Here is a 288,358-nt window from a genome sequence, read left to right as displayed (position 1 = left end):
ACAGGACAGTTCGTCGGATATTGCACAAGGATCTAACATTTCATCCCTACAAGATTCAAGTTGCTCAGCAGTTGAAACCACAAGATCGGGCCTCTCGACTTCATTTTGCAATGGAATTTGGTGCCATTCTTCAAGAAAATAATGATGTCTTGAATAATTTATGCTTCTGGGGAAACGTCACAGAACTGATATTTCCACACTCAGAGTTGCTACTCAGGCATAATATGGTATAATTACACTTACAATTGTCAAATAATAATAATTAAATTACAGCATGGTGGTTGTCATTGTTTTAGTAGGTAAAATTCTATAATTTCCAGTCAGTTGCACAATAAATTTCAAGAACATGTTTTGGCAAATTTCGTGATTTCTAGCCTTGTACTTATTGCCTGATTGGGTTTCTTAATGTCTAACAGAACTGTAAAAAGCGTGCCAGGTAATCACATGGCTAATCCTTTGTCTCAGCCCGCCATATACCAATTTCGCTATCATCAACTCCATAGACCAGGCCTGCAGAACTCGTAAGTAGGGGAAATATGATGTCAGCCTCATTCCACTTCTATTGGAGATGATCGATTTCTGCGTGGAGTTATTTACATTCCTTGCGTGTAGAATGTCCATCAGTGACGGCACTGTACGTTAAAAAAAAATTGTAATAAAGTCATTGTATTTATAACGTGTTATTTCGTTTCAAAGTCACCAATTATGCTAGATTTTCTATAGTTTATTTCAGATTTCTTTGCACCTAGCCTGCTTCAGATTTTCCAAAACTTTCCTCCTATCATCACCTACGGAAACATAAATTTGTAGCATTTAAGTAAAGAACCTTGAAAGTTAATATAAATATCACTATTCATTTCAAGAGAAAATGAACACAACGAGTAATGTCCTTAATTTAACAGTATATAAAATAAATAATTCAATATACAGTTCGTAATAATGAACTTACCCGAAAGTTCGACTATTCCATAATTCTTAAGATGGGCTTGGTTGAAATTTGGTTTAATATTGAAATGACGAGTAGAAATAAATTGGATGAGACACAGTAAACAAGCAATTCTTTTGTCTTCTTCAGCAACAAAATAATCATACTATTCTCATTTCCTTTGGAAGTAGTATTTCTTCACCGGTTTAGATTTTGACATGTTCTAGTTCTCTTCAAACTGCAGTACGCGTATTGTGTATTTATATTATATTTATTTATTTACTTATTTATTTCGTTATTTATGTATTTATTTAATTAATTTATTTATGTATTTAATTTATATATTAATTTAATTAATTAAATTTATTTATTATATAATTAATTTGTTTATTTATTTGGCTGCAGTGCGTTACAATGTTGAATGACAGCATTCACCCCCAGTTATACAGCTACCACTCGCTTATCAACATAAAATTTATATACATAAGTAGACCTTCTTACATTATATGCACACATAGGCCTATATTTTAAAACTTATTTTACATGTCTTTTAACATTTATTTTCCTCATTCATTTTTCTCTTACTTTTGAAAAGTATATTCCTAAGGATTTTATTATCTGTTCATTTGTAATTCTTGATAGCGTATTGTGTACCTGCCGCCGCGAGAATGAATGTTGATATAGCTTAGCGCAACTATCAAAAACGCTACGACCACACTGGTAGAAAAGTTGGGTGGGGTAGAAGGGATACGAAGGCAGTCGCTCTGAGGAGTTACAGTTCTGCAGGTCTGCCATAGACGCTACGTATCTAGTAGTGGATACAGCGTCGCTAAATAATCGACTTTAATCACTCGTCTGTTGTCTTCTCACCTGTATAGAATCGGCATTGCTAGGTCACCGCATTGCATTCTGTGTTCGTCAGGAGACGAAATGGACTTTGGGCATCTTCTGCAGTGTGAAAACGACAATTTTAAGCCAATTATATGAAGGAAAAGTAGTAGGAAACAAGAATTTCACAAAAATAGCAGACATGTACTGGACTGCAGTGAGGGCAATGGATATGTTCGATGCTGATAGCAGTGGCATAACTTACACCCCCTCAGATCCCGCGTTGCTGGGAGGCCCCGATGCCAGGGAGGCCTGAAAATGTTCAGTGGTTACTGACGCATATTTGGAAATGAGTTCGAATTACAGTTCAAGGCCCACATTATGTATTTTTCGTAACGCATAGCCATTCTTTTTTACTCTCTGGCATATGGAAATCTGTGGTAATGACCGCCATCACTGGACCCGAGGATGCTCATACGATGATCCAACAATCAGTATTTCGCATCATATACCCCCGTCGATGCATCAGTAGACTCGACCACAACTACAGTATACTGCAGTGGACGCCAGCATTGGAAATGTGACAGAGTGATTTTTATGGAAGGAGATATTGTTTCTCGTGTATTTTCATGTCATCAGGTTGCCAGCCGTAGTTACAGCATATAAACAACAAGTCTGCTTGTTACTAGATTTAAATCATCATTTTTATCGTGTTTTGTGACAATGAAACCTTTTAAACGTAAATAGCCTATGAACATTTAAGTGGTGCAGAAAAAATTCAAAAGGAAAAACTTGAAAAATATGTTTCTAAATTGACTAAAATAGACTCAGTATTTCGACCAAACAGTCAAACACAAACCACCTGTGGTGGAACGAATCCCAGTGTTCCAAGAAAAACTTAGTGCTCTCAGTGTATTAAATATTGAATGTGAAAAGGCCCAAAGACTTGATCTACGTAATTTGATTGAGTCATTTGCTTCTCGAAAGACCAGAAGAGAAAAGCGCTTCACATTAAATTTATTTTAGATAGGCCTATTATTGTGTAATTATAGCCTTAGTAAAATAGTAGCCTAGTTATATCATTTAAATTTTTTCAGTCCTGTTCACTTATTTTTGTTTAAAAATGGAGTATTTTGCTATGCCAATTTGTTTTATTCAAATTAGGTGTGACTGCCTCCGTGGTCTGTTGGTTAGAATGCTGGCTTGCAGATCCGGAGGTCCCGGGCTCGGCTCTCGGTGAATTTTTCTTGAAGAAGAAGAATTACCTGGGTGTCTAGAGTCTGGACATTTGTTTGAATGTGAGTGTGATTATGAGTGTGCCGGGTTAATATTAATTAACCAATTTTCAAAGTATAAAATACATCAAGACTGTCGCTGGGCAGTAACCTGAACACACGTTTCAGCGTCACTTTGTTGACAAGTAACTCAATCTCTTAGCACAACCATAAAGCATCTAATAGATGCTATAGAGTTACCAACATCGAAAAACAATTAGGTGTAAAGAATACAATTATGAAAATATAAAAAAAATGGCAGTAAGGAAAGGGGCCCAAATTATCATTTTTACTGGAGGGGGCCCAGCTATAAAATGTTCCGCCACTGGCTGATAGCATAGGATGAAAGAAATTTCTGTTGTGACAACATGTGAGGAATGACGACAATATTTCCACTATATTTAAAAGGATTTTCGTTGTCTCCTTTTACTTTGTAAAAATAGGAATTACTAGTACTAAAATTCTACTTATACAAATTGCTTTTATTTTGATGAGGATGCATTTGTATGACGCATTTTAAAATTATAAATGTATTAAAATTACAGTGTTACAAAGCTAAATATAAAACTAAATCTTTTTCCAGTTAAGAGAAAGTTACATCTCCATACTTAATACTCGCACTTAAAATAGTTCATAATATACTAATACAACTTATCTAGGAACTTACATCGAACACATTTGCAATAGTCTAGTATACTTTATTTTATTTTATTCAATCTAATACAAATTCAAGTAGCGAACTAATTTTTAAACAAAAATTAGAGGCATTTACACTATTATGATAATTCGTATATTATTTTATTAACCAATTGCACGTTACATTGCTAACAGTTGTGGATAAAATTGGTACACAAAATGTTAGCAGTTTTATACGAACTAGAAATTGTGCATTTTTTTAAATGCTTTGATGTATAGCAGACAGTGGATTTTGGGTCCCATTACTGAACGTGACGTAGGTCACTGAACTCATTGCTACGCTCCCTCCGTTATGTCAAAGGACGTGATGTCTTGCTGTTTTGTTGGGACCGAAAATTCACTCTCTGGTTATTAGCATAATTTTAACCATGAACATTTAATTGTAAAATAGGTTAAGTTTTAAAATAGCTCACATTGATCAACAATGAGATAATGATGTAGGCTGTAGTAATGGTTCCAAAAAATTAAAATATAGTGTAACATTTTAACAAATGATTGGATTATATATCCTGACGTAGAACCCGGGTTTTAAGATGCCAATCAGAAATATTACATTATACTTGTGTGACACTGTAAATTTAAAGTGTTAGGTAAAGCTCACAGCAGTAAAATTTTAGAAATATTGAAAATTCCCCCCCCCCCTTACTGTATCTTGTACAATAATGAAAATTAATATGTGTAAAACACTGTCCTTCTGCTATATGAAAAAAAAATATATTTTTACGATTTAAAAAAAATTATTTACATTTTTGTTTTCAAAATTCAGTTTATTGTGGAGTGATGAAGCTTTTCCCACTAACTCAAAAAGTAGCCAACAATCTGTGATGAAATATTTTGTGTGTATTTATGCATGTCATTCTACAATGTAATGCAAAATCACTTCTCTACCTTTGATAGATAGTCTGATAAAAAATAAATCCATTTAAAAATGGTCAAATATCAGTACTTTTTTAGAACATAAAATAAAAAAATTTATTTATTGAGGAATGTAGGCCTAGTTGAAAGAGCATGATATTGTAAACACGAGTTTCAGAAATAAAATAAAAGAGAGATAACATGACAAAATTAACAGATTTATGAGTTAGGAGGGAAACGCTTCTTCACTGCACAGTAAACTGCCACCATTATGGATTCTGAAAAATAAAAAATATATATATAATTTTTTTTAAATCGTAAAAACATTTTTTAATATAGCAGAAGGATAGTGTTTTACACATATCAATTTTCATTATTGTACAAAATACAGTAATGGAGGAAAAAAATGTTGAATATTTCCCAAAATTTTACTGCTGTAAGCTGTACCTAATCCCTTAATATGCACGCAGATTTAGATATCGTTGAGAAGGCTGTTCAGTAATCTTATATGAAAAAACTTGTTAAAGTCAGGATAGGAGAAAAAATGTCAGAAGAAAGTGAAATAGGGAGAGGAGTTCGACAAGAATGTCCTTTTTCGCCTGTCCTGTTCAACATCTACTTGGAGGATTTGGTGAAGAACTATTTTCAGAACTTGGCAGCGGTGATAGTACGAAGAAGAAGAAGAAGAAGAAGAAGAAGAAGAATAGGGCCTATATGCATAACATTTGCTGACGATATGGCGTTGTTAGTAGAAGAGAAGACGATACTAAGGAATATGCTACTGAAAATAAATGACAGCTGTGAGCAGTATGGGATGAATATAAATCCAAACAGACGAAGACCATGTTTGTAGGAAAAAAATACAAACGATAAACCAAATGAGGCAGTAGAGCAAGCGAACAGCTTCAGATACTTGGGGTGTACTATAAGCAGTAAATGAACTGCTGCCTGGAAGTCAAAAGGAAAATATCAATGTGAAAGGAAGCTTCTAATAGAAAAAGCGCCATCTTATGCGGATCTCTGGAAAAATAACCAAGGAAGAGATTAGTGTGGAGTGTGGCATGGTATGGGGCAGAAACATGGACATTACGACGAAGTGAAGAGAAGCGATTAGAAGCATTTCAAATGTGGATATGGAGAAGAATGGAGTGTGTGAAATGAACAAACACAATTAATAAATGTAGCTGTGTTGAAAAGTGGGTGAAGAAAGAATGATGCTGAAATTGATCAGGAAGAGGAAAATGAATTGGTTGAGTCACTAGCTGAGAAGAAACTGCGTACTGAAAGATGCACTGAAAGAAATGGTGAACGGGAGAAGAGTTCGGGGCAGAAGAAGATATCAGATGATAGACGACATTAAGATATATGAATCATATGCGGAGATTAAGAGGAAGACAGAAAATAGTAATAGGAAAGATTGGAGAATGCTGGGTTTGCAGTTAAAGACCTACACTTGGGCAGAACACTTATGTATGTATGTATGTATGTATGTATGTATGTATGTATGTATGTATGTATGTATGTATGTATGTATGTATGTATGTATGTATGTATCCCGTATCCTTTTTGTAGTCTGAAGATGCCGAACTGGCGAAAACGTAACTAGTAATAATTAATGTAAATAGGATGATGAAAAATGTTGATTACAATATAATATGATAAGTTATATTGACTGTATTATTAATAAATAAGAATATTGAAACGTGTATATAAAATTTAAAAATATCATTATCTAGTAACTTTAACCATATAATTGAAATTCTGACTGATATTTACATCTATTATCAGGCACTACATCTCACTTGACGATATGTGTCGGAGAAAGAACAATTATTGTTTGTAGGCTATGCATCTGAAGTCTGACTAGTGTAATATGTAGCTAGTCAGCGATGCCTACAATGGAGGGGGAAGGAACTGGTCACTCTACCTCATTATCTCTTGTCTTAATTTCCTCATGAGTGACGCCTTATTGGTGTTACGTATCAGGTTACAACCAGTCTTTGGACTAATGAGCAGGCTTCGAGACTTCGGACCCGATAGAGCTGTTCAGTGGGAAATCCACATAACGGCGTCCTGAGTATAGTGGTAAAGCGTACAGTGGGTGTGGGTACTGCAGAATGAATGCCAACAAATACGCAAAGGAAAACGCTCTGGATTTGAAGGCTCTGACGAATAATTTGGTTTTCATACAAATATATTTTCAAACTGTGTCTGAAACTATTACACGGTTAGAAAAGTCAGAGCAAGAGATGCCGGAAGCCCTCAAATTAATTGAGGAAATGACACAGAGAATTAATGAGATACCAAGTACACCGGTTACTGAACGTGTAAAATAGAAATGGAAATCAATTTTATGTAAAAATAACGGATATGGATCATTGTGTAATATAAACAGAAAATTAGTGGACATAGAGTCACCCGAGAATAAAGGACTATCTCTTAGAGATTGCAATGATGTTAGGTTTTTTCGTCATGCGACGTAGAGCGCAGCTTTTCACAGTACAAACTGTGTTTGGCAGATAACCGGAAAAAATTTACGTTTGAGACGCTGAAAATGTATCTTGTAGTGCATTACAATTCGGTACTGTAACTGCACTTCCTAAAGACGACCAATAGGATAAATGAAGAAATTAAAATTGCTACATGCTTATTTCCACCATTAACACTGTGTATAATTAAAGACAAATACTTATAAAAGACAGGAGAATAAATGCTTTCCACATTCTTTTGACATTGTCACTGTGTAATATATATTTATTTTCAGAATGTCCATATGTATGTGTTTCCCCATACTACCGTACTCTACTATAAATAACAACGTTCTTACCTCAACACATCTCTACCTTTCACTACCTGCAGCGAGGCAACAACCTATAGTACATGCACAGTAAATTTATTGTATCGGGTCCCAAGTCTCGAAGCCTGCTAATGACTAAGCATACACATACTCATTGTCTAGTAGTATACTGGGAAAAAGAGAGAAACAAAATAATTTTAACCTATTTTACAATACTATGTTTAAACAATATGAAAAAGTTGTGGCTCTACTTTAAAGTAACTTAAGTTAATTATGTCAGTGTAAGTTCATAATTGCTTTTAAATAATTTAACTAACTTATGTTGCAAGATAATAAAGTAAATTATGTGTTTGTAGCTAATATATATATATATATATATATATATATATATATATATGAATCTTTATGAAGACCTGGGTAGCGAGAAGCAGAGAGAAGAGAAAAGGAAGGGGGAGAAACAAAACGAAATGCGTAAGAATAATAAGGAAATGGAAAACTTAGGATGAATATAGACTCAGTAATGTCATGTTAGCAGAAATGAAAGACTACTTATTTAGCAAATTACATACTGAATTTAATAGAGTAACTAAAAGTTTAAACCCTTAAATTATATTTTGACATTATTGTGTACAGTATTTCTTAATGTGGAAGGTTAATTTTTATGTACATATAAACCTATACATATCATCGTATATTATATAAAGAAAAGTTTACGTTTTCTTGAACTTCATTGTTTGTTTCAAACCACAAGAACGAATCTAATAAAAGGAGTATATATTAATTCGTAACTTCACTTATACTGATAGACATGTTAATAGTGTCATAAATCGATGTGAAACTTCGTACGAAACCGGTGTCAAGTGCCATACATCTACTTTCTCTAAAAGCTTGTCGCAGAATTTCGTTTCTCTTTAATACTTTGAATTTTGCAGGCGTATATGGAATTTTATATACTGGATGTGTTACTGTGACTGTGTATTCATACATCTTGTCTGAATTAAATAATTGTTTTACTACTACGAAACACACACTCTTTCTGAAACATTTAAAGTATAGAAAAATTTCTCCGTCAAAAATAATTATCAATGCATTGTCTTTGGTGGAAAGACAATCAAAATCGGGACCTTCACGTATCATCTCACTGTGTTCCGATCTTACATGACTTTCCAACAATGCTTCTATATTAAACCAGTAGCAAAAGTAGGCTGAGAGATGATACAGCGGACATCTGACACGGCCATTCACTTCCGTGTCTGGATGTTCTTCATAGTGGAAGTCAATTATCTCATGACTTCGTTGGTTACTTCCCACCGCTTCTTCCATCTCCCAGTATTGCACTTCCTGTTACAATAAATTTGTTGTATTAGAAACAGGAACGCTATGGCTATGCAAAGGTAAATGGAATTCTATTCGGAAAAAATGTCTCTCTCATTTCTGTAATACACTTATTTCTTAGCGGGAGCGCGCAGATGCAACCTGCAATATATAATTCCTCCTTAGCGGCAGCGGTCGATGCAACCCCCGGCATTTCATTATGGGAAAATAAATGAAGTTTGAATATCATCGTATTATGTATTACATTCAAGATATTACAATAATTGGACTGAGCAGCGAAGGCTGCATTTATTTGCCTGCACTGAGTGCAATATTAATCAAAAGTTCTTTGTTTTATGATTGTTGTAAGATTATTTAGGCCTATATCAAGCTTCCGCTAAGAAGTAAGTGTATTACAGAAATGAGAGAGACATTTTTCCCGAATATATTTCCATTTAAACGTCCCAAGTTAAAAATAAGTGAAAAGTTAGGACTGAATATTTCTGTTGCAGACATGAAGAATACAAATAAAACTTTATTGAAAAAAAAAATATATATATATAGATAGAGTGACTCCCAAAAGGGTTCATGAGTGTTGTTTTTTGAAGGAAGAAATATGAAGAAAGTAAAGAAGCGTTGTCAGACCAGATCTGGGCCTCGAAACGGTTCATGGAAGCCTAAATCTTCATCGGCAGAGAACTTTATGGAACATTTTTTCTAATGCAGCGCATATTTGCAAGACATGTATGCCATTTACGCCTTTGTCTACGTTTTGGCGATTATGATGAATGTCGTTCTAATATTGGGCACCCATTAGGTCAGATTCTGTTCGCCCCATATGATAGGATCACATGAGTATGGAAATAGGCTGGATGGATATGATGATGTTAAAAAGTCTGACTCTCCCAATAATAAATTATTTTTTTCTTAAGGGAAGGTTGAAGACTGAAACGACGAAAAATGACATTATTCATTTTAATTCAATTAAATTTATCCTTTAAATTTAAAGTTATCGTAACGCCCTTTAAATGGCACATTTTGAAGCATATTATACTACGTAGCACCAATAATAAAGTTTATCTTTATCGCTATTTTTCTCAGTCTTCAATGTTCAATTTCTCAAAAACTGCAATCTCAATTTGATTAAAATTTTGCACAGATACTTCTTATACTATATTACACTAAGTAACGAGCAATCATATTAATACGTCTTAAGACTCGTTCATATAGCATGTTAAATATTCTAAAATTTTTTTTTCGAGTGGAAATGTTGAACATTCCAAATAATTTTTTTTATATTATGATAATAATGGAGATACGAGATTCTCTGCTTCCCAGATTGTAACATACTGTATGGGTAATATGTGTAAAAAATTATTCACTCTTTTGTCTATGATAAATTAAAAAAAAATATTACAAACCAGTACTGTATTCTGGGTTACCGAAAAAAAAAACGTAACTTAATTTCAAAGAACTCATTAACAGGGCTAATAATTGTATGCCGTTATATTGCGCTTCATGCGCCTCTGACTTTAGGTACCGGAACGTAATTGAGTTGGGGTGGCGGATTTCAGTGTGTTTCGTTCAGCAGTGAACTTTAGTTGATCGGTTACATTACGACCGAATACTGCTATACGTATCAGGCAACATTCAACGTCTTGTAAGGAAGAATAATAGCAAGATGTCGAAGACGAAATTTATGACAATTTCAAATGAGGAAATTTGTAATAATGATACAGATTTTGAAATAAATATTGCTTATATAAAATATTTTAAATATACCCTAATTGTTTCTGCAGAAGTGGAATGAAGTTTCTCTAGATACAAGGCTGTGTTTTTTAGCAACAGGCAATCATTCTCCTTTGAAAATTTGAAAATGTGGTTTGTTATTCACTGCAACAATATATGAAATGAAAAAAATATGTAAAACAAAAACGTAATACACTATCATATTAACATAGTGAAATAATAAGGCTGATATTTGTCAATGTTATATTAGGTGTATTTTTTATAGATAGAAAATATGTAGCCAGTGATATCGTGACGAAACTGAATAGTTGGAACACGAAACAGGAAAAAAATGTAGCAAAGAAGATGAAAAAATACTTGATAAACATTATGGATATTTAGCTATAAGTAAAATTTGTGACAATTTCAAACGAAGTAATTTATTAATAATGATGCAGATTTTGCGATAGATAATGCTTGCGTAAAATATTTCAAATATGTCAATTTTTCTGCATAAGTGGAACGAACTTTTTCTAGATATAGGACTGTGTTTTCTAGCAACAGGCGATCATTCTCCTTTGAAAATTTGAAAATGTGATTTGTTATTGACAATACATGAAATGAAAAATTATGTAGAACAAAAACGTAATCATATTAACACAGTGAAATAAAAAGACTAATACTTGTCAATGTTATATTAGGTGTATTTTCTACAGACAAAGTAAAAGTCTTTAAAATAGTGCAATTTTTCTTTAACAAAAAAAAAAAAAAAAAATAACGTCTTTAAATTTTTTTAGCAGAGAGTTGTGTTTCGAAGTCAAAGGAGTGGCTTTCAACCTCCCAAATGCTGAGGACTAACTTACCGTGATGATAAGCATGAGTTCAAACGAACGAAAGACACTGCGTTAACTCACCCCAACTCTGAGACGTACTCAAAGTCAGAGGCGCACGAAGCGCACTGGTAGTACAGGGACATCATTTTATTTTTACTAACATTTTAAATATTAACTTGCCTATACTTCTGGATCAACGCCGTTTGCTACCCCCTTCCACGACTGGAGTTCGATGATATATACCAACAAATCACTTTACTAGGTATAGGAGGGAAGAAAAGTAGATCAACCATTTACGTAAACTAGGAAATATTGCTTTTGAGTTTGATCATTTGCATTAGGTTTTTGTTTAATCAAAATACAGTACAGTATTAACAATAAGTGTTTTTACTCACGAACTGAGCTGTCCATTCGGACGTATTCATTATGCAATGTATATTATACTGTCTACAGTACATTAGCGTACAATATAGAGACTGAAGTTAAATTGAAAAATAATCATAATATGGATATTTAAACACATTTTTGAAAATGGTGGCCGTTCATTTCGATACAGGCCTCAGTTCTAATGTGCATATTATCGCACTATAGACTATTGTACCTAATCCCAATTACCAGTTTCGTTCTTCGTACCAGTAACTCAGGTTGAAATAATTCTGTACCTACTCTATAAAAGAGTACCTTACGTACTGTAAATTCAATCTTCACTTCTGCCCGATCCGAAAAGATGAAATGACTCAGAAATGCTATCTACTGTCCGTCCAAGTGATTATGTCGTAGGGTCGTAGAAAGGGAGGAAATCACGTGACAGTTAATTACTTAACGAGGCCCTTTTATTTAAGTTATTTTAAACAGTTGTATAATATTACGTAGACGTCCAATTTCTAACAGAAATTAATGTTCTCAGAAAAGAGCTAAGACAGCCCAGCCACTAGCTGGCGAATTAAAGCTGGTGGGGGAAACCGGGATACGACGTAGGCAAATGGATGACAGTACCTGTGCGAAAATGATGCAATATTGAAAGCTCTTTCGTCACTAGAAAACGCGAACATATTTTTGGAACGTACTGTTTACTATGACCGTAAGGCTACTATGACTGTATATGCGGCCTTGGTTCCGTGTGGAGGACGGTTGAACTTCATTAGAAGAAGGGGTGGCAGTGAAGTACATTCAAAAACTCAGATACAATAAAAATTGAAATAAAAATAAAATGATGTCCCTGTATAACAGCATATATTTCTCAGGCCTAGTCATTAATATAGATAAACAATTCATCCAAACAGAATGAAATTGATGTGACATATTCAAGACACACACATACAGATTTTCGGAAAATTTGAACATTATTCGTTGAGAGATTTCCAAGATAAAAAATGTAAATGGTAACTTGTCAGTTCTGGTTACGTCAGTCTTTAACGTTCCCTTACAGACTGGCTGCTGAAATCGAATATTTTTCGCCATCAATAACAATCGAGGATTTCGTTCTGACAGCCACTCATCATCTCCAATTTCAGAAACTTCCAGAGTTGTAATACGTACTTTCAGTATCCAGTCTAATGTAATGAAAAATACGGCAACGAAATAAAGAAGAGAAGGCAACCTCGCTTCCTGGGAATTCAAATGAGTCTACTATTGCTTTTGTTAGCATTTTTCTTTGTTATATCAGTGGTTAAGAAGAAAACGCGGCAGTAATATTTAAGTGGACGTAGAATGGATTCATCTAGTTTCCTAACAATTACGAAGTGCTTCCAAAATGCTGTATTTTTATCTATTGGTAAATATTTGAGATGAAGTTGTGACAACTAGTGACCATCCAACTGTAAATAAACTCTTGCAATCTGCTGGAATGTCCAAAGTTGAAATAGGTCATTATGTTGATATTGATTCAGTTCTGATAACCGAGGGTGAGGACACTGATGCTAAGTTAATAATGACGAATCTTAAAGAAGATTAATTTCATGATGAAATGGAGAAAACTGGAAGAAGAGGGAAAAGACTTAAGCGAATTTATACAGTAGCAATGAATAAATATCAGGACATTATAACAATTTTATTTTTGTCTAGGAGAGATTCTGTAGGATACAATTTTATAATTAAAACAGTACCTACACAGAAAGTTGCTTATGTATGATAAGTATGAATGTGGACTTGCACCGCACTCGTATTGTACAGTAGTGGCAAAAAAAAAAACCGGACCGACCCTTGTAGCTGATTTCAGAGCCTTGTTCACTCCAGAGCACGATAGACTGGTAACTAAGACTTTCTTGGTTCGAATCCTGCCTGGGAAGGAAACTTTTTTTTGTTCCTTATTCAAATTTATTCCTAATACTTTTCGATTGCAGCGATATTTTACTACTTAATTAACTTATTATTCCCAGAACATGAATTTTACCATCAATCTAAAAGTATTGGGAATAAATCTGAATAAGGAACAAAAAAAAAGTTCCTTCCCAGGCAGGATGCGAACCACGAAAGTCTTAGTTACCAGTCTATCGTGCTCTGGAGTGAACAATGCTCTGAAATCAGCTACAAGGGTCGGTCCGTTTTTTTGCCGCTACTGTACACAAATACTGTACTGTAACACAATATATTTTTAGTTAATACTGTAATATGTGTAAGATTACAAAATATGTTTGTGCGAGATCGTGCGTATTTGCTTGTTTTCCGCACAGAACCAATACGCGGTAAGTGTGAAATACCACATTCAGTATTCCCAACGTAACACACATAACAATTTCCCTCTTCTTACCGCTTAAGCGCGACATTCATTTTACTGCTTTAGGCTTTTAACATATTAGGCCTATTTTTAGAGACGTTTAACATAGTAATAATTATAAATTGGAAACTTACCACTGCAATTTCACCTAAATTGCAATGTTAATTATTGTTTTTAAATATTTGCAAAAATTAAGTAAAGTCTACTACTCCACGAAACTTATTGCATTCCTGATACAAGTAACATTAAGGAAGCCGTGAAAAAATCAACAAGATTCCAGATACCGATGTTATTACTGCAATATGTTATATAAATAATATTGTTAAAATATTAAAATGAAAAATAAATCATCACATAACCTTACCGTTTGTTTTAAGTTCGCATTTATAGACTGGGGGGGAAAAAAAGACAGACGTATATCACGGCCTGCTGGAGTATAGTAAACACAGAAAACATTTTATAGCAACAATGTTGAAGAAAGATATTTTGGTTTTCCGAAGTTGCCGTCATTAAACAGAAACCAACATGGAGATTTCATTGCAACTAATTAGAAATTCGTCTTTCAGGTATGTAATAAACGATCTCCGCACAAAATAATGTACGATGCACGAGCGGTATGTTTGTTTTCATGTTCTCGGAAATTAAAAAAGCTCAACTACGTTTCGCTTTTTCAATCTTTTCCTCGACCATGAAAACGTCAACATACCGCTCTTGTAACGTATATTACTATTATGTATAGTAATTTAAAAGTTTACATTCCATAAACATTGCCCTCTACAGTACGGAAACCTCCCCATTACGGACAAAAATAATTTCCCCTCGAGTGTGCAGTAAGAGAGAGTCTACTATATTTAATAATAATAATAATAATAATAATAATAATAATAATAATAATAATAATAATAATAATAATAATAATATATAATTACTAGTGGCTTGTGCAGCAATTGCTGCAAACTAAGTCCATAAAAGTTCAAATAAAAATTGTTCAGATTTATTTTCAATGAAGAATACCAGATATTTTGATAGTTATTTGCTTCCATAATAGTGAAACATACTCCCACTGAATGTTTTTTTTTTTTTTTTTTTTTGCCAAATACTTTTCCTTAAATCTATCCGTCTTCAGTTCTTGAGTTTCAAAGCGAAATCGCTAGTAACAATGTCAGGATGATCAGTGGGTTTTTCATGTGGGAGTAATGCAGTAGCTTTTCGGGTCATTGAGGATTGTATGTGAAAGTTAAGAAAATGTAAGGTTTGTCATGCTTTGAACAAAAGACTTAGCATCTTAGTATAGCTGCTGCATGTTTCGTGAACTACCCTGAAATGTAGAGGGCAGAATCACTTTTTCCCACTAAGAGATCTTGCTGAGGTGATCAAGAGACTACAAAATCTTGTAGACCTCTTATTTTATCAATAAGTAATACCTTTTGGTCTTTTCTTATGAATTGTAATTTTTTGCGCTTCTTCCAGACAATACTGATCTATCAAATACTGCTGGATTAATTTGTTTAACAATGAATGTTATTTGGTATATTTTCTGTAATATAGGCTGTTGTGAGGAATTTATTGCTGAGATGTGGAAAATGAGGCGAAAGATATGTCAGAGTTATAGAATCTTATATGCGCCCTAAATAAAATTGTCCATCGTAAATAGCAGTTTCAGTGTTTAATTTGTTGCTGGTTGCGGGAAATAAACTTACTCATCACGGTAGCAAGAAGTGAAATGGTATGCTATTTTCCCTACAACGAAATATAACTTGGCTGAGATCACAAATCTAATTAATTAAACCAAAGAAATATGAAATTAATTTTGATGTAGTTTAAACACGCAGCTAAAATAGGAAGCATGACTCAATTACTACCAAGGAAAGTTTAGAGAATCAGATATATAAATATCTATATCACACTGCCATTACATAATATATGAAAAGGACCCACACCACTTGATTAATAATTGTAAAAGTATTTCATTTTTAATAACAATATTGTTACTTTACGTAAGTTTTATAGTTTTCAGTAACATAAGTTTATATAGGCCTATAGCCGTTACTCAGTAAATTATAGAAATTAAGATCTAGTATAAAATATTCTTTCTCTGCGTCTACTTACATAAAGCCCCAAAAGGTTTCACTTTCATATATTAGTATAGCATTATATGTTGCATTAACTATAATAATATTTCATTTTTAATGGTAATAATGTTATCAAACATTCTTAAGTTTTCTAGTTATTAATATCCAATACACAGCTGTACTCGGAAAACTACAGACCAGAGAATAAGACCTGTAAATTATTTTTTATACGTTATCAAAAAATTGCACAAATGAAGATCGACATATTGGCATTATGATGAGAAAGAATTTGAACTCTATGTCAGCAATCCTGTAGGTCATGGCCTTCGTGTAATAGCCTATTGTTTATTGTAGTGTCCTTTGTTTTATTCTGAAATGCAACACGGCCGACTTGATGCTCGCTTCGCTTAAGGAAGCGTACATCAAGTCGGCCGTGAATGCAATTAATTAGTTCTCAAAACTGACGAAAGATAGATTTTGGAAAAAAGGAAAATGATGTAGGAAAATTGACATTTCACTGAAAACTACTATTTTTCCGAAAACATTGGGTTCCAAGCTTCAAAATGAGGGGTCATTTCTTAAAATCCGTTTAGCCGTTTTCCCGTAATTTCCATTACCAGTTCAAATTATATATATATATATATATATTTAATTTTTTTTATTACTATTTGCTTCACTTTTGTAGCCACAAACTACCACCGCCGAGCATCTAATACAGAACTGTACACGATTTGTACTCAGAGCAGACTCGCGACTCGCGAGCGGAACAAATTGTTGAGAACTCTCGCCCGCTGTACGGAAAAGGAGTGAGAGGAGATAAGAGGTAAAAGAGGGGTTGGGAGTTTACAGGCGACTGAAAATGTATACACATACACGGAAGGAAAAGCTTTTACATATGGAGTTAGAATTATTTCATTTTCTTTGTATTTATTTTGAGAGCATATTGGTCAGAGTCCTATATATTGAAAGAAATTAAAAGAAATAAAGTTTTCTGCCTATGCAATTTTGAAGTTAAGTTCATTAACTCTATTATCACTCCAGATAGAAAAATATTTTTTCGCAATGTATTTTGGGTTTAATACTGTTATCCTGTTCCATCATTCTCATTATCAGTAGCAGTAGCAATAGCAGCAGTATTGTTTAGTGTTGTCTGCTTCTAAACTATTTATTTTCTGATTTAAATAAGTTTTATGAATTGTAGAAACATATTGCACAGAAATTAATAAATATCACAATATTTTAAAATTGTAAAATAGAAATACTAAATAAAATGAATTGTGTGCTTTTAATTTGGCAGAATTTTATAAATAAAACTGAAATATATATTTTAAATGCTTAAAATCACTCAACAGATGACAATACATTTATAACCTACCTCAGGGTAAAGAAATAGTTTTTTTTTTAACTCGTCAGCTTTTCTCTTGCGATCTTCGCCAACAAAATCATCTTACACAGCTTTATGTACGGTGTCGTAGTGGCGCATTATATTATGTTTTCGTCTCCTATGATAATTTTCTGACATGGTACTGAGAATCTTCTCAAGCTGCTTAAAAAACAGCTTTCCCATAACATATGAAAAGAACATGCTTGATCACGCTCTTTCGTTTCCTTACGTTCGTTATGCACTACAGCAGTGATGTCAACGAGAGCGCAAACGTGCTCATAGCTCGTATGCGCTGATCAGAGCACGTAAGGTGCGCAGGTACAAGTCACTGGTGAACACAAGGGTTGTACATTACACATTGATGAAGAAGTCGTTCTGTAAATTTCAGGCTGACTAGACTCTTGACTTCTTATATAAGTGAAAGATGAGGTGATGCTCTTTGTTGGTTTATGGAAATTATTTAGTTACAAAGACAAGCAGTGTCAAACGTCTGAAATTATTAGTTCATCTACAGAATGATATAATATTCAAATTAGTTTGTTTTTAATGACATTAAATAGTAGTAAATGTATGTGAAGATGTATTGTAGAGCTTCTTCCTCATAGCATTGTATTTATGTTTACAGAATAAATACAAACAAAAGTGTGTGCTGCTAATGGCGTAGACTCGTTATATGTCAGTTACGAGTTGTGTCTATAAATTGTCCAGATTTTCTTACATAAATTCTCAGTTTGACGATGTTTCTTACCATTGCGATATTGTTCTGTCCAGATATTTTGAATTGCGTGAATATTTATCAGAATTCATAATAGAAAAATAGAGACAGTCCAGAACTAGTTGACTCTACGTGGATCGAGGAACGTAACTTTCTCAAGGATTATTAGAGAATCTGAACGTTTTAAATTTGAGATGGCAAGGAAAGAATCAATTAATTTGTGTCGAAAGATATTGTTAAAAGATTTCAGATAAAAATTTCATTGTGGATGTCACAGATCTCACAGCACAATTTTTGTAATTTCAACGTCTTCAGTCACTGAACTTCTGCTCAACAGTATAAAATACTGCAATGTTTTAAAAAATCTCTGGAAGGAGTTCCATAGGCGATTAAATATATTGACCTACTCCAGCCCAAGTTGGATTTGTTTTGTGATCCTTACTCATCAAACCCAGGAAATATACCAACACAGTTACAATTGAATACCTGAATTGATAAACATCCCAAGTCCAACATTTACCGAATTCGACTTTTTACCTAACAAGCTGTGTTTTACATAGGCAATCACTCTGTAAAAAAGAATATCCCAAGTCCGACAACAACCCTGTGTTTTTAGATCATACAAATATTTATTTCAATACTCATAATGCAAGCCTATATAGTTTCTTTGCGGTCCTGAAAAATTTACTTCAATGGACTTGGAATGTTAGCCAATTCAGGCTTCCATTAGAAATTATTTTGCTGCAGGGAACAACATTTCACCGGGCATAAGAAGGCTGGTGTCGGCAAAAATCAGAAAAAGCACTTCTGAATTACGCGAGAAGTCGGGAATTTAAATTTTTTCTAGAAGTGTGATGATACTCATATAAGTAGTACGTGATTATATAACAGTTAATAACAATAATTAGGCTAATTATAAGCCTCATTATGTAAAACTGCTTAAGTTAAAGAGAAGCTATGTTTATTATTTGTTATATTCTACTATTTTATAATTAATTGTGTTTATTAGAGAGGTGCATGCTGCAAAACATGCTTTTAGTTCTTGTTTTCTTGAATGAGCGTAACATATTATCTATTACTGAAGACCAGTTTAATTCATCTTGCAGTGGTAGGCCAATAGAGTTCATTTTGCTCACCCCTTCTTTTTCACTGCTACTGCCTACAGAATAGATTCGTTGGAACCCGTGAGCGCTAGGGAGCACGTAGAGTCTTTCACGTGCTCTGACCTTGACATCCCTGCACTACAGATTAACACGAAAGAAGAGAATATTGAAGAATTCTGAACAGTTAACTAGAGAACCTCACTCCTCCTCAACCCCAACGATACCACCCCTACTTTGCGGTCGCGAGTTATTTCTTCGGCTCTCCTCGCTCTCCTCCTTCAGCAGAGTGCTCGCCTTCAATGAGCACCGTTTGGACAGGGTTGATCTAATATTCTAACACAACATTCTCTACTTTGTGATATGGACTGAACTACAACGTGATTCATCCAGTCTATATCTTACAGTGTGACTAGTATCAAGCATTGATTTAAACATGATGTATGAATAATTCTTTCCGTCCTTGTAGGACATCCAGATATTTTATTGCAGACTTTAGGACCACTTTTGTGTTATTATTACAGTAAACTTGCTATTATTTGATTTAATGGTGGGAAGGTGTTACACGAACTCGAACGAATAATCCAATATAATTTCGTTGAATCTTTTCCCCTCCAGTAAAATCTATTCTTTCGGCACAAATTACACAAGTGACGATAAATAACTCTTACTTTAGGAGGGATACACCTGTGGAATTGGAATTGAAATGGAATTTACGAGAGGACTGCACTATGGCCTGCACTGCGACCTGTTATGATCTATTGCGCTAAGCCTCAAGCCACACCGGCTGACTACACTAAGGTTCACTTCGTACCCAGGTTTTGAGCAGGCAACCCCCTCTCGTCTCTTGGCCTGCGTGACAGGCTGTAGGTCTGACCATCAGCTAGGGACACACCTAACTATTAACAGATACACTTTTCTTAATTATTTACATTTTCAACGGTTGTCACTTTTACAGTTCAATACAAATTTCCACAGCTTTGTATTTTTTTTTTTTTTGATACTGTGGACAGTTTCATGATTCATGATCTAAAACCAGTTTAGAAAAACGGATTTTGCCTTCTCGAATTTCTCTATCACTTTTTTAATTTTTATCTTATTGTTCGACCTATAGCTTTTTCAGTTTTCAAGTCATGAAGCAAATTACGTAAAACCAGATATAAATAATTATTCGTAGAGACTAAAAGAAACCAAGTAAATATATAAACCTACATTCTTCATATGAGCAACTATCCGCCATTTTTCATATTTCTGAACGACAGATAACGATGGGTAAGATTGTTGGATTCATGTTGGATTAAGTTACAAGAAATCGTAATAGAAACTTCTAAAAACTTTTATGTTTAGGTAATCGTGTTTCTGATAGAAATTGTAATATCTTATGAAGGCTTGAAAATGTATAATATGGAATACCAAAAAAAAAAAAAGTCAAATAAAGAATTATGTGAAACTAGTTCTGGTGATTTAGGAAATAAAAATCCGTCATTACACTACCTTATTAGCTACGGACCAATACTAACATCACGAAACAAAAATCATCAGTCTTTGCACAGCACTTGAAAAAATATGGTTTATTTAACGACGCTCGCAACTGCGGAGGTTATATCAGCGTCGCCTGTGCGCCAGAATTTTGTCCCGCAGGAGTTTTTTTTACATACTAGTAAAATCTACTGACATGAGCCTGTCGCATTTAAACACACTTAAATGCCGTCGACCTGGATCGGGATCGATCCCGCAACCTCGAGTATAGAAGGCTAGCGCTATACCAACTATGCTACCGAGGCCGACAGCACTTGAAAATCCTGCACAGATTCGTATATGCAAGGCATAACAAAAGCCTAAACTATCATAACCTATCACAGATTCATACGCAAGACATAACAGAAGATAAACTAACCTAACCTGTTTCAAATTCGTAAATGCAGGGCATAGTGTACACTAGCGTGCAACTTTCGTAATATCACCAAAATTATGTTGGTATGACTGAGGAAAGAGCTCTAAAGGCTTTAACGTGCATAAGCGGAGTATGAGGAACTAACTACGTCAGTTTAGCCTAATTACATACTATAAAAACCTTATCCTCGATTACGATTATTATTATTATTATTATTATTATTATTATTATTATTATTATTATTATAGTTTATTAAAATCAGATTCAAATATATTTTTTAAAGTTAGGTGCTCCACATCGAAATAAAATAGGCACATATAAATCAATTTTATTGTATTTACTTTTAAAAATTGTTCAGTGGTTTTATAGTATCACTTTTCAATAAGAAAAAGGGGAAACTTTTAGAAGAATGCAAGTCCGTTCTGCAGACAGAAACAGAACGCTACGCAAATATTATTGTTGTTTAGTCACTGTCCGAAGACAAACGATTATTATTATTATTATTATTATTATTATTATTATTATATTTATTATTATTATTATATTTATTATTATTATTATTATTATTATTATCATCATCATCATATTACATCTTCCTTGTATTGGTTTCCCAGATTCGTGTACTGCACCATATTGAATTAAATGAAAGCTTTATCCTACATAGACACATTAACATTTTTCTCGAAAATATAATAAGCTGCCATTAATATTTTGTCCACAATGTTTAGTAGGCCCTATTACTTTCTGATTACATAAAATTATTGATCAGAATTTGGAATTTGTCTTTCGATAGTGTACTGCAAGACCAGTGTGTCTTAAAAATACTTTCCTTGCTGTGCTTGCTCATTACCTGGTAAACACGTACTCGTTCTTCGCCTTGTAGACCTCGGAAGGAACTGAGCTAGGGAATCTGTTGTTACTTGACGTTCTTTGTTCATAAAGTCACATGATCATCAGAGATTATCAGTAAGTCCAATGTATGATTTGTAAAGTAGCATCACCCCATGTTTGAATTCTGTCGTTATTAGCAAAGTGAATCAATGTTATGAAAATGACACATGCACTCTAATTATCGATATATATTTGGTAAAATATCAGTTCATCATAGTGCTACCAATGGCAACCCATTGTGTTTACTTTTTTGAATTTCCATTTCCATGACACGCATCAATAGAATTATCTAGTGTTTACTTACTTACTGGAGACCCTGGCTGCACCAATTATCTACGGCAACGAATAGGAATAGCCATCCAACGTGAAAACGCAGCCAGCATTTTGGGAACCTTTCTAGACTCCAATTCTCTGGATGAAATTTTCTTTATTTGGATATCTGATGGGCCTTTATTTTTGTTATTACTATTATTTTTATCCAGTATTAAGTCTTACTTACTTATTGCTTTTAAGGAACCCGGAGATTCATTTCCGCTCTCACATAAGCCCGCCATCGGTCCCTATCCTGAGCAAGATTAATCCAGTCTCTACCATCATATCCCACTTCACTCAAATCCATTTTAATATTATTCTCCCATCTACGTCTCGGCCTCCCAAAAGTTTTATTCCCTTCGGCCTCCCAACTGACACTCTACATGCTTTTCTGGATTCGCCCATACGTGCTACATGCCCCGTCCATCTCAAACGTCTGGATTTAATGTTCCTAATTATGTCAGGTGAAGAATAAAATGCATGAGCTCTGTGTTATGTAACTTTCTCCATTCTCCTGTAACTTCATCCTTCTTACAAGCAAACATTCTGATGGGAGTAGATAAAAAAGTTAAATCTTTTTCTTCCATCATGTTAATAATGTCAAAAGAAGTGCTTATACAAATTTTAACCACTCGACAGCAATTACGAGGCCGTCCAGAAAGTGATTTTCTCTGGGACGGGTTACATAAAAAACACAATCGCACGGAAAGATTTATTGAAACAGATACAGTAATAATTGTTGTGGTATTTGTTAACTTATCCCCCACTGGAATTGAGACATTTATCATACCATGGAACCAATTTTTGTATCCTCGTAACTTAGAAGTCAGCCGCTTGGGATCGAAACCAGCGTTTGACAGCCATCTGCACCTCTCTGTCGATCCCATGATATGACAAATGTCTCAATTCCAATGGAGATGTTGAAAATAGCTCAACAATTGCTGTGTCTGTTGCAATAAATTTTTCCAATGAAATTGTGTTTTTTTTCTGTTAACGGCCTCTGGTGAACTTATTTTTTTACGGCCCTCGTAATTACGGTCGAGTGGCCAACATTTGTATAAGCACTTCTTTTGACATTATTAACATGGTGATAGAAAAAAAACTTTTTTATCTACTCCCGTCAGAATGTTTGCTTGTTAGCTTTATCCTACATAGACACATTAACATTTTTCTTGAAAATATGAGCTCCCATTAATATTTTGTCCACAATGTTACACTATTACTTTCTGATTAGTGATTATCAGACAGTGTATGCGGGATGACTTAAGGAAAAGTGAAGTTGTTTCGTATCGGAGTATATGGCACGTGCCGCGTCGTCCGTCTTTTGTGTGCCTGGTGAGTACAGCAGCGTACATAACGAAGGAACTCCGGTCCACATTGCAACGCAATGTGTGCAGTTGTGTTATCCTGCTCAAGTATTTAGTACGAGTTGAATAGTGTAGTGCTGATCCATTCATAATGTCGAAGTCAAAACGTTAAATTCGCTTAGAGATATGAAATGCAATTAAGAAGTATGAGAGTGACATTTTATGTCAGAACACACACACTCTTTGACTCTACATTATACCACACGAACACACCCTCACAGGAAACAAAACAAGAGGCGCCAAGACCAACAACGACCAGTTCTGGGGATGACCCATAAATAGGTCGAAACATGTAAACAAGGTACGTTAGAATTTAACACAAGAAAGTCTTACTTACTTACTGGCTTTTAAGGAACCCGTAGGTTCATTGCCGCCCTCACATAAGCCCGCCATTGGTCCCTGTCCTGAGCAAGATTAATCCAATCTCTACCATCATATCCTACCTCCCTCAAATCCATTTCAATAGTCTTATCATACATATTCCGGAAAGATTTTATGTATTAACGAAGACAATATCGTGTGTAATGTATGTAAAATTGAAATAAAAACCAGAACAACTCAGGCTATAGAGAAACATGGTAACAGTACATCGCACAGGAAATGCGTTGAAATGAAATCTGATGAACCATCATCATCATCATCATCATCATCACTTAGTTGTGCGGGTATAACGACACGTGCAACATGATGCTCAGTGCAAATATTCCTCTAAAGAAATTGAGTGATCCCCAGTTTAGAGTTTTTCTTCAGAAATTCTCTCGATACAAAAACTGTTTAAGCGAAGGCGAAGATGATTCAGTTTCGACAACTTACGAGAATATATCGTCGTTTACTGCAACGCTGGTAATTGCATCAATGATGACGAGGACTGAACTTGCAAGTTATGTACGTACTACAGTACGTTATTTTTCTTTTCTTTCTAACTGTACGGAGATACAGTAGTATGTTGACGTCGTCTGTTTACATTTAAAACCTGTTCAGCCAATGGTCTGAATGAAAAAAAAAATGTAACATACAGTATATGTGCACCTACATTCAACGATAAGTCATCCCGCATCCACTGTCTAGTGATTATAGGCCTATAGAATTATTGATCAGAATTTGGAATTTGTCTTTCAAAGTCTACTTCAAAACCAGTGTATTCTTCCCGTATCTAGTGTTTAGCAAAATAAAATAATCTTTCGTTCAGTGCATTCACATAATAGTCATGTATTTATGATAAATGTTTGTAATGATTTTTGGCATGAGTGTCAATTTTTTTAACGACACGTAGTCGAGTTTCACAAATTACATGACTGCATGGATGGGCAACTCGTGCTCCCAAAGTGCTGAAAAACCTTGAAAGAGAGAAAGACAGACGGAGGCAGCCGCAGCAGTTACAAGTTGTTTGTAGTTTCGCTGCAAAAGCCACGGTGAGCTCTGGCGGCTCATGCAGGTGATCGTGATATCTATTCCATGATTTGAATTTCAGAATGGCGCATGGTACAATAATTATAGTAATTTTAGACAGAATGTACCTAAACACGTAACAAAATTATATTATTTTCTAGCTTTGTAAATTAATTTAGTACTGGAAACACAAACTAAATACAACCTTTTCAAGATACAACAAATATAGCTGCAACACTTCCATCTATTCCATTCCATTCCATGATTTGAATTTCAGAATGACGCATGGTACAATAATTATAATAATTTTAGAAGAATGTACCTAAACACGTAACAAAATTATATTATTTTCTAGCTTTGTAAATTGGTTTAGTACTGGAAACACAAACTAAATACAACCTTTTCAAGATACAACAAATATAGCTGCAACACTTCCATCTATTCCATTCCATGATTTGAATTTCAGAATGACGCATGGTACAATAATTATAGTAATTTTAGAAGAATGTATCTAAACACGTAACAAAATTATATTATTTTATAGCTTTGTAAATTAGTTTAGTACTGGAAACACAAACTGAATACAACCTTTTCAAGATACAACAAATATAGCTGCAACACTTATTTATTATTACAATATTTGTTACTGTTTCTTATTATATGTATTATTTGAAAGGTGGAACGATAGAATTTACAAGTCTCTATTCATTAAAGATTATTCCTCTGTTCTCAGAAAGGTAATAGTCTGTATTCGCAAACAACAACATATTCAAGGAAGTATTTTTTACATGTCACGGCAGATGAAATAAGCTTACTTCTGAGCTCTTTCTGTATTTTGAGAGCTTTTACCTTTTTTCTTGTACTAAACAGTATTGGAAGCAAAGAGTATATTTTGAAATTCTGACTTAGGCAACATTACGAACAGTTCGATTCCTGATTTCGCTGGAATCTGAGTGGCGTATTGTTCTGTAGATTTATCAATTCAAGCTATACATTTTCAGGATTTTCTATCGGCTGTAAGCCAAAAGGATTTCAGAAACATCTCGATTCCTTGTCAATTGTCACTGTTTCTCCAAACTTAATAGTGAATTCTGCTGTAGGTCTTGAAGTAGGGTCTTATATTTGACAAGAATATTTTCTTATCACTCTTCAAGATAGTTCATATTCAAAGAAAGTGAAATTGTCTATGTTTTACATGATACTGCCACATTTCAAATTTATACATAAATGTTCTTAGCTAGTCGATTATATGTCGTGCAATTCTATAACTCCCACGCACAACGTGCTAATGATATTTGATATCAGTCTCACCTTGCTGATATCTCATTTTTACCTTTAGCTGTTTTAAAGCAGATGCAGACAGTATTTCTTTACTAAAACCTTAACTGTTTATTTGTAACATAAAATGTCATGCGTAAGAAAGTGTAATAGAATACAAGCTTCACCTCTCTTCTTAATAAAAAATTCTCTTTAGACTCATAACTAAAGGGAAATGATCTGGGAATTATAATGTTTTTCACTTAAAACGAGCCGCCACTTACTGCAGACGCGTTCGAACTTGTGTCTTGAAAGAACCGCACACAGACAGTATAGCTAGTACAGAGTCCGTTCTACCTGCACTGAGATTGTGTTGACACTTTGAGAGCACGAGTTGCCCACTCATGGGAAAGGACATGGCCGGTGGTTTCTGAGTTCCATTTTACTTTGCCGTTGTGCCCAGAGCAGGTTTATAACTTTCTTTAGGTTTTGTTAGCAAAATAGTTTAATTAGGCTTATATTGTCTTAAATTTAGTTTGTTATAATAGTATTATATTAATATGTGTATGTAGGCCTACCGGTAAGTATAGTCTTATTAGGCCTACATTGCATGTTTCAACGTTTTAATTGGGAAATAGGCCTACGACTCGTAATTTTATAGGATATTGTATTTACAGCAAAAGGCATTTCTCTCTTTACGTGTAGGCATTTCTCTCTTTACGTGTACCGGTAATTATTCTTCGATGTTTTCGTAATATTGTAGGTCTACTTCATATTTGACCTTTTTATGCAGTAGACTGATGTCACTTGCAAATTCCATTTTACTTCCGAGATTTGTTGTGGATTTTCATAATATTAATTATTCATATTCAATGCCAGTTAATTGACTTTTCTATAAATACGATTCTTATCTCTGCTTTGGACAATATCGATTATTTAGCGGTGTCACGAAATCAGCACTGCAACTTATGATTTTGAATGTACTCGTTCGCCGCGTGCTCCTCTGTAAAATACAACATACAGGGTCATTCACGCGGATTTACAGTCACTTACGGAGCTTATTTCCGACGACATTCTGAGCAAAAAATCTCATATAAACATGTGTCCTAATCTCAATATTTTCAGAGTTACACTAATTTGAAGTTTTTAGTAAAATATCTTTTCTCCTTAGTTTCAAGGGTAAAAGAATATTAAAAATAGATAATGAACAATTCAAAAGTATAATTTCTTTAACTGGATAGTGTTCTGAAGCAAAAAATGTGTTGTTAATTTCTTTGTACAGATTTTGTTTTTCAATTTTTAATTAAAATTACATTAATCTTACGCAGTTATCACAACATGACGTCACACTGTATGATTCCACCAGTCGTCGATACGCATGTTTGCTGTGTCAACCAGTAATTCATATTTACTAAAATGAACAATAGTTTCTAAGCAAACAATGACTTAACGAGACGCTGATGAATGTAGAATCTTCTCTTCGTCCTGATCTTTATTTTGTTAACACATATCCACGAGTGTTAATAATTTGAAGATAATCGATATTAATTAACTTCAATATTCCTGCAAAATTACAATTTCTTAATAAATAATTATTGTTGAAAGCAGGGTGCGAATTAAGATTTCTAATGAGGTGGGGATAGAATCCTGGATAGAGAATACCACACATGAAATTATTATTATCCTCATTCGATACGGCCCAACACTTGGTCGCATTGAGTTGCTTGTCTTGCATCTTGATCATAATAATAATAATTATATCCATGAACAGGCTTAAGATAAGATGTGTAATTCCTAAGTTATTGATTGTTGTCAGCTTACCGGTGATGATACATCGATAGACTACTATTTTCTTTGCTTACTTCATACTTTATGAAGTATACTGAACTCGTATTAAAAAAATAAAATTATATTTTGTGAGAGGGGATAGAAGTTATCCCTGGCAGGGATGTTAATATGAATTTATGAGAGGGGGATAAGTTTCCAACGGGGGGGGGATCTCCCCCATCGCCCCCCGTTAATTCGCACCCTGGTTGAAAGATAAATTAATATATTAATTTCCCTTCATTAGCTACAGTATCGAACCATCTGTAGGATAAGTGCTATATTGTTTTTTTCTGAACTGAAGGGAAAAGTCCCCTTTCTTCTCATTCAGTCTCGTGAATAGATATTTGAATAAAGTTAGATGGAAATCTCCATGCAATAGTATTTAATATTATTTAAAATGAATTCCTTAATACTGCTTGTTAAAAATACTTTTAATTTCATTGTCATTGTTTAAAATAAAAATCGCCTCATTTACAATAGCACTGTAAAGATCTAAATTATAATTATTTTGTGTTCACAAAATTTTTAAAATAAAGCTATAAATTGAAATTTTCTTCATTTCATTTATGGTTGAAGGGAATAAAATAAAAGCGAAACAAATCACCTCTGCTCAGTTAATTTTCTTTGTTATAAACAAGTTAAAATTATGGAGCTTCTTACATTTACAGACTTACTTCTTTGCTACCTGCATTGTTTTCAAAATCTAAAAATAAAATTACACACTTATGTGTAATAAGAATAAACTTCTATAGCAGACCTATTGTTTTTTTTACAACAAATCAACACTTTTTTCTTGCTGTGTCCAAGTGAGTTTCGGAAAGAGTTCCAGCTACAAACCAAATAGAGTGGCATTAAATAACTCAATTACACGTTGTGTATTAAGCTGTACTCTTGATTATTCGATTATGCGTAGTGTAATATCTGGGACTTCTAGTATTCCAATAGCCTGCCATTCTTTGGCTAACTGTACAAGAATGAAATACATTAAACTTTATTTAGAAGAATTCGCTTAAAATATTGTAAACATTAATTTTATTATATATAACATACAAAAAAGCACTTCTTTCCTGTTAATCCAGAAGTTCGATAGCACGTCGGTTATATTCCCTCTTGTGTCGATTAACTGATGAGACTTTTTCATGTTTCACAGAACTGTAAGGGGAATGTCAGATAATCACATGAACAATCCTCGGCATCTCGCCAAATACCAATTCCGCTATCAACAACTCCATAGCCGCTAACGTAATAATTGATACAGCGTCGCTAAATAACAGACTGCTAAAACCACTCTTTTGTAGTCTTCTCACCGTATAAAACCCCCATCGCTATGCCAACACATTACATTTTATGTTCGTCTGGAGAAAAATTGGAATTTGAACATCTCTGCAGTGTGAAAACAATCGTAAGACAATAATTAGCCTATTATACAGTATGTATAAAGAGAAAGTTACTAGGAAACAATAATTAATAGAGGAGAAAAATTCACTCCGGCGCCGGGGATCGAACCCGCATCCTTGGTTCTACGTACCAAATGCTCTCACCACTGAGCTACGCCGAAATTCAATCCACAGCACCGGATTGAAACCCTCTCCTGTAGTGTGTCAACTGTCATACAAGGAGCGCAGTCAATTGAGTGACTTAGTGGCCGAGATTCCACAGTAATATGCACTGTTGGACGAATAATCAACGTAAAGATTAATTTTTGGCCCCACAGAATATATCTGTTATGGTAAAAATTATTTTATTAGAGGAGAAAAATTCGCTCCGACGCCGGGGATCGAACCCGGGTAGAATCAAGGACCTGGGTTCGATCCCCGGCGCCAGAGCGAATTTTTCTCCTCTAATAATCATTGTTTTCATAACAAATATATTCTGTGGGACCAAAAATTATTCTTTACGTACTGAGGAAAACTAGCCAACTTTTACTGGACTGCAATAATGCCAATAGAAACATGTTCGACGCTGATGAGTAATGACAAGATAAAGCAGAACTTTTCTGTTGGGAGGAAAAAAACACAATTACGAGTAGTATTATATTTAAGGAACTTTGTCTCATACGTTGTAAAATGAGAAATTATTGACATTTATTTGCACAAATTGTTTTTATTTTCACAGGAATACATTTAAATGATAATTATATTTACATACAATATTTTTAAACTAAGCACACGTTAAAATTAGTGTTACAATGCTGAATATGAAACTGAATCCTTTTTCGACAGACATAACCAGCGCAGTTCAGAAAAAGCTTCGTCCTCAGACTTAACTCGCTCGTCTTGTTAATGAATTTACATTGAATAATCATATAGAGTTGTAATAGCAAAGTATAAAATTTTTATTTATTCAATCTATAACAAATTCAGGTAGCAATATAATTTATAGACAAAAATTGAACACAATTGTACTACTACAATAATTGAGTTATTTATTTTAATAATCAAATGCAGATCACACTGCTAGAGTTGATAAATATTTATATCTCTATGTCCGTGGATAAAATAGTTACACACAAAAAGTTAATTTATACGGCCTGTAAATTCCGCATTTATGTAATATATTGGTATAAAGAATTTATCATCTTAGAATGATAATACAAAATTAGAATTTCAGTGAATTTCACACTCTAAACATCTTATTAGTAATGTATAACAAACAACTGTTTTAATACATGTACGTTTTGTAATGATAGCTTCGGATCTTAGAGAAAATTTCTGCCGGTTTATAATAATCTCGCCAGTTTTTCATATACTTCCATAATATGATATGCTTCAATGTAGAACATTCAAGATCTTATAATGAAACCAAATGTACATACTATAACAACAAACATGCCGATTCGTAGCGACTTAATTGGTAATACGTGTTACCTTTCAGTGAACCAGGAAATTTATAACGCATATATCGAGTTTTGTGACTAATGGAGACATTTACACACTTTCTGAATGTACTGTACGTGTTTGATGTGATTTACGTTCATCGCAATAAATTTATACTTCAAAATACGGCCATATATTTTTCGCTTATCGATTTTTTCATAATAAAGCAGTTAAAACTGTTGTTTTATAGGAATGTATGGCCTTAAAGTGTAAGATACGTGCTGTACAATTAGCTTTATATTTCATACACATCTTCTAAGTAATAAAACCACCTTCCGTTAAAAATATAATTAGAGTAAATATCTGTAAGAAATTATACTGTCACTCTCTATTTGCATAAAATTTCGAATAATTAAATTCCTGAATGGAATTGCACTACATATACAATTTGACTTCGAATTTCGTATATAATAAGACCTGATGTATTTATATCTATAAATGAGCTTCAACTGTTTGGATAAGATTAAGCTAAATTTCAGTCAATTTTACAACTAAAAAATTAGGCAGTCTCAATAGTAGATGCCGAATGTCAGATATAGTGTAAGCCTTGACGTATTAAACGTTGTAGTCATTACTATCGTACACGCATTTTTTTTTGTAAGTATTAATTAGTCAAAGTATGAAATAATTTTAAAATGCCTGCTACGAGCTTTGTCGCATTTCTCTCATCACTAACGAAAAGCTGAGTACTAATGCAATGTCAAGAGATAAGAATTTTATAAAAACGTTTGTTAAGTCCAACATTTATTAATCGCGTAAATCTGTGTTCTGTGTTGCCCAATTATAACAGATTTATTATTTAAAGTGATCGCAAGCAAAATATATTACAGTGTTTTACGGACTTGATTTATCTTTGGTCACATGATAATGATTTGTTTTAGTATCAAAGTAAATACGTAAAATGGATGTAAATTCGTCAAGGGAATAGATAGGGTAAATCCTATTGAATTTATAGTCGATGTATTTCTCATTTACTAAAAGATACAAATAGTAAATTCGTACGAGTATATAAATGATGGAATTAAATAAAATTCCGATATATTATGTAGTGCAAATAGAAGAGCAACAGAATAATTTTAAAACATTTTACAACTACGTCCAAACAATTTTAAAAACTTTACAATATTTTGAAGTAACTCAATTATGTTAATGCGATTTTTTTCTAGAATTATTCTTTATATAATTTAACTAATTTAAAAACAAATGTTACAAGATGTTAAAGTAAACAAAATATTTTAAGCTTAAACAAGTCTTGAAAAACCTTAATCTCGATGAGACAAAGAGAAAGCAGGTAACAAAGAGGGGAACGAAGCAAGAAATAGTAACAGAATAAAGTGAGAAAGTATAATAGGAAAAGAGTACGAATGTAGACTACAGTACGTCATGTCAACAGAAATGTCAGAAATTACAGGTTGAATTTCTTATAGAGTAATTAAAAGATTAGACCTCTTAAATTATGTTTTAACAATTATTGTTCATATTATTTTAATGTGTAATGTTAATTTTATATGTATATGTAAACCGGTACATATCTTAATTATAAAAATAAATAGCTTTTTCTTAACTTAGTTGTTACTTCTAGGCCACCAGTTCGAATGTAATAAAATGAGTATAATATTAATTTGAAGCTTCACTTATACTGATAGACATATTAATAGTACCATAAATCGTTCTGCAACTTTCTATGAAAGTGGAGTCGAGTGCTAAACATCTACCTTGTCTAAAAACTTGCGCTAGAATTTCGTTTCTTTTTAATACATTGAAAGTTACCGGTATATATGGGATGTTATTCACTGGATTTGATATTGTAACTGTATACTTATATAATTTGTCTGAACTGAAAATTTGTTTTATTGATACGTAACACATCGTCCCTCTAAAACATTTGTAGTATAGAAAAATTTCTCCGTTAAAAATAATTATCAATGCATTTTCTTTGATACAAAGACAATGAAAATCGGGACCTTCACGTACCATCTCACTATGATCCGCTCTTACATGACTTTCTAGTAATTCTGCTTCCTTATACCAGTAGCAAAAGTAGGTTGAGAGATGATACAGTGGACATCTAACACGGCCATTCGTATCCGTGCCTGAATGCTCTTTATAGTGGAAGTCAATTATCTGATGACTTTGTTGCGTACTTCCCGCCGCTTCTTCTGTTTCCGAATATTGCACTTCCTGTTAAAATAAATATGCTATATTAGAAACACGAAAACATGGCGATTCAAATGAATAAACAACTGAGAATCAGGTTACCATAGTCTAGTATTATACAGTCACGAAGCCTGAGTTGTTGAGGGTACTAGGAACAATAGACTGTGCCGGTACTATTTCGCATTGTTTGTTATGGAACGATAATAGCGATCCTAGGGGTTAGCAACTATCTATGGATGCATATTCCCTAAGTATTGACCTTCGTGACTGTATATACTATACTGTGATACTACACAATAAAAACTGCAAACACGTGTTGGAAATTTGAATACTGTCTGAGAGGACACACGACAGCAACAGAGAGGCGGATCAATAAAATAACACTACACCATGAAAGTCTGCATAACCATTCAGATGCTTCTGCCACCGGAAAGGGAAACTTAAAAATCTCAAAAAAAAAAAAAAAAATATATATATATATATATATGTGTGTGTGTGTGTGTATGTATGCATGCATGCACAGTGTTCTGCCCAAGAGCAGATCTTTAACTGCAAACTCAGCATTTCCCATTCTTCCCAATTTCTTGCTTTTCTCTTAATCTCCCCATATAATACCTTAACGTTGTCCTATCAGCTGATATCTTTTACCCCGAACTCTTCTCCTGTTCACCTTAAATATAGCAATTAACAAATTAGGCCTCCACCAAAATAAAAGAAATCAGTCACTGCACTCACACACCTACTGGCACTTATGCCAGAAATACTGTCATATATGTAAATATACTTCTATTATTATTATTATTATTATTATTATTATTATTATTATTATTATTACTTATGTAGAATGGCTGGAGAGGGCGTCCTGCGCGTATGAGACCCTAAAACGGCTTCTGGCTCAAAGCCAGAAATGCCAGTAAACAACAACACAAAACAGGTTACAGCTTTCAATTATCTTGGAACTGTAAGTAGCTTATATTAAATCTGGTAAAGAATATTTGGATAATTTGTTTCTTTATCCTTGTTTAACTCCCTTTCTGGGTCTTACAAGCGACTGCCCATTGAATTGAATTTAAATTAAGAGGTCTATGGTAGCCCTAGCACAATGACCTGAAAGATATATTGCGCTTCCCCGTCATAATATCCTAGTGTTTTCCAAAGATGAGAGCTCTATGATGGGAGATTGCATTGCAGTCGCACAATAGATGAGATACAGACTCATCTCTCTGAACAACGAGCACGGGCTGGGTTGTTGATATGTCCCATTCTGTGCAGGTTCTTCTTGAGGGCACAGTGTCCTCTGAGGAATCCGACTGCCCAGCGGAGCTGTTTCTTGCTCAATTTTAACAAGTCACTTGACCTGCTTTTATCAAAATCTCTTATGAGGGCCTTAGAGCTGTGTTCCGCAACCCTTTTCTACTCACGGCACACCTTTGACGGGCCTCGACTCAACTCGGCACATCAAACTGTTAATCCCCTCAGAAACAAATGATGTGTCTCTCTTAATATAATTACATAATGTAATCAAATGTATTATTATTATTATTATTATTATTATTATTATTATTATTATTATTATTATTATTATTATTATTATTATTATGCAGTTGGGAATATCTCAACGACCCATTTTCAATAATCTGTATCCACAAATTCAGTTTATTCACAAATCCTTGAATCTTATCCATACTAGTCAGAATATTTTCATTCATACCTAGAAAAGCACAAGGTAGGAACGAAAATATTCTGACTAGTATGGATAAGATTCAAGGATTTGAGAATAAACTGAATTTTTGGATACAGATTATTGAAAATGGGTCGTTTGAGATGTTTCCAACTGCAGGACTCCTTCTGACGGTAATAAAGTGTTGATGGACTTAATTAAAGAACATATTTTAGTAATCTTGCAGCAGAGGTTCAAGGATTATTTTTGAGAGTGTGTTCCAGAGTTCGACTGGATTTGTAATCCATTCACTGTGGATTCAAAACATCTTCCGAGCAATGTATTCGTACAAGAGGAACTGGCAGATTTAAAAGCAGATAAAACATTGAAATTAAAACTTCTCGAAGTGCCTTTGGAAATATTTTGGTTGTCAATAAGGAGTGAATATCAGGTCATCTCCAAAATGGCATTTAATATGTTATTGCCGGTCAGCGCGTCTGGCCGCGAAACCAGGTGGCCCGGGTTCGAATCCCGGTCGGGGCAAGTTACCTGGTTGAGGTTTTTTCCGGGGTTTTCCCTCAACCCAATACGAGCAAATGCTAGGTAACTTTCGGTGCTGGACCCCGGACTTATTTCACCGGCATTATCACCTTCATTTCATTCAGACGCTAAATAACCTAGTTGTTGATAAAGCGTCGTAAAATAACCCAATAAAAAATATGTTATTGCCATTTTCAACTACATACTTGTGACCTGGGCTTCTCGACGTTAACTGAAATTAAAACATCAAAGCGGGAGAGACTCAGATCCATCGATGAAGAAATTAGGCTTGCACTGTTTACGATTCTGCTACGGATCAGCCACCTGTGTACAGCTAAGCAGGCCCAAGTGTCACATTGAAGGTATGAGTAGAGATATTTACTTTAATATTAGTAATAGAATCGTGTATTTTGTATAGTGAATTAAAGTTCATAAATTGTTAATAAATGCAAGAGTCGATTTCTGTTTTATAATAATGATAATGGCAATAATAATAGTAATATAATAAATTTGATTGCATTACGCAACTATATTAAAAGATTTGCATCATATGTTTTTGAGGGGATTAACATTTTGGTGTGCCGTGTTGAGTCTAGGCCCGTCTAGGGTGTGCCGTGAGTAGAAAAAGGTTGAGGAACACTACTACATACAGTGCTGGAATTAAAATGTACTGTACTGTGGTTGTATTTTTTTGTTTTAACTGTATTTTAATCAGTTTATTTTATTGCACAGATAATTATTTACTATATGCCTATTCAACTTAACAAGCAAATCAATTAAATTCGACTTTTGAATCTGAAAAAGTCCTAAAGAATAAAACATCTACAAATGGTTTTTGTGTCCGGACTTTGTCCTGCTTTTTGAACTAGTTTGTCCTGCTTTTCACTAACGAGTATCTGGTAACCCTACACCAACTCCTTTAATATGCATTTATATGAACTATAAAACTTCCCCCATTGATTCCCCATAGTATGAAACACATTATTTATCTCATACATGCTTATCTTTAACCTTCAAGGAATAAAACATGCTAATAGCCTATACAAAAATCCGCCCTCTAGTGATAATATAATAAAAGAAATTGAATTATTGGACGGAATTGTGGTAAAATATACTGTATCATGATCTATTCAACTTGTATCCTCGTGAAATCGTATCGAAACTGATGCCTAAGTTCGATTCTGAAATCTGAATTTTGAGATTTTGAAAGGCTAGAGGCACAACAGAATGAGATTCTTCATCCCGTTAATATCACAAGAAGATACCAAATTCCAATATATATATATATATATATATATATATATATATATATATATATATATATATGGCAAGGAATAATTGAGTGGAACGTTTAAATGCCTGATGGTTGTGTGATTTCAAATAATCGCAGGTCACAGCTTGATGGGAATAATCTTACAATTATCTATCATAAAGCAAAGAATTTTAATTTCTAATGAATATTGTAACCCCAGTGCAAGAATCGCTCTCCTGCTAGAGAGTAAGATGCGCGTGGACTGTATGCCATAGAGCAGCGGTCATAAGCTCAGTGCAGCCTCGGGCTAGCGTCCCTTACCCGCAGATAAGAGACTGCACTATGGTGCATCCGTGCCTGCTGGCGGATATGCTCTCCCCCTCTTCCTGTTGCACTACGGAACATATTACGATGCGCTGCTTACCAGTTACCCATTTCAGCGAGTGCTGACGACCACTGCTATAGAGTATTACAGAAATGGTAAAGACTTTTTCCGAATAGGTGCCTACTTAAACGTTCCATGTTAAAACTAAATGAAAATATAGAAGTAATATGGTCGCAAAAATAAAGAATAGAAATTAAATTTTATTGGACAAGTGATAGACAAAATGGATAACAAGGCTCCCTAAAAGAGTAACTCGAAATGTGGTCCGCAGACGCCTGGGATCCGAGAGCTAATAGGGATCTACCAGTGAGTTTTCAAACTAAAATATTATTTATTTCACTATGAAAAATATAATAAAATACCATGCAATCCCAATAACAAATACATCCTGATTTTCATAAAAGTGTTTTAATTATAGACATAGTTAATTTTAGCGAAGTTTCTAAACTAAACTTGAGTTTGGAATAATCCGTATGAATGAAAATAAATAGCTTACCGATATAATATGAAAAGATTTTATTACTTTGTACTCCCAAGTGAAAGTATGAAGTAGATGTGTTACGGGGTTCGGAAAAATGCACATCACAAGAAAGAGGTCCTTGAACTCAAAGTTTAAGGATCGCTGCCCTATAAAGGATTTGTCAACAATGTTCCAAGAGGAAGGTAGTGTGAAAAGAGCAGAGACTAACATTAATTGGTCAAACAAGATCTAAGCCTCGAAAATTTATAACGCCTCGCATATTGACATATATTTCATTCTCGCAGCTGTCTACATTTTTTTTGGGGGGGGGGGAGGGTTATGTTTAAGGATCCTACTCTCACTTTGGAACACTCTTTATATCTAATTCTGTTCGCCCCGCATGATAGGTTAATTTGAGTATGGAAGTACGCAGGACGAAGAGAGGCGATAATGACTGCAAAATGAGTCCAGAATTCGGCGCCGAAAGTTACCCAGCACTTTGACCTTGATGGATTGAGGGGAAACCCCCGGATCGAACCACATTCAGACATTGGGAAACAGAGGATTAATTTCACAAAAATAATAGTTTTATTACCAGAAAAGGGTTCTGTTTAGCAGAGCAATTAAAATCGCATCGTATAAACTGTGGCCAAGTAACTGATTATAATTTAAATAAAGTAACACTTCTCTTATTCCTATTTCTGTAACTTATTTTCGACCTTTCCTCAAATTTCAATTGCACAGGGTGTTAAAAAAGTATCCAATATTTTAGGAGGTGCTAGTATGCATCAAATCAAGAAAAGAATGTATAATAAAAATGGTTCCTACAAGAATACTTTCTGAGATCTGAACACTTGTTCATAGCAGGTGCTCAGTGTGACGTCCATTCATGGCAATGCATTCCTCTGCCCCTCAGCGTAAGGAATCACGCACTCTTTGAAATGTGCTTTAATACGTTAATAAGAAAGTCCTGATAACGATCCCCAGTTAATCTCTGTGGTAGCACATATGGTCCTATTAATCTATCACCAAGAACGCCTGCCCATAAGTTGATCGAGAATCGGTGCTGATGCCTTGTTTCTTCAACCTACACATGCTGATTACGAAAATTCACAACACCATCTCTGTTGAACCCCGCTCATATCCGCAACCAGACTTTTGTTTTCAGTATTCGTTGCGTCGTATCATTATTTTATGCCAGGGGTGTCAACTACGGTATGATAATCTGGTAGTCTGCTGTATTGTAGGGCAGAGAAATGAATTGCCATGAATGGACGTCACATTGAGCACCTCCTATGAACGAGTGTTCAGATCTCAGAAAGTATGAGTCGTAGGATCCATGTTTATTAGACATTATTTTCTTGTTTTGATGCATACTATCACCTCCTAAAATATTGGATACTTTTTAAACACTCTGTATATTTAGGGATATGCCACTTCGAAATCTCAATAATCGGTAAAATTTAGTTTTTGTAAAGTGTATTACATTACCCCTCCTACGGCTCCCTCTTCCTCCCGAGGCTCAGTTGATTTCGTCTGGAATATTTCCATTAGAAGTTCTTCGAATAATGTCGACTGGTCTCGAGTTTGTGATTCTGGTTGCGGTAAGTTATCCTGAGCTTCTTGAGGCACATTTTTCTCTTCGTACTCTTTTCTCTTGTGCTCTTTTTCTCCCTCGTCCTTTTCTTGAGGCACATGTTCCCCTAACTGCTGTTCTTCTCCATCTTGGGGCATATGTCCCGTTTCCTGCTCCTCTTCCTCCTCCTCCCCTTCACCTTGAGGCACATGTTCCCCTTCCTGCTCCTCTTCTCCCCCGTCCGTTTCTTGAGGCACATGTTCCCCTTCCTGCTGTTCTTCTCCATCTTGGGGCATATGTCCCGTTTCCTGCTCCTCCTCCTCCTCCTCCTCCCCTTCACCTTGAGGCACATGTTCCCCTTCCTGCTCCTCTTCTCCCTCGCCTTGTTCAAAGTAAATTTTCAGAATCGGAAGATCCGTCAGTCCGAATAGATTAATGAAGATTCTTTCAAAAATTCTTCTTACAGACATCTTCAGATTATACTATGAATGATTTATGCTGCAAAAAATAAAATTAATGATTTTGTAATTTTAATTTTTTACATTCACTTCATTTAAAACAACACTAACCAATAGCAAATATTTATATCTCTCTACTGAAACTCACTAGATGGGATATAAAATCTTTTCCAAACACGTAGACATCTCTAGAATCCGTATAACATCTTCAACCGTAATTGTGTTAATGCGACAATGTAAATTTACTGAGTTTACAAAATATTAAAAGCTTGGTTAATAGGTGGCTATGTGAACCAAACTTCCCTCATACCCTACACATTTGCTCATTCACTTCTGTCCTCCTCTCCCTTCACCAACCTGTTCTCCTTTTCTGTCTTTTCCTTGAATTGTGATATTTCATATTAAGCTATTATTATTAAGCCTTTATTGTAAACGTACGTGCCACTAGAGCCGGTAGGATTTAAACTACCGACACTGTCGATACTTCGAAATAAGAGTGCAATGCCTATACCAAAAAAAAAAAAAGTTCAAGGAAGGATAGCAAATTCCCCAATAAGCTATTCGTACTTCATATTGTGTCACTACCGACTAGGTAATTAAAACAGGTCAAGTTATGATTCGTTAAAAATACTGTAATGGAGTGAAATATCAGACACAAACAAGACATCTAGAGTCGAATGTATGCCACTCAGCTACTGTCCGTCCGAGTGGTTATGTCGTAGGATCATCGAAACAAGGAAAATCACTTGACATATACTTAACGGGACACTTTCCTTTACGTTATTTTAAACAGTTGTATAATATTACATGTAATTCCAAGAACGAACAGCAAATATTGATGTGAATCCTACGCCAACAGGTGGGCTATCCTTCCTTGACCCTGCAGGTATGGTTCCATCATCTATTGAGGAGCCCTAATAGAACTTGGAGCCTCAAACCCTTAGAACCTAAATTAAAGCCTTTGTTTTTCTGAACCGACGCATGCGAGTTGCGAGGTGCGAGGCCCGCCTCGCACAAATTCGGACTACACGAGAGATAGTGAGTGGTTTCTGTAACTGCGAGGTGCGAAGTCTGCGTAGAAAGCACTCATTCGCATGCGTCTCTTCATAAAAACCAAGGCTTAACATCGGAAACCCGTACTTGCCACAAGTATAGTGGTTGAATCATTTTGAAACGAAACATATTTGCGTACATATTGAGAGTTACAAGGTTTTATAGGTTAGACGAGGGAATAGCTAAGCGACAAAAGGCCGAGGAATGCAACAAGTTTGGAGTGGGTTAGATAAGGGGATGAATAATGTGAGATTAGCCTACTAAGTACGAACTATAACCTCGCTCGCATTTTCTTTTATTTCAATATGGCCGAATGTGCTTTTCGCTTCGCTAGAGTTTTTTTTTTTGTAGTGGGTTATTTTACGACGTTTTATCAACATCTATGGTTACCTAGTGTCTGAATGATCTGAAGGTGATAATGCCAGCGAAATGAGTCCAGGGTCCAGTGCCGAAAGTTACCAAGCAATTGCTCTTAATGGGTTGACGTAAACCTCAACCAGGTAACTTGTCCCAAACCCCAACCAGGATTTGAATCCGTGCCCGCTCGTTGCACGGTCAGGCAAGATAACCGTTACTTCACAGCGGTGGACGCTAGTGATGTTTCTAGTCGCCCATGGCTCTGATAATTTTTTCGTAAAATTGATAAGTAATGTTATCAAAGCAATAATTAAATTATGGCAGATGCATGCTAGATGGCAGTAGTGAGTTATGATTACTAGCAATGCTTTTTCGTCGAGAAGTTCTCGATCTATATCACGATGGCAGTGTTACTAGTCAAGAAGACTTTGTTGATTCAGTTTCATTTTTTATTATTGCATTCCACTTCAATTATCCGAATCCCAGTAATCAACGTCATTTGACAGATGATTTTCAATAAATCTTAATATTAAACAATCTCTGATACGTGACTATCCATAATATCATATAGCAGAAGCTACCGTATAACATAACCTAAATAATATACACAAGTGTTAGAAAAGTTTTAATTAACGACGATGACGTAGAAAATAAACATGAATAATTTTAAAAGGAATAATTATTGCATGTACAATTTTCAAATTTGAATGTGGTTGGTGGTTCAATTGATGTTATATTGGACGTGTGCGTAATAGAAGTGGAACTCGTTGATGTAGGCCTACATGGTGTATTCAACTTATTCAGGATTTCCGAATGGTGCTCTTCATTTATTTGTAAATAGGGTTTCATAAGATGCATAGGTATGATCAGTGATTTTTATTAATTCTTGTTCTTGAATGCCAATGCGAGTCATATTTGAAACTGCTGTGCATCGACTGGAGTGGTTTGTAATTTTCTATTTTTTTTTTTACGTCCAGACCAGCGCAGTTTCAAATGTTGGCAAATAAAGAAACAAATGCTAGGGACGCGATAAAATTAAACAAATGTTAGGGACGCGATAAAATTGTGCGATAAGCAGCCATGATTGGTTGAAATACGTCCTTTCGTACCGTTTTATTGGTCAAAAGTAGTATGACGTAGTAAAAGTGTAATAGAAAAAAATATTTCTTTTCTCATTTTATTCGCGTTATACTGCTTATATCGTTAGAAAAATTACGAAAACAATTACATCAGTAGATATATCTAGCAAAGAGTTAATATTAGTTTAAATACATGTTTGTGTGTTCTATTAGTTTTTCGTGAAATTAAATAAAATTGCATGCTTAAATTTGTTAATATTCTGGCATGATAGACGTGGCAACGTGTTCAGCAGGCAGTACTCTGCACAGACGTACGTACATGTCAGCCGAGTTCAAGCTTCTTGTCCATAGCTCTACTGCCGAGAGGATAGCAGTTCACTACAGGGTATTCGATAAACAAGTTACAATGTCATTCACAGTTTAGAAGTATCATATGTTATTAATTTATGGAGAAAGTAGTCATAATTAAAGTGAGGCAAGAAGTACCGTCAATGTTTTCTGCAATGAAGGTTACCTAATCGCTGAACTTTTGTAGCGGTTTGTCAAAGATTATTAGAAACTAGGAGTCTCTTACCTCGTTTCAAAAATCACACAAACAGAAGATTCTTTAAAAATGGTACTATTTTATGGAAGCGGGAGAGATTAAAATGTTGCATTTCAAAAAAATTCGTGTGATTTTGTGCAGTAAACCATTATTTTTTTTTAGACGTACAATAAAAATGGACCAATATTCCCAATATTGTTAAATAAAACGGAAATTTACCATAAAGTTCAATTAATAAGATTGAAAGTTTGTATTTGCTGTTCGTTTTATGTAAACAACGGTCCGCCCCTGCATTAGAACAGAGCATCTGTTTTGTACCGGTATGTCTATACCCGCTTGAGCTATACCGTGTTCTTGTAAACTCCCTGCTCCCCATCCAGCAACGTTTCCAAACGCCTAATATTGTAAACTTTAACAATTAGTTAAATATTGCAATTAGAAAGAAATTGTGAGGACATTTTTTCTTCCTTATGATTTGAACAATCATGAGTTAAAATAATGGCACTTATACCCCTTACACCTTATATAGTGCACATACTGGAAAGTGATTAAATAATATTGTTGACGATATACTGCAAATGTAATTGAGAGTTCTGGTTACTATTCATGGGGACAATACATTAAAAACACATCCAAATTGATTTTCAACAATGCATTCTTGTTTATACAAGCAGTTAAATTTAAGCAGTTTCATAGTATAATAACGTGATACCGGCATTACAATATAACTATGCAGCTGCACACTTTTGTTTTACTCTCGCCACGATTACGACAATGCGATAACAAAACAATATCAGATTTTCACAAGGTGTTCAAGAATGAACTTAAGCAAAGATTTACAAACAAGTGTTTTAAAAACAAATTTCACTGTAAAATGAAAATGAAAAAAAAAAAAGAGAACGAGAGAGAGAGAGAGAATGCCGCCCTACGCAACTGCCTAGGTTGCCTAGGCCTAAATCCGGCACTGAGTAAAGTGAACAGTTAATTTCAGTTAGACTTATTATGCATGTTACACCAGTTACCGTACCGGTTCCTTAATTTCATCACGTAAGCTGTATAAAATTTAATTCGTGTTTGTAATTCCTTTCCATGTATATTCAACAGTTATTTTCAATAACATCAAGTGTTAAAATAGTACACATAAGTACGAAATAATCTCACATAACAAAAAAATTTTGATTTTTCTTAGTATAGTACGACATTTTATTGGTGGGGTCAAAAATGACCCCACGCCACCTCTAATGTAAGTCTTATAAGCTTAAATTTGTAATAGAAATTCTAAATTTGTAATAAAGATACTAAAATAATCAAATTGTGTCCATAATAATAAGTCTTAATGTTATAATAAACATACTTTCACAGGAAATCAATTTCTTACACGTAAAATTCTTAATACCAATATAAAAAAATTAATTAATACATGTATAAAACGTCCTGTTCTTACCTCACACACTGTATAAAGTTTCAGGCAACACTGAAATGAAATCTGAGTTAAGAGAGTTGTAGGGGTTTAAAAGTCACAGGAAGTGACGTAGTGAGTGCTTTCAAATAAGATTCCAACATGAAATCTGTGATATTATTTCCGTATTTAATCGTAAATCATAAACATTTTAACTTCATAATCGAAGATATCTGAGAATATTTGGATAATATGTTTGAGTACTCAACAAACCACACACATTTGAAAAAGAAATAAAATATAAAATTTTACTTCTTAGTCTTCTACACACAAAACTATGTGTGATTATTACTTAATTTACCACGCTAATTAATAAGATTACAGTAAACCCGCTTAACACGTGATGTTTTCGTGTGAGAGAGATGGGATAGTTTTAATTTATTAGTTAACCTTTTATATTTATTCAGCGTATGTAATTAAAATAAATTTATTGAATATTTCGACTTGTGAATTTTGAAAAGCTATACTGTTACTATTACTATTATTGTTATTATTATTATTATTATTATTATTATTATTATTATTATTGTTATTGTACCTTCTTCATCCTTCTTTCTTCGTCATGCTTATCACCTTCACCTTTCGTGCCGACTTACTCCAATACGGCGTAAAGAAGAATATACAGGGTGATTTAGCAGGAATAGTAAATATTTAGGGAGGTGAGGGTGGTAGTATAGATTATACTGAGTAAATACTCGTAAGTTCATATGAGTATAAACGTGAATCCAATTTTCAATGGGTGTGAACGTTACGCATAACAAACCATATAAGTGGTATGAAAGAACGACAAATGACTATGTATACTGACGTTCAAAGATATCTCATTTTCGATTTTATGATCGTGTAAGCGAATTTTTCAACCACAGGATAGGTCAGAACGAAAGACATAAAAAATTAACAAACTTTGAAAGAGTTCCGCTAGTTCTCAATAGGTGGCACCATTATTGGGGCCGTTAAAAATTGTCAGGGAAAATGATAATATAGATTTAGCATAAATTATTCTCATACTTGTCAATATCAGCAGTTTCTAGCTTAAACCCAGTGTTGTTTACAATCAGTAGAGTGGGGTGAAAAATTATTGAATTCTATAATGCGTGTATATTTATCCACGATTGGCAACAGTGACTGTTATCTTCGCCATCTATTCATAGAAATTACTAAAGAATCCACACTTACACCAACAAATTATCGATCAATATCGATTAGTAGGGTCAGATATCTTTGCTCATCAATGTACACTGGCGTTCAAAGATATCCGACCTACGATTTTCTGATTATGTAAACGAACTTAATAACCACATATCCCGTCACTAAGGGGTACGTACACGTTGGAGCGACGATAAACGATAAAGGAAGCAGCGATGCTATATCAGAGAGAATTGAAGCATGCATTGTCATTGAGGTGTGTATATTGGAGTAACGATAAAAGCGAAGATACACGATGAAAGCGACGAAAAAGAAAAGTACCATTTTCTTCGCTCTTGTCGTTCAAATGATCTCTGATTAAGATAATAGTAATCTGTATAATTAGCGGTGGTTGTCAATATATCCGAATATTAATCGATTTATTATTATTTCGGCATATTAAATTAATTATTGTGGATATTGGTAAATTGATCAGTTGTGTATTTATTGGTCATATGTTATGTGATCACAAGAACCAATCATAACACAACGAATTTATACTATCTTTGGGATGAGAAACTGGTTTAATTTTGTACGTATTTAACTTATATTAACCTTGAACTTAGCAGCTGATATTTCCTATATATATTCTTCCATTAAGTGAATGCATATAATATCTTCTACTGATAAATCAAAATGTTCGCTTCCCGCGTCCTCGTTGCTCCGATATGAACACTTGATTCTTTGATAATACCAAAGCGTCGCTAGATCGTTTCTTCTATCGTTTATCGTTGCTCCAACGTGTACGTACCCTAACAAAGATATAAATAATTGACAAACTTTGAAATAGTTCAAGTTCTCAACACAATAGGTGGCACCATTATTGGGATGGTTAAAAAGGTGTAGGGGAAAATGATATCGGAGATTAAGGATAAATTTTATTTTTGTAATTGTGGGGTCAGAAGCAAAAGGCTATAAGTGCACTTAAGTTATTTATGAGAAAATATGGTTGAAAGTAGCCTACTTAAGATTTCGTAAATTCAGTGAAATTTTTTATTTCAATTTTAGTGTGTGGTATAGTTAAAATATGTATCCCTTTTCCACTAAAATTTTAAGTGTTTTAGCTTGCCTTGGATGCACTTAATTCATATTATTAAAAATGTCACTTCTACCCCTTTGCTTCTGACCCCCTCAATTGAAAACATCAGCGGTTTGCAGCTAAACCCAGTGTTTCACAATCAGCCAGGGAGAATGAACTATTGAATTCTATACTGTGGGTATATTTTTATGTGCGATTCCCAATGCTGACTATTATCTTCGCCATCTATTCATAAAAGTAATAACTAAAGAAGCCACACTTACACCAACAAATTATCGATCACTATCGATTAGTAGGGGCAGATATCTTTGAACGTCAGTGTACAAGGATCATGTTACATATTGGGGAAGAGTATATACCAAAGAGTGTGTTGAGACCATGAAGGGAAAAGTAAGTGCTTCAAGACACCCTATTTCCTCAACTAAACAGGATGAATTGTGGAATGTATTTGGCGAAACCAATGCGAAGCTTCCGAAGAAACAAAAGATTAAAAAAAACATTGCGCCTCACAAGGAAAGAAAACATGAAAAGCTTCCAGGACATTGCGAGACTTTTATTGTATATTCGATTTTCTCCAGGAACTATTGAAGAGTTACAAAGCGTGAGTTGACGTTAACGTCATGTGATATAAACATATTTAATACATAGGCCTACCACAAATCCTCACTAGAAGTATTCATTTCCTTCTTTTTCATCACTATGATCTTCAGAAGCATCGACAGCTTATTTCAGATGCCTATGGTCTTGCATCCTGTTGCTTATTTTTTTAAATTATTTTTAGTGGGTTATTTTACGACGCTGTATCAACATCTCAGGTTATTTAGCGTCTGAATGAAGTGAAGGTGATAATGCCGGTGAAATGAGTCCGGGATCCAGCACCGATAGTTACCCAGCATTTGCACATATTGGGTTGAGGGAAAACCCCGGAAAAAATCCTCAACCAGGTAACTTGCCCCGACCGAGATTCGAACCCTGGTTTTGTGGCCAGACGCGCTAGCCGTTACTCCACAGGTGTGGACTTCATCCTGTTGCACTCACATAGTTTGTTCAAAGTAAAATTAAGGCATAATATGAAAGTAAACTTGCGTTTATTAACAAGTGAGCAAAAATATAATTATGGTTGGGTGCTGGCTACGAACTGGAAGATCCGGGGTTCGATCCCAGGTGGTGACAGGATTTTTTCTCGTTGCCAAACTTTCAGAACGGCCCCGAGGTTCACTCAGCCTCCTATAAAATTGAGTACCGGGTCCTTCCCGGGGGTAAAAGGCGGTCAGAGCGTGGTGCCGACCACACCACCTCATTCTAGTGCCGAGGTCATGGAAAGCATGGGGCTCTACCTCCATGCCCCCCAAGTGCCTTCATGGCATGTTACGGGGATACCTTTACCTTTTATTTTTTTTTTACAATAATGTACTTTCTAATTGTTAAACACACATATAATTAGTTATTAATTTAATAGCCTCAATAGCTGTGATAGCCTATTCTTAAGATCGTAAGCACTAGTGCGCTTCAATATTCCACATATTAATACCATTAAATCTAGCTTGTTTAATTGTTTTATTCACGACTGGTATAAAAACACTGGTCTTTATCTCACCATCCTTATCAACAATGACTTTATTCACAGCAGTGTATTAAAATTTTTCAGTTCACTTGTGAATTCAATTTATTAAATCAATCTCCATGACAACACACTTCTGATTGAGGTTCTGGCTGATATACAACTATTATCACCCCCAGTACATCTCACTTGACGATATGGGTCAGAGGAAGAACAATTGTTCGTATACATCTGAAGTAGAGTTTAAGCCACAGTCGCATTTTTCGCATTTTGTCACTCGACTTCTAAAAGTGCAACAAACTTTCAATGTAAATGTGCAAAAATGCGACAACCACATTGGACTTCAGAAACGAAGTGGTAATGGAGAACATGAAATCTGAGATGTGTTTGAACCAGCTAATTAATTCTAGAAAATCTGAATTGAAATGAAATGCTAGTGGGATGGGCAATGTTCGAAAAGGTATTAAACACTAGATGTTCAGAAATGGATTTCAAAGAATTGGTGCATTCATGTACCCTTAAGTTAACTGAACAATTTCTTCTAATTGATTTATATAATTCCATTGCATACTGTAAACCGTGAGCGAGGATTTAGTTGCATGAATCTTGTAAAAACTGGAATTAGAAACCGCCTTTCAGTAAAAAGAGTCAACACTCTGCTAACAATAAATCTTGAAGGACCTAGTCGTAAAAAATTTCAATGTTTAGAGTGCCCTTAAAATAACGTATTTTAATTTCATGTAAATTGAGCAGTAATTAATTCTAAACATACCTACGTCTAATGATTTATTCACATAAGTATATCTGGAGTGGATAAGATGGATTGAAAGTAATAAAACTCCAAGAAACAATAGCTATCCAAGAAACAAATTACAAAACTTTTTGTTTCTGCATACTTTATTAATTTTATCTTTCTGTAGAATTATTTAGCTTATAATATTGCACGAGATTTTCTAAATTTGCACAAATATAATTTTTCATTTGTGTATTTTTGCGACAATTATTTATTTTCCAGCTTAAACCCTGATCTGAAGTCTGATTAATTTAACATGTAGCTAATCGGCGATATATGCAATGGAGGGGGAAAAACTGACCACCCTACCCAATTGTCTCCTGGCCTAGTTGTCTCATAACTGGTGCCTTATTGGTATCACTTGTGAGGTTCAGACCTCTCGTCGAACAGTTGAATAAACAACAAAAAACATGACAACCAAGACATTAGCAACAACAAAGTCCATATATTCATTCATTTATACCTTCTTTACAAACAATACATTACAAAGAAAAGGCAATACAATTTTAAGTTAAATCTAGATACCAGTAATGGATAAAATATTGTACAGTACACGAGACTAAACATATTTTATGCGCTCTTGGAAATTACCATCTTCGGCTTCACCTCGGGCGTCAAACTTTTCATTTGCGGATAGAATCTAATTTTACTCTCTTATACATACTATAAGTTACTATTGCAATATTGCTCATAAAAGATCAGCAGTGTATCGTCAGTTTCATTATAAGTCTAATCTTAAATTTTGAATTATTTGCAATACATATTCAACAATTCTCTTTTCGCCAGCAAAATAAACGTTAATGACACTATATGATATACCGATACATCTCAACGAAAAACCTTCTTCTAAATAAAATACAATTTCTATGTAAAATACACAATTTTAGACAGATTATTAATTTCTTTAAATATTGTTTTCAGTTTACTTTAATGATTTAGCGTCAACCATAAATAACTTATTCTAGGTAATCTTATTTGCAGATACACTCTTATCTCACGTAACCAACATAATCACTTTATTAACAATCTTAATACAATATTAGGGTTAATAAATGATTGGTTAATAAGTGGTTCGGCAGAGAAACTAGCGATTTTAAAGTACTCGCTACAGAAATTTTGTAGGAGATAGAAGGTGCTGTTATCTGTTATATGTGTCCGGAAAACAAATTGAGAGGTTCTTTACAATAGAAATCAAATAACAATTAGCAATCAACTGTAAACAAATCAGAATATATTTTAAAGAACGTTATTGCATGCAGAAGGTCATCAATAACGTCTCTTAGTACAAATATACGCGTACATATAATAAGAGGTTATGAAACTGAATTTAATTAATTACTTTAATTACATTAGAGTCATAGTAAGATAAATTAAAAAATAACAAAGTTGCATAATTCCCATAATAATCTTGATTATGAAACATTTCGACGGGCAATTTGTTCTCCTATAACCAATAAAAATTGACGTGAAAATTTCTCGCCGTTTGAAGTGCTTCAATACCCGGAGATATATTGTAAGTCAGTCAGATAAGGTCAGCGATTAAGATAGGCATAGATTATTGATATTAAATCGAAATCCCATTTCATTAAATTTGAGATAGACTTAAAATACATTTTATTCTATGGATATTTAAAAAAAAATAACCCGTCGTCCGGTTATTGAGGAAAATAACCTGTTATTCGGTTAAACCGGCAAGCAAAAATAACCGGTAATTAACCGGTTAACCGTCTGAAAATAAAAGGTTATTTTTTCCCATCCCTATTCAATATCGGACGTCATGATCCTGTGTCTAGTGCTCATGTAATCAAATGTGTGCACCGTTCCATTGTCGATTTCATAAAATATGTCATTAAAATATAATAAAACATTTTCCGAAATAAAATATCTATCAAAACACGTATAAAATTAAATTAAAGTCTAGTGACTCAAGTCATATCTTCTCATCACTCAGTCAAATTCAGGCTATCGATCCTAACCATTTCAATCGTCACAGTCATATTCACTTCGTCGTTGTTAGTAAAATTGCTCATTACAAATTCTTCAAGAACTAGACCCCTTCCCAAAGTAAAAGACCTTTCGAAAGACTTTTTGACTTCTATGAAAAATGTCATCTCAATAGTCTCGCTGCTGTTCTCGTTCGATTTAACAATGAACACAGATTTAAAAATCTTGGCAGCTAATCCAACACGCTGGACAGCAGCCCGCCATAGACCTCCTTGGACGGACTTGTGGTAAACGAAGATTTCGTCTTCATAGATTATAAGCCAGTCAGCGTGTTTCATTGTCTTGCACTGAAAATAATTTCTACTCTTAATTCTGTCATTGTGCTTTACCGTTACGTGCACCATAACTTCTGAAAGAAATCCTACCCACCGACATCCTACATCATGCGCTTCTTCCAGAGGACAAGGAGTAGTTCTGTAGAGACAGAGAATCTCATGGATCCTCACCAAATCAATCGTAAGAAGCGTGTTGCAACCTAAATAAAAATTTCTACATTTATATTTAACTAAATTTGCAATTTTCTCAACTTGAAGGTTACTTATTTCATCTATGAATTGCTGAGTACAACATTTGCAAAAATCTGTATCCGTTTTGCAATGTCTGCAAATTGTATGACCATTGAAGCACACACTTGTATTTTGTAGGAGAAGATCACTGCAATGTACGCATGTCAGTGCTGGAATCACGTCTTTCATGTTAACTACCGGTAGATCTGTTTTTGTTGCCATCTGAAACAGTAAAAAAAAAAAAAAAATAATAAAAAATAAAAGATTATATATGAGCCGTTCAGAGCTAAAGTGGATCAAGTCACAAATTTTAATAAATTGAGTTCAATTCATTTTCTGATTATCTGAAGTTGGATCTTTTCCGAGCAGTAATGGATCAAGTCTTAATTCCAAGCATTCGCCGGTAGGTGACACCAATCACTTTTGACTCACAGAGTCCGTGGATACCCAGAGTAGCGCAATCGGCCGCCATTGTTATTCCATGTCAACCGCTTGGGATAGGAACATTTAAAGTAAAACTCAATTTAGGCCAGTGTCCGTGGCCCTTAAAATTAAAAATATTTGATTCTGATTTAGGCTACATAAGCTACATTCATTCTCTTAACAACTGTATGCTTCAAATAGCGCGCGCTGGAAAACAATGGCTGATTTGTCGGCATTTCCGGAGCAAAGAATTGCTGTACTCTGGATATTCACGGACTGTGTTGCCTCAGATTGTTCACGACGTTCTGAGCCATAGTGGATCAAATCACCGAAGCGTTGCATCAATTAACACCACAATTGTTTATACTTTATAAATATAGAATTTGAGAATGGAGCAATAAAATTATTAAGAGTCAAATTAGATAATTCACTACCTAGAGCAAGTTAACCTTAAGTTCTATTACCTCAAAACTACGTCTCATGGACTTAATCCACTTTAGCTCTGAACGCCTCATATTAGAATATGTTTACGTAAAACTAATGAAATTGGACTTAACCTATTCCACTGGACATTAGTTATCAGTCCGATTGAGAACGTTCCTGCGCACGAAGTGGCGTTTAGAGGCGACGCTACACATGCGGTGTTCGTTTTTTTAATTGGGTTATTTTACGACGCTGTATCAACATATCAGGTTATTTAGCGTCTGAATGGTGCAAGGTGATAATGCCGGTGAAATGAGTCAGAGGTCCAGCACCGAAAGTTATCCAGCATTTTCTCGTATTGGGTTGAGGGAAAACCCCGGAAAAAACCTCAACCAGGTAACTTGCCCCGACCGGGATTCGAACACGGGCCACCTGGCTTCGCGGCCAGACGCGCTGACCGTTACTCCACAGGTGTGGACCGGTGTTGGTCAAGTGACGAATATTTGCTTGTAGACGAACTATTTTGTTCATTGTCACATGAGACCACTTGTACACACATGCATTTATAGAGAGAAGCAGCGAAAAGTTACCGCACTATGCAGGGGACTTCGGAGAACAGATTGTCCGCAATCCATTGCTCGATTCACCGGTAAGCTGTAGCAACGCGGGCAGGCGTTCAATTTCTGCTTTGATGAAAGGTAAGATCTATATCAATTTTCAACTTCATTCAATCATTCATTAGGTAACTAATAATTTAGGCCTACCATAATGAAACTGAACGCCCGCCCGCGCTGCTACAGCTTACCGGTGAGTCGAGCAATGGATTGCGGGCAATCTGTTCCCCGACGGCCCCTGCATAGTGCGGTAACTTTTCGCTGTCTCTGTATTTGCCGAATCTGAAATGTTCGTGAATTCTGTCAAGAAAACTTTCGAATATATTTGCTCTATCAGGTAGGATGCAAAATTTGATGATTATTGTAACATACTGTAGAAATTTCTGCAGCACTTTTTGTAACGTCTGTTAATTATGAAGAGAAAGAAACCTACAAGAAAAAGAAAATAATGAATCGTGTCACTCAATCAGAGAAAGGAAAAGTACAGAGCATAGACTAATAATAATAATAATAATAATAATAATAATAATAATAATAATAATAATAATAATAATAATAATAATAATAACTTAATAATAATAATAAAAAATTGTTACAATAATACCTGTATTATAATAAAAGAGTAATATAATATTAAGGGAGAGTGGGGTAATTGCACACACCTAACTTCCTGTTGTTATAAATTCTAAGATAATTTTAATATAACATTGAAACTTTCAGAGATAATAAAACAATTACATTCTAATAATATTTACAATTTACAGAATATACTTCTAAACAACATTATTTTTCATTATGATATTATGTAAAAGTTGTAATGAATGCAATCACCCTACCAAGTGGGAAATGGAACACAGGCAGTTGGGGGTAGTAGTAGGCAGATACAAATGCAATTAAATATGTATTAATAGGCATAAAATCAACATTTAGCAACAATAAGCAAAAATTAGAGAAACTTAACACTAAATCTAAATTGCTTGGGAAAAGTGGCATAAGTCAGTTTCCACAAAGTTTTTTAATAATTTATTGACAACTTACGGAACATCTGCTCGCTTGGAAAAAGAGACTTAAGTATTTCTCCCATTACAATAATTCATACAGAAGAAAATCAAATCGACATAAACCTGTGTGAAGACAGTTTTTTTCCTTCTCCTGTAAAATTAACATTTTTGACTTGTGTCACTTTTTCCGAGCACTACAGAAATTTTCCTTCATGTGGATTGGCAAAAGGTACAAATGAAATTTTGAAGAGATTCAGCAATACTGCAGTCTGATTGAACCGATCCTGAACACAGGACTCAACGATACCAGAGTTCATTGCCTTTACCGAATTCACCACAAACAGGCATTTATTGTTGGAATCTTTTTTCTGATTGAATGTTGGAACGCAGGAGAAGTATTGGGAAGTACAACCGAGTGCGAATACCCCAACTGCCGCCATTAGAATAGTTTAGCTGTGAATGGTCATGGAAACAAAGTAACAGGAGATCTTTATAGTCAAGTTATCAGTTCGAGAAATGTAAAATCAGCATCTTTCAGAGTTTAGCATTTGTGTATTTTTGGTGTCAATTTACCAACTGCTGCCGGAGAAGTGAATGTTAGTGTAAACACTGCACTTGACTATTACAAATTTTGAAGAGAAGTGTGCTTATTACACATCTCAAAGAAAAAAATAGGTGGTGAAGGGCATACCGTAGAACTCGACGAAATACATCTCATCACCAGGAAATATGACAAAAGGAGACTGTTAAAAAGTGAAAAAGAACAAATATGGATATTTGGCGGCATTGACTATACAGACGGATGGAAAGCATACAAAAATCTACAAGGAGGAGAATTTATTCACGGTATAGTAAGCCATAAAGTGAAATTCATAAACACTGAAAATCGTACAATCCACACTCAAAATATAGAAACAAATGTGGAAATGCCTAAAAAAAATTGTGTAAGAAAAGAAGGTCGACCAAGTGATTTAGACGATCTATATACATATTTGAAATGAAGGGTTCAGAGCCATATTGGGCCAAGCGCCATTTATTAAAAACGGAGAAAACAAGGGTTAAAGTTAAGTGAATTACCATAGTTTAATGAAGATTGACATATCATTTAGTTTCAATGTGTATGCTTTATATTACTTGCTATATACTTCCATTGAATTATGGTAATAACTTAATTTTAACCCTTGTTTTCTATGGTTTTAGTAAATGGCGCTTGGCCCACTATGGTTCTGAACACTTCAATTCCTATATCGACATTTCGAGTGTGCAAGCGGAAGAACACAAGCTTATCAAATGTTCCTCGATTTTATAAACAACATTAAAAAAGCATACCCGGGCTATTAGCAAATAACATTCACATTCAGAGCTTACACCAACACAGAACAAGAACAGTGAGGTAAGTTAAATTGCCAAATTTGTATTAAAAGGCTTTTTCGTACTTGCAATGTAATGTGCAGACATAGCCTATGTGACGTAATATAAGACCCTTACGTCATCCAACTTATTGATCGGGAAAACAGCGACTTTTCCTTGAATTCTACCATTATTTCCCTAGTTCCTACAAAAAGTAAAACAACTCTCCACCACACTCCTCAAAGTATAAGCTAAACTGAACCAAATAATCGATTGATCACACTCAACAGAACACCTGCTTCCATGTTCAACTTTCAACTAGTGATCTACCCAAACTTCAAATGTCAAAATACTAGTCTCGTGTAACTTTGCATCGTAACTTTTATTTGAATTATAATTACGCCGTGTAGACTATTTTAAATAATAATAATAATAATAATAATAATAATAATAATAATAATAATAATAATAATAATAATAATAACTGGCAGCCATGTGCACAAAAGTTAAAGTTTAAAGTTGCATGAAATCCATGGTTGTGAATTCAAATAGGCCTACTGCCTAGAAGCATGTCTAATGTACAATGAAGTAGAAAATGCTTAAAAGTGCAAAAGCCAAACTCTAACAGCTATTAACTAATAGATAAATAAATAAATAGATAAATAAATAAATAAATATATATAGGTATATATATGTACCTAAATTAAGAAATAAATAATAGAAATGGGTGAAAGTATATTAGGCTATGTGTAAAAATTATGTTGAAAACATTCGACAAAAAAGCTTTGAGTACTTAATATAATATAGTAATAACGATTCAGGAATGTTGAAAATAAGACTGTAAACAGTTGCTAGACACGGTACAATAAATACATGAAGCTACATTTCGGCCAGTATCTTAATTTACTGTTAGCTTGTCAATTTTATGACAGTATGAGTCAACTGTTTTACTCTGGATATATTTGAACTTACGAGTGTATTTACTGTATATCATAAATTTGTCTGTTCTTGTACAAAGACTACAAAAGTTTGTCAAATAGGCTAGTTACCTGTACAGAAACAACACACTAAAGCAACTGACTCCTACGAACGGACACTTGAAATGAATATGAAATCTTCGATTTACTATTCCCATCGCAAGGATCTTACACTCCTCTCTTAAATGTATAAAAATTTCCCTCAGATTCTTAAAATTTATCATTACTTCCACTCATCTTACAATGTTATTGTGCACAAAATTTGAAGCGCCTTTATTTGAAATAGTACATATAAAATAATTCTTAAGATTAATATTTTGTTTTATATGCTTGTTGTGATCTCATTCAATCGGAAAGGGGTTTTATTTTTACAACAACTTTTCGGGAAGCACTATTGGTAACTGAATTTGCTTTGTTCAAAGTATAAGACACCGGCTTAGCTCAGTCGGCTAAGGCACTTGTCTGCCGATCTGGAGTTGCGCTTGGGCGCGGGTTTGAGTCCCGCTTGGGCTGGTTATCTAGTTGGATTTTCTCCGAGTTTTCTCCAACCGTAAGGCGAATGTCAGGTAATCTATGGCGAATCTTCGGCCTCATCTCGCCAAGTACCATCTCGATATCACCAACTTCATCGACGTTAAATAACCCCGTAGTTGATATAACGTCGTTAAATAACCAGGTAAAAAAGTACACTGGAGTTCAAACATATCTGACCTACAAATTTCTGATCATGTAAGCGAACTTTCTAACCACGGGATATGTCAGAACCAAAGATATAACAAATTGACAAAACTTTGAAATAGTTCCGATAGATATCAATAGGTGACACTACTATTGGAACGGGTAAAAAAGTATTGGTGAAAAATTATGATTTAGATTATGTATAAATTATTTTAGTTGGTTATTTTACGACGCTATATCAACATCTCAGGTTACTGAGCGTATGAATGAAATGGATGTGATAATGCCGGTGAAATTAGTCTGGGGTCGAGCACCGATAGTTATCCAGCATTTGCTCATATTGAGTTAAGGGAAAATCACGGAAAAAACCTCAACCAGATAAATTGTTCCGACCAGGATTTGAACCCGGGTCACCTGGTTTCGCGATCAGATGCGCTAACCGTTACTTTACAGGTGTGGACTATAAATTAGATCGCAAGAGGAACGAAGATGATCTTCAAGAGTTTGAAATATCTTATATTGTGGATTACGTCTGTAGTTACAGAACTAACTGGCAGCACATGTTCACCCCATGGATAGGACTCGCATCCCTCGTCACATTCTACCTACTGTCCAGGAGGGAAGAGAGCACTAGCAAGACCTTTAAAGAGATGGATTTAGACCGTAACGGGTCATTAGACCCAATACTTGTTAGGAGGATGATGATGATGATGATGACTATAAATTATTCTCATAACTAACAGCCGGCGGATAATGCAGGTATATTGTTATGTACTATTGGCGACACTGTCTGTTATCTTCGCTATCTATTCATAGAAGTAATAACTAAAGAAGCCACACTTACAAGAACATTATCGATTGGTAGAGGCAGGTATCTTTGAACTGTAGTGTAGCCATACATGTAAGGTTGTGCATTCTGATATACGGCGCTTAAAATGAATCTATGCCAATAGCAGTAGTAGTAGTATTATTATATTATTTAACGATATTTTCAACTCCAGAGGTCATTCAGCTTCAAATTTGACATGAATGAAAAGTGTTTAGCAAATCTTGTCCGGAGTCTCTCTGTCAGGGATATGATTCTATTACACGCCAAAAAATCTATGATACGAGCCTCCCAGCTTTACTTCTCTTCCAGAAGAATCCATTCTAAGAATATTTTCATAAGTAATACCACAAGTAAGATTCATTTTGTCGATAATTTTACAAGCGCTGCGAAGCGCATAGGAAATTATCTGAAAAGATTAATCCACGAGTGATATAATTTGCTAAGACTACTTTGTGAATAGAATATTCAATAAATAGTATGAATAAAAAATAATAATGGTATTTTTATTCAAATTAATTTACTTGTATATCGAATTTCGTACGTTGGAACAGCCTTTTAACCGCCTGAGTCCTTTTATTTTTAAAGTTTAATATCTACATTTCAAAAAAAAAACACTGACATGAGGAAAAATACTGAAAAAAATTCTGCAGGTTACAGTTAGGGCACAAATTCAGGTATATTATACTATACTTTGGGTCTCTGCATATACATCTTATATCATAATCATGTACAGTATGAAGTATGGTATAGTATACTATACTCGTAGGATTCATAAGGCTATATGCTTTAGTACACTGGCGTTCAAAGGTACCTGATCTCTTGTAATTGATAGTAATCGATACTTTGTGCGTGCGTGTGTGACTTCTTTAGTCATTATTTCGGCAGACTCGCTGGCCTGCATATCCGGAGCTGCGCCTGGGCTTGAGTTGGATCCTCCGTTTAGATTCATTGATTGGTTTCTTCCGAGGTTTTCCCCAGCCTTGGGACTGATGTCGGATGGTCTATGGCAAGTCCTCGGCGTCACTTCATTTCACCCCCGTTTGGTCTGATTTGGGTTTTTTACCGAGGTTTTCTCCAACTATAAGGCGAATGCCAGGTAATCTTTTGGCGAATCCTCGGGTCTCACTTCATCTCACTACATTACATTTCGCCAAAAAATTGTAGAAAATTGCAAAATTGTAAAAATTGTAACTGTAATCTTGTAAAATCTTGACTTGTTCCATATCTTAAAGCTTCATTGCTAATGTAAGATCTGTGGAATATGAAATGAAATGAAGTAGTAACATCTACTCAGCAAAACTGTCAATTGCTTTTGCTTTGTCTTTTGGCTTACGTCTTTTGACTTTGCTTTTGCAATATTTCTAACGAAATTACCGTTCCACGACTTCTTCGTCGTGCTGATGAGAACAACCGAACAGTTCGAGAGAGGATATTTGCAAACTAGGTAAAAGTTATCGTGCCATTTTATGCATCATTGGTCAAAGCCTTTGGAAAATCAAATGGAGACAAGGATTAAACCTTGGCAAATATCCAATGATAAACACAAACCTTGGCAAATATCCAATGATAAACACAAACTTGTATTTGCGTTTTCTCTGTTTCAGCTTCAGTTCGCCTCTTCCATTAGGGAAAGTTTGATGACAAAAATCTATCGATCACTACCGTAAGGCAGAGTGGAGAAGGAAAGATCTCTAACGAAAATTCCAAATTTTAGAATTTGATACACCTCCACAAATGCGGCCTTGTCTTTTGACTTTGCTTTGCAAATAAAATTGATATTTAAGCTATGTTAGTTCTAAATAAAAGTACACACCTGTGGAGTAACGGTCAGCGCGTCTGACTGCGAAACCAGGTGGCCCGGGTTCGAATCCCGGTCGGGGCAAGTTACCTGGTTGAGGTTTTTTCCGGGGTTTTCCCTCAACCCAATACGAGCAAATGCTCGTAACTTTCGGTGCTGGACCCTGGACTCATTTCACCGGCATTATCACCTTCATATCATTCAGACGCTAAATAACCTAGATGTTGATACAGCGTCGTAAAATAACCCAATGAAAAAAAATTCTAAATAAAAGTTTGAAACTATAATATGAATCTTAATACATACTTATGTATTCTAGCTGAAAGTATAAATATGGAATTGGTACCCTTTAAAACTAAAGGTATTTGTTGAAGAGGATGTTGATTGTTTCGTAGTTTGTTTATAATGAGCAGGGCGCTAGAACTAACATAGCTTTTTTTTCTTTACGTCCTTTGCAACGCCCGTAAATACATAAATCCTGGATAAGAGCTGCTGATTACAGAAATGTAGAGTTTTTACGTCATTTTTTTTTAATATTTTTCGCTGTTTTAATCTTTTAGGCATTTTCTTTAATTTGAGGGAATTTTTGGTCTTTTTTTAAATTTTAAGGTGATTTTTAAGTTAAAGACTAACGACAAACTAAAATTTCCCAGTATAGGAAAACTCGCAAAATTAGTACCGACACTATCCTATTCAAATGTGGAATCTGAAAGGATTTTCTCGATAGGAAGTGACGTCAAAAGGAAGAACAGAAATAGAACAGGAACTGAAGCTCTCGGCTAAGTTGTTGTATGCTTTGCCTTCCAAACAAAGGAATTGTGTCAGACAAAAATTCAAGATTCACACTTTGTGCACAATCGTTAAAATACTCTCAGGAGAAAGCTCTAAAATAGCGCAGATAAAAGAAGAATTAACATCCAGTCAGGGTGCGAATTAAGAGGGGGGATGGGAGGATTTCCCCCACCCCCCTGTTGGAATGTTATCCCCCTCTCATAAATTCATATTAACATCCCTGCCAGGAATAACTTCTATCCTCTCTCACAAAAAATTATTATTTTAATACAAGTATACTTTATAAAGTACAGTATAAGGTAAGCAAAGAAAATAATATTGATGTATTATCATCACCGGCAAGCTGACAACAATCAATAACTTAGGAATTACATATCTTATCTTAAGCCTGCTCATGGATATAATTATTATTATGATCAAGATGCAAGACAAGCAACTCAGTGCGACCAAATGTTCAGCCGTAGGCCTATCGAATGAGGATAATAATAATTTTATGTATGGTATTCTCTATCTAGGATTCTATCCCCCCTCATCAGAAATCTTAATTCGCACCCTGCACCCAGTGATCTGTCGCTCTTCAAGTATGCTCCTGCAGTCAGCGTAGATGTGAAAAGAAGCTTCTCAATGTATAACAATGTTCTCGCGACAACCACTAGTTGTTTACAATCCACAATCTTCGGATGTACACTGTCATCTATTACAATAGCTTTAATTTGAGGTAGAATTTTTACTACTCTTATATAGGATTGTTTATTTTCAGGTAATTTTTTCCAGCATTTTAGGTCATTTTCTAACTTTCTTGGGCTATTTTATAGTCATTTTTAGAGTTTTTAAGTCATAAAAATCCGCGTCCTGATAATGAGATTATGCTGATCCTCGTTACTTTGTACTGTACATAGTGTTTCAGTGAGGAAGGGCTGTCACTGCCTTCTAAAATATTCCCCTTGCAGTACTAACCAGGAACAATAATTATGAATAAGGTGCGACAAGCTTATTTCTACAATATTACAGTGATAGATGTCTGTGATTGGTTGAAACTGAACGAATTTTTATACGGAATTAATCACTGAGTGCATAAGCGAAATTATCAGGGAAATATAATTAAAGAAAAATAAATGTAATGTAGAGACCGGTACATATAATTTATATTTAATGTAAACAAAATAATTTTAGTGCGACTATGTCACTCGCAATATTGTTCTTTCAGTTGAATGTACATGATATGCATAGGTGCTTGAAAATATTCGAATTTATCCTGCTGTCCTGTATTTTTATTTGCTAAATTTGGCAACCCTATGCTTACCGATCAAATCAGTTTAAAATAGCCTACAGGATGAGTCATGCTTTTGCGAGATTGAAATCCACACGCCATATATTTTCAGTTAAATGTTTTTCTCTTCTTTTCAGGTGAGACCAGATTTCTTTTTCGAGATTTAGTGAATTTATGGTACGTATTGCAATGATATGGTAAAAGTAAAAATAATAGTATGTTGTGTTATAGGCCTATATATTAAGATCCATATGCTATAAATTTACTTTATTCTGATTCACGATAACTATATGGCAAATCCATTAATATTTAATAGCAGTAACATAATACTTCAGTACCAAATAGATAGTCATATGAACTTTTAATGTGACAGCCTATCATAATGATGTTTTCTTTGGCAAACCTTTTTGCTGTCATTTTAGTGACGTGCAGGTTCCAGTTGATAATATAAATTTATTGATTGAATTTCTTATTTTATTACATTGTTAGCTCTGTGGTAGCTGGTAGCGTGTCTGCCTCCAGACTAGCTGGCCCGGGTTCGATTCCTGGCAGGGTCAGAAATTTTCTTGTAAAATTTCTACCTCAGGACTAGGAGAGATGGCGGTGCACAACTTCTGATCACTAAATTGTGCACCAATATGCCTGGGTTAAGTCCCAAATCTCTCCGCTGTGCATATGAATGGAAGGAATATGTCATTGTTGATAGTGATTCATCCATCGGATGGGGACGTTAAACCTGGCGGCCTCCTGGATGCTATTCGACAGGAGTAGACTACATGCCGGCACCGGGTTTCCCCTTTTCCCTTCCTCCTCTTTATCATCATCCTCATTCATTCTCTATACTACACTTACACGAACACTTACCATACACTCATGCTAATACACGACATAACTCTTCACAGATACACATCGTGCATAACGTGACCCGCCGAAGTGGTGTGCAATTTGAAAATGGGTCACAGTCCTGCCATCTATCTGCAGTATGCGGAACCCGAATCACGCAAAGTGAAGTGGGTAGGCATTAGACAGACACTCACATTGTCGTGTTTCTTGGTGCTAGGTATCTACGTTTTTGTTTTAATGTGTTTAGGTCTCTGACATTTCGAAGCTGTGTCAACTTCATAACCAGAGAAGGACCTGCAGTAGCTACGGTATGTTGGATGTTTTTAGAACTATGACATTGTGCGAAAATAGCAAATAATCTAACAACATATCTTTATTCTGATGTGACCAAGAATGGAATTTCCAGACAGATATTATTGATTATTATTCATCTCGTTGCATCCAAATCTGTTTTAGTTTTATAGTAGTTCATGATTAAATCTAAGATCAAGATACTGGACAGAACTTACAATGCAATTACATTTGTGAATCAACCCCATTGCAGGCCAAATTAGTCCAGAGTGATAAGTCTTCCACCTCTACAGACAATCGACATTAATGGCATGTCAGTCAGTCCTACATACCCTTTCGAACAGAGCCACTGAAAATTTATATTTGCTGCGAAAGACACCTAAGTGATATTTTTGGTGAATTTTCCAGAAATTGTCCAATGCTATCAAGAGTTTCTTCTGTGAGCACAGCACTTTGCTTTCTAAACTCCTTAACTAAACACTTTTTCACGAAATTTATGCTTACCAATCTACGAATCATATTTCGACTTGGAACTTTAACACATGGGACAGAGCTCAATTTAGGAATAATGTGTTCTGTGTATATTTTCGAGTTAAAATGATTATTCATTTGCAAATAAAAAAGAACAGCCTACCAGTGAAGTGAGCCAGAGAATTTATGGACGTCGAACTGTTTCTCAGGTTCTGGGCAAAATTGGCGAAAGGAATGTTTTGAATTTATTTAATTTATTGAGTTAGTGAACAGTTTACAGAGTACAGAGTATGCTTATAGACTAATTAGTACCCACATTCACTGTTTGAGCCAATGTAGATGGCTGCAATGGGACATCTTACCTTTATGCAACCACAGAGTCCATGGAACTTTGTGTGTCGCCAATCTCTTGTGCTCTTTCAGTACCAGTACTCATCAGCAATAGTCTTGAACTTACTTAATTCGTCTTGGGATGTCCTTTTCTCCTGTTGTGCTTGTCTCTACTTTTACATTCTCTCAATATTTGAATTTCGAGGCATTTTGAAAGTTAACAAGTTTTTAATATTAATAAGTGGACAGACAGAGTAAGAAACTGTGTTGGAATGAGTGCATAAAGAAAGAATGATGCTGAAACTGATCAGGAAGAGGGAAAGGAATTGGCTGGGTCACTGGTTGAGAAGATACTGCCTACTGAAGGATGCACTCGAAGAAATGGTGAATGGGAGAAGAGTTTGGAGCAGAAGAAGATATCAGATAACAGACGACATTAAGATATATGGATCATATGCGGAGACAAAGAGGAAGGCAGAAAATAGGAAAGACTGGAGAATGCTGGATTTGCAGTGAAAGACCTGCCCTTGGGCAGAACACTGTGAATGAAATTAACTTTTATAAAGTTGAGGGTCCAATAATTACCCCGAATTATTTTCTTTCACGATTATTTAATCGATCTCATGGTATTCGATCAATCGACACTTCAAACATCCTGATTGGTTCAGATCTCACAGAGTTATGCACATAAAATGGCCTCTTAAACACAGTTTAGAGACATGTTTCACCCCACCCATCTCCCCAGCCTTGACCAGTTTCGTGAAGATCTATTCTTTTCATTTCGTATTTGTGGTGGCGGTAGCCGGCTTGTGAAGGCGATAGCCGGCTTGTGATGGCGGTAGCCGGCTTGTGATGGCGGTAGCCGGCTTGTGAAGGCGATAGCCGGCTTGTGATGGCGGTAGCCGGCTTGTGGTGGCGGTTACCGGCTTGTGATGGCGGTTACCGGCTTGTGGTGGCGGTAGCCGGCTTGTGATGGCGGTTGCCAGCTTGTGGTGGCGGTAGCCGGCTTGTGATGGCGGTTGCTGGCTTGTGATGGCGGTTGCTGGCTTGTGATGGCGGTAGCCGGCTTGTAATGGCGGTTGCCGGCTTGTGATTGTGGTAGCCGGCTTGTGATGGCGGCTGCCGACTTGTGATGGCGGTAGCCGGCTTATGATGGCGGTTGCCGGCATGTGGTGTCGGTAGCCGGCTTGTGATGGCGGTTGCCGGCTTGTGATGGCGATAGCCTGCTTGTGATGGCGGTTGCCGCCTTGTGTTTGCGGTAGCCGGCTTGTGATGGCGGTAGCCGGCTTGTGGTGGCGGTTGCCGGCTTGTGATGGCGGTAGCCGGATTTTGGTGGCGGGTAGCCGGCTTGTGGTGGCGGTAGCCGGCTTGTGGTGGGCGGTTGCCGGCTTGGGATGGCGGTAGCCGGCTTGTGATGGCGGTTGCCGGCTTGTGATGGAGGTAGCCGGCTTGTGGTGGCGGTTGACGGCTTGTGATGGCGGTAGCCGGCTTGTGATGGCGGTTGCCGGCTTGTGGTGACGGTAGCCGGCTTGTGATGGCGGTTGCCGGCTTGTGATGGCGGTTGTCGGCTTGTGATGGCGGTAGCCGGCTTGTGATGGCGGTTGCCGGCTTGTGATTGCGGTAGCCGGCTTGTGATGGCGGTAGCCGGCTTGTGGTGGAGGTAGCCGGCTTGTGGTGGCGGTTGCCGGCTTGTGATGGCGGTAGCCAGCTTTTAGTAGCGGGTAGCCGGCTTGTGGTGGCGGTTGCCGGGTTGTGATGGCGGTAGCCGGCTTGTGGTGGCGGTAGCCGGCTTGTGGTGGGCGGTTGCCGGCTTGTAATGGCGGTTACCGGCTTGTGATGGCGGTTGCCGGCTTGTGATGGCGGTTGCCGGCTTGTGATGGCGGTTACCGGCTTGTGATGGCGATTGCCGGCTTGTGATGGCGGTTGCCGGCTTGTGATGGCGGTTACCAACTTGTGATGGCGGTTGCCGGCTGGTGATGGCGGTAGGCGGATTGTGATGGCGGTTGCCGGCTTGTGATGGCAGTTGCCGGCTTGTGATGGCGGTTACCGGCTTGTGATGGCGGTTGCCGGCTTGTGATGGCGGTTGCCGGCTTGTGATGGCGGTTACCGGCTTGTGATCGCGGTTGCCGGCTTGTGATGGCGGTTGCCGGCTTGTGATGGCGATTGCCGGCTTGTGATGGCGGTTGCCGGCTTGTGATGGCGGTTGCCGGCTTGTGATGGCGGTTGCCGGCTTGTGATGGCGGTTGCCGGCTTGTGATGGCTGTTGCCGGCTTATGATGGCGGTAGCCGGCTTGTAATGGCGGTTGCCGGCTTGTGATTGCGGTAGGCGGATTGTGATGGCGGTTGCCGGCTTGTGATGGCGGTTGCCGGCTTGTGATGGCGGTTGCCGGCTTGTGATGGCGGTTACCGGCTTGTGATGGCGATTGCCGGCTTGTGAGGGCGGTTGCCGGCTTGTGATGGCGGTTGCCGGCTTGTGATGGCGGTTACCGGCTTGTGATGGCGGTTGCCGGCTTGTGATGGCGGTTGCCGGCTTGTGATGGCGGTTGCCGGCTTGTGATGGCGGTTGCCGGCTTGTGGTGGCGGTTGCCGGCTTATGATGGCGGTAGCCGGCTTGTGATGGCGGTTGCCGGCTTGTAATGGCGGTAGGCGGATTGTGATGGCGGTTGCCGGCTTGTGATGGCAGTTACCGGCTTGTAATGGCGGTTACCGGCTTGAGATGGCGGTTGCCGGCTTGTGATGGCGGCGGTGCTATTCCTAGATGAAGAAATAGTAATTTTGGTTCAAATGTGTATTTCAGTAGAATGCGTAGTTGGATTTATAAAGATACGCCTACAATAAATTTAGGTGCACATGTGTTAATAATCTGAATTTCTTACTAAACTTTATAAAGTCTAACTTACTTTTTAAGAAACATTTCCAGTACATTCTTAAGCACTGTGTGTAATGTAATTTAGTAGCATTTTAACTATTCAATGTGCAAGGCAGAACTACAAGAACAGCGTGAAGAATTTGGTTTTTTCAGTTAGCAACTGTCTCTGTGTTGAATTTCACATCTATATATATATATATATATATATATATATATATATATATATATATATATATATATATCTGGATTTAAATCAATATTATTACAAAGGGGGGAATCACTGACAAGCAGAAGACAACTTCTCACTATACGTTTTGCATTCTTTCAAAATATTACTTCTTTTACTTACGTTATTAATAATATTTTTGTTTGTAGTTCATTTTTCTTTAACTATCGTATGAAAGACATACATAATTAAAAACGTTCAAATGAAAATATTAAATTTCAGTTCTTGCTTTGAACGAAAAGGCCTTTTTAATATTACTCTAATAAAATAACATGTTTGAATAGGGTGAAGAGTAATTTCTTGACAAAAAGGAGTATAGATACTTTAGGCATGGGTAGAGGGAAATTAACGTTCTCCTGTGCGTGAAGAAGCAATTGAGCATATAGGGATCAACTTTAGGTTCGCGTTCGTGACTTCTTCAACACTAGACTCGAAACATATGGATTGATCGTATCGCGAATGATGATCACGATCTGCTATCACGGCCTCCACGCTGTCCCGACTTTACCCCTTGTGACGTTTTTTGTGTGGGGGTATGTGAAGGATTCGGCGTTTGTGCCGCTATTTCCGACTGATCTGCCCCAATTCTGGGCTGGTACCATTCATGTATTTGCTGAAATTGACAAATATATACTTCGGGTATGGGACGAACTTTATTACAGGGTTGATATGTGCAGTGTTACTAAACGACATTTCCTACAAGTTGAGAGGAACGTAGGCATTTGTTTCCCCTTCTACTTGTCCAGAGTCCGTCAGTAACAGACCGGTAGCTGTTACCTCTTATACGGACACCCTCCCCCCCCCCCAAAGTTTTATACACACAAGAAAATAAAATCTTTTCCAATATATAAAAGGGAACGTGGGTATGTATGTATGTATGTATGTATGTATGTATGTATGTATGTATGTATGTATGTATGTATGTATGTATGTATGTATGTATGTATGTGTGTGTGCATGTCCTATATAAAAATCTACACGCTTTGACCGATATGTGCCAAAGTTTGCACGTTTAACCTTCATAACCAGGAGAAAACATAGGCTACATTAAAATTGTGCAAATGGAAATTAAATTAATTAAAAAAATAAATACATATACGATCAAAGATTCATGTGTAATACTAAAATGCAATCTTCTACGGTCAATTGTTCTTTATTATTGTCTGTTGTATTCAACAACGACTTTCACGAGGCCATGGAAATTATAACACGAAATTAAATTACATCCTTGATACAACATGAAGACTAAATTCTAGAAGACAATTTATTAATACAGTAAGTATATTTACGCAGTCCAGGCCTGTATTATGAATTTCTCGATGCAGTTGTACATAGTGAGCAGGCTGTGTTTATCCAACTAAATTTTTTGAAACCACAAGTAGTATTGCTATTACATAATTGAATACTTAATATTGAATCATCAATAGTACTATTGCGAAAAATATTGACCCATCAAAATTATGTAATGGAACGACAATTGGTGAGAAAAAACTCATGAAATATGTAATAGAAATGACAACATTAACTGTCAAAACGAAAGGATAAAATGTTTTTATCCCATGTATGTCTTTCGATTTTAAGCAACTGTAATTTCAATGCGACTAGCATTTTTAATGGCCATTTATTAAAATGAAGCTTAAGGACAGTCGCTGAAAGTTGCAGACATTAACTTTAAAAATTGCGTGATTTTCACATTCTCAACTATATTTTATGCAAAGGAGTGAAAAAAGAAACATTTTACACATATCAAAAAGCACTTCAATGATAATTTTGTCATGTTGCTAATGTAGTATGTGAATGTACGTAATCCCACTGAAAATAACACTAAGTTGTATTAATTCTAAGATATACGTATTGTTATTCAGGTCCGATAATTTATTACTGCGAAATTCTATCAGTATAACCACGTTACCAATGTAGTACGTTATGCGTTGTGGAAAGAGCAACCTCTTAATTTCTAAAATACTGGCATATGTCTCTCAGAATATTAGTCTTTATGTTAAAAAATTACTTATTGCGAGTTTATATTGTATCTGTAGGCCTATTATGTGTATAAAAATAATATAATTAATACAGTATGTTCTGAATTTGTGAGATACAATTTCTTAAGTCATGATTAAAAAAAAAACTGGGCATTATATAAGCGGAAGTACAGCGATCAAGAGGTAAAAAGAATCTTACAATATAAATTAAATTATACACGTATATATTGATTCTTTGATACGACCGATACAGAGAGAAATTTTGGCTCACCGTGACACCAAGGGGTTCAGATTGGGAACAAGGGAATTCCCTGTTCATTGTTAGCTGTCTCTGAAATTTAAGTGAAAGCATACATATAGCCCACATAAAGTTACGTGAAATGTATGTCAGCACAGCATAGATCAATGTACAGATCTTATCTCTGCTTCTGTACAACGTCACATTTGCGGTGAGGAGGAAAGGAGACGGCAAAATGTTAATGATCTGTAACACGTTGACTCCCACGACTAAGATAAGCCATTTGAAATTGAACAGTCACTGACCGGCAGAGATAAAATATAAGATCTGTAGAACACTGAGTTAACGTTAAGTGGGCCGAGGGGAGCGTTTTTGTTTTGCTGAACTTCAAGGCAATGCTGGAGGTGTGCTGCGGACAAGAAAGATTCGACGAGAGCTGTAGGAGAGGCCAGGGTACTTCATGGAGAATGGAGAATGAAAATCTAAGCCATGCTAACTCATTTAGAGTTTGTCTGGCTGTAGTCTGTATATATTTTCATTTGGTTTTATTTTATTCACAGTTTGATTTTTCTATTACTTTATTTGTATTTCTGATGATGTGAAAGAGAAGATCTGACGGCCTTAACTACGCCAAAATAAATGAACAAACAAACAAACAAATAGATAAACACACACATATACATACACACACATACAAATTTAAAAACATTTGAACATATGGCACGTGATGAAATGTTTTCCTTCGTTGCCTGACCTACAGTTGTTTTAAATTGAGTTAATCCTTTTAGGCATTTCGCTAAGAAGTCATTAATTCATGTAAATGATACTATGTAAAGATTTCAACTTTATGGACGAGGAAATCTTAGTAAAGACAATTCGTTTTGGTTGTCTATAATTGAGTTTCTGAGATTTCCGAAAAGTCTAACAACCAGTTTAATTAAAAAAAAAAAAAAAGAAGCAGAAAGGACAACCCGGGCAACGCCGGGTACTTTCAGCTAGTTCTTCATAAAATAATCGGACTTGGTATGACCTTTCAGGGCGGACATCATAAGCATGTATTCAAAATGACGTAAAATATAATATTTTTGGTTATGTAAGTATTTTGAGTCAGATAAATGAAGGCACCGTGTTTCTATTCAGCATCATAACGAACTTATAGTTGAGAGCAGACACATTTTAAACGGGGTGATCATGGTAAGTGATATAAGTGCCACGTGCGATGAATGACAATTTTTATATTTTTCGTGGAAACTAGTAGAGGAAAGTGCCCTAAACCGGACTCCTCTTCCTAAAGCGGAGCCCCGGTCTCCTGGCTCTGCATTCTCCTTAACTCTAGCACAACTAAGTGTAAATAGTAGTTTAGGATTCTACCACTCTGTAGCGGAGCACACATGTCGCTTCACTTACTGCTTATCAGTCTGCAATTACGTGTTTGTTTTGACAGTGGAAAAAGTTTTTACATTGTACTACATTTTTCGTTATTTCTCCTACATATTGGCAGGTAAGCCATTCGACGTATATATATTCCTAAATGATAAGGTTTAAGGTTATTGCTTGTCATTAAACCGCTTAATTTAGATGTTTGGTTAAAAATCTAATGAGTTAACAAAATGTTGGCTATAGTCGCGTAAACCGGACCCCCTTCAGTTGCCTAAACCGGACCCCTTATTTTTTCATGTTTAAAGTCTACCTGTATTTGTACACACTCTTATTCACTTGGAATTTTGTTCCAAATTTCAAGAGGATAATGGGGAAGGAAGGAACAATCTTCACAGCGTACCATTCAGGGTGGATCCAAATGAACTACTTCACTCAGTGGTTTCGACACTTCATCGAGTTTGCCAAACCTACGAAGAAGAAACCTGTGCTGTTGCTCTTGGAAGGCCACTTTAGTCGCACACAGAATATTGATCTGATCAACTTGGCAAAAACAAATCATGTTACCATTGTGTCGCTGCCACCCCACTCTTCACACAAACTACGCCCTTTGAACAAAACTTTCGTGGGTCCCCTCAAAGTTCGCTACAGCAAGGAAATCAGGCGGTGGTTAAGGCGCAATGAACGTGCTGTCAGTGCTTTTGATGCAATGGACCCGTTTGGTAAAGCCTATATTAGATGCCAGACAGCTCAACTAGCAATCAAGGGATTTAAAGCAACTCTTGCACAAGAAGCTGTTTTCAGATGCCGAATACATTGAAGAGGCAAGCAAAAAAAGAGATTTCTCTTTCTATGAATCTGTGTTAAAGCAACAAACAGCAGAAAATCAGAGCTTTCCAGAGAACAAAGAAGAATGTGATGTGAACGAACCACAAGTTATTGTAGAGTTTGACCCAAATCAACTATCAACATATTCGGCAGGTCAGGGTGTTCCTCTGTAATCAGCTACACTTGAGGATCCTCAGGGTTCCACATCTTCTAAGGCAAGCCCGTCTGACATCACTCCCATTCCAAAATTTAAAAAAGAGGTTCTCGAATAGGCGAAAGACCTGCAGTTCTACGGTAGTCACATCTATGTCTTATAAAGCCCAATTGGTGGAAGCTAAAAAAGCTAAAGAAGCCAAGGAAGCTGAACAACAAGCGCGGAATTGTGCTCAAGGACGCAAAAGGAATTGCGGCCAGGAACGTGGTTCAGAAGTACAGCCTTCAAGAAAAGGGAAAGGGCTCGTGAAAAAGCGTCTAAATTTTGTGAAAAAAAAATGTGAAAGAATCAAACACTGAAGATGAAAACAACTTGACCTCTGGAATATCTTAATTGGAGCTTCTCTCGGCAGTTTCCCCATCCAAAGATGATGCTTGGTGTGTGTCTGTTTTGTGACAGAAAATTTTCGGAGGATTCTACAGGGGAGCTTCGGATCATGTGCGTTATGTGCTGGGACTGAAAAGGACATGCACATCTGCGATTTTTGTCGCTAAACGATTTAATTCTGTTGTACGTTTTGTTTGTTTTTTTTTTTTCATACATCCTATATCATTTTTTAAAAACTAAAACCTGTAATTGTAATATTATACTTATACTTATACTTTGAAAGTAGATTATGTTTTCTCTTACTTAATACCTTTTTCTAAGTCTGTTTAGTGTTATTTTGATTATTATTGAAAATATTTTTTTTCATACTAAGTTTTAATTATATTTTCTAAAAGTAAAATTTAAATGGTGTATAACATTATAAAGTAAATATTACATGCTTTCAAACCACATTTTTTTACTGTTTTATATTTCTTTTTAATCAAAAACAAAATTGGGGTCCGGGTTTGAGCACTTTCCTCTACATATCCCATACCGAACAGCACACTATTTGGTATAAGTTCCTGAAAGGCCTATTGTGGTTTCTAGATAAGCCAAGAAATGATGCGAGATGTATCTCCAAAGTGTCTGTTCACAGATAATTGATATAAGGGCCTCTAATGTGTATTTCCACGCAGTCGAATTTCGTTGAATTGTAAGAGATGTTTTCAGTTTAAAAGTTTCATTTTTACTAATTTAATACTTTTGTGCTTCAATTGAAGTTCTTTGTTTTCTTTTCCCATACATTTTAAAAGTTTTGTTTCTGTAATGAGCTATTCGGAATCTTCAGAAGCCGAGAAATCGCGAAACGTCCACTACTGCATGAAGTAAGTAGGTACGTCGTGACATCAAACATACTACTTTTACTATTGTTCGGATCTCCGAAATTGTTTGTAAACTACCTTTTCCCTTCAGTTTTAAGGGTAAAAGAATATTACGAATAGAGAATGAACTATTCAGAAGTATCATTCCCTAGTGTTCTGCAGATAAAAATGTGTTGTCAGTTGTTTTGTACAGATTTTGTTTTTCAATTTCTAACCAAAAATGGCATCATTCTTACGAAATTATCACAAAAATTGTTACAAATCATACAACTTTAGGAACTCGATTCTTTGCAGTTCAATTATGCATCCAAATGTACAGTCTTGAAGAATTTACAAGAGCGGCGTGATTTATAACAATCGTTGTGATAAATGCGTAAGAAAATGTAATTCTGTAGTTAAAAATCGAAAAAGAAATCTGTACGACACAACTACGGAATTCACAACATATTTTTAGATTCAATTATTAGCTAATTAAAGAAATGATACTCCTGAATAGTTCATTCTTTATCTCTAATATTCTTTTATCCTTAAAACTCAAGAATAATATTTTACAAACAACTTCAAATTAGTGTAACTCTGAAAATATTGAGATTAGGACAAATCTTTGTATGAGATTCTTTGCTCAGAATGTCTACGGAAATAAGCTCCGTAAGGGACGGTAAATCATCGTGAATCACCGTGTATAGTAGAGCAGCTACAACAAGAACAAAATAATAATAATAATAATAATAATAATAATAATAATAATAATAATACCAGTAGGCCTAATATTAGGACACAGAGAAACGCAGAAAATAAGAAGGATTGGCGAATGCTAGGTTTACAGTGAAAGTCCTGCCCTTGGGCAGAACAATAAATAATAACAATAATAATAATAATAATAATAATAATAATAATAATAATAATAATAATAATAATAATAGGAGACAGAGAAAGGCACAAAATAGGAAGGATTAGAGAATGCTGGGTTTGCAGTGAAAGAGGACAATAAATAATAATAATAATGATAATAATAATAATAATAATAATCATAATAATAATAATAATAATAGGAGACAGAGAAAGGCTGAAAATAGGAAGGATTAGAGAATGCTAAGTTTGCACTGAAAGAGAACAATAAATAATAATAATAATAATAATAATAATAATAATAATAATAATGATAATAGGAGACAGAGAAAGGCAGAAAATAGGAAGGATTAGAGAATGCTAGGTTTGCAGTGAAAGAGAACAGTAAATAATAATAATAATAATAATAATAATAATAATAATAATAATAATAATAATAATAGGAGACAGAGAAAGGCAGAAAATAGGAAGGATTAGAGAATGCTAGGTTTGCAGTGAAAGAGAACAATAAATAATAATGATAATAATAATAATAATAATAATAATAATAATAGGAGACAGAGAAAGGCTGAAAATAGGAAGGATTAGAGAATGCTAAGTTTGCACTGAAAGAGAACAATAAATAATAATAATAATAATAATAATAATAATAATAATAATAATGATAATAGGAGACAGAGAAAGGCAGAAAATAGGAAGGATTAGAGAATGCTAGGTTTGCAGTGAAAGAGAACAGTAAATAATAATAATAATAATAATAATAATAATAATAATAATAATAATAATAATAATAATAATAGGAGACAGAGAAAGGCAGAAAATAGGAAGGATTAGAGAATGCTAGGTTTGCAGTGAAAGAGAACAGTAAGTAATAATAATAATAATAATAATAATAATAATAATAATAATAATAATAATAATAATAATAATAATAATAATAGGAGACAGAGAAAGGCAGAAAATAGGAAGGATTAGAGAATGCTAGGTTTGCAGTGAAAGAGAACAATAAATAATAATAATAATAATAATAATAATAATAATAATAGGAGACAGAGAAAGGCTGAAAATAGGAAGGATTAGAGAATGCTAAGTTTGCACTGAAAGAGAACAATAAATAATAATAATAATAATAATAATAATAATAATAATAATAATAATAATAATAATAATGATAATAGGAGACAGAGAAAGGCAGAAAATAGGAAGGATTAGAGAATGCTAGGTTTGCAGTGAAAGAGAACAGTAAATAATAATAATAATAATAATAATAATAATAATAATAATAATAGGAGACAGAGAAAGGCAGAAAATAGGAAGGATTAGAGAATGCTAGGTTTGCAGTGAAAGAGAACAGTAAGTAATAATAATAATAATAATAATAATAATAATAATAATAATAATAATAATAGGAGACAGAGAAAGGCAGAAAATAGGAAGGATTAGAGAATGCTAGGTTTGCAGTGAAAGAGAACAGTAAGTAATAATAATAATAATAATAATAATAATAATAATAATAATAATAATAATAATAATAATAATAATAATAGGAGACAGAGAAAGGCAGAAAATAGGAAGGATTAGAGAATGCTAGGTTTGCAGTGAAAGAGAACAATAAATAATAATAATAATAATAATAATAATAATAATAATAAAATATAAATAATATCGACATAAGTCCCACCTACCTTTTTGGCCACTGGAGTTTGTCCTCTGCTTAGCAGGTACACGAAGTTGTATGTGTTGGGGATCCTACCCTGCGAAATAGAAGTGCTCACTGTTAGGCTACATACAACAAATTGTAGTTCCTTCAACAGCTAATGTTACAGTTTGCTATTAGTCATTACTACAGCAAGATACAAACATGGCTTTTAAAACGGCTTGGATTCTGAGTGACTGCAAACTATTTCATTGGTCTGGCATACGTGATTATTGTTCTCACAACAAACATTTACTTTAATTGTATTAAATAATTTCAGATTTGAGCCTCTTGTGGGCAAGTTATACTTAGCGACATCAGGTTCCAAACTGCACAGAATATGACCGATTTTGTCAATTTTGTTTCCTACATAACGCCTCTACAGTGCGCTATAAATATTATGTGAATATTATGTTTCTCTTATTAAGACGACACAGTACCCACTCATCCATGGCCGTGAGCAGAACTTTTAAAATGGGGAAGAGGGCTTGGAGGTGAGAAAAACGTTTTTTAATCTGTGAGAATGACGTACCATAACTCTGACGAGAACATGAGAAAATGGTCCGTATATTCCTGGTATTGTAGGTCCGCCGAGTTAGCTCTCTGACAGCGACTAGCCGACCTGAGTTCAATTTTCGGCGGGGTCAGATATTTTCGAAACTAGGAGAGGTGGCGGTGCACAACTTCTAATCACTAAATTGTGCACCAATATGCCTGGGTTAAATCCCAAATCTTTCCGCATTGCATATGAAGAGAAAGGATATGTTACTGTCGATAGTGATTCGTCCGTCGGATGGGGACGTTAAGCCTGGCGGCCCCTTGGTGCTATTGGACAGAAGTAGGCTACGTGCCGGCACCGGGTTTCCCCTTCTTCCTTCCTCACCATCATCATCCTCGTCGGCCTCGGTAGCGCAGTCGGTAAGCGCTGGCCTTCTGTGTTCGAGGTTGAGGTTCGATCCCTACACAGGTCGATGGCATTTAAGTCGATGAGATTGGTGATAGCGAGATGATATTGGGAGAGATGAGGTCGAGGATTCGACATATGTTACCTGGCATTCACCTTACAGTTGGGGAAAATCTCGGAAAAAACCCAATAGGTAAAAAATCCAAGCGGGACTCGAACCCGCGCCCGAGCGCAACTTCAGACTAGGGACTTAACCGACTGAGCCACGCTGGTGGCTGACAGGCTCATGTCAGTAGATTTACTGGCATGTAAAAGATCTCCGCGGGACAAAATTCCGACACACCGGCGACGCTGCAGTTGCGAGTGTCGTTAAATAAACCATAATGTAATTTTCATTATCCTCACCCATTCCCTACACCACACTTACACGAATACCTGCACAGCCACTCACCCTAGTACGCGACATAATTCTTCACAGATATACAGTGAAACCTCTTATTTACGGACATCGAAGGGACGGAACAATCTGTCCGCATCTGGGAGGTGTCCTTTATTGAGAGGGAGGTTCCCCAACCTAACAGTAAATTTATAATATGCATTATGTAGCCCTTCACGCTTTAAATGAAATGTATTACTGTAGTTTAATTCTAAGTCTACAGTACTACAGTATATTCTTTGCAACTTTGAACTACATAGATAAGACCGAAAAGAAAAATACAGTACTGTGCCGTACAATTTTTATTCTAGGTATGCAGTTATGCAGTAGGCTACTGTAATTTACAGTTTTCAACTTAACCTTTACGTTCAGGTGCCATGTCTCTCGAAACAGAACAACTGATTGAAGTGAAGAGAATAATCCTCCTAACCCCAACATGTGTCGAATACAATTTCACGATCGCGGAAACCTTGGACCCATCAGACAGGTTAAATTTTATGACTTTGTTTATCCATTCGCTTCCCGCTAACAAGGGGTAGTCGGCTGGGCTAGTGGTAGCCTACGAGACCCTTATGTTATGTTTCATGTTAAGGAATTTCTGTAGAGTTCTCAAAACTAAATTTCCATTGAAATCCAAGTTCTGTCCGCAGTCAGGAGGTAAAACAAGCTTTAGGACTGTGAAACAGCTGTCCGTGTCCGTGCCTGAGAGTGTCCGTAAACGAGAGTTTAATTTATCATTATTTATATATTATTTCAGTTGGGACATAAAAATCTGTCCGTATATGAGGAGTGTCCGTATCTTGGGGATGTCTGTAAGGAGAGGTTTCACTGTACATCATGTACAGCGTGTCCCGCCGAAGTGGTGTACAAATTGGAAATGGGTCACAGTCCTGCCATCTATCCGCAATATGCGGAATTCGAATCACGCAAGTGAAGTGGGTAGGCACTAGACACACTCACACACCCTCCCTGATATTGTATAATACTTCACTATTTCGCTTTCTAACTCGCTGATTTCTTCCCAAATTTTGGTCGGCATGGCGGTTTAAACTCCCAAACTTCCCATTCTTGTGCACTCATCTGTTGTGTCAGGTAGTGCTTCATACTAGCAATGCATTACAACGCTATGATATGTTAAAAGATCTAAATATTCTTTAATAATGTAAAAACTTTTAGATTGAGAAAATATTAATCTTTTACATAAGCCTATATCAATTTCATGGTTCAGCAATACTTGTATTCCTGCTGACTTCTTTTCGTGCAGTTAACCTGAATTTCAGTTCTCGTACAGTTAACTATAAATTGAAAGCAATAATTGTTTAAATTAAGTATTACTTGTAATTTCTTTCCCGACGTTAACTTTCAAATTCCAAAATTGTACAAGTTAATGTGTAAATAAAAATTACACCCACAAAAAGAAACATACGTAGTTGCTTTATGGATATCGAAATACTTACAACTATGCTGCCAGAGCGCTGAATTCCTTCAAAGAGTATAATTTTTTCACCGGCTTTAGGCCGAGTCTTTTTCTTCTTGATATTATAATAAGTACCAAGCGCTACTGTTCTTACAGCGTTCTGTACATTAAGGTTTCTTATAACGAAGGATAACATCTCTGTGGAAAAGGAATGTAAGAAATGAGACACAAACCAAGATATACAGCACACAGCTCTTTTTCTAATATTACTTAGCTTCGTCTACAGTAGGCCTAGCTACATTTCAGTAATAGAATGAGAACTGTGTCGTTATAGTTGTTGTGTTTAAATGACGAGCAGCAGTCCATTCTCTGATGTCTCTTCTTTAATGCACTGTCTAATTAAATCTTTGAATACCAACAGAAGAGGTTCAGAACAAAATTAACTAATTTTTCCCACACCCATACCTACTACTCAAATAATAAATTCTTTATGCTTGTGAATTCAATTAATGTACTTAGTATGTATCGTATAATATTTATATTACTTCATACTTAGAGCTACAATACCGGTATAAAATCCATGAAATACTATAAATGAAATGAAAATAAAAAGTAAAGATATCTGAGTTTCCAAAGTTCACAAAGAGATCATTGCATAATTTTCTCTCCGAGAAGAAATAAGTATTATCCGTTTCGGAAAAGAAAAATATGATTTCTCAAATGATGTACACATAGTCAAATCACAACAAGACCAATATCACTACAGAACATTAACAATAATAATAATGGTTTGGTAACTGTACAATATTCCGCGGACATTAAACTGTCTGTAAAACAATTTCACGTCATCTTTCAGTCATTTACTTACGTAATGTCAATAAAAATCAATATTTTTTGAACGTATCTATTCGCCTGTTTGCTTCTGTCAGTTCCTTTGACACGTACAAAGAAGTGTTACCCAGCAACCGCTTCTAGCATTGATATCAAGAATGCCAATGTCTTAACAACTAAATAAATGTTGGTTGCCGTACACTTAAACAAAGAATGTGTCCAAGGAAGATTATTACAATCAAGAATCGCGTAGAAAAAATTGTGTAATTGTGGAGAAGTCGATTCCAAATTCAATAGAACAAATTATCTCTAAAGATATACTACATAACTTACAAAAGTGATAATATATAGGCCTGCTGACCGAAAATTGTAGGAACCGTAACGTGAAAAGTTACCCAAGTTATACGAACAATTCAGGACTCAAACTTTAGAATGTTATTATGTGAGCCTGGTTTTGAAGGCACCTATAGGCTCACGGCTATAAACCCTTATTTGCGTCAACGCTTAAGTATTGCTTTCAACGCGGAAATGCAATGAGCGTTTTGGGTACTCTTCCAGAGTCCAGCCCTTTGGACGAACTTTTTCTCCTGTAAAATTTTTTATCTCTATGTAAATGTTTATATTTAGTTTTTATATATGTGTAATTGTAACGGTGAAAATATTGTTAATCCAATAATTTTTTATTTATTTATTTTTTCATAAGTGTATATTATTTTTGGAAGTGTTTTTGTAAGTAATTTTATGAGGTTGTTATTGATATGCTGATAAATTATTTGTAATGATATTTCAATCGACAAATAGGCATAATAATAAAAAATTAATTATTTTTATATAATAGGTAAGACACTTTACATATCAGGGAAATTCAATGAAACAATCAAATATATGGAAATATATGTCATTTTTTTAGTTAAGTGTGGAGGGGGGGATTCAAACTCGGTAAACCACACTTGCGTACATCCCTGGCTGCATATATATATACGAAAAGAAACGCGAATAACGTAAACAGCTGCGGTATCGCTTAACCCTAGCTTACAGCTTAAGGCTGCTAACGAAAAGGGTCTAGGGTTCGATTCTGGAGAGATTTTGTGGATTTGTAACGAAGAGGACAGCTTGGGAGCTATTTCCACTCAGTAATTCAGTTTCCTGTGACATTTTTATTTCATATTTATTTTCCTTATCGCTGTATCATTTCTTCATGTGGGAATAATCTCTATATTTCAAATAAGGACATTTGACAAGTATGATTTGCAATTCTGTGACTTGTTAAAAATATTTTCGTAATAATGTAGAATTGCAATGAAACTATTATTAAACGCACTTCGAAATAAGGAAAATTACACAAAATGGTTACTTTTTAGTAAATATTCTAATATTTCATGATCATATTACACTTTTACTACCTCATACTACTTTTGACCATTAAAACGGTACAAAAGGAAGTGTTTCAACCAATCATGACTGTTTATCGCTACAATTTTATCACTTCTCTAGCATTTGTTTGTTTTTATCACTTCCTTAACATTTGTTTCCTTTTTTTTTCCAACATTTCAAAATGCAAATTCTTCACCGTAGGCCTACTCTAAAACAAGCCTTGCGATCGTCATTTATTTCCCGCGTAATCAACTGAAAATAGCTGCTTATTCTACAATTTTCATCACTTCCCTAGCATAATGATATTATCAGTTAACAAGAGCAATGTTTTGGCTTTCTGCTGCATACAAAATATAAAATAATAATAATAATAATAATAATAATAATAATAATAATAATAATAGTAATGATAATAGTAATGATAATAGTAATAATAACAGTAATAATTTATTATTATTATAATATTATTATTATTATTATTATTATTATTATTATTATTATTATTATTATTATTGCCATTCTAACAAAGTTTCTTGTTTGGGAAGATAACACATTGCTACTGTAGATATCAACAGGTGAAGGTAGGGTAAGGGAGTGGACTCCAAAATTCACTTTGCCCAAGGTGCCAATGACTGAAACCTAAGGCCTGAAACTTCGGATATTGGTTTATTTTACGACTCTTTATCAACTGCAATGGTTATCTAGCTTCTGATAAGATGAAGATGATAAAGCCAACGAAATGAGTCCAGGGTCAGCGCAGAAAGTTAGCCAGCATTTCGCATTCCCAGGGTAAAATAATGCTGTTTGTCGAAAATCACATATTACGTTCGTAATTTTTTTTCCAATATTGTTTTACTATTTGAAGGTATGAAATTATAATAATGAAATAGTAAATTATCAAAGTTTTGGTACTGTACAATGATAATACTGTTACATAATTATTTGATAGTATAAAAGGTACCAGTATCATATTTTTATCCTGGATAGCTACATGCAATATCCATTATCACTATAAATTTGATTATATATATGTTTTTAGGATCATTCAAAATAAGAATATAGAACTGCTGATATATTTTAAAAGCTAAGGTAAATAATGCCAAAATAATATGTTCGAACAAAATTAAGACGCATTATAGAGTAGGTACTCTTTACGACATTTTTATCAATGCTCTGTGCAATCAAAATAATGTGTTGAAATTTATATTATAGCGTTTCAAGAGTGAAAAGGTTAAAATTTTATATAGAGTTGCTCCATTCAATCGTTTCTGAAGATAAAACAATTTCATGTTTTATAAAATTATGTTAAAACATTAGGAATCAGTAAAAACACACAAGCATAATGATGAAACTTTCAAATATGAGTTATTTTTATTTTCTTTGAAAAAAATCCTAACAAACTGTAAATATACGTGTAATTCCCTATATAATGATAAAAGTTAAAATAACAAAAATTTATATGCATTACAAGGTATTCTGTCTTTTATCCAAGTGATGACACTCAAAGACACATTGGCCCAAATTTCCTGTAATATGTTTTACATAACAGCTATATGAAAACTATACTCATATTATAATAACAGCAAACCCTTTTCTGTTGCAAAAGAAGACTACTTTGCAGATGTGTATTCAGTCCCAGACATTGGCGTTACTCTTTAGTCCACTCAAAAAATGTTCCACATATATTGCCAGTGCTCGTGTAAATGGGGTATGAATTGGCTATAATGGAATAAGTACAGATTTGAACCCTCCACGATTATTTCTTTCTTATGTTAAAGAGGTTAAGTCATTCTTCTGCCCATGATGCAGTTATAGTGCTCCATATTTTGTGACAAAGTGGTTTTGTTGAGTAACAAAGGAGAGACGTTTACATATCTCACAATTGAACTTAACCCCTTTTAGAGCACCTGCGATATATTGGCAAATACAACAACAGCAATAACGAAAAGTGTGCAGTTGCTGGCCCCAGTAAATAATTACAGCATGAAATAGTTAGCACTGATTGTGAATCAATTGTGAAGGGTTTCAAAAAGTTCTGTTTTTCTAATAATATGGATGCAGAAGGATGACTCTTGTGAGAGGATGACTAGTCTGAAGAAGAACCCAATCCCAGTTCAGAATATAAGGCAACAGGAGAAGGAAGAAAGGGAAGGAAAAGATGATGAAATCTGGGAGTGTTAACCAGAGTGTTGCTAAATACCATACTGGAACTGAAAACTTGAAAATAGCTTTAAACTTGTAAGTTCTTTCATTCATAACATTTTCAAAGTGTAGGCTGTATAATATTGAGATATATTTTTATTTCTCCATGAATCTTGATTCGTCTTTCACATCCTCCTAGGCATTAGTAATATTAGTAATATTTAATATGTGGAAAAAAAGAAGGGAAGAATGTACTCTACACACTGAATTGCACCACTGGAATTATTATTATTTTTTACAGAAACAATATGCAGCAGGAAAATATTTTACGAAAATGTATAACTTAGTGTTTACATTTTTACATGAAGGCTTGTTTCTTCATAATAAATTACTCTTTATCTCCTTATATTTACATTCACTTCTTATATTTACAGTCATTTTTTATGCATAATACATTTGAATCGGTGAGTGAAAGAAGAGTCATGTCAAATATACTTGTTCTGAGATACAGAGGGAAATAACTTTCTATATTATTTTGATAGTGCATAAGACTTGAGGAATTTCTGGTAAATTGCTCACATTTGTAGTTTATGTATAGCTTAATGCCTTGATATAATTAAATTCATATTTTAATTGATCAGTTCGGAAAAGTAAATAACAAATAAGGTGGACTAGTACTGTTTATGGACTCATTTTTATGTCAAACTAGTACAAAGTATAGAAGTAGAAACATGACATGAAAAATAATACATGTGCATGTCTAGCATAATTTCCCGACATTTTCTATATTTTTTAGACTGTATTAAGTTAAGAATACAAGATACTGTACATAAAAGATGATGTAATGTGGACTAACACTGTTTACTTACTCATTTGAATTTTTTGTCCAATTGAAACATAATAATCAAAACAAGAAATATTAGCATCCTAATAATGCTTCCATTTAATAAATGAAATTAGTAGCCTATATAGGCTGCCTCATCTCCTGGAAACTTTTCACTTTTACAAATTTTAACAAATAGGACGAATGATCGAGAATACATAAGCTACGCAATATATGGCATTTCTCTTGACATGTCACTTTTAAGTGATCTATCTAAAATATAGCCTAATAATGAAATAAGAACACGGTTGTTTTGAGCAGTAATTTGCATCAATTGAAATACAATAAAATTGGAAACTTGAGTCATCTCTGTTTTGTGGAGAGGTTCAGTGGCATCAACTTATATATTATGGTCTATGAGGACCGAGCCCACCCGATGATTTGTCCTATTATTATTATTATTATTATTATTATTATTATTATTATTATTATTAGTCCCGCACCCACCATGGAGTAGTGGTCTAAGGCATCCTACCCAAGACTCGCGTTAAGGAATGTGCGCTAATTCGAGTCCTCATGGGGGGAAGAAATTTTCTCATGAAATTTCGGCCAGTGTGTGGGATTGGTGCCCACCCAGCATCGTAATGCACTTGGGGAGCTACGATAGGTAGCGAAATCCAGCTATAATGGCTGGGGGGGAGGATCATCGTGCCAACCACACGATACCACCCTTCTGCTTGGATGATGGTCCACCTCTGCTTCGGCAAGTGGGCGTGAGGCCAGCATCTGGCTGGTTGGTCTAGGCCCTTTACAGCGCCACGGATTATTATTATTATCCTCATCATCATCATCATCATCAAAGTGCAGAAAACGTATAAGATCTTTGAAAGACTATAGCCAGAGATAAAGACTTCTCAAATGTCTTGCAAGTTAGTGTGCGTTTCCTCTCTCTATCATTATTATTTATGAGATTTATTTGTTTTAACTTATTCCTCAAGTGTTTGAGCTCACCCAGTGTTTTACAAAAGTTGGCGTCACTGGAGAGGTTTACCATGCATCCATTTCTTCATAGAAGAACTTGGATTAAGATGGCACCTAATCCATTTCAACTGATTCTTAATAGACTGATTCTATTGGCGATTTCTGTGTGACATTGTTTCTAACCAGCTTGAATGTTCAGGCAGTGGGTTCATCAATGGATTCATATGTCTGCACATAATTTGGTGTGATGCTGTCAAAAACAAATTGTGTATATTCTGGAATGGAAAATTTGCATTCCTCATCATCAATAGATTTTGGAATTTTTAAAAAATAACAGGTTATCATTGTTTGAAATTTATTGTAACCTTTCTGGAATGTGGCCTCCTGTTATTATATTTACCTGGTCATATTTTGGTGACTCGCAAGAGAGAGTGAGTTGTCAAGCATTCAACTTGTATGTGTCGTATTGAACTGTAATCTCATAAAAGCTTGTTTATAAACATTAATTTAGGCACTCGATTTTATAAATGTGATATTCAAAATTACTTGCTTTCGGTTTATTATTATTATTATTATTATTATTATTATTATCATCATCATCATCAGAATCATCATTATTGTTGTTGTCAGTATTGTCAGTTCATTTTCGGCGCCTTTTAATGGGTTTCGTTTGAATTAAACCCATAAGATAAATAATATCTTGTTCATTTTTCAGTCTTCCGTCATATAATTTCGAAATAGTTTGCTTTCTCTCTGAAGCACAGAATTTATTTATACAAAGTTTGTCGCAAGAACAATTTAGTTCAGTCTTTTTAGAGTCCACTTGCTTACCAGTAGTATTAATTGAAGAAACATCTGCCAGACGAGCATTCTCGATTTTGTTTTGTTCCCAGGACGTAGGATTTGCCTTGCTTTTCTGACCATTCATAGATTTCATTGCTACTGCCAATTGTAATGGTGTTATTTTTTAATGCACGCATAAAATTTAAACTATTGAAATGTACGGTGAAAGTAGAAATTACTGCTAAGATTTATTTATTGAAAGTCCAATTATCAAATTTGAATGTTTTAGTGTTTCCTCCGAGCTACGAACGCACTGTATAATACTACTAAGATTTCAAATCATCCGTACTCAAGTGAGGTTCACCACTGGTATCCGGAATTAACAAACATAAAAGATAAAGGGAAATGAAACGAGCAAAATAATGGTTTGATTTGAACATTAAAACAACAATTTACGTGTTAACATATAGATGATAGTGTAGAATTTGAAGAGAGGCCTTCAGAATTTCCATTACAATCTTCTGAACCTCACAAAAGGGAATTTTAAGGGATTTAAGGATATTACATGTAAATTTTGGTAAACAACCCCTTGCTCCAAATAGTAAGCCTGTAACATCCCAGTTGTAAAATGAAATGCCATATTTTTCACTGAGGTATGGAACACAAGGTACATATTTAGCTCGCTTGTTATGATTTATCTGCAGTGCTTGATTCGTGTCTCATTCAAAGCAAATCGTAGGGTCTAAGACCATCACTTTCTGGGTTCTTCTATTGGTGGCAATTATATCGACTCTTCTATGAGAATCATCTTCAGACACACAATGAATCTCCTCATGTACTTCCCATCCTCTGTTTCTTAGCAGGTTGGCAATTGCTGTACGGGCACGATGGTGTCTGTTGTTACGCAGCAGCTCTCCCTTCTTACAGAACCCCAGTACGTGGCCAAGTGTTTCAGTCTCGCTGCAGCCAGGATGGCGACAGCGGGTAATACTGAAGATTCTGCCAGGGACAGATCTCACTACGGTGACGTTGCAAGACATCTTGATGACATTGATGTATTCCGAGGACGAAAGACACTTTTTAGAGGAGATCCAGAAGTTGGCTTTGGGGCATTCTTCAAATGTACAAACACCTTTGCCTTTATGTGGGAGCTGGCACCATGACTGGAATGATTGTAATGAACAGAACATGTATCCATATAAGTGACAGAGTTATCATATTACTGCACAACGCATGCTGCGATCAATTAAGGACATTTACTACTCTTAACCTTCTACAGGTATATCTGTGATAGAAAAATGGCTTGGAATGCTCACACACAAATATTTTCAATCTTAATGCATTAAATAACGTATTTAGAGTAAGATTGTCTATCAAACTAAAAAATGTTAATTTTGGACTTCTACTGTTCTTCAATTCACCGATTCATTTTACACAGATCTCCCAATTTTTTAATAAATATCTAAATAAATAAATAGACAATTTTAAGGCTGTTTGTTACAGTCAGCCTACTCATTAAATTACACCTCTTATGGAGCAAAGATATGAAGGATTTGCAGGAAAAACTATGAAGGTCACAATTCTGTTAAGATTGATGTCATTATCTAATTCAATGGATCACTACGAAATTTAGTGTTGTTCTTATGAAAACTGGTAAAAAGGGGAATTACCACCATGAATACAATAATCCTTTTCTTTATTTTCTATAGAAACAGCAATACATCTTGCAGTTATAGACTCGATTAGATCATTATCTAATCCTTAACAGAAATGTGACATTATCGTTTTTCCCGCAAACCCTTCATATTGTAGAAACCATAGGACGTCTTAGAATATTTCGTCACGTGTATATTGTATATCATAGCTTCCACACTTCGAAGAATGTAGAAGCAACTTAAGTTCCATGTCGGTAGTATTGTTTACAATTAAGGAACCATATTTTGTCATTTTACATATAATATAATGGAGAGCAATTCAAAGCTCATCATTTTTTATAAAAATCTAATTCGATATGGAAAGTTTGACGGAACTCATAAGTACACACACATTACATGCATTCATATAGGCCTACATACATTCACACGTTACAAACATGCCCATCTTACGAGATTTTTTCTAAATACAACCACAGACAATTCGGTATTATCACATATTATGTATACTGTTGTGTGTTGTACTTCCAACTTAACACCAATGTTTCTAGTGGCCTGAAAATTCCCGTCACCTCAACTCAGGCTCTATCAGGCAGTTCAATTTGGACATAAAAATTGAAAGGTTAAGTTTATAAAAATATTCAATCTCAAATAGACTTTTTTTAAAATTTCTCTATAAAATGAGTGGAAACCACATTACAACTGTTTTTTTTTTTCTGGGTGGGGGGGGGGTGAATGGCAAATTCTATATATATACTATATGCTGAAAAAATATTTAGAGGTTAAACATTTTTAAAAGTTGATATTTTTTATGAATTATCAGCATGACGGAAATATTCTCAATTGTTTTGATCGCTCATAAGACCTGTAAGGAAGGCACAGTTTCTTAAAATAATTCTGCTGGTTATGTCATAATACATATGAAGGATTGTTTTAGTATGCACAAGATTTCACTCTAACTCATTTGAAAAATCCACCACGTTGTGTATTTCTGGTCTCGGATTTATTAAGAGTGGCATTTAATGGATGTTCGAGGATGCCAAAAATAATATGAAATGCAAAATATTCATAGAGCCTTTCAAACTTTCAACAAAGAACACACTCTAATTTGACAAAAACGGAAAAAGAAGAATGTTGAAACGTGAAATTTATTGATTATACTGAGAAACAGGTTACAAATTATGCAACCTAGCCGAGCCTCATCACTATCAAACAAAAATAGTTTGATCCCGTAGCCTATTTATTATTTATTATACCAGTAGGCTATGTTTCTTGTTCGTTTTTCTTTTCAGAACAGATTTTAGTTTAAGATATCTTAATGAAGAGCCATTATGACACACTTTAAACACTGGGCATTGACTTTGGAAGAACAAAATTCATGCTTTACAAATTTCAACGTTCAAAATAAGTTTAGATTCTATGTGGCCAGTAATTACGCCACCTGAAAATTCCATCCAGTTTGGCGAAGGAGAAAATACGACTGTAGTTACGACATTCCCATCTTTTATCAAGGTATGGACACACTTAAATTTGTCAGTATCAGTTGAAGGACCTTCCAAATACAGTCTGTAAAACATTGATCCATTTTTCATTACAATAGATATAACAAACACTCTATTTAATGCAAACAGCACACTGTTAGAGGAGTACATTATATTCAGTGTTAGAAATGTTCCTTCAAACACGTAGCATTCAATATGTTGCTGTGTTAAATGATGTTTTAAATCTTCACTGGTTCCTAACCAGCCACAATTCACTATTTCGGCATCTGAGAGAGGACACGTTTTTGGCTTATACTGACAAACTGTTTCATGATGAGCCTGAGATATCGTTAGTATAGCTGCACAGCCTAATTTCTTATACCGGCAAGGATATTCCAAGCTTGCTGCAATTGCTTCTAGTGCAAAATTTCTCCCATCTCTTACAAAGCCATAGCATTTGGTACACTTCCGGCATGCGTGACACGAGCTGTGTCCATTATGACAGACTTTAATGCAAGAAAAAGTGTATTTCTGACAGTCTTTGCACTTAAGATCAGTTAAAACAATTTTACTAACTTCTTCTGCTATGGTGAGCTTCACATGATGTTCATCGAAAAACTCCCAAGGCGATTGGTTATTATTAGAACATGACATTTGCTCACGTAGAATCTTGACTTTGTTGGCGACTGCTTGAAGAGACGTGTTTTCCCTCATAAAAAGTTCTTTACAAATTGGGCACTTTGACAGTCTTTTTACACATGTTCCACAAATGTTGTGCCCATTCCTGCACATGATGATTGAAGAAAACATTTCATTGAAACATACTGGGCATTCTATTTCCTTCAGTATAATTTCTTCAGTTTTCGCCATCCTGAGTTCCTTGTACGAAAAGGCTCAGCATCAGAACCTGAAACAATCAAACAATGATTATTATCAGTTACATCTCTATGGTTGAGCTGTTTGGACTTTTTCCATTGCTAATTTTCAAAATTGTAGCATAACGTTTCGAAGAGTGCATCTCTCTTCGCCGTCAGGTGAAAACCTACCGTGGGGATCGTTACAAAACAGCTAGCTAGATCAGTCAGACAGGCTAACTGTTTGTAGCGATCCCCACAGTAGGTTTTCACCTGACGATGAAGAGAGATCCACTCTTCGAAATGTTATGCTAAAATTTTTTTAAATTAGCAATGGAAAAAGTCTAAACAGCTTAACCATTGAACAATTCACCATTGCTCTCCCTCCCTTCATTCAGATCAATACATCTCCATGATGGGAAAGAAAAAAGAAAAAAAAAAAAAAGAAGAAGCTGCTTGTGTTTAACAAGTTACTTAAGACACCGCTGACATGATCAATCATTTAAGACAATAAATACAATAAATGAAATGTTCACCAATTGCCACAAAGATGCATAAGATACAGGGAAGTGGAACTTTAACAATTTCTGAAACTGGACACTAAATGGAGAAGTGGCCAGCACCACATTCCGGCTGCCTTTACTCAATTTTATAAGAGATTGAGTGTAAGTTACCAGTAACTATTGCTCGAATGAGGGAGATATTTCTACTTCTAAATGAACTTCAGTGCATGTATCTTGTTGTTGCTGCTCTCCAATGGCATCGAGATTATTTGATCTGCATCATTTTCCCCCTAGTTTCCCAATAAAGTACAGCAATGTTGTCACTTGTGAGTCCAGTGCACTTCTCCAGATGATCCTTATTTTGCACTGCTTCTGTGCCTCTGCAGATGATACATCTATCAGTTTATCTTGTACAGGTGTTCAGGCATGCAGTCATGACCAGTTTCCATCCTAGAGAGCACCACTGCAGTCTTCCAGGGCATGCTTTGTATGTTCACTGTGCGATATATATTAGAATAAGCATTATCCTTCAATAAACAGCATTGAATAGCTCTGTGTTTTATGCTGTTGACTTGCTTGTGAAGTTCTATTGCAGATGATGGTTTCAACTTTATATTAGTGCATGTATAAAACACCTGAATCTGTTCACATATCCTTGTTTGTCCATCCATCTATCCATCAATTCATAAACGTACCTACTACCTATACAGTTTGTACCATGTTTAAAATCCCTCACCTATAATCAACAACTCTAGATATTAATAACAGAAGAAGGGGTGAAAGAAAGACATACAATTGACTAAGGCTGTATTATGTCTCTAAGTAATACACCGTTGCCACTTCTTATAGATGACTGTGACTTCAGTCTTGTATGCACTTTGCAAAGCATAAGATAAGACAATACAGAAAGAAGTGGCAACTTCGTGAAAGCAAGATAATTGCACGTGTGTGTCCTACTTGGATATCAAGCAAACACTGATGATGTTATTATAAAGATAGGGTGACCAGAGCAGGACATTTCAAGGAAAAAAGCAGGACATATTGAAAAAAACCCTGACAACACATTAAATTCCTTTTCATTCACTGAGAACAATAAAAACAATAGGCAAACACAGTAACAAAGCTAGCTATTGTTATTAATCTTACAATTTCATTGTTCATACTTCTGTGAAGAGGTAATGTCCTTCAGTAGCTTTGGGGATTTCAATAAAAATAGGTATGAAATTTTTTAAATGTAAAATTCTTCAAATTATATTGTACTGTTACGATACCCTTTACTGCTTCTACTGATAGTCTGTTCCTTTCATCTGACCATTGAGTACTGATTAGTGAAAATACCCTTTCAACATTGGCATTATATGCAATTACTGAAAAAAAGAATTAACATAATATACAGCAAAATTTGCAAACACTTAACATTCACAACCTGTTCAAGAAATGTACTTCACTGAAAATCTATTGTTTCCAAGAAAAATGCTTCATCTTGCTTCAAAACAAATTCTTTTAGAGCAGGAATTCATAAAGTGCATATTTTTCATATAACGATAGAAACACATAGCCTACTTTTGACCTCAGATTTTACCTTATGTAGGCCCTACTGCAGTGCTGTCATGGAGGCCACACGAAGCCATACATCGTATGAGAACCTACAATTTTTTTAAATAATCGTATGGGGAAAAGAAAATGTTGTCTGTACGGAGCCATACAGCATATGGGTGCCTAAGTTTTGTATGCAGAGATCTGTATAGATCTTAGATCATCTCTTGCTGTTCCTAATGTATTTTGTTTGATGTTCATAAAGAAAAACTGTCCACCTCTGCAGCATTGGAATCCAAAATTATATGAAATAATGGTTGAAAAACAAGAAGTGCTGCAAATACACACTCCAAGATTCATCGAGACCATTGTGCATCTACAGTGGGACTACATGGTGTATCCTTTAAATCAAACTTGTTGTACAATTAAAATGTGTGTGTGTGTGTGTCCAATGTCTATCCACTTCACTTTGCGTGATTTGGGTTCCGCATACTGCGGATAGATGGCAGGACCATGACCCATTTTCAAGTTGCACACCACTTCGGCAGGCCACGTTGTGCATGATGTGTATCTGTGAAGAGTTATGTCGTGTACTAGGGTGAGTGTTTGTTAAGTATTCGTGTAAGTGTAGTGTAGGGAATGGGTGAGGATGATGAAGGTGAGGAAGGGAGAAGGGGAAACCTGGTGCAGGCACGTAGCCTATTCCTGTCGAATAATTAAAATATAAAGCAAAAAAATTCTTTTACCTCTTCTTTAATATTTAAAAAAAATCATTAAATGACAGTCAGAGAGATAGAGAGAGGAGAGTAAAATATATTTCAAGGGAGAAAACAAGGGGTGTGGTGCATGGCCAAGAGAAAAATTATCATGACAGCACTGCTCTACTGTATTTCAATATTTGGTACATTATGTTGTTGACAGGTGGAAAGCCGGACATTTTGGCTTTATCGTAAAAAGCTGGCCAGATGCTCACAAAATACTAAACAAAACAGGACATGTCCGGCGAAATCCGGACATCTGGTCACTCTAAATAAAGATGAGTAGTTTTATTGTAAGCAAGGGTTTTTTAAACATGGCATATATTAAATCTACTGGTGTACGACAGAGTGATGGATTATCACCACTTCTTTTTAATTTTATCTTGGAAAAAACTCTGAAAAGAGTCAATTGTAGCACACATGGAGTACAGGTGGGGACAAATTTCTCATTGGTTTTAGCCTATATCGATGTCATATTGCTAATAAGTAAAGGAAGTCCAAATTTTAACTAAATAATTAATAAAAGAAAAACCCGAGAAAAGCCAAAAACATGAAAGTATCAGGAAGAGAACAGCAAAGATGCTCTTCAGATAGGTAATTAAGAATTTGAGAAAGTCGATGAATTCCAATATCGGGCCATAAAATGAAGTTAAAAGTTTAATAGAAATAAAAAATTTTCATCGCATCTCAAAATCATTAATGATTTCCAAAATTCTTACTACAACCACAAAAATAAGATGCTACAAAAAAATAATTTTCCCCATTTTAATATACGAAGCAGAAACGTGGGTTTTAACAAAGAAAACAGAGAGAGCACCAATAATTTTTTAAAATAAAATATTGAGAAAGATTTTTGGCCCCAATCAAGAAAATGGACAGTGACAAATTAGGAAGAATAGGGAATTAAGAAGCCTGTACTAGAACCAGTCGTAGCAATAGTTAAAAGTAAAGACTGGGCATATAATAAGAAGAGAAGAACAATCCCTGATAAAAGTTACTTGGGAGGAACTACCAGATGGAAGGAGACTTTTGGGAAGACCCAGATTCTGCTGGAAAGACTAAATGCAAAGGGATGCGGAACAAACAGGAGGAAATAGGACCATGGCAGAAGATAGAGAAGCTTGGAGGAAAATTATGACCGAAGCCAAACACCTTCTGAGGTTTGATGCGCCACAGTGATTGATTGATTGATTGATTGATTGATTGATTGATTGATTGACATATTATATCTACCTATATGTGTTTGTTTGTCTATTTGTCTGTCTCTGTATACAGAATCCCCTCTTTGTAAGTTGCACCCATATTCCTGTTGTTGGCAGGGGAAGGTATATTTGTGGTTTAGGGGCGATATGATATGCAATGAATCATACAATCATCATGAATGTAAACATAATGAACTTGACTCCAGTGAGAAGCATAGAAAATTGTCACTGTCTGTAGTTATGCAGTACTGAACAGTATATATCTAATATATTGCGAAGCATAAAATTTACAAGAAGTATAAAAGGGATTCTGTAAGAAAGGGAAGTTCATCGAATGTAAGAGAGAGTTTTCCATTGATAATATAACTAGTAGATCTGCAAGATCGCCTGATTTATATCCTTGAGATATTTGTCTGTGAGAAACATCGAAAGGAAAATTGTATGAAAATAACCTGCAGACAACAGAAAAAAAAAAGGGCCATATTCAGGCTACAACAGCTAGTATTACACCAGCTGAATTTCAAAGAGTGTGTCAGAACTTATTCAAGAAGTACCAATTATGTCTGGATTTTCTGTCTCTCATGCAAAGGCAGGGATAAATTTTATTGAATGAATTTTCATTTGTTCATGCATTGTCATTCAATCACTTCTGCCGAGTGTTCCATCGGCATAATTATGACTAGTGTGGGCAACTTATAAATATGGAACTCTGTACTTATCTACTTACCTAATCCTATTCTACTCTACTCTACCCCTAGGTATCCTACACCCATCCCATCCCATTCCATCTTACCCTATCTGTATGTCTGCCAATTTATTTATCAAATTGTCCCCAGTGTTCATGTTGGATCTGAGGTTGAAGAGTTCAAATGCAACTGAGGGTGGTTGATTTATAAATGGCGATAAAATCCCTAGTTCGGGTTTCTTCCATCTTGTATCTATCTGTCTGTACACTTGTCCACTCAAGCACTCATTTCTCTGACTGCACAAAAGAGGTCGACTTCCGATAAGTAAATTTTGTGGAAATTGAGTAATTACACAGTGCATTTCATCTTTACACTGGCCTGGTAAGATTTCCTTAGCGAAATAGATAGTTCTGTAACATAAATAATTAGTGCAAGTGGGTGTCCTTCACAATCAAGGTTATTTGACGAAGAAACTGTGTTTACACACATAGCAGTTGATGGTTTAAGCAGACTTTCGCAAGACAAGCTAGTTACCTGAAAAAATATCAAATTTATAACTACGAAAATTCCAGGCCGTAATTCTTCAGAAGAAGTGAACCATTGCCCCATGTTCCCCACCACAAGAAGCATTTGAGCGATAGAGAAAGGCCCCCCCTTATGTTTTCACCTCGAGAGGTCCTGGAGGGAATCCATTGGAAGGGGTAACATTATCAATGACATAATGAAAGATAATTAATGAGTATTAACAGGAAGGAATAACATTGGTAGTAATGTCGAGTGAGAATAAGGACGTAAGGTCGGTGTTGGTTATGTCATAATGCAAATGAAGGATTGCTTTAGTATGCACAAGATTTCACTCTAACTCATTTGAAAAATCCACCACGCTGTGTATTTCTGGTCTCGGATTTATTAACAGTAAATAACTGAAGTGGCATTTAATGGATGTTCGAGGACTTCGAAAATAATATGAAATGCAAAATATTCATAGAGCCTGGTCAAACTCTCAACAAAAATCACACTCTAAATTGACAGAAATGGAAAGAAAAGAATGTTAAAACGTGAAATTTATGGATTATATTGAGAAACAGGTTACAAATTATGCAACCTAGCTGAATGTCATCACTATCAAACAAAAATAGTTTCATCCTGTAGCCTATTTATTTATTTATTATACCAGTAGCCTATATGTTTTTTGTTCATTTTTCTTTTCAAAACAGATTTTAGTTTAAGATATCTTAATGAACAGCCATTATGACCCCCTTTAAACACTGGGCATTGACTTTAGAAGACCAATTTGTACACCGGTACCAGTACTAGTTACAGTTACTTATTTTGTGTATGATTTTTGATGACGTTTGGATAAGGCAAGCTATCCATTTGTAGGAGGTGAATGTTGTTACAAAAATAACAATCCATTTTGAATCTTGCATACACTACTTTTAACACTTGAATATAAGTAATTGATTAACTAGCAGACTTACTCATGTTAATTATGTAAGTCTGTGCGGCTTACAGCTGTTTCGGTGCTTCATCACACCATCCTCAGAGCCTACTAGATCTCGGCGTCATCTCGAACTTCTCTGCCTGTTGTGTGGGTGTGTTTGATTGTTGAAAAGGAGTCAAATAGTGTGTGTGTACTGAAATTGATCTGTGTGTTGAGAATTTGATCGGGGTGTGTTTTAGTGTGTTTGTATATTTCGTATCTAGTGTGTTGAGTTTTTGGTTCTTGGGTTGTATGTGTAGGATTTCCATGTCCGCATTTATGTTATTGTATGTATGGTTAGCATTGGTTATGTGATCGGCGTATGTTGATGTATTGTGTCCTCTGGTTATTGCTTTAATGTGTTCTTTGTAGCGTGTTTGGAATGATCTGCCTGTCTGTCCAATGTAGAACTTGTCGCAACTATTACATGTGAGTTTGTATACACCCGTGTGGTCGTATTTGTTTGTTTGTGTTTTTTGTGTGTTGAGATGTCTTTGTAGTGTAGCATACAGAACAGAAAACACACTTTCCTATTTTCTGTCTTTCTCTTTTGTCTTCACATACGATTCATATTCTATCTTAATTTTGTCTATCATCGGATAATTATTTTTCTGCGATGAACTTTCTCCCATTTCTCAATTACTTCCAGTGCATCCTTCAGTAGGCAGTATATTCTCAGCCAGTGACCCAACCAATTCCTTTTTTCTCTTCCTGAGAAATTTCATCATTATTCTTCCTTCACCCACTCTTTCTAGCAAGCTTCATTTCTTATTCTGTCTGTCCATTTCACACGCTCCATTCTACTTCATATGTACATTTCAAATGCTTATAGTCCTTTCTCTTCACTTCGTCGTAATGTCCATGTTTCTGCCCCATACAATGCCACACTCCACACAAAGCATTTCACTAGTCTCTTCCTTAGTAATTTTTCCAGAGATACGCAGAACATGCTCCTTTTTCGATTAAAAGCTTCCTTTGCTGTTGCTATCCACCTTTTGACTTCCTGACAGCGGCTCGTGTTATTCCTTATAGTACAACCCAAATATTTGATGCCATCCACTTGCTCTACTCCGTCTACTCTCCCATACTGCTTACAGATTAACACTTCAAGTAATTATCGCATCAGAGAGAACGTCTGCCAGGACACAGTAAAAATTAAATGTACATTTCATTAGCACCTAAGAGCACTAATTACCTTAAAAATCTTTAAATAGATCCTTCATATGTTGCCCTAAAAATTATAGTACCCACTGGTACTCTTAATATTTAAAAGTAGAGAGACACATTAATTATTAAGTTCGAAATTTTAAGAAAATGAATGGCTATAAATGTTATGCAAATAAAAGGTTTTAAGGCGATTTAGATCCTACCTCCAGTTACAGTTTCAATTTCACAAGTCTATATTCCAGTCACAAACAATTCAGCCACGTACACACAATGTCGCTCTCTCAGCAACTGGAGGAGATCCTGTGCACTGATACAGCCCTCTTCCAATAAGCTTTACTTCTACAGCCAGACTAAACATAAACAAGACCTTTCTAGGGGTATCAAACATACCGTAATATATCATAAACATAGCTAGCTTATGAGTTCTGATATCTGAAAATGTCAGTGTTATACTTGAATTTTATTTTTCCAACTAGATTGCCATTTTTCCCACTGTGGCATCAGTGAGAGACAAATGGTAATCTGAAGGGTCAAAGCCTAGCGATAACTTGTTAATCCCTGGCGAATCCTCGGTCTCATCTGGTTATCACCAATTCCATCGACGTTAAATAACCTAATAGCCGTTAAATAACAAACTACACAAAACTTTGTTAGCAAATATTTTTACCTCTATTTTGTTTACGATTACTAGGTTATTAACGTCGATGGAATTGATGATAACCAGATGAGGCCAAGGATTTGCCAGGGATTAACAATATATCCAGGGCTGTAACTAGGGAAGTTACAGTCAGCAACCTCTAGCTATGCTGTGAGCAACCCTTAAAATTGTGCCAAACGTCGTCCTATACGGTACGTGTAACTTAACGTGTAAAACACCGCACTGTACTGGATAAGCGTTGATTACAATAATTAAAAAATCGTACTGTAAGTACAATGAGACGAAAAGAAAACTGCTACTATTGTAGGTTCATAAAGTTTCACATCAATCCTTTCAGGTGACGCTGACGTTTAAAACATTTAGTGTTTCATGTTTCATTATTGTTGTACTAATGATGATTGTGCCCAATGTCAAAAAAAGAAAAGAAAAGAAAATTCAGCTCAAGACCTAGTCCAGTTGCAACCCCTAGCGAATCAAAGTAATCCCTAGTACTGTCTGCTGGTTACGGCCCTGTAGTTATTGCTAGGCTTTGATCCTAACTGGCTAGGAAGAAACTATTTTGCAATTCATTTTGTATTCAGATAAATCTAATATAATATAATGAAAATATTTGAGTTGAACTCAAATATTTTCATTATATAGGAAGAAACTGCCTACTGAAGGATGCACTGGAAGGAATGGTGAACAGGGGAAGAGTTCGGGGCAGAAGAAGATATTAGATAATAGATTACATTAAGATATATGGATCATGCGGAGACAAAGAGGAAGGCAAAATATAGGAAAAATTGGAGAATGCTGGATTTGAAGTGAAAGACCTTTGGACAGAACACTATGAATGAAATTAATTGTATTTAATTAACTGAAGACCATCTTAAAGAATCTTGAAAGTGGAAATTTGATATTCTAGGAAAGTAACACAGACATTAGAAAAAATTGATGAAGATTACTTATGTCCCAGCCACTATAGGAACTTGTTAAAATACCTTGAAAATACCTTGGATTTGTAGTATTGATTATTAGAAATTGATGTGATCACTGAGAGAGCTATATGCCCACCCAACCGGCCCTAAATATGTGTATAGGAAAATTGTTGTGCGTCAAGGAAGAATACGGCCATATTTCGTTAATGTGACAGTGGGTTTCAGTGTCGTCAACATAGTAATAATACTACTCACCTAATCAACAACCTGTCACATAATACTACACACCTAATCAAACCTAACCTAACCTAACCTTCACATAATATAAAGCTAATCTAATTTAACTTAACCTGTCAATAACATTCCTCACGTTTAGTATCATTTCGTTTGTATGTATTACTAACTCTGCTACTCGTGTCGGAGGCCATTAGTGGAAATGGATCGTATTCCATCGTAATGCCAGGAAGAAAATATATACCGACTTTCATAATAATTACATTTAGTTCGTTCAGTGTATGTTTTGAGGTATATTAAATGTGTTAATGTAGTGATAATTCCATCACTAGTACAATAAGAATTTAAATGTGTTGTGGCTGTGATAAAAGTATTGAAAATTGGTTTATAGCGCCACATTGACTATGATAAAAGTGAGCAATATTCCTTCAGTGGTCGGTGAATATTCTACCTTGTCCGAAAAATCTTTCACAGACAAAAAGGAAAAATTCTATACTTCAGATTTTGAGGGCCGGGGGCGGGGGGATTTAGACCAGCTAAGCTTGAATGTACCTCCTTAACTTTCAACACTTGTGAATAGATATGAGTAGGCCTATAGACAGAGTTAAGACGTTAGAGTTATGTTGTTAAGACGTGGGTAAAAAAATCGTGTCATGAGTGACGTAACATTTCATGACGTAACAATGTTCCTCGCATTTCATCAAGTAAACCCAATTACATAAATGAGCCATTAGTACAATTCCTAGCATGTTAGATATGCCACTCTTACATTAATAACATAACAATGTTGAATCAGTTTTGCAATCATAAGATTATTTGCGTTTTCATGGCTCGTAAGTTGATATCCTTTAAGTGCAGAAGCATAGAGGAAGCAAGAAGCAATTATGGCCGCGTGTAGAATTATATTTGTACCTGATCAGCAAAATTACCGAGAGGCGGTTTCTGCGGTAGTTAGTTACTCATTTGGTTCCATTTTCGACTCTGAGGAACACGGTCACCTGGCATTAAAATGACTAAGTTCTTTTGAGGCATGAACATACGGGTGCTCACCTTAATATTCGGCCAGACTTTAAATTTCATTATTTTCGAACTTGAGTCACGTAGTAAGTGCAGAAAACTTAAAAAAGTTTTAATTAATAAATTCAAGCAAACGATAGAAGAATATTGAGCAAACACTTATTGATTCAGAATTAATATATAACTTACCATATAATTTGGAGTTTTGAATATAAAAAGCAAAAAATTGTATACACTTTAATATTCGGTCAGTGTGATATGGTTCCTTTTGCACTGTGTTTACTATGTCGTCTGCAAGCACTGCACAGTGAAGGGTGGGAGTGGTATGTCTCAGTTGTCTTCTTACTGTTAACACTTGCAGACCTGTAGTCCGATTTTGCAAGATCATTGTAATAATGGACTGCAAAGGCAAGAATATTAATTTTGAAAAACGACAGCTTATTTTCCACCATGCGAAGGGACATACACATAGAGAGATCGCCGAAATGTTCAATATGAGAAGGGGTATAGTCGGGGACATAATTAGAAGATATGAGAATGAAGACGGGATTGAATATGTGCCGCAGAGAGGGCAATCATGGAAGTTAACAGACAGAGATGTACGTTCGATCATCAGGAAAGTTAATAAGAACCCTCGAATAAGTGATCCACAACTAGCAAAAGACCTAGCAAAAGAACCATCAAAGACTGTGCACCATAAAACAATTAGAAAAATGTTAAGGAAGAGAGGTTACCATGGAAGAATGGCTAGGAAAAAACCTCTGGTATCTGAAGTTAACACAAAGAAAAGACTTGAGTTGGAAACAACAATATTGACAAGGATGAAGCATGGTGGAATGACGTTATTTTCGGAGACGAAAGTCCATTTAGCGTTTTTAGTCATGCTGGTCGGGTGATGGTGTGGCATAAGGTGAAAGAAGACATGAAAATCGACAACTTGCAACCAACTGTGAAGCATGGTGGTGGAAAGGTTATGGTTTGAGACTGCATGTCAGCTGCTGCAGTAGGGGAGCTCGTCTTCATTGACGGTAACATGAACAAGGAATAGTATCTCCAAATTCTGAAAGACAATTTACACAAGAGTGCTGAAAAGTTGGGAATGCATAATACATTCAAATTTTACCAAGACAACGACCCCAAACATAAGTCACATATTGTGCGCAATTGGTTACTGTATAACTGTCCGTTTCCCCAATCTCCCGACAGCAACTCCATAGAAAATCTATGCAATGAACTGAAAGTTTCTTAAAAAGAAGAGTTAAAAAGACGACTGGAAGAGGAATGAAGTCGTATTGATGGAGCATATACAAGCAGGATCGTTTCCAATATGCCTAGACGATTGCAGCATGTTATCCAGCAGAACAGGTACCCAATAAATGATTAATTTTCTGTTGCTGTTGTTATGAAGAAGTATATTTTTGATTTCCTAACTTTTGACCGAATATTAAATTGACTATGATATTTTTGTTTATGTTGATAACAGAATAAATAGTTTGATTTTTGTAATGTCAGGGCCAATTTGGAAAAATGTATTATATTGTTTACGTTGTATGAAGTACAAATATTTTTATTTTATACGCATTAATGTATTTATTTCAAATAGTTCATTAAAGTTTTCAAATAGTTTATTAAAGTTTTTAAATATTGAATATAAAGCCTGACCGAATATTAAGTTGAGCACCTGTATATACATTTCGAATTATAAGCTAGCTGTACCTTGGTTTATCTCAGTAATATTGCTCTTAGTTACAAATATTACTTATATATGTAGGGGTTTGGATGTTTGCCAAGTCAATTGTGCCGATAAAATTTATTTTTTTTTTTTACCTCAGAAGCCATAAGGAAGTAAGTCTGAAATCCCCATTTTGAGATAAGGTGAAATGAAAGTTCCACTTTGCATATGGTTGTATGACTTACTTCCTTTGAATATCGAAATATACAGTACATGCAACTATCCATCTCTGCAATTCAGGGTTACCTACATCAGAATATCATCCTATACCTATATGAATTAACCCCCAAAAAATCCATGTTTTGGCGCTTACTTCCTTTTGTCCTTTTTGCCTTCCGATGCAAGATATTTTCTACCTTTCTTTGTCATTAATTGTTAATTTTTCAGCATCTTTTACTGCTTTCTGGCTGTGTTCCTAGATCATATTATATACCCCAGATAGGTCGGCCTTACAGGCTTTGACGTTGACAACTTTTGTCAGGTTTACTATGCTGCCATCTAGTTGTCACATAAGGAGTCACGTCATAATTCCCATTTGAATTGCATTAGCGACTGTACTGCCATCTCGTATTCGTTTACGGCGGACGGATGGCGATCCTGGCGGTTGTTCTCTTCAAAGTACAAACGATTTTAACATAGCGAAGACCTATCTGTTACATATATGGTCTAGGCTGTGTTAACTTATGGCGTTACACGTCAACAATGTTACGTCGAAACTTGTATTAAGGTTTCTGCACAGCAATAGTCCTCACATATTGTATTTTATACTGTATTTTGAAGATTTGTTAATTAAAATCCCGGCACTCACACTAGACATTCAGGGAACGTTTCTTCTTCAAGGAAAATTCCACGAGAACTGAGCCCGGAAACCGAACTTGGGGTCTTCAGATTTGAAGGTCAGCTTGCTGACACCAGATCACAGAAGCAGTCGAAGATTTCTACATACTTCATATTTTTCCAAACAATTTTATTTCGCGTAACTACATCATCCTATTGGGCTTCTCTTAGTGTTCACCTTTCGACGGTCCACACGTAGCACGCGGGCCACTTATTGGGAATCGCTGCTATATAATGAAAAAGTAAAACAACAAAACTTAACAGCCAGTTGTCTGCCTCTAATTTCAAATAGAATGGCAACAGAAATTATAAAACTCCGAGAGAATACACGACCTTCAACTGATATCTGTTTCCTCTTAAACATTGCAAGCTATTGTGAAATACCTACGTCTCCATGCATTAAATCGCTCTGACTGTATTTAAATATTGTGCATATAAATACCTCCGTGTGTAGAATTCCATAACGTCCAAAGGTTCCAAATCACAACACTCGTCACTGACTACAACACTTCTTCCTGTGCGACGAGTTGCAAATGGGTACTGTTTGGTTTGTATTTATCTTGGCCGCGATAAGAGTCATGCTGATATGTTGTTCCTCTCACTTGGCGTTTTGCCTTCACCGAACGTTCTGATAAAGGAATGTAACAACAAAATGGTTTAGTCCATGTTTATGCAAAATACCTACTTTTCACCATTACGCAGCAAGATAATATTACGGTAACAAGGTAGAATTCCCCCCCCCCCTAATATATAGGCTACTTACTATACAGTCTGCTACACACGTTCATTTACATTGTCAACGCTTTGCCATTAGGCATTACGAGAAATGTATCACAGACTTAGTTGTCCTACAGTGAGTGAGAAATAAGGTTGTGATTGTGATATATACATGAAAGTCAGTGAACCAATGATTAGTTTTGTTAAGTATATAAGTCTAATTAATTAATGTTTTATGCTCGACCATGCCGAAATGTAGTAATTATACACCTGGTAGCAGCCCTTTAATGGACCTCATTAAAGTACACCTATTCATTAAAGTTCAGGTGTTCCGCCAATCAGAAAGCACCATATGAAAGCGCAAGTATCGATTTCACCAATTGCACAATAAATAACCTACATTTGAAATAAATTCAGTTCTGTTACTATAATAATTAGCGTTAATTGTAAATAATATTCAAATAAATTCAATTTTTCAACTCGTTTTTCAATGTACAATTCAAGGTTATATCAAGATTAATGTTTCTTTTACTCTCTAGATTATATCAAGGTCGTCGACATCTGTTTCTCGGAAAAAATCAATACTTTCGCGTCTGCGCACATCTCACAATTTACGAGGTAGGCTATTGCACAAGGTCAGTTGCGCTCCTCACTTAGATAACAATAACATGAATAGTTATGAATAATTTCAAGTTAGAAATATGGTCGAGCATAAAAAGTCGTATGAAACTTGCCTATAATGGTAATTAAGATGCTCGTATGAAAATTACGAAACTCGCTTGCGCTCGTTTCATAAACATACTCGCGTCTTAATTACTAGCATTATAGGCTCGTTGCATAATGTACTATTTCGACCTTTTTTAAAGTAATGTTTTGTCAATTAAGTTTCACATGAAAGTTCTGTAAAACAGTGTTAAATTCATTACAAAATAAAACTGTGTTTGCTTGTCCTTCAAGGTTTTTCGCCTGGCTATATCTACAAGGAAGCGAGCAGTACCTCAGAAACCGGTTGTGGATGTGTTCTGTTATTTGTTATAAGTTTATACTTGCTGCGCAGTTAAAGTAGTGAGTAGGGTAGTTAAATGCGAACTCTATTAGCTACAAACCAGGAGGTTTCAGGACTAAGGGACGACTCATCGCTAGACGACAAGTGCAAAATCTCTGTTGAAGTCGGAACAGACAAAAAATGCCTAATCTTGAGCAAGAAGACATCAGGATTAAAATTAGGCCTACTGTGAACAGACTGCATCACAGTAATGAAGAAGACTTATATTAATGAAAGGGGGCGGTATACTGAAGATTCGTTATCTTAACACAGCAACCTTTGGGCGTTGTAAAACTTGGCATTGCTATACTTACCTCGTTTTACTTCACCAGCTTTCCTTCTGAAACGGAATCAAAGAATCGGACTCCTCAAAAGAGTGTCCTCTCTTTGTATGCTACGGCCAGGCTGGTGGATCCTCTTCTTGTCCAGGATCGTTGGTCCCCTCCATGTAAGCTATAGTCAGACTGGTGGGTCCCTTCCTTGTACGCTACGGCCAGGCTAGTGGGTCCTCTCCTTGTGAGCTATGGCAAGACTGGTGGGTCCCCTTCTTGTAAGCTTCGGCCAGGCCGGTATGTCCTCTCCTTGTAAGCTACGGCCCAGCTGGTGAGTCCCCTTCTTGTACGTTTCGGGAAGGCTGGTGTTCTCTTTGTAAGCTACAGTCAGGCTAATGGGTTCTCTCCTTGTAAGCTACTGCTAAACTGGTGGGTCCCTCTTTGTAAGCTTCGGTCAGGCTGGTGGGTTCTCTTCTTGTAAGCTACGGCCAGACAGGTTGGTCATCTCCATGTAAGCTACGGCTAGGCTGGTGGATCCCTTCCTTGTAAGCTACGACCAGCTGGTAGATCCTCCTTGTAAGCTACGGCCAGACTGGTGTGAGTCCTCTTACGGCCAGGCTAGTGGGTCCACTCTTTGTAAGCTACGGCCAGGCTGGTGGAATTAGGAATGACTGGGCAGCCAAAGTACACCAAGCAAACCTGCAACATAACATACACTAGCTAATGACAGAATGAATATGCAGTATTGGTATCCTTGCAGCTTTCGCTCGGATTTATCACAGATTTTTTCCTTATCGATGGTACCCTGTCATTCAAGATCATTGTATCATAACTTTGCGTACGTGACAGATTAAGCATGAGTTTTTCCTGCTCCTAAGTGCTCACCACGCTCAGCAATTTTATTTACTGTAGTCAGTGATTTAGTGATTAGATTACTTGTTAACAAATATTTTTTAAAAAGATTGGGGCGTTAAAGAAAAGACAAACCATTGTGCCTCTCTCCATTTGTCTTTTCTTAAGTTATTATTATTATTATTATTATTATTATTATTATTATTATTATTATCATCATCATCATCATAATTATTTCTTCATCATCAACCTATTATACATCCGGCAGAACTAGTAAGAAGTATCAGAGCTGTAGAGAATCCAATATTAGAACTAGTAAATGGATAATAGGCCTAACTACCTATCTGGGGTTCTAATTAAATGAAATTTAATAAAATTTCCATGCTTAATCAGTAGGGCAACTAACTTTATACTTTATTTACGGAAAATTATACTTTTAAATTTTATTAATAACACTTTATTATGCTCTTGTTTAGTCAATTGTCTGAAGAAAAGTTAGACCTCATAAGTGATACAAATAAGGCATCACACGTGAGACAACTAAGCCAGGAGATAATGGGCTAGGGAACCAGTTCTTTTCTCCCTCCATTGCATATATCGCTTACTATAGTAACAAATTACACTAATTGGGCTTCAGATACATACAAACAATTGTTGTTCCTCTGATAGGCTACATACCGTCAAATGAGATGTACTGCCTGATAATAATAGATGTATGGTATATATCAGCCAGATTCTTAATCAGAGGTAATCGGGAAGAGTTCTTTCCAGTGCCGTACAGTCGATTTGGAAACAAACACCCCCTCCCCCCGCCGCCAGAGCTATCAAGCGAGGGAATAGTAATTATGCTATTAATTGTAGACACAAATAAAATGCTAGATTCTTTAATGCAAAAAGAACAAATTATATATATATATATATATATATATATATATATATATATATTTTATAATAGTCTGAGCTTCAAATTGTACTAAATAGACGTAAAAACTGTATTAAAATTGCATCAAAGTATTCAATAGTAGTGTTTTACACACTTCTGGTGGAAAAGTATGGAATATAAAAGAAGATACAAACTGAATTTACTTAAAAAATATTGTGAACCTTCAATCTTAACTAAAGCCAACTCTACGTCTGCAGATACAGTACAGTATGTTGAGAGGAGCTCAGAGAAGCATGGCGGTTGCTTTAAGCACCTTCTCTAAAGGAATGTTTTCCAGAAGAGTATAATATTGTCTTCTGAAGAACAATCTATATGCACTTAAAATGAGTGTGTATCTACATACTGTATTGTACATATTTTTTGTGAGATTTAATAATTGTAATTTTAATGTATTAATCTTGGCATTCACATGGATAATAATCTCAACTGGGACATGCAAATCACAAAAATCTGCACAAAGGTATATTCAATTATCCATGTGGTTCCCTCATGTGCAGACGCTTGTATTGCTCTATTTTGACTATGCCGATATTTTACTGACTGACCTTTCCGCGACGACAAAACGAAACTTCAACGTGCTCATAATTTGCGTGTAGGTTTTGTAAGCAATGTTCGCAAATATCATCATATTACCCATCCTTGGAAGCAATAGGTTAGCTTGAACTAGATCAAAGAAGAAATTTACATTCACTTCTCCTTCTCTTTGAAATCTTAAACTCTTCTATTCCTTCGTACCTGTCGTCTCGCTTCACTTACCTTTCTTCCCATCATAATCTGAACACACGCTCTCGCCATGAAACAATACTAACAATGCCATCCCATCGCACCTCCTCATACTCATCCCCTTTCATAATAGCTCTGCCAAGACTTTGGAATTCGCTACCTGCTAGCATCAGGGACTTTCAAAATAAAATTGAATTAAAACGCAAACTTACTAGAGTCGACGGCAATTCGGAAGGCGGTAGTCTGCTAGCGTTTGCGTCGAGAGAGATAGAGAGAGAGGGCAAGGCAGCGTACAACATTGCCACATCGTACTTCATGCGCACGTGCAATACAAATAGTGCAGGAGAGAATTTATATTATTAAAAGACAATAATGACCTTAGCCGTTGATTACTGTAAGCATGATACCAAACAAACCCTCTTTCCTTCACTAACAATATTCTTTGCACGTTTCTCAATCCCACACCACATGCTTCTGCAGTCGTTTCTTGCGGGTTGGCAACGCTGCAGTCAGCATCAAGATGGCCGGCAGCGTTCTGCTCGTCAACGTTTTTAAAATAATTATACACCTTAAACACTATTTTCCGCGCCTGCCTGTACAATACTTGTCTTTTTACAGTCTCTTTTTCCATTTATTTATCTTACACACACACAGTAAATGTTAGTTTTACTTATTCAATGTATTGAAATGCTCACACATGAACAAACGAACTCTAGAAGTAATTGTTATTGACTGATTCTGATTGATTCTACTGTACAAGTTTGTGACGTCACATACCAGAAATGCTACGGCGCATGTAGCAGCCGACCGCCTTCCGAAATGCCGTCTAGTCTAGGCACTTGGTCAGTAATTAAGACTCGTTCAGACATGGCTTCTTGTATATAATTATCTTATTCTGGCACAAAATATTTAATCACTATATAATTTTATCATTCTAGGTACTTCAGTAAAAAAAAATCGTTCTTAATTCCTAACATATGCAATAAATGTGTTGTTTGGATAAAGGGAGATAAGTGATAAAAATGAGTTTGGAGATAAATTAAAATTAAACTTCGGACCCTTATTGCAAATTATTTTCTACACAAATAAAACAGATCAACTGCTAGTATTCTTTTGATCTTTCCACACTCACTTGTATAATTTAACTTGTGTGTTCATCTGGGGAACAAAATTCCATCTGCATAAAAATGACTTGTCCCTCTTTACCCGAACATCACAGAAATTATTAATCAGGTAATCTTTTCGTACTTCGATTTTTATTGTAATTGTAAATATAATATTAATTGCAATTATAATTATAATTGTATTCTTCATAGTGTAGTTGTAATCACCTAATAGAGGGGAAGAGAAGGCTGATGGTCTTATTTCTACCAGGTTAAATAAATACTACTGAAGATGACATTATTCACAACTGAACTGTAGTTTACTCGTATATAGATTTTCTATTGACTTTATTTTTGTTATAGGTAAAGGAATCATTTACTGGTTGAAAAATACACATTTATGTTAAATACTGCATTGAAGAAAATATGAGTTTAAAAGTAAGAAATCAACATAAAAATAAATTTACTTTGCAGAAGAAAATTAGGTCTTATTAAAAATTAAACACTGTAGAAATACTGTATTAGAAAATTTAAAATAAGTAAAATACTGTACATAAATACATATAGAAAACACAGAGAAAATAATTAACGAGAATGAACCCTGGCTTTTCAGTTTTCCATTCCACCGCTCTTCTCACTGAACTAATCGGCCAGTTGTGTTGTAACGTTTTGCTAAGAATGTGTGTGCTCTGAAGTGCAGCATTTTGTTAGTGTTGCCAGTGCTTTATCCTATTAAGTCTAATAATAATAATAATAATAATAATAATAATAATAATAATAATAATAATAATAATAATATACATAAAATGAGATTTTGATAAGGCACTTTAGTTTTGGCATGTGCTAAAGAAATATGTGGTGAAGACCGAGTGCGCCATTTATTGTTCACTTTGTAGAAGTGGTTTCTGTTTTAATCTACAGGGACATCATTTTATTTTTACTAACATTTTTAATATTAACCTGTCTATATCTTTAGAGAACCGGAAACACCGCTTGCTCCCCCCTCCAAGACTGGAGTTCGATAATACTGGCGTAAAACACAAATCACTCTACTAGGTATAGGATGGAAGAAAAGTAGTTCATCCATTTACGTAAACTAGGAAATATCGCGATTTTGAGTTTGATAATTTTCATTAGGTTTTTCTTTAATCAAAGTACAGTACTGTATTAAGAATAAGTGTTTTTACCCACGAAGTGAGTTATCCATGCGAACGTATTCATTATGCACTGTATATTGTCTACAGCACATTAGCGTACAATATACAGAAAGAAATTAAATTGAAAAATAATCATAATATGAATATTTAAACACAATTTTGAAAATGGTGGCCGTTCATTTCGATACAGTTCTTTTGTGCATATTATCGCACTATAGACTATTGCATCTAATTCCAATTGCCAGTTTCGTCCTTCGTACTAGTAACTCATGTTGAAATAATTCTGTACCTACTCTACGTACTGTAAATTCAATCTTCACTTCTGCCCGACCCGAAAATATAAAATTACTCAGACATGCTATCTACTGTCCGTCCAAGTGGTTATGCCGCAGGATTGTAGAAAGGGAGGAAATCACGTGACAGTTAATTACTTAACGAGGCCCTTTTATGTAAGTTAAATTAAACAGCTGTATAATATTACGTAAACGTCCAATTCCTAAGAGAAATTAATGTTTTCAGAAAAGAGCTAAGACAGCCCAGCTTTTACAGAGGGGCGAGCAGAAGCAGGTGGGGGAAATCGGGATGCGACGTAGGCAAACGGACAGTACCTGTGCGAAAATATGATTCAATATTGAAAGCTCTTTCGTCACTGGAAAACGCGAACGTACTATACTCAGTAACTCAGTACTGCTTACTATCTGCGGTCTTGGTTCTGTGTGGAGTTGGAACTTCCTTAGTAGAAGGGGTGGGAGTGAAGTACATTCAAAAACTCAGGTACAATAAAAATTGAAGTAAAAATAAAATGATGTCCCTGTATATTTTATTCCTTTAGTGCACGATGTAAACCACGGATGCAGAATAACAGCGCAACGCGCGCTCTTAAGGAGGGGCTCGCGACAGGAACAGTTTGGCTGTGGCGCATGAGCGGACCTCTCATGCAGTGCCAGCGTGTTCCTTACCTGAATTTATTTTCGCGTATACATTCCAGACCAATTCAAGAAGTTCCCTTCGCCCTCCGCTTATACAACTTGCATAAACGAAGGTTAGGTTTTTATTTTTAACTAAATCCGTGCAGGTACAAACAGCCAAGATGATCCTGTCGCGAGCCTCACGTCGCTCTTGCGCTCCTACTCGTGGTATACACGCAGTACGTTATTGAGAGTGACGGGCTGAAGAATATCAAAGTGCCTGAAAGCAATAGCATACTAGTCAGCGACGTACTTTATCAAATAAGCTCACGTATCCGACCAAAGTTTAATAATTAGGGGGAAGAGAAGTAGGCCTATTATTTTGAAGCTCCACCAGTGTGGTAACGGGTCGGGTGAGCACACATAAAGAAGTCACACTCTGTGCATAGACCTCGTCATACAGATAGTATGGCTTCTTTAACGTGTAACGCGACACTTATGCATATGCTTGAAACTTTCGTAAGTAAAAATTAGGGACACAAACGTTACTGACAATTTTATTGCACTAATTATTTCCACCCATCAATCCACATATTCAACAGCAGTATGGTCGTATAAATTTGTTTATTTTTTTCACTTTTCCGCCGAAACCAATTAATGACGCATCAAGTGGAACAAAGAGGATATAATACTGAATGGCGCCAAACTAAAGTCAAGTGCATATTTAGCGGTAAGTCGCTAAATCTAGGGAATTTTTAATCAGTATCGACGACAAATTTTGTAAAATACGATTAGCGACTTTTCTGCTGATTTTTACCTATATTCTTCCACTTTTTCCTTTCTTTTAAATTAAAACATTCAACTGAAGTCAGGCACTTCTTAGTTTTAGAAGAGGCATGGGTGCATGACTGAGTAGTCTAATGATTCATACGTGAAAGCCCTGATCTCATATATTTGTGATCAGTGATCAGGGGTGAAAGATGCTGATTCAATGATTCTCACGGGCTAGGTCTCTCTCTCAATGCTACTGCTCCAACACCGATAAACGGTGGAAGCTTTGATTGGCACGTGACGAGTCGCGAGCTCCAGCTAATTCTTGGTTCTTCCCCCGAACCGACCCGAGGCAATTGAGTTTTGGAATTCTGTGCCGATAGTCCGTGTGAAGCAAATAAGACTGTAGTTTTTGCTGGTTTTAATATATAAGATTTAAAAAGTGTTAGATTTCACAAAAAAAAAACTGTGGTCAAATGCTTGGGTGAAAATTTCCACATTTACAAAAATTTGCCAAAAAGTGTAGTGTCAATGATTGGATCAAGTGCAGTGTATTCACAATCAGCTGTTCCCACATCTTCCACCTCAACATCACAGTCGTCAACAATACAACCAGACTCCGCAGAAGAGGGTGACGACGAGGAAATCATAATTTTTCTTCACATATGTATGTTTTTCTTATTTTTATTTAGTGATATTTATTATTAATTTTTAGCGACATTTCTAGGGATTTTTAAACAAACTTTGGAGAGATTTAGCTACTTTTTGTTGAAAAGTTAGCGAGATTGTAGGGCGATGTGTTGGCAACAGTGATGAGCACATAGGATAGATGATTCAGTGAGTATCCTGTGATCAAACCTGCCCTAACTTGTGTATTTTGATCATTGCACCAGTCACTCTGTTGACACATCAACGAGAATTAAATTTCTGCCTTGAACATGCGTACTAGAGTCATTTCTCCATTTCGTCACATATTGGAAGCATGTTTGTACGAGACTGTGCAGAAATGTCTTCCAATCCAGACTAAATTCAACAAGGCCACCGTCGTAGCTCAGTCGGCTAAGGCGCTGGCCTACCGATCCGGAGTTGCGTTCGGGCGCAGGTTCGATTCCCGCTTGGGCTGATTACCTGGTGGGTTTTTTCCGAGGTTTTCCCCAACCATAAGGCAAATGTCAGGTAATCTATGGTGAATCCTCGGCCTCATCTCGCCAAATATCATCTCGCTATCACCAATCTCATCAACGCTAAATAACCTCGTAATTGATACAGCGTCGTTAAATAACCAAGTAAAAAAATCCAACAATATGATAGGAACGAAAATCAGCTGTAACTGTCTAATATGATATGAAATCGGGACATTTTGATGCGTGTGAAAATTATTTCGGGACGCGGGACGCAATGGTCGAAATCGGGACTGTCCCTGGAAATATGGGACGGTTGGCATGCCTACCTATGCACCGTCGAACGCGGAATGTTCAGTTCCCGTAACAAACGCCGCCGCACTGATTTTGGACGAAGTTCCATAGACAAACTGACGGCGCTTCAGAGGATGATGGACGTCCTCGTACGGGCTCAGTTGTGATTGCCCAGTATGCTTAAACTTGTTCACCAGCGTGTGAAGTGGTTTGTCTGTGGGTCCAGCTTTATGGAATCGAAGATGAAATTTCGTCCGAATGTCACCATACGACTACCCTTCTAGCTCCACATCACCATAGCAACCTTCTCTGGTATGCTGAAGAGCATGCAAATTCAGTTACTTGTAACGACACAACACATGTTTAGCTGTTGTCACAAAGCCAACGCACGGACTCCAGCAGCGACTACACGGTATAGATACATACTGTTCTCCAACCAGGAGATTAATCGTGAAAGGAATGTGCTTACTATTGCGCCATCTCTTGGAGCGAAGTAGATAGATAATATTACCGTTATAACGTCAGTTTAAAAACAATGCGCTCTCCTGCACATGTTATTTCCTGTGTGGAGGCATTAAATTTTGTAACTAGGGTAGTATAAATATGTGTGTATCAGTGTTATAGTTTGTGCTGTGAGAGTTAGCCAATAGAGATACGTGTACCCACGTGTGTGATCTTATGACATCAACATTCATTCACAGCATTACCCCGCTGCGTCTCATTCCTCTGAGACTTTCTCCTGGTTGGAGTACAGTAATGTGCCTGCAATTCATTACCATACACGTCTTACCCCTGAACTTATTTCTACAAAAATCGATACTTCATTTCTGGACATTCTGTATAGTCTTAATTAGGAATTAATCAGTGCTGTTATGGAGGCCATATGGGGTCATATATCGTATGAAAACCTACAATTTTTTTTTTAATTAATCGTATGGGGAAAAGAAAATTTTGTCTGTACGGAGTCATACGGCATATGGGTGCCTAAGTTTTGTACGCGGAGTTTTGTACAGATCGATCACCACTTGCTGTTCCTAGTTTGTTTGATGTTCATAAACAAAAATTGTCCACCTCTGCAGCGCTAGAATCCAGAATTATATAAAGTAATGTGTTTGATGTTCATAAACAAAAATTGTCCACCTCTGCAGCGCTAGAATCCAGAATTATATAAAGTAATGGTTTAAAAACAAAAAGTGCTGCAAATATACACTCCAAGATTCATGGAGACAAGTGTGCATCGTGAGCCTAAATGGTGTATTCTTTAAATCAAGCTTGTTTTACAATAAAAAAATGTAAAGCAAAACAATTTCTTTACTTCTTCTTTAATTATAAAAAATCATTAAATGACAGAGAGGGGGGGGGGGGAGTAAAATATATTTCAAGGGAGAAAACAAGGGTTGGGGCGTATGGCCAAGAGAAAAATTACCATGACAGCACTGGAATTAATTCTTAGTACATTTGTGTATTATAATAATAATAATAATAATAATAATAATAATAATAATAATAATAATAATAATACTGAAAGTAATAGACCTATTTTTAATTTCAAAGAAGTTACATTCGTTTTCTATTATAAACTATCGAAATGAACAATGTATGAATTAAATCACAGGAATACGTCACAGAATGTTTACATTAAAAATCCAGACCGCTGCATGAAGATAGGACGGGTAGATAAAGCTACGAATGGACAGATCAACATGGTCGCGAAGGGTATTCAATGACTTCTGAATTGATGTAAGCATTTCCGTTTCCTCTAGCCGAGTATGCCTTGTGCGCTAGAACAGTGAATCTCGCCCTTGCTCTTCGTCTCAGACGTGCTTCAAGCTGACATGGAGGCTCCGCAAGGTGAACGGCGGAGATCTAGAAGTGAACAGTGGCGTTTTACAATCTACCAATACTATTGAAATCTGAATTCATTCATTCTCTGTAAAAGCTGACTCGTAGATATTCGTGCAGTGAAAATTCATTGACCTGCGTTTCACTGTGATGTTAACGTATTGCCTTTTTTAATGTAGGTCTATGTCCAGGGTTTGGCGAGTAAATTACCTGTACGTATTTTACGTGTAATTTATATGTAAAATACGTAATTTATAAAACTATTTTATACACAGAGTAATAAATTACCATTTACTGATTTTGGCAATCTAAATATCAATTACTTCATTCCTTTTAAGTCCTGATAAGAAAAATGTCTGTTACAGCAGAAAAAAAAATTATTACTTTTCTTTTGTGATTTTATACCATAGTTTTCAGATACATTATAATATTGTTGATACTTACTTTCATTCACTCTAATACTTAGAAAAATAGCATTGCTTTGCTTACTTTCAGTTTGCTTGTTGGAAAAACCCCATAACATCCAAATTTATTTTTTTGGGAGACTTTATTAGTTGCGTTTAGTCTTTGATATATATCAAAGATGGACATCTGTCGTCTCCATAGTTTTGATCTAGATGCAGTTTTTTAATTCACGGTGTTCTTTGTAATATTTAACACAATTTATTTTATAAATGTAGTGTTAGAGTTTGCATATGGTTTCACTATAACTGGAAAGAGCATGAAAAATTGTATAAAAAACCACAGCTATCTAAATTTCGATTGAGGTCAGATGTCCGTCTTTGATATTAAGCTACTCATATATATATATATATATATATATATATATATATATATGTATGTATAATAAAACGCAACTAATAGTGAATAAACCTAACATTTAGCAACTAATATCACTTGTTAAATACATTTTGACAATTAAAATAAAATTAATTAAACGAAACAGTTTTTATTGATTTCACGAAAGTTTCGTTTTTTCCATTTGTGGGGTTTTAAAAATAAACGATTGTAGTGATAAAGGCCTTTTTGTAGTATAACAGTTTAATGTAATTATTATGATTTGAACATAATAACTCATTAAATGTAATAATTTTCCAAATTTAATGTGGTAAATGACTAATCATCAAAGAGTAGGGAAGCATGGCTGAATAGATTTTTTGTATGTTAGAACATTATTAAACTTATTATTTCAATCTTCGCTTCCACTGTCATTAGTGTCATTACTATCTTTGTTGGTTGTAGATCATGTGTACAGTTCTGTGTCTAAACATTTCACTTCATTCCGCATGTACTGCAAAATCTTCTTAAGGTCTCCATTTGTTAACATTAATAATGGTAGCCTCGAGTTATAAACTAGGTTTGTTGGCAATTCAAACGGTAAATTTTTATCACAGACTGAACAAAGAAAGAGTAAAAATAAAAGTTCTTGGAAGTTTTTTTTGCGTATTTTACATTTATTACGTTAATTACGCATTATTTACACTTATTTTACTGTAATGTAAATAACCTTCTTTTACGCGTAAAGTCCCAACCCTGCCTATCTCTTTCACAAGAGAAAAAGCGCGTTGGATTCTGTTACATTATTAATTTATCCATATTTACAGTACAATGCATAATACTAAACTTATAAATAATTCAAGTCCCCAACAGTGGTGTAGCTCTTAAGAGGCTTAGCATACCTAAAAAATTTATTCCTAGTAACAGTAGGCCTATGAGTTTGTAATAACGATATATCGTAACACTTGGTTGCACTCCGATCCTTCCATATAATGACAGAGCAGTGCGAGCAGCGGAATTTACGGCAACAAGCCGGCATGGTTACGATCTTCACTCGCAAGTTTAAAGGAGGAACCGGCGAGGAGCTATCGAGTCGCTACATCTCCATATAGGACGAGGCTAGCCTTCCGTCACAATATTACGTCGCGCTATACAGAGTCTTTCATAAGTAACGAGTCTATCGACAAATCAACTATTTCGGATAATTTTTTTTTATGATGTTCATCCTCACGAGAAAGAACCCTTCCCGGTTCCGTACAGTCGATTTGGAAACAAACACCCCCTCACCCCGCCGCCAGAGGAAGCTACTTATCCATGTGTAATGTGCATTTGACGCCAACTTAAAATCACCTAGAGCATGGCCTTCTATATGCCAAGGACTTAAAATGACCTGGAGCATGGCAGAACGGAAGACATTTTGAAAATTGTACACCATAGTTTGTCAACAATTGAAACTGCTTTTAGATTATTTTATGTTTACTAAAGGTTATTTTTTTGGAATATATCTGTTATTATTAATTATTATTATTTTATGTGTTTTCATAAAGGTTTACAACACTAACCATAGCTCTGGCGGGGAGGGGGAGAGGGGCGTTTGTTTCCAAATCGATTGTACGGCACCGGGAAGGGTTCTTTTTCGTGAGGATGAACATCATTTCAAAAAATTATCCAAAATAGTTCAATTTTCGATAAACTCGTTACTCATGAAAGACCCAGTTGGGTTTCTGAATGCGTTGAGTTTAATTTAATTAAAAGTGCATGCGTGTGTGTGTTACATATTAATTTTGTGTAAAATAGCTCGTATGAGAGAACATTGAGGTCATTATTTGTAGAATTAAAAGAAAAACAATTTTCAAGTTGGACTTATGAAACAAAATGTGCTTACAAAGATAGGAGATCGGCACATTTACATATTAAAATAGCCGGTGAAGGAAGACAAAATAGAAATGTTCGGTTTTCATGGTATAAGAAATATTCTTGGCTAACAGGGAGGGGGAAACAGTACTTCAGTCTAGTTCACAATAAAATCTGACTCAATGCTGAAACTTGGTTTCGTATGTTCTTATCAAGCACCTAACTAAATTATAAGTACAAATGTCAATTTTTTAATTCCCCCTTAATGGGAAAATGGTGAATTTTTTTTTAATTCGACCTCACTGAATACAAATCTGTAAACGAAAATGCGCTATAACTTAAATGATGCTGAAACTGAGCAGGAAGAGAAAAAGGAATTGGCTGTGTCACTGCTGAGAAGAAACTGCCTACTGAAGGATGCACTGGAACGGGAGAAGAGTTCGTGGCTGAAGAAGATACAGTATCATGTGATAGACGACATTAAGATTTATGGATCATATGCGGAGACAAAGAGAGAGGCAGAAAATGGGAAAGATTGGAGAAAGCTGGGTTTGCAGTTAAAGACCGTCCCTTCGGCAGAACACTATGAATGAATATATAGGAAATTAAGTTAGGTTAAACCGATGTAGGTTAACCCAAACTAGTGTACAGCTGTCAAAAGAAAAAGTGGCCGCTCTCCTGAAACAAAGTTCCCTTCGGGTATCTTCGCTACAATTCGGAGACAGGCGATGTTACATGTTGTTGGACCACGTTGCCTGATATCTACAGTTATAATTGAAGTATACTGTGTGTTATTCGATAGCATAATGGTAGCGTTCAGGCCTCTTATTCATGAGGTCCTGCGTTCGACTACAACCTCGTGCTTTTTATGTCCTTTTTGTTCTGTTTTTGAGAGAGACAAACTAGACATAATGGCTCCTTTCTCTTTTATGATTATTTTAGTAATTAACATCAGGTTCATTAATATATTATGCCATGACTTTATCATTATCATTATGATATTGTGGCTGCAAATGGAAAGAAAAAAGATTTTATTCTCAATAAAATATCTTTCGTGGCATAAACATAAAAAATTTACTGGCGTCGGCCTTAAAACATTCAAACAATTAAGCTTTCAAAAAACAAAACAAAAAGCCACAATTCAATACTTAGTCTGTCTTCCTCTTATCTCGATCATCTTGCAGTCGAGTGGGTATGGAATTGACTAGTCTTTGCAAATAGCGACTGTTCTTAGACACGATATTCCAGGCATTCTGAACATACATACATAAATGTTCTGTCCATGGGCAGGTCTTTCATTGCAAACCCAGCAATCTCCAATCTTTCCTATTTTCTGCCTTCCTCTTAGTTTCCGCATATGATCCACATATCCTAATGTCGTCTATTATTCTTTTCAACCAGAGACCCAACCAATTCCCTTTTCTCTTTCTAATCAGTTTCAGCATCATTCTTTCTTCACTCACTTTTTCAAACACAATTTTATTTCTTATTCTGTCTGTCCACTTCACACGCACCGTTCTTCTCCACATCCACATTTCAAATGCTTCAATTCGTTTCTCTTCATTTCGTCGTAATGTCCATGTTCTTTCCCCATACAATGCCACACTTCACACAAAGCACTTCACTAGTCTCTTTCTTGGTTCTTTTTCCAGAGGTCCGCAGAAGATCCTTCTTCTTCTATTAAAAGCTTCCTTTGTTCATGTTTGCAGTTTTCTTGGGAAGGATAGGCCTAAATGCGGTAACATCCCGTTGCTTTCCGCACACCACTATCTCTTTCGCATCTTATTAAATTCCAGGGGGCCCAAGCGTGGAGATGAGGAGAGTGGATTTGACTAATTGGGCCCTCCGGACTTCACCGAAAGTCACGGCAAGGGTTAAATATTAATTCTATCAGGATGTTTGACCCGGTCAGAGACCGGAAAATCTCAATTAGCCTTTGCCCCCCGCATCCTGGACTAGCTTCTACGAATCATCAGAAAATCTTAGAGTGTGATTGGGCCAATTTTTCCGAAAATGTTTCCACACTTTTGCTCTCGTAGCTCAGCGGACGAACGTCGGAATTTAGATGTCAACGTCTCAGGTTCAATTCCTCGTTACTCCTTTTCATTTTATTGTGGTTCAAGATAGTATAATGTAATAATACAAAAAGAAAAACTAATACCAGTATTATGCAACTGGATTTTTCCAAACCTGATATTAAATGTATGTTATTTATATCGCTAAGGAACGATTACAATATAAATAACTTGAATATTATTTATACAGTATCACTAAAGAACGATAACAGAATATAAATGATAAATATCGGTTTGTTTAATTAATATATTGCGAAAGAACAATAACAATATAAATAACTTGAATTTTGTTTTATAATGCTAATGAAGGAAAACAGAATATAAATGATAACTTGAATATTATTTAAATCGCTAAAGAACGATAACAATGTAAAAAACGTGAATATTATTCATATCGGAATTTCACAGATTTATTACAGATGTATTTAAGAAATTGTAGAAGAATAGTAATTAGTAACAGTGTCCTATTTATTCTTCTTGGAGCCAAATTTGTAACTTTTAAAAGTGTGGTTACTATGTTGAAGTGTATGTGTTGTAACAGATGCTTGATTTGTTATGTATGTGAGTCAGTTATGGGATGCTTGATGTCGTCGCAATGTCGTAATTATAGTTTGATTGTGTGTGTGTGTGACTACTGTGTATTAATTTAAGGATCTTCTGCATATTTGTGTTATAGAAGTGTTACGTATGTGTGTTGTTAATGTTTTTGTATGTTTCAAATTGATACCTGATATTTGTTTTGCAATCGCAATGCCTAATTTACGGATTGTTTATGTTTTGTTTACATCGCGTAAGCTAATTTAATTTTCTTTTCCATTTCTCTTTATGCTTATCTTTTTTGTGTATAAAACTATAGCCCTAACATACATATGTAAAATAGGGCTAACCCCCATTGGAGATACAATAATAATTATTATTATTCATATCGTTATAATACGATAACAGAATACAAATGATGACCTGAATTTTATTCATATCTCTAAAGAACGATAACAAAATATAAATAACGTGATATCCATAAAGAACGATAACTGGATATAAATGATAATTTGAATATCATTTACATCGCTAAAGAACGATTAAAAATAAAATGAAAACTTGAAGAAGGCCCGAACCCACGACCTTTGAATCATTAAACAAGCACTCTACCGCTGGTCTACGAGGCGCAGATATGGAACACTTTCATAGTTCCGGAACTCCTTGTACAAGCACATGCATCGTGTAACATCGCCGCGACCCGAAGTGGACTTGGAAAATATTCGCTGTTCACGAGTGCGGCCACTTTTTTTTTGACAGCTGTACATTATCCTAAAGTATTTTACATTCCTTCTGAGACATCCTGTGTATGTATTTTTTTAGTAGGTTATGTTACGACGCTTTATCAACATGTTAGGTTATTTAATGTCTGAATGAGATGAAAGTGATAAGTCCGGTGAAATGAGTCCGAGGTCCAACACCGAAAGTTACCCAGCATTTGCTCATATTGGGTTGAGGGGAAACCCCCGGAAAAAACCTCAACCAGGTAACTTGCCCCGACCGGGAATCGAATCTGGGCCATCTGGTTTCGCGGCGAGACGCTCTAACCGTTACTCCACAGGTGTGGACTCTGTGTGTGTATATGTATGTAGGCCTATGTATGTATGTATGTATGTATGTATGTATGTATTTTTTATTTTATTGGGTTATTTTACGACGCTGTATCAACATCTAGGTTATTTAGCGTCTGAATGAAATGAAGGTGATAATGCCGGTGAAATGAGTCCGGGGTCCAGCACCGAAAGTTACCCAGCATTTGCTCGTATTGGGTTGAGGGAAAACCCCGGAAAAAACCTCAACCAGGTAACTTGCCCCGACCGGGATTCGAACCCGGGCCACCTGGTTTCGCAGCCAGACGCGCTGACCGTTACTCCACAGGTGTGGACAGTATGTATGTATGTATGTATGTATGTATGTATGTATGTATGTATGTATGTATGTATGTATGTATGTATGTATGTATGTATGTATATGTCCAGATTTTTTATTTATTTTTGTGATATTACATAGGAATCTTAAATTACGTGTTTTTGTTGTGAAAGCGGTTTAAATATTAAAATGAAATTGTGAGATAGTAAAGAAAGTTATGTGCTTTCCCTATGATTTAATCAAATTTTTAGTACTATTTCTTAAGCTGTGTCGTTTGTACTAATTGCTAATTGCCGCCAGAATCTCCTTATAGAAGGGTCCAGAATATTATTTTAGTAGGTTATTTTACGACGTTGTATCAACATCTCAAATAATTTAGCGTCCGAGTGAGATGAAGGTGATAATGTCGGTGAAATGAGTCCGGGGTCCAGCACCGATATTTGCCCACCATTTGCTCATATTGGGTTGAGGGAAAATCCTGGAAAAAGCTTCAACCAGGTAATTTGCCCCGACCAGGATTCGAACCCGGGCCACCCGTTTCGCGGCCAAACGCGCTTACCGTTACTCCACAGGCGTGGACAATCCAGCAATAGTCTGCTAACATATTCTGAAGTGACTTTCCTGAATATATTTTCTCCATGGCAGACATATACAGATTAGGAGGAAAGAAGTTCAAATTGAAATATAAAAAATGAATTCCTATCTTCAACAAATCCCCAATAACTTCCATTTATTGTTTGTTTTCACATATCCAAGGAAACTCGTGCATATTTCTCCGAAAGTTCGCAATGTGAGTTTCTTAGTTTCTGTCAGCAGGGTTGCAAAAATGTTTCCATGAAGAATCTCATGAATTTGGGGCCCAACAGATATAGGCCTACACCAACTTGGTAACACTAAATTGTTGCCCAAAACTTTAACAAAATTTCTCATTAACCCTAATGTTATATATAATGGTGGCTACAGCATCTTGTCTTTTTTTTTTCTACTATAGGATGATCCTTCCTAGAATATGCCATTAGAAAAGTCCAGGATAACAGACAGGGTTTGGAATTGAACAGGTTACATCAGCTTCTTGTCTATGCAGATGGCGTGAATATGTTAGAATAAAATTCATAAACGATTATGGAAAACATGAGAATTTTACTTGAAGCAAGTAAAGAGATAGGTTTGGAAGTAAATCCCGAAAAGACAAAGTATATAATTATGTCCCGTGACCAAAATATTGTACGAAATGGAAATATAAAAATTGAAAATTTATCCTTCGAAGAGGTGGAAAAATTCAAATATCTTGGAGCAACAGTAAGAAACATAAATTACATTCGGGAGGAAATTAAACGCAGAATAAATATGGGAAATGCCTGTTATTATTCGGTTGAGAAGCTCTTGTCATCCAGTCCGCTGTCAAAAAAATCTGAAAGTTAGAATTTACAGAACAGTTACATTACCAGTTATTCTGTATGGTTGTGAAACTTAGACTCTCACTTTGAGAGGGGAACAGAGGTTAAGGGTGTTTGAGAATAAGGTTCTTAGGAAAATATTTGAGGCTAAGAGGGATGAAGTTACAGGAGAATGAAGAAAGCTACACAACGCAGAACTGCACGCATTGTATTCTTCACCTGACATAATTAGGAACATTAAATCCAGAGGTTTGAGATGGGCAGGGCATGTAGAACGTATGGGCGAATCCAGAAATGCATATAGTGTGTTAGTTGGGAGGCCGGAGAGAAGAAGACCTTTGGGGAGGCCGAGACGTAGATGGGAGGATAATATTAAAATAGATTTGAGGGAGGTGGGACATGATTGTAGAGATTGAATTAATGTTGCGGGCTTATGTGAGGTCGGCAATGAACCTCTGGGTTCCTTAGAAGCCATAAATAAATAAGTAAGGATGATCCTTCATACTTTTCTCACCTGGAATTAAATTTTATCACATGGAGCTGTTCTTGATGTCATGTACAGTATCTCTCTCTTGCTCACCTGTCCCATTTAGAAAGAAAGCAGCACACTTTGAGAGAGGAACAGAGGTTAAGTGTTTGAGAATAAGGTGCTTAGGAAAATATTTGGGGCTAAGAGGGATGAAGTTACAGGAGAATGGAGAGAGTTACAAAACACAGAACTGCACGCATTGTATTCTTTACCTGATATAAATAGGAACATTAAATCCAGACGTTTGAGATTGACAGGGCATGTAGCACGTATGGGAGAATCCAGAACTGCATATAGAGTGTTGGTTGGGAGGCCGGAGGGAAAAAGACCCTTGGGGAGGCCGAGACGTAGATGGGAAGATACTAAAATGGATTTGAGGGAGATGGGATATGATGATAGAGACTGGATTAATTATGCTCAGGATAGGGACCAATGGCGGGCTTATGTCAGGGCGGCAATGAACCTCCGGGTTCCTTAAAAGCCAGTAAGTAAATATCCATTTTTAGATAATTTAGAAACTGTTATTGAACTGGTATTGTTCGTAAGTCTATTGGCTGAAGGAAGATTAGAATAAACTATAGCACGTTTTGATTTTGAATTACGTCCATCCCTATTTGTTAAACAGAAGTAACATTCGGTAATAATATGATGTCTCTCCGTATAATAGGGTTTCCGAAGAACATTGCTTTATGGTTGCCAGTAAGCCAACAATGTAAATATCGCGACCATCTACAACATGTAAGTTATGCTACTCGGCCCCCAACTCTTACCTACACGAATATAACTCTCAAAATATGTCATTTGGCTTTTTCAGTAAAGAATCAATAGACTTTCTCTACGACTTCGAGGTAAGTTCGTCTCAAACGTAACTAATTAAATTCGGCTTATGAAGCCGTTTACATGATATGGCGAACAAAGCAATGGATGAGATGTATAAAAAGAAGAGAATACGAGATACTTCCCATGAGTAAATAAGAGACTTCCCATTTAAATGACTAGCTACTCTGTTTCAGATGAATAAAAAGGAATATCTTGAAATGATTAATTACTCTCACCAGCGAGTATCCATTGGAGAATATAAAGTAGGCACTGACTACAAACAAAAAGTTGTAACAAAGATGTAATTGCCTTTTGTTCTTCTAAAAATCATAGGAAGAAAATGACTGAGCCAGAGAAATCAATCGTCGTAAAGAGAATCTGCTGTGGTAGGACATTTTATTCAGTGATCTGCTTTATTTTCAATGACAGCTAAAATTTCGTAAAAATTTCTTCATACGGTGCTTTACTCCGATATATTCTCTCACTTCAGTTTGAAATCCTGGATATAACATCCTTTGCGCGATGTTAAGTGCTCCACCGCGAGTTCATTGGTTTCTCCTAAAGATGTTGGCTATCCATTTCATGTGATCTTTTCCATACCTGTACAGAGCTCCGTAATCACGCCTAATCTTTTCTAATTTTATAAATCTTCGTTTGTCTTTTTTATCTTGTATGGAGGAGGGTCCCAAAGATTTGCACTGCAGCCTGAGGCTTATTGTGCCTACCACTCCTGACTGCCGAACGGCCGTGCTCTTGTACAAGTACAGCACACTGCACCGTGAACTTAACCTGGGCTATTGTATGGATAAGTAATGATGATGTCAATTAATTATGGCGAAATGAGTCCGAGGTCCAACGCCGGAAGTTACCCAGCAATTCTGCTTCAATTGGTTAAGGGAAAACCCCGAAAAAACCCAACCAGGTAACTTGTACCAACCAGGATTTGAACCCGGGCTCGCTCGTTTCACGGCCAGACGCGCTAACCGTTACTCCACAGCAGTGGATTTCGCTTGCCTTAATACACCTACGTTTATATTCCTCCATTGAGGTAATTCCAAAATGTTTGAGTAGTTACTCCTCTTTGATTATGAGTATACTCTTGTTTTTATTCATTCGAAGAAGAAATGACTCTCGCCGGAGAAACTATTCTGATTATCAATAACTACTCTTAATTGAATAGAGAATAACAAATAATTATTCATACGTAATTCAGTAATTTCTTTGAAGTTGCAAGAAGAAGAGTACTTACCTTTATGCATTTTACTCAATGAAGTAACTATTTCTTAATAAGTTGAATATAATATTAATAATACTTCACATATCCTCTGATTGAGGTTCTGGCTGATATGTCAGACAGTACATCTCACTTTACGATATGTGTCAGAGGAAGAACAATATTGTTGTTTGTATGGATCTGAAGTCTGATTAGAGTAATCTGTAGCATATTGTAATTAGTCGGCGATGTATGCAATGGAGGGGGAAAGGAACTGGCCACCTTACCCGATTATCTCCTGGCCTAGTTGCCTCCTAAGCGGTGCCTTTTTGGTATTACTTCGGACAGTTGACTAAACAACAAACAATACTTCACAATAATACATTTAATTCACTTAAGGCTCCGATATACACACAGATTTACATCGGTTTTTCATCAATCCTGGGGAGTCATTCCGACGAATCGATTAGAAACTGTTAGTGGGTGGAGCCTTCAATCCAGGAAAACGCAGTCTGCGAAATGTCTCAGACGGGCCCAATCTATTTGATATTTTGGAACAAATCGCGCCAGAAGCTATGGAAGACCGATTGTATGTGAAGCGATTCGAGTCTGTTTCGGTTCCGGAATATTAAGGCTCTTGCGTAGTAGCAATTTCTTGTTGTACCTGCGGGATTGAATGGTCTGACCTTCAGCCTGTCAAACAGGCGATCCAGGTTCGAGTCCCGACCAGCCACTTGTGACAGGCAAGTTTGGGGCTTTTCTTGGGGTTCTCCCGTTTCTCCATATTAGGCATATACATCATTCCGTCAACATCGTTTCATTTTGTCATTCCATAGCATTCCCCGAACCCCGGCTGGCGATGCACGGAGGGTGCTGGACTAGGGATGAGAGGAGGTTGTCTGCTCGAAATCTGGGTACGCAGCGAACCTTAGCATAGTCAGTTGTGTGGGTTTGTAAATGCGTATAGCTTGAGGGATCGCATAAAAGATCCTGAAAGCTCGCAGTGCTCCCGCTCTCTAAAATTCAATCCAATTAGATTCAATGTCTCTTGTTGTTCGAAACACTTAGACATGTCACCTCTCGCCCGTTCTCTCGCTCAAGTCATAACGGAGAAGTTAGCAAATAAAAAATTTAAGTCAGTAGAGTTTATTAGGCCTACTTACCCACTTTGTCGAGTTATACAGTAAAACATTTATATTTATGGAACGTGAGAAGTGAGTCTACTGTAACACATTTAAAGAAGGTCTATGAGAAGTTGCTTGAACTGACCAAGACTGTTTACAACAAGGCTGATGTTGATACAGTATGATGCAAAATTAACGGTATGAGAAGTGTCTTTCCTCTGGCAAGATTCACTTCCTGATGCGAGTGTCCTTTTGGATATTGCCGGGCCAACCTTTGCAAGTCGTCCTTGGCTGTGACTTCATTCTCATCCCTCTTTTGCAGCCAATCTTTACTCCATATTCGTCTTTTCGTTGAACGACTTTGAACTTGTTCTTCCTCTGCCACAACAATAGCAGCAGTTGCTCCAATCATTCACGACTCTCGACCTCCGGATTCCCTTTGGTATGACAGTGGAACGACGGTTCCGGGTTTGAATATATGTGGATAAACCACTTCATTTCACCTCAGTCTGGGATACACGCTCCAAAAGAGATATAGATAACATAAATGAAAAGCATAATAAAAACAAAAAAACAATGGAATTATTTAATAAACATAAAGGGATCAAAATATTAAATATATTAAAAACTTTAACACTGAAATATAACATGATTGAAAATAAAAGACGCGCTTCGGAATGATGCAGAATTAAATGTCTATGGGGCCTTCATATGCACTGTTTCACAAAAAATAAACTAAATAAAATTTCTCTGGCTACTTCCGCTCGCACAGCAAATTAATGGTCTAAATCAGAGGTCGGCAATTCATACGGCAAGCGGCATCTTACGTCATAATCACTTCATGCATCCCTCCACACACTCACTCCACGTAGGACAGGCAGAGTACATAGTAACTGGCCATCAGCATATCTGATTTCAAACCACTAAACGTAAAGAGTGCAGGAAAACGAACATTTGTAGAAGAACGGGAAGAGAAATTGTTTTGTTGTGCAAAGGAAGAAAATTTAATATGTTTGTTATGTTCTGAACTACTTAAAGGGTTTCATAATACGACCATAAAGGGACATTGTACAAAACTCCATTGTCACGTGTAGTTTTCCATAATATTAATACTGATTAAGAAAAAAGCGTTGTCGAATATCAGTTTTTGATATTATAAAATTTTGAAACTTTGCAAAGAATCCTAAATAAGGGAAAATTTCTCAGATTAAAAAATTTCCCAAAAATTCATTACAATTCAAATTATCCACTCCTTAGGTCATTTTGTGCTAAGTTTATTTCAATGTACAGCTCGACAAAAATGAAACACACGCTCCCGATTGACGGACCAACATTCATTTGAGCAATTACAAATTGCAACTTATGAGGGAGAACCAGATTTCACTTCATTAATTAAAACATCGGGATAGGCTGATGAGTAATTTCAAATCCATCAGAAGGATGCTAAGACATATAGTTTGGTTACTTATTTCCAGACTATATGGGCGGTTGTCTTTTCCTCCCCCCAGTCTACTGCTTTCTATCACCCCTCGTCTTACAAGGTGGGCTGCGTTTCATATGACGTCAACTACGCTGACGTTTTGCCTACTCCTGGTCTAAATACTTACAATAAAAGTGGAAAAATCTCTTAAAACCATGTACTGAGTTATGTTGAGACAGACGGGTTACTACTGAAGACTCCTCTCTTCACAAAAGAACAATATTCATCAACTGATAAAATTTATTTATACATTTCAATGAAAGATGTTTACTCCTGTAGGTACAGTAATCCAGAAGTGCCCGAAACCCGCAGGTTTAATAAAAGGGTCGTTTTGCTTGGGTTCGTCGGACTGATTGTTTCGACCGGAAGTACTTCTCACTTACAAATGTGTGTTCCTCAGAAAATTTAAATGATATCGTAAAACTGATATATCTGAAATCAGAATACACGGAAAACACTTAGCTTTACTTAAAAGAAAATAGCATTCTCCAACAGTTTACAGTTAATCTTGACCGATTTACTAAGTTACTCGTAAATTGTTTCAAAACGTCTGCATAAAATTATTTTCCCATTTCTTAATAACATCTCGTTCCGATGAACCTCGTTAATGACTAGCTATTAGCAGAGAAATGGCGTTGAAGCATTTAGAGATCCATTTAGCAGATAATTTTCTCGTATTCTAATGATTATGTATAATGTGAAAAACACGTTCATAGGCAATTTTCAGAGTCTCCGATATAGGCTTACGGTTGAACCCATGCATAACCATATCATGCACAGCACCAATATTTTCTGAAGTGGTCATAGAAACAGGTCTTTGAACTTTGTTCTTCCTCCCTTAAATTCCCAAGTCCAATCTTTTATGATGGCATGCATCAGCGATGCATATTCAAATCTGTACGGGCAAGTGCACACCACGGGCAGATTTCTGTGCGCGCGGGTTACTTCCCTTCCTCTTCTAACAGCATCGAAAGAGGGGTAGCGTTGCAAAGATTGTCCACGCAGAAGTCAGGTAGAGTAGGAAATTTGCCTCCAAAGTTGTAGCTAGAAATAATTTTTTTTTTATTTTAGTTGGTTGTTTAACGACGCTGTATCAACTGCTAGGTTATTTAGCGTCGATGAGATTGCTGATAGTGAGATGATATTGGCAAATGAGACCGAGGATTCGCCATAGACAACCTTGCATTCACATTACGGTTGGGTAAAACCTCGGAAAAAAAAACCCAACCAGGTAAACAGCCCAAGCGTGGATCGAACCCGCGCCCGAACGCAACTTCAGACCGGCAGAAAAGCTCCTTAGCCGACTGAGCCACGCCAGTGGCTGCTAGAAATAATCTTTCACATATTGCATTATTGAAATGGACGTATAATGACGATTTTCTTAGTTTTACAATTTCTTAAATTATGAAATGTATTCTAATGTTCTTAAATTTGCAGGAAAACGTACAATATTACGATTTTCAGTAGCACATACGTAGGCCTGCAGGTAGGTGAATCATATATATATATATATATATATATATATATATATATATATATATATAGTCGACCTGGTTGGCGAGTTGGTATAGCACTGGCCTTCTATGCCCAAGGTTGCGGGTTCGATCCCGGGCCAGGTCGATGGCATTTAAGTGTGCTTAAATGCGCCAGGCTCATGTCAGTAGATTTACTGGCATGTAAAAGAACTCCTGCGGGACAAAATTCCGGCACATCCGGCGACGCTGATATAACCTCTGCAGTGCGAGCGTCGTTAAATAAAACATATTATATATATATATATATATATATATATATATATATATATATGGTGAACCATACGTAGTGTTATAAATTTCAGAGGGTTATTCTTTGAGATATTTCAAATAAAGTTTCATACAATTTTGCTCGTTTTTCTTCCTTTCCGAGATAAAAATTGTTTCATATGAAACATTTCAGGGAATGTTTTGGGAAAGTCATTGATTAAATTTCCAATAGTGATATATTATGTCGACCATTAAGAGATAACTAGTGTAGTGAATAAGTTACCAACATACAGTACAACATGTCACATACACTGTGAAACAACAGGACAGCTGTCTGAAGAGGGATATTGTTTACATCCATTACAATTTTTCCTTTCTGTCTCAGTACATAACCGAGTAGCAAATGTAAAATCCTCTCAACAACAAATCTAATTAAAAATGGTGAAACGAAATTTAAAAGTACAACAGGAATTAGTGAAGAAGTTAGGGATAAATGGAATAATGTTGAAAAAAAGTCCTAGCTTTGCATTTCTATGTAAGGTATCAGATGGTACTCTTATTATGAATGAAAATGATGTAGACCTAGCAAAATAAATAGGATTATGAAATGTACATACATTTGCACTAATCACATGTCTGCTGGCAGGTGAGGTATGTTCTTCAGCAGTCCTAACAATTTAGAAGAAATAACTTTTGTATACTGCAATGTCAACTACTAAAAGAGAAGATAAGAGTTGGAAAATTTAAAGGATTGCTTTCTGGAAAAATGAAAATATGCAGCATCAATTAATGGAAAGTTCATGTCAAAGGCAATGGACAAAACTTCTGCAAACAATAAAATTAATTAATCTCGTGAATTTATTCTCTTTGTGTTTTGAATGATTGCAATATGTTTATATTGAAATATGTTAATATGTGTAACATTTAAAATGCATGGTTCGTGTGCGGAGATTAAGAGGAAGACAGAAAATGGGGAAGATTCGAAAATGCTGGGTTTGCAGTGAAAACCTGCCCTTGGGCAGAAAACTATGAATATGTATGTAGCTTATGTATGTACAGATCGAGAGAAAAAACTTGAATTGGCATTAATATACAATTACAGAACAATTGTAAGTTTATTTTAAAATTTATTTGCTGCACTACATTATACAATGTATTTTTCATTACCAGTAAATTTTACATATCCTTTATATTACAAGAATGGTGTGGACTTACTGCAAGAAGTCCGTAATTCTATACTATAGAAATGTGAGTCACGGACGTTTTGCAGTAAACAGACCAAATATCTTATTATCCATACCTTCACTATTAAAGGAGATATCACTCCAGGCTTTGTTCTCTCTTCGTAGGAAACATAGAAAAGCTAAAAGAGCTACACCAAATATTGGAAGCTAATAATGTAGCCTCACCACTGCACCTTACATAATATGTCCACATTACACAGCATGTGTGATGCTACAGGAATTTCCACTTTACTTTATCGCATTACGTGTGCTTTTGTAGCAGACCTAATTTAAGAAGTGGTCTTGTTGATAACCAACAGTTGGCAACATTTTTATAGGCTGCATTTTTTAACAACAAGTTTTTCTATGTTCGGTGCAATATTTTGGGCCAAATGTATTCTTAGAGCACATTTGAGATTCAGGTCTGAAAGGCTGCTTCTATTGCCGGATTTGCGTACTTTAATTGCTGAAAACAGCTGTTCACATAAGTACGTCGAACCAAACATACTTAACATCTTTCCAGCATGGTTATGAAGGCGAGGGAACCTATCACGAGAAAAATGTTTATAGAATTCTGATAGATGTTTCTTTGTATTGAATCTGTCCTTCAGTTCCCTATCGCATTGGAGATCGATAAGTTCTAATTGAATTTCTGGGGACATAACATCAACATTTGTGGAATATGGTGTCACAAATATTTTGAACTCAGTCTCAAGAGCTTCAAGATCTTTAAATCTTGTTTCAAATTCTTCATGTAGAATTTCTGTCACACGTGCATATTCTTCAAAATTTGATTCTTCTACCAAATGATTGATACTGGCTAGTTTTTGAAAATGTGCTGTGTTCTTGGCTCTTAGCTGACGTCCCCATAATTGCAGTTTCAATTTGAAGGCTCTTACTTTATCATAGAGTTGAGATACTACTTGACCCTTTTCCTGTAGAGAAGTATTAAATTCATTCAAATATCCTGTTACCTCCGCCATGAAAGCCAGATCACACACCCACTTCTTATTTCGAAGTTCCGGTTTCGCTTTATCTTTACTTTCCATGAACTGCGCTATGTCTTCGCGAAGTTCAAAATATCTGTCAAGAACCGCCCCTCTGCTGAGCCATCGTATTTCACAATAATATGGCATCTCACCGTACTGACTGTCAAGATCTACAAACAATGTTTTAAACTGACGGTGATTGAGTCCAACACATCTTATGAAATTTATGGTTTCAACAACTACACTCATAACATTGTTGAATGATACAATGTTTGCACAAAGATTCTCTTGATGTAGGATGCAATGAGTATAAACACATCTGGCGCCTAAATTAAAGATTTTGAATTTCTCATTTAGAAGTCCAACAAGTCCATTCCTGCCGCCAATCACTGCAGGTGATCCATCCGTAGCAACACTGACAAGCAAATCCCATCGGAGACCGAAATTATCCACACATTCTTCAATACAGGCTAAAATGTCTGAGCCTGTTGTTGTACCTTCCACTGGAACGACATCCAACAATTCTTCTGTAATTTGAAGATACTCATCCACGCCTCGAATGAAAATAGCAAGTTGTGCAGAGTCTGATACATCAGTAGTTTCGTACAAGGCCAGTGAATATGCAATAAAATTACGACACAATTCTGCAAGTTGGTTTTGTAGGTCCTCACTGAGATCTTGAATTCGACGATTTACAGTCCATCTTGAAAGTTTTACTGATTCAAATTGTTTCACCACATTTGGACACAGTTCTTTCGCCGCCATTTTTAAAAATTCCTTGATGAAATCTCCGTCTGAGGAACTCCGTAATTTGTGTGCTATTTGCAAGGAAACTCTATAGGAGAGGCGGACAGCTGGCTCATTGTTTAGAATTTCGTCATCCTGAAAGTATATTGAAAGCTATGATAGACAAGAGTAATTTAATAGTAAAGGGAAATATGGCAGGTGGACTAAATCGAAGAATATCAAGTCTATTCGGCTTGTGTATTTAAACCAAATGCTCTCTTCAGAAATGTTGTTGAGGCTAAGTTTAAGCTTCTCGAAGAGAGATCATGTAGTTATAGTGGCTGGACCAGGTAATAGCCAGGAAAATGTTAAATGTTATGTTTTATTTAACGACGCTCGCAACTGCAGAAGTTATATCAGCGTCGCTGGATGTGCCGGAATTTTGTCCCGCAGGAGTTCTTTTACATGCCAGTAAATCTACTGACATGAGCCTGTCGCATTTAAGCACACTTAAATGCCATCGACCTGCCAGGGATCGAACCCGCAACCTTGGGCATAGAAGGCCAGCGCTATACCAACTCGCCAACCAGATCGACAATAGCCAGGATTATAATTAATGCATCGAGAAAGTCTCCACAACATAAAATGAAAAGAGCAACCATACCAATGTGGGATTCCTCAGTCTTATCTGTAGGGCCGGGATGAAATCTGAGGCATGACACATATGTTTGACATATGTAGTTCTATAAGAAAGTGACCTGTATCTGAATGGTAGAGGCAAGGAGCACCTTTCGCTTCTTATTGCTAATAGCATCACAGATAACCACGTGAAGAATAAAAAAAAAAAATTGTAATATTCCTGTGTTAGTTAATGCTAGGGTTTCTCCTTTTTTAGGTTAAACCTCCCAATAGTAAGGTGTTTAAACCTATTTCAGTTAAATAATGAATATTAAAGTTTCTAGTAATGAATACGTATTCTAAACACAGTAAATTAACTATTTTTATCACAGCATTAGGGGATTAAAACAAAAAAACTGATGAACTGATCACTGCTTTAGCATCTCAAAATCATAAACCTTACATCCATAACTGAACACCATCTGAAACAACAGGAAATATTAGAACTGTCTTTACATAGGAAGGTAGGCTAATTATTAGGTTCTAATTTCTGTAGACATCCTCCAAAAGGTTGCAAGGAATAGTGAAGTGAATTCAATAATCTCTCTTATCAATTACACAACCTCAACCTGCCCGTGATGCAACCTGCTTTTGCAAATGAGACCCTGGGGTGCGAGTAACGGTGGAATAACCGTACTATCAACACTGAGGAAATGCAATGTTTTAAAGCTGGTCCAGAAGCTATAAGATGGCACCCATCACTGGACTCGTCCCCTCCTGGCTAGCAACCAGTTGGAAGGTTAAATCTATATGCGTTCAAGTCTTGTATAATAGATAGCGTGACAGATAGTACAGATGTCGAGAAAATGCAAGGCCATGGACAAGAGTTGGAAAAAAAAAAAAAAAAAGCAGCACCCCCATTTTGGAGGACATCATCATCATCATCATCATCATCATCATCATCATCATCTGACAAGTATTAGGCCGAGTAGCCTGTTACGGTCTTGTTTTCTGACCAAAAGAGATGGATAGAAAACAAGACCGTAACAGGCCACTCGGCCTAATACTTGTCAGGATGATGATGTCCTCCAAAAACGGGGTGGTGCTTTTTATTACAAATGACCTATTACTTAGTAAAATTGATTTGTCTAATTTCTGTAGTGAATAAGATATTTGAAATCTGTGGGATTCACGCTGGTTATCAGATATCGCATTTTATTAGCTTTCATATTTATATGGCGCCAAAAGAACATTTAAAAAAATTATAGCCAACTTAGATTTACTACTGACAAGATTTTACAAACCACATAATGGAATTTGTGGTCTTGAAACTTATAAACCGCTATTACATAATGAGTTTCCCAAGCAGATAAAAGTAGATTGAATTTCTATTCGACACAACCTTGAATCAATAGTGTACATTACCACTACACTGTCACTCAAAAATTAAAAACAAACCAATCTAAAATAAAACCAGACTTCTAATGCTGTATTTCTCAATCATTAATACGAGGTGCGTTTGAAAATTTTGTGGTCTGGCACACAGATGGCATTGAAAACGTGTCAACAATGTAGTCATTGTTAGCGGCCATTTTACATTAGTTAAAACACTAAAAATCATGATTTTCTGTTGACTACACTTTGTGTAATTTAATTTAGAAGTTAGTGCGCTAAACAGAGCGGCAAAAATTGAAAGCATCGAGCTTTGTGCTGTCATTAAATATTTCGTGAAAAAGGAAATGAGTTCAACAAAAATTAAAGCAAATATGGATGCTACACTGGGGAAATCCGCTCCAAGTTTTCAACTTGAAAAAATGGATGCCACTATTTAAACAAGGTCGAAAGAGTGTAGAAGATGACCCCCCCCCACCTCCCCAGTGGACTTGCAGTAACAGCAAGGTTTCCGCAAGATGGGTTCTGCGTTTCTTAACACCGGTACAAAAGCACATCCGATGTCAAATTTCGAGGGATTGTCTGGCTCGATTCGTGAAAAATACGTCCGATTTTTGAGGCGGTTTGTGACCACCCATGAAACTTGTATCCACTATTATATGCCAGAGACAAAACAGCAGTAGAAAACATGAAAGCATAGTGATTATCCGCCTCCAAAGAAAGCAAAAGTTATTCAATCGGCAGGGAAAATCATAGCGTCCGTGTTCTGGGATTCTAAGGGGATAGTCACGAGTTACTATCTGGCAAAGAGGAGAACAATAACGGCAGAATAGTGTTCAAATCTTCTGCAGCAAATGAAAGGGAAAATTCGCAAGAAGAGGCAAGGTATGGCCAAGAAGGAGGTGTTGTCTCATCACGAAAATGCATCTGCTGACACTTCTGTACTCGTGGTTGTTAAACTACATGAACTACAGTTCGAATTGTTGCCGCATCCCCCTTATTCACCAGATCTCGCTTCTTCAGACTTTCTTTTCCCAAAGCACAAAACTCACTCGTCTGGGAAGAAGAAATTTTTCGTCAAATGAAGAGCTTATCGCAACAGCAGAAGGCTATTTTTGCAGACGTCGAGGAATCTATGTACAAGGAGGGTATAGTAACAAAACTGCAGCACCAGTGAACCAAGTGTGTGAATCTCTGGGGGGGATTGTGTTTAGAAATAAAGATTGTTTAAGAATAATCCTAGTTTAATTTCTGTGTCAACTATAACGTTTCAAACAACCCTCATATATTCATTCATACATAGTGCCCAAGGACGACAGGTCTTTTACCTCTTAGTCTCCGCAATGATCCATATATCTTAATGTCGTCTATCATCTGATATCTTCTTCTGCCCCGAACTCTTCTCCCCTTCACCATTCCTTCCAGTGCCCTCGTATATTAAATTCATGTATATAAAACGAATTTTCAGGAAATGTACGGGTAGGCCAATATATAATGCCTCTGGTATAATAGTAGAATATTGTATTCATCTACAAACGAATGAGTTGAGGGAAAGCAAAAGGAGTTGATGAAATCCCCATTGAATTAGTGAAATGCTAGGGTGCAGATAAGAACGAAATTATATCACGTTATAAAAGCAGAAGTTTAAAACATTTAAAACTCTACAGACAAAAAAAAATACGATATGCTTAAACGAACAGAATAAGACCTTTGGGAAGGCCAAAGCGTAGATGGGAGGATAATATTAAAATGGATCTGAGGGAGGTGGGATATGATGGTAGGGACTGGATTAATCTTGCTCAGAATAGGAACCGATGTCGGGCTTATGTGAGGGCGGCAATGAACCTCCGGGTTCCTTAAAAGTCATTTGTAAGTAACCGGTAAACTTACATATAAGAAATCAAATATGCCTAGCAGTCTTTAAAAACGATTGTGTAGTTATGTTTACATTTCTGGTTTTCTCACCCGTTTCTCGCACACGTCAGGTGTTCAAGGTAACTGGGCGTACGTACAGTAATTCTGCCTCTCCCCAGGTAGTAAATCTTTACAGCGTTTTAAAATTCCTTTGCAGAATGAAATATTACATTTGTTTGAATCAAATGTCTGCACATTTAAAAGAAAAAAATTAAAATTATTTTAATCATTTATTAACTTAATACACTAGAATACACTGCTCTCCTAAATTCACTCAGCATGGTGGAAATTAATTCAATACTGCCCCCAAAATACACTATGAAACGTTTAATATAATTTTTTTTTCGAAAAGGAAGCAAAAACGAGCAAAATTGTATTAAGCATTTGTTTGAAATATCTCAAAGGATAACCCCTTGAAATTAATGACAATACTTACGGTTCACTCCGTATATTAATAAATTTAATGACAGTTTTCCATTTAAGGTTGTGAAAGTTCAAACGTAAACAGAGGTGAATATCTCGGAGAATTAAAATCTCATATATTACAAAGAGGGATCTATATTTAATGAACTGCTGTAGAAACTACTACTGCAAAATTTAACAAAAGTTTTCAAAGGAGTAGAAAGGATGTATTTAAATAGAAAAATGCATAATTCAGAAAAATAAAATAAAAAACATATTTGGGATATTACTTTGAGAGAGGAACATAGGTTAATGGTGTTTGAGAATAAGGTGCTTAGGAAAATATTTGGGGCTAAGAGGGATGAAGTTACAGGAGAATGGTGAAAGTTACACAACACAGAACTGCACGCATTGTATTCTTCACCTGACATAATTAGGAACATTAAATCCAGACGTTTGAGATGGGCAGGGCATGTAGCACGCATGGGCGAATCCAGAAATGCATATGGAGTGTTAGTTGGGAGGCCAGAGGGAAAAAGACGTTTAGGGAGGCCGAGACGTAGATGGAAAGATAATATTAAAATGGATTTGAGGGAGGTGGGATATGATGATAGAGATTGGATTAATCTTGCTCACGATAGGGACCAATGGCGGGCTTATGTGAGGGCGGCAATGAACCTCCGGATTCCTTAAAAGCCAGTAAGTAAGTAAGTAAGTAAGTAAGTAAGTATTTGGGATATTATTTAAAAAAGATATCGAAAAAACGAAATTTCCTTTATTAAAAATCAGTGATCACAATGTAGACGAGCCAAGTTCTACTGCAAATTTCTGTAACAATATTTGGGCCTACTTCTATAATCATGACTGACAACTTGAATATTTAAGATGTTACAAACAATGCTATAATTAGTTGTTTAAGCAGATAATTATTACTGGTTTCAAGGTCTCAAATTTATTTCCACTCTAGAAGCAGAAATTTGACTGTGTGACACAAAAGTCTCTTGCCTAATGGAATACATTATCCTATTAGTATGTGCCATGTTTAAAAAGCCTTCGCCTATAACAAATAAAAGAGGATGTGCTTAAGACAATGAAATCATAACCTTCGATTTTATCTTCAAGGAGTGCAAGAAAGGCATATAATTGACTGTGGATATATAATCTCACCAAAGTATACGACGACTTTGCCATTTCTTATGAATGATTGTCACATCAGAACAGGCTAGTGTTCGCTTTGCAAAGCCTTAACACAAGACGAAAGAAGTGATAATTCCGTGAGAGCAAGATAAGATGTGTCTGGGGTCTTAGTAATGTCAAGCAAACACTGATATTATAATAAAAACACAGTATTTTTATCGTAAGCGAGGGATTTTTGAACATGACACATACTGTATCTTTCGCTTATATTTATATTTTGTGACTGGTAATCGCGAAGTACCCACGTTATTGTACACAATAGTATTACAGTTAGTGTTTTTATGATTATTATTTCGGGTTGTAATTGATATTGAGTGAAAGTTGAAAACATAAGTTACCATGTTGATTACTGAACAGTAAGTGGAGCTAGTACTGCTTTGTGGAAACAACGAACGAGCTATTCAGACGAGTTTCATCGTTTTCATCCAGACATTCTAAAACCATCAAACTACTGTACAGACGGTTCATTACATAAATTTAAAACACAATTTAGTGTGCTCGACATGAAACCAAATGGTAGTCGTAAATCGCTTACACCAACTTATACCAACGAACAACATTCAAAGAATGTGATTTCAAACATGTCGATCAGCCCTGAAAAGGTCAGTGCGCTATGTGGCTCGAGAGAGGGTGATGTTAGTGTAAAGAATCTACGCGCACAATATTAAAATCGTCACATTTACATCCTTACAAATTGCAGGACGTGCACGCAATGCAAGAAGATGATCCACAGAAGAGGCGAGCCTATTGCAACTGGATCATGTGATGTTTATATATTGACAAATCCTTCTTCCAGCATGTTTTATTCAGTGACAGATGCATGCTCTTGTTAGATGGCTATGCTCAAACACAGGGTGCACGATATTGGTTGAAAGAAAACCCAAGATAGATGCATGAATACAATAACTCTAATTATCAGAAACTATTAGTGTGGTGTGAAATACATAGCAATATAATTATGATACCATTTTTTCTTTAATAGAAATGTGAACCAGTGCACATTGGCGAATTGTTGGACAGCAATAGGATGAATTTTATTCACGATTTGCCACTGAATAAACAGACGAGAATGTGGTTTCAGCTAGTTGGGACCACAGCATATTATGCTATGACATTTCGTGGTAATTAACATGTTCGTTGTGCACTGGATTGGATAGGTGGATCTCGTTTATGGACTCCACAGTCACCATAATTCACAGCTCTAGATTTTTCTACCGGTATATGTGAAATGGCATGTTTTTCAGACAGAGCCTGCATCTATAGACGAGACACTGTGTTCAAGTAAACATAACACAATTTGAACATTTGCAGTAATATACTGTGCAGTTGCACTGAGAACAGTAATCTTTACATCTAGTCATGTTTATCTGAGCAATATTAAAAATGTAGTACTGTTGTGTGTACAGTACTTATGCTAGAATGTCGTTACTAAGAAATTTGTTTCAAATGAAATAATTAAATAATTAATTATACCTACATATGTCACTTAAAAATAGTATTGTTTTCTCCTTTTGGCAAATGACTGTTGTGTCACACAGTATTATTTCATTTGTATAGTATTTGCGATTAACAGAAGACATACGAAGATCTGAGTCAGCTCTTGTATTAAAATTGATTAATGTTCTGTTTAGTACTTTACTAAAAGGAACTTGACTTTTAGCATAAAACGTAATAGGAAAAGAATTTAAGTACCTACAATGTAGCGTCAATATTTTTAAATTTTGTAAAATCTTTTTATGTAGTGTCCTTTCATGTACATACACCTGTCATTATCATAAGGGATTTCTTTCATAAAACTAAAATAGGTTTAGCTTCAGATGAGTTGCCTCAGAATATTTAACGACGCTGTATCAACTACTAGGTTATTTAGCGTCGATAAGATTGGTGATTGCGAGATGAGGCCGAGGATTCGCCATAGATTACCTGGCGTTCACCTTACGGTTGGGGAAAACCTCGGGAAAAAACCAACCAGGTAATCAGGCCAAGCGGGGATCGAACCCGCGCCCGAACGCAACTTCAGACCGGCAGGTAAGCGCCTTCCGACTGAGCCACGCCTGTGGCCCCTCAAATATTAATCCGTATTTAATTATAGGATGAAAGTATGGCGTCTTAAAATCGTAATGCATAACGGCAAGCTTAATTTAGGAGTAATATCCTCTATGCATGTTTTACAGTTCAAATGATTATTCAAATTCAAACCAAGAAACTTAGTGCTTAAGTTACAGATTCTTTGAGATGAATTGCAGTTAATGTAATATTTAAGAAAAACTAAGCATTCGGCCTAGCCCATTGTGTATAGACTACTAAATTTGATGATACTGGCTTTATGGAAATGAAGTAGGCCTACTACTTTATTTGCACTAAACCATTCAATCATTCATTATATTCAACACTATATTAGAATTTTTTTATAAAGTGATCATATTGTTTACTTTTGATAATCACACTTGTATCGTCTGTAAGTAAGATTATCTGAGGTAAATTATTTATGGCTGGGTCTAAATAATTAGTATAAAGTACATAGAAAGAACAATGGACCTAAAATTAATCCGGAGGAAACTCCATGTATAATAATGCTAAATTCGAGTAATTCTTTAACTATTTTATATACCTACTCATGAGGGAAAGACAATATTCATAAATTCTATATTATCATTTTACAGATGTCCTTTCATGCATACTTGTTATTTTATTTTTTGTTTTGTGATTTCTTTTGTGAAACAAAAATTTCTTTGGCTACAAGTCAGCCCAGAATATTAATTCATATTTAATTATAAGTTAGAATGAAAATATAATTGTTGCAATTTATTTAGCCTGCTCATTGAGAACTTGATTTGATTTGAGGAATACGTACGCAAACTACTAAAATTAAGCAAAATGCAATAATAAATAATTCTGATATTGTCACACTCCTCGGCCTCATGCCATTTAGTTTTTCCATCACCTAACCTATTCCAACATTGCCACAGTCCTCAGTCTCCAATCATTTACCTATTCCCTCATCTAACCCATTCTAACCTTGTCACAATCCTCGGCTTCATGTCGCACAATCCTCATAATCAGACACTACCACTAATATTGGCAAATACAATAAATCTACGGTGCAGTTAAAGTAAATAATTACGACAAATTATGCATCAACTGCAGTGTGCACCATAAATCTTATTCTCTCCTCGTCACTTTTTCACACTAATAAGTCTATGACAAGTTTGAATTTCAATTTTATGTAATTATTCCATCACAATTCGGACATTCAGGCCTACATGTTTGAGACAGAATTCCATGAAGAACTAAATAATTATTCAAATTCTCAAAAACAATACAAATAGTAGTTATAAACTACTTCTCCGCTTCTGTAACTGTATGCAATGTAACCTACTGTCTTCATGACAGCACAAGACAAAATAACAGACCATCTCATTAATACGTCAGAATGCCCTCTAGGCCTATCCAAGGAACATCAAAACAAGTAAGTTACACGAACTTCAGTCACCCCTGTCAACTAAACGAACAGAAGTCTAGCAAGTATATTATAACTTAAAGTTGTAACAAACTTCACATAAAATGAAAATTACTGCTTATTTATTTAATAATGTAGGCCTATTTATTCATTTACTAATTTATTTATTTATTTATTTATTCACTCACTCATTTATATTTATTTTTTCGTTAGGGATGTTTCTCCGCTTTTGTTTGTTTGTTTATTTAAATGTATTTATGTACCCATTATTTATTTACATACGTAGCCTACTGGCAAGAGAAAATTCTGACTACTACGAATCTATATTAGGCTATATAATTGAATGTTTGTTGGGGATAAAAATGGGAATTAACCATTAATGGACGAGATATTCATAATTACAATACTAAATCTAATTACCTGCTACTTGAACGATCAGTTCTAAAAATTGAACAAATCACTTTTCGGCTAAATTCAGTGTCTCTAAAATTATTTAAAAATTAACTCACGAAGTTCATTGCACTGATTTATCTAGATTTAGAAATATTTTACGAAGACGGCTTATCGACATTCTTTTTATAGTGTAAGTGAATATTTTGAACGAGCATGGACTCTCCAATTTTAATTTTAATCTTAATTTTGTATTATTGATCGACTATGCCTGTTTATAAGTATGCATAAGGATGTAATTATTTGACTTATTTGAACTGTTGTATCAGTGAAGCGAGGTGAGTCAGTGAAATTATAGTTTTACAGTGCAGTGAACAGTTCCGATCAGTGATAATGTATAGCGTCAATGAAATGTGTTCTATAGTGTCAGTGAAATGTGTTACAGAGTGTCAGTGAAATGTGTGCTAAAGTGTCAGTGAAATGCGTCATAGTGCCACTACAGGGAATGAGATGAGAGTAAAGTGAAAGACTATTGAAAATTATGTAGGACCTATAGATAATTATGTAGGTTGTATTGTAAAATTAGGTATTTTATTTTATGTTTTATTATTATTGTGTTAAATTGTATTGTGTATTATTATTGTTTGTATTGTGTATTATTATTGTATTGTGTGTAAAATTGTATATGTGTTGTAAAATTGTATTGTGTATTGGTTATCATTTTATTGTGTATTGTTAATATTGTATATACCACTGCCACCGGGTGCTTGCCCACTTGCAGTGTAAATAAATACACACACATAATATATTTTTATGTTTATGGCTGTAATTATTTTTTTTTATTAATTTCCGCACCGCAGCGTGAGGCTTATTGTGCCTAGACCCAAAACTCTACTGAACATACGCACACACTGCAGGACTCCCCCGTTTACTGGGGCAGGGTACTGGGGGCCAATGCGAGACACCATACACACTGGGACAATGGACAGACAACCAATCCCCGTGAAGAGGTCGAATTAAATCCCTGATCACCTTGATCAGGAGTCCAGCATGCTACCTCAAAACCAAGGAGGCAGACTATTTATTTACTTATATTATTTATTAATTCTAATATTAGTGTTAAGCCCATCAGGCCTTCGATTCCACACTACTAAAGATATGAGCCGTTCAGAGCAGAAGTGGTGTACGTAAAAAATGGGTAATGAGGGTTAAAGTAAACATTCTGTAAAATACAGCGCAAAGTAGCAATGAATATTCAGTTTATTTAAACTATAAGTAGTCAGTGGATAGCAAAAAGGACATATTAATTGCTACTTTGCGCTGTATTTTACAGAATTTTTACTTTAAACCTCATTACCAGGGAAAGGATTTATATGTAAATACATATTTACTTATAAAGCTAATATAATTTATATTTTGCATTATCTTTATGTTTCACAATGTGTAGGGTTGAAAAATCCTACTTTTATTTTCCATATTTTTCCATATTTTAGAGTTTAGTACATATTTTCGTTAATTTCCATATATTTTCCATATTTCATATAAAACAGTCCATATTATATTAGGTTTAACAATAAAACAAAACAAAATTCCATTAACTTTTAAAAATACATTTCAACAATAGAGATTTAAACACATGTTCAGTAATCCCTTTAACATCAGAGTTATTTGAAAATTAGCAGTCCTATCAACAATGGGAAAGTAAGTTACAAAACTGTATTAATTTAATTTAAAATTTTTAACAGACTTCAGTTGTGCAGCTCAACAGTTAAATGCCAGTCAGAGTACACATAGGTTCAGTTTTGTAAATCATACTATAAAGACGGTAAATATGCCAAAAGTACGTCATTCAGTCAATTTAAAATCAAAACTAACAAGTTACATTTCAGAATTTAAAGAAGATGGTTTATCAACTGACAATAAAATATTATTTTGTAATTTGTGTCAGTGTGCAGTATCATCTACACAAAAGTTCCTGGTGCAACAACACATTACAACTAGTAAACATCAGGCCAACAAACAACTAAATTCCAAGCAGAGACAATTGTTTTTAACACAACCAACAACATCGAATGTAAGATCTGAGTTTAACATCGACCTGTGCCGTTCTCTCATCTCTGCTGATATTCCTCTCTACAAACTAAAGAATAAGGTCTTCAGGGAATTCCTTGAAAAATATACTCAACATACAATCCCGGATGAGTCAACACTTAGGAAGACGTATGCTCCATCCATCTACGATGAGACAATACAGAAGATAAGAGATGAAATTAAAGATAGTTCAATTTGGGTTTCCATTGATGAGACTCCCGACAAAGAAGGTAGACTTGTTGGTAATGTAGTTATCGGTTTGTTAAGTGAACAATATTCTGAACGAATTCTTTTACATTGTGATGTTCTAGAAAAGTGCAATAACAAAACTATAGTTAAACTGTTCAACGAAGCTATGGGTATCCTGTGGCCAAAGGGTATTATGTACGATAATGTGTTATTCTTTATTAGCGATGCTGCCCCTTATATGGTCAAAGCTGGACAAGCATTATCTGTTGTATATCCTAAATTGACTCATTTTACTTGTGTGGCGCATGCATTTCATCGTGTGGCAGAAGTGGTCAGAGACAATTTCCCTAAAGTAGATTTGTTGATTTCATCAGTGAAAAAAGTATTTCTCAAAGCTCCCAGTAGAGTTAACGTGTTGAAAGAAATGTACCCTGAAATTCCATTGCCACCAAAGCCAATTTTAACTAGATGGGGTACATGGCTAGAAGCAGTTGAATATTATGCCGAACATATAGACTCTATTAACAATGTTCTCCTTGCATTGGACTCTGAAGATGCAGTCTCAATTGATACTGCGAAAACAGTTACCTGTGACATAAGTGTGAAGAATGACTTAGCTCACATTCAGCATACATTTTCATGCATCATAAAAACGCTCAAAAGTCTCCAAAATAGGCACCTTTCACTATCTGAAAGTTTTGAAATTATAAATAGTACTGTGGAACAACTGAATCGTGGTAGAGGTAAAGTTGCAGATGCGGTAAGAGCTAAGGTGGACACTGTACTTTCAAAAAACCCTGGATATGAAGAACTACAAAAGGTTGTTGCTGTGATGAGTGGTGAATCAACAGTGAAGATTAACTTGGACTTATCCCCAGCAGACATTGTGAAATTGAATTATGTACCAGTTACTTCTTGTGACGTCGAACGCTCTTTTAGTCAGTATAAATCTATCCTCAGAGACAATAGAAGAAGATTCACTTTTCAGCACTTGAAAGAAATGTTTGTAACCTATTGTTATGGTAACAGACAATAAAAATTGTGTTTTGTTGAAACTACATTGGAAGATAAGGTACGTCCATTATATTTTTTGTTTAGTTTGATTAAAATGTACCAATATTTAACGTACATAGTCATTTTTTTATAATTTTAAGTCCATATTTAATTCCATATTTTGGTAAAAATCCATATTTAATTCCATATTTTGGTAAAAATCCATATTTAATTCCATATTTTGGTAAAAATAACTACATATATATTTACATATTTCATATATTTTTAGTCCATATAAATCCGTTCCCTGCTCATTACCCAATTTTGACTTACACCACTTTTGCGCTGAACGGCTCATATGTACATTGTACATGTACAAAAATTTTAATACAGTTTCTATGTAGTCCGTAAGTCAAATCAAGGAGCTATGAATAAATTTTGTCGAGAAAACGTGCCGCCAGTAAAGTACCAAGTAACTGAACTGATGTATAAGCAGAACTCAATTTGAGAGTAATGCATTCTTTTTCCAGTTCAATATTAATCAAATTCAAAACCAAGAAAATTTGTGTTTTCGCAATGAAATAGCTACCCACATTAGATAAAATTCTGGTCTATGTGAACAAAGATGAAAATATTCTTGACTTCACGTGCCAAACTACATCTTTTTTTTTTTATTTAAATGCTTCTACGTATTTAAATAGGTTATAAGTTTAATAAAATGAATCGAAAGTCCATCCTATTGACAAGGTCGATATTCTACGATGAAGTAGGAAGTATCTTAGAACGATAAAATAATATAGAGAAGAAGAAACAAAAATATGTTATTTTATTAGTTGAGATGTAGGCGAATGTAGGCATAACACAAACAGCGAATGAACAAACACTATTATTAAGTAATGCTATGGGTCGCGAAACGAAGATTCGTGTTCGGTACATTACGTATTTAGTATAGTAGGCTATATTTCTTCGAGATTTGTCGAAAGGATTACAAAATCACGCTAACAAAGGCAAGAGACCTAGTAGGCTATAATATTATATTCTACACATTGGCAGTGAAAAGTGTTTTGTTGAGGGCGGGCCATTGTTTTATATGTACAGCAAGTAACTTAGTTATTGTTTTCTGAACAGGTAGTAATGAAAACATTTTCCACGTGTGTGGAGGGTTTAAGAGTGGGGGGGGGGGTGATATTTACTTTTACTTCAATATGAAATGGTACGGACTCTATTGTATTGTATTGTATTCCCAACTTTAATTACCAAGTTAATGTAACTATACGCACATTATACTAACTTTTCACAAACACTGCAATATACGAATACGGTATAATACTTACTGCGTGGTTGTTTATTTCCTCCTTCAGCCGGTTAATCAGAACGACACGCTCTTCATCTGCGTACTGATCGTAATCCTTACTGTGGTAGATGGTGTAGTGTCTTTTTAGATTGAACTTTTTTAACTGGTTCAAGGTTTTGTAACAAATTAAACATTTTGCCACTCCGTCATTTTCCGTAAAGAAGTACAAATCCTCCCATTCGCTGCGGAACATCACAGGAGCCGAGGACCACCGTTTGGATCCACTGGCAACAGGCTCCGCCATGTTTACTAGTTAGAGCGGATCGTGGACAGCTGGGCAGCATCGAGTCACAGTGGAATGTGACGTCACAAACCTAGAGTGCTCGCAGCCATTTTAGTAGCTGCACAACTCGAATAAAACCTCCGTCATCAGTGGCGTAGCATGACTTCTGTAGAGAATATGGATAGCAATTATAATTAGACAGCGGAAAAAAATGAAATTTCATATTTTACACCGTCAATCGCAGAGTATTGGGAATCATAATTTTTGTGTTTCGTTATTAGTAGAATAGATATGGGGTATTTTTTTTTTACATTGCTATTGTTTAGTCAACTGTCCGAAGACAGGTCTGAACGTCACTAGTGATACCTATAAGGCAGCACTTATAAGGCAACTAAGCCAGGAGATAAAGGAGTAGAATGACCAGTTCCTTTCGTCCTCCATTGCATATTTTACAATTTTTCGTAAACCTTTTTATATTATGAACAAATCTTGTAGGCCTATTTTAACTTTTTTAACTTTTGACCATGCATATATTGTAGTATTTAGGGTGTAATAGTAATGGCACAACTGTATTTTAATGTGTTTATTTTTTTTTTTAATTTATGTATATTCAAATATATCTATTTTTTATAACTATGTATACCAAATATTGTTACACAAATGGTATGTTGATGAGTGAGTGGTAGCTATATGATCGGAGGTCAATGCTATCATTCAACATTGTAACGCATACAGCCAAATTAGAATATTCTGACACTTGTATAATATGTCTATACAGTATAATATACAAGGACATCATTTTATTTTTACTAACATTTCTAATATTAACTTTGACTTAAAGGTTGAGAACTGGAAACACCGTTTGCTACCCTCTTCCCACGACTGAAGTTCAATGATAGTGGAGTCAAATACAAACAAATCACTTTACTAGGTATAGGAGAGAAGAAAAGTAGTTCATCCATTTACGTAAACTAGGAAATATCGCGATTTTGAGTTTGATCATTTTCATTAGGTTTTTCTTTAATCAAAATACAGTATAGTATTAACATTAAGTGTTTTTACTCACGAACTGAGCTGTCCATTCGGACGTATTCATTATGCAGTGTATATTATACTGTCTACAGCACATTAGCGTACAATATAGAGAACGAAGTTAAATTGAAAAATAAATAAATATTGATATTTAAACACCTATTTGAAAATGATGGCCGTTCACTTCTATACAGATTTCAGTTCTTTTCTGCATATTATCGCACTATAGACTATTATACTTAATTCCAATTACCAGTTTCGTCCTTCGTATACTAGTAACTCATGTTGAAATAATTCTATACCTACTCTATAAAAGAGTACCTTACGTACTGTAAATTCAATCTTCACTTCTGCCCTATCCGAAAAGATAAAATTATTCAGATATGCTATCTACTGTCCGTCCAAGTGGTTTTTTCGCAGGGTCGTAGAAAGGGGGGAAATCACGTGACAGTTAATTACTTAACGAGGCCCTTTTATTTAAGTTATTTTAAACAGTTGTATAATATTACGTAGACGTCCAATTCCTAACAGAAATTGTTTTCAGAAAAGAGCTAAGACAGTCCAGCCACAGAGGGACGGGCAGAAGTGGGTGGCGGAAACCGGGATGCGACATAGGCAAACTGACCTGTGCGAGAATATGATTCAATATTGAAAGCGAACATATTTCTGGAACGTACTATACTCACTAACTCAGTACTGTTTGTGTTTACTATGACCGTAAGGCGACTTTGCTGTATACGCTTGGTTCTGTGTGGAGAACGGTTGGAAGTTTACTAGTTGAGGGGATGGGAGTGAAGTACATTCAAGAACTCAGGTACAATAAAAATTGAAGTAAAACTAAATGATGTCCCTGTATTAGATATTGTAATCTTAATCCTAGCCTGGTGATCCCATAAGGCGAAAACGTTAGCTTTTAAAAAAATAAATACAATTGCATTATTATATTCTATAATATTTCTTTGATTGTAAATAATTAATAAGTCATTCTGACGGGAAATATAATTAGCTATCAAATGTTACAAAGACTTATCGGAACAACAAAATAAATTGTAAGATAACTTATATCCTGCTTATTCACTGTCAGATAGTGGGGTATTAATTGCATCACACTCATTATAAAAGCACACTACTGAATGAAAATGCTTTGTGCATGGATGATACACAGTTGTGTGGCTAAACACACCCATCCGTGCTTCGCAGATAAGATACAATAACAGTCCCTGCCTCTCGTACGTTGCAAGCCATCTTGTCAGTTCGTAAGTGTATTAAATGTTCTGTCCAATCAGCAATTTTATGAGCGAACGGAAGTTCAGGTGATTTTAGAATGAAAATCGTCCATTTTTTTTTTTTTAGATGAAGTTTAATATTTGAGACACTATACTTCAGTGAGTCCCGGTATTATTTTCTTAAAAGATGAGTAGCTTACTTCTTCTGAATCATAAATATGATTTTCACTTCCAAAACTCATTGCACTTCCCGTGCGGTAGTTCCTCCACAATTTATTTAATGGCGCTTTCAACTTCAGTGGTTATTCAACATTGAAATATAACGTGGATTAGTAATGGCCGCCAAATTTTACCTGCGGCCCTTTGCCTGGGACAAATTTCTCTTCCTCTACGACTTGGGATCACAGCTTTACTTCTATTTTATTTATTTTATTTTATTGGGTTATTTTACGACGTTGTGTCAACATCTCAGGTTATTTAGCGTCTGAATGAAATGAAGGTGATAATGCTGGTGAAATGAGTCCGGGGTCCAGCACCGAAAGTTACCCAGCATTTGCTCGTATTGGGTTGAGGGAAAACCCCGGAAAAAGCCTCAACCAGATAACTTGCTCCAACCGGGATTCGAACCCGGGCCACCTGGTTTCACGGCCAGACGCGCTGACCGTTACTCCACAGGCTTTACTTCTGTCAGAAAATATAATTTATAGATTTTTACAAAATGAGAATTTATAGATTGTCACAAAATGAGAATTTGTAGATTTTCACAAAATGAGAATTTATAGATTTTCACAAGAGATTTATTAAAATAATGTTTCTCAACCAGTGGGCCGCAAATGTTTTGAAAATTCCAGATTGATTTCATATCTTTAGCTGTTGCGGACGTTGTTTCATACTTCGCTGATTCATACAATATAGTGGAACTCCACAAATAGAAACAGCAATGGTCCGTGTGCGAGACGAGGTACGAACGCTGTCTTTCTACGGAGTACTGCGGACATTGGTAAACATAAGGGCTGTACAATGTTTTTTATGGCGTGTGGACCGAAATATAAAAATAATTAACGTATATAATTTTAAATAATATATTGTAGTATATCCAAAATATATAACAAAACAAATCCGTGATTAAGTATAATACATACGTGATACATCTGAAACATAAAACAAACTTCTGGAGGGAAAACTCTCTAAATGTATCTACATACGGGGCTTTCATTTAAAAACTTCCCACTCTAAATAACTAGTTAATTAATTGAATTCAATTTAAACCAAAAAAAAAAAACACGTAAATTTAGATATCAAGGGGGAAGTCTTAAACAAGGCTTAATTGCATTTTAGATTTCACCTCCCACCCCCAGCCACTCCCACTTTGAAATTTCAAATGGCACCCCTATATTTTTAGACTTAAATATGAAAGAGCATTCAATTGTTTATACACCACATTAATTTCTTTTCGCACATTTTCTTTTCTGTCGTCGCCTGGCAACCTGCATTTCTGTTATTGTTGATTAGAGCCGAAGAGAATAAAGCTACAAAAATTTATTGAGCATTTCTTGTAATAGTTGTGTTTGTGTATTAATAGTACATTATGCAGCGAGCCTATAATGATAGTAATTAAGAAGCTAGTATGGATGTTTATGAAACAAGGGCAGGCAGGTTTCATAATTTTCATACGAGCTTCTTAATTACCATTATAGGCGAGTTTCATACGGCTTTTTATGCTCGACCATATTTCTAACTTGAAATTATTCAGATTTTTACATTTTATTTGTATCTGACAAGATCGGAAATGACCTTGTTCTAGGTCGTGAATTGTGAGATGTGCGCAGACGCGAAAGTATTGATTTTTTTCCGAGGAACAATAATGTCATTGACCTTGATGCAATCCCGTTAAACTTTGTATAACCTTGATTATTGAATTCGACATTGAAAAACGAGATGACAAATTGAATTTAATTGAATATTATTTAAAATTAAAGCTAATTATTATAGTAACAGAACATAAAGCTTCTGCGACAGTATTGGATTTCCAGCCTCCGTGACTTTTCGCTAATTCTCTTTCGATTGCATATCCGAGAATAATCGATACTTGCGGTTTTATAACGGTACAAAGCTGACTTGTCATTGGCTGAACACCTGTAAGCTGAGTTGTCATTGGCTGAAAACACCTGTACTTTAATGAGTAGGTGTACTTTAATGACATGCATTAAAGGACTGCTACCAGGTGTATAATTACTACATTTCGGCATGGTCGAGCATAAATTATTTTAAAATGGTGTATACCCTTCAAGAGAGAACATAAATCATCCCTATTGATTAAATTTAGGAAATACACAAAATAAGCTGTGTTTTCATCCTACAATCAACTGATAAGAACAAAGCTTCTTATAATCACTACAGAATGCCTCGTAATTAGATGAATTTTGTTTTATCCTATGCACTGTTCTGATCGAAATGTCAAATTCTTGAGGGATGGCTCTGGTTGATTCACTTTTTTAACCGTTCCAATATTTGTAACTTCTGCTTCAACATAAGTACGTACACATTTTTTGTTCCCTGCCATGCTGCCAACGTGTACGAGTATCTGCACACTATGCACTGGTTCAACTGGTTAGCCCTGTGCAGCGCGGGACAGGATGCGTTGACTTAACCTTGTATCGTGAAGTATACGAGAGTGAGCGTCTATTTGTGGAGTGTCTATTTGTGGAGTGCCACTGTAATTACTTCTTTGAATTCATACTGCTCACATAGAACTATTTTACAATCTTGTTAGCAGCGACGATCTTACGATCCAGTCTGTAATGCTGCTAAAATTAAGAAGGTGGCAGATCCCAACATGATACCGATACACTGTTTTGCCCATAATCAACATCTGACGTCCAAAAAGTTGTCTCCCGACTTCAATCCAGTTCTTTCACAGACTGTCAACTACATTAAAACATTGTTTTGAATAACGACTATTGGCAGTAATCTGTCATGAAATTGGAGATGAGCATCAACACCTGCTATATCAGTCAGAAGTTAGATGATTATCCCGAGAAAAAGTCTTACAGAGATTATATAACATCAGGAAGGAAGTTTCTTTTTGAACAGTATGCATTCTGAATTGGTTAAACATTTTTCATAATTTGGAGTGGATAGCTAAACTTACTTATTTAATTAATTTGTCAAGATAAATAAGTTACTTAAAGATTAGTTTTTGGTCATATAGAATATATCTGTTATGGTAGCAATGATTATTTAGAGAAGAAAAATTCGCTCCGGCGCCGAGGATCGAACTCGGAGAGAGAAATTCGCTCCGGCGCCGGGTATCGAACTTATGGATTGAACTTAGGCGTAGCTCGGTGGTTAGAGCACTTGGTACGTAGAACTGACCAGGTTTCGATTCCCGGCGCCAGAGTGAATTTTTCTCCTCCAAATAATCATAAATGAGTTAGTTAAATGTGTGACTTCAAGGAAGACGACAACAATATTTATTGCCAGAACGAGGTAGAAGGATTCAAGAAGATTAAAATATTGTAAAATATAACTGCATAGGGAAACTTAAAGAATGTTTGTTTTGTTTTATTTAACGACGCTCGCAACTGCAGAGGTTATATCAGTGTCGCCGGATGTGCCGGAATTTTGTCCCACAGGAGTTCTTTTACATGCCAGTAAATCTACTGACATGAGCCTGTCGCATTTAAGCACACTTAAATGCCATCGACCTGGCCCGGGATCGAACCCGCAACCTCGGGCATAGAAGGTCAGCGCTATATCAACTTGCCAACCAGGTCGACAAAAACTTCAAGATGTTTGAAAGCATCCCTGATTTCATTTATGGAGAATACTGATTTTGGCATGAAGTCAGTCTCTGAAACTATTAAAGACCATCTCAAGACTCTTACGAAAGCTTTCAGAGCATATTCCCCAGAAAATGAGAAATCAAGGAAAGATAACATGTGAACTTAATGTCTATTTAATGTTACTACTCTTTGGCTTGTCATGTGACAAAGAATTCGAAACCATCTCTTCATGATACTGAGCATTTCCGAATTTTGCATCACAGAGGTCAAAGCAGAATAGTCGAAGCTTCATGAAAAAGCTATTAAATTACTTATTCCCTTTTCGACCACCTCTGTCTAAAACTACTTTTGGAGTAATGATTCTACTAAAAACCAAGCAAAGAAACAGGCTCGAATTGAAGAAATGTTTACGTCGAATTATCTCAAAACTTGAGCCCATGTTGGAAAATCTAATTAAGAATAAATAGCAGCAAAATGCTCACTAGCAAGACTAATTTAATATGTCACTGTTACTAAAGAAAATCATTTCAGGAAGTGTATAATTACAGATATTGAATTTTTAAATTTAAAGTTTTTATTGTTTGCTTTTAATGTGAGATAATAATTTACCATAAGGTATAATAACTCTCTTAAGAAAAGGGTTGCTCAAAGGACGCAGAATAGGCCTACTATGAATACAAAAACAATACTTCCAATACACAACATAATATAAAATGGTAACTACAACAGTAAAGCTAATGTACTCGTACGTTGTACAAATTTCCTATGGGACAAAAGCCTACTTAGCCACTGGTACACTTGGTGGACAGGAGGTTAATGTATTTTGGTGGGCCGTCAAGGTTTCAAAGTTGAGAAACATTGGATTAAAATATACATTTTCAGTATACATACGTGGTAACAGGTGGGTTCTGGGTAACCTGGCGCACGGGAAGTTCAGGTGAATTTGGAAGAAAAAATCTTCGAATTTATAGGTGAAGTTTAATATTTAAGGCGTTATACGTCAACAGCCACGGTAGGATTTTCACTGGACCAAAAATGCAATACAGTCACCTGAACTTTTAGTGCGCTAGTTTCTTCTTTTCGGTATAACAAACTTCTTTTCTTTCTCCAGTTAGTACACCCGAAAATACATTCGAGGAATTTAAAGCTGTTACAAAAATTTTCAAATCCAACCCATATAAAAATATGTTCCTCCATTCATTGTTTTGAGTCGCTTAAGAAACTTCTTGCCCCAGCAACTAAAACTTGCCCTACTACAAACCCTAATAATGCCGCACTTCGATTATTAAGTGACGTAAGTTCTGAACTGTCAGTCAAGTTACAGAGAGTTCAGAATATGTGCGTCAGATACGTGTGCAACATCCGGCGATATGATAAATTGATCACATATCACCGTTCTTCGCAAGTCCTTCGTGGCTTCGACTCAAAGAACGAAGAACTTTACACTGTTTGTCTTTCCTGTTTCAAATTCTGCACACCTCAACACCAAATTACCTTTCGTCTCGTTTCTCTTATCTAACCACGACGTAAATAGCAGATCACTTACCTGTGGCATACCTCTTCATAGAACATATTGTTTTTCATCATCTTTTACTGCAGTGGTTCCCAACCTTTTTTGACTGACGACACATTTTACTGAACGCCCACGATATCGCGACATACGTATTTGTTTTTAATAATAATAATAATAATAATAATAATAATAATAATAATAATAATAATAATAATAATAATAATAACAACAACAACCAGTGCTTTCTTCTGGAGAAAAATGTGGTGTATCTCTTTATAGAATATTTTATAGCGAACGGGGAGATGATTACTGTTCATTGCACGGAAATTTTGTTATTTTCAACCTCCTTTCCGTCCAACTAAGACTTTCAAGCCGTTCCAGCGCGTTCCGCCAGAACAAAAGCACTGATAAAAACTTCTATGTAGTGTCGGATATCCAGTGTTGTAGATAGGTCGATGTTAACACGCAATCGAAAATTCTAAAAATAAAAATAAAAAAAAAAGCAGCAACTTGAGTGGCATTAGAAAAAAGCAAAGGTACCTGTGTGTCAAACATCTAGTATACCGGATGTTCAATAAAAGATTTTTATTATCGCACGAAAATTATCTTCAAGATGCAACAATCTGTCCCCCCCCCCCCCGCTGTTTTCATAGTAGAAAAATGCTGTTTCACACAAGTATAAATTTGAAAACGGCAGTTCAAAATAAATTTTTAGTTTATTTGGCACCATGGACTGATTTGACAAAACATTTCAGCGTATAAAACACTCGGGATTTTGTTCATAGTCATCTCCACGCCACGTAAAACCATATTGCATGTATTCATCACTATATTTACGAAACGCAGTATGGTTTTAGTGAACTCTGAAGGGAATTTTCGCTCACATTGTTTGAATTAACACTGTTGTCATATAACCCAGACTTTGATTCAGACTGTCTTTTCCGAATTAAAAATTTGTCCATGATAAACTCTAAATAAAGCACTTTTGATAAAATAGTCGCACTATCACCCGCTTACACGTAGCCTACGTATATACTGAAACTGACCAATATATTCTGATGATTCTAAATTTTGTTTTTTACTAAGTAGGACTGTTTTTTTTTTTTTTTTTTTTTTTTTACTAAGTGGGAAGAGTAAACAAATTACAAAGCACTGTTGCAGGTGTTCGATTTCATTCGAATTATCGCTAGGCAGAAAAATTAAATCTCTTCATCTCTTCTTCCCCGAGGTTTATATTTCCAAAAATTATATAGAAGAGAGATTGGAAGACCAGCCAAAAGATAGATGGACCAATTTCAGTAGCTGCTACAGGAATCAATTTCCTAATCCATGAAGGATGATGATGATGATGATGATGATGATGATGATGATGATGATGAGAAAAATTAAACTGAGCATTGTTGCAGATGTTCACGTTTCATTGGTAAAGTCTGTCTCAAAATAAAATTTACCATATCAAAGGCTTCGTTGTAAATAAAAAAATGCGTTCTAAAGAGACTTTCTGGATAACATAAAATTTATTTTTCAATTCCAAAATTCCGCGACACACTCCAAGGGGCTGCGCGACACAGTGGTTGGGAACCCCTGTTTTACAGTATCCACCTCGCGACAATGGCATTCCTTGTCACGAAGTATTAGGGGCTGCAAGACAAACATTTTTAAAAATAGCTTAAAGGATAACCTTCTTAACACTTGACTCTAATTATACTGACTTAGCGGTCATTAACTATATGGTAACTTCTTTCTTTGGACATGCATCCTGATAGCGCTGTATTATCAAAATTATCTCTGAATTACCTCTTCCCATTATCTAACATTATTTTAAATATATTAACATTCTATGTATTTTAATTTAATTCTGCTACACAGTTTTATTTCATTGTTTAATTAATAGTTCATAGTATTCTATTGTTTAATTCGTAAGTAACTCTTGTATACACGTAACTTTTATCTAAATCAAATTGTTGTAAGTTCATACATATGTACGCATACGTTTTGCTGGTTGAGTGGAAGAGAAGGCTTTACGCCTTACGGCCTTAACTCTGCCAGCTAAATCAAATTATTATTATATTATTATATAAATTAATTTAAAGTAGCCTATTAGTGCAAGAAACAGATGTCACAAGCTTTCTCAATATGTATAAATTTTAAAATCGTAAATAGGTGGCTGTTTTAAATAATCTTGGAGAAACTAGCGCACAGGTAATTCCGGTGATTTTGGAAGAGAAAATAGTGAAAATTTAAGAGATTTTTGGTTTTGTTAAGATGGAGTTGAATATTTAAGGATTTTATAGCGATATATATATATATATATATATATATATATATATATATATATATAAAACAGAATTGTTGGAAAATGTAGTAAATTACGTTTAAAATGAGAGGTGAGTCGTAATGGAGGTGAATATGTGGTGGTTTCTAGTGAAAAAAGAAACGTAGGACTATAAAACATACGACACGAGTTAGGCTATGTGAAATAAGCATAATTTTTATTAATGGAATAAGCACTAACAAATAGTAAAACAGAACAAGTAATAATGAAACAAGCACACAGTTTACGTAATGTGACTTCGTTCCTATATCGACCATTACAACAGCCTGTACTGAAAACGTCACTAAACAAAAAATCACCAGACTTTCCCAGCACTAGAAAATCCCCGAACTCAATCGCTGTCATCCGAATTTTCTAGTAGACCACCGGGAGAGTGGGCCTTGACGTCTTCTAAGCTAAGCTAAGCTAACCTAACCTAACCTAACCTAAGCTAAGCTAAGCTAACCTAACCTAACGTAAGCTTCTAGTAAATCTTTACAATAGCGTTATCAAAGAAAGACGGATAGCAATAAAGGGAACATTCTCAGATAATTTTGAGTACATGCAATGCATAGCAAAAGCCTGAACTAACCTAACCTGTAACTGATTCGTATATGCAAGACATACCAAAAGCCTAAACTAGCTTAACCTAACATGAAACAGATTCGTTTATGTAAAGCACAAATAATAAAAGCCTAAACTAGCCTAACCTATCACAGATTACCTCATCTCTCCTCTGGCCACCACTTTTACAGCAACTTTCGACCCTTACTTTCGGTGTGAAATTGGCGTCGGCACTCAATTTTTTATATGACTCGACTAGAGATTAAGAATGTAAATACATTTTGTATCTTTACGTGGTAACGTAATAGTAGACTACAGAAATATCGAAAGTTAACCAAACCTAATCTAGCCAAAACTAACCTAACCTAATCTAACTTGAGACAGAAAATTAACGTAACAAAGTCTAGTGTATACTAGCGTGAAACTTTCGTAATGTCAGCTAAGTTATGTTGGTAATACTGAAGAAATAGCTAGAAAACAATTTAAGGTGTATTGGCGGAGTACGAAGAGAACTACCTCTGCGCTCGTTTACCCATAATTTTCAGCAACTAATGATTTCTTACTGAAATATATAAGAAAATTAAACCTTAAGATGTAATATAAATGACCTGTAATTAAAATACTTTATACATATTTTATTATCGTAAAATTAGTCTTTTACGCAAAACAAATTCATAGTAAATTACGTAAAAATTGAATATGGTTTATTTATCGACGCTTGCAACTGCAGAGGTTATATCAGCGTCGCCGGTGTGCCGGAATTTTGTCCCGCAGGAGTTCTTTTACATGCCTGTAAATCTACTGACATGAGCCTGTCGCATTTAAGCACAATTAAATGCCATCGACCTGGGCCGGAATCGAACCCGCAACCTCGAACACAGAAGGTCAGCGCTATGTATTTAAAAATAGACATAAGGACTTTACTAATAGACGGTAATATATTATACACACTGTTTAAAGGGTGTAATTGATATTTTGTTATTTGAAGTGTTGTATCAGTGAAGAAGTGTGTTGTGTCAGTGAAGTGTGAAGTGTTTTGTGTCAGTGAAGTATGCTGTATAGCTGAAGTGTGTTTCTGTCAGTGAAGTTTCATATAGTGGCAGTGCAAAGTATTTGATCAGTGAAATGTTTTTGAAGTGTTAGTGAAATCAGGATAGAATCAGTGAAATGTATCAGTGCAGTGAGTGGGTTGTTGGCGCAATGAGTGTAGTGCTGAAAGGTATTTGTGCAGGTATGAACATATACTCGTGGGTTTTATTTCGAACTTAGGGTTAAGATAAAAATTAGATTTACTTTTATTTTAAATGATCGTACTTACTTACTGGCTTTTAAGGAACCCGGAGGTTCATTGCCGCCCTCACATAAGCCCGCCATTGGTCCCTATCCTGAGCAAGATTAATCCAGTCTCTATCATCGTATCCCACCTTCCTCAAATCCATTTTAATATTAGCTTCCCATCTACGTCTCGGCCTCCCCAAAGGCCTTTTTCCCTCCGGCCTCCCAACTAACACTCTATATGCATTTCTGAATTCGCCCATACGTCATACATGCCCTGCCCATCTCAAACGTCTGGATTTAATGTTCCTAATTATGTCAGGTGAAGAATACAATGCGTGCAGTTCTGTGTTGTGTAACTTTCTCCAGTCTCCTGTAACTTCATCCCTGTTAGCCTCAAATATTTTCCTAAGCACCTTATTCTCAAATACCCCTAACCTATGTTCCTCTTTCAAGGTGAGAGTCCAAGTTTCACAGCCATACAGAACAACCGGTAATATAACTGTTTTATAAATTCTAAATTTCAAATTTTTTTGACAGCAGACTGGATGATAAAAGCTTCTCAACCGAATAATAACACGCATTTCCCATATTTATTCTGTGTTTAATTTCCTCCCGGGTATCATTTATATTTGTTACTGTTGCTCCCAGATATTTTAATTTTTCCTCCTCTTCAAAAGATAAATTTCCAATTTTTATATTTCCATTTCGTACAATATTCTCGTCACGAGACATAATCATACTGTATCTTTATCTTTTCGGGATTTACTTCCAAACCTATCCCTTTACTTGCTTCAAGTAAAATTCCCGTGTTTTCCCTAATCGTTTGTGGATTTTCTCCTAATATATTCACGTCATCCGCATAGACAAGCAGCTGATGTAACCCGTTCAATTCCAAACCCTCTCTGTTATCCTGGACTTTCCTAATGGCATACTCTAGAGCAAAGTTAAAAAGTAAAGGCGATAGACAATGCATCTCCTTGATTTAGCCCACAGTGAATTGGAAACGCATCTGACAGAAATTGACCTATACGGACTCTGCTGTACGTTTCACTGAGACACTTTTTAATTAATCGAACGTGCTTCATTTAATTTAGAATTCTTCCTGTTGTTATTATTATTATTATTATTATTAATTTATTATTAATTGTATTTTTTATTAATTGTGTTTATTATTAATTGTTATTATTGAGTGAAATTAGTTACCACTACCACCGGGTATATACCCATTTGTAGTGAATAAATATATATACACACCGACTACGCTACCGAGGCCGACTAAATTACGTAAAAAATAACGAATAAATTACGATATCAACCCCGAAAACCTTATACCTTCTTCATACACTTGCCGTATAACACGGGGGAGGGGGGGGTCATTTAGTGCAGTATTCTCACCTCGTCTCGTCACTCCTCGACCTCCGTCATGGCGGCGCTCCGCATCTCAGACCTCGCCGTGTCGCTTTTTGTTGTCCGAGTCAAACTGCGCTGAACGCCTGCGTCGCCTTTCAATGGCACTATAACTCGTGAAACTACACAGGACGATTTCTTAAGCTCAAGCGAGCGGGTTTATAGACTCCACCACGACTCCACAGCAATGACGTCTCTCGTTGCTAGGAAGCCATCTTGTTTTCAAAACAACTCGTTGCTAAGGAGAGCACTTTCCTTATTGTCCTCCGTCTCTGTTTCGCTCGTAGATGTGTGAGGCGTGTGAGCCATTCTGCATCAGGACAGAATGAAACGGAACAGAACAGGAAAATTCATGATCACAACACGACGAGCTAGGGCGAATTAAATGTCAGAACCTGACCTTGAAGCAGCTTGAAGCATTAAAGCAGAACAGTAGATTGTGTGTTTACCATGTTTGTTTACGAACGAATTGTTTCCTTCGCGGTAGCGACTAACGTGACCATTTCGAAGGTACAAGTATAAGCCTATGGCTCAAGTGCTAGCGCGCTGGTCTTCCATTCAGATGCCCGGGTTCGATCCCCGGATGGTCGTGATGATGGTATCTGTGGTGGACAAAGAAGACGTTGCAGAGGGGTTTTCTCAGGATACGCCTGTTTTCCTCCATTTCACCAATAGTCTGTAACTCTCCCTCATTTCATCCGTCATCTGAAGTAGTAAAAATAAGTCTTGGGGATAGTAAAGTTTTCCGATTCTGATGTAGGAAGAGTTTGGGCCCCGGTCCCAGGGGATTATGAAGCTACTCGTACGAGGATTGCCTCTGACTGAGGTTCTGGCTGATATGCAGTATTGCCAACACATAAATTGTACATCTTGATTACACAACTTTTAACACTGTATTACTTCGGAATATGTATGATAAGACTTTCTTGTGTTAAATTTTAACGTACCTTGTTAACATGTTTCGACCTATTTACGGGTCATCTTCAGAACTGGTCGTTGTTCGTCTTGGCTCCTCTTGTTTCCTGTGAGCGTGCGTTCGTAATGTAGAGTCAAAGAGTGTATGTGTTTTGAAATTGAGTTGTGTGTTGAGAATATCGTTGGGGTGTGTTTTCGTGTGTCTGTATATTTCATATTGTTCTAGTGTGTTGAGTTTCTGGCTTTTTGGTTGGATGTGCAGTATTTCCATGTCTGTGTTGATGTCTCTGTAGGTGTGGTTGGCATTTGTGATGTATTCTGCATATGTGGAGGTGTTTTGTAATTATGGCTGTGATGTTTGTAACATGTTTGAAATGATCTGCCTGTCTGTCCTATGTAGAAGTTGTTGCAGGTGTTACATTTGAGTTTGTATACGCCACATAAATTGTATCCCCGTCAGTGTAACACCTGGAAATCCGTCAGAATCCGTCAAAATAAAAAAGATCCACTCAATATATCTATATACAAATAAAAACCAAATTTTAACACAACTTACTTACCAATTTTGATTAAAATAATAATTCGTCAAACTTTGACTTGATTACGAGGAAATCTGAAACAGAGGATTCTTTAATAGTAGCCTACGGCACAGCCAGGGTTCAAAGAAAAAGTAAAATCCCCCAAAAATTAAACAATTAAAATGACAGCAGCTAAAAAAGTCGAAAGACTATGTAAATCGTAAATTCCGCCAGAAAATCCGTCACCCGTCAAAGCCATTCTTTTCCCGTCCGCTAAGTTGAAATTCCGTTAGTTTTGACGGAATATCCGTCCAGTTGGCAACACTGCTGATTTGTGTATCTATTATCAGGCAGTACTTGACGATATGTGCCAGGGGAAGAACAATTGTTTGTTTGTGTGCTCTGAAGTCTGATTAGTAGTATACAGGGTGTTTAAAAAATACGGGGCATAATTTCAGGTATGTATTTCCCACATGTAGACAATCAAAATAGTTCATTACAACATGTGTCCGGAAATGCTTCATTTCCGAGTTATGGCCTTCACAACATTGAAATTCACCGGAACGTTTTTCTTTCCGCAGGTCGTTGTCATTACAGAAGATGTTCAAAATGTCCACCTCCTGCTTGAATACAGACCTCACATCGATGTCTCATTGACCTGCGAACACGATCCCAAACTCCAGGAGTATTGCGTATGTCCTCAGAACATGCCACAATTCCATTCCGAAGGGATTCCAAATCAGGCACCGGAGACGAATAAACCAATGATTTTAAATGGCCCCACAAGTAGAAATCGAGAGGGTTCAGATCAGGTGAGCGTGGAGGCCAAGCAATTGGGCCACCTCTACCTATCCATCGATCAGGAAACCTTCGATCAAAGTACCGGCGAGCCGTACGACTGAAGTGTGCAGGAGCGCCATCATGCAAGAAGTGAATGTGTTGACGATTGATCAGTGGAGTGTCTTCTAAAACATGAGGTACCGTACGGTGTTTTCCAGGAAGTTAGTGTACGCCTGCCCCGTAAGTCTGTTTACAAGTACATGGGGTCCAACTAATCGATCACCAATGATACCGGCCCACATGTTGAAGGAGAACCGCACCTGGTGGTGAGATGGAACAGTTGCACGTGGGTTTTCATATGCCCATACATGCTGGTTGTGGAAATTTGTTATGCCATCTCGTGTGAACTGTGCTTCATCTGTAAATGATACAAAGGCAGGAAAGTTCGGATTTACACCACACTGCTGCAAGAACCACTGACAGAACCTAACTCGTGCAGGGTAATCTGCTGGTGACAGGGCCTGTACACGTTGCAAATGATAAGGATACAATTGATACTCTTTCAACAGTCTCCAGACAGTCGTATGAGGAACAATGACTTGCAACGCTATCCTTCGTGTGCTGATAGAAGGAGTCATGTTCACAGCCTCCAGAATCTCCTCCTGTACTTCTGGAGTTGTAGATCTTGGTCGTCCCCTTCCCAAACCAGGAGAGTTAAATTTTCCATACTCGCATAGACGGTAATGGAGACGTACAAATGTCTTCCGATCTGGACATTGTCGCTGTGGGTACCTCTCCTGGTACAAACGACGAGCCAGCGCAGCATTGCCGTCCGCCTTACCGTACATGAAGTGTATCTCTGCCAGCTCTTGATTTGAATACATGTCGCACAGTCTAACGCCTACACAACACTGAATGTAACCTTCGCCTCGGAATGAACTGTCAGAGTGCCCTCTTAATGTCTCCTTTGACGGCAACGACCTGCGGAAAGAAAAACGTTCCGGTGAATTTCAATGTTGTGAAGGCCATAACTCGGAAATAAAGCATTTCCGGACACATGTTGTAATGAACTATTTTGGTTGTCTACATGTGGGAAATGCATACCTGAAATTATGCCCCGTATTTTTTAACACTCTGTATAACTAATCGGCGATGTATGCAATGGAAGGAGAAAAGAACTGGGCACCCTACCCCATTTCTCCTGGCCTAGTTGCCTCATAAGTAGAGGGTGGAACCAGGATACTTTAGCAAGCATTGACTATAGCTTTTACACAATCGGTACTGGGCACACACTGCGGACATACACAAAGATTTGCGAAGAGAAACGTCCTGCGGCGTTCACTCAAACAGCTTTTAAATTTTGAGAACGACCGTTCAACATCACAGGATGTCAATGGTGAATTCAAATAATATGACTGGTGTTTCGACATTGCACTTGTGCACGTGACCTAATACAGTAGAACGCCTCGTTCAGACACGGTGAAAACATGAATAACGTGTGGGAGAAGACGAGCCGTACGATACACACGAGGGATGCAGAAGGTTTTAGTTACAACATTTATGGCGGAGCATTAATTGAAATTATATTTTCCAAAAACACACAAAACAAAAGAACGCAAATTGCATAACTTTATCATACACACATTTTAACAAACAAGCAATTGTAACGTTGAAATAATTCAATATAACAAATCAAATTTTGCTACTTATATGATGTTACTTTCAAGCAGCATTTTTTACGGTCATAAATTTCATTCTCTGTATGACTAACATAATATCACCGTCTTCTGTGGCCGAATTAACAAAATTACACTATATTAGTTTGAAGTGACAACACTATTTCCTAAACATAATAATTATTATCCCTTCTCAATTTATTCAGGTACAGTACAGAAGACTGTGATATTATGTTAGTCATAAAGAGAATGAAATTCAAGACCGTAAAATTGCTATTTGAAAACATCATATAGACTAAGTAAGAAAATTTGATTCGTTATATTGAATTATTTCAACATTACAATTCCTTGTTTGTTAAAATGTGTAGATGATAATATTATGCAATTTGTGTTCTTTTATTTTGTTTTTGGAAAATATAATGTCAATTAATGTTAATTAATATAATTAATTGTAACTAAAACCTTGTGCATCCCTCGTGTTTATTGTACGGCTCGACCTCCCCCATACGTTACCTGCACTTTGTTTATGTTTTCACTGTGCCTAAACGAGGCTATGTCAACGAGAGCGCAAGCGTGCCTCATCGCCCGTATGCGATGTGGAGAGCACGTATGGCACGCAGGTACAAGTCACTGGTGATAGTAAGTTCATTTTGAACAGTTGTCAGCAATATATGAGAATTATTATAAAAACGTTTGTTAAACTGTTAAAGGATTTTCTTTCCGTTTAACTCAGGCATATCAATTGATGCCCACAGGAGCAAGCGCGCGCTTTAGAGCCCAGGAGAGCCTGAGCGCTTTACAGCGGAAAGGAAAGAGACAGACGAAAGAGGTGGCATATGCCGCTTGGTCGAGCTTTATTCAGGGATGGCCAGCACCAATTCAATAGATAAAGGGAAGAGAACTTATTAAAATTGTGTCCATGTTAATTTTTAGATTTGCCTGAGAAGTATGAGTGCATTATAAGAATGTAAGTTTTAATTTTAATGCTCATTTTTCACAAGTTTGATATTTTTATTCAAAAGAAATATTTTCTCAGCTTTTCGTATAAAAAAGTGAAATTTTGAAATATAGGCCTATTTATTTAGTAGCCTTACAGAATGTTTTCGTAAATCTAATATACCGTAGGCCTATATATGTATTACTGAAGATAGTGTATTGAAAATTTTGAAAATATTCGCATGGAAATTGTTTGTAAGGAAATGAATTAACAAAGCAACTACTGTTACATCATAAGCAAAAGATACGTGCCCATGTGTTGTAAAAATGTCAGCTCTATAGCTTCAGCACATTTCGAGAAAATAATTTAATAATCTGATGATAGGAAGTTGCTCACAAATATCACCTTAAAAGCATAATGCGATAAGAGTTTTGTTATGTAATATTAGGGTTACACTTAAAACAGAGACAGTACCTAGGTAACTTTGCTTTGTACTGTAATATCGTTTTGATTAGTTTATTGATTACTTTTGTAAGGCTGAAGATACCGTCCATATAAATTCCAACTTATCATGTCATACTCAATCTCTTTTTTGGAATATCACTTTCTTTATGAATGATGTGTTTCATGCACTTAATACAGTATAATATTATACTACTATGGAATTAAGTGAATATTCCTTCTTAACTCTCTATAATGTTATTAAGATTTAAAACGCAAGTGCAATATTAAGAAATCAGTGTTAGTACTTTTGTTTTACAGACAATATAGATAATATTGAACAGAAAGAAGCCATATAAAAATAACGACATAAAATTGCACGTTCCGTTTGAAGTTTGTGCACCACTGTTTTCTTAATCCAACAGGTTCCTTATTCATATACACAACCCTTCCTCTTTCCATACTTAGCGCTTGCTGCCCGCGCACGACGTCAAGGTCAGAAAAATGCGCTTGCTTTGACATCACTGCCTTAGACCGTTGCGTTTCAAGTTGCTTATCTTGATCGTGGTTTTCAGAGTACTAAATAGCAAAACAAAAGATATCTGGTTGCCTTCATACAAAGATTTGTAAAATACCGCAGCCCCTCACGTGTGATAAGATCTGATGACTCTGGTGATAAATCACGTAAACGTCTGCATTTTCGGAGAAGAGTGGCTGGAATCTTTTGTGTAGGTATGTTAGGTTAGTTCGGGTTAGTTCATACTAATGCTATGGTCACTGCTTTCTGAGTGTAGGCTAAGAATTTAGACATACCTTTTCTTACAGATTAGTACAACATTTTTCTATCTCTCTTCCTCCTCTCCGTAAACTGTGGCGTTGCACAGAGCCAGGAATGTAATAAAAGTTCAGTAAGTAGGCTATGTCGCAGGACGTTAATAACATGCAATAAATTTTAATGCCGCACAGCACAGATACAAGGAAAACAACAGAACAAGGAAACAGAAGCAAACAGAAATTGACTGACCGACCACCGTTCCCATGTCTATGTTTAGGTTAGTGATATGAAACAAACCACATGTCCTTGCAATTAGACTTGCCAACTTTCGTAAGTAAAAATTACTGACACAAACGTTACTGACAATTTTATTGCGCTAATTATTTCCATCTATCAATCCACATATTCAACAATAGTATTATAACAGTATAGGCTCTATGTATATTTTAACAACTACATAATTTCATATGTAAAAAAAAAATACAAAAACATGCCAAAATGACAACAAAACAAGTTGAAAAACAGTATAAATCCCTTATAAAAGAAATGGAAACCAGTAACCATCTTAATGAAGTATACTAACCTAACTTAACGTAATATGAACTAACCCGAACTAACCTAACATACCTACACAAAAGATTCCAGCCACTCTTCTCCGAAAATGCAGACGTTTACGTGATTTATCACCAGAGTCATCAGATCTTATCACACGTGAGGGGCTGCGGTATTTTACAAATCTTTGTTGTCTTCCTCGCTTATATCTAATCTAATCTAATCTAATCTAATCTAATCTAATCTATATCTGTCGTAGAAGTGGTAGTAGGCCTATAATTGTTTTTTTCACTTTTCGACGAAACCAATGAATGACGCATCAAGTGGAACAAAGTGGATATAATACGGAATGGCGCCGAACTAAAGCCAAAGTACAGAGAATAGATGGTTCAGTAAGCTGTGCTCAAACCTGCCCTAACTTGTGTATTATGATCACTGCACCCGTCACTCTGTTGACACATCAACGAGAATTAAATTTCTGCCATGAGCATGCGTACTAGAGTCATTATTCCTCCATTTTGTAACTATGTCTGTATGAGACTGTGCGGAAATATCTTTCCAATCCAGACTAAATCCAACAATGTGATAGGAACGAAAATCAGCTGTAAAGTCTAATATGCAACGAAATCGGGACATTTCAACACATGAGCAAATTATTTCGGGACGCGGGACGCAATGGTCGAAATCGGGACTGTAAGCCTGCTTGTAATGTTATCATGCCTCATTGCTAACGGTCTGTGCTGGATTCACCTATAAATCACATTCTTTCTTGACAGCCTTTATTAGTTTTCCAATTGCTTCATGTATCGTATTTCCTTCGCGTATTTAGAGCCACAAATTCCCCATTAAAACTTCGAAAATATAATAAGAGATTGTGCTTTCGGAGAGGAAACTGAACGTCGCATTCCTGACACCATGAAGAGGTTCTCTGTCGTGCAACCTATAGGAAGGACTTCAGACACGTGCATTTGTTGACATGCGGAGTCATCTTGTTTGGAATCAACAGCTGTGGATTAATGGTTAGCATGTTTAACTTTGAAACGAGTGGACCCGGGTTCAAATCTTGGCTGGGACAAGTTACCTGGTTGAGGTTTCTTCCGGGGTTTTCCCTCAACCCATTAAGAGCAAATAAATGCTGGGTAACTTTCGGCGCTGGACCCTGGACTTATTTCGCCGTCATTATCACCCTCATATCATTCAGACGCTAGATAACCATAGTTGTTGGCAAAGCGTCGTAAAATAACCAATTAAAAATCTTGTTTGAAATGAAGATTATTGCTACTCCTACTACCATCATTACTGCTATCACAAACAAAATATCATCACTACTTCTACCAGTATCATTACAATTTACACCTATGGCAACTACTGCTTACCTATTTTATTATTATGACTACGACTTCTACTGCTCACTACAGATTGCAATCTTGAACAATATTGGACCAACACCACAGTCTACTATATACAGTCACGAAGCTCAATACGTAGTAAATATGCATCAATACATAGTTGCTAACCACTAGGATCGCTAATATCGCCTCATTACAGACAATGCGAAATAGTACCGGCACAGTCTATTGTTCCTAGCACCCTCACAACTCAAGCTTCGTGACTGTATATACTGTGCTCCAACCACGAGAAAGTCTCTGCCGGATGAAACGAAAGGGAGTATAGGTCGCGCCAGGGATTTTGGCAGATGGATTTTCTTAACGTGAACTGGAGAACGAGTCCTCACCGCTGCAAGATCGGCTTTTATCTCTGTCGCAGTGGAATGGGTAGGACATAATAGTAAACATGCACGCCCTAGTATTTGTGCACTCTGGACAGTCACCTCCAAAAGCTAAACAAATATTACAGTAGTCTATATGTGTCTTTGGTATTCCCAAGAAACTTGTTCGATTAATTAAAATGTGTCTCAATGAAACTTACAGCAGAGTGCGTATAGGCCAGTTTCTATCCGATGCTTTTCCAATACACTGCGGGCTAAAGCAAGGAGATGCACTATCACCTTTACTTTTTAACTCCGCTCGCCATTAGGAAAGTTCAGGATAACAGAGAAGGTTTGGAATTGAAGGGGTTACATCAGCTTTTTGTCTATGCGGATGACGTGAATATGTTAGGAAAAAACTCCACAAACGATTAGGGAAAACACGGTAATTTTACTTGAAGCAAATAAAGCGATAGGTTTGGTAGTAAATCCCGAAAAGACAAAGTATATGATTATGTCTCGTGACCAGAATATTGTACGAAATGGAAATATAATCTCTTATATATATATATATATATATATATATATATATATATATATATATATATATGTATGTATGTATATGGAAATATGTTAATCCTTAGTCAATAGATAAGACTGAGTTTTACGAAATACGAACATTAAGGAATGGAAAATGGGAGGCAGTAATGATCAAAATAATTATACCGATTTATTTTTTTTTAACCAGCAGACGTGCAGCCTTTAAATTTAAAACAAAGATTCACTCATAAAATTGGGTTAGACTATTCATCTCATCTCTCAGAATTGTTTCTAAAATGTATAAGGAAAGTAAAAAAATTCAATTTCATGTAGGCTACTCCCTTGAAATAACTTCAGTTTTTTTTTTTTTTTTTTTTACTTCCGAGTAGAGAGGAGAGAGAAAGAAGTCGACGATTTTAAAAATTCACTAAACTGTATTTAACTAGAGACATAAAATTTAATACAATATTGGTTAAACATTCTTACATTTTTTACATACCATATCCTAAGGTACTGATGAAAAAGCAGAAGGGAGTGAGAAATCTCATACCATTCGATGAAAGTCGATATCTGGGGATCTTTGCGATCACAGAATAGGAATAAGGTATTATTTAGTCCGACTTTGTCCCTAAAGTGGTGGAGTGGGACAAAAATGGGTGAAAAATTAAATTAGATATCTTAGGGGTTTTCGAGACGAAAATTACGAATAATACAATTTGTGCGAATTCAATATGGCAGTTTCAATACTATGAATTACCGTAATTTCACACAACTATGGTCCTAAGCCACAACTATGGTCCAAACACACGCGCCCACGAAAACAGTGATATTTCAGTTCCTAGTGACAGTTAGTGATTATTTAAATACTAAAGCATAGAGCATAGATATAGTAATATTGTGAGGATTATGAAACTCATCCTGTCTGCCATGTTTCGTCGCTAGTCAACTGTCAATTGGACTTAGGTTTTGCATGTTACCTCGTCCACTGGAAACTTTCTTTGCCTCAGTTACCACAACAATTTCTGTGTTCTTGATGGTCTATATGACAGGTAATTTAGTATTTACATACATTTAATGAATATTTTTACAGTTGCATATGTATTTTCATATTTATTGGAAGAATAATGAAAAATGGTACTTGGAGTTCAACTATGGTCCTATAATTTTTGTGGACCATAGTTGTGTCCCGACTTCTGGTTTCGGTTCTCACATTACACAATGTTTTTACAGCTTTTGGTGGTGCCATCTAATAAACTTTTTCGTAGAAATTTGGCAGGAAGTTCCTATAAGCCATATGATGACAGAAGTATGGATCTTTGTATAAAAGATATCACCAACAAGGTACTGACGCAGCGGGAAGCCGCAGAAAAGTACAAAATACCTCGTAGTTCTACAATACCTAAATCGAGAGCACTGGATGAAAATAAACTAAACTCACCTGATTGACAATGGTTCTTCTTGTCTTCAGAAAAAAAAAGCATTCGTGCATTCGTCGAAAATGCTGTATCCATGTCCAATCTTGGATTTCTGATAACTTTATTCTACTTCAGGTGTAATGTGAAAATGTACCTGGATAGCCACGACCGCAAAGTACCAGCATTCACTAAGAATCTACCTGGAAGACGTTGGGCAAAATGCTTTTCAGAACGTCACAAGAATGAATTATCACAGGTTTTGCAGTCTCCAAATGTGACCGATCTGATGCAACCACTAAACAGAACTGGTTTTCGAAATTGAAATACCATTGGCGGCAAATACTTGATGAAAAGGACACCAGATGGAAGAAGCATGCCAACAGATTCCAAAAATGTATTTCCTCCATTGTTAATTAAGCTCTGGTATAAAGTTACTGTATTCTGATATCGCAAGCAAATTTGCAAGTTTGATTCAGGAATGTTGGAATCTTTCCTCTTTGTGCAGTTGAAGTTCTAGAAAGTGTGCCATCATGTTCTGATCCTAACGTCAGAAACCCAGAAGGAAGTGCTGTTTCAGACAATTCATAAAATATATAGAAATGACAACGAATCAAGCAACAGAACAAGGAACATCCATAAAGAGGAGAAAGAAGAAACTTGATGTTGAGTCAGGTAAAAGTATTTCAGCAGAAGATATTGAACATTTTTCATTACCATCTACTTCCAAAATTGCAATTTGCTCAAGCAGAAACAAAGGTTATTGCAAGGGGAAGGCAGTAGAGAGTTCTACCGTGAAAGTGAAGGTGGATATTCCATTGTATTTTTCTTAAAGAAACAGCAGTTATGTTAAAATTAAGAAATAAATAATTTTTCTCACTGTCTCCTGCAAAATCTGTATTTTATATTAAAAATTATTGACTGCTGTATGACACAGTTGCAAAACATCCTCTCAACTGTAGTCCATGAGCGATTTATATTAGGATATATTCAATGGACTATACTTGTGACTTCATAACACAACTATAGTCCACAGTTTATGAAAAGATGTTCCATATACCAACTCCATTTTGAATAACAAAAGTGTTGATATTAATTCCTGACCTTTCTAAAGTTGATATCAATAAAAAACATTCTTCTAATAGTTTTATTTTGTAAATTACATTGAGAAATCTAAAAAGTGATGAGATATTGGACCATAGTTGTGTGAAATTACGGTACTGTATATTTAAAAAAATTAAACATCGGATATTGCACAGGTAACACATGTACAGTATTTAAGGGGGTATGTAACACCTTTTGATAGTAGGCCTATACATTTAGTAAAATCCAAAGTGTAATTTCTACATATTCTGAATGAATGTTGTGCTGGAATTTTATATAGTCATCAACCAATACCTCTAGATTAATAAACAACTTTTTAGAATCCATAAAATATAGTAATTATTGTGAATGGTAATTATATTTTTCAATTGGTGCAATTTGTGCAGGGAAAATTGGTTTCTCCGATATTTTGTACGATTTCGAATATTTTAAAATGTTTTCTTCTCTGTTCTATTCACAATGTGCGTGTGAAGAAATTATTGCCCTTGTAATATCCATTACAATCCCATTTATTATACTCTTATATAAATCTAACTTCCGCAGCATGCAATTTTATCCAATTAACCAAATTATATTTTGATTATTAAGAAGAATCGTAATTTTATTAACTTGAATTGTCGCACCACCAGTAGACGATCCTTAGATTATTACTGGACAGATCTTGTATATTGATCTGGTAAGGATAGGATTATATATATATGCGCAATGCAATGCTTTTTCCTTTTAATTAAGAATTAATTTAATTTAGAAAATGTAGGAGACGTATTGTAAAATCATTGCGAACGGAAGTCATTTACATTTTTAAAGGTATTCTTTGAGTAGAACTGTACCGTGGTGTGTTTCATAATAAGGATAATTGATATGAGCTGCTGTTATGAAAATATGAATGACTCAGAATGTTATCGCATCTCATTCTCGCAGCTTACACAAACAATATTGGCTCTCCTACTGGAAATGTCATCGAGGTCATCTGCCAAAATAGGTGCCTCCGACTATAATGCTGTGAATGAATGTTGGTGTCATAAGATGTCATAAGGTCACACACGTGGATACTCATATCTCTATTGGCTCGCTGTCAGAGCACAAACAATAACATTGATACACACATGTTTATACTACCCTAGTTACAAAATTAGATCACTGTTAATTTCCTGGTCTTTTAATCTCTCCATACAAGAAATAACAAATGCAAGAGAGCGCATGGTTTTTAAACAGACGTTATAACGATAATATTATATATCTACTTTGCTCCAATACATGTCGCAATAGTAAGCACATTCCTTTCATGGTTGATCTCCTGGTTGGAGAACAGTACTAGACTGTGCCAACACTGTAACTAGGAATAGCTGCTTGTAACGACCCCAACAAGTAGGATACCGTTCTCATCCCCTTTTTCACCTGAAGACGAGGATGGAGCCAGTCTTCGAAAGGATGTGAATTCCTTATTGATTATTATACAGCTGTGGAAAAACTCCAGTCTATACCTGTTCAAAACAACGAATCATTGCTTGCGCCCACTTTAATATCAACATTGAAGTTAAGCATTAGCAGTTGCATACATCGCGGGCGACTAAAAAGGGAGACTCCACATTCCTATACCGCGTGACTTGGTCGCTTCCTTGAACTCACGTTGCACTGCGCGAGGACAAAGTGAACAGAAAAAAATTGGAAACTAGTTTCTTACTCATGGATACTTTTCAGTATGCCCATGGATAAAGAGAACAGCAAATATTAATTACTTGTGGATGACTGCAGCCACGTCTCTATGAGTCAATCCGCGATCATCAGGTTTGTTAGTATGTCAGACTAACGAGGTTACTTCACGCCTACTGACAAAGACTCACGCGTATAGTATGGCATCTTCATCCTCTGTGTCATGAATCCACAATTTCTGAGTCAGATACTCCAGTTTATTGGTTACTTCTTTACACTGGCAGTACATAACGACAATAAAACATGGTTCGAACAGATGGTTTCAAACCAATACTGGACCTTCGTACGGCAAAACAGCTGTGTTGACAATGTGGCCTTGTATAGGCCTGCAACTTACGTGAAATATCAAAGCACAGGGGGAAAGGAACTGGCCATCCTACCCCATTATTTCCTGGCCTAGTTGTCTCATAAGTAGACTTCGGATTTTAGGTAAAAACTTATTTTAATCCTTAAAAGCTAAGTTCATAAAAACTTGCAAGTACACGTTGCATATAAAACTCTGTCTAAAATTGGTATTTTAATAGCACCCAAAATGCCTATTTTGACCTATTTAGTATGTTTTAACTCTAATAGGACAAAACATTCATTCTTATTTCGAAAATTTGTATTTTAAATTCCAAATATGCCCCTGGTTCTGTTGGAAATAAAGTAGGCCTACGGGATAAACTGGAGCAAGTTCTGCAGAGGACCTGCGTACTGCTTCAGATGTCCTAGCAGGGAAGAACACGGATTTACAATGTAAAATTCCTGTCCATCTAGTGTCAAAATTGAAATACGCTCCTGTTACTTCAGTGGATGTGGAACGTTCATTTTCAGCATACAAATTGTGTTGAGTGACAGACGGCATTGCTTTTTACAGCTCATGCATTTTGTCAATACACTCTCCCACTCTTCGTACACAGCTGCACACGAGATCGGATGAGTCTACTTACGAATTATAGGGGAATGGGTAAGTCTCTGCCTTGAACTCGGTAGACACACGCCCGACCTTCCCTTCTACTCCTACTCCCTTCACAGAAACGTTGTTCCCGTACTGGACATCGCGAGTGTCTTGACTAAATGCATGAACTGTAGTTGAAAATTTAGAAAAAGTAGCTATTAGTAATTTATTGTGAATCTAATTATGGATATTAACGGACAAGGGTTGGTAAAAATGTATTATATTTCACTTGTTTGTGTACTAAATTTATGTCTAAAACTTATTTTTCACATTTAATTGTTTAGTTTATGTATAACTAGTTAGATATTTGTTGTTCTTGTACTTTTAGTAGTAGTGGTAGTAACGGTGTATAAGCATTCAAAATTATTAAAGTTTAAATGTGAATTCCTGATGATTTGGAACATGTTCTTAAAGAAAAAACTATTTTTGTTAGAGCCTATTTTCGATTCTTTAGAGACTATTGCCTACACTTTTAAGCCTATTTTAGGCACCTAAAATTACAATTTAACGACCTAAAAATCCGTACCCTACTCATAAGTGATGCCTTCTTGATATCACTTGTAAGGTTCAGACTTGTCTTCGGACAGTTAACTAAACAACAACAACATTCCTCATGTCCCTCAGAATCGGTCATCCACTGTGTGCGAATTGACGGGGAAATGCCAGGGATCGTCCCCCTCTGAATAATCTGGTATCCCCTGCTCAGTAGGTATTAATTTGCTCCTGCCACGGGCAACATTAATTATCCACTACAGGTGTACAATTTATAGTTTTTATATTTTATACATGCTATTAACAGAGGTCGTATTTTGTCCCAGGAAGCTATATTTTTGTTCTAACGGCTCCCGATACCTTTGGTTTGGCTTAGCTTTCCGAGAGCTGGACCAGGGACGAGTCTGTGCACTTAGATACGGCTTGACCCTTCGAGCGTCCTTATATTATGCGACGATTGTCCAAGTCTTACAGGTGGCCTGAGTGGCATTCGTGAATTCGATGCTGGCCATCCTGCTTCAGTGCCGGTAAAGCAGGTCCCGTCCGCATAAGAGCAGGCTGATAAGCCTCAGGGACCCAGAGACCCAAACCCTTTAGCATCGGAAACCCGTACTATCCCGAATACTTGGGAAACTGTAAATTCGTCCGATAGAAATAATTACCTATAATCTGACTTGTAGACTCGTCCGCATTCCTACTAAATATCTATATCATGGAAGTGTAAACTCGTCCGCATACTACTTAATGTCAGAATCATGGAAACGTAAACTCATCCGAAAGCTAAGGAGAACATTTTCCTTTCCATTTTATTCAGGCTTAGGACTGGCAAGTGGCATGTTAAAAATGTTTCTCATGAAAAGAAGTACTTTTAATAAAATCTATCATAGACAAATATTTAAAAAACCTCGGGCACAGAGGCCAGGTGTCTTAATTATCTACGCCACCCAGGCCGACTGGACAAACTTATCTTGAATTAAAATGATAAGAAGTACTTTTGATAAAATCTACCATGAACAAACTTCTCTTGGATTAAAATGATAAGAAGTAATTTTAATAAAATCCACCATGGACAAATTCCCTGCTTTATAATTTTCTAGGGCTTTGGATATACGCAGTTGCTTATTCCTGGTAGCTCATTTAATTATTCTCTGTGTGTTTATACTTTGTAGCTTGATGTACGTTTCTGTCTAAAATTAGTTTAAAACGTTGATAAAATCGTAAATATTTGAATAAGGAGTATTCAAATTCTTTACAATGTACAGAAATAAACGCTTGGCGGACGAGTTTACATGTTACAATGTAAAGAAATAAACGCTAGGCGGACGAATTTACATGTTACAATGTAAAGAAATAAACGCTAGGCGGACGAGTTTACATGTTACAATGTAAAGAAATAAACGCTAGGCGGACGAATTTACATGTTACAATGTAAAGAAATAAACGCTTGGCGGGCGAGTTTACGTGTTACAATGTAAAGAAATAAACGCTAGGCGGACGAGTTTACATGTTCGATTAAAATGTCACACCTTCGAAATGCGACGTGTTTGCCAGTTTCGGACGAATTTACATTTTCCCGAATACAATACTTCACTCCGATGATTAGGTAACAAAGTTTAGACACCAAAACACTGCCGAGAGACGGCTACAGGTTTAAGGAACAGGGGCTAAAGGATGACGTCAGTTGTTTACTTTACTGATGTACCTTCAAGTTCGTATGCAAAATGAAAACGTTGCGTGAAGTGACTTCTGTTCCTTCGAAGTTCAATGGGTGTGGGTTTTGTATTATTTACTGCATTTTAATGGTTGTTTCAACACAGGACGCCTATTTTCTGTTTAAAAAGTAAACCTTTCGTATGGAGTTCAGTTGTGATCTACAGTGGCGGCTCGTAGTCAAATGTCCAGGGTAGGCAAAATTTACAGAACATAATGATATAATAATATATACAGTGAGCATCAACCGCCTACATTCCGGGCACTCACAACCCACAAAACAGTGCTTATTTTCCATTCTGCAGTATATTATGCTATGCTAAAAATGTTTCGCTTGCAGTAGGACCTGCAGGCGCTTGGGGAACGCTGAGTTTGATTATCTTACCTTCATTTGTACAGTAGGTCTATGCGCCGATCCTTCTTACAAGCATACCACGACTTAATGACGACATCATACCACGACTCCTGTTTTTCCAGCGAATGTAGAATCTCTCTTTCAATTGATGCTGTGGCTAAGGCTGTCACTCTACTCTGTCCCACGGTACTCCTTAAATAAGACTTTACTCTGTTCAGGCAAGAGAAACTTCTCTCAACACTACAACTTGTTGCTGGTATTGTTGCAGCTAAGCAAAACAGTTTGTAGGCTTCCGGCAATACGCTCTGTATATCACTGTCCACAAACATCTTGATAATGTCCGTTGCACTACGAGACATGAACTGATCGTCCGAATAGACGAATTCCAATTCATTTTTCAGTCGTGAAAAATCGAAGTGAAGAGAATAATGACATTTTAATGAATTTAACTCTTTAGCAGGGAAACAATTTTTTGAATTCGCTAAATCGTGATGAATCTACCAAGTGAAGGAATTCTAATTTCTGAATATCTCTGAACCTAGTCTGAAGCTGAACTATAATGTTATCTAAAATTTCAAAGTATAGCTGTCTGTAATGGGCTAGACTTGAAGTAGAACTGTCTCTGGTTATTTTCAGATCACTTGTTCTGTTCACAATGTTGAAATATTCTTCGGCCTTGCAGTCATTTCTCATGTCTTCTAATTTCTTTATTTGTCTCTGAATAGCTGAAAAACAGTACTGTATGTCAAGTGATTTCTTCTGTAATATATCAAAGAGTACTTCTGTCATTGAAAATATATCCTCGTACACAGTCAATAAAAAAACAAATTTCATGTTTTGAAGATTGTTTTTTAGTCCTATAGCCCCATTTATAGATTCAGAACTGGAAAGTGAATCTTCCTCTATGTCATTGCAAACAGTGATTATGTTTTCTCTTCGGCTAGAAACCGTCTTCAGAATTCTAGCATTAGAACTCCAGCGCACATCACTAGCTGTCGGTATCCTTTTGCCTACTACTTTATCCAGAACAGCTGTGCGTTTAGGTGATTTATGAAAATATGCAGGGAAAGCCTGGAGATTAGAGAAGAAAATGCGCACATCTTTTATACATTTTGCTCCATTTTGCAATACAAGATTTAGTCTATGAGCACAGCAATGTGTGAACAGTGCTTGTGGAGCATGTTCTTTCACTAGTGCCTGAAGTCCTGAAATTTCACCAGCCATAACACTAGCTCCATCATAGCATTGGCCAATCAATTTGTCTTTAATATCAAAATCCTTGAGAACTTCAACTAATAAAGTGCATAATTCTATGGCAGTTCTGCTAGTGCTAACATTGTAGAAGCCTAGAAATCGATCTTGAGTCGTTCCGAACTTATCTACATACTTCACAATAATTGAACATTGAGAGACTTCCGTTATATCTGTTGTGTCATCGCACTGCACTGAAAAGAAAGGGGCCTCCTTAATTTCATTTTTTATTTTAGCCATTATTTCGTCATATATACAATCAATAAGGTCATTTTGAATGGTTTTCGATAGCCCTGTGAATGTTTGTCCTAGTTCCTCCCAGTGCTGACGTAAATCTTCGTCGTAATGGAAAATACGAGTTACAATTTCTATGTAATTCCCGCGATTCAATGAGAGCTCGCTTTCATCATGTCCTCGAAAACTTAACTCTTGCTTACATAACAATACTGTTACATCAATCAGTCTCATAATTTGTCGGTTTTTTTCTACTGTACTGTTATATTGTTGTCTTGCAATCCTCTCTTGTTCAGACAACATTTCCGAAATTGGATTCAAATTCTTTTCAAGTCTCTTTAGATTTACCGAGTTACAGATATGATCTTTTGAAATTTCATGTTTGTGAATGGCATTCGATAAATTTTTCATGTCAAAATAACCATCATGATTCCAAGTACCTTCTTTAGATGACAATAACAAACATGGCCAACAGTACAGTTTAGCTTTAACTTCACTTCCTGTTAGCCATTTGTGTGTTTCATACCATGAAGGATTAAATTTTCTTGCACCTTTAGCACTGACTTTATGAACAATAGAGCTTAATACAGGAGTGGATCGTCCATTGTCCAAAATACTTCTCTTTTCAATGTCGTTACGACGCGAAAACGGACAACGTAAGAGTTCACTTATTATATCAGTCATTATAATATATTATTATTGTTATCACTGTACATTGTCTATAAATCACCAAATATACAAAACATTAATATACAGTACGTATTTGCAAAAAATCACATCTTCTAAAATACACTGTTTGAAAAAGCCACATCTTTTAAAAAACACTGTTTAAAAACTGTATTGTACTCGTAACAGTCTACGTTCCAACTTGTGAAACTTTCAAATAGAAATTTCGTAAGTCGTAGGTGTTCGATAATACTCGTGGGTTCTGCGATATCTTTATCCCTCGGTTATACTAAAAAATGTTCGTTCTACTTACAATCCACTTTATTTTGTCCATAAATAACACAAAGTTTCTAAAAAAAAAAATTCAAGGCTTATTCAGTAACACAACACTAATACGGTATTGAAATGACTATTACACTTTTACTACGTCATACTATCGCATAATTTTATAATTTTCCTAGCATTTGTTTAATTTTATCGCTTTCCTAGCATTTGTTTGTTTTTATCACTACCCTAGCATTTGTTTCTTTGTTTGCCAACATTTCAAACTGCAAATTCTTTACGGTACTGTAAAACATGCTTTGCGATCGTCATTTGTTTCCCGCATAGATAGTCGACTGAAAATGGCGACTCCGTTCAAATATTTTGGTGAAGGTAACATTAGTGAAATAGAATTTCAGTAAATCAATTAATATATATATTTCACTGAATTAGAGTACTTTAATCCTTCTAATTTTTATACACTTTCTTTGTTTTTATCACCTCCCTACCATTTGTTTCTTTGTTTGCCAACATCTCAAACTGCAAATTCTTTACGGTACTATAATACAGGGGTCGTCAGCACAGAGCACGCTGGGGCTAGCCTCTCCTACCCGCGGAAAACGCAGTGCACTATAGTGCTCTCGTAGGTGCTAGCGGGTATGCTCTCTATCTCTCCCTGCTGCACGACGGTGCACATGGGACGGCACCGCGTACCCATTGCACATTTCAGCGAGTGCTGACGACCACTGCTATAATACATTCTTTGCGATCGTCATTTGTTTACAGCATAGACAGTCAACTGAAAATGGCGGCTCCGTTCAAACGTTTTGGTGAAGCTAATATTAAGGAAATATAATTTCAGTATGTCAACTAAATTTTATCGCATTAGAGTACTTTATTTCTTCCAATCTTTATATACTTTCTTCTAATCGTGTCATAGTCAAATCGCTCTCGAGTTTTGATTTTCTCTAGATAAATCAAAACCTCTAGTGAAATTACTGTTGATAAAAGATGGTATATACAGTATATGCCAAACAAATTTCTTACAAAGACTCTATTCTATTGCTATGATGACTAGGGACCGGATTTTTATGTAATTACATATTATATTCCTTTCAACCTAATCGTGTATAAATAACAAATCTTTGCGAATCTTATAATTACCATTAATATATTAAAATTTGATACTACATATTTTTACATATTTACCCCACATTACATATTATGGTTTGGTGTTATATAATCTACATATTTAGGGGTTTATTAATTTTTACTTCTCTAAAAGGGAAAAAAAAAGTTCTGCTGGGGAAGTTTACAATTTGAAATACACAGATTTAAAAAAAAAAAAACTTTTTACCTACCCAAGAAAGGATATATTTCGGGACGAAACATAACGTCCTTGGTTCCAGGAAGTAATAGAGGCATTCACCCCATACCGACCACGTAAATATGAGTGAACAAAAGACAGCCTTTCTCATACACCTAGGCCTACCTTGTATTGTAAAAATTACTCAGAGAGTAGCGTTGATTTCATGCGGTAGAGTGGGACGAGGATGACATGATTTGTCTCGAACTATAATTGTTCTGCACACGTCTTAACAAACCGTTCGCATGCAATTTTCAACTTACCCACCCTCTTCCTAATCCTCCCAGGGAAAACCCGTGTCAAGTTTGACATGAGCCGCAAATAAAGTAGTCGACTTTTGAAAAGAAGCAGCAAAAGGAACAAACTGGAAAGATGTTGAAAAATTAAAATAAATAACTTTTCAGGTTATTGCTTGACCTCTTTACTTTAAATTTAGTAGACCTATACGGAAGTGGCATTTTCTGAGTAATTAGAAAGTATGGTTCTCGGCTGGAATAATCCTACCCTTCTGAATGAGATAGGAATGTCACTTTTCAAACAACATGTAAATGCCTATACTTTGAAGTTTTAATAGGTACTTTGTTTCTTACAGGGAGCAGCTAAAATGCATGTGTACCACATCTCCTCTTATTTTCTCCTAATCCAGTAAAGCGAAACAGTGCTTGCAATACTGTTGTGTCATTCACTACACTCAGTTCTCTAGTTTTAGTACTTACAGTATAAAGTGCAAGTGAGTTTATGTACTGCTTTTAACTAACTAAAATGGCCCCTGTAAAATTTTTAAATTATGTTTTATTTAACGACGCTCGCAACTGCCGAGGTTATATCAGCGTCGCCGATGTACCGGAATTTGGTCCCGCAGAAGTTATTTTACATGCCAGTAAATCTAGTGACATGAGCCTGTCGCATTTAAACACAGTTAAATGCCAACGACTTGGGCTGGGATCGAACCCGCAACCTCGGGCACAGAAGGCCACCGCTATACAGCCTGTGCAATCCAGGGCGACGGCCCCTGTAGCTTCAACCCTAACGAGAAAAATAAAATCATGGATTGCGATGGACGAAGCTTTCCCTACAGATGAAAAAATAGTAATGTGTCAAGTGTGCGGTAAAAAAGTCGGGTGCTCTATGAAATCACAATTTGAGAGTCTTACCTATCCTATAGGCTACCTGAAAGATATTGATATTAAATAATTTCATGATTTTACATATTTTGGTACATATTCAGCTTATTTTTCTTACATAAATATGTACATATTTCACACCTTGATATTACATAAAAATCCGGTCCCTAATAATGACGTTGATGATATCAATGAAGATGACTTTCAAGAACTGAGCTGTTTCATCATCCGTTCCGTTTAAACTCCTCTTGAAATTTTAAACAGCCTATATGAAATTTATAAGTAGGGAATGCGGTCCGTAGAGCGTTAATGCCAGCATGTATGTAATAATATTTTTAGTAAATAAATTTCCACTTCTCGAACTTCGGTCGGCTGGACTTGTAGTAGTTAAAATTCTAACCTCGAATAACCGCTTGTGTGTAAAAATAAGATAGGACAATACAATATGTAATGATTTGATTATGAAGGGGGCGACGAGTTGTTTGAAACTGACCTTGTGCACAGTGACCTTCTAGGTCTACAATCCCTAATTAGTTTAGCATCTTTAGCAAAGTTAAATAATGTATTTTTAAATTTAAACTTGAGAGACTTAGACCAATCTCTTTCTGTAGGAATCTTTAATAAATACTCGTGTTATTGAGTAGGTCCGCCTCTGTGCCTAAGTGGATAGCGTGTGCGCTTCCCAATTAAGTGGTCTGAGGTTCGATTACTAGTGTGAGCAATGGAAGAAATTTATCTTACGTCCACGGGATGGGTGTTCGTCCATTGCAGGGATGCCAAGGTCAGAAACACGTACACGACTCTACGTGCTATCAAGCACTAACTGGTTGCAATGAATCTATTCTGCAGGCAGTAGCGTGAACAAAAAGGTGTGCAAAATTAACTCATTGGTCTACCACTGCGTGGTGAATTAAACTATTAAGCAATAGATAATGTGTTACATTCATAAAAGACAAGAAATCAAAGCATGTTTTGCAGCATGTTCCTTACTAATAAATGCAAATAAGTGAGGAGCACAGTATCAAAGTCAGATAACTTCATTTTTGCGATTTCAAGATATCGATTGTTTCTCACAGAATTTTGTATACTGAATGCAATTATTCTGGAACTGTTTAGATTAAAAAACGGACAGAACAGAGCGAAAATAGCACTTAATTGTGCGCTTTAGAATCAAAATGTAAACTTGGTTTCAAATTAAGACAATTCCTTCAGTAGCCAATGAGAAGCCCACATTCGTACCACTTTTTCCAATCACGCATTTCGAATCCAACATGGCTGATTGTTTATATAATCGGTTTGTGGATGAATAAGTGCTGTTTTACGTAAATTTGCTTTGAAACCGAGTTAGAAGAGACTTAGATTCAAAAGTAGACAATTTCACTTTAAATATGGCTTCGTTTGGTTTCAAAAACAGAAAACTCCATTTTAAATATTGCTTCATTTGATTTCAAAAACAGACAATTCCATGACTTAGTTTCAGAGATGGACAACTCCAGTTTATATTGTATCTGTATTTTGTAAATATAATAAGGAATAATATAATTAATATGTTTGAATTTGTGAGATACAGTTTCTGAAGTCATATTTAAAAAACCGGATATGATATAGCCTAAGCGGGATCCCGCGGGAGTACAGCGGTCAAGGAGTGAAAAATCTTCCAATATAAATTATATTATATACTGTACGTATATATTGATTCTTTGGTACGACCGATAGAGAGATAAATTTTGGCTCACGATGACACCCCAACGGGTTCAGACTGGGAACAAGGGAATTCCCTATTTATCGTCAGGTGTCTCTGAAGTTCAAGTGAAAGCACATACATAAAATTACTTTAAATGTATGTCAGGACAGCTTCAGATCAATGTACAGATCTTATAATTATTTTAGCTCTGCCTCTGTGTAACGTCACATTTGCGGTGGGGAGGAAAGGAGACAGCATGAAGGTTGTAATGCTTTTTAATACGTTGACGCCCACGAATAAAATAAGCCGCTTGAAATTTAACGGTCACTGAGATAAAATGTAAGATCTGTAGAACATTCAGTCAATGCTAAGTGGGCGTATAGGCTACGGACCGAGGGGTGTGTTTTTGTTTTGCTGAACTTCAAGACAATGCTAACTCATTTAAAGTTTGTGTGACTGTAAGCTGTATATATTTTCGTTTGGTTTTGCTTTGTTTACAATTTGATTTTTTCTATTATTTTATTTCTGGTGTTATGAAAGAAATGGCATGATGGCCTTAATTGCACCAGATTAAATAAATAAACAAAAGTAAATAAATGTAAATAGTTTAAAACAGTTAAACGTAAAGCAACCTGACGAAATATTTTCTTTTCGGTACCTGATCTACAGCTGTTTTAAAATTGAGTTAAGCCTGGTAGACATTTGACTAAGAAGTTAATTAATTAATTTAAGAAATGCTATGTAAAGATTCACCTTTATGGACGAGGAAAGCTTGGTAAAGACAATTCGTTCTGGTTGACTATAGCTGAGTTTCCGAAATTTCTGAAAACCACTTTAATTAAAGAAAGAAGCAAACGTGAAAACCGGGGAACCCCGGGTGCTTTAAAATAAAATACTTTTTTTACTTGGTTATTTAACGACGCTGTATCAACTACGAGGTTATTTAGCGTCGAGGAAATTGGCGATAGCGAGATGAGGCCGAGGATTCGCCATAGATTACCTGACATTTGCCTTATGGTTGGGGAAAACCTCGGAAAAAACCCAACCAGGTAATCAGTCCAAGCGGGAATCGAACCCGCGCCCTAACGCAACGTCGGATCGGCAGGAAAGCGCCTAAAGCCTTAGTTTTTCTGAACCGACGCATGCGACGTGCGAGGCCCGCTTTGCACAAATCCGACTACACGAGAGATAATGAGTCGTTTCTATAACTGCGAGATGCGAGGTCTGTGCCAAAGACGTTTTATAGTTGAACCGTCTGCGCACGTCGCATGCGTCGGTTCAGAAAAACCAAGGCTTTAGCCGATCGAGCTACGCCGGTGGCTTAAAAGAACTTAAAATGTATTAATTATAATAAGATGTGTACGGAAGTTGTTTTGAATTTTATCCTCTACTCATTTAATTCATTCCTTCCGCTTTAGAAAACCACAAATTGAATTATGCGGCCCAGGGGTCCGCGAGTAATTCGAAAGGAGTCCGCACGAACAAGATATATTTTTTGAAATGGCATTTGAATTAAACTTAACTTCATCACGTTCTTTGGTTTTCTCAGCTTGAAGGAATATTTGTTTGCTTGTGTCAGACTTGTGAGATACAGAGTTTACCAGAAATGAGATCACCTGAGGGACCTCTCTTAGCTTGCAAGCCTAGCCTACTTATTCTGTTACTTTATATTTTTAAATTCTCTGAATTCAATTATCAGAGTCCAGCTTTAGGTTAAGTGTTCACCATTCAGGATAAAATTGAAGCAATGATAAAGAAATTACACTTTGGTCTAGCTGTGTTGTCAATTGAGAATTCGATTAATTTCCCATTCTAAGTAACTTCGTAGCAACAAATGAGCCGTTCAGAGCAGAAGTGGTGTAAGTCAAAAATGGGTAATGAGGGTTAAAGTAAACATTCTGTAAAATACAGCGCAAAGTAGCAATTAATATTCAATTTATTTAATCTATTAATAATCAGTGGATAGCAAGAAGGACATATTGCTACTTTGCGCTGTATTTTACAGAATTTTTACCTTAAACCTCATTATCCAATTTTAACTTACACCACTTTTGCTGTGAACGGCTAAAATGGTGATGAACTCTTGTCCGATATCGTTGGCAGTATGAAGAACATCTTGATTTTTTAACATTAAAATTAAGGGAATATTTTCCTTTCTGCAACTGAAAAAACAATAGGATGAAAACCCCTCTGTCTGACAAAAATAGAGTCTTTCGTCAAAGTAGAAGAGAAGCTGTTAGCTATTATCTTCTGACTCGAGCTTAAAAATCATGTTTACCACAACGACCTTATTGGAATATTATCTGCATTCACCCATGTATCCCCATGTTTTCCGATCTGTAACACAAAACCTAAACTTCATTTACATCAACATACTTCTGTCCAGTGTACATTTTCTGTTGGTCTCCGTGAAGAGTTGATGTAGATGTAAATTTAATGATGAGCTAAATTTGATATTTAAGAGTATCTACAATTTGAACCAGACGTATCAAAAATGAGAGCTACAAGGTAACATCAATTTCCCATAACAACCTTACGTCAAGGCTAAGAAACTAATTTCATTTTTCTCAGGAAAACTTGATATCTTTGTATTCGTGTTTTCAGGTTGAAATTGTATTCAGGTGGGAAATCACTGCTCTAAACTATCCTTCAACATATTAAAAAGTCCATTTAATATGTATTCCAGTCGCACAGTCTTCCAAATGAATTCCACTCAGTTATAATATTTTCCTTCGATTTTAAAACTGAATTAAACCAACATTCAAATTTTTGTGCTAATTTTCTTGCAGATAAACCACTGTTACTTTCGTGAATCACTTTGACTCGATAGGCTACTCCAGTCATGTCAATTGATGCCCATAGGAGCAAGCGCGCGCTTTAGATCTCAGGAGAGCCTGAGCGCTTTACAGCGGAAAGGAAAGAGACAGACGAAAGAGATAGTATATGCCGCTTGGTCGAGCTATATTCAGGGATGGCCAGCACTGATTCAATAGATAAAGGGAAGAAAACTTATTAAAACTGTATCCATGTTAATTTTTAGATTTGCCTGAGAAGTATAAGTGCATTATAAGAATGTAAGTTTTAATTTTAATGCTTATTTTTCACAAGTTTGATTTTTTTATTCAAAAGAAATATTTTCTCAACTTTTCGTATAGAAAAGTGAAATTTTTCAGGTATAGGCCTGTTTATTTAGTAGCCTTACAGAATGTTTTCGTAAATCTAATATACCGTATATATGTACGTATTACTGAAGATAGTGTATTGAAAATTTTGAAAATATTCGCATGGAAATTGTTTGTAAGGAAATGAATTAACAAAGCAACTACCGGTACTGTTACATCATAAGCAAAAGATACGTGCCCATGTGTTGTAAAAATGTCAGCTCTATAGCTTCAGCACATTTCGAGAAAATAATTTAAATATTATGGTGATAAGAAGTTGGTCACCAATATCACCTTAAAAGCATAATGCGATAAGAGTTTTGTTATGGAATATTAGTTACAATTAAAACAGTTACAGTACCTAGGTAACTTTGCTTTGTACTGTAATATTGTTTTCATTAGTTTATTGATTACTTTTATAAGGCTAAAGATATCATCAATATTAATTCCAACTTACCATGTCATACTCAATCTCTTTTTTTGGGATATCACTTTCTTTATGAATGATGTGTTTCATCCATTTAGTACAGTATAGTTGTACTGCTATGAAATTTATGTGAATATTCCTTCTTAACTCTCTATTATGTTATTAACATTTAAAACACAACAGCAATATTAAGAAATTGGTATTAGTACTTTTGTTTTACAGACAATATAGATAATATCAAACAGAAAGAAGCCATATAAAAATAACGATATAAAAAATACAATCTTCTCATTTTACTGAACATGCTCGTAGGCCTAATAACTTTCGGATATTCAGCGCGAGTAGTTAATAACGTTGTCAAATTTCATTTTAACCTTGGAAAATGCAGTAGAGTACTCTTATTCTGTTCTCAGAATTTATTTATTGCATTCAACTACTGCTTGTAAAATTATAATACTATACTTTAATTTTGAAACTGTCTCTTAAAAGGGGTAAAATTAAGAAAACGGGTATTGAATGGCTGGTTGGTGATCAGGGATAGGTGTGGACCTTCAACAGCGGTAAAAAAAATACATTTGTTTTATGGAGATTTACACGGTTCTAAGAAAAAACGGTCTCTTAATATAGTCTGGATCAGCTTACTTCATACCCCAAGGGTGAAACCTAACCATTTTTCCCCCATTACTACATAAGCTAGTGGATTATGGTGATTTTCTAATTTGCAGGTTGAATTTTGTTTTGCCAACTTTGTTTCGAATTTCGGTAGGTACTGAGAAATACTACAACTGGTAGGCCTAATGATTTTATAACTGTTATGTTGGCAGCAGTGACACACGTTGTCGGTAGTTTAAATTCTGAAAATTCAAATTGTTCTAGATTTCTGAGCCGATTACTGGAAGCTAGTGAAATTTAAACATACGAATAATTAATTAATATCAGTATTAATATTCATACATAATAGTTATTGTATGTGTTGCTTTGTGTTATGGTTACAATTCAAGATTATAGTCAGGTAGACTAAGTGTAAATAAATATAACATACTTCCATATTTTAATTAATTTCTTTCGTGTTTAGACTTTTATTATACTAGTAATAATGGAGTAAATATTCTTAAACATACATTTCAAAGTGGCATTCGTTTTCGGAATTCGTACTAATCATTTCACGTGATCAACAAAATACATTTTTAGGTTAGGTCTTGTGAATCGTAAACTGTTAATCAAAGCAATGAATTTCATGTTGTAAGACAAAATACATTTTAATATTAGATCATAAAGTAATCTACAGTCACTTAAGTTGCGGGGCGCTTTTGTGGGGTAACCAGTAACCACACTTCGGTTTCTAAGTTGTTTATTCTTCAAAAGAGAGCAGTTAGAATTATTTGTGGTGTCTCTTCTAGAACTCATTGTAAACCACTTTTTGCACAACTAGGAACACTTACGTTGCCGTCAATGTTTATTCTCGATTGCCTTCTGTATGTTAAGCGTAATGTGCATAATCTTCCTACTTGTTCATCCATTCATAATTATTCTACCCGTTCCAGACTTGATATATACTTCACCAAGTACAAATATAGTATTACAAGCAATAGTTTTATTTCCATATCTTATAAACTTTATAACTCTTTACCATTGCATATAAGAAACACGTCATATTTTACTTTCAGAAGGATGGTGAGAAGGACATTGCTAGCAAATTCAATCTACAGTGTCAATGATTTTAGTAATATTACGTTTTAGATACTGTTTGTTTTAACCTCATGTAAGTGACAAATCTGTACATTTGAACCTGATTTTATACTATTTCTTTTAAAACTTTTAACCTGTTTTTGTGATTATCTGGTGATTGTATATTTATTTTTGATTTTATTTTTACATTTATTCATATTGTAGGCTAGTAGCCATGTATTATATATATATATATATATATATATATATATATCTACTCTGACGTTGTCTATGGCTGTAAATCGCTGAATGACATTAAATTCATCTATCATCTATCATCTACTAACTACCAACACAATGTGCGAGAGGTGCAGAAGGAAAATATACTCTTTCACAAATTATTGAACCATTTAGAAAACACCTCCGCAACAAAAAGATGAGATGTGGTAAATAAGCAAGACATATTTATTGTTAATAGTATACTATATTATTATTATTATTATTATTATTATTATTATTATTATTATTATTATTATTGCTATTATATGTACATGGCATTGTGATTTTACCATCTTTTGGTGACATCTAGTATTAGTTGGCAACACTGAAGATACGGCCAAATTAGCCTTTTAGGAATTAGGGCACGTGATCCTCACTATACCAGTGGTCTTTCGGAAAGGTTTCACTGCGTGCAGCCTACTTTTTTACTCGCTAGGACTACAAATGTTCAGTCTTTACTCGCTTTTTATAAGTTTATGCAGTACATTGAGGTGAATATTACGTACAGATCACTGTCACTGTGTTTGTTTGTCTTTAACTGTATCTGTATAGCTTATTTCTTTTGCACTAATGTACGGAACTACGATGACCAAAAATGTTAAAGGGAATTGTAAATAGTAGTACGATTTTTCGATAGTGGGCACAGAAAGAGAAAGGAGGTGAGAAAGAGAGTGAGAGAGCGAAATGTTTTCCTCCCCCACTCCCAGTCCTCTGGGAATACAACCAAGTGCACGTAGCTTCGGATACATCAAGGTCAGGGTGCGGTTTATAGGAAGAGAAGAGGAGGGGAATGAATTCCCTTTACTTCCACATCATCATTTCTGCTGATAATATCTCAGCTAGCAACAGTAATTAGTGATTACTAATCACCATGCCGCATTGTATTTCCTTAGAATTAAGTTTTGGATATATATAAGCCTACGACCAACAGATTTTCCATTAAGTACATACTGTAAATTTATTTGTTTGGGGATTTCTTCTTTCTCAATTAATTCTTCTAACGCGGCGTTCGAAATTTATGTTTCATTATTTACATAACATTGTAAAATTGATTCTATTTGCAGGTCTTTAATACTGTTATTATTATTATTATTATTATTATTATTATTATTATTATTATTATTATTATTATTATTATTAGGCCTATTGTTACGTTACGTTATATTATATTACATTATATTCATTCATTGTGTTCTGCCCAAGGCATTTCTTTCACTGCAAATCCAGCATTCTCCAGTCTTTCCTATTTTCTGCCTTCCTCTTTGTCTCCTCAAATGAGCCATATATCTTAATGTCGTCTATCAACTGATATCTTCTTCTGCCCCGAACTCTTCTCCCATTCACCATTCCTTTCATTACATCCTTCAGAAGGCAGTTTCTTCTCAACCAGTGACCCAGCCAAATTCTTTTCCTCTTTCTGATCAGTTTCAGCATCATTCTTTCTTCATCCACTCTTTCCAACACAGCTTCGTTTCTTATTCTGTCTGTCCATTTCACACGTTCCATCCTTCTCCATATCCACATTTCAAATGATTCTAGTCGTTTCTCTTCACTTCGTCGTAATGTCCATGTTTCTGCTTCACACAATGGTACACTCCACACTAAGCACTTCACTAGTCTCTTCCTTAGTTCTTTATCCAGGGGTCCACAGAAGATGCTCATATTATATTATATTATATTGTATATTATAGTATACAGTATATTGTATTATATTATTATTCACAATAACAGAGCCCCCAACTTACAGCTATTCACCCGACACTACGAACGTGTTATAGATATCGCTGTTATAGTGCCGAGAAGGGTAGACAACTTAGTTCGTCAGAGACGGTCCAGAGTGCACCAAAGGCGGTGGATCAACATTACATTCTTTTTTTTTTTTTCTTTACTTAACGACATTTTATAAATTACTGGGTTATTTAGTGTTGATGGAATTGGTGATAGCGAGATGGTATTTGTCAAGATGGAACCGACATATAGCAAACTATCTGACATTTGATATACCGTACATTAGATTACTTGACATTTATCTTATTGGGAAAACCTCGGAAGAAAAACCAACCAGATAATCAGCTCAAGCGGGAATCAAACACACGTCCGAGCGCTGCTCCTTATCAGCGGTACCAGAAGAATACCAGTCTTCTCTGGACCACAGGTTGTGAATGTTTTTGTATGTCGACCTGTCTCCCTGTTCGTGTTCGTGTCTGTCAACCCGTCTTACCGTCTGTGTTTACCCGTCTGTTTGTTTGTCTTTCTGTCTTTGTTTGTTTCTGTTTCTTTGTCTGTGAGTAACTACTGTGTATCTATGAGTTTTATTATAGATAATAAGAGAAGAGATCTCTTCTTGCACTGTTTTGTTTCTGTGACTTCGTATCTGAATAGTTGTTTGTATTTCACCTTGCGTCCTTTGCATAATGTACGTTTGCCTGTCTCTTGTTTCTTTGTTTATATATAATATATATAAATATATATAGATCTCTTTCTCTGCATATATTTGTCTATTTTTCTGTCCATATTTATGTTTATCTGTTGCTTGTATCTGATTTTCAATATTTATGTTTGCCATTGTTTGTGTGGGTAATCTATCTCAGACTGTCTGTATCTCTCTGTATCTTATCTGTCTTGATCTCTCTGCCTATCCGTTTCTCAGTCGTTTCTGTACCTGTCTCCCTATTTCTCCGAGTCATAGTCTGCTTCTATGGTTTTCTGTATGCATTTAAAAATGACCTTGAAGATAAAAAAACAGGTGTGGTATTCATATCAATGCCCTTTAAAAACTTTAGAAAAGCTGGAAGACACAGGGTTAGTGCATTTTGTAAACTGTGTGAAATACATTTAAAATGACCTTGAAGCTTTTAAAAAACAGGTGTGATATTCATATCAGTGCCCTTTAAAAACTTTAGAAAAGCTGGAAGACACAGGGTTAGTGCATTTTGTAAACTGTGTGAAATGCGTTTAAAAATGGCCTCGAAGCTTTTAAAAACAGATGTGGTATTCATATCAGTGTGCTTTAAAAACTTTAGAAAAGCTGGAAGAAGCAGGGTTGGTGCATTTTGTAAACTGTGCGAAATGCATTTAAAAATGGCCTCGAAGCTTTTAAAAACAGATGTGGTATTCATATCAGTGTGCTTTAAAAACTTTAGAAAAGCTGGACGAAGCAGGGTTGGTGAATTTTGTAAACTGTGTGAAATACATATACAAATGACCTTGAAGCTTAAAAAAAACAGGTGTGATATTCATATCAGTGCCTTTAAAAACGTTGGAAAAGCTGGAGTTCACACTTGCGGAGTAACGGTTAGTGCGTCTGGCCGTGAAACCAGGTGGCCCGGGTTCAAATCCCGGTCGGGAAAGTTACCTGGTTGAGGTTTTTTCCTTCGGTGCTGGATCCCGGACTCATTTCACCGGCATTATCACTCTCATCTCATTCAGACGCTAAATAACCTAAGATGTTGATACAGTGTCTTAAAATAACTTCCAAAAAATAAAGAAAAAGAAAAGCTGGAACACGCATTCGTTAACAGGCGAACAGTAACTATTTGTAGGCCTACTAAATTTATGCGGTTTACGTAAAAAGGACACAACACCGGTTTTATGTGACAATTTTACATAGGATAGTTCATATTCACCGTGGTGTACGTAAAAATGATGTTTTTAAGTTAACGCTTACGTTAACATTTAGTAATAGTTAAAACAAAATATAAACAAATAAAGGTTTTTCTTTAATTGGCCACATTTTTCTATTATGTTCCCTTTTACACAGATTGCCTCTGTTGTTACGTAAGATCTGATTTTTTTGTTGTTGTCGGTTTCACCTTCCCTCCGGTATATTATATTGCCCTCTCCCGGGGAAAAAGTCTCAATTCAGCACTGGCCGTTAAACCAACACATCACAGCACAGTGACAACGAACAAACATGCATGCGCTAAGCACGACTCAAATCCACCACGCACAAAACATCCAAAGTAAAATTACCGTTCCATTGATTTTCATAAGTCGTTAAACACTTGTTACTTCAGACCTAGTACTTGTTAAACGAAATGTGACTGACGTTGGTGCAACCGACTGAAGAAGACGCAATAACATCCACCCACGCCTTGATTTTGTTATGGTTCCAGAGTGCAGCTCTGCATTTGATCATTTCTGGCGGACGAATAATGTTACAAGTCACGTACCTGCATGCTGCGTTCACTCCATTGTCTGATCTGCATCACGTCTGCGCCTGTGCGTCGCAATCTTCACGCGTTGCGGCTCGGTTCCTATTGACAAAGTTTGCTTGATTTCATACGTTCGGCCGCCTGCCTCCCTGCATAGTGTGACTAACAGCCGAAGACGCACTAAGCCTCATGCGCAGGCCCTACTCCACTAGGGAACGATAGCGTGTAGGTCAGTTTTGCTCAATTACAGTATAACCAGACTCTTCTCATCAGCCACGAAGAAACGGATTTCTAGCTCCGTACCTATTTTGTTTCCTACGTCCTAGCCTTCAAACGAGGTACGACAGTGATGTAGAATATCTTTTATGCGTGTGCCTGCATGGTATTCTGATATTCTACGTCACTGTTACACCTCGTTTGAAGGCTAGAAACGCCCCGGATGGGCATGCCTGTCATAGATTATGTTATTTAGATATCTTTACGTTTCACAGGATCCCCCTATTAAAATTCTATAGGACCTAAAACGCCTAAATGAACTATGAAGTAAAGATGGAATAAACTGTTCTTTTTAAGAAACAGTTTCGACTGTAACTGTTTCAAAATAACAGTTTCAAAGAAACAGTTTCATAAGAATATGTTTACAACGTCGGTGCCAACTATTCCAAGTGTTCCAACTTCTCATCTGTCTCAGAAACATGTTTCAAAGTCCTTGAATCGACTTAGATCAGCTGTTCAGTTTATTATGACGACGTAAGTCATTTTTCGTAGGTTACTGTTAAAGAGTGCAGTAAATAAGCACAATTAAAAATGAATCGATTTCAATAGAAATAACGCATACAATCCTAAGAGAGTTTAATAACAATAAGATATTATCCGATAACATTTTTTGCGGTATATTAACACCATGCTAAGACACTATAAACATATTCTCCATCAATGGCCAGCTAATAATTATTAATACTTACTTACTTACTTATTTACTTACTTACTTACTGGCTTTTAAGGAACCCTGAGGTTCATTGGCGCCCTCACATAAGCCCGCCATCGGTACCTATCCTGTGCAAGATTAATCCATTCCCTGTCATCATATCCATCTCCCTCAAATCCATTTTAATATTGATATTATCTTCCCATCTACGTCTCGGCCTCTCAAAGGTCTTTTTCCCTCCAGCCTCCCAATTAACACTCTATACGCATTTCTGGATTCGCCCATACGTGCTACATGCCCTGCCCGTCTCAAACGCCTTATTTTAATGTTCCTAATTATGTCAGGTGAAGAATACAATGCATGCAGTTCTGTGTTGTGTAACTTTCTCCATTCTCCTGTAACTTCATCCCTCTTAGCCCCAAATATTTTCCTAAGCACCTTATTCTCAAACACCCTTAACCTCTGTATCTCTCTCAAACTAAGAGTCCAAGTTTCACAACCATAAAGAACAACCGGTAATATAACTGTTTTATAAATTCTAACTTTCAGATTTTTTGACAGCAGACTGGATGACAAAAGCTTCTCAACCGAATAATAACAGATATTTCCCATGTATTTATTCTGTGTTTAATTTCCTCCCGAGTATCATTTATATTTGTTACTGTTGCTCCCAGGTATTTGAATTTTTCCACTTCTTCAAAGGATAAATTTCCAATTTTTTAATTTAAATACTATTATAGTCACAATCATACTATGGCATGATTGTGACTATAATAGTATTTAAATTCATTAATATGTCACATCAACGGACGTGTATACGTCACATCATAAGATGAAGATTCCAATTTTTATATTTCCATTTCGTACAATATTCTGGTCACGAGACATAATCATATACTTATGCCCGTGTGCACCATTCTCGATTAAAATTTGACCATAGTTAAGTCGGCACTTGACCGTCTTCAACGCCAATTCGCGGAGTATCAATCTCGATCAAAGTTAAACAAGCGAGTTGATGATGATCAAATTTGATCATGGGTGTGGGACTGATTATCTTGACTTGAACATGGTTAAGTCGAGAAAACCAAAATGGCGGCACGATTTGACGTACTTGATGGAATCGAAGATGAAATGATGTATCTTGAACACGCAAATCACTGAGGAAATAATAGAATTGGTGTTATTGTAGAAAGAGGAGATCCTTTCGAAGATCTGGGAGACAGAAAATTTGAAGAGAGATTTCGACTGAGTAAAGAAACAGTGTGATGGTTAGTGGACCAAATGAACGATAGGTTAGAGTTCCCTATCAACAGAAATAATCCCTTTTCTCCTATGAACAGAGTTTTGGCAACTTTACGATCGTATGCCACAGGTGCCTTTAATATTGTTATCGGGGACACTGCTAATATACATCGAACAACAGTGCAGCGTATCACCAGTGAAGTGTCGGAAATCATTGCATCGTTCTTTCCACGCTTCATTGTTTTTCCAGCAAGGGCCGATCTACAAAATGTAATGGATGGATTTCATCAAATAGATGGATTTCCGGGTGTGATAGGAACAATAGATTGTACACATATTAGAATTCAATCTCCTGGGGGAGACAACGCAGAACACTTCCGTAACAGGAAAGGTTATTTCTCTTTGAATTGTCAGACAATCAGTGATCACAATCTATTTATAAGCGATATTGTGGCAAGATGGGCAGGATCTGTGCATGATAGCACCATATTTCGTAACTGTGCTCGTAGAGCACAATTTGAAAATGGTGAAATACCGCATGGGTATTTATTAGGAGATGGAGGTTATGCCTGCAAGCCATATTTATTAACTCCACTGTTAAATCCACAAACTCCAGCCGAACAGCGATATAATAGAGCACACATTAAAACAAGGAACACTGTAGAAAAGCAGTATGGTATTTGGAAAAGAAGGTTTCCAATATTGTCAGTGGGTTTGAAATGTGGTCTGCAGAAAGCCATGACTGTAATAACGGCTACTGCAGTACTGCATAACATTGCCAGAAGCACCAGCAATGAAGAACCGCCTGAAGATCCACAGATGGTGCGACTGCTAGAGGAGTTACGAGGTTTAAGAGGCCCTGACATTGATGATGATGAACCTGTTCCCCAAGGAGAGTTGATGCAGCGCAATGATGCTGTGCCTGGGAGAGCATTTCGTCAAGCTATAATTAACCAACATTTTCAATAAGGTAAGTCACTCAATAGCATCAGTGTAATAACATTGAACATTAATTTTTGCTTTTAATTATAAATATTAATTTTAACTTTATATTTAGCAATTTCTGAAACACTTATTTTTTAGACAAAGCGCTAGAGTCATTCCGTGTCAGTGCAACCAAAACATGTCACCCACTGATAGCGATTGTTATGATATTTGGTCATGAGTTTTATGTGTACCAGTACAGAAATCTGGCAGAATTTTAGATTTTTCCATTGTTGTATGAGTGTGTTACAGCCTGTTGAAGTTCATGTGTTCTCACTCAGTAACTGATATTGATGAGTGCAGAGTGGAACAAATGTAGATATAAAAAGTAAAGAATGAACGCCAGAGCCTTGATTCTTCCTTTATTTTATTCAATATACATGGGAGAATTTCACAATATGGCTTCTTGGTATCAGTATGCTGGTAATTTAGTTACCTAAGTGTCAAATTACTTCAAAAATTTAGATATGTATAATATTATAAAGAACAATTTGCTGTATATTCAGAATTGTAGATTTTTTTAAAGTGTGCACCAGTCTTTACTGGGGAAGAAAATTGTTTTTTAGAAATGAGAGGTTCTCGAGAAAAACTCTGCTTTGCATTATATTTCTGAAAAGTTTGGGTAATTCACTTAGGCTATATATGGAATATTGATATAGGCCTACGAGTATTTTAGATAGTGTAAACTTGCTGTTGGCTTATTACTTTTTTTATTGTACAGGTATAATCTTTAATACTATAACAGTCTCAAAAGTCAATGTTGTTTGGTTGCTAATGCTCTCTGTATTGGAGTTCTTCCATTTGCCTTCTTGCTTCCCAGTATTATGACAGATGTGTAGCCTACTGTTAAATTTGTACAATTCTTGAGGTGTGTCATATCTGTTATAGTATTTTCTTCTTTACAAAATAAATAATTAGGAGTATGAAAAATATTTATTTTATATAGATAAGCAGCCAAAAAATCATATCACATATATAATTGAAAAAGTGCGACGACAGCTTTCATTCGTGGGCATTCTGGAATTAAATTGTTATTGTTTAATAAAATATTCCATTGCTTATTTATACTCTCATGTACTAATTTTTTTGTGTATTTCTTGTTGGATGATTTTCTTAATTATTACTTTGGAAAATTGAAACGATAAACATGAATTTTTAATTTGTTGGATCATTGTGCCTTTTTTTAATTTTTGTTAAGAAATCTGCTATCTCATTAACAAGAATTCCACAGTGTGAAGGAATCCATTGCAAAACTATTTATTGTGAAGAGATAGTGTTTGATACTTTGGTGAATTTCAGTAATTCTTTTTGTTGCATAGGTGTTTGCATTAATGGCTTGTATAACTTATTTCAAATCGCTAAATATAACAGCTTTATTAAAGAGGTTACTGTGATAGAAAAGTTGTTTTTATGTAGAATTGACTGCCTCAAGTTCTCATCAAAGTGAGTTGAATTTTGACCTAGAAATATATAAAAGCAAAATAATTTATTATATATTCCAGCACCAGTCGTATTATTAAAGTTATTGCTGATTTTAGAACCATCGGTGTAGATGTGTACCCATTCAGTTTCTGGAATCTTGTGTTGATAGTGTTATATTGTAATTTGGATTTTTAATCTATTGACAGGATAAGATGGAAGTTGTAACCTTTCCATACTATATTTGTCTAATGGTAGGCTATATTGGTTTTTTTTTTTTTTTTTTTTTTTAGATATTTAACTTTCTGTATGAAACCTTGTTGGATCTCTAAACTTGTACGAGTATCTGAGAAGGTTCTCCAGTAGTCTACGTTAGGTATTCTTTTCAGTCTTTCATATAAAATAAGGCTGCGTTGATTTCTGTCTGATTGTAATGGAGTGTTATCTGTAAAACCTTGTCATAAAGTCAATGCATATGCTGCCTTTTGTTCAGATACTGATACCTGTCAAGGGTCTGTTAATGACAAATAAACTAACAAAAGAAGAGCAGAATTTATGTTATGGAGAGAAGATATAGCAATATCAAGTCTTGTAACAAAGGCAACATGCTGTGATTACCATGAGAACAAATAATTATCTCTGGACGTTTTCACTCATAGTGAGGAAGTGTAATTTGTTTAAAACACACAAAAAAACATTATATCTGGTTTGAAAGAGATATAGCCTACCTTGTTAATGCCAGGAAATTACAGAGGAAAGGACATAATGCTGCACTTGGTATAAAGATGTGTCCAAATTGCAGGAAAAATGATGCTTACTTACTGACTTTTAAGGAACCCGGAGCTTCATTGCTGCCTATCCTGAGCAAAATTAATCCATTCTCTATCATCATATCCCACTTATTTGAAGGATTCGTAACAAGCTGTTTTTTTACGGTGATGGGTTGTTAGCCCTTCGTCCAACCCCTAAGCTGGAGGACCACCCCTCATCGGCTGTCCGTGACTGCTTATTCAATATATATATATTCATATATGCAGGAAAAATGATAAAAAAAATAATCGAAGTTTCTGAGGAAGCAAACAGTCCAGTCCTTTGGATGATCTTGTAGTCAAACTGTTATGGAAATTTTCTTTAAAGAGGGTATAAATGAAAGCCTTGTTAGTTTGGGTGTCTCAAGATCCATGGCATCCCACAACACAGAACGGCATCTGTAGCCAAATGTAAAATAGAACTTGCATCAAAACTAGGTAAATTTTATACGGGAGGGGGGGGGGGGAATCCTTTACCCTCATTCGGCTTCACTACCTGAAGAGGAAACACTTAGAACTGAAATAAAGCAAAAGACAGAAGATTTTGATATACTTTTAGACCTAATAATGCAAAAATTCAAACTGTAACTAGCAGGGAAAAATTTAGTTACTAACACTAGTTTCTTAAAGTTGGTCAAAAAAGAAAGAGAGTGAAACATTTCAAGCGACTGACTATACAGTTAGGCAATGAAGAAAACTTGTGAAAGAGAAAGGGAGACTTTATCTTCGAAACATAAAAAGAGGAAAGAAGCTAGCAGACGAAACAGTGAAAATGGTAACTGGCTTTTATAATAATCTGAATTTACCAGAATATTGTCAGGCATCAGAGACAAAGCATTTAAAAAACTGTACATGAACAGAAATGCCTTATACTTTGCAATCTGCAAGAACTATACTCTACTTTTAAAGCAAAACACCCTTCCACAATAGTTTGTTTTTCAACATTTTGCCAATTTATTAAGACCAAAACACTGTGTCAGCAGGATCACCAGGAACACAATTCCGTGTGTATGTAAAATACACAAAAATATCCAGCTCCTATTAACCAGTACAGAACTAAAAAAAAACAGCAGTAAAAAAGCAGAAGCGTATCTGAAAATGTTAGTCCCTTTTTTATATTTTTCTAGAAAGGGGGTCCATAGCTTTCACCATATTTTCAAAGGGGCCCCTTTTTCCAAAAAAAAGATTAAAAACAACTGTCCTAGTGGAACTGACAATATTTTATCCCTTTATTTCAATATCTTTTTTTCAAATTAGAGTGTTGTATTTATAATATATTTACATTATGTGCACAACTAAATGTTATCATTATGATTTTGCTTTAAGCATTTTCTTGTTTATATTTTTTTCCGTTTTTTTTTTTTTTCAGTAACCAGGGAAATGTCCGGAATAATGCTTTACTTCCCTATAACTTACTTCACTGATGACAGTCTTTTTAAATTTTATATTACTTGCATACACTCATCTCGAACAGCAGAGCGTTCGCGTGCTAAGCGAAGGGTCCCGGGATCGATACCCGGCCCCGGAACAATTTTTCCTTGAAATTATTCAAACCTGCTTTGCAGGGAGCTACTACCTGAAAGCCAGATTTGCATGATTTGCATAGTATCATATGTTTGAGCATGCCTGATGTTGTAATGTGGCTCAATGTTATATTCTCTCCCTATAACAGAGTGCCCGCATACTAAGTGTTTGGCAAGTTTGTCAGTTTGAACAAAAAGAGTCACTTTAAATGTAGTGCTGGTACTTTTCTGTTCTCTTTGTAAATAGCTTCCTTACTGTAGCATAAAATACTTCGATCTTCAGTAATTTCATCCCTATGTAATTATGCTATGTTTAATTTGTACTTCAGTAACTAACTCTTTCTTTGGTCTTAACTTCTATAATAAATTGTCCAGTCTTTATTACACAAGTAATGTTTAGCACTTTGATTTTATTGTAATTGTAAATTTAATATTAAATTATATTTTTGATATTGTAGTTGTAATCCCCTGCTAGAGGGAAAGAGAAAGCTATGGCCTTATCTCTCTCTACCAGGTTAAATAAATATTGTATCAATAGGTCTATCCATGACACAAACCGCAAGCAACCTTACTGCTAGGTTACAATAGGTCTGAGTGCGCGACACTGTCTGTTTGTATGTACAGAAGTTTCCAGCACCATCTTCTGCATTGGGCGATATGCCCGCCATGAGTACGTCTGATCTACAATTTCTGTAGGGAAACACTTAAAGAAATTAAAATTTTTCTTTGTACCATAAAAGACATAATGAACTTGCGTCCAACTGAATAAACGATTTCAGCAAGCTTTTATAATTTCTGGTACTCACAGTCTACATCAATTTGTGCCCTTATCAATAAATGAAATTGGTGTGAAAAGTTTAGTACTGATGAACATTACAGCATCATCTCACAATGGAAGTGCAATAATTACAGTTGGAGTGCAAACTCCAACGTGGCTTGTGTATATGATTCATACTGGTGCAAAAGATTTGCAGAAGCAGTAAATACTGATGAAGGGATATATCTGTTAAATGTATGTGTCCACATGGCCCAGCATTATCATATTATAGGCCTCAAAGTGATACCTGTGAGGTTACTTTTGAGCATTACACTGTGTGAAGGCAATATGCACACAGCAACAGGAAGAACATAACAAGTGACCAAGGAAACAAATTGAACCCATTAATTCCAAATGACAGGAACATTAAGGAAATAAAATGTCAACAAACATTTGTGTGAAAATTATATTACTAAACTTGGACCCGGGGTACAATTATAAATGTCTATTTTTGTTTGTATCAGATATGTAGTGGTTCTAAAAGCTATGTTGCTTCACATTTAGATTTTATTATGATGTATCATGTACAACCTTAGACACAAAAAATGACGGGCCGCCATACAAAGTCCCCTTCGGAAGACTTCAATTGATTCAATGAGAGCTTAGGTTAACACATGAAGAAATTTCTTATGCATGACTCTGCTCTTTTTCTTCTTTGTTTTGTTAGTTGCTTTTATTTGTCTGTTTATAGGTGTTATGAAGATATATGTGTTATAAGGAAGATATATTCAAATAATAAATTAGTGCAAAATAAATATCCTTTCCCTAGTCGTGTAAACCAAGTGCTGTCCAAAATGGACTTAGACAAATTCACACTACAGGAAATCAGTCATTTTTTGTGTCTAAGGCTGTGTAAGTATATACAGTTAAAATACGCGCGCGCGCACACACACACACACACACTCACACACACAGATATATATATTTTACAAATAGCAGCGCATAAACTGAATAAAGTTATACAAGCTTATGAAATGGCAATTTCAACCACAAAAACAAAAATGATGACATTCATAAGCCAAAAACCAGTAAGAAGTAAAATAGTTACTTATAATAAAATCACTGAGCAAACAAAGTCATTTAACTATTTAGGATGTTTACTATCTCATGAGAATGAAAAAAATTACATCTCAAAGTTCCTAAAAATAACAGAACTCATAAATAATATTTTTTAACCTACAAAATTTTCAAGGAGTACCTACTAGAGTAAAATTTATAACACTTTGGCACTTCCAATGTTAATGTATGGCAGTGACATATGGACTCTAGAAACATCTGATAAATCAAGAATTAGAGCGGCTGAAATGAAGTTCATGAGAAAAACTGCGCAATATAGCTATTTTGTTAGATCACAAGGCTAATAAACAAATTTTAAATTACCAGTAACTAAAAGTTACATCAGTGCTGGATTAAATACAAAAATAACTGGTTTGAACACATCCAATGGATGCCACGACATTGTCTCCCAAGAATAATGAAAAATTTCCAACCTTGGGGAACAAGACATTAGGAACGACCATTGAAACAACTACTGATAACGGAGACTGAAACGGATTAACCATTTGGCCCAAATCCATGGAAAGTTTTATAATGATGTGTGTGCGTGTGTGTAAAAGAAAGCAAACAATTATAATTTCACATCAATAGTAATTTCAAAATCTTCAATAACAAACAAACAATTAAATACAAGAATCAAGTACAGTTATTCCATTTCTGCAGCAATTTTTGTTTCTGGAGTGCCTTATAAACCGTGTTTGTGACATATATGCAATTTTTATATTTTCATGAAGCTATAACAAAGAAATGGTGCTACAGGTAAAACAAATATTTTGGTTATGTTCACATCTCAGGTAAGCAAACATGTTCACTTAATACGAAGATGATCTGAGATGGTGGGTGACATTTTGAAAGAATATTGGTTGAAATGACACGGAATGACCCAGTTGAAAACTGGAAGAGACAGTGGTAGGCATTTTAATTAACAGATTTTTTTTTTTCCCCCAGTATTTTAGTTTCTGTCGTAACACTGAAATTTTTAAGTTTTTTTATCCTAATTTCTTTTAGATGTTCTTCCTCCATCATTCGTAATTGATTTTCCAGTACACTTATTCTTTTTTTAAAGGTGTCAGCTACAGCATCACATGAAGGTTTTGGTTTTTGAGGCATCCGACGACGATTCCATTGGTACTGCTTGGAGCTGGCTGGGGTCTTGGAGTGTGCCGCTTCCTTTTCTTGGGAGATATTAGGCAATACCATATCGACTGGTGTCTGTACATTTACTCTCTGTGTGATGTCCTGTTTTACAGTAGCTGATACTGTTGATGCCTGCTCAACTGGTTCCATTTCAGGAGCAGTTGATATTGATGGTATCTCATACTGTGTAGTTACTACTGACACACTACCATCATACAAAACGTCACCCTGATAACTAGTATCAGAGTCAAGGGCATTTTGTAAGGATCTTATAGAATGGCCCATAATTTCTAGTAGTTTAGGGTCAATGTTTGTGGTTTTAATGTTCTTTTTTCCTCCGCCAGTCTTATATGTCTCTACTTTCTCATCTGCAAGGTCTTTGCGTAGACGTCTTTTTAAATTCTCATAGCATACTTTTAGATTTTGTGTAGACCTTTTTGTTACACCTAAAACATAAAGAAACATAAATATGTAAAAACCATGTTAATAATTATGCTGCTATATAGAAAATGTGGGTTAAATGTATTCACAGTCTCTATTAATGTATAATTTTCAACCATAAGTACAGTATACTTCAAACTTTGTAGGGGACCCTGCATAATAAGCTTATTTAATTTTAGAAAGAAAGGAACTTGTGTAATTTTATTTTACTCATCACAGCTTCCAATAACTCCACATTATATTACATGTTCATTATTTACAACGAGGTCAGTACTGGATTTCGTAACTTTTTTTTCTGCAAAACCTCGATTTAAGTGCTATTTTACAAAAAGAATGTGAAATTTTTTTGGAAATATACTCACTATACAGCAAGCCTGGCTTGTCACTTTAGTTTAGGTTTGCTTAGCTTAACTTAGGTTTGGTGTATTTTATTAACAGTTTTGCCAAGTGTCAGGTTTTAAAACTGACCAGCATTTTCTAAAGTTTGTCAGCTTGTCAGTTCATGCCTGTTGTCAGCTTTTGTCACAATTGCTGTGCCAATGTCTATTTTGTATTAATCAGTTTATTTAAGTTTTCAATATACATTTTTATAGAAACGACAAAATGAAACTCAGAACTCTCTCTTCCATTGCATGTTGCAAATTAAACTATGATGGAAAGTGCCCTGAACAAGTGTTTGACAAAAAATATTTTAATAAAGTCAGATGTACCACACTGAAGAGTATAATAAAAATAATTCATAGTAATCTGGCTATATTTGTTGTGTGTTTTACATTTCCAATGCTGAATAATTTGTTATTGTATGCATGGTAATGTAGTTACTTATTTTATCTTATGAAAATAATAATTAATGGTGTCAGCTTATTTTTGTTGTTTTTAACACGAATTTCAGCTTTTTCAGAATTTTAACTTGGCAACCCTGTATTAATAAAAAAAAAAGAGAACATTGTTTAAAAATATGTTTTTTGTGTGTTTTTGTGAAGTAAAAAGTAGTTCAAAATAGTTTAATACTGACCTCACTGTAAATAGGCTATTTACCTATTACATATTATTATGTTCAATTGATGTAAATTATTTAATTTATCAGATAACTGTCATGTTCATTTGTATTAATGTAGACCGCTAGAATTTTTTAAAATTATAATACTACTTGATTATGATATTGAACACTGATATAAATTACAATAAATTTATTGTATTCACTTCTGTCTAATCTTCAATTTCATTTAATCACTCCTTACACTACCCAACAGTTTTCACAGGGAGGTCTAATAATATATCGATGGCTAAAAAGTGATATGTCTCTGCAAGTTTGCAGATGAATAATAAAAATGTTTTTTTTTTGTTGTAAAAATAGACTAATGTTTTACACATGTTTCTGGGGTCTTTACTTGAGGACAAAATATTATTTAGGCCTAACTGTCCAATTTTGTTAACATAATAATAAAGTAGTTATTATATGCCGGTAATAATATAGTAAAACTAAATGACCATTTTGTGGAATGCGAGATTATCACTTATTAGCTATAGATTTGCAGCTTCAAACTATTAGGATCTACATGACGTTTTGGACAATTAGGCTAATGACGCTTGAATTAAGAGAAATTACACGGATACCTTCCTTTCCCTCTTACTCCAAAATTCCAACCTTGTGAACACAAAATAAATGGATAAATTTCAGAACAAGGATACTTTCCTTTCCCTCTTACTCCAAAATTCCAATCTCGTGCACACAAAATAAATTGGCACTAAAAACTTCCTTTTCGTATGCATGATGATGCGTATTCGACATGCACAGACGAATTTTTTTTTTTTTTTTTAAATAATTGTTAGTGAGGTATCCGTATACTAAAATTTCCCAATTATTATCAAAAGTATGAAATAACCACTGTATAAATTATGTGGAATTATGTAAACACGTATAACTCGCCTGGAACAGCGTTGAATTGTGAGGTTAATTCCAACCAGGTAGCCTGCTTTTCTCTTAGAGAACTTCCGTCAGTACTTTTATTCTTTAATATAGATGCCGAATTGCTGACGAGTTCTAAAAGAATTTCCACTTCGAACTGTGAGAAGTTCGGTGCTCCTTTCCCCCCCCCCCCCCAGGAAACTTGTTGTTTTGAAACCTGTGAGGATGTTTGAAACAGTCCGACAAGGCGACAAACAAAAACGAAGCGATAATTGACAGAGTGCGTTCGTTCGCTGTTTTATACGCGGTTACCTAGCGCTCAGATGATTCTTCTCAAGCGAGCGTACCGTCAGCTGACGGTACTAAGTTGATCGAGGGAAAATGTCGGTGCACCCTCCCCACACTGCCGGCTGCGCAGAAGATACGACTGGACCCAAATTGAAGCGATCGCTCGCCGCCATCTTGAGGCGGACGGAAAGCAATGCTGATAGAACCCAATCGTAAAACAAACTAAGATTTATTACTATACAACATAAAAACAACCAAACATGAGCCTAAGAGTAACAAGGATAAAGATAAATATAAATAGTAAAACGTAATTACCTGCATTCTTGTGGTATAACATCAAATAATCAAAGATATTAATCCTGCAACTGTCAGTCAATAATCTTCGTCCTCTTTATGAATTGGGCGTATTTCTATTTACATAATTCATCATATCCGTAGGATGGGCTTCCAGAAATATATTTCAATAACCGAGTGAGAACATTAACTTAATCTTGCACATTTTGTGCATCTTGTGGTCGTGAAAATAGCGGACGAAAAGTAATGCTGATAGAACGCAACCGCAAAAGACACTAAGATTTATTACTACACTATAAAAAACAACCAAATATAAGCTAAAAGAGTAACAAGGATAAAAACAAATATAAACAGTGAAACGTAATCATCTGCATTCCTGTAGTAGTCTACAACAGCAAATAATTGAAGAAACTGGAACTGTCAGTCAGTAATCGTCATCTTTGTGAACAACAAATATTAAGCTGTTATGCTAAAATTGTCAATTAAAAATTCTTGTCTTCATGATTAGGCCTATTCATATTTACACAGTTCATCAAATCTGTACCGATGGAGTGCCTGAAATATTTAATTAATCGAGTTAGGACATTAACTTAATCTTGCACACTGTGTGCATTTTGCTTAGGCCTAATAATAAATATTTCAATAAACAAGGAAATGCATCAACTGTTATTATTAAATCGAATATGTGCAAGAATATCAAAATATTGTAACTAGGCCATATCTAGATAGTATGAAAATACTTAATCAGATTTATTTTGCACTCACCTATTGATTCATAAATAAAATTGATTTCCTTTGCTTCCTCTGTTTCGGTTAAACATACACCATCTCCCAAATCAACATACCCAACAAATTCCTTACCATTCCACTCAATGCACTTTTTAATTGACATCTCATCAAACATGGGAACAACCCATATTTGATGAGAAGAACGCTTAGCACGTTCCTCTAATGCAAGGAAAGCTTCCTGAGTAAAACCAGGATCCCCTCTTACTGTATTGTACCATGTGCGTAAGGTATTGACATGTGGTAAAGAATTATTTAGATTCTGCCTGAGATATTCATATGCAGCTGGTGAATAAAAGTGCATTGTTATGGCAAACTTCTTAAGTATATCAGAATATTCACCCTTCTGTTCACCAGCTGCTCTAGAAATGATATCTAACATCACATCCGAAAAATTATCCTGCATGACTGATAGTGTGTGCTCTGTGGCAAGATTTTTTTCTTTCAATTCTTTTAATGCTATTTTCAATTTGTTGATTGAACCCTCTTGTTTGTGAGTTTTCTTTCTGTATGTGGAATTTAGACATATTAAATTTTCAATTTGTTCATTCTTTCTTTTCAGCTCTTTTTCCATTAATTTACATTTTTTTCTGGGACTAAGAGCATAGTTGTGCTCTGTTACGACCTGATCAGTATTTATTAAAATAGTACCACTGTTACTTTCTTCATTTGTTTCATGTTTGTCTGATTCTAATGATCTCTTTAATATTCTACAGGATGGTTGTTCAATCTGAAATAAATTTTAGAAGTGGTAAGAATTCTGAATGTGGAATACGGGTTCCAACACATAAAACACATTAACTTATGAGCAATTTAATTATGATTTGCAAAATATAGACATGGATCTATGTTATAAGTAACTTTCAGTACCGTACTTCAATATAAGTTACAAATAAATGAACATTAAAAAAAACATTATTTTAAAGGTCAAAAATTTAACTAGGCTATGGCCTTTTAAACTTATTTTGTGATTACCTTTGTGAGATGGGCTGGAAAATTAAAAACTGATGGAACTGCGTCAGATTTCAGTAACTTATTACCATTAGTCTTCCAGAAACAAGATTCTATGAAATGAACTGAACAAAGCCTGTGGTGAATTGATGGTATAAATTTATCGCGTTTAACAGCAGATAACCATTTACTGAGAAGCTCAGGCTTTTGCAAACCTAAAAAGAAAGTTTGCGCTTACTCCTATAAAACATTCTCTTCTATTAACACAATAAATATGTACTAATGTTCTCAGTCATTTTACAATATCCTAATACAATATATGTAACTAACTTACTTGTGAAAAGAAATTTCCGAATCCTTACGTTGATTCGTACAGTTGTATGCAGCACAACTATACACCATGATTCCACTTGCGGAATTTATATAGGAGTACGATGAAAATAAATGATAAAAGAACACTCTTTGTACAGTTGTATGCAGCACAAGAGCACACGATGGTTTCACTCATAACATGATTAAAATACTATATAAACACTATATGTATGGGCCTCAAATGTAGGAAAATAGTAGGCCTACACTGTGATTTCACGTATATCACAGGAGAACGATTCATTTAAACTATATAAACACTATTGATTAAATTAATACGCACTTACTCCTAACACATTCAATAATACTGAATAACCTTCTATGTTATTTCAAATTAAGCGGAATTGTGATGTAAACATATTGTAATCACATGGCTCTCTGCCCCAAGATGGCTATGCGCGAAAGTGTTCAATTTTTGGTCGAGGAACAGCGCTCGTAGTGAGTCTAGGTTAAACTATAAAACGTCTTTGGGTGCACCGCATCTGTAACTTGTTCATTTTCAAGAATTGACCATGTTTCCGTCATTGCTGATAAACGGGCTAGATGATCGAGAATGGTGCACACGGCCATTAGTCTTTTCGGATTAATATCGGATTTATTAGGGAATTTGGTAATTTCCTAGAAGACGGGCAAAATCCAACATGGCTGACGAAAACTACCAAAACGTTCTGCCAACTATGAAGTTCAAATGTCACCAGACATCACAAAATCAAAGATGGAAAATCAAACATATATTCATATTTTTAAAGAAGAACAAGCCCTTCAAAAAATGAAAATATGTTTAATTTTTCATCTTTGATTTTTATACTGTTTGGTGGGATTCGAACTTCATAGTTGGTAGTACTTTTCTGGCAGTTTTCGTCCTCACTTTACCCCCACAAATCACTAAAACACAAAGCAAAACAATAATTTATCACCTCATCAAACAAAATTCAATCCTCATTGACGTCTTCAATGACAACCACTTACTTCACTTCCATTACGACACAGGCTTTAAGGCAATCTAAACTTAAACCATGCAGCCAACAAAGAACTAAACCAACACTTTGTCGTACAGTCAAGTTCACATAAATAACCATGTATTGACACAAAATGAAATTCTCTTTGAACTCTTATTACACCTTAACTTGTACGGAAAATTCAGTAAATAATTTCTTGGAACCATACGAACAGTTTTCTCCTCAACAATCGACACAATTCTTATTCACCAGCGAAAGAATAAACCAAAATCGACACAAAATTTAGTACTCTGTTCTATATTCACACATCTTTCACAGATATCATAAAATGACAAACTTTCAATAACTTTGGCCATCAAACACAATATAACACCACTCACGTCAAACAACCAAGAACAACTTACTGACGTCATTATCCATTCAACATTGACGAAAATTCTAGAACAAATGATGACAATCAAATCGAAGGAAAATCACAAAATGACAAACTTCCAATAGCTTTAGCCATCAAAACAGTATAACACCACTCACGTCAAACAACCAAGAACAACTGACAACGTCATTACCCATTCAAAATTAACAAAAATTCAAAAACAAATGACAACTATAACCAATCAAATTGAAACATCACGGCGACACCTCGTATAAAAACCTAGAACTAACAAATAAAAGTCACTAAAAATCACTAACATTTAACTCTAAAGTAAAAAAAAGTTGGTAATACTTAATACATCCAACCAGGTGCCCGTCTTCTATGAATTTACCGGGAATTTGATTCGTACAAATAAATTGAGCGGTACTACATACCGTGCTACATACTGTTGCACTAAGACCGTGTGGAAAATCTATATTATATCTACTTTCGATTGGAGGTTGATAATAGCGCTACACATGGTCTTTGCAGGCAGCAAAGAGGAGGGAAACTGTTTAGAAATTGAACTGTCTATCTCTTGGAACCATGTGGAAAGTTGAAGTGATCAATGGAGCAGTGTAACACTCTTTGGAACAATTGGAACAGATTATTTCACGAAACTGTTTCGTACTGAAACAGTTTCAATTGTGAAACAGTTTCAAAAAAAATTGTTCCAGCTATTTTTATCCATCTCTACCATGAAGACCTATAAATGCCTAAATGCTATTTTTGTGCCTAAAAAGCGCCTTTTCAGTGTTTTTCGTATATTTAAAATAAAAATACCGATATTAAAAATGCAAATATTGTAACAAAAAAAGATACAAAAATGTTATTTATAATTAAGGGAAAAAAATCTCTTGCAGACAAACACTGGCCTGGCAAGTTCGTTCAAGTTTGGCCTTAGAAGATGAGAGAAGAAGGTTTTACCTAATTTTCTGCAACCAAAGCTCGTTCTGAAAAGTCCGGGATGATAGGTTGTTCAGGTTAGGCAAGAGCTTACAAATTAGTTCTCACGACAAAGTACCCCCGTTATGCGAAATGAAACTGATCAGCAATCTCTTTCACAGATAGAATCTGAGTCTTAAGTTCAGTAGCACTCATTGTCAGCAATTGTACATAAATTCCACTTAAAATGGAATATTTACTAAAATTAAAATTATTAATGTAATCTTCATCTTACGATGTTTGGTGACGTATACACGTCCATTGATGTGACGTGTATACGTCACCAAACATCGTAAGATGAAGATTACATTTGTAAAGTTTCTTTCAACCCATAAGCAGTGCTGACTAGATCAGACGCTATGGACATTACTCTATAATAGAGTCGCCAGTATGAAAGTATAATTCCAAGCGTTTGGCATGAGACGAACTCGATAGCTCAGTGGTAGAGCGCCTGACCGGAGAACAGGAAGTCGCAGGTGCGATTCCCTCTCGAGGGTGTGAAATTTTTCTTGTGACTATAATAGTATTTAAATTCATTAAAATGATTAATTCGTAATTTTACATAAACTTCTAAAAGTCCTAAATTTGATTTCATAAAGTCCTAAATCTCCCTTTTTAGCACCTAGAAATCCGTTCACTAGTCATCTCATACAGCACGGGTTGAAAGATTCGGATTTTTTGCCTCAAATGGGGCGGGTAGGGGGGATTTTTGTTCGTTTTTTGGCGGAAGATCGTTTGTGGCGGTTAGTTCCGAGTATTTGAAACAACGTTTACGAAAACCCAACTTTGTTTAACAAACTGTCCGAAGATAGGTCTGAACCTCATAAGTGACGCCGAGAAGGCATCATTAAGGAGGCAGCTAATCCAGGAGATAATGAGATAGGGTGTCCAATTCAAGATAAAATAATAAAATAGACGTAAAAATGAATAGAAAGTCTGGGACAATAGCTCAAAGCGAAGGGGGAAATCTCATGATTCGTGTTGAATTTAACATGATAAACTAAGGGAACCAAATATAATGAATATAATAATTAATTTGCAATTAATAACAAAAAAATTGAATTAATCAACACATAACAGTTACCTTACTGAACTCCTTTATCTCAGCCGCTCCATACCAAGACAAGAATCCTCATCTGCATTTTCCGTAGTGTTGTCACTTGATGAGTTAGCAATGACTTATCACTAGACCTCGGATTTTAGGTTAAATGCGTATTTTTTCTGTAGGGATAAACTAAAAATAGTTAAATATCTTCACATTTTTAATAAAATATGAACGTCTGAAGGCAATTTCATGGTGCCTAAAAATGCCTGTTTTGCCCATTGAGACCTATTTTTAAGGTTTTTGAGCCCAAAATTGCCTATTTCTATTTGTTACGTGTATATTTTTAAGTTTTCGTGTAGCAGCGAAAGAGAAAGTTTTTGCATGTCATGGGGTGAGTTTCGTTCAAATATCCTGTAATAGTTTGGTTGTAGGAATGAAGAAATTCCTGGAAGGTGCCTGGTTTTTGTTGTAGAAATTAAGAAATTCCTGGAAGGTGTCTGGTTTTGGTTGTAGGAATGAAGAAATTCCTGGAAGGTGTCTGGATTTTGTTGTAGAAATGAAGAAATTCCTGGAAGGTGTCTGGTAGAGTCGGGCAGACTGCCTCATATTATCGCCCGTTCTCGGGACTGTAGTACTGATAAGCAAGCGATATCGCTCGGGCCGTGATCCTATAGGAAGCATTGGCTTATACACTTCCCGGTTCTTTAAATATATATCATGTCGTAGCTCCTATAATACTTAATCAATCGCGCTGTAATTTTTTGGATTGATAGCTCAATGTCTAAGGAAAACATAGGAAAAAAATCGAACTGAAAATATTTTTTTGGAAAGCGAGAAAAAAAAATATTAACTTCGATGGAGATTGATGTGTTCAGAATAGACATTTGCAACTTCACCTTTGTAGGCTGAAAACTTTTTTGTTTTTCACGTCAGATGGGGGGTCAAAGCGAGAGAAATGTTGAGAAAGGATGGGAATTAATTTTAAAAGTGATGGCCACTCAAAATCTTTACTGGTTCTCGAATAACGGCGAGTTAACCAAAGAGCTGTTTGCGAAAGACTCATGACTCAAACGTTTGTTCCGTAAAATTTGTACGGAACCCTTCAACGCATGAAAACCCGTTATTGTACGGATAGTATTAAATGATATTTTAATACAGGTAGTTGAAAATGAGGCTATATAGTCCAAGATGGTTTACACTTTACAGTAATTAGGCCATCTTTTATAGCAACTAAATAAAAAAATAGTTTGTAACACAATGATGTGAAACATGAAAATATTAAAAGCTGGTTCACAATAAACCGGGAACGGAAACGGCAACGAGAACTAGAACGGAAATATTGTTAAAATAAATGTATTTAAATGTAAGCATTCACAATTAACTATTCTGAATGCTCACATTTAAATACTGTAGGCTACTTTATTTTAACGTTATTTCCGTTCTCCTTTCTGTTCCCGGTTTATTGTGAACCAGCCTATACTATAGAAAACTACACTTTCTACTGGTGTGCACGTTATAAAGTATTGTTACAGAACAATCCTTATTGTATTGCAGCCATGTTGCAATATAAAATGACATAGGCCTATATGGTTTACAATAATTATCCTATATGTTATAGGAACGAGAATAACAAATTAAGAATTAATAAGATTTCTAATTCGTTGTACCTAATGGTAACTTACAAGACAATAATAAATAATAACCATCATAATAATCCTGATAATCATAATCTTGGTCATCCTAATGATTACGATAATGATAATGATGATAACAGTGATACTAATAATAATAATAATAATAATAATAATAATAATAATAATAATAATAATAATAATAATATAATAATTAATAACAATTAATAACAATAAGAAGAATAATAATAATCCATCGCTGTAGAGTAACGGTTAGCACACCTGACTGTGAAACGATCGGGTTCCGGTTCGAATCTTGGTTGGGACAAGTTAACACTGGTTCACAATAAACCGGGAACGGAGACGACAACGATAACGGAAATATTCTTAAAATAAATGCATTTAAATGTGAGCATTCACAATTAACTTTCACGTTCCCGTTCCCGGGCTCCGGCAATCTTCTCGTTAATTGTGAATGCTCACATTTAAATGCATTTATTTTAACATTATTTCTCGTTGTCGTTTCCGTTCCCGGTTTATTGTGAATCAGCCTTTACCTGGCTGAGTCTTCTCGCCTCAACCATTAAGAGCATATGCTGGGTAACTTTCGGCGCTGGACCCTGGACTCATTTCACTGGCATTACCATCATCTCATTCAGATGCTAGATAGCGATAGCAGTTGATAAAGCGTCGTAAAGTAACTAATTTAATAATAATAATAATAACCGTTCCCTCTTTTATTCTCTGTTATGATATAGCAAATATAAATGACACTCGGGAGGAAACGCAGAATAAATATGGGGAGAAATGCCTGTTATTATTCGGTCGAGAAGCTTTTGTCATCCACCCTGCTCTCAAAAAACTTGAAAGTTAGAATTTATAAAATAGTTATATTACCGATTGTTCTGTATGGTTGTGAAATTTGGACTCTCACTTTGAGAGAGGAACAGAGCTTAAGGCTGTTCGGGAATAAGATCCTTAGGAAGATATTTGGGGCTAAGAGGGATAGAGAATGGATGAAGTTGCACAACGTAGAACTACACGCATTGTACTCCTCACCTGACATTATTAGGAATATGAAATTCAGAGGTATGAGATGGGCAGAACATCTAGCAGGTATGGGCGAATCCAGAAATGCATATAGAGTGTTAGTTGGATAGTCGGAGGGAAAAGACGTTTGGAGAGGCAGAGACGTAGATGGAAAGATAATATAAAAATGGATATGATGGTAGAGATTGGATTAATCTTGCTCAGGGTAGAGACCGATGGAAGGCTTATGTGAGAGCGGCAATGAACCTCCGAGTTCCTTAAAACGCGTTTGTAAGTAATTATGATCAATTTGTGAAAGGATCTACTCTATTTCGTAATTCTGTCCTTCCCCTTGCAAAAGTGTTTCCATTTCACATTCAGCATTTTATCAGTTGCGAAACAAAAATATCTTTTGTCAGAGTCTTTGGTCCCTTATAATAATATAAATAAGTATTAATTAATTTATTTCGTCCTTACACAGCGCAATAACAACGAAACGTCCAGATGTGAACGCGCAATATAATAATACAGTCGTGTGATATCCATTACTTTAGCGTATACAAAACACTATCGAATGATTAAATATGGAATGTCAACGAAATGCTGATAGCGAGAAAATATATCATAGCTCCAACCATAACTTGTTGTTTTAGATTAGCTTAGGATTAGGTAACGACTGAAAGTGCTGCATTATTTTGCTTCTCCAGAAAGGCAATAAATAGTTCATTAAAATAGTGTGACTTCTGTAAGAATGTCGACAATCATAATGTGCTGTATTATTGCATACCACACTGCTGTGCCTTCTTAAATTACTTTATGAACATTAATACTTCAGAAAGAGTCACGAATTGCAGTGATGAGCGGCAATTAAGCCGGCAGTCAGTGTACGCATTTCATAACGATAAGTCGGCCGTGCGATAACAGGCCGGGACCCGGTATTCCTCGTTCCCGAGAGTGCCAATCTCGAGAATACGATTCTCGGAACTGGCATTATCGGCCAGCTAGTCTCGCCTACTAGAACGAGCGGGAGTAAGAGGCTGTTTGCCCGACTCTACCAGGCAGTGATAGACGCCGGTGGCATGTGGATGAAATATTAGATCCAGATGTGTATTTATTTTATTTTTCTTTAATTTGTTTGTTTATCTTTGTTCTATTTCGGGAAAAAAATTGATCTCCCAAGAGTTTTTTAAATTCTCCTAGTGGAGCCAGAGTTGCGAAATAATTCGTTCCAGTACACAAAATTAAAAAAATGAAGAAAGGTAACATGTATAAAAATTAGTTACGTTAATAAAAAAAAAGTTATCGCCAAGAATCGAACACGGCTCCCTGGGATGGCAATCCAACTCTCTACTGACTACTCCATCGCAGCGTCATGACATTACCAGCGCGACGAGGCACATATAGCTGCTCCGCTTGAAGTCTAGGGAGAGAGCGCACATATAAACGTACTCGTGTAAATATTTTAATGTTCAGTACTAGCTAATGTTTCATTTGCACTGATTTACTGAAGCTTGGTGAAACCGGCCCTTACTGTAAACATTCCTCAAAGAGAAACATAACATGTTATTTTCACAACTTTTTTCTGAACAGCTGTGGTGTTATCCGCCATGTTTAACTGTTTGTTAAATGAGTTAACGGCCTGAAATCCTACATTTAAAGTTAACAAACGGTTAAGAATCTGTTAAGCCAAACTGGTGTTGAACAAATGGAAAAACTGTATTTAACAAACTGTTGAAGGTTTAACAGTCGTTAAGTGTTCTAACAATACTTGGACAAACCGCCATTAGTCTGAGATGAACTTCCGTGTCGGTAGATTCGTGTAATATTCAGCATCATGAAATAATAGTAATACGCGTTACAAGAGCGGTATGTTGACATTTTCATGTTCGAGGAAAAGATTGAAAAAGCGAAACGTAGTTCATCTTTTTTAATTTCCGAGAACATGAAAACAAACATACCGCTTGTGTATCGTACATTATTTTGTGCGAAGATCGTTTATTACATACCTGAAAGACGAATTTCTAATTAGTTGCAATGAAATCTCCATCTTGGTTTCTGTTCAATGACGGCAACTTTGGAAAACAAAAATATATCTATCTTCAACATTGTTCCTATAAAATGTTTTCTGTGTTTACTATACTGCAGTAGGCCGTGATATACGTCTGTCTTTTTTTTTTCCCCTAGTCTATGATGAGTCTGGAATCTTGTTGATTTTTTCACGGCTTCCTTAATGTTACTTGCATTACAAATGCAGTAACTTTTGTGGTGTTGTAGAGTTTACTTAATTTTTGCAAATATTTAAAAACAATAATTAACAGTGCAATTTAGGTGAAATTGCAGTGGTAAGTTTCCAATTTATAATTATTACTATATTGAACGTCTTTAAAAATAATATGTTAAAAGCCTAAAGCAGTAAAATGAATATGACGCTTAAGCGGTAAGAATAGGGAAATTGTTATGTGTGTTACGTTGGGAATACTGAATGTGGTATTTCACACTTACCGCGTATTGGTTTTGTGCGGAAAGCAAGCAAATACGCACGATCTCGCACAAACTCTTTTTCTGATAGCTTATTCTCTCCCCTATCGCCAAGCTCACTTGCCAGGTCTTGCCTCCTCAGCTGTACATAGTACAGTGAAACCTGTCTGAAGCGGCCATCTGAAGTTACCTTGTAAAATGGCCGTTTTATCAGGTGGCCGCTTGATTAAGGTTGCGGTTTTTTATGAATCAGCATGAAAATACTGAATTTCACTGACTTTTTAGGACTGTGCGCGTACAACAATCATGCATATTAATGTCAGCCTCTTCCATTCTTGCAACTAGCCTTTTCAAAACTCGCTTGCGGTACCTCAGTTTAAATGATGGATAATATCTTGATCAAGGCATTGGAGGTGTGATGTATTTGGGGGAAGAAACACCAATTTCACGGATCACATTGCGATTTTGTCGTTTAATCTTAGAATTGAAATCGCATAGCTAATTCTCAAACAATGATGATGTCATCCAAGCTTTATTGTTGGCAGTCCACTTCACCCCCAGTAAGCCCATGTCAATATTTCAAACATCTCGGTTTTAGTGATTTCCCTATCATTAAGAGTAGCCTAGTTATTTTTCTCCTGCAGCATTAAAACAAAAGAGCAGGGTTATTCTGTCTTTTGCCAACTTCCCCCCTTTATACTCTTTTTTCTTGAAACTTAAATTTTGTTAGGGAGGGCCCTGAAGAAAAAACTGTTTCGTCAACATTGTAAATGTCTCTGAGTTGATATTCCGCAAGAATTGAAGGCAGTCTATTTTTTCCATTCTTCAATAACATTGGTTGCAATGTCACCTCCTTCACCAGACACAGAACGAAATGCAATGTTATGCCGTTTTCTAAAGCACTCTAACCACCCATTACTAGCAACAAAATTTCTTACATTGAGTTCTTTGGCAATTTCAAGAGCTTTCTCTTGAATCATAAGCCCACTTAGTGCCAATTTCTTCGCCCTCACACACTTGAACCATTCGTAAACGAAATCATTCACATTGCTAAACACAGATTCTCTCTTCCTCTCATTCTTTTAATATTTCATCTTTATCCTTTATTATACCGTTTATTTGTGTCCTTCCACATTTGAATATTTCTGCAATTTTTCTCGTAGATGTTCCCTTCTCACTTTCTTCAATCATTTTTCGTCTCGCCTCTAAACTTAACACCACTCTACATTTATTGTTAGACATGATTTCTCTCTCAAACTAACTTCACAGTTCCTCTGAATCAACTGAATAAAAAGAAGAAACATTTGTAAAAGCTGGTCCATAGGCTATAGAGAAAGATAGAAAGAGGAGAAAAAAATTCTAATGGTTAACTACCTAAAACATACTGTGACATTTTCTATAGAAAATGTCCGTGTATCAATTCTTAAAAAAACGAGTAAGAATTTATAGCTGTGCAGGGTCGGAGTGGAAAGTGACAAAAGAGTCATAAAACAGTAACCAACTAACCCCAAGATATGGAGGGTGTACTGTTGTACACTTAGCTATTGCTTCCTATCCTCTAACCATCGAAAAAATAGGTCAGACACTATCCGTGAAAAGATTTTTTGTTGGACAGTGACCGTTATAGTCAGGTTCCAATCCAAATAGACCCCGGCCGCTGGCCGGCGCATGAGGTCGCCGCTAAATAAAGAGAGAGTTTGTATTGATCTTATGGAAAATCCAATTGCTTCCAGAGAAAATTGGCCTTTTGGCCAGGTGGCAGTTTCAATGAAGTGACCGTAAAGGCAGGTTTCACTGTATGTCACTACGATTTTGTTTGGAATAGAACTTTTGAGTTTGACACGTCTTGCATTTGAACTTAATATCTGCAAAGTTTCAAAACTACTTGCAATTGAATGTATGAACGTGTAAATACGAACATATGTTCACATGTATTTGGTATATGGATATGTACTTCTTTGGGTTGTTTATTTATACACGCTTTGTGTGTTTTTTTAAGAATCTGTGAGTATACGTACTAGTAGGCCTTTTATAATTACTATTATTGAGTTCCTGTTTCTATTGTATATTGTAGATGACGTATTCATGTAACTTATTTTTTTAGATTTTGATTAATGTTTATGATATTGATGATTGGGGCGGTGATGAATCATGGTGTACTTATCAAATATGGTTACTTATATAATTATGCTGTAAGTGTATGCATATATGCTGGTTTATATACATTTATTACATACTACCTACATACAAGGCGAAAGTGAAATAGTCTTGCAGATTTCCAGAGGGAATAGGTCATGTTGTATGTAACAAAAAACTATAATATCATATTAGTGGAAAGTTCATAGTTTTTTTTTTTCAGAAAAAAAAATGTTTTTCCCAAATGTTTAACAATCTCTTCTTATTCGGTAACTGTTGCGAGTAAGATCGTGATTTTTGCCCATATCGATAGGAAATCTAATAAAGAATAATTTATCCTTCTGGAGTATTTCAATAGCGTTAACGGTTTTCGTATAAATTTAATTTTAAAAACTCCTAAATTCAGACCATTGCACGAAGCGAACGCGTGAAAACGTCTTGGCAGCTTACGCACAGATAGTCGCCGAGTTCGTTGCCCTCTTACATCTGTATACGAGTAGTGTGTTTAGCGACGATATAGCCGGACTGCTGGAACTTCAAACTTAATTTTCTAATAAACCGTGCATTTAATCACAAAACGTAAGATAGGTTTCATATTTTATATTCATTTACGTGTACCCTATCGTCTCTTTCAATCTGCAAAATTATTTCACTTCCACCCTATATAGTAGTTACTTATGCATACATGTAACTTATTGAAAATGGACTTGTGTGTCCATATTTATGTACGTAATGTATTAGATGATGTATGTATGTACGTACCAGTATGTCTGTATGTATGTATGTATGTATGCATATGCAGTTTTGAACCCAACAATGGGAAGGTACTTACTTACTTATTTACTTACTTACTTACTGGCTTTTAAGGAACCCGGAGGTTCATTGCCGCCCTCACATAAGCCCGCCACTGGTCCCTATCCTGAGCAAGATTAATCCAGTCTCTATCATCATACCTCACCTCCCTCAAATCCATTTTAATATTATCTTCCTATCTACGTCTCGGCCTCCCCAAAGATCTTTTTCCCTCCGGCCTCCCAACTAACACTCTATATACATTTCTGGATTCGCCCATACGTGCTACATGCCCTGCCCATCTCAAACGTCTGGATTTAATGTTCCTAATTATGTCAGGTGAAGAATACAATGCGTGCAGTTCTGCGTTGTGTAACTTTCTCCATTCTCCTGTAACTTCATCCCTCTTAGCCCCAAATATTTTCCTAAGCACCTTATTCTCAAACACCCTTAACCTATATTCCTCTCTCAAAGTGAGAGTCCAAGTTTCACAACCATAAAGAACAACCGGTAATATAACTGTTTTATAAATTCTAACTTTCAGATTTTTTGACAGCAGACTGGATGATAAAAGCTTCTCAACCGAATAATAAGAGGCATTTCCCATATTTATTCTGTGTTTAATTTCTTGCCCAGTAACATTTATATGTGTTACTGTTGCTCCCAGATATTTGAATTTCTCCACTTCTTCAAAAGATAAATTTCCAATTTTTATATTTCCATTTCGTACAATATTCTCGTCACGAGACATAATCATATACTTTGTCTTTTCGGGATTTACTTCCAAACCTATTGCTTTACTTGCTTCAAGTAAAATTTCCGTGTTTTCCCTAAACGTTTGTGGATTTTCTCCTAACATATTCACGTCATCCGCATAGACAAGCAGGTGATGTAACCCGTTCAATTCCAAACCCCCTCTGTTATCTTGGACTTTCCTAATGGCATACTCTAGAGCAAAGTTAAAAAGTAAAGGAGATAGTGCATCTCCTTGCTTCAGCTCACAGTGAATTGGAAACGCTTCTGACAGAAACTGACCTATACGAACTGTGCTGTACGTTTCACTGAGACACATTTTAATTAATCGAACTAGTTTCTTGGGAATACGAAATTCCATAAGAATATCATATAAAACTTCTCTCTTAACCGAGTCATTTGCCTTTTTGAAATCTATGAATAACTGATACACTGTACCCTTATACTCCCATTTTTTCTCCATTATCTGTCGAATACAAAATTTCTGGTCAATAGTTGATCTGTTACGCCTAAAACCACACTGATGACCACCGATAATTTCATCTACATATGGAGTTAACCTTCTCAAAAGAATATTGGACAAAATTTTGTACGACGTCAACAAAAGTGATATTCCTCGAAAGTTACTACAGTTAGTCTTGTCCCCCTTCTTAAAGAAAGGTACGATTATGGACTCCTTCCATTGATCTGGAATAAGGTTTTGAAATTTGGGACTTGGAACAATGGAAAGGTAGAGATAATAATTAAGGAACACCCTTTTTCTCTTTTTATGGCACAACAATTTTATTTCATGTATATTCTATAATTTTTGGGACCGGCGTAAGTGGCAACGCTGCTTATTTTGCGGCCCTGTAGAGCAAGAGCCTCGGCGGGGGCGGCGAAGTGGGCGACCTTGGCGGCAGCTACGTAGGGGGTGTCGAAGGGCACTCCAGCGTGAACAGCGGGGATGGCGTAGGCGGCGGCGTAGTGATATGGAGCGGCCACGACGGCGGGGGCGGCGAAGTGGACGGTCTTGGCGGCAGCTACGTAGGGGGTGTCGAGGGGCACTCCAGCGTGAACAGCGGGGATGGCGTAGGCGGCGGCGTAGTGATCTGGAGGGGCCACGACGGCGGGGGCGGCGAAGTGGACTGTCTTGGCGGCAGCTATGTAGGGGGTGTCGAGGGGCACTCCAGCGTGAACAGCGGGGATGGCGTATGCGGCAGGCGTAGTGAGCTGGAGCGGCCACGATGGCGAAGTGGGTGGTCTTGGCTGCAGCTACTTCGGGGGTGTCGAGGGGCACTCCAGCGTGAACAGCAGGGATGGCGTAGGCGGCGTAGTGAGCTGGAGCGACCACGATGGCGAAGTATGTGGTCTTGGCTGCAGCTACTTCGGGGCTGTCGAGGGGCACTCCAGCGTGAACAGCAGGGATGGCGTAGGCGGCGTAGTGAGCTGGAGCGACCACGATGGCGAAGTGGGTGGTCTTGGCTGCAGCTACTTCGGGGGTGTCGAGGGACACTCCAGCGTGAACAGCAGGGATGGCGTAGGCGGCGTAGTGAGCTGGAGCGACCACGATGGCGAAGTGGGTGGTCTTGGCTGCAGCTACTTCGGGGGTGTCGAGGGGCACTCCAGCGTGAAGAGCAGGGATGGCGTAGGCGGCGTAGTGAGCTGGAGCGACCACGATGGCGAAGTGGGTGGTCTTGGCTGCAGCTACTTCGGGGGTGTCGAGGGGCACTCCAGCGTGAACAGCAGGGATGGCGTAGGCGGCGTAGTGAGCTGGAGCGACCACGATGGTGAAGTAGGTGGTCTTGGCTGCAGCTACTTCGGGGGTGTCGAGTAGCACTCCAGCGTGAATAGCGGGGATGGCGTAGGCGGCGTAGTGAGCTGGAGCGACCACGATGGCGAAGTGGGTGGTCTTGGCTGCAGCTACTTCGGGGGTGTCGAGGGGCACTCCAGCGTGAAGAGCAGGGATGGCGTAGGCGGCGTAGTGAGCTGGAGCGACCACGATGGCGAAGTGGGTGGTCTTGGCTGCAGCTACTTCGGGAGTGTCGAGTAGCACTCCAGCGTGAATAGCGGGGATGGCGTAGGCGGCGTAGTGAGCTGGAGCGACCACGATGGTGAAGTAGGTGGTCTTGGCTGCAGCTACTTCGGTGGTGTCGAGGGGCACTCCAGCGTGAACAGCGGGGATGGCGTAGGCGGCGGCATAGGACACGGCACCCAGAGCGGCAAGGCGGGAGACGATAACCTGTACAGAGAACAAACGCGAACGTCAAATCTAGCACCCTGGCACCTGGCCTTCCCGTGTACCAATCCTAGTTGGGGCAGTTTACTTTTCAGCAGAAAGATCGTGAAGATTTGCGGTGTGGTACAGTTTTCTTCAACGTATTATCTTGATATTTTCATTTTACTAAAGCACCGAATAAAAACATCTGCAGTACAAGTACATTGTTAAAGGTACTCTTTAACCCATTATATCCCAACGTATGAAATATACGAGAAATACGTAATTTTGTTTATTCAATTAACAATGTAAATATTGTTTGTTATGAGGGTTTTATCTGTTATTATTATACAAGAATGTTTGAATTTACTACACAGAACGTTTCACCGTTTGTGAAACTGTCTTTTGTCCTTTAGTACAGTAGACAACATCAAGATGTCTATCAATGGAAGCAAAAACGCACCAAGGTAAACAATTTTGGCTTTATTTTATATAATACTGCAATTTTCTTGCTTTCTTATGTAATGATATAAAGAATGATCTTTATTGCTTCTGTAATCCCATTATTGACAGATATCACCATTACATTATTGTAGTAGGACTAGTTGAATTGTTGTGTATGATAAATCATACGTTGGGAATTAACGAGTTTCGTATTGTTTTAGGGTTCTGGAAATCAGGGAAGATTTTTTTTTAAATTTTAGTAGGTTATTTTATGACGCTTTATCAACATTTCCGGTTATTTAGCTTCTGAATGATATGAAGGTGATAATGCCAGTGAAATAAGTCCGGGATCCAGCACCGAAAGTTACCCAGCATTTTGCTCATATTGGGTTGAGGGAAAACCCCGGACAAAACCTCAACCAGGTAACTTTCCCCGACCGGAAATCGATCCCGGGTCACCTGGTTTCACGGCTAGACGCGCTAACCGTTACTCCACAGGTGTGGACACCATTGAAGAGATATTTAGTGTATTAGAAGAATTTGGATGGGAATGATGAAGTAGCGCAAGACATAAGAAAAATATCTCAGAATAACTGGTTCTTGTACAGATAAAGAATATTCACTTTCAGGTCATAACGAAACATAAGGAACAAAAAGCAAAAGTAGTGTACACAAAAGACCTAATAAAGTAAAAGTAGATGAAGTTCAGAGAAAATATACTGAAAAAAATTGGATTCTAATAATAGTACAGTGAAACCTGCCTTTGCGGTCACTTCATTTAAACGGCCACCTGGCCAAAAGGCCAATTTTCTCTGGAACCAATTGGATTTACCATAAGATCAATACAAATTGTCTATTTATTTAGCGGCCACCTCATGCTTCGGCCAGCGGCCGGGGTCTATTTGGATTGGAACCTGACTATAACAGTCACTGTCCAACAAAAATTTTTTTCACGGATACTGTCTGACCTATTTTTTCGATGGTTAGAGGACAGAGAGCAATATCACGAGTACAATAGCTAAGTGAAGTGTACAACAGTACACCCTTCGTATCTTGGGGTTAGTTGGTTACTGTTTTATGACTCTTTTGTCACTTTCCACTCCGACCCTGCACAGATATAAATTCTTACTCGTTTTTAAAGGATTAAAACACCGGACGTTTTCTATCGAAAATGTCACAGTATCTTTTAGGCCAGTAATTAACCATTCGAATTTTTTTTCTCCCCTTTCCATCTTTTTCTATTTGGACCAACTTTTACGAATTTTTCTTCTTTTCATTCAGTTGATTCAGAGGAACTGTGACGTTAGTTTGAGAGAGAAATCATGTCTAACAATAAATCTAGAGTGGTATTAAGTTTAGAGGTGAGACGAAAAATGATTGAAGAAAGTGAGAAGGGAACATCTGCGAAAAAAAATTGCTGAAATATTCAAATGTGGAAGGACACAAATACACTGTATAATCAAGATGAAATATTAAAAGAATGGGAGGAAAATATGCATGGTGGCCAAAAAAAAAAAGAGAGAATCTGTGTTTAGTAATGTGAATGATTTCGTTTACGAATGATTCAAATGTGCGAGGGCGAAGAAATTGAGTTTTGAAAAGGCTAGTTGCAAGAATGGAAGGGGCTGACATTAATATGCACGATTGTTGTACGCGCACAGTACCTACTAAAAAGTCAATGAAATTCAGTACTTTCATGCTGATTCATAAAAAACCGCAACCTTAATCAAGCGGCCACCTGATAAAACGGCCATTTTACGAGGTAACTTCAGATGGCCCTTTAGACAGGTTTCACTGTATTGCAAAAATACATGATTCCATTCCTACATACTGTATATAAGTAGTTTACACAATAAGGCCGCATCTATTGACATATTCAAACATATAATTGATGAAATTGTTGAACACATTGTTAGAGAAAGTGTAAAATATGCATCAAAAAAGGGTTTCATGATCCAGTTGTCCTCAGAAGATGTATACAAATACAAAGCTATTTTGATTTTATCTGGATACTGAAAATTATGCATAGTCGTATGTACCTACTGGTAGAGACTACCTGACACCAACAATGCTCTTGCGAGCAACGCAATGTAAAGATATTCCTTCTATCAGATACATAGAACTTGAACGGTAACAATACCAGAAGACAAAATATATAAGATCCGGCCACTTATTACAAATCTCAATGATAAATTTGGAAGCCTCATTGTCCCACTAGGGAATAAATTCTCTCTGGACGGAGTAATGGAACCTTAGGCCTACTATGGGCATTACTCCATGAAACAATTTATTCGTACAAAGTCCATTAGGTATGGGTACAAGTTGGTATCTTGTTCATCCACGGGTTACCTCGTTAGTTTTCAACCCTAGACTGGTGCAAGTGATAGAGAAGAAATCAAAACACTTGGAACTGCTATTACCGAAAGACTATTATGTTGAATTCCTTCCTCAGAAATGTATAGTTTATATTGACAATTACGTCAATTCTCTTCTTCTTCTCAAAACCTTGTCAGAAAATGGTATCAACTGCAAAGGAACTACACATAATGATCGAGTGGAGAAAGCTCCATTACACGATATGAAGAGAGATCCCAGAGGTTCATACCACGCACTACAAGATGACAGAAATTGGAGAACACTTATCAAGTGGCATGACAACAGTGTAGTTACTGTAGCTACCAACATATGCAATGACAATGTTCTGGGACTAGGAAAATGTTCTGGAGGGAGTAAAAATCAAAAGAAGTGTGGAAAGTGTTCTAAGTTTCGATGTGTGAGATGTAATGTTGGTTTACATCCGAAGAACAGTTTCTTGCAATTCCAGTTGCGATAACAATGTTATTATATTTGCTAACACGAAACAGTGCCATTGTTTACAAAATGTATCAACTTATTATTGTTATTATTACATATGTAGTGCAAAACACATGAAACATCACGTGTACCAAATGCTTACTCATATGAACAGAAAATTTATTTGTACTACACACCAACGCCCAGCGTATGATTTTTCATACGGCTTAAAAAACACATGTAACATACATTATTCTCAAAAAATGAAACCATTATATGTCATAAGTGATCTAAGGGCATACTAGAACTCAAATTTACTACAAAAATTAAAAAATATTTTATTTCGGGATATAATGGGTAGAAAGGAGTAATTTGCAGGTTAGTATGATAACTCGTGACCAGAATATTGTACTAAATGTAAATATAAAAATTGGAGATTTATCCTTCGAAGGGGTGGAAAAATTCAAATATCTTGGAGCAACAGTAACAAATATAAATGACACTCGGGAGGAAATTAAACGCAGAATAAATATGGGATATGCGTGTTATTATTCGGTTGAGAAACTTTTATCATCTAGTCTGCTGTCAAAAAATCTGAAAGTTAGAATTTATAAAACAGTTATATTACCGGTTGTTCTGTATGGTTGTGAAACTTGGACTCTCACTCTGAGAGAGGAACATAGGTTAAGGGTGTTTGAAAATAAGGTGCTTAGGAAAATATTTGGGGCTAAGCGGGATGAAGTTACAGGAGAATGGAGAAAGTTACACAACGCAGAACTGCACGCATTGTATTCTTCACCTGACATAATTAGGAACATTAAATCCAGACGTTTGAGATGGGCAGGGCATGTAGCACGTATGGGCGAATCCAGAAATGTATAGAGTGTTAGTTGGGAGACCGGAGGGAAAAAGACCTTTAGGGAGGCCGAGACGTAGATGGGAGGATAATATTAAAATGGATTTGAGGGAGGTGGGATATGATGATAGAGACTGGATTAATCTTGCACAGGATAGGGACCGATGGCGGGCTTATGTGAAGGCGGCAATGAACCTTCGGGTTCCTTAAAAGCCATTTGTAAGTAAGTATGATAACTCTACAATCTGAATTTATGTTAATAAGAGAATTGTCATTAAATGATATATAATTCCCCACGGCGTTCTATCAGATTTCATAAGAGTTCATTTTTTTAGTCTCGAGGACAGGGAGATTCTGAGTATTTGCAGCGTGGGAATAGTTTTCTTTGAGTTCCATAATTTCAGCGATTATTACCATTTGTAGTAAAATAGGAAACTACCTATGTAATTCTATCCCTAAGGAGAGGAAAAATAGCTTCACTTCAAAATAGATGCACGTAACATGCCATATGACGGAAAATAGCTCTCAATCTCTATATACTTTCTAAGGCATAAAAGGTCGAAAATAGTTATTGACTCCAAAATTATTGAACAAGTTAGTAATTTTAAATATTTAGGATGCAACATTTCTCATGTGGAAAAAAGAGATATGGAAGAAAAGATGCATAGATTTCAAGGTATATGCGGAACAATTAGACGGAGCTTAGGAAAAAGAACAACGAAAGAAACACAGTTAAAAAGCTACAAAACAGTAACCCTTCCAGTACTACTTTACGGAGCAGAGACATGGACCTTAACAGAAAGAGACAAAAGACGACTAGAAGCCTCAGAAATGAAATTCCTAAGATCAGTGGCGGGATATTCTTTATTACAACACAAGAGGAATGAAGATATCAGAAAAGAATTAAGGATAGAGGGCATAACACAAAACTTAACAAATCAACGAAATAGGTGGATGGAACATCTAGAAAGGATGGAGGATCACCGAATTCCCAAGAAAGCTTTCCAGTATGCTCCAAGAAGTTTCGTTGGAGAGAACAATTCTAATGGGGACGGAACGGGCCTACCGGCTCAACCCGTGATGATGATGATGATAATGATGATGATAATATATATATATATATATTTATATATATAACTGATTAGTTATACTGTAAGTTGAAAGTGTAAACTCATACCTTATTGTTGAGGGGCTGGGGGAGGGGATGAGGACGGGTCGTCGTCCCCCTTCTTTGCATCTTGTCCCTGATCTTCGGGAATTTCGGGAGCTAGTTCTTCGGTGTAGACCCTTTTTAATTCACCCCCCTCCACAACAACAAAGTGGCCGGTGTTTCTCCTGCTGTAAGGAATAAAGATTGGCGGTGGGGTTTCTTCTTCTGCCAACTGCCCGCCCTGACCACTCTGGCCTGGCTCTTGTCCTTCCTCTGGTTGACGAGGTGGATATTTGGAATAGTCGGTGACCTTGATTTCTTCCTCAGATGGTGTATTCAGGTCCTCTTCGCGCAGTTTCGGGCGCCTGTGCCTGTCCTTGAATAGGATCTCTTTGGGATAGAGCCCCTGAGGACCAATCCGTTTCTCGCCGGTGATGATCTTATATATACCGTATCCTGTGCCTATCAGGGACCCTACGCCAATTGATGTAGCTCCAAACTCTAGTACTCTTCGATTATGGGAAAGATATCTTACCGCTGTTCTGAATGAGCTGAACATTTTTCTAATATTCAGAACGTATGTAACACAGCAACGGCATTGCTATTGTTGTCATGCATCGTCTCCATAGAGACCGCAGTTATTGTTTCATGTAGATCAGCGGTGAACAAACTGGGTATCGTGGTTACATCGTGTAATCAAAGTCATTCATACTGGTAAGGGGAGTTTCCTGTACATTGCTCTCTGTCTCGCTCACGTACTGAAGGTATCAGTGTCGGTACCATGTCGCTCTACAAACCCTCTGTCTCTCTACGAGCAGGAAATAACGTTTCGTACAGAATGAGAAGAGGAATTTATTCGATGTTCTGTCGGAGAAAATGTTAATGTTCAATTAGTAGTCGTATATAGAAGCGACATTACTGTTTTCTTGCAACCCAACATCAATAACCTGTTCATTAATGTTCATGCGTGTGCACGTTGCACTCATCTTGTTCAAGTTTCATAGTAAAGGGTGAGAGAAATTTGGACTTTCATTTCTTTCATTTAACATAATGGTCATTCGCTGCGAAAAAAGTGAATGCCATTTTCATTGTTATGTAATTGTACGTCCTCGTCATCGTCATCATCAATCACTATCATAATTTGAACTCCGTTAATAGTTGTTGTTGTTTTCTAATGCCAGGCGTTTGACAATAAAGTCATTTGACCTCTTGCACTCCAATATTTTTCAAAGATATTATCATGGCTAGCCACTGAAACACAGATTTTGAGGTGTTCCGAATCCATTTCTTGGTTTGAGTTGCACAATGGGCAGTTAGGGGACTGATATATTCCAATTCTATGCAGGTGTTTAGCCAAACAATCATGACCTGTTGCCAATCTAAATGCAGCTACAGACGATTTGCGTGGTAAATCGGGAATTAACTGTGGATTTTGATGCAGAGAGTTCCATTTTTTCCCTTGAGATTGTGTTATCAAATTTTGTTTGTTAAAGTCTAAGTATGTAGATTTAATAAATCTTTTCACAGAGTAATATGTAGATTTAGTAACAGGTCTGTAAGTAGCAGTGCTGCCCTTCTTTGCTAAAGCATCCGCATTCTCGTTTCCCAGGATTCCACAATGGGATGGTATCCACTGGAATACAATTCTTTTATTGAGTGATATTAATTGAGAGAGCATTTTAGTTATTTCTCCTGTTTGAGATGAAGGTGTGTGTTTAGAGACGATTGATAGAATAGCTGCTTTGGAGTCTGACAATATAACTGCATTCTTAAATTTATTGATGTGGCATAGAAGATTCCTGAGACTTTCACTTATTGCAATGATTTCACCATCAAAACTTGTTGTTCCATATCCAAGAGATCTATAAAGTGAGAAGAGACAGCACGTAACACCTGCACCGGCACCTTTTTCTCTGGAGATCAAGGATCCGTTAGTGTATAAATGAAGCCAGTTTTGTGGAGGGTACCTAATAATAATTGTCTCTAAAGACAATTGTTTCAGTATTTCAGTGTTTACTTCTGATTTCAGTATTTCTTCTGTTAAATTTAGATTATATTCTATATTTAATAGAGTTAAAGGGTTTGGCTGCAGAAGGGTATCTGTCGGATACTGGGGGGAGAGCCATTAATCCTTCCCATTGAAGGCTTTAAGGAACCAACCTGGACAAATACCCAATGTCCGATCCCTACCTTCCCGTGGTGCAGCTGATAGTAAGCGTAATTTTACGAGCTGAACTAAAGGGAGGGGCTACTCATCAATTAGCACTAGTCAGCTTGATGAGTTAATGATTGAATTGGGTATAATTTTCCTCTATTTAATACCTAATTCCCTCTTTACCCTTTCCTATCCAGTCCTCTGACTGAACTCTTACTTTCTTCGACCCCGACGGCATTAGAGCATTCGAGGCCTAGGGGTTCATTTCCCTTTCCTTCCTCCTCTTTCTACTTTTCTGTTCCTAGTGCTGACCTGCTATGGCACTAAAATCGTCCTCCGGTGGCTTAAGGAGGGAAAGCTGGTGATCACCACGATCTCCCAGCTAGGTCCAATGGACCCGTCGAGCAACAGCAGGTGTGGTCCTCCAGACATTCTGGGGGTTGTGTGTGAATGAAGTAGCCACCAAAACGTTAAAATATGGTGTTCACTTAAATCGGCTACAACTTGCCATTTAACCACTCCAATATGAAATGAGTACCATTAAGGTAAAATTATCCGGAGGTAAAATAGTCCCTCAATCGGATCTCCGGGCGGGGACTACTTTAAGGGTATATGTACGTGAACGACCACAAATATTATCAGAAAATTCGGGCTCTAAATTTCTAAAATTTTATAAGAAAATGAACTCATAATTTAAAAAAAAATACAAGGTACTACAACAAGACTTATTAGAACTTAAATATCTGATAAAAGTATAAAAAAGGTTACTAATAATGTTTTTCAAACCAGTTTTATTAGAGTATGAAAAAAAAATTCTGAAGTTACATCATTTGGTAACCATAACATTGTTATGGTCTCTTTGACATCTTTAATATTTTTTCTGCATGTAATAAACACTTATTTCTGAAAAGTAGATTACTCTCAGACATGTAGAGTTGTTTATTTTAATACAATTAATTCTTTATTTGTTCTATATAAAATACATTAAAATTTACATAATGTTTTGTGACCTAATTTTTCTATTTTCAAAGAAATGGGCATTATTGTAGTCTACCTTTTGCATAAATGCATGTTACATCAGTGTACAAAATTTCAGAATTCTATCTCTAACGGTTGTGGAGTTATGAAATATGTGTGAAAATTTTCAAATTTTGGAAAATTTAATTTGAAGTAAAAAGTAAATTCTTAAAAATATTATTAGTAACCTTTTTATATCTTTATCAGATATTTGAGTTCTAATAAGTCTTGTTGTGGTACCTTGTATTTTTTGTCCAATTGTGGGTTCATTTCCTTATAAAATTTTAGGGATTTAGAACCTGTATTTTCTGAGAATATGTGTGGTCGTTCACGTACTTAGAAATGTTTTTAATGAACAGAACTAGACTCTTGCGGAAGTTTCTAAATAGTCTTAAATGACCAATTCGTTATTTTTTTCTCCTCTCTCTCTCTCTCTCTCTCTCTCTCTCCTTCCTTTTTTTTTCTCTTTTTTTATTATCTTGATATATTACTTAATCGTTTGCATGCCATTTAGTACGACTTTGCTAATCAACATTTTATGTCTTGTAACCCACATGTATTCTCCTATTAGTATATTAACTGTATAGTATATCTGAAGTGAATTAATCGTCGAATTTATCTCGAGCATTTTAGGTCTTATAAATTGTATGTGTGCATGCGTGTGTGTTTTTTTTCCCCCTTATGTTATGTAACTGATTTTGATTATGTGTAATTTTCTACTTTATTTTATATATTATGTAACCGATCTTGACTATTTGTAATTTTATATTATGTAATTGATCTTGTCTATTGTAATTTTCTAAGGTATTTTCTTTTGTGTTGTTTTGTAATCTAATTTTGTATTTCATGTATATTATTGTAACCTGGTTGAGTGGAAGAGAAGGCCTCATGGCCTTAACTCTGCCAGGCAAAATAAACCTACTACTGCTACTGCTACTGCTACTGCTACTGCTACTGCTACTACTACTACTACTACTACTACTACTACTACTACTACTACTACTACTACTACTACTACTACTACTACTACTACTACCCTTAATGGTACAGAATCGACTGAACATCTTACAGTGGAATGCTGGTGGAATAACATCAGCCAAGAAGACTGAACTAGCCAATATACACTCCGTTAATAGTATACACACATTTGTTTAATAGACTTTAATTGCAGTGACTCTAATAGACTTTAATTGCAGTGACTCAAATTACATGCACAAGACCGCGCTGAATCAGTCCGCATAGAAGAATACTGCAACAATAAGTCCATAGAGCCCTAATACTTCTGCGAAGATAAGGATGAGGATCATCCCTATGAAGAGTCTAGGCTGTTGGGCATTCCCGCGCACTCCACTGTCACCAACGATGCCGATAGCAAAGCCGGCAGCCAGTCCACTTAAACCCACAGCCAGTCCGCCCCCGAAGTGAAGGAAACCTCTGCAATTAGAGAAATGAACATCAGTAAAGTTCATTGTTCTTTGAATACGCATGTCAGTAGCGTATAAAATGTTGTTTTATTTAACGATCCTCGCAACTGCAGAGGTTATATCGGCGTCGCCGGATGTGCCGGAATTTTGTCCCGCAGGAGTTCTTTTACATGCCAGTAAATCTACTGACATGAGCCTGTCACATTTAAGCACACTTAAATGCCATCGACCTGGCCCGGGATCGAACCCGCAACGTTGGGCATAGAAGGCCAGCGCTATACTAACTTGCCAACCAGGTCGACTCAGTAGCGTATAATAAGATAGAGATAGAGATAGTTTATTTTGCAAAAACATGTGGAACATGTATGGCATCGTCATATACAATCTATACTAATAATAAATCTGTAGCCGAAATTTTTCTGGTAACTTTCGATTTTCCAAAAATAATTGGTCCTAACATATTTTATAATTAACCACCCCGAAACCGAAAATAGCTTTTTTGAAATTTTTGTTTGTATGTCTGTCTGTCTGTCTGTCTGTCTATTTGTTACCTTTTCACGCGATAATGGCTGAACGGGTTTCGATGAAAATTGGTATATAAATTAAGTTCGTTGTAACTTACATTTTAGGCTATATGGCATTCAAAATACATTATTTAAAAGGGGAGTTATAAGGTGGCCTGAATTAAATAAATCGAAATATCTCGTTTATTATTGATTTTTATGAAAAATGTTACATAACAAAAGTTTCTTTAAAAATAATTTGCGATAAGGTTTATTCCTTGAAACATTTTGATAGGACTGATATTTAATGAGATAAATGAGTTTTAAAATTAAAATAACTGCCATCTAAGGCCGTGTAATGAATTAAAAAACAAATGACTTCGTCTGTAAGGGGCCTTGGACAACAACAATCGAAAGCTATGAAAGATAGCCTACAGAGAATGTTTCTGTGTTTGTATGAAGTAATATCGGATAACCGATTTGTATAATTAATTATTATTTCACCATTGGAAAGTGTAGTTTCTCTAGATGGACATAATGCTATAATGTTATTACAGTAACTTCTGATATAATATAATATAATATAATATGTAATATTATATAATATAATTTAGGTTATTTGAAGGGTTCACAACCATAGTGGGCCACGCGCCATTTACTGAATACGTAGAAAATAAGGGTTAAAATTAAGTTATTACCATAATTCAATGGAAACCTATAACAAGTAAAATAAAATATACACATTAAATCTAAATGATGTCAATCTTCATTAAACTATGGTTGCATGTAATAAAAATTAAGAAACAGGTTAAAGGAATTGTCATTGCACAAATGAGTGTCTCTGGACCAAAATGATCGCATTTTAATTATTTGGATAGAATTTAAATTAAGTAATATATTAAACGATTTATCCTTCTATCAAACACGAATGTTCCCTGGATCAAACGTCCTATTTTAATTATGTAATTACTTTATATTTATTTCTAACGGGTGCAGCGGAGCGCACGGTTACGGCTAGTTTAAAATACATGATGCCATACAATGGAAACAAATTAAGATACATCATACTCATCGACATCATAATATAGTCCTAATTCGTGTCCTAAACACTCGGAATGGAAGATTCCTTATATCAACAGGTAGACTATTATAGTACATTATGCAACGAGCCTATAATAATAGTAATTAAGAAGCGAGTATGGATGTTTATGAAACAAGCGCAAGCGAGTTTCATAATTATCATACGAGCTTCTTAATTACCATTATAGGCGAGTTTCATACTACTTTTTATGCTCGACCATATTTCTAACTTGAAATTATTCAGATGTATACATTTTATTTGTATCTGACAAGATCGGAAGTGACCTTGTTCTAGGTCGTGAATTGTGAGATGTGCGCAGACGCGAAAGTATTGATTTTTTCCGAGGAACAATAATGTCATTGACCTTGTGTAATCCCGTTAAACTTGGTATAACCTTGATTATTGAATTCGACATGGAAAAACGAGATGACAAATTGAATTTATTTGAATATTATTTACAATTAACGCTAATTATTATAGTAAGAGAACATAACCTTCTGCGACAGTATTGGATTTCCAGCCTCCGTGACTTTTCGCTAATTCTCTTTCGATAGCATATCTGAGAATAATCGATACTTGCGGTTTTATAACGGTACAAAGCTGACTTGTTATTGGCTGAACACCTGTAAGCTGAGTTGTCATTCATTAATTCATTCATTCATTTATTTTATTCCATAGATCTTACATGAGCAATGAAGCTTTAAGATGTGGAACATGTCAACATTTTACAATATTACAATTACAATTTTTACAAATTTTTATAGTTTTACAATTTAGTAATTTTCTACAATTTTTACAATGTTGTACAATTTTTTTTTACATTTTGGCGAGATGTAGTGAGATGAAATGAGGTCCGAGGATTCGCCAAAATATTACCCGGCATTTGCCTTTTCGGTGGGGGAAACCTCGGAAAAACCCAACCAGGTAATCAAATCAAAGGGGGTAATCAATCAAAGGTGTTGATGCCAAGGACTCGCCATAGACCATCCGGCTTCAGTCCCACGGCTGTGGAAAACCTCGGAAGAAACCAAAGTCCAAAGGGGGATCCAACCCAAGCCCGAACGCAGCTCCGGAACAGCAGCCCAGCGAGTCTGCCGACTGAGCTACATCGATGGCTCTACTAAAAGTATACAATACATAGCCAATCAGATTATTAAATTTACAAACGCAAACGATCATTCATAAGTTGAGCTATATTATAATACAAAACAATTTAATTAAATTTAAGGTATAAACAATTCAACCAGTTGTGATATACAGAAATTGATAATACATATCATGCAAACTACTTCAAATTACAAACACAAACAATTTATCAGTAGAGCTATATAGATTACTATTCAATTTAAAGCATATACAATTCATCGGCCAAAACTATACAAATATATACAATACAAAGTAGCATACTTTCATTAAGCTATAAAAATTTGTGCAATTAATATGAAGTAGATTAATTCAATTTATAATCATAAACAATTCATCAGTTGAGCTATACATATAACCATTCAATTTACAGTAGGTCTATATACAATTCATCAGTAGAGCTACACAGAGTAGTAATCATTTTAAGAACATATACAATTCATCAGCCAAACTATACAAACATATACAATCAAATTAGTTCAATTTACAAACTTATTTTCGTTAAGCTATACAATTCACATGAAGTAGATTAATTCAATTTATAAGCTTAAACAATTCATCAGTTGACGTATACAGTACATACAATTCATCAGTTATGCTAAACAAAAAAATACAATACATAGTAAACAGATTAAGTCAATATAAAAACATATTTTAGTTGAGCTATATAAAATTGTACATGTCATTTAAGTAGAATAATTCAATTCACAAGCATAAACAATTCATCAATTGTGTAGAAGGTATGAGTATATAGAAATTTGGTTAATTCTTTTCTGAACCTTTTCTCGTTGTTCTTCAAATCTTTAAGATTATTAGGCAGTGCATTGAAGACTGTTATACATGAATAGCGAACTCCTTTTTTAAAACAGCTTAGACTAACAGAGGGTAGATGAAGATCTGATTTATGTCTTGTATTAAAATGATGAATGTCTTGATTAGTACTGAATTTATCTTGGTTCTTAATATACAGCATCATTAGGGAAAGAATGTATTCACAAGGTAAAGTCAAGATTTCTAAATTTCGGAAAATATTTTTACATGAGGTCCTTTTATGCACACCGGCCATTATTCTTATAGCTTTCTTTTGTAAAACAAAAACGTGTTTAGCTTCAGACGAGTTACCCCAGAATATTAATCCATATTTCATTACAGAGTGAAAATATGCAAAGTATGACATTTTAAGTAAGTTTATATCACCAATAGTAGATAAGGATCTTAATGCATAACAGGCAGAGCTCAATTTACGAGTAATACATTCTATATGCGTTTTCCAGTTCAAGTGATTATCCAATTCTAAACCAAGAAACTTTGTGCTTATAGATTCTTTGAGATGAGTTCCATTTAATCGAATACTGTAGGAAACCTGAGCACTATTGTGTGTACTATTGGCTGAAAACACCTGTACTTTAATGAGTAGGTGTCCTTTAATGATATGCATTAAAGGACTGCTACCAGGTGTATAATTACTACATTTCGGCATGGTCGAGCATAAAATAATTTAAAAGCAAAGAATAGAAAACTGTTGTGAGTAATATTATATTTACATTTATCAATATATAAATTTGTATTATTTCTCGTAGAATATTTATGAACAGAAGTACATGCTATGTAATTATTAATGTTATTCCGAATGTAAAGGAGACAGGCCAGTACATACTTAGACGGCAATGAATTGATCTTAAAGCTTTCTTTTGTAATATGAAAAGAGCTTGAGCAGAAGTATGGTGACCGCAAAGAATAATACCATGATTTAAATGACTTTGTATATGGCTATGAAATATTGTAAACAATACCTTGTTAGGTAAATTATTCCTTAACAACCTTAACATATATAGGCCTTTACTTATTTTTTTAGCAACATAGTCAACATGAGTTTTCCATCCCATTCCAGGCTCAAGAAAGATGTCCTGAAACCTAACAGCAGTATTACTAACAGTAGTAAGACGATTAATAATAAGATAGATTGATTGTTATACTCGGACTTTTGATATTATGTAATATATATTTTAATGTGGGTGAGGTAAAAACGAAAAGGGTTTCGTAGCCAACTAATAAAAACAGCTCGTAAAGTTTATACTCACATAGAAGAATAACACTAATTGACAAAAGAAAAACACTATGAATTCTAACGACAGAAATTAATAGTGAGATTCAACAAGGGTGTCCCTTTTCACCAATACTTTTATCTTTAGTTAGTCGAATTCATCAGAAAATGGCTCATTGTTGTAAATAAAAACTGTATAATTAATAAAATAAATTTAAATTGCATTTTATTTACCGACGACTTTAACGTAATTATTGCAGATTCAAAAGACGACCTTCAAATGGCTACATACAAGGTGTGGCAAATAACAGAGGATTTTTAGCCTTAACATATTCATTCATTCATTCATAGTGTTCTGTCCAAAGGCCGATCTTTCATTGAAAACCCAGCATTCTCCAGTCTTTCCTATTTTTTGATTTCCTCTTTGTCTCTTCATATGACCCATAACATAACTTATATGTGTAAATAAAACCTAAATTATACTTGTTATTGCTTTCAAGTCCTACAAGATCCAAAGGGGTCAGCATGCTGGGCTCTTACGCAGAGGGCCCGGGTTCGATTCCCGGTCGGGTTGAATTTCCTGGTTGAGGTTTTTCCAGGGTTTTCCCTCAACCGTAAGGCAAATTCCAGGAAATTCGGGCCACAACATCCCTGAATATCACCGGCCCCATTCATCACCGAAATCATATTCATAACAAATCAGTAATACATATACAATCGCCATCTAGTTCACAACAATAGAACCAGTCTCAACAATAGTACACAGGCCTTCGGATTTCACCTAAAAGATTAACTCGCGATATGACCAAAGATGTTAAAGCGGGTATAAATAACAGCGAGTGAAAAAAAAAAGATTCAAAATAGCTGTAGATAATAAAATCATTGAATAAGTTAATTTCACTACCTTCGATGCAATATATCTCACCTAAAATATATTATGGAAAATAGGCTTATGAAATATCAAAGAATGTGTGAAACAGTGACGAGGAATTTAAATAAAGGGACAAGAAAACAAAATCAGATGAAGTTTTAAAATGATGATCATCTCTGTATTTATGTATGTTTCAAAGACATGATCTTAACACAAAGGAAAGGGGAATTTAAATACAGAAATAAAAGATCGCAGAAGAAACTGAAAATAACACATTAATCCTATGATAGAAAATGGAATTCTATACATGAGCCGTTCAGAGCAGAAGTGGTGTAAGTCAAAAATGGATAATGAGGGTAAAAGTAAACATTCTGTAAAATACAGCGCAAGGTATCAATAATATTCAATTTCTTTAAACTATTAGTAGTCAGTGGATAGCAATAAGGCCATATTAATTGCTACTTTGCGCTGTACTTTACAGGATTTTTACTTTAAACCTCATTACTCAATTTTGACTTACACCACTTTTGCTCTGAGCGGCTCACAAACTGTTAAACTATGATGGTGGGATCAGTGCTAGACAGTAGGGACGGAACGGACCAAGTGACCCATATAACGATGATGGTGAATGGAATTACATTTTTTTTATCGGAAGATAAGTTATAATTCTTCCGACTTCAAAATTTTGCTGGTACAGAATCTCATTTACCACTTATGTAAGAAGCAAAATTAAAATAACGTCATATGCAGACCCATTGATTTTCACTAGAAATATTTCATGTCCACCGTCCCTGGTTCCTGAGAATATAGATTATGAACATTTTTCAAATAAAAAATTCGAGACGAAACCGGGATTCGATCCCGGTCATCTTGTTTGAAAGGCCAAAAGTGTGACCACTCTTAAGTTTCATGCCTAGTATAAGGTGTATGTGGTACTGTTCCCTTCTATCACAGACTTCTGGAATGCAGGCATATTCCCCATCCCATTGTAACCTGCCCGAATTCATGCGGTATTAATGGTACCTGCATGCGTCAGTTTCGACAGGAAGTTTTCACTAAGTGCACGCATTTTAACGCAGCATGGCCACTAAAAGAAGTGAGTGACGCTTTAGAAGCCATTAGAATTACGAATATTTCTATGAAGCTAGAGGAGGGAGTATGAAGCTAGGAGAGGGAGCAGTGAAATTGCAACTGAAATAATGAACATAGAATTTAATTTAGAAAGTGTATATTGGGCAAGTAGGAGACAACAGAGTAAAATGACTGATTACTTCACTCCTCAGTAAATAAGTTTGGTGAGTAATGAACAAACTGTTTTAATACAGAATACTGTATTTATAATTGTACATGTATTTTATTGTGTTCATGGTATGCTTAAAAGTGAATACATAAATCTAAAATAAGCCTAATTATGTTTATTATTTTTCATTTTCCACCTCACTAGACTGATAATATGAATCTCGGTTACTACGACACTCGTTTATAACAACATAATTTTCAAGGTCCCTTGGATGTCGTTATAACCAAGTTCTACTGTATTTCAGATTTCATATTCGATTCTGTCCAAGCTGAATTTCCCATTGAAAAAAAAAACACAAGATGTTTTTATTTCTTTACCTATTTGGTATCTGTTGAACTACATTGAGTTCTTCATTGACTTACTGCACCTATTTTGAAAGTGGGGCAACACGCAGGGTCACCGAGGACAGGAACCACACTTATCATAGTGGCACATTGTTAGTTATCTCTGGTTGAATGTCGTGGCTTACTTGTACACTGTGTACCCGCTGATGTTCTTCTTGATGTCATTGGCGATGAGAACTGCGACGACGAGCCCGTAGATAGCCAGGATGCCCGCCATGATGATGGGGACGAGGGATTTCATGATGAGGTCGGGTCGCATTACAGAGATGGCTGCGACAGCTGTGCCGGCTTTCGCGGTTCCAAACGCTGCTCCCAGAGCTAGAAAACATCGTACATTTGACAGATTCGTTGGCGTATTTCTTCGTTTCTATATCTAGTGTTTTTCGTAGCCTATCCCTAGCTGGTTTAGCAATATATCCGTATTTTAATATAATACAGAGTGTAAGAGAACGTACTACATTTCTTCTCAGATACAATTTTTGTAATTATGTTGAACAAAAAAGTAGACCCACAATCTTTTGCGGCTTTCGAAATTTAAAAAAAAAATACATTTTGTGTTACAATTTTGATTGTGAATTTCATGACATTGTTTCTATTAGTCCTCCTTGAGGGGACGGACACGGGTACGGGCTTGGGACTTCCCTCGCACGTAGGCCGCTTGAGTGGGCCCATTGTACTACCCTAAATAGAAGGTTGTGCATGCCCCCGCTGCAAATTCCACTGCGTGCCGTCACCGAACTGGTAGTAGTAGTAGTAGTAGCAGCAGCAGCAGCAGCAGCAGCAGTAGTTTCCCTGGCAGAGTTAAGGCCATCAGGCCTTCTCTTCCACTCAACCAGGATCAAATCACATACACAAAAATACATACTGGTAGGTATACAAATATTAATTTAAAAATAATAATAAACCTAATTAAGTAAAATAGAGAGATTGAATACATATGCACAATCAGTATTAACTTTAAAATAACAATTATATATATATATATATATATATATATATATATATATATATATATATATATATATATATACAGTATAATAAAAAAGAGACTGAATATATAATCACAAAAAGGAAAATACATTCTAGTATACAAGTATTAACTTAAAAAAAAAAAGAATTAACTTAATACATATGAATATAATCTCACAACTACAGGAATAGTAGAATTATTAGTATGATCAGCACAGCACGTGGTACATTGAGACAATGACAATTACCTAGATATAAGTGTTAATGGAAAAATAAAGTAATGACTGTGTAAAATAATAATAATAATAATAATAATAATAATAATAATAACAATAATAATACTTACTTACTTACTTACTGGCTTTTAAGGAACACGGAGGTTCATTGCCGCCCTCACATAAGCCCGCCATTGGTCCCTATCCTGAGCAAGATTAATCCAGTCTCTACCATGATATCCTACCTCCCTCAAATCCATTTTAATATTATCTTCCCATCTACGTCTCGGCCTCCCCAAAGGTCTTTTGCCCTCCGGCCTTCCAACTAACAATAAAAAAAAATAATAATAATAAATAAAATTATACCTAAAAAACTAGTTCTGTGCATTTAAAATATTTCTAAACAACCTAATTTTAAACAACTGAGGACTAAGACTACGTCTGATTTCCAGCGCCAGCGAATTCCATGAGCATTCGATACAGAATCCCTTTATCTTTCCGCATAGACATCACCGCGGTTCCTTAACCTCTGGTCCCACGAGCTACCATGGGCCCCAGCGGAATATATAGCACCACCACCACCAGCAACTAATGACCACATACCACAGGGTCCAAGTTCGGTGACATCCCGCAAGCTACTCTACATCGGAGTAAGCCCGAAATATGGGAAAGAAACGATGATAACAAAAGAGGAGAAGTGTAATTATCATGATGAAATGAGTTCGAGGTTTAACGCCGAAAGTTACTCTGCAAGTCAGTTGGTTCCATAATTGACCTTTCTAGAACATGTGAAAAAGACATCAATTGAGCGAATCAAGCAACTGAACCTATTAGATCTATGAATGGAGTCGCCTGCCGCATAGATTTATAAAAACAAGTACAAAAATATTACTCTACAAATAATAGTATAGTACATTATGCAACGAGCCTATAATGGTAGTAATTAAGACGCGAGGATGTTTATGAAACGAGCGCAAGCGAATTTCATAATTTTCATACGAGCGTCTTAATTACCATTATAGGCAAGTTCCATACGACTTTTTATGCTCGACCATATTTCTAACTTGAAATTATTCATAAGTATTCATGTTATTATGTGAGTGCAATAGCCTACATCATACATTGTGAGATGTGCGCAGACGCGAAAGTACTATAGGCAAGTTTCATACGACTTTTTATGCTCGACCATATTTCTAACTTGAAATTATTCATAAGGATTCATGTTATTGTTATGTGAGTGAGTGCAATAGCCTACATCATAAATTGTGAGATGTGCGCAGACGCGAAAGTATTGATTTTTTCCGGGAAACGAATGCCGACGACCTTGATATAATCTAAAGAGTAAGATAAACATTAGTCTTGATATAACCTTGAAATTGAATTCGACATTGAAAAACGAGATGACAAATTGAATTTATTTTAATATTATTTACAATTAACGCTAATTATTATAGTAACAGAACATAACCTTCTGCGACAGTATTGGATTTCCAGCCTCCGTGACGTTTCGATACTTGTCTTTCGATTGCATATCCGAGAATAACCGAAAACCTGAACTTTAATGAATAGGTGTACTTTAATGACATGCATTAAAGGACTGCTACCAGGTGTATGATTACTACATTTCGGCATGGTCGAGCATAAAAAATATAAGTTATCTGCTTACATATAGCACAGAAAGTTGGATATTAAAAAGCGGGTCCGAGTACAAATCCTGTTTGGGACAAGTTACCTAGTTTTGTTAAAACTGAGAAATTGCTTAAAAATGAAAGTGGTTGAAATGGGTAGTCTTCGTAGAATCATGCGAGTAGGTTTGTCAAGAATGCAGCATATTAGAAATAAGGAATTCAGAGAAGGGATGGATTTAAGAGAAAGGACCATAGATCTGTTGGAAAAGAGAAGTCTACAATGGTGTGGGCACGTACAGAGAATGGTGGATGGAAGATTGCCAAAGCAAGTTATAAATTGGTCACCAGCAGGCAGTAGAAGAGGAAGAGCCAGTATAATATGGCATAGAGGAAGTGATAAAGCCTAGAGAGAATAGATTTAGAAGAGGGAAAATGACAAGGCCGAAATTTGAAGGAAACGAATAAAAAGCAACCGCTGAAAAGGGGAACGCTTGTAAAAGAAGAAGAAAAAGAAGATACCCAGATGACCAAGAACATCATGGCCAAAGAATCTCAAACATTGATTTGGACAGTCCCCTGTGCAACTGTGAATCAATTTATGATCGCTAAAGCCAACTTATATGACAGCGATAGTTAAACATTCACAGCATTAGAATAATTAGTACGATCAATTATAGCCACTGCCCTTAAACATGCCGATTACAACACCTTTGAAGAAGTGCATGGTCTCTCCGTCACTGGCAGTACACGGCGCATAGATATAATAGCTTTCAAGGAATCTACAAGATCTGGATACATAATTGATCCCACTGTGCGTTTCGAAACGGATGAGAAACAGCCAGCAGAAGTGGATAATGAAAAAAAGAATATCTGCAGTCCTACCATTCCCTATTACCTCAAAAAATACCAGCTAAAAGAGCTTGAAGTAATCGGAGCAAGAAGGTACCGCTACTCTCTTCATGAAAGATGTGTTTAAGAGGCTTGGAATACCTACATCTATTATTCCGATTGTAACCTTAGCTGCATTGAAAGGGTCAATTGCTCTCCTGAAGAATCACCTATATTCGAAATCAGACTAAGTTCAGTAGCATTCTTTACTTTTTTGTAACACTTACCTTTCTAAAAATAGGTATATTTTCACTAATCAAAAAAAATATTTGCAGGAAATTATTTGTAGGAATTTCATTGTTAAAACAAAATCAATGGTTTTTTCATGAACTTGTTAAAATTTCTATGGTTAAGTACTCTTTGTCCCTTGTGGTAGCTCACGAATGGTGAGAAGATATATAAATTAGAAATTATAATAATAATAATAATAATAATAATAATAATAATAATATAATATTAATAATAATGCTCCTGTTATAGGACTACAGGTAAGATTTGTTGGCCATTTCTCGACTACATTGAATTTCAGCTCTGAATCATTGCATTTGAAAACGTCGTTAATTTAAGTACATAAATACTACTACTGCTAAAATACATTAAAGGTTATATGTTACAGTTGTATGAACACTAATAAATACATTAATATTGTTAAAGATATTAGTTATAGTCAGATATGTTTCGGAGATGCTTCTCCATCTTCAGTGACTATTTACCACGACGGGTGGTTCAATTGATCGAACCGTGTTGTTGCTTGGCTTAAAGGAGAATAACCAGCTGAACCACCCGTCGTGGTAAATAGTCACTGAAGATGGAGAAGCATTTCCGAAACATGTCTGACTATAACTAATATCTTTAACAATCTTATTGTATTTATTAGTGTTCATACAACCGTAACATATCACCTTTAATGTATTTTATCAAATCTATGAACACTGTATTATTGACCTAACATGTGTGTTTTAGCTTTAAATACTACTACTGCTATTATTACTACAATTTCCGGGGATTTTCTGTTTTCGTCTCTTGCACTAAAAAGTGCAACTTACTTTATTGGTGAAATATGAATGCAAATTATTGAGTACAAAATCTTAAATTATAAATTAAAATCGTAGATTTATAAATGTAAAATGATAACTTACAATTTGAATACTTACAACTAAAAACTATGGCAGAAACTGCGCCCATAACTCCAAAAAATAATGCATAAACTGGATTAGAATTCACCGGAGCGTTGTCTTTTATCTGAAACATGGTACCATCTGTCTTGCAGGCGAGGTAAATAAAACGGAAAATAAGCCTGTCTTCAACTCACAACATCTGAATATGCACAGCCAGTTAATTGTGTGGTACTGCAGTTTAGATAAAACAAATTGGTGAATTACTGTAACTTGTTCTGAACTTTATTGACATATTATACATGACTTTATATGTAGAGATAACGTAACTACATTCCATCGTAAATGATCGAGCATATTATGCAATTATCTACATTATTGAGTTGCTGTCATGCGTACCAACTTATGAAATGCAGTTGTAACATTTTCGAAGTGTTACCACAGTTTAGTATATACAGTCACGAAGCTTGAGTTGTGAGGGTGCTAGGAACAATAGACTGTGCCGGTACTATTTCGCATTTTCTGTAATGAGGCGATATTAGCGATCCTAGTGGTTAGCAACAATCTATGGATGCATATTTACTAGGTATTGAGCTTCGTGACTGTACATACTAGACTGTGGTGTTATTCTTTCTTATATTGTTGACTGTTTTCTTTTGTCGAGAGGTTTTATTTGCATTTTATATTATTCTTGCTCAAACTTGAAAACATTAAATATTAACGAAGTGGCCTAGATATAATTTTTTATTCTTAAACATTGTTTTGCCTTGAAGATTCATGTTACTTTTCTGAGTTCATTCATTTAGTGTTCTGTCCAAGGATAGGTCTTTCGCTGCAAACCCAGTTTTCTGCAATCTTTCCTATTTTCTGCCTTCCTCTTTGTTTTCTCGTATGATCCATATATCTTAATGTGTCTGTGATCCGATATCTTCTTTTACCCCGAACTCTTCTCCCGTTCACCATTTCTTCTCAGCCAGTGACCCAACCAATATTCCTTATTCTCTTACTGATCAGTTTCAGCGTCATTCTTTCTTCACCCACTTAAAATTAAAATATTACATATTCAATTCAGTGGTTTCGGAAACGTTTTTGTTAATGAAATATAAGTAGGCCTTACTTACTTACTCACTTACTTATTGGCTTTTAAGGAACCCGGAAGTTCATTGCCGCCCTCACATAAGCCCGCCATTGATCCCTATCCTGAGCAAGATTAATCCAGTCTCTACCATCATATCCCACCTCCCTCACATCCATTTTAATATTATCTTCCCATCTACGTCTCGGCCTCCCCAAAGGTCTTTTTCCAGCCGGCCTCCCAACTAACACTCTATATACATTTCTGGATTCGCCCATACGTGCTACATGCCCTGCCCATCTCAAACGTCTGGATTTAATGCTCCTAATTATGCCAGGTAAAGAATACAATGCGTGCATCTCTGCGTTGTGTAACTTTCTCAATTCTCCTGTAATTTCATCCCTCTTAGCCCCAAATATTTTCCTAAGAACCTTATTCTCAAACACACTTAATCTCTGTTCCTCTCTCAAAGTGAGAGTCCAAGCTTCACAACCATATAGAACAACCGGTAAAATAACTGTTTTATAAATTCTAACTCAGATTTTTTGACAGCAGACTAGATGACAAAAGCTTCTCAACCGAATAATAACAGGCATTTCTCATATTTATTCTGCGTTTAATTTCCTCCTGAGTGTAATTTATATTTGTTACTGTTGCTCTAAGATATTTGAATTTTTCCACCTCTTCGAAGAATAAATCTCCAATTTTTATATTTCCATTTCGTACAATATTCTGGTCACGAGACATAATCATATACTTAGTTTTTTCGGGATTTACTTCCAACTCTATCGCTTTACTTGCTTCAAGTAGAATTATCGTGTTTTCCCTAATGGTTTGTGGATTTTCTCCTAACATATTCACATCATCCGCATAGACAAGAAGCTGATGTAACCCGTTCAATTCCAAACCCTCAGTGTTATCCTGAAATTTCCTAATGGCATATTCTAGAGCGAAGTTAAAAAGTAAAGGTGATAGTGCATCTCCCTGCTTTAGCCCGCAGTGAATTGGAAAAGCATCAGATAGAAACTGGCCTATACGGACTCTGCTGTAAGTTTCACTAAGACACATTTTAATTAATTGAACTAGTTTCTTAGGAATACCAAATCCAATAAGAATATCATATAAAATTTCTCTCTTAACCGAGTCATACGCCTTTTTGAAATCTATGAATAATTGATGTACTGTACCCTTATACTCCCATTTTTTCTCCAATATCTGTCGAATACAAAAAATCTGATCAATAGTCGATCTATTACGCCTAAAACCACACTGATGATCCCCAATAATTTCATGGAGTTAATCTTCTCAAAAGGATATTCGACAAAATTTTATACGATGTCAACAAAAGTGATAGTCCTCGAAAGTTACTACAGTTAGTCTTGTCCCCCTATAAGTAGGCCTATTGGTGTTAATTCTTAACGAGATGTTTCTCTTAAAGTAAGTTTTTCATTCAGTCCGACACGACATTCATTTTCTGTGAATGTAGTTTTTAGAAATGTAGGCATAATTATATGGTCTGTAATTTCTGCTTTTTGAAGAAAGTAATGAAGTAATTTCTAAAATTAGATCTAAAATATTTTTTTCTGAATTTCCTATCTCCCTGTAGTGATTTTAAGACTTTGAGGAATTTTGCGCCAAATAAGCAAATGAAAGGCTCGTGTGAGTTCAATTCTGTATACTGCCTGTCTTAGGAGTTAAGTGTTCGATGGCAAGGTTAGAAAGCAGGTTTTTTTGGCGGAATATTCCAGGTAATCTATTACTGAAATGCTGTTTAAGATAATTATGTGTATTACATAATCTGTAACAAATGTAAATGATACTCGGGAGGAAATTAAACACACAATAAATATGGGAAATGCCTGTTATTATTCGGTTGAGAAACTTTTATCATCCAGTCTGCTGTCAAAAAATCTGAAAGTCAGAATTTATGAAACAGTTATATTATCGGCTGTTCTGTATAGTTGTGAAACTTGGACTCTCACTCTGAGAGAGAAACATAGGTTAATGGTGTTTGAGAATAAGGTGCTTAGGAAAATATTTGGGCCTATGCGACATGAAGTTACAGGAGAATGGAGAAAGTTACACAACGCAGAGCTGCACGCATTGTATTCTTCACCTGACATAATTAGGAACATTAAATCCAGACGTTTGAGATGGGCAGGGCATGTAGCACGTATGGGCGAATCCAGAAATGCATATAGAGTGTTAGTTGGGAGACCGGATAGAAAAAGACCTTTAGGGAGACCGAGACGTAGATGGGAAGATAATATTAAAATGGATTTGAGGGAGGTGGGATATGATGATAGAGACTGGATTAATCTTGCACTGGATAGGGACCGATAGCGGGCTTATGTGAGGGCGGCAATGAACCTTCGGGTTCCTTAAAAGCCATTTGTAAGTATTATTATTATTGTTATTGTTATTATTATTATTATTATTATTATTATTATTATTATTATTATTATTATACTCTGTCTACAAAGGCCTAAATTATTTCCATCGGAAACAGGGTTTGCAAAATCGATTATCGAAAAATCGTATCTTTTTTTTTTCCTTGTGCTGTCTCTATTTAACTTGAAAACTAGTGTATATAGGCTATGCGTTACCTTTTTTTGAAGATTGTTATTAATTAATTTTCTTCAATATAACCTATTTATATTTCAATTTGTATAATCATTTTTTTTGTAAAAGGCAAGAGTCCAAGAGTGTTAGTTGGAAGGCCGGAGGGAAAAAGACCTTTAGGGAGGCCGAGACGTAGATGGGAAGATAATATTAAAATGGATTTGAGGGAGGTGGGATATGATGATAGAGAATGGATTAATCTTGCTCAGGATAGGGACCAATGGCGGGCTTATGTGAGGGCGGCAATGAACCTCCGGGTTCCTTAAAAGCCAGTAAGTAAATAAGTATGGGTCCAAGAGACCTGGTACTTTTAACAAAATGTCTTAAAAAAAAAAAAAAAAAAAAATCAAGATTGTGTTGTTTTGGCGCATTGTCTACACTCTAACGAGAACTTTGAACCAAAATCTAGACATTCACAAATATCGAGTTTACCTATTTATGTGGTACGTAACTGAAGACAACGCAAGATAAACACAAAACAAACACAATTTCAATGTAAAAGGTGCAACATTCAAATCTTCATTTCCAGGAAGTCAATCCTGTGTCGTCTGAACTTGTAGTAGCCAGAAAAAGTACCACATCAGCCACACCTAAAAAGTGGAAATATTGAAAGCGTTTAGCTTAATTAATTAATCTTTATTTCGTGTAAAAGTTACATCCCAACATTGGCGTACAGTACGACACCCATTATGAGCCCATAGAGACCCAGGACCTCCGCGAAGATGAGGATGAGGAGCATCGCCACGTACAGCGAGTTCTCCAAATGATTGCCGCGGATGCCTGTGTCGCCCACGATACCGATCGCAATGCCGGAGAAGAGGCCGCAGAAACCCACACTGGAGCCCGCAGCCAGGTGCACGAAACCACTGCGAAATGCACACGATGGAGATATGGGTTATTCCAGTGGGAACTTGCAAACAGTAGCAAGGTTCTTGTCGCTAAAAGTAAACCCGTAGTAAATGTCTTCAATTGCGTGATTATTGTACTCGCCAAACTTAGACGACCTCAGCTCAGAGGAAAGAAGTCAAGGAAGTCACATCAACATGCTCTCTATGTTCATGTTATGCAGTTGGCCGCGTCCGATAACTGAATTGCTTTATAACAGCGTTGCCAAACATAGACGGCCTCAGCCCGAATAGAGAGGTCAGCTTATCTTGCCGCAAGAGATAACTATAGGTCTCGCAAGCACGGAATACCGACGGAAGGTATGCAAATCAAACACTGCGATAAGGAAGAGCGGGGGACAGGAAAGGCCACGAGATAACTTGAATGATATTCAAGAGTACAGTCGGAAGAGAAATGACATCGATAAAATCAGTTTTGCGTTGTGATAGTTACATTACGACTTTAGTTTGTTCCATTGCATGTGAATACGTGTCTTGTATCGCACGGTATTATTATTTTATTCGTAAACATATGTTGCGCGTTTAATTAGCTTCGAATTTTTCTCTTGCTACGTTCTGTATTTCCACAGCGATGTCCTCATTTGTTCATCTTCTTAGAAGAGACAGTACTTCCATCGGCTCGCACCTCTCCCCCTCGGTGTGCCTACATACACACGTCAAAACAGACAGCAACGCCACCATTGCTTTTCGGTAATCGTTTCTTGCGCGAACTATACTAACTTCTCTGTTAAAAAAAACATCGTACTTGCCTCAGCCCAGCGGCTGGGCTAATTCTGAGTCATAATGTGACAACGCTGCATAACTAACAGGCATGCAACGTATGATGTATTATGTTTTGGGTAAGGCACGAGTTAGCAGAGTGGTGTGAGTGTGGTCGTCTAAGCTTGGCGAGAATAGTAGCTTCTATACCATACATGGGCACAATTTTCGGTTACGTGAGGCACTCGATTTGAAATAGTTTGTTTACTAGGAGAGGAGACTGCAGAGTTGGATGGAAAATATAAACTGCTGTGTAGTCCTCTTGCCTAGCGCTTAGCACACAGAAGTAAACGCCCGGATGTAGGCCTACTGTATATGCAAAATGAATGGCATATTATGTGATGTTTAGGTTACATTCAGTAAATGCAATTAATCCTAGTAAACAGGGTTTTAAACCCATGAAAACCTATTTATATGGATTTAAACGGATTAGAATAGTTTTTTTACATCACTAGAAAGGAGTGAATTTATATGCTCAGCTGATTTATCAGCACTGCTCCAGTGTAATTCATAATCCGAATCTTCTTAAATCCAGGAAAACTGTTCAGCACCCCAAAACTCCCCCTTCCATAGTTTGAGACTTAATATGAAGAGTATAGGGAGAAACAATCAATGTCCTTTAAAGGTGATGTCCTCGTCTATAGTTCTGTCGCTCTAATTTCCGGCAGCCAATCACGTTGCATGTCGGCTACATTTAAACGTGTGCGTCTTGTGATTCGCTGATGAAGACGTTATGCATTTCCTAAGGCTGGATAAATACTTAATATAATCGCCCGTCATTTAGGCTCTTTTTTATTGCCTTGTCCATCGCGGGTTTCCGGTATTGTTGTTTAGTCAACTGTCCGAAGACAGGTCTGGACCCCACAAGTGACACCATCAAGGCATCACTCATAAAGCAACTAGGTCAGGAGATAATGGGGTATCGTGACCAGTCCCTTTTTCCCTTCATTACATACATCGCTGACTAGCTACATATTACACTAATCAGATTTCAGATGCAGTTCTTCCTCTGACACATATCGTCAAGTGAGATGTACTGCCTGATAATAGATGTACATATCAGCCAGAACCTCAATCAGAAGTGTTTTCGGTATTGAGAACCACTTAGCTTTTTCCCACTGTCACTAATTATAATGAATATTAAAATATGAATCATCTAGGTACAAAGAACTGCACTCTTTACCTTTCAAATGAAGAGTTCGCGGGAAAAACGATGAATGTCACAGTTTTGTTAAGGTTGATGTCATTATCTAATTCATGGATCACTATGAAATTTAATGTTGCTCTTATGAAAAATGGTAAAAAGGAGAATTATCACCACGAATACAGTAATCCTTTCCTTTATAGTCTATAGAAAAAGCACTACATCTTGCAGTTATAGACTCAATTAGATCATTATCTAATCCTTAACAGAAATGTGACATTCATAGTTTTTCCCGCAAACTCTTCAAATGAAACAATTGCCAAGCGTCCGGTTGCTACAATGGTTGGCGGTATTTTCTTTGAATTTAAGTCTGAATGGACATTATTGAGTGTTAATACTGGTTACTCTTATGGCAGAGTTAGCGGCGTCTCTCATCACAAAGCTTACGATTGCGAGCAACGAGATTTGCCTTCCTAACGTATCGTAATATAATACCAATAAGTTCTTTAATGTTATCACGTGAGACTCTCACAGTGAGAGGAGATAACATTGAAAAAAAGTGTTATGATCGCATTGTGACAGTATTATTGAAAAACGTCCTTTTGTCGTTGGCAGACCGTTGATTTAATTTGAACTGATTGTTGTCAGTGTTATTCATATCTTTTCATCGTGCGTTTAAGTTCATGTACTCTCTTAAACAGTTATGAATAAAATTAAAAAAAAAAATAAATAAAAATTAACAGCTTAAAAACCACCCCCTCAAATCTGACGCCCTAGGCAGCTACCTAGTCTGCCTAGGCCTAAATACGCCCCTGGTGTCATGGTGTGTACATTTGTTCTATATCCAGTAGTAAGCTGAAGAAAATGCAGGCGGCAAGAAATTCACTTTTATTGATTTATATCTGTGCCAAATTGTGAGCAACCATTGAAAAAATTTAAAGTCGGAGCCAATGATCCCAACCTCCCAGATATGTGGCCGGCTAACACTCAAGTAGAGATGGGTAAAAAATAACACAACAGTTATTTTGGAACTGTTCCGGTCTCGGAACTGTTGCAAAAATGAACAGTAGGTCGGAACCTCCTGTTCCGAAATAACAGTGTTCCGACTCCGAGCTGCTGACTTGCCCAGCTGTTGCGGGCTTGCAGTACCGCGTTGCTATGTTCCGACTCCCTCGGAACTGTTGCAAAAATGAACAGTAGGTCGGAACCTCCTGTTCCGAAATAACAGTGTTCCGACTCCGAGCTGCTCACTTGCCCAGCTGTTGCGGGCTCGCAGTACCGCGTTGCACAAGGTATGTTCCGACTCCGAGATAACAGTCGGAACGTCGGAGCGTCGGAGCTTGTTCCGATGAACCAACGACAGCTGCAGTTACACTGTTCTCGTTGTTCTTTATGTTGTACTTGGAAAAGTTGGATAAAGTTGGTACTTGAAACTCTCACGTGGTTGGAGGGGGGGGGCGCATGGAAATTGAAATCCTTGCGGTGGCGCGAACTTTAATATCAACATTTGTAAGACTGGCCAATCATCTGTAATGTTATAGTAAGTATTTAATAATCTGTAATATTCATTCCCGCTTTATGGTTTATTTCACCATTAGTTGACTAATTCTGTTTTATAAACATTCTACAAAGTCATAAAGTACGCATACTATTATTAATTCGTTGATCAGCTGATTCTATACAAAGGTTAAAGTCGTAAATGGTAATGAGTGGTTTAGTTACAATGTCTGTATGTCGTTTGTTGAGGTTAAGTCTGACAAGCACAAGTTTTTGTGCTATCTTCTCTGTTATCAAAGAACGACAAAAATGTTGTAGCATTATTTGTTGGAAACTGCCCTTATAAGTACTGATTTGGAGAGGAGGTTTAATGCGAAGTTTAAATTACACTTTGGTAAAGATGCGATTCCAACATTTTACTAACCCGCTGCGGGGTTTCCAGGTTTCATTACTGCCAATATATATCTTTTTTATTTATGAAATTGTAATATTTATTATTATTATTATTATTATTATTATTATTATTATTATTATTATTGTTGTTGTTGTTGTTATTATAACTGTGCATTAAGAAAAGTAAAAATAAAAATTAATGATTTGTTTTTCTTTTTATTATGTAATAGAGAGAACAGAAATTACATACCATATGTTTTAAATGTTATGTTATTTTTTTTAGTTGGCTACCATGTCTTTATAACTTTATGTACGAAAACAAAGTGTTGTATTCTGTCCTTGTAGTCAACAGTGAGGATCACGTAAGTTCAGTTCCCAAACAGCAAATATTTCCGCCTTGTCAGTGTTGCCAACTGTTACCAGATATCACCACATGTAGTAAAATCACGATCCTATGCACTGAATGACTTCTTTACTCACCGTACTTTACTTTAATGTTGGAAGGTTATTCTAAATAGTTTCAATAATAATGAGAATAATAATAATGAGAAATGTATTGCTATGTTCTATTCTTTTATTCCTTTACATTATTATTAGTATTAGCATTAATAGGTTACTAGACGTAAATATACAACAAAGTATAGTATATAATATTCAAGAATCAAATCTGTTCCAAGACCAATTAAATTATTGTCACTTCACTTCAAAGATTCCAGCGTACATATACTGTACTTCCTAAAGGTAGATAAATTAATAACCAATTGACTTTTGGTTGGAATTCGAATGAACTTCTGATTATCTTTTGAAATTAGTAAGGAAATGGATAATACAACTAGGCTAAAACTGAAATAATAATAAATCAACTTACAAAAATAATTTTGGTCCTTAAAAGCCATAAGTAATTTCACTTGTAGATACCTTTTTAAAGATTTCATTTGTTTGTAAATTGCTTAATAATGCTACACTTACACTTATTATTTCTGCAACTCCACGTCTGTCATTGAAAAAATGTATGATACATAACTGTGAAGTCTCTTTTTGGCTCTTGTGTCCTAAATTTAAATAAGAAAAAACAAATGATTCAAGAAATGTGAGCTGGTGAAAATTAAATACTCAATTAATAAAATAATTACAACCAAAATAATATTTTATTAATTCTATACAAAAGATGGATTACACAGAACAGATGGCCAGAAATCATAGATTTATACACAACATACAGCATGAAACGATCATCAAAAAATGCTTTTTGTACACAATAACGTATTTCAAACGAAGTGAAATAGCCAATAAGTTCAATAAATATTATGCTAATAAGTAATAACTATAATTAATAATTATCTACATGCTGTAAAAGGGAATAAAATAGTATATTGTTGAAATTAGGGGGTTATGGTTTATTACGTGTATTTATAATTTTAATGACTTTTTCTACATTTAATTATATTTTAATTTCTGTTAGATTAGTTGGTGGTGTGGTTGTTAGTTTTATCTGTGTACGTCAGACTATTAAGGAAAAACTGAAAGACATATTAAATCTACTATCTACTTTATATAACAATATTTAATCAAGAACTGAATATTACTATTAATTTAATAACATAAGACCCAAAACATCTCCAAGTCCAGACAATACACATGCTGATTTTCTTAAACATGTTGGCAAACAAGCAAACTCACTACTTTTATCTTGTAATCTCATCTAAAATACAATATCTGTCTGGAGAAAATCTATCATAACATCAATTTTGAAAAGCAATTATTCAACTAATATCTTTTCGAGTTATCGACAGATACCACTTACTAGTATGATAGCCAAAATTATGGAAGAGATGATTTCATAGATTGAATTGGTTCCTGGAATCTAGTAACTAACTTTCATTTTATTGGGTTGACTTTAGAGAATTGCATTCAACAAATGGACAGATTTTAAATTTTAGTCAAGATATTAAAGATATTTTAAACAGAAAACAAAACAACTTAACAATTTTAATTTATTTTCAAGGATCATATGGCTCTGTAGATATAAATCACTTAAGAAATTGCAAACTTAGGGTGTCCATGATAAAGTGTTACACTGGGTCAGTGACTTGATTATTTGATTTATTGTCACAAATATGTAAATAGAGACAGATTCATCTGGGCTTCCCACATTGTTGTTTTCAGGAATACATTTTCCAATATTAATGTCGATGGTCTAACTAAAGAAATGGATCTTATGATAATCTCATCATTTGCAGATAATATGGTTGTCTAGAACAACAAATCACAGTCCACAAATATTAATAAACTGAGCCAAAATCCCAACAGACTTTTTGACTCTACTTGGAGAACTCAAACTTGCTCAATTAAGGGAAACTTTACTAATAAAACACAATCCCAAGTTATTTTAAAATGAATAGTATATAAGTTAACTTTAACAGATGATGTTAAGAAATGTGATACTTCTCCAGACATTTTAAAAATCATTAGAAACGATAAATGATCTGGTCAGTGAGTGACTACATACAGTATTTTTTTATAGATGGATCCTGTTTACCAAGCCATAGATGTAGTGGTGTTGTAGTACAATACTAGTATATTCCCTTTTACAGGGAATTATATACAAACACTTGTTTGCCCCATTTTAACCGTGACAACGCTTTTTAGTTTTTTAAACATTCTGGTTATTGTATTGTGTTTGTGTTTAGTGAAAGATTTTAGATAAGGGCGCAAATAGCCATAGTAGCTGACGCGCCCTTTTTAAACGCCACTAACTAACTAACTAACTTAAAACACTGACTAATTTTGATAGTGAAAATTTAGATACACTTTTAAGCTTACAAAATCTCCAGTATCGACTTCATAAATCTGAGAAGGCTGTCATACTATCAGATTCAAAATCAGATATTGTTGCTGCAGTAATGGACGTAACAGCATGAAATCTCAATATTTTACAGTGTTTTAATATTTTAAGCAAAATGGTCGAATTACATCGACGACTGATACTTCCGTGGATCCATGAACTTTATGGAGTGGGAGGTAATGAGGTAGCTGAAAGGTAGCAAAATTACTGTAAGGTTATCTATACCTGCATCTTACCACACTGTTAAAAGAATAACAAGATCAGAACATGACAATGTGGTAACAAAAATCGGAATGATTCTAAAGCAAATGAAAAAATTGCAATAGGCCATCCGGCATCCGCTCCACGATGGAGGAAAATCCTCAGAAGAAACCAACTAATCAGACCAAATGGGGGATCCAAACTACCCTCGAGTGCAGCTCTGAATTTGCAGGCCAACGAGTCTACCGACTAAGCTACATTGGTGGCTCCACTAAAAATATGAAGTACATGGCACTCAGATTATTAAATTGACAAACCTAAACAATTATTCATCAGTTAAGCTATAAAATATAATACATAGCAAGCAAGTTAATTCAATTTAAAAGTATAAACAATTCAATCAGTTGAAATATACAGAAACTGATAATAAATATCATGCAAATTACTTCACATTACAAGCATAAACAATTCATCACTTGTGGTATACAGCCTACTATTTAATTTACAGCACATACAATTCATCAGTTAAGCTATAGACCTACAGTCTACTATTCAATTTACAGCATATATAATTCATCAATTAAGCGAAACAAAAATATAGTACAATACATAGTAAAAATAATACACCTAATTTAATAACTGAACTTCTATGAAAATCTACAGTGGCAGTACTCATATTATCACAGGCCATGATTGTCTCAAATATTTACAAAGAACTGATATTTCAGAATCTCCCCATGCCATTTCTGAAATCTCAATGAAGATATGGATCATTGTCTTGACTGTTTAACTTTACACAGCTTTCAATCATCTGGTTAAATATTGGAGTGCAAGATAACAAATGACATCAACTGCTGAACACTTGGTATCAATCAACCAACAACTTCATTACATTAAAGGGGGAAAAAAACTGAAAGAATTAATTGTATATAGACACAACACATAAGATAAGGCCGCTTCAGAACAGTAATTGGCAAGGCTCTGTTGTTTTAGGATTCTTATGTAGATTCAATTTCACCTGAAAGAAAAAAGTAGCATCTATAAGAGTAGTAGTAGTAGTAGTAATGATAGTAATGATAATAATAATAATAATAATAATAATAATAATAATAATAATAATAATAATAATAATGACTGTAAAGTATGGAAATTAATATTGCAATGTAATATCAAAAGGTGATTTCACACCATCAACTCTTATCATTTAGTACAACAAATCTATTATATTCAGTTGCAATCACCAGTAGCTGTTCTTTCCTCCATTTTGTTGTTGGCTGATTTTTCACAAGTCTGCTATGATATGCAGCACTATCCATGACAATAACGCATTGCCCTAATGTTCTCAGGTCAACAACTGTGTTTGCACCCACTTCTCAACTACAGGGCTAATCATAGCACTATGGTAGTCCTGACTTTTCTTTCAATTGCATGAAAAAATTAAATCAGCACCTGCAATAAAAATTATACCTGGGCATATAATTACGTCACATGAATTCACAGCATTTAAATAAAGAAAATAAAACATAACATAACATGACATGAGATCCTCTTTGGTGAAAGGCTTTTCCACGTTTTTATTTAGTCACCAATTTTTATATTTTTGTACCCTGATTTAAAAAATTACTCTTGCCAAATTTATGTAAAATATAAATCAATATAACTTACCGAGTATAAATCCACCTTTCGTTCCGGCATCTAATCTTCCACCCTCATTTGTTGGTCTATGAATAGAGTTGAGCTTAAACGATATTTTCAAGTATCTGTGACAACTGTGACTGTGACAATTAAATATCTGTGATTTTGTCACACCGATATTTTATATCGCTAAGTAAGCACAATATGCATGAATTATACCGATATTTTGTCACACCGATAAAAATAAACAGGAAATATTGAAGAGCAGTGCAATGTGAATACGATTTCTCTATACACGCCACACTTCAGTGGTTTATTTGGGAAAATCAACAAATAAATTATGTACATGTACCATTAACAAATAAATAGCCTACTAATCTAACTGAACAGCAACATGTAAAAAGTTAACCTTATATACCAAGAGGTTATATCGTAGTTGATTGTAGATATGGAATCAGTTGATAATTTTTAATGTAGTTGGGTACGGAGAAATTGAGGTTATGTGATTATCCTAATCGTTTTAAAAATTGATCCTTTTTATTGTATATAATATAATCGATAAATTATTTTAAGTCGTGCATTAACATTATAATATTGAGTCAGAATAAAAATTAACGAAACATAAGTATTCGGAAAAACAATAGAAAATATTTACAGAACAAGACAGTTGTTCAGACAGGATATTACACAAGATAAAGTATTGGTAACCAATGGTATTATTATTATTATTATTATTATTATTATTATTATTATTATTATTATTATTATTATTATTATTATTATTATTTAAATCGTGTAATCACTATATCATTTATAATAAGATGGTGAAACTAGCGCTGAAGTAGTTTCGGCAATTTCGGATGTGAAAAACATTGCATTTATAAGGAATTTTTTTGTGGAGAGACAGTTCCTCAGGTTAAACTAGCGCTGAGGTAGTTTCGGTGATTTGGGAAGTGAAAATCGTTGAATTTGATTGTTTGTGGAGATGCAGTTGATCGTATATCCAAGGCATAACAAAGCCTAAACTAACCAAACCTAACCTGTCACAGATTCGTATATGCAAGGTGTATAAGGGGAATACGAAGGAAACTACCTCAAGGTTAGTTTAGCCAAATAAGTTTTATCTCGTTCGGTTTTAATTCTATAGGTGCTGTTGTCAGCTTGTGAGAAATGCTTCGAAAGTTCGGAAGAGCATAACGTTCAGTGACACGGAGTGAACTAACATGATTTACGTTTGATACCCCTTATTTTCAAATGTAATTAATTATCCCATTTATGTGTAAGTGTAGGTCTATTTTAAAAGTGTGCAAGGGCAATGAGAACGATTTGTTGGAGCAGTGTCTGCTAGATGTCAGATCTTTTTGGAATTTATAAAATTGACAATTTTTGCTAACTACCCCATATTATTATATTTAAAAGTTGAAAATTACTTGCAAGTTGATGATTTTAACAATATCTAGATAAATATCACTAAATATCAAGTTTAGAACATTGATTAGGCCTATTAATTGGGTGAAATAACACCCCACACGAGTACCAATGTTAGAAAGCACTGTGCGATTTCCTAAGAGTTAATAACCATAAACAACATACCGGTAATGAACTTATTACAAATAATTTTATTTTAAGTTTAATTATTTTAATTAATACTACCCTGCACTGTTCGTGTTAGAGCTATACATTAAAACTGGATCATACATAAATGAGAGAAGTACATGTAAAGTTATTAAAATAATGTAGGCTGCTGTAACTATTCTGTTTGTAATTAATAGTATAACTAAAAAAAATATTGTTACTGCGTAAAAATTGAGTGGAAAATACTTATACATTAATATATATTCACAGTAATATGAAAATGTGAAGATCTCGGGGGAATATATAAAATATTTATAAAACATATATTCAGACTTAATATGAAAACAAAATGTCAGATTCATGATTATATTATTATAATGCCGCTAATAACTTTGCAACACATCATCACTTTGAAAAAAATAATATTGAATAAAATATCACGAAAAAATAATCAAATACCACCGCCCGATTGCTGTTATTGTCGCCCGATTGCTGTTATTGTCGCCCGATTGCTGTTATTGTATCATGCGCAAACCCACGATGTAGAGGAGAAAATATCAGTCGCAGACGTTGCAACAGTCACAGAGTACTGAATACGGAGCAGATTTCGATAGCGATATTTTGTCACAGATATTTCGCGTCATCAGTCACAGGTTTATCTGTGACAAAAAAATACCTGTGACAAAATATCGGTTTGTGAAATATGGGCCATCTCTATCTATGAATAACACCATTCATGTCACTGGAAACTTCACCTGGTTTATTTCATGAATAAGTGGGTGATCCTACTTAAAAAAACAGAGAGAGAAAAGCAATTCACATTGACACTCTAAGAGACACAAAAATTTTAAAGACAGGAAAACCGTTCAAGAATTTTATAACTAACCTCTAGTTATAATATGAAACTATTAATTGCAAAACATGTTGTTCCCACCTGAATTCATTACTAGTAGCCTATATTAATTGCAATTTCATATTCCACATAAGTGTTAACCTATTTGTTAGTAAAAAATTCAATCACTCAATGTCTCACAATACATTGAAATTTACCATTCATAAAAATCCAAGTCTCATCCAAGAATACTACGGGTTTAGGGTTCTCACGCTCCACATTTCTTATATATTCTCTTAAAAACGAATAACATCACTTTCTCATACATGTGTATAAGGATCCCCTTTGCTCCATAGAAATTTCATCTCTTTCAAAATTTTTTTCACCGATGATAAGGATACTCTAAATAAATATGTTTCATAATCATCATTCATATGTTCCAGAACTTTTGCTGCTGTTAGTACTTCCCCTGTAACAGTAAATGAAAATTATGCCATATTTTTATACATAGGCCTATGACTAATATCAGAATTACATTGCATAACTTCCCTACCTTTATGTAACTTGTCATAAATAAATCTCGCAATTGCATCTTTCGTAAAATCATCAGCATCAGTCACTGGATGTTTACGTAGTCTATGTTTTCCTGGTGTCACGAGTGGGGTCCCCTTGTGTGAATTTATCACTTTCGTGGCTGTAGTAAAGCCAAGCTGTAATAACAAACAATAACATAACACTTCTAAAAATTGTTATATCATAAAATTCATGCATGATACCAACATAATAGAAAATGATCAACATGTTAGGTTGGGTCTACGATAGGTTTAATTAGGCTAATATTTAGGTAATTCTCCAGAAAAGCTACACCAAAGAAGGCATAATTTTATTTTGTTTAATTGATTTCTGTGATATTTACATAGTGATGAACACGTGGTTTTAGTGCACAGCCACAAATACTTTCAGCACAAAAATCCTTTAACACTTACCTGTATATTCTAATGCATTGTTGTAGTCCCTCCCTCAAACTTGTTACTAATTACCAATATAACATGCGAGAGGTCCAGGACGAAGAGAAATGGTTAGTTTCCCAGTAGTGCGTCCTCGTCCTCTCGAGTGTTATATCTTAACAAGTACTTTGGGTGGGGTAGCTTTTCTGAAGAAACACCATATTTAATATTACTTAGACCAGTCATGAATAAATTATTCAGCCAGTCAACGTTCCTATGCTTTATAGAGTATGTTATATAGTTATTATATAAAACTGAATTATTTTTAAGCACCATAACAGGCCAACATTCATGTAATATTTGCTGCAATATCAAGTTAATAATTACAATATGACTTGTATTTTCTTCGGCCGATGTGGCAAGTAAATTGTGATCTGAACGGTTAATTTAATACCAAAAGAGAAAACTGGAAATTTACTTTCGTGCTGTTTGATTATTTGTTCGTCTAATTTGTAAATGTATTTAAGCTATCACCTACTGCAGTATTACAGTATCTTAAATGTATTTAGTTTGGCAATATGAAAATCACTGACTTGATTAAAGATCTAGGCCTAACCTAAAAATTTGTTTTGTTTGACCACAATCATGAAATTATTAGTGCAAACTCCTAAAACTGAATACCACTTTGAAATGTATGCTTAAGAATACTTACTCCTAATAATTTTCCTATTCTGGTTGTAATTGCTGTCTCCGTTAGCATAATTCCTTCTTCATTATCTTCTTTCTTCAACTCATTATACACGTGAACTACAGATTTCTGAAGCGTACTCTGAATGCCACACATTTTCTTCCTTGGAGGAGTCACTGCAACACTATTTCATTTTTTTGACATAGTAATAAAAATCTAAACACGAAAGAAATTCATTAAAATTTGAAATAATATTTCTATCCATTACCCACGTGCATTATCACGCCCAAATATATTATATTTATGCGTACTTATCTGACTATTCTTGAATTATAACCACAACGCAACACATAAAATAACTATTATGTATTAATATTAATACTAATATTAATTAATTATTAATAAGTTCGAATTTCACTATCCTCCAGTAACCGGCTGAGAAATCTAGTACAATTTTAATTTCATGGAACTCCAGTACCGGCAAATATTGTCGATATTTGCCTCAGCTGCCAACATACCAGTTACAAAATCACTACCATTTATAGTATTTGTCAGTATCGAAATTCGAAACGAAGTTGGCAAAAGAAAATTCAACCTTCAAACTAGAAAATCACCATAATCCACTAGCATTTGTAGTAATGGGGGAAAAATGGTTAGGTTTCACCCTTAGGGTATCAAGTTACCTGGTCTTCCCTATAACATTAAGCTTTTGAGTTCTGTCCGCATGCACAGCAATTTTCCAAAATCGATTCGAATGTGCATTGCAGTGCCATCTATAGATAAGAATGTGTACTATGTCATGCCTCTGAGTGCTCCAGTGTGAGCTGCATGGTGAAGAGGGAGTGTACTGTACCGTTCGTTTGAACGACTCAACGACTCCGACTCATCACCACTGGTGACTGTTATTTCGGAACTGTTATTTGGAACATAGTATTTTTTCGGAACCGGAACCGTCGGAACTGTTCCGGGAAAAGAACAACTTCGCCCATCACTACACTCAAGACGAAGTTCGTGAACTGGAAGTAAGGAGAAGTATACCTCCCCGCCACAGCTGGCTTAAATGTTTTCTTGATTCACTCTTCCACCGCTAGATGGCAGCACTCGTCCAAGACACTTGTTGCCACATATTTAAGACTGATTTACAATATCCTGCTTATTTTCACAGCTGGAATCAAAGATATTCAAGGTATAGATCGGATAATTCCCCTAACCGTTAAAGCACCTATATTCTCACCTCTTTCTCCTCTACCGCGCTACACACACTATTCTGCATTGCGTAAAAATACGATTTACATTTTGTATTTACTAGTTTTTATTGGTTGTAATATAAAAATAGTAGTATGAGACATAAACTATAGCCTAATGCAGACGTCTCAATAGGGCCTTCTCGGAGCACTTCCTCCTCTCGCTTTTTTTTTTAATGTAAGAGTGGAACAAGAGTCTGGAGAAGTTCGTGTATGTCCTGATGACGTCATTGACCGCGACGTTTGAATAGACATCTCCAACCACAGGGGCTAACAGAGTGCCCCTACCTCAGGACAGGATTCTTTATCATAATCGCCAAAAAGTAGACAGAGGCGCAAATGACTACACGTCAATATACGCAGCGTTAGCAAAAGAAAAAAGTCGTTTAATAATTTTATGCCAAGAAGAAACCCCTTCTGTAACAAATGCTTTATTGCTCTTTGCTCCGCAACAGAAAGAGTTAAAAGTTTTGGATTAGTTTCCAGAGCAATAATATAATAATACAAGACGATATCGCCTTCTATTAAGAATACTAATGCTTGCTACCGTGAAGAGAAGATTACCTACGGGAGATTGTTGTACTTTTAACACTTTTCACATTTTATTTTAGTTTTAATTTTGGGAAATGAAATTTTTTAAATAAAAGAATGCTTGAAATAATTATTTAAGATTCCTTTAAATCTTCCTGTATGTATTTTCCTGTTTTACAGATCTATTAAGGATGGAAAAAATAAAATGAAGGGATTGTAATGTGTTCAAAGGTACAACAGGTTCATATACCTTGGAACATACCCTCTTGTAAGTTGGAACACATGAAATATAGCTGGGAATATAACTGTAAAAACTGACAATCATATTTAAAATGTATTTTCCATCATAAACCAGAGCAGGCTTCTCTGATTTAGATTTTATTTCCTGGAGGAGCAATAACTGCTTCAACAGCTTTCTTCAAGACATCCGTGTCAATGGGGGGTCTCTTAACTCCAAATTTACTTCGTGACATGATCTTAAAATAAAAGAAAAACAAAAACCTATAGTATCGTGTACGCTGGAACGTGTTGCATGGTACAAGATGTTTTGTGTTCAAAGGTGCAAGAGGGTGCACGTTTAAACAAATATAGCTCCCAAAACTAGAGGTTCAAATAAATCATGGAAATTAAAATATGTTATTACTCACCAGATGATAGGGAACTCACCGTACTTGAAAGATATTAACAAATACAACCTGATTTTGTGTTAGAAAACATATATCAATGGACGAAATGTTTACTTTTGGTACTAAAAAAATCCTTTGTCCACAGAACTCACACTTTGCAGTAAATCAAACTGAAACTACGACCAGAGCTACTTAGCGGCTTTCTCTACAATCTACTTCGGTTTGAGTCCTCTAGGTGGCAGCAAAAATTAAAAAAAAAAATGTTCAAAGGTACACTATGCTAAAAGTACTACAACAGTCTCCCCTACTCTATACACTCAATGTCAAATTTGCTTATTTAATTACTTATTATCTAAGGTATTGAAATTCTTACATGATAAAGATACAAGAATTATAAGCAAAGGGACAAAGATTTATATATAAAAAATAAGAGTTGTAGAAGTATATATGATTTCTTAAAATAATGTTGATTTAATTTTCTTACTTTTAAAAGTTAAAGGTATCCCCGTAACATGCCATGAAGGAACTTGGGAGACATTGAGGTAGAGTCCCATGCTTTCCATGACCTCGGCACTAGAATGAGGTGGTGTAGTCGGCATCACGCTCTGACCGCTTTTTACCCCCGGGAAAGACCCGGTACTCAATTTTATAGGAGGCTGAGTGAACCTCGGGGCCGTTCTGAAAGTTTGGCAAGAAGAAAAAATCTTGTCACCACCTGGGACCGAACCCCGGACATTCCAGTCCGTAACCAGCTGCTCTACCAACTGAGCTACCCGGTTCTTACTTTTAGTGTAAAATATTTTTTCTGATCAAACTAATAAACATACATCGCTTAGTGTGAGTCCATTTCATTATTGTATTGTTGTTAACATGTATTTAAAATTTCATCCTTCTATCATTTATAGTTTCTGAGGAAATTGAACATTTGCATAAAATAACAATAAAATCTACATTACTTTAAAAAAATTCAAATATTTTTTTACAACTTGTATGTCCTAATAAATCTGCGTCAGCTTCCTTGAAAATCGTGTATCTTTATCCTACTAAAATTTTGTTATATTTTCAATAGTTCCGAAAATAATGAGTCATTAAATGAACAAATATAACGTTGGCGCATTGGTGGTAGGGTAGATAATCTCCCCTGAAAAAGAATTCAATCGATAGCTAATCCAAATGTTTTAAATTCTATCGTATAAATTGTGAAGTCCAGATTACATAATCCATGAAAATTATTTTTTCCCCTCATCGTGGCACGAAAGTTAAAATCGAAATTAATTTCAGCACAAAATTATAAATATACAGAGTGTTAAAAAAAAGTATCCAATATTTTAGGAGGTGCTAGTATGCATCAAAAGAAGAAAAAAAGTCTAATAAACATGAGTCTACAACACATACTTTCTGAGATTTGAACACTTGTTCATAGGAGGTGCTCAATGTGACTTCCATTAATGGCAACGCATTCCTCTGCCCTTCGGCGTAAGGAATCACGCACTCTTTGAAATTGACCTGGTTGTTCTTGATTACCAAAAGTCTAGGGGATTTAGATTTGAGAAACGAGCAGGCCAAAGTGTGAGGCTCCCCAATCAATCCAGCGGTCCTGAAATATCAGCGCCAGGTGTTCACGCTCATTGCGGAAAAAAATGTGCCGGTGTGCCATCATGCATGAACCACATCTGTAGTCTTTGCTGACATGGCACATACTCCGGCAAGGTAGGCAATACATTAATAAGAAAATCTTTATAACGAGCCCCAGTTAATCTCTGTGGTGGTAGCACGTATGGCCTTTAATCTATCGCCTGACCATACGATTGATTGAGAATTGGTGCTGATGCCTTATTTCTTCAACTGCATGGGAATTTTCATCAGCCCACAAATGCTGATTACGAAAATTCACAACACCATCTCTGCTAAACCCCGCTCATATCCGCAACCAAACTTTTGTTTTTCAGTATTCCTTGCGACGTATCATTATTCCATGCCAGGGGTGTCAACTATGGTATGATTATCTGATAGTTTGCTGTATTGTATGTCAGAGGAATGCATTACCATACATGGACGTGACATTGAACACCTCCTATGAACAAGTATTCAGATCTCAGAAAGTATGTGTTGTAGGACCTATGTTTATTAGACATTTTTTTTCTTGTTTTGATGCATACTATCACTTCCTAAAATACTGGATACTTTTAACATCCTGTATATATTAGATGCTTGAGCCCCGGAGCGCCCATGTTTTCGGCGACTATAGTTGAGACTGCGTTGCCTGATAGGATCAAATGAACCATTTATGTGTATTCCTACTACACCTGTAATATAATTCCTAACATGATAATGGAACTGAATTGTTACGAAATTCTTCAAGCGTATGATGAAAAAGTATGTGTCATTAAACAGTAACATGCCTCTGATTGTCCATTTTCAGATGCTGACGAAATCGTAGGTATTCACGAATCTCGTGCGTAAGCATATTTCAATAGTTTTTCTCAGTGTTATTTGCTGCGGGGTTTCCATTTCCTTTTTATTATAGTGATTGATTATAGGTAAAGTTTAGATGTGAAATTTCTTAGGTAATTAATTTACCTTAATGCACATTATAATTTGATTACTACATTTGAGGAGGAAGTATATACGAAAAATAAACTAACATAATATTTTATAGTACCAAATTGTTATACAACATAATGTGAAGGCCAGACTATTTTAAACAAGGAAATCTGTTACGTACGAATCGTATTGTAACCGGTTATATGTTGAAGGATATACTGTGTTATTCGTGCTTAGCAATTTCTTAGAATCCTTTGACATTCAGCAACCAATTAATACCATCACGAAATTAGTCTAAAAATAATGTGGAGAGGTCTGAGTTTATTTCCGTAATTTTTCTCAGAAAAAAGTCCACTAAATTAGGATAATATTTCTCGGTCAATTTATCAAATTAAATGGTAGTTATTTATTTGTTATTTATGTCTTATTCTTCTGCTTGCCTTTCAGAAGTACTGATCCTTGAAATTTTTTTTTGAGTGTGTCTTTGCACACTCATGTAAAGAGCCTTATATTCTTTAAACTTTTTTATACGTCCGTTCAATCGCATCCATGAAGCAGTTAAGCTTCTTATAGCAGTAGTAGTAGTAGCAGCAGTAACAGAAGTAGTAGTAGTAGTAGTAGTAATACTCAAACCATATCATTATGGTGAGGTACCATGAATCAGAGATAAAACACTTCAGTTCTTCCAACCTTGAACCTAAAGTAGAAAATGTACTAAATAAGTTTTCATGGCTTAAAAAAATTGTTCTTACTAAAACTACTTTACATTAAATTCATTGACATTATTTATTAGCAAAATACACGTTATATTTCATTCTGATTGTGATATAAAATATGCTAAAAATATGACATCTAAAATAGTGAATTTGAGGAGTGTATCTCCAAAACTCGTTAACTTCATCGTAAGTGATTTTGGGTGAAAGACGAAAAACTGATTACTCCTGTATTAATAAATGAATTTAATTGTTTAACATGGAAATAAATGCACGATATCAATGTATTCAAATTTTGAAGTCCTTGGAAATTAGAAGTTAAAGATCACTTCGTCTTTTTAGCTATTGTGTTAGGATTTACCTAATTTTGCTAATACAAAGTGGATTTAAGAAGTATTGTAATTACATCACAAAGATTTGAGTTTTGTTAAAAAAAATACTGGTATAAAATAACTGTATTATGTAAGAACAAAAGTAAGAAACTATTTCTTTTGTGACAGACATTAATGATAATGAAATCAGTAATAAGATAAAATCTGAATTCAAGTTCCTTATCATATTTTTAAGTTTGTTTCTTCTTCTGCGACCAGTTCTGTACTGATATCTTCATTCGCAAGGTCATTCTGTTCAGTATCCACTCCTGGATTGTCGAACATTCTTCTGTAAAACTCCAGATCCTTGAAGCTTCTCCACTCAGTTCCAAAGTGATTTGTCAAGATCTTCAAGTTTTGCTTGTTTGACAGGAACAGTAATTGGAGTGGCAAAGGATGTATGTATATCCCTGAAAGATTTGCCTTTTTGTATGAGACTTCGGAAACACAATTAGAATTAGAATTTATTTCACCAGATACCGCAACATTATTTTTTGTAGTTTTTTAAGTGTTATTCTTGTGTAACGTGCAAACTTAAAATGCCATTGTCCGACAGGTTTCAGAACAGAGCTTGCAGCAGTCTCCCAATCAAAACTCGGTACTTTTTTGCCTAAATGCAGGACTTCAGCAAAATTGTTGAAGATATCTTTTGTACTTTTCTGCTCTTATGACTACCTTGCTTTCTTATGACTTTTAATTCGACCAAATATCTTGTCGGCCGGTACGTATGAATGTTAGATTTTATGAGTTCCAATAAAACATAGCTGAATATGGATTTAAAGGGTGTATATCAGTTGCGCGCGAAAGGATTAAGAATTAATCAGTTGCGCGCGAACTGCTTCGACATAAACAAATCAGTTGCGCGCGGGCATTCTCCATGTAGGCACATCAGTTGCGCGTGGAGGCTTTCGTATTATAAATCAGTTATATTTCGGTGGTAACGACGAACAGTTTGAAAGTTTTCATTGAATATGTTGGCAACACTAATCAGATCGATATTATAGTTGTGATATCACAAAATTGAATTTTTTTTAATACAATGTGCTTTGCGACTGAGACCAATCTGCTGTGTCTCTGTGGACAAAGTGAAATTTGTGTAGGCGGTACTTTTGAATTTTGTTGTATAGCTGGCGCCAGCGTTTTTGGAGTGTGTCCTAGATAAATAGTGCCCATTTTGTGAGCATGTTGCTAGTGCAGCTGAGAATGATACCACTTCCTACACACGTCACATCAGCCATTTGCCAAACACAGTTGTCAGATTGACTGCGGCAAATGTAAAACACTCGCACTTAACGTTCCCATTACTTATTTCACACGCCAAAAACGGTGACGCGGACTTGTAAATTATTTGACGAGTTTTTTACTGTACACGTTCATAAAAATGACCAGTATATTCGAGTAGTATTCTGCCTATTTCCAAATAAAACAACAATAGTCTACGAGAACGTTTTACGGGAATTAATCAGGATTTGTATAATATGAACTGCCAATTTCAACCTGCACATGTCGTAGCAGATTTCGAAGTATCCTTTCACAGAGCAGTAAATAAAGTGTGGTCATTAGCATTAATTGTAGGTTATGAGTTTCATTTTTCCAGGCATGATGACGAAAAATTCAGAGTTTTGGCCTTTCTTCAAAATTCAAAGATAACAGTGAAATAGGTAAATGGCTTCAGTGGATATTTGGCCTAACATTTCTCGCTCCGAAAGAAATCGAAGATGCTTCTGTTCAGGATATGATTAGCATTCAATCAAACTTTGAAAATGTAACAAAGTTTGCTGATTATTTAGTAAATATTTTCATTGCCTCCGATTCATTATTTCCTCCCGAGATTTGGGCTTCAGATACAATTACGTCTAACAGAACCACAAATGCATATGAAGCGTTTCATAATGCATTTTCTCTTAATTTTAACTCTACACATCCACATATGCATACATTCGTTGACGCTATCATTCAGATACAAACAATAATTACGTATATTACAATGAATGACAGAGTTAATATTCCTAGGGTGAATCCTACATATCGAAAACGGAAACAGTATATTGAAGAACTCCTTAATAAATATCAATATGGGAACATTATTAGAATTGATTTTTTAAAAAGCTTTTCGTACTGTTATAAGAGAATATGAGTACAAAATTATTGTTAAGATGTTTATTTCTTTTGACTAGTACCAACTTCATGATAAGATTGAAACACATTATTTAACCAAACCAACCAATAACTACAGACAGTCTAAGTCTCTATAAAATAATATGTTGCGAAAATATGATGACCACGAGCAACTGATGAGTATCACTATGAACCACCGCGCACAACTGATGCAAAAAATTCAGGTAAAAACTTTCCATGCGCGCAACTGATAAACTCCGATTTAAGAAGTCTTGAAAATAAAGACTGTTGGATTTAGGTACTTTTGCAACAACATGTGTTTTTGAACACATATTCTACGTGGTATTTATTAAGTTCTGAAACCAAATACACGTCGTACTGTCAGCAAAGTCCATAACAGAAGACATTATTATCAATTGTTAATTTTGTTTAGTTTTTGGGTTCGACGAGCTTTTTCAGATGCATTCCTCGTTTAATATGTTTAGTTAGCTTGCCTGAAAAGCATATCAGAATGTGTCAATCTAATAAGTACATGTATCTTTATATATCAGAGGCTAAGGGTGTTCGAGACTAAGGTGCTTAGGAAAATATTTGGGGCTAAGAGGGATGAAGTTACAGGAGAAAGGAGAAAGTTACACAACACAGATCTGCACGCATTGTATTCTTTGCTTAACATAATTAATAATAGGCCTAATAATAATAGTAATAAAAATAATAACAATAATAATAATAACAATAATAATGATAATAATAATCCGTGGCTACAGCCCATGAAGAGCCCAGACCGACCAGCTCGCTGCTAGCCTCACGTCCACAAGGCGAAGCAGAGGGGACGATCATTCCACTAGAATGGAGGTATTTTGTGGTTAACACGATTTTCCCTCTAGCCATTCACTTAGCATAATTAGGAACATTAAATTAAGACGTTTGAGATGAGCAGGGCATATAGCACGTATGGGTGAATTCAGAAATGCATATAGAGTATTAGTTGGAAGATCTGAGGGAAAAAGATCTTTGGAGAGGTCGAGGCGTAATGGGAGGATAATATTAAAATGGATTTTAGGGAGGTGGGATATGATGATAGGGACTGGATTAATCTTGCCCAGGATAGGGACCGATGGCGGGCTTATGTGAGGGCGACAATGAACCTCCGGGTTCTTTAAAAGCTATTTTAAGTAAGTAAGTAAGATATTGTAGTTACATGCGATAAAAGATAATCGATTGCATGATAGACAATTACATTATTGCGAAAGGCATGATTTTATGCGTCATTCTTATGTCACAATTTATTTTATAGACAAAGGATTGGCTCATGGAAATGAGCTGGGAATTTGAGTTTTGTTAAGCAGGTCTTATTCATATGCAATTCAAACACGGAACGGTAAGATTTCGAGGAAGCATTGGACATCGTACAGAACATCTTTTATCTCCAACATACTCGTGTTGTGCAACATTTTAATGGCGTCATGATAGTGGTACGCCATAATAAAATAGTGAACGAACAAAAACAAGATCTTGTAAGAGAAGCATGTCATGTGCTGGGAACAAGGTTATTTCATGCGAAGCCGTGCCTAGCCGCTTGAATAATGTAATTACAACCTGGAGTATCATGCTCATGTCCGTCTTCCAAGTTACCCATATAGGCCTACCCGTTTTAAGCTTTGACTACATACGGAAATTCCAAAGAAACCCCGATTTCCCGTTTGGAAGGAATCACGGATCTTTTCGCTGGATGAGTAATTTTTAACAGCATAACGTACTGAAGCAAAACGTGAAGCATCTTCGGTGGATTTGTGAGCGTTTCGAATTCTAAGGACAATAGATTTTAAACGATAATGAAGCTCTTAGCATGTATTTTTCTGTCAACGTAAAATAATTCTGTTCCTGAGAAAAGGCTTCAAGCTAAATTTATGGGTAATTTATCATCGCCAACTCAACGTAACATTTCGACGCTATTCACGTCTGCAGTTGCCGTATCTATGGCTAGAGCCAGCGCACTGGTCTCCAATCTACGCCAGGTCGTGGCTGTAATTGTTAGGGATGGGCAAAAATAACCGCGTATTTTGATAACACGTAATTTTCATACGGTTAGCCGGTTAGCGTGTTTGGAATGAACTGCCCGTCTGTCCAATGTAGAACTTGTCGCAACTATTACATGTGAGTTTGTACACACCTGTGTGGTCGTATTTATTTGTTTGTGTTTTTTGTGTGTTGAGATGTCTTTGTAGTGTGTTTTCTGTTCCAAATACGCTACAAAGAACACATTAAAGCAATAACCAGAGGACAAAATACATCTACATACGCAGATCACATAACCAATGCTAACCATACATACAATAACATAAATGCGGACATGGAAATCCTACACATACAACCCAAGAACCAAAAACTCAACACACTAGAACAATACGAAATATACAAACACACTAAAACACACCCCGATCAAATTCTCAACACACAGATCAATTTCAGTACACACACACTATTTGACTCCACTTTTCAACACCTTTCAACAATCAAACGCACCCACATAACAGGCAGAGAAGTTCGAGATGACGCCTAGATCTAGTAGGCTCTGAGGATGGTGTGATGAAGCATCGAAATAGCTGTAAGCAGCACAAACTTACATAATTAACACGAGTAATTCCGCTAGTTAATCAATTGATTATTTTTGCTTGTCGGTTTAGCCTGATAACCGGTTATTTTTCTCAATAATCGTACGACAGGTTATTTTTAAAAATACACACCGAATCAAATATATTTTAAATTTATCATAAATTTAATGTCAATTGAACATCGTTTCTTTTTATTATTCTACCTAATCAACTCTGTATACAAATTGTCTCATAGGTCATTCCTAGATGATGTATTAGTTACTGTTTTACTTATTTCATCTGTCCGTAGATGCCAAAATGAAACATAGTATGTAATACATACGAAGATTTGAGAAGGAGCATCTTATGGATGTTGTCTAGGAAGATACGGGAATAAACAACAACAAACCCGCCAACTTGGAATTCTGTTACGAAGGAAATGGTGGGACTAGTATAATACGTGACGGGATTGCCTCAAAATGCTTCGGCGTTCCCTGAATTGAATACTATCTGCAAAACGACTTTCAGCAGGTGTTTCTATGGCAAATGAGGCAGGCGTGACTGATATCATGTAGCATATAAATGTTGCTAGTGCTTCGGAGCCGTCCGTCTACGTGACAATGCTCACGTTGTGGAAGACAATGTCACTTACATCCTAATCACTCCGAATCACCGTTTTGGATACATTGGCGAGACGAACACCAGACTCACTGGTGGTTATCTAATATTCTCAACCATATTATCCAACAACAACAAACATATCATCTCCATTATTATTATTATTATTATTATTATTATTATTATTATTATTATTATTATTATTATTATTTGCTGTATCTAGTAGTAGTAATAGCGCACTGATCTGTCATCCAGGTGGTTCAGATTCGATCCCCGACCACATTTTGATTGGATTTGTTGCGAACAAAGCAGATCATCTATCATTCTACCAACACGTTCTACCTCCATCTCATTTCATTAGACTATCGTATGTAATAGTTAAAAATTGACTCGGGTGAAGTCTAGGATATAGTATGGATTACCGATGAAGGTGTAAGAAGGACTTGGTGTTCCGGGCCCAGGGGATTAGCAGGTACCAGTCCGGAGATGGGACCTGACTATGTCAGGACTGACGCTGGATGGCTCGCTGTCAGATCGAATTCACGAATTCCAACCAGGCCGCTTGTGGTATGTACTGTATAGGATGGACAGTGAGCCAATGTAAGCCTTAGTTAAAGAATCTAGTCTGGGTTCAGCCCTCGAAACGCCAACTCTTGCAGTAGTAGCAGTAGTATTAGTAGTAGGCCTACTAGCACAGTAGTAGTAGTAGTAGTAATAATAATAATAATAATAATAATAGTAGTAGTAGTAGTAGTAGTAGTGGCAGCAACAGTATTAACAGTAGTAGTAGCAGAAGTAATAGCAGTAGCATTAGCAGCAACAGCAGTAGCAGTAGTAGTAATAGTAATAGTAGCAACAGTAGTAGTAGCAGTAGCAGCAGTAATAGCAGCAGTACCAACATTAGTAGTACAGTAGTAACACTAACAGTAGTAGTAGTAGTAGCAGCAGTAATAGTAGCAACAACAGTAGTAGTAGCAGCAATAGAATTAGTAGGAGTTGTAGCAGTAACAGTAGTACTGCAGCAGTAGTAGTAGTAGCAGTAACAGTATTAACAGTAGTAGGCCTAGTAGTAGAAGTAATAGTAGTATTAGCAGCAACAGTAGTAGCAGTAGTAGTGATAGTAGTAATATCAACAGTAGTAATAGCAGCAATAGTAGCAGTAGCAGCAACAGCAGTAGTAGTAGTGGTAACAGTAGTAGTAGCGACATTAGTAGTAGTAGCAACAGTAGTAGTAGTAGTAACAGTAGTAGCAGTAGTAGTAATAGTAATAGTAGCAGTAGCAGCAACAGTAGTGTACTAGCAGCAGTAATAGTAGCAGCAACAGTAGTGATAGTAGTAGTAGTAGCAACATAAGTAATAGCAGCAACATTAGTAGTAATAGTAATAGTAGTAGCAACAGAAGTAGCAGTAGTTGTAGCATCAGAAGTACCAGTAGTAGTAATAGTAGTAGTAGTGGTAGTAGCAGCAGATTAGTAATAGCAGTAACAGTAGTAGTAGTAGTAATAGTAGTAGCAACAGTAGTAGCAGTGGTAATAGCAGTAGTAGCAGTAGCAGCAACAGTAGTAGTACTAGCAGCAGTAATAGTAGCAACAACAGTAGTAGTAGTAATAGCAACATTAGTAGTAGCAGCAACAGCAGTAGTAGTGGTAGTAGCGACAGTAGTAGCAGTAGTAGTAATACTAATAGTAGAAAGGATAGTAGTAGTAGTAGTAGTAGCGACTGTAGTAGCAGTAGTAGTAATAGTAGAAACAGTAATAGTAGTAGTAGTAGTAGTAGTAGTAGTAGTAGCAGTAGTAGTGATAGTAATTGTAGCAGCAGTAGTAGAAATAGCAGCAATAGTAGTAGTAGTAACAGTAGTAGTAGTGGTAACACCAACAGTAGTAGCAGTAATAGCAGTAGTAGTGATCCACCACTATAACTAAGTAGATAGTGCATGAGCTTCCTAAACAAGTGTATCGAGGTTCGATTTCGGGTGTAGGCGTATACTTATCTTCATTCCACAGGTCTGGGTGTTTATCACTTGTCTTTTACATGTCCTGGGACGTCTCCGCGGTGGTTCTTCATCATGCTGACCACACGATGAGGGAGTTCAGCAATGCGAGCAATTCTGATGCTGGTACAAAGAAAGGCCAAAGATTATATGTTGTTGATATCGGCTCAAAAATAAGAAATATTAATTGTATTAGTTTTCTCCTTTATAAGTTGAAATTGCACAGTCTTAAGCGAAGTGCATTTACAATTTATGACGCAATTTTTACTTGTTTCTAATACAATTTAATACAGTATAACATTTCAGTTTAGACGTATTAGGCCTACTACTCAGAAGTTTAAAGACTCTGAGATTACGAATTGAAGGGTGTTGTTCTCTACATAAATTGGGAGTCTGACATACACTGGGCATTACAAAAATAAAGTAAATTTGAAAGAAAATACTTGTGAACATAAATCCATGATCTGTTTCAACTTTCATAATGGTTGTTATATGTATATTTTATATGATTACCTTTTCATTAGCATGTGCTTATAATTTTTGACGCCGCCGTCCACAAAAACTCATCAATTCCGTACAATTCAATTAACTTAATAGTTTCCGCTCCGGACCATTTCATTTCTCCCCTTCAAATTCATAAAAACAGTTGAATCTTGATATAATAAAAACTTCAACGCTTCTAATTCTTACCGGAGACTAAATGTGGTGCACTAATGTGGTGAAATGTCGAAACTATTTGCGCAATTACAATTGAAATTTTCTGTAAACGGTGCCCTTGCCTGTAGCACTGGTATTTAGTAATTAGTAATAAGAAATGGAATGTGTTAATCACACAGAAAACTACTAACTCAGAAATATAATCATGTGAGAAAGCTTAGAAATATTTCTACAAAAACAGTAGTAGGCCTACATATTATAAATTAAATTGAAATAATGGTGACAAATTTATAGAGAAAAATTATTATTATTATTATTATTATTATTATTATTATTATTATTATTACCGGTATGATAAACAATACGAGTTTTTCACTTCATTTCATCTCCACCTACATCACTACTACCCCAGATCACATACAACAGATTGATCAATCTTAAGGGCTTTGAAGACAACAACTTTTATCAATTTCACTATGCTGCCATCTAGTGAGTGCAGAAGAAGTCACGTTATAACTTCCATGTGAATTGCAGGAAGCACCTGTACTTCCATCTAGCGGTCGTTACCAATCGACTGTGGCGATTCTGGTGGTTGTTCTCTTCCACATGTTACCATTTTTGACATGGGAATGGGCAATCTGTTATAGTATATGTGATCGGGGATACTACATACATTTAGGTCTACCGGTACTATTTTGAGATCATAGATTAATTTTGTTTCCATGAATTTGGTACTTATCTACTCTTTGAAGAAAAAATTTGCAATTTTAATTCAATTTTCAAAAACTCTTTTTTCACCTTATGACTTGACACAAAATTGAGGCATTTAGAGCTAAAGTGGATCAAGTCACAAATTTTCATAAATTGAGTTTAACTCATTTTCTGATTATCTGAAGTTGGATATTTTCCGAGCAGTAATGGATCAAGTCTTAATTCCAAGCATTCGCCGGTAGATGACGCCAGTCACTTGTGGCTCAGATTATTATTTGTTCACGATGTTCTGAACCATAGTGGATTAAGTCATCAAAGCGTTGCATCAGTTAACATCACAATGGTTTATATTTTATAAATCTAGAATTATTGCCAGTGAAATTAGATAATCCACTAGAGCCAGGGTTTAAGCTACAGTCGCATTTGTCGCATTTTGCTACTCTACTTCTAAAAATGCAACAAACTTTGAATGTAAATGTGCAAAAATGTGAAACCACATTGGACTTCAGAAACGAAGCTGATAATGGAGAAAATGAAATCAGAGATGTGTTTGAACTAATTTGAATTTAAATGAAATGCTAATGGCTTGAGCAATGTTCAAAAAGGTATTGAGCAATAGATGTTCAGAAATTGACTTCAAAAAAGTTGGTGCAATTCATAGTCAACTGAACATTTTCTTCTAATTGATATACTGTATCTATATAACTCCAGCGCATACTGTAAATTGTGGAGAAGGTTTTAATTGCATGAATTTCGTAAAAATTGGAATTAGTAAACCCATTTCAGTAAAAATAGTTAGTACTCTGCTAACAATAAATCTTGATGAGCCTATTCGTAAAGAATTTCAATGTTTAGAGTGCCCATAAAATAACGTATTTTAATGTGATGCAAATTCAGCAGTAATTGATTCCAAACATACCTACGTCTAATGATTTACTTACATAAGTATATATTATCTAGAGTGCGGTAAGATGGATTGAAAGTAATAAACTCCAAGAAACAAATTACATAACTTTTTGTTTCTGCATACTTTATTTATTTTATCTTTCTGCACAATTATTTATAATATTGCACAAGTATTTCGTAATTTGCACAAATATAATTTTTCATTTGTGCATTTTTACGACAATTATTTATTTTCTAGCGCAAACCCTGACTAGAGCAAGTTAACTTTAAATCGTATTATCTCAGAACTACTACTATGGACTTGAGCCTCTTTAGCTCTATACCTCAATTAAGGATTTTCACACAAAATAAACCCCTCAAATATTTGGGGGGGGGGCAGGGGTGGGAATATTTAAAGCAAGAAATTAAATTTGTTTGTTCTAGTCATTGGCCCACAGTTTTTATGTTGTCTTACTCCTAAGACTGTTTTATTCCTAAAAGAATACAGAATAGGCTGTGGAAACATTTTTTTTTTTTCAATTTTATCCCATTAAAAAATGTCAATTATTTTTTTTTGTAAATTTCAAACACAGAAGTAAAAATTTAAGATCTTGGAATTATAAATTAACTTTCTTAAGCAATATGACATTGTTTGTAGTTTCGCACTTAGGTATAGTAATCAGATTCATTTTGGTGCAAGAATAATGAAAATATCTCAATTCCAAGTGCATTTTGTGTTAACATTTGTGTTGTAAAATGCTGTAAAACTGAGCATGGAGAAAAGTCATCTACATCCTGAGGGTATGAAAAATTGTAAAACCGAACACACAGTTTCCTGACAATGAAAAAGACAGGGTAATTCGTTTGAGTATGGACAAAATAAAAACACTGTAAAACATTTACTACTGAACTTTATTTTTTGAAACTTTGTGCATACAACACTGAAAGATGGGAGATTCCTCAGAGCTCAATATTACCCCCATTGCGCACCCTGCACAACTCATAACGGTGATGCAATTCAGCCCATGCCCGTTGTAACATGAGAGGGGTGATTTGTTGAAAAGCTTGAGTAATTTTTACTCTCAGATCATCAGTGTTCCTGGATTTCTGCGAATAGACAATGTCTTTAACGAAACCCTACACGAATAAGTCAGAAGGGGTTAGATCTGGTGAGTTTGGGGACCAAGCCAAGAGATAGCTGCTTCCCGTACTGAGTTTCGCCTGCGACCTCCTGCATGTTTTTTTTTTTTTTTAACACAACCTATTTCTACAAATGTTCGATACCACAACATTATGGAATAGTAGTTCGGTGCATTACGCACACCATACTCATGTCGAAATTTCCTTTGAACTCTTTCAACACTCTCAAATTTAGCATACCAAAGAACACATTGTGCCCGCTGTTGATTTGTAGTAGCCATTTTAATCATCTATGATTTTCATTTGTCCTTTCAGATTATACATTGTTGATTGTCATAGGTTATACGCGGTGTGTAGTTTGATAATCAGATATATCACTTTTTTTCGAAATGAGTTAATGTCATATTTCATATCTTCATATGATTCTACAATTGCTATAGCACTATTATGCTCTAAAGTCAGATACATCACATGGATTTGTATGATGAAAGAATAGTATTGGTTGCAAATCCTTGGTTCCTTGCAAACATTTCTCCTTCATACTGAAAAATTATGTTTAATGATGTATCTGATTTTGCAATTAAACGCCTCATATGGAAACTCCCATCTTTTAATCATAATTTAACCAGCAAGAAATTGTTTCTACTATCATAGTAGCTTTATAAAAACAAATTAATATTAACCATACCCAAACGGATAAGACTATAATACAATCAAACTCTATCACCAAATTCGAATTGTTATTACACGAAAAATAGGTATATAAAATTGACAGAATGTGACGGATTAACACTTGCAGAATTGCACTTCCGGTTTAAAGAAAGAGTGCTTCCGGTCAATAAAAACTCAGCTGATTAATTAACCAAACATCATAGAGACAAAACTGATAGGCCTATATTTTTTTAAAGCTAGAAAGTTCAAGCTTTCAGATGATATAAAAATAAAAAAAAATCATTTTTTGAAAGAAAATAAAAAAATAAGAGTAGATGAGTACCTTAAAAGCGTATCATTTTGCACAGAGAAATTCTAGCAATGCTTTGCTTTATTGGGTCTTATTTTTGTCTCGAGAGCTCCTACAAGACAGTGGATTAAAACAGTTATTCAAGTGAAAAATTAACGCGTACCAATAAATCTCGCAATAAAAAATGTACAAACAAAATTCCGTAGATCAACTGATAAATATATAGGGTTGGCAACACTGACACTGACAGATGAGAGTGCAGTAGCTCATATTTCTGTAATGAAGCTTTTCCGTTTAACTGAAAATCTAACCACAGAACATGACATTCTTTGCCCTTGAGAAGTAAACAATTTATGTACTTTTTATATAGTTGACCAATTAGGCTATTTTTTGAACCTGTATAATCCTCCTGACATTTCTTATGAACTTTAAAAACCAGTATCCTTGATAGAGTGCTCTTGCATAAACTAATTAACTAATAAGAACAACTGCGACCTTCTAGTGCATTATAAACTTGTCGGTTTGCGGTTTCCGATACAATCCTAGGCTGGAATTTATACAACCTTTACGATGCAGATTCGTTCACGATACTTGAAATGCATTTTACAAGACCTAACTGCGTTTCTATCGCTTGGTCATTGAGCGAGACAGCATGTTTTCTCATATTGATAGGGGTATCTTTCAAACTCATCCGGTCGTAATACGATGGAATAAATATATTATGTACTTGTGCAATAGATTACGTAGAACTGTTTATTTTCTGTCACTCTTCGGTCATATTTACCAGTTAATATTTTACATCTAATTTATTTAGCTTTATTTCAGTCTGTTCTACAGTATGGAATTTTAGGATGGGGATGTGCTTGTAATTTTTTACTCTTAATCCACTGATTAGCTCAGGAAAAAAAATAAAAATGTGCCTTAATAGTCCTCTTGAGTATTCATCGGAACTTTTCTTTACTCATTTCAATGTTTTTAAAATTAGACAAATTTATTATAATGCATTATTAAACGTTTTACATAAAAATCGCAATAAATTCAAATTATATTATCATAAATACAGAACTAAAAGATCTGTATAATATCACTGGAGGAATCAAAGTGTTTCATAAGTACAGTTCTTAATCATGGTACCTACTTTAGTACAAGGTTATATAACATAATAATCGAAAAATACTCAAGTTTGCAAAATTTTTGTGTCAGCAAATTATAAAATAAATTAGAAAAGTAATTTTTAAAGAATATGTATTTATTTTATGTGTATTTATGTATGTGTATAAGCCTAAGTTAAATAAAATTAAAATTCTATTTTTCTAGTTTCTTGTCACAAAGTATTAGGGGCTACAAGACAATAAACATGTTTAAAAATAGCTTAAAGCAGCCGTGGCGAAAATGTGACTCACGAGCACATTGTGGCTCGCAATGATATCTATGCATTTCTCTTGCTTCCTACCTCCCCCAACCCCCACCCTCTCACTCACTGGAGTCAAACTCCGTTCCATTTGTATTTGTTTCTGAGTGGCGAGTGGCGTATCGTCGCAATGTCTCTCTCGAAACCATGTACCTCTACAAAAACGAAAGTTTCAAGTAGGATGGGAGGACGCATTTTTTTTTGCTGACAATATGATGAGAATATTAAATGTATGATTTGTTCACAAGTATTACGAGAAAAACGGTTGTATAACATAAAACGGATTATACTACATATCACTCATGAAACATTAAAAGGTTAAGTGTTGTTATTATTATTATTATTATTATTATTATTATTATTATCATCATCATCATCATCATCATCTCTGTACGTCGATCCTTTTTTCAGCAGATGTACGAATAATGCAGTTAGCTCTTCAATTTAAACTCACAGATTTACAATGTGATGTTAAAAGAAAGCTAGATGTAAGGACTTGACAAATGTTGAACTTTTAAAATCTTTGCCAAAAAATAAATATCCGAAGCTTCGTTCTTTCGCTTGCTCTGTTGAAGCCATGTTCGCTACAACATTTGTGAAAAATTATTTTCAACAATGAAAATAGTAAAAACCAAATTTAGATCACGACTGACAGACAAATACCTTCGTGATCAACTACGACTGGCAGCAAGTGACGTAATTCCTGATTTTGAAACTCTGTCGCACAGACATTCTGAAGACAATTAATTTTAGGTTGTAATAATGTGTCCCATGTCTTCTTATTCATTTCTTTCTTCGTTACATGTACTGAACATTAGTTTGTAACCTTGTACCATATAAAATTTTATTTAAGTGCTTGACGTAAGGAAAATCCGTTAATAAGTCAGACAGTGGCTTAACTTCCCCTTCGAGTGTCCGCCTCCCTCCAAAGGGGCTATGCACATTGCAGGTTACACAGTGGCTCGGCGCACGATCACATTTTCGCCACGGCTGGCTTAACGGAAACCTTCTTACTAATTCACTGTAATTATACTGACTTAACGGTCACTGACTAGGCCTATATGGTAACTTCTTTCTTCAGACATGCATTCTGTTAGAGCTTTATTTTAAAAATTGTCTCATAATAATCTCTTCCTATTATCTAACATTATTTGAAATGTATATACATTCTATGTATTTTAGTTTAATTTTCAAGAATAATGGTATTTTACAAACAACTTCAAACTACTGTAATTCTGAAAATATTGATATTAGGACACATGTTTATATGACATTTTTAGCTCAGAATGTGTTCGGAAATAAGCTCCGTAAGGGACGGAAAATCCTCGTGAATAAATCTGTATATGAAATAGTAGTATGTTACATTCACTGAATCCATTGGAGTACTAATAAAATTTCTATCCTAAAGAACTTGACCTACTTATGAGTTACGGTAATCAATTTTTGAAAAACTAGGCCTACGTATTTTTGTTTAGAGCACATTTCTAAACATTCCTTTTGGATAAAAATCCGTAGTGTAAAAGTATATTCATTAAATTTGTTTCGTATCCCTTGCGAAATCTAATAAGATTCAATAGATTTCTGAAGGCGACTGTACAGAGAATCACGAAACTGCGTAATGGATCACGTAATGCAAGCAACAAGAAGAATTTGAAGGTCAACTCAGAGCGGTGTTTACTCTGTCACTTTGGTGCTGTAGCAGTTTGGAATCCTAGTCCATGCACGTAACGTGAACTGGTTGCTTTTGTAATTTAAGTCTTTCTTTAGACAGGAAATTAACTTTCCGTGCTTAACGTGGCCTTGTCTGCGTCCGTAAATTCTATATTAAGATAATTTGTTCTAGAGCTTCTGAAAATACTATACTGGAGACACTGCCAATTTGGCAGTATTCAATTTTCTTAAGCCATTTTTTATATGAAAAAAAAGTCCAACATTTATTTTAAAGGTTATAAATTAACTGAGTATTAGAAACACTGAAACGAGGATACTTAAATCTAAGATAAACATGAAACAAACACATATTAAAGACTTTTTTTCCGAAGTAAGTAGGCCTACTCTAATGTACAGTAAGTAGTGGCAAAAAAACCGGACCGACCTTCGTAGCTGATTTCAGAGCCTTGTTCACAGTGACAGCACGATAGACTGGTAACTAAGACTTTCATGGTTTGAATCCTACCTGGGAAGGACATTTTTTTTTTGTTCCTTATTCAAATTTATTCCCAATATCGATTGCAGCGATAGGCCTATTTTAATACTCAATTAACTTATTATTCCCAGAACATGAATTTTACCAGCTTATTTTCTAATGGCTTTCGAAATGGGCTACGTCAGCAGTCGAAACTACAACAATTTCAATAGATTACTCGCTATCTTGTGAATGCGAGCATGGCATGCGCAGTGGCTCATTTCGCGGACTTTGATTATTCCGTCGGTCCTGTTTTTTTTTTTTTTTTGCCATTCCGTCGGTCCTGTTTTTTTGCCACTACTGTACTGTAATTTCACAAATCTTGTAATACACATAAGTCTACGGAACTGGCTTCATACGGGTGAATGACGGGCATGAAGTACACGCGATTAATATTAAAAAAAAGACATAGTTTAATTGCAAAGTACTTAACTGTGATATTAATTTCGAAATTTAATTCTTCTATAGTGTAATGACATATTATTATTCATTACAGTTTCAAACAAGTCGTTGGCGTCATATTGATGTGTGAATCGTTTCTACTATCAATTGCATTAATGTCTTGAGACAAGGCCTTTGGAAGGAGGACGCGATTATGAAGAGGTTAATAGACTTATTTTGTAGGATCAAAAAATTAATCTTTACGTAAATTCTTCGAGCAACAGTGCATATTACTGTGGAATCCCGGCCACCAAGTCACTCAATTGAGTGCGCTCCTTGTATAATGGCAGTTGACTTAATATAAAAATGTCAACATACATGTCGAAATTGAAGTCAGGCCACAAAAGGAAAAACACTGGAGGAGAGGGATTAGATCTGGTGCTATGGATTGAACTTCGGCGTAGCTCAATGGTTGGAGCGCTTGGTATGTAGAACCAAGGACCCGGGGGTCCATACCTGTGGAGTAGCGGTCAGCGCGTCTGGCCGCGAAACCAGGTGGCCCGGGTTCGAATCCCGGTCGGAGCAAGTTACTTGGTTGAGTTTTTTCCGGGGTTTTCCCTCAACCCAATACGAGCAAATGCTGGGTAACTTTCGGACTCATTTCACCGACATTATCACCTTCAATTCATTCAGACGCTAAATAACCCAGATGTTGATACAGCGTCATAAAATAACCCAAGGACCCGGATTCGATCATCGATGCCGGAGTGAACTTTTCTCCTCAATATTAATAATTAATATTAATATTAATAAATAGCTCAGTCTGCTAAGGCGCTTGCCTGCCGAACCGGAGTTGCGCTCGGGCGCGGATTCGATTCCCACTTGGTAGGGTTTTCTCCGAGGTTTTCCCCAACCGTAAGACAAATGTCAGGTAATCTATGGCAAGTCCTCGGCCTCATTTCGCCAAATATCATCTCGCTATCACCAATCCCATCGACGCTAAATAACCGAGTAGTTGATACAGTGTCTTTAAATAACCAAGCAAAAAAAAAGTGAAGACGTGTGGATGAATGTGAAGAACTAAAATAGGAAGTTAAGAAATGTGCCAGGAAGTGTGTAAGTACGGGAGTAAGCAAAGACCTGTCGAAGAATGATAAATAAATGCTACGACATCACGTCCCTGGCAGCGAGTTGTGAGCGTGAAGTCAGTGTACTTAAGAGATACAACTCCACCCACACTCGTGATGTCATTAAGGCAGTCTGTGTAATAAACTTGTATTCTCTCAATACGCACTTCATTTGCGCTCTTTAGTGATGAAGGCTGCAGTTGTTGAAAATTCATGAATAATGAGATATGATTTACCACCGAATAAATTGATGAGAATGTGGTTTCAGCACAGTCTAGTATATACAGTCACGAAGTGCAATACGTAGTAAATATGCATCCATAGATAGTTGCTAACCACTAGGATCGCTACTATCGCTTCATTACAGACAATGCGAAATAGTACCTGCACAGTCTACTGTTCCTAGCATCCTCACAACTCAAGCTTCGTGACTGTATATATTAGACTGTGGTTTCAGTTAGAAGGGGCCACAGCACGTTCTGCTATTACAGTTGATGAAAAATTGAATAAAGCATTCGGAATGCACTGGATTGGACGAAGCGGATTTCAGTCATGTCTCCACGGTCACCAGAATAATTTTTTGTTGGAATATGTGAAACAGACTAGGTAAATTGAAGCAAAAGATCATACATGTTATCCAACACATTCCATAAGCAATACTTTTATGAGTGATAGAGGAGTGTCAGGATTAGAGTCCTGCATAACCGGTTACGAAATATAGAAAAGAAATATTGCTACTGAACGCCCGGCGCTATAGACAGTATGCGAAGCTCTTCCGTCTCGCGGAGTGGTCCAATGTTCAGTTTAACGAATGTCCGAGTCTCACTCGACTGGATGGCTCTGGATCATGAAAGACGATAATATTGAGCCATCCAGGAGTTCCAAGAATCGTTGCAAGGACACGATTATCATCGTGTACCTTTCAATTGATATTTCCTCCTTTTCCCATTAATTAATTAATTAATTAATTAATTAATTAATTAATTAATTAATTCATTCATTCATTCATTCATTCATTCACTCATTCAGCAATCCAGGTAATGCAACAGCACGCATCATGAAGCTAAAATGATTAGATTTGAGAGTGCTTTTATTTTTGTTAATAACTTTTTACTTCCCTAAAAACGATTTATTACAGAAATAATAAATCCACTTAGAATAATTAAAAGACATAGGCTATATTAACAACTACTCTTTCAGAGGTAGCCTGTGTATTTTGAGTTTAAAGTATGAACGTTACAATAGTAAGTGTGTATATTTGCTCTTCTATTTTAATGTAATTGTAATTTATTTTATTCTTGCATTTGTTTACATGTTAGATTTCATCTATGCATTACGCTTATTTCTTTTGTTGTTACCGGTGTACATTAGTTGATTTATGTATTAGTTATGAAGATAAATGTACCAAAGTGTCTAATCAATTATAATCCTATTTCAGGCTAACTTACTTACTTACTTATAGCTTTTAAAGAACCCGCAGGTTCATTGCCGCCCTCACATAAGGCCGCTATCGGTCCCTATCCTGTGCAAGATTAATCCAGTCTCTATCATCATATCCCATTTGCCTCAAATCCATTTCAATATTATACTCCTATCTACGTCTCGGCCTCCCCAAAGGAAGGTCTTTTTTCCTCCACCTCCCAATTAACACTCTATATGCATTTCTGGATTTGCCCATACGTGCTACATGCCCTGCCCATCTCAAACGTCTAGATTTAATGTTTCTAACTATGTCAGGTTAGCATCGTGATGCACTTGGGGAGCTACGATAAGTAGCGAAATCCGGTTACGAATGCCGGCTATAACGGCTGGGGGGATCATCGTGCTAACACACGATACCTCCATTTTAGTTGGATGATCGTCCACCTCTGCTTCGGCATGTGAGCGTGAGGCCAACAGCCGGCTGGTCGGTTTAGGCCCTTCACGGACTGTAGCGCCACGGATTATTATTATTATTATTATTATTATTATTATTATTATTATTATTATTATTATTATTATTATTATTATTATTATTATTATTATTATTAACTATGTCAGGTGAAAAATGCAATGCGTGCAGTTTTGCGTTGTGTAACTTTCTCGATTCTCCTGTAACTTCATCCTTCTTAAGGCTGGTTCACAATAAACTGGGAACGGAAACGACAACGAGAACGAGAACGGAAATAATGTTAAAATTAAATGTATTTAAATGTGAGCATTCTCAATAGTTAATTGTGAATGTTCACATTTAAATACATTTATTTTAACAATATTTCCGTTCTCGTTCTCGTTGTCGTTTTCATTCCCGGTTTATTGTGAACCAGCCTTTAGTCTCAAATATTTTCCTAAGAATTTCAAGCTAACACTTTTTTTTAATTAGGAAAAGTAAATTTCATTCAATTGTTACTCCATTTGTGTAATTACAAAATGTCATCAGAGTTCCTGTAAAATGAAATGCACTTGGTATTCTGTCCTATGCGACCGGTCGAATATAAACCATTCTAAGCGCTGTTCTGCAGCACTCTGGTCAGGATATCGAGTGATATAATGTGTTCAAGTAAATGGAATACACTTCGTATAGATGCACTGAGATCAGTAATCTTTACATGCAAACCTAGTTATGTTTAACTAAGGTTAACGCATTGTAATAATTAGGCTTCGAGGCTTCGGACCCAATAGAGCAGTTCAGTGGGAAATCCGCACGGCGTATTGAGTATCGTGGTAAAGCGTACAGTGGGTGAGGGTACTGTAGAATGAATGACAACAAATATGCAAAGGAAAACTCTCTGGATTTGAAGGTTCTGACAAATAATTTCGTTTTTATACAAACCCATTTTCAAACTGTGTCTGAAACTATTATACGGTTAGAAAAGTCAGAGTAAGACATGCCGGAAGCCCTCAAATTAATTGAAGAAATGACACAGAGAATTAATGAGACACCAAGTACACCGGTTACTGAACGTGTAAAATAGAAGTAGAAACCAATTTTATGTAAAAATAACGTATATCGAACATTGTGTAATGTAAACAGCAATTTAGTGGACATAGAGTCACCCGAGAATAAAGGACTGCCTCTTAGAGACTGCAATGATGTTAGGTTTCTTCGTTTTGCTCCTATCACGTCATGCGACGTAGAGAGCAACTTTTCACAGTACAAACTTTGTTTGGAAAATAGCCGAAAAAGATTTACGTTTGCGACATTGAAAATGTATCTTGTAGTACATTGCAATTCGGTACTGTAACTGCACTTCCTAAAGACAACCAATAGGATAAAATAATGAAGAAATTAAATTTGCTACATGTTTATTTCCACCATTGACACTGTGTATAACTAAACACAAATGCTTATAAAAGACAGGAGAATAAATGCTTTTCACATTCTTTTGACATTGTCATTGTGTAATGTATATTTACTTTCAGAATGTACATATGTGTGTGTTCCCCCATGCTACCGTACTCTATTCTAAATAGCAACGTTGTTATCTCAACACTTCTCTACCTTTACCTGCAGCGAGTCAACAACCTATAGTACATGCACAGTAAACTTATTGTATCGGGTCCCAAGTCTCGAAGTCTGGTAATAATGTAATAATTTGTGCTGTGCGGTATTTCGTGGTAGAATGTGATTATTAAGCGATTTCTTTCAAATAAAATAATTTGTTATGCCTGTGTTTTCCATTTTAAATTAATGTCCCCCTCCCTTTGGCAAGTTACTTTTCTGTCACACGGAATAATAATAATAATAATAATAATAATAATAATAATAATAATAATAATAATAATAATAATATCTTAAAGCTAGAAGTAATGATGGTAATGATATACATTTTATGTACATACAGTATATGTAGAAAACGTTAGTTGACGATGGTACTGTAGTATCCATGCCGATGTGTGCGGTTTCCTATGTGATTGGGTAACATTATAAACCAAAAGTAAGATTAATATCAAGACTACTTTCATAAATGCGCGGTTGACCACCGCTCGTATGAATTATACAGGTTTTTCAGCCTTGAGTTTTTTACATGTAAGACGATGGGAAGCCCCGGTTTACTTGTTCGCCCTGGACTTCGCATGCATGTTGACAAACGTTGATTTTAAACGTGGCTTACAATTACCGTTATGTATTTATGGTTGTAGACGAGGCAGTCCGCGTGATGGCTATGTGTAGCGTGTGCGTTTTCTGGCTAAGCAGTCTGAGGTTCCATTACCACCTTTGGCAATGAAATAAATATATTCCGTCCACAGAACTGGGTGTTCGTCCAGTGATTTTTCTGCGGTAGCTTTGAGTCATGCCGATCCCATGAACAAGGAGACCCACATTTGTGAGATGTCTATGGTGTGGCCAAAACTACTTCCGACTTGACGGCTTTCAGAGAAGGGGGAGCAATGTTGTCATATTGTCCATCTTACGTGTATGCGAGCGCACTGCCAATTGGCTGCAGTAACGAACAGCTGATATGAACGTATACATTGCTAACCAATTTGTTGAATACTATGCATTAAAATTAGTGTACATTATTATTTTATTAGTATATTATTATTATTATTATTATTATTATTATTATTATTATTATTATTATTATTATTATTATTATTATTATTAGTAGTAGTAGTAGTGGTAGTGGTAGTGGTAGTAGTAGTAGTAGTAGTAGTAGTAGTAGTAGTAGTAGTAGTAGTAGTAGTAGTATTCTTCAATGTAATGTAATATTGCTAGAAAAGCGTTGAAAGAATTGCATGCAAACTGCAAAAACAAGTTTAAATTTAATACGATACCTTTACTTTTGTGAGTGCCAATATTCGTCCATGCAAATTGTTAGAAAAGCATCTTGCTGGAAAGCATTTATATTAGTTACACTTATCTCTAATTTTCCCTTTTCCCCGGAGTTTCAAGTCTTGAGGACCCTGCGTCATCTTCATCCTAACGGCCTTTTTCTTTTCCAATATCGATAACAGTGCTCTTATTAATTTTAACACAAGCAGCAGTTTTCATACGACTTGCGCCAAGAGGTAAAGGAGACCCGCCATTATCTTTTTCCTCTCAAAATACTCTCTTACGTTACACATCATCTCTCGTGTTTGACTCTTTAACGGGGCACCTTGTACAATATTCTTTGTTCTCCGCCTGCCTTTCTTTTCTTTCAACATTGTACAAGTCACCTGTTTAGAAACTCTCGCAGAAACTAGAAAACACACACTAGTCACACACTCCACCAATGACAACAAAGATAATACATGTAATATAATTTAAACACAATAATATTATCGATACACAAAAACACAAAAACAATAATAAAACTAAACAGTATTTCAAATTCACACAACGCAAAGTCATCCCGGGCATTGTATGCACGTGCAACTTGTAAACATTGACACGGCAACACCGTCCTGTTTCCATGGTAACACGTCTCTTGATTGGTTGATATGAAGGAAGGAAAAAGAAAGAAAGGAAGAAATGAAAAGAAAAAAAGAAAGGAAAAAGAAAGATAGAAAGGAAAGAAGAAAAGAAAAAGAAACAATGAAAGAAAGGAAAGAAAAAGAAAGGAAGAAAGGAAAAGAAAGAAAGGAAAGAGAAAGGAAAAAGAAACAATGAAAGAAAGGAAAGAAAAAGAAAGGAAGAAAGGAAAAGAAAGAAAGAAAGGAAAGAGAAAGGAAAAAGAATGAATGAAAGAAAGAAAAAAGAAGGAAAGGAAGGAATAAGAAAGAAAAAAGGACGGAAGAAAGGAAAAGAAAGAAAAAAAGGAAGAATGAAAGAAAGGAAAAAAGAAAGAAAAAAGGAAGGAAGAAAGGAAAAGAAAGGGAAGAGAAAGGAAAAAGAAAGAATGAAAGAAAGGAAGGAAAAAGAAAGAAAAAAGGAGGGAAGGAAGGAAAAGAAAGAAAAGAAAGAGAAAGAATGAAAGAAAGGAAGGAAAAAGAAAGAAAAAAGGAATGAAGAAAGTAAAAGAAAGAAAGGAAAGAGAAAGGAAAACGAAAGAATGAAAGAAAGGAAGGAAAAAGAAAGGAAGGAAGTAATAAGAAAGAAAAAAGGAAAGAGAAAGGAAAAAGAAAGAATGAAAGAAAGGCAGGAAAAAGAAAGAAAGAAAGGAAAAAGAAAGAAAGGAAGAAAAAAGAAAGGAAGACAAAAGAAGGGAGAAAGGAAAGAGAAAGAAAAAAGAAGTAATGCAAGAAAGGAAGGAAAAAGAAAGAAAAAGGAAGAAAGAAGGGAAAGAGAAAGGAAAAAGAAAGAATGAAAGGAAGGAAGGAAAAAGAAAGAAAAAGAAAGAAAGGAAAAAAGAATGAAAGAAAGGAAGGAAAAGGGAAGAAAAAA

General features: G+C 35.7%; 4 protein-coding genes and 1 long non-coding RNA gene across 14 annotated transcripts; all 5 read right to left on the bottom strand.

Annotated features, from left to right (window-relative positions):
- Window positions 1-30,268: 30,268 nt before the first annotated feature.
- On the bottom strand, window positions 30,269-44,048 carry LOC138698254 (neurofilament medium polypeptide-like). The gene is made up of 3 exons (XM_069824049.1): window positions 44,016-44,048; window positions 38,996-39,578; window positions 30,269-33,231 (listed from the first exon to the last, which is right to left on the bottom strand). The coding sequence occupies exons 2-3, from the start codon at window positions 39,548-39,550 to the stop codon at window positions 32,668-32,670; spliced, it is 1,119 nt and encodes a 372-aa protein (XP_069680150.1). The 5' UTR covers window positions 39,551-39,578; window positions 44,016-44,048; the 3' UTR covers window positions 30,269-32,667.
- A 37,997-nt stretch (window positions 44,049-82,045) lies between these two features.
- LOC138698253 (general transcription factor II-I repeat domain-containing protein 2A-like) lies at window positions 82,046-191,078 on the bottom strand. 7 transcript variants are annotated; one of them, XR_011331794.1, is made up of 4 exons: window positions 190,893-191,057; window positions 103,165-103,821; window positions 101,531-101,716; window positions 82,046-88,408 (listed from the first exon to the last, which is right to left on the bottom strand). XR_011331794.1 is itself a non-coding variant. In XM_069824045.1 (3 exons), the coding sequence occupies exons 2-3, from the start codon at window positions 144,931-144,933 to the stop codon at window positions 129,307-129,309; spliced, it is 1,803 nt and encodes a 600-aa protein (XP_069680146.1). In that variant the 5' UTR covers window positions 144,934-145,078; window positions 190,893-191,063; the 3' UTR covers window positions 128,859-129,306. The 7 variants fall into 7 exon arrangements, 3 of the variants coding, with proteins under 3 accessions (XP_069680146.1, XP_069680147.1, XP_069680148.1); XR_011331795.1 differs by lacking the exon at window positions 190,893-191,057 and adding an exon at window positions 158,020-158,287; XR_011331793.1 differs by lacking the exon at window positions 190,893-191,057 and adding an exon at window positions 144,670-144,808.
- Window positions 191,079-218,756: 27,678 nt separating this feature from the next.
- On the bottom strand, window positions 218,757-222,855 carry LOC138698953 (ice-structuring glycoprotein-like). The gene is made up of 2 exons (XM_069825150.1): window positions 222,826-222,855; window positions 218,757-220,228 (listed from the first exon to the last, which is right to left on the bottom strand). The coding sequence occupies exons 1-2, from the start codon at window positions 222,853-222,855 to the stop codon at window positions 218,807-218,809; spliced, it is 1,452 nt and encodes a 483-aa protein (XP_069681251.1). The 3' UTR covers window positions 218,757-218,806.
- On the bottom strand, window positions 220,093-286,024 carry LOC138698252 (V-type proton ATPase 16 kDa proteolipid subunit c-like). 4 transcript variants are annotated; one of them, XM_069824042.1, is made up of 5 exons: window positions 285,892-286,016; window positions 242,184-242,271; window positions 237,455-237,647; window positions 229,829-230,053; window positions 220,093-220,228 (listed from the first exon to the last, which is right to left on the bottom strand). In XM_069824042.1, the coding sequence occupies exons 1-4, from the start codon at window positions 286,012-286,014 to the stop codon at window positions 229,849-229,851; spliced, it is 609 nt and encodes a 202-aa protein (XP_069680143.1). In that variant the 5' UTR covers window positions 286,015-286,016; the 3' UTR covers window positions 220,093-220,228; window positions 229,829-229,848. The 4 variants fall into 4 exon arrangements, with proteins under 4 accessions (XP_069680143.1, XP_069680142.1, XP_069680144.1 ...); XM_069824041.1 differs by lacking the exon at window positions 220,093-220,228 and having other exon boundaries at window positions 229,686-230,053; XM_069824043.1 differs by lacking the exons at window positions 220,093-220,228; window positions 285,892-286,016 and having other exon boundaries at window positions 229,690-230,053; window positions 242,184-242,535.
- LOC138698251 (uncharacterized) lies at window positions 251,084-261,884 on the bottom strand. The gene is made up of 4 exons (XR_011331792.1): window positions 259,287-261,884; window positions 258,181-258,337; window positions 254,827-258,096; window positions 251,084-254,603 (listed from the first exon to the last, which is right to left on the bottom strand). It is a non-coding gene; the product is annotated as an uncharacterized lncRNA (long non-coding RNA).
- Window positions 286,025-288,358: the final 2,334 nt, after the last annotated feature.

Source organism: Periplaneta americana, chromosome 4 (assembly GCF_040183065.1).
Source record: "Periplaneta americana isolate PAMFEO1 chromosome 4, P.americana_PAMFEO1_priV1, whole genome shotgun sequence".
NCBI lineage: Eukaryota > Metazoa > Arthropoda > Insecta > Blattodea > Blattidae > Periplaneta > Periplaneta americana.
This window is presented reverse-complemented; position numbering and strand designations above follow the sequence as displayed.

What these genes read in the sequence shown, in the direction of transcription:
- LOC138698254 (XM_069824049.1), bottom strand. Translation starts at nt 39,550, where the DNA reads ATGTCTGTAAGAAGAATTTTTGAAAGAATCTTCATTAATCTATTCGGA. An exon ending in AAGAGGGAGCCGTAGGAGGG is followed by an intron (nt 33,232 to 38,995) that starts GTAATGTAATAC and finishes TTATTTTAACAG; the next exon opens with GAAGTGCAATATTCGGAAAC.
- LOC138698253 (XM_069824045.1), bottom strand. Translation starts at nt 144,933, where the DNA reads ATGGCGGAGCCTGTTGCCAGTGGATCCAAACGGTGGTCCTCGGCTCCT. An exon ending in AGGAAATAAACAACCACGCA is followed by an intron (nt 130,846 to 144,669) that starts GTAAGTATTATA and finishes ATATACTTTCAG; the next exon opens with GATGACGAAATTCTAAACAA.
- LOC138698953 (XM_069825150.1), bottom strand. Translation starts at nt 222,855, where the DNA reads ATGAGGCTTCCAAATTTATCATTGAGATTT. An exon ending in CAAATTTATCATTGAGATTT is followed by an intron (nt 220,229 to 222,825) that starts GTAATAAGTGGC and finishes TTCTCTGTACAG; the next exon opens with GTTATCGTCTCCCGCCTTGC.
- LOC138698252 (XM_069824042.1), bottom strand. Translation starts at nt 286,014, where the DNA reads ATGAAAGTAGTCTTGATATTAATCTTACTTTTGGTTTATAATGTTACC. An exon ending in TTCTGCCATAGTTTTTAGTT is followed by an intron (nt 237,648 to 242,183) that starts GTAAGTATTCAA and finishes GATGTTTTCTAG; the next exon opens with CTCTGGGAGCAGCGTTTGGA. An exon ending in AGCGGGTACACAGTGTACAA is followed by an intron (nt 230,054 to 237,454) that starts GTAAGCCACGAC and finishes CTCTAATTGCAG; the next exon opens with AGGTTTCCTTCACTTCGGGG.